This window comes from Dromiciops gliroides, chromosome 6, assembly GCF_019393635.1.
Source record: "Dromiciops gliroides isolate mDroGli1 chromosome 6, mDroGli1.pri, whole genome shotgun sequence".
Lineage (NCBI taxonomy): Eukaryota > Metazoa > Chordata > Mammalia > Microbiotheria > Microbiotheriidae > Dromiciops > Dromiciops gliroides.
Window position 1 is genome coordinate 88,854,695 of NC_057866.1, and position 288,358 is coordinate 89,143,052.

At 39.6% G+C, this 288,358-nt stretch overlaps 4 protein-coding genes across 6 annotated transcripts; 2 read left to right on the top strand and 2 right to left on the bottom strand.

The window, feature by feature from the left end:
- Positions 1-26,637: 26,637 nt before the first annotated feature.
- TBC1D14 (TBC1 domain family member 14) lies at positions 26,638-129,428 on the top strand. Of its 3 annotated transcripts, none has more exons than XM_043971452.1 (14): positions 26,638-27,117; positions 35,686-36,421; positions 60,704-60,824; positions 85,705-85,823; positions 87,448-87,530; positions 89,177-89,294; positions 90,455-90,561; positions 97,604-97,684; positions 99,260-99,354; positions 101,319-101,390; positions 102,353-102,481; positions 107,259-107,368; positions 118,485-118,743; positions 126,416-129,428. In XM_043971452.1, exons 1-14 carry the CDS (start codon positions 27,078-27,080, stop codon positions 126,479-126,481), a joined length of 2,136 nt encoding a protein of 711 aa, XP_043827387.1. In that variant the 5' UTR covers positions 26,638-27,077; the 3' UTR covers positions 126,482-129,428. The 3 variants fall into 3 exon arrangements, with proteins under 3 accessions (XP_043827387.1, XP_043827385.1, XP_043827388.1); XM_043971450.1 differs by lacking the exon at positions 126,416-129,428 and adding an exon at positions 123,740-124,092; XM_043971453.1 differs by lacking the exons at positions 26,638-27,117; positions 35,686-36,421 and adding an exon at positions 51,075-51,156.
- Positions 129,429-133,185: 3,757 nt separating this feature from the next.
- On the bottom strand, positions 133,186-136,259 carry CCDC96 (coiled-coil domain containing 96). Its single transcript, XM_043972589.1, has one exon. The coding sequence runs from the start codon at positions 136,216-136,218 to the stop codon at positions 134,662-134,664; it is 1,557 nt and encodes a 518-aa protein (XP_043828524.1). The 5' UTR covers positions 136,219-136,259; the 3' UTR covers positions 133,186-134,661.
- Positions 136,260-136,674: 415 nt separating this feature from the next.
- TADA2B (transcriptional adaptor 2B) lies at positions 136,675-155,353 on the top strand. Its single transcript, XM_043972528.1, has 2 exons — positions 136,675-137,221; positions 150,827-155,353. Exons 1-2 carry the CDS (start codon positions 136,697-136,699, stop codon positions 151,817-151,819), a joined length of 1,518 nt encoding a protein of 505 aa, XP_043828463.1. The 5' UTR covers positions 136,675-136,696; the 3' UTR covers positions 151,820-155,353.
- Positions 155,354-157,081: 1,728 nt separating this feature from the next.
- GRPEL1 (GrpE like 1, mitochondrial) lies at positions 157,082-168,367 on the bottom strand. Its single transcript, XM_043972655.1, has 4 exons — positions 168,211-168,367; positions 163,582-163,744; positions 162,576-162,657; positions 157,082-158,187 (listed from the first exon to the last, which is right to left on the bottom strand). The coding sequence occupies exons 1-4, from the start codon at positions 168,270-168,272 to the stop codon at positions 157,841-157,843; spliced, it is 654 nt and encodes a 217-aa protein (XP_043828590.1). The 5' UTR covers positions 168,273-168,367; the 3' UTR covers positions 157,082-157,840.
- Positions 168,368-288,358: the final 119,991 nt, after the last annotated feature.

Consider the following 288,358-nt stretch of genomic DNA (forward strand, 5'->3'; position numbering starts at 1 on the left):
CTTATATCAATAAGAAAAGGAGAAAGAGCAGATCAATGAATTGGACATGTAATTAAAAACTAGGGAAAAAATAAATTAAAAATCTCTAAATACCAAAATAACCTAAAAATCAAAGGAGAGATTAATAAACTTGAAAGTTTACAAAATGCGACACTGAACTAATAAAACTAGGAGCTGGTTTTACGGGGTGGGGGGGGAACCCACAATAAAATAGATGCATCTCTGGTTAATTTGATTTAAACAAAAGAAAATTCAATTGCTAGTATCAAAAATGAAAAAGGTGAATGCACTGCCAACATAGTTTAATTTAAAGCAGTTATTAGGAATTACTTTGCCCAAATATATACCAATAAAGATTAACAAAAGAGGTAAAAGAATATTTCTTTAAAAAAAAAAAGATCATGAACAGGCTATAAATGAGCATTAAAAAATCCCCAGGACCAGATGGATTCACAAGTGAATTCTACCAAATTTTTAAAGGACAGTTAATTCTAATACTATATAAAGTATTTGAAAAATTAGGTAAAGAAGACATGCTAACAAATTCCTTCTATGATTCAAATATGGTTTTGATATCTAAACCAGGAAGATCAAAAACAGAAAAGAAAAAACACTACAGATCAATCTCCCTAATGAATATTGATACAAAAGTTTCAAATAAAATACATCAAAGAGATTACAGGAAGATATTACAAAGATCATTCAGTATGACCAGGTGGGATTTGTACCAGAATCGCAGGGCTGGTTCTATAGTAGGAAAAGAAACATAATTGACCATATAAAAAACCATAACAAAAATCATATGATATATCAATAGATGCAGTAAAAAGCTTTTAACAAAATACAATACCCAATCCTATTTAAAAAGAGCAGAAAGCAAAGGAATAAATGGAGCTTTTCTTAAAATGATAAATAGTATCCATTTAAAATGGAAAGCAAGCATTATCTGTAATAGGAATAAGCTAGAACTCTTTCCAATAAGATTGGGGTGAAGCAAGAATGTTCATTATCACCATCATTATTCAATATTTTACTAGAAATGCTATCTATAGCAGTAAGATAAAAATATTGAAGCAATAAGAGCAGACAACAAAGAAATTAAACCATCACTCTTTGCAGATGATATGATAGTATACTTAGAGAACCCTAGAGAATCAACTAAAAAATCTATTTGAAACAATTAGCAACTTTAACACATTTGTAGGATGAAAAATAAACCCACATAAATCTTCAGCATTTCTATATATTATTAACAAAATGGGGCAGGAAGAAATAGAAAAATTCCATCTTAAATAACAGCAGACCACATAAAATAGATTTGGAATCTACCTTCTAAGAAAAACCCAGGATCTATAGAAACACAATTATAAAATACTTTCACACAAAGACATATCTACACAACTGGAAAAATATTAATTGATGATGGGTAGGAAGAGCCAACATAATAAAAATGGCAATTCCATCTAAATTTGTTCAGAGAGAACTGATGAACTATGAGTGCAAAATAAAACATAATTTTTTCATTTTATTTTTCTTGCTTTTTGCAACATGGCTAATATGGAAATATGTTTCCTGAGATTTCAAGCGTATAACTGATATCATATTGCTTGCCTTCTCAATGGGTAGGGGAGAGAGAGAATTTGGAACTGGAATTTAAAAAAAAATAAATAATAAATTTTAAAACAATTTTTTAAAAGAGAGAGGGACCTCAAAGGATTCCTTGGACATATTCGGGAAGGGGTGAGGAGGGGATGACATTTTAGGCCAAAGAAACGGCATTCTTTCAACAAAGTTATTGTGTCTAAATTGTACAAAGAAAGGATTGTGTTATATGAATTTACTTTTATGGGGGGCAGCTAGGTGGTGCAGTGAATAAAGCACTAGCCCATGATTCAGGAGGACCTGAGTTCAAATCCTGCCTCAGACACTTGACACTTACTATCTGTGTCACCCTGGGCAAGTCACTTAACCTTCATTGTCCCACAAAAACCAAAAACAAGACCTAGGAATGAAGGAAAATGAAGTATTTATTTAAGCACTTAATCTGTACAAAGCACTATGCTAAGCACTAGGGATCTAAGTAGATAAGTAACAGTCCTTGATCTCAAGGATCTCATATTCTCACAATCTGGCATTCCGACACACGTGGAAGGTTTCAGGTAAAAGTTAGATGGAAAAACCCCATGGCCCTTAGGGTGTAGCAGCAGAGCAGATGTTAATGCCTCTTCATTAATATCATTCCCACTGACAAAATTCTATCATTTTCTGATGTGGCAGCATTTGACTGTGCTAAGGACTATGGGGGCAAAAATGTTCGTTTCTGAGTCTTTGATAGTTGAGGCTGTAGCACCTTCAGGAATAGTTGCCAGACTACATCTCTTTGGGGGTTGCTTCCCAGGATGATGGCTGAGGATCCTGGACTGGAAGCATCACTAAGCTCTTGGGTTCAGAATACTGGCCTGTGTCTACAAAGGACTGAAGTGAGCTGGCCAAGGTGGTGGTTTGACTTGCTTTGGCACATGCTGCCTCCTAGCTCTGCCTCCTAGCTCTACCTCTAGGTGCCTTGAAAAGCTTCAATTTTCCTATTTTTCTGAAACTGTTTTCAAAGTGCATGGGCACCTCCTTGACAGTCTGGTCATGAAACAGGAAAGGGGTGACTGGGAGGTTTTTAAAATGTAGAATGAGGGATCAATTGAAACAACTTTGTAGTCTAAAAGGATGACTTCTGATAACAGCCTGGCTGCTGTTTATGTGGTGATCTTTTACTGGGCAAACAGGTTTAGCCTTGTATTAAGCAGAGAATTTTGATGTTACTTTGAAAGACTTTGCCCATGTTAATTATAAAGAGGATGAAAGCTATCATACTCCTTTTTTGTCTTTCTGGAATTTCTGAAGTTTTTTCACTTTATACCACAGCCAAATTTCATCTGTTTATTCTATTAGCTGTCTGTGCCAGACAACTGCAGTGGCATTCTGTACGTGAGTGAGAGACAGAAAGGCAGAGACACAGAGACAGACAGAGTATGACCTAATGGATAAAGAGCTGTCCTTGGAATCTGGAAGACTGAGGTTCAAGTTCTACCCGTGACATATACTAGCCTTGTAACCATGACAAGCCACTTATTGATACTCCAGGCAATTCCCTAAAAGTGTAAGTTATAGACTAATGGTGTGGAAAACACAAGGAACTGCTTCTGGGAGAACTGTGATGAAGTTTAAGGGAAGTACTCCAGAAAGGAAAAAAATAAGCACATATTAAGCACCTACGGTGTGCCTTCTGAATATTTTAAACTTTGTAAATCAGTCATTCCTCTATGCTAACCTTTTTAAAAAATAAATATTATTTTATCTGGTCTTTACAATATCCCTGGGAAGCCAGTAGATACTATTATTATTAGCCACACTTTACAATTGAGGAAACTAAGTGGCTTGCCTAGGGCAACACAGCTAGTGAGGGTCTGAGGTATTCTTGAATCTAGGCCAAGTGCTCTAACCATTGCTATGGTTGGTCTGTCTTTGTTTCTGTTTCTCTGTGCACCTCTCCTTCCATCTAGTTGTCTGCTTTGAAAAGATGATGGAACACAAGAGCATGCATGTCTATAAATGGTTCTGGTGAGCCAACTTCATGGTTGGGAAGAATCTCTTTTGATTAGATATGCAGGTAGAACAACAGGCCTCTCCAAGTCAAATTCAGCCATCTCTTCACCTCATTGTCTTCAGCTGCACTTTGGAGGCTTAAAGACATTTTGGGAGACATTATGTTGTTATGGAAAAGTCCATGGTCCCTCCTTGGCTTTTTATTTATTCTTTTTCATTCTAGGTTCAGGAAGTGGAGACTGAGCATGAGAGCAAGCCACTGGAATCTTGTAGTCAGAATTCAGACTGGGTGTTGCAGCCAGCCTAGCATCAGTACCGTTGAGAGCAAGCACCCCAGCCCAGCCAAAGGTCTTTTCTGGTATGATGCTGCCTTTGGATTTGAGCTTGGTGGGACCAAGGCTACGTACTATGAAATGAGCCTATGTCCCTGGAGACTAAGATGGTGTAAGAAAAATTCTACCCTCAAGGAACTGGGGCAAATACTTGTATGTTTACTCTTGGTATATCTTTGAAGTAAATATTCCTTTCCTAAAAAGCTAATTGATGTTAAATGGAACAGAGATTCTAGTCATTGGCCCCTAACAAATAGGGGGAACATGACCAGTGGGGACTCATACTGAAGGCAGAGAGAAGAGATGCCCTTGAACCCTGAGGGGAGATGTAGCCTAGTTGTCCCTGAGATAGTGAGATTAAAACATTTTGTTCAGTTCTAGTCATGTCCAATTCTTTATCACCCCATTTGGAGTTTTCTTGGTAAAGATACTCAAGTGGTTTGTCATTTCCTTCTCCTCATTTTACAGATGAAAGAACTGAGGCAAACAGGGTGAAGTGATTTGCCCAGGGTCCCATAGCTAGTAAATGTCTGAGATCAGATTTGAACTCAGGAAGATGAGTCTTCCTGACTACAGTCCAGCCCTGTATCCACTGCGACACCTAGCTGCCCCAAATAAAGGTGATATAAAACAAAACAAAATCAATTAAAAAATAAGCAATCTATCAATACCCAGACTTGTAACTAATTACCTGTGTGACCCTGAGCAAATCACTCCCCACCTTTCAGTATTTTGAACTGGATATCTTTGAAGTAACTTCTAGCTCCAGCATTCAGTGTCTTATCTTCTGTATTTTAATTCAATTCAACAAACACAATGGCCACTACTATGTGCAAAGTACTGTTGTACACATTTGGGAACAAAACCAAAAAATAGTCCTTGTTCTCAAGGTGAACCGGGGAATACAACACATGCACAGATAAACAAGTATTAGCCAATTTGAAGAGGGAGAGCACTCCCAACATGGTCATTGAGGAAAAAATTCTGGAACAGATGGATCTAAGCTGACCCTCAAAAGGAGATAAGGATGAGGCAAGAGTAGGATAGTCTGTGAAGGCATAGAAATGGAAGATGGCTGAGATATCACCTCACACCTATCAGAGTGGCAAATAGAACCAAAAAGGAAAATGTTGGATGTTAGAGAGGATGTGGGAAAACTGGGATACTAATCCACTATTGGTGGAGTTGTGAATGGATCCAACCATTCTGTAGAGCAATTTGGAACTATGTCCAAAGGGTTATAGAACTGTAGATACCCTTAGATCCAGCGATACCACTGCTAGGTTGATATCCCAAAGACATCCTCCAAAAGAGAAAAAGACCTATTTGTACAAAAATATTTATAGCAGCTCTTTTTGTGGTGGCTAAAAATTGGAAATCAAAGGAATGCCCATCAATTAGGGAATAGCTAAACAAGCTGCAGTATATGATGGTGATGGAATATTATTGTGCTCTTAGAAATGATAAGTAGGATGATTTCAGAAAGGCCAGGAAAGACTTGTATGAACTGATGTATAATGAAGTGAGCAGAACCAGGAGAACATTGTGCACAGAGACAGCAATATTGTTTGATGAAGAACTGTGAATGACTTGACTATTCTCAACAATTTAATGATCCAAGACAATCCCAAAGGACTAATGCTATCCACCTCCAAAGAAAGAACTGATATTGACTGAACACAGACTGAAGCATTCTATTTTTCACTTTCTTTAATTTTTTTCTTTTATTCGAGTTTTCTTATACAAAATCACTAATATGATAATGTTTTACATAACTGCACATGTATATCCTATATCTGCTTGCTTACCACCTTGGAGAGGGGAAAAGGGAGGGAGGGAAGGTAGGATAAAATTTGGAATTCAGAACTTAAAATAAAAATGCTTATTGTTTTAAAAAGAAAAAAAGAAATGGAAGATGGGGTTGAACAAATGAAAAGCATTTATTAAGAACTTACTATGTGTCAGGCACTAGGCTAGGTGTGGAGAATAAGAAATATGCCCATACCTTCAAAAAGCTTATATTTTAATAGGGAAAAAAATGCAAATATAGGAATGGTAGCTAATATGCAATAAGACTAAAAGGGTCTGGTATTGTAGAGATTTTTAAGTTCCAAACTGAGGAGTTTATATTTCTAAGGTTCCTTCTACCTAAAACACCCTATGTCCTAAGATCCCCTCCAATTCTTAATTCTGTGTTCTGGGTCCTAAAGTCCCTTTTATTGCCAACTTATTCTATGTTCTAGAACATACATAGACCATATGATGTTCTATATTCTATAGAATTCTATAGTTCTATGTTCCATAGTGTGTTGTCTCTTCTAACCCTGAAATGTTGTAGTCTGTGTTCCAAGGTCCTTTCTAGATGAGACATTCTATCTTCTAATGTCTTTTTCAGTTCTGACATTCTATTATAAAGTTGCTTTCAGCTCTGACATTCTGTATTATAAGGTCCCTTTTGACTCTGACGGTATACATTCTAAGACACCTTTCAGTCCTAAGAATTTATGTTCTAAGGTCCCTTCAAGCTTTGACATTCTGTTCTAGAATCTCTACTAGATCTAATATTGAATATTGCAAGGTTCCTTCCAGTTTGAACATGCTGTGGTTTTATGATTCTATCTTAAAGTGCAATTGTGTATAGTGCAGGCAATAAATAAGTGCTCAGAAGTTCCCCTGAAAGCAAATATGTTAAATGACCTCCTCCTCTTGTGACACAGGGGGCCCTAGGAAAAAAATAGGCTGCCCTGCCCCATCATTCTTTTTCTTTGTTAAAAAAAAAAAGTTAACCCAAAGGCATTGATTCTTTTTGATAGCTTTTATTTCAATGGTGCCCAAATTTCCCCTTATATCTCCTCTTTTCCCCATCCCAGAGAGCCATCTTATAAGAAAAAGAATATTTGATATTGATTCTTAAAGGCACAGGTTACAGTATCAGAGTCTGCCATGTTTCTTTTGGGATGGCCTCCCTAGCAATAGCCCCAGACTTGGTTGAAGAGTACAGATACTTCCTTTGGAAAAATATCATCTCTAGGAAGTGAATAAAAGCCTACTAAAGGTTTTCAGTGACTCTGCACAAATATAACTTAGTAGTGGGGGAAACTCTTGATGAAAGAGGTTTCCTTTCTGGCAGTCTCTGGTTTTCTGGATAGCCTAGGATCCAAGAAAGAAGGATAGATAAGAAGTATATGGAGAGGAGGGCAGACACTAGCAAAGGGTTAGGTGTTTTTTTTTTTTACAGCTAGACAAAATAGTATTTTTGTTTCTACAAATGGATTTACAACCCTGTGGGGAAGGTAAAGAAGGCCCTTACAAAAAAAGAAAGAGTGCCAGGCCTGGAGTAAGGAAGACTCACTTTCCTGAGTTCAAATCTAGCCTCAGACACTTTCTATCTGTGTGACCCTGGACAAGTCACTTAATCCTATTTACCTCAGTTTCCTCATCTGCAAAATGAGTTGGAGAAGGAAATGGCAAACCATTCCAGTATCTTTGCCACGAAAACTCCAAATAGGGTCATGAAGACTTGGACACAACTTTAGAGAAAATAAAAAGACTCAACAACAACCAAATGGAACTCAAGGCATAAGAAAAGAAGTCATAAGATACTACATGAGTTCAGAAAAGGGAAAGGTCAGTTTTTGCTCAGACATTTTAGGGAAGATCTCTCAAAAGTTGTGTCATATGTAAGAAGAAAAAAGAGAAAATCAGAACTGACTTAGGATCTTCTCAGCAAAATACAAGTCCCTGTCATCTGCTGAAGAGTAGAGTAGGGAGGGAACTTGAAAAGCATGGAAAACACCTGTACGTAAAATTGAGGCAAAGGGAAGAGAATAAAAGGAACTGCATAGCAGTGAGGACTCACCTGAGGTGAAATCACTCACATCTGTATTGGACCCAATCGACTTTGTTTCATGTCTTTCTGTAGCATGGCTCATCAGCCTGTAATGCGAATGGGACTGGAAAAAAGTCTTTATGGTATCTACCCAAAGGTAAAGATTAGCAGGGCAGAAATTTAATGAATGAGTTGGAGGGTTTATTTTATGGTATAGGCTCTGCTCAGGGAGGATAAACCTGAGTGCGATACCACTGTGAGAAGCCCTGCTCAGATCTATGTGATCTCCCTGGCTTGCTGGGAACCAGGAGGAAGGGGGAGAGGCTGGTACAGAAACACATAGGCAGAAGACTAGGACAAACTTTGCCTGCTTAATTAGTTCACTCAGGGCCTGTGTAGCAAACACTGATCATATTCTTTTTTTTTTTTAATTTTTTTTTAAGTGAGGCAATGGGGGTTAAGTGACTTGCCCAGGGTCACACAGGTAGTAAGTGTTAAGTGTCTGAGACTGGATGTGAACTCAGGTACTCCTGACTCCAGGGCCGGTGCTCTATCCACTACACCACCTAGCTGCCCCGATCATGTTCTTTTGAATGAGAAGTGGCATGTTCAGTCCTTTGCTGTCCAGCTATATGTCCATTCAGCAAATAACTTCTGGACTGACTTAAAATCAATTTCAGAAAAATCTGCTTGATTTGCTGACTGCCCAAAGGAAGTGAATTAGGAGTTTTTTTCTTGGCTCCAAGACTTCAATGAGTCATGGAAGGGGGAAAGGGACCCACATGTACAAAAATATTTATAGCTGCTCTTTACGTGGTAGCAAGGAATTGGAAGTTGAGGCCATCACTTGGGGAATGGTTGGACAAGTTGTGGTATATGAATACAATGGAATACTATTGTGCTGTAAGAAATGATGAGCAGGAGGAGTTCAGAGAAACCTGGAGGGTCTTACGTGAGCTGATGATGAGTGAGATGAGCAGAACCAGAAGAACATTGTATACAGTATCATCAACATTGAGTGTTGATCTACTGTGATGGACTATATTCTTCTCACCAATGCAATGGTATAGAAGAGCTCCAGGGAACTCATGATAGAAGAGGATCTCCAAATCCAAGAAAAAAAAAAAAGAACTGTGGAGTATAGATGCTGATTGAACCATATTATTTCTTTTGTTTTGGGTGCTATTGCTTTTTTTTCTATTTTGAGGTTTTGCATTACTGCTCTGATTTTTTCTCTTATAATAGGATTAATGCAGAAATAGGATTAATGTTATTATGTGTATATATATATGTGTGTATGTATATATATATATCTATATGTATATGTATATAGATATATAGATATAACCTATATCAGATTACCTGCTGTCTAGGGGAGGGGGGAGGGAGGGGAGGGAGAAAAATCTGAAATTGTAAAGCTTGTATAAACAAAAGTTGAGAACTATCTTTACATGTAATGGAAAAAATAAAATACCTTATATGTAATTTTTTAAAAAGGCTTCATTGAGAAGAGTGAGGAAAAAAATAGCCAAATCATGAAATCCTGATGATTATGAAATTTTTAAAACCATTTTGTTTGTCAGAAAGTTATATTGTCCACCAGGTAGGGTCTCAACAATTCCTTGGGCACTGCTACTTGAAAATTAAGGCTACCTTATAGGTGGTCACAAAGAAGAAAGGTTTTACTGATGGCCTCTCATATTGTAGGTTCTAATGTCCAGGCTCTAGCACACACAGAGAGAGAAAAAAGAAAAATTAAAATCTCCCTGAACACACTTGACTGTGCTTAATCTCATTTCCTCCACCATTTTTCTATTCACTACCTTCCTTGCTTGGCTTCAGGAGGGTCTCATCATTCTTTGGATACCTGACCATTTCCTGCTACAATGTAAAACTCAAAGTGCGGCATAAATGTCAGCTGTTATCATAGTATCATGCAGTCAGAACTGCCAGACCAAGAAGGAAAAAGGAAATCCTCCATTTTGGGGCCAACAGTAGGATTAACCAAAAGTGTTTATTAACGTTCTCATTGTGCCTCTTTTAAGCACAGGTAGAGACAAGTGGCATTGTATTCTCCTTGATGTTCTACAACAATAACAATAAAAATGATAATAATAGCTAGAATTTCTATAGAGGTTTAAGCTTAGCAAAGCCCTTTACAACTATTATCTCATTTTATCCTCACAACAACCCTGGAAGGTAGGTGCTACTATTATCCCCATTTTATAGATAAGGAAACTGAGGCAGGCAGAGGCTATAGGACTTCCCCAGGATGACAAGGGGAGTATGTTGAATATTGGTGTTTCACTAATCACTGTCTTGGGAGTCTGTTTGTGCTTCTTTAAAGGCCCTAGTTTCTCTTCCACTCAGCCTAGTTTTTCATGCATTCTAACCCTCCACCCCTTCCCTTCCTTTTCATCTTTCATTCCCCAATCAGTCCTGTGTGTTTCCCTCCAACTGCCTCTTCTTCAATCTCTCTCACAAGGTATAAAATTCTATTTCCCCTGTCCCAGTCTTGCTCCTTATTCTAATATCTCACCACATGATCCATCTGTCTTCCTTAGCCTGCCTCCCAATTTATAGCTACTTCATCTCTCTATTCAATATTCATGGCCTCTTAATTGTCAGGTAAGTAAAATGTCTTTTTTTTTTTTTTTGGTCTCACTAATTCTTGGATTCTCTCAGCAGGAAATATTGGTGAATTTGTAACAAATCAAAACATAATTTATTAATCACCCACTAAGTGTTAATCAGCATTTACTATATTGAGTCCGAAAGCACCTTCTTTGTTTCAGACACAGTGCTGAGCACAAAAGATACACAGACAGAGGAACTCCTGATCTGAAGGAGAGAAGATGGAAACAGCCATGCATAACAAAGACATATATGAGGTCAACTGGAGATGATCTCAGAGGGAAAGCACTAAGATTAACAGAGACTGAGAAAGGCTTCTTGCAGGAAGTTGAGGGAACTTTAGCTGAGACTTGTACAAGGCCAGGGAAACTGGGAGGTGGAGAAGAGGCAAGACAGAGTTTGAGGAATGCAGGACGGTCAATGAAAATGAATTGAGTTGTGAGATGGAATGTTAATTTCTCCAGTATCAATGGATAACAGAATATGTGGGGGCTAGGAGAGGAAAAGTAAGGAGTGAGGAAGAAGAAAAAGAAGGTATAAAAAGACTGGAAAGATAGGAAGGGGGCAGCTAGGTGGCACAGTGGATAAAGCACTGGCCCTGGATTCAGGAGGACCTGAGTTCAAAAACGGGCCAAGCACTTGACACTTACTAGCTGTGTGACCCTGGGCAAGTCACTTAACCCTCATTGCCTCACCAAAAAGAAAAAGAAAAAGAAAGATAGGAAGGGCCCAGGTTATAGAGGACTTTAAAACCCAAACTGGATATTATATTTGATCCTGGAGGTAAGAGGGAACCACTGGATTTGATTGGCTAGGGGATTAACATATTCAGACTTGCACTTTAGGAAAATCAGTATGATATGGAGGATAGACTGGACTGGAGAGACGTTGGAAGTAGGGAGACCAGGCTGCAAGAATCCAGGAGGGAGGTGATGGGGGCCTATAACAGGGTGGTATTGGGGTCAGAGGAGAGAAGGGGCATATTAGAGCAATGTTATGAAGAAACAATAGAATTTAGCAACTAACTGCATGTGAAGGGTGAGAGAGAGTCAGAAGTCAGCATGGCGCCTCTGTTATGCATCTGGGTGACTGGGAGGATTGGTGATACCCCGAACAAATAATGGGGAGGTTAGGAAGAGGGCAGGCTTTGGGGTGAAAGAGAGTGAATTCAGTTTTGGACATGTTGGATGTGACATCTACAGGACAGCCGGTCTGAAATGTCCAATAGGTAATGGGAGAGCAGAGTGAAGGGCAGGAGAGAGATTAGGGCTGGACAAACTTCCATTCCAGAAGCATCCATTGTTATTTGGATCAGTTCTTAACTAACATCTTGAAAACTGTATCTCAATAGAATTTGTTTCTTTTGCACTGAACACTATGTGTTTTACTTTATTCATTTGAAAACATTATTTTGGTCCATAGGCTTTACCAGACTGACAAATGGGACACACAAGAAAGGTTAACTTCTGACTTAGTTTTCTCTGTAAACATCAAGGGAAAGGAGGGGCAGAGGGATTCTAATTTATAGTAGGGTGGAAATAAAATTGGAATCAGGTGACCTGTGGCATTTTTGTCAAGTCATTTCTCCCTTTGTGCCTCAATTTCCTCATCTGTAAAATAAGGCATTTGAACAAGATGACCAGTAAGGTCCCTTCCAGTTCTAAATATTGTGAACCTGACTTCATTTGGTTTTCACAGAGGCCAAATCCTGCAGGTTACCTGTGAACACAGCTGAGTGTCCCCCTCCTCCTGTCAGCATCCTAATGGGGCTCAAGCAGATCCTCTTTATGACCAAGATCAAGCTGCCTTTAGCTCTTTGAACTCTGTAGACAAAGGAAACCCATGATAAGAAGACGTCTGCCCACAAACAGGAAAGTCTGCTCATCTGTCCCCTGTGAGTGAGCACCACACACACACACACACACACACACACACACACACACACACACACGCCACATGTCACATTCTATAGCCCGGGAAGGACTACGGGAACCTCCCTTCCTGCCCCCTTCCCTTGCAATGGTCCTTGAATCTTCACTTAAGATGGTGGGGCCCCTCTCTTTTCCTTCCTATGGTCCCACAGACCTGTGGGGAGGGAAGGGGAGGGGAAGTTGAGAGGAATGGCTGCTTTGGGTGTGTTTGGGAGGACAGAAAAAAAAATATCTGCACCTGCAGCAGCACCCACTCTCCACTCACATTCACAGGATTTTGCACGAACCTTGGAAGCCTTCTCAAAGCATTTAAAGGGCTATCACAGGAAGGAGGCTTAGTCTTGTCAGCTGGGCCCTAGAGAGTGGAGCTAGAAACAAGGGATAGAAGCTGGAGAAGCAGATTTGGGCCTGATGTCAGGAGAAAAGAGCCTAACCTTTGGGAGGGCCAGCTCCAAGCTCTCCTAATGGGATGTGGTCATGGGCAGCTTTCAGCCCAGGTCTTGGAGCAGAGGCTGGACAACCACTTGTTGGTCTGATGTACAGGGTGGAGGTACATGTGAGGGTATAGGGTAGAGACTAACTGCTCCCAGAGGACCTTTCTGGGAGGGCACTGTCCTCTCCCTTCCCCTCCCTTCTCCCTCCAGTAACTCCCTGCCTTTGGAGAAAGGTCTCTGATTTCTGTAAGGCCTAAGCCCAGGACGGGAGCAGAGGGCTCAGGAAGATGAAGCCACCCCTTGGAAGTATAGAGGAAGGGGATTTTGAGCAGATGGCGATGGAGGAGACTGGACCTGCTGAGGTGCCTGTGGCAGAACTGAGGAGAGTCAGGTGCTTAGTTGGCAATGTGGAGCACTGATGCCTGCCTTCTGCACTGGGCTGGGCCCATCATACTTGGCAGAGGTGAATGAGCTGTGCAAGTGGTTCAGATGAGAGAGAGAGAGAGAGAGAGAGAGAGAGAGAGAGAGAGAGAGAGAGAGAGAGAGAGAGGGGTGCCTGGGCAGGGCTGAGGGCTGTGGGGGAAGGGATAAGGTGGGTAACTGCTGTAATGGGGGGTGGGCACAGGGCATGGGGAGAATGGGGGTTGGTGCCTACAGCAGGAACAAGGTGCAGCTAGGTACCGAGATGGACACCAGGAATGTCCACGCCTTCTCTCTGCACTGGATTTGGCCCAGCCTACCTGTCTGAGGCTAAAGAATGGTCTGGGTGGTTCAGACTAGAGTGTAACTAGTGCCTGTCAATACAGGAGCCCTGGCACCAGGGGTGCTCGGTCTTTCTTCTCTTGCCTGAGCGTCCTTCAGCTCTGGACCATCCCCATGGGGGTCCAGCTAGAGATCCATCTCCTTCCTGGACACTGAGGCCCACACTGGTCTCTTCTTACCTATTTCCTATCTTGTCTGCACTCTGAAGAGACTGCCTTTCAAGTCAATCAACAAGTAGTTACTGTTCTCTTTCCAGGTGCTAGACAGTCTGATAAACACTGGGAGTACAAAGACAAAAGTAAAACAGTTACTGCACTCAAGGAGCTTACAATCTAATGGAAGAAACAATGTGTGCATATAAATGTGTGTATGTGTACATAGAGAGAGAGTATATATGTATATGTGTATATACAGATAGATACATACATGCATATAGTAGATATTATACAAGGTGACTTCAGCAGAGAAGGCATTTATCAACTTGGGTTGGGGGGGTATCAGACACAGGAAAGGTTTCTCTCAGAAGCTGGCTCTTTGAGCAGAATCTTAAAGAAAGCAAATTCCAAAAGGTGAAAGTGAAGAAGGAGAGTGTTCCAGGCAGGGGGGTGCAGCTAGGGCAAAGGCATAGAGACAGGAAATCGTGCAGCATGTGTGAAGAACAGCAAGAAAGCCTGGACCTCAGAGTACCAGGAGATGAGTAATTTGTGTGATAATAATTTTCCAAACTTCATTCCCTTTTGTTAATTTTTATTATTTGGGGGGAGGCCAGGGCCGTTTCTCCTAGTTAGGAGGTTATTAAGCTGGCTGAAATCTGTCCCATGGGATGTGAGATTTTACTTAAGGCCTCAAAACATTCCACAGATAAGAAGCCAAAAAGAGAGATGAGGCTTCCCAAGTCATTTGACTTGAGGAGGATTTAACTAACACAACTTTGTAGGCATGTAAATCTCCTCTCTCAATCAGTCAACTGCAAACCCTCTCTAAAGTGTAGTTTAATCAGTAGCCTGACAAGGCCTGGGACTTTTACTTCTATGCCTCCCATAGTTTCAATATTTGTCAAGAGACCAGTCCCTCCCCCTCAGCCATCTGGAGCCTCTGGAATTTAAAAATCTGAGAATAATGAGACCAGGGTGGTGGGGTAGTTATAAAATAGCTTTCAAAACAGTAGCAGCTCAGTAGAAAGGAGTCCTACATTTGGAGCCAAAGGCCCTGAGATCAAATCCTGACTTTGCCACTTACTGCCTATGTGACCTTGGACAAATCACTTCTCTCTGTGCTTTATTTCTCTCATCTGTAAAATTAGGTGGGTTTGAATAAATGCCCTGTAAGTTCACTCCCACCTTTAAATCTATGATACCTTTTTTTGTTGTTGTTTTTTGCAGGGCATTGAGGGTTAAGAGATTTGCCCAAGGTCACACAGCTAGTAAGTATCAAGTGTCTGAGGTCAGATTTGAACTCAGTTCTTTCTGAATCCAGGGCCAGTGCTTTATCCACTGTGCCACCTAGCTGCCCCCAGTAAATCTATGATACCTTTGCACTTTTCTGTGGGTAATGGGCATTTCCTGTTTTTCCCTTACTACTTATGGACTTAGACTGGTCATTGTCATACTGTATACTTAAGTCAAAACGATTCCAGAGAAAGGTTGAGATAGTGCCACCATTTCAATTACATCCATGCATTTCACTGGCTGCTTCTCTCTCTGTCTCTCTCCCTCTCTCCCTCTCTGTCTCTCTCTGTCTCTCTGTCTCTCTGTATCTCTCTTTCTCTCTCTCTCAGCAGCTTGGCTGATTGTTAGATTTTTTTTTTTCCAAGACAAATGACCTCTAAACTCCTTCCAGCCTGAAATTCATGATTTAATACGACTGGGAGAAAGAGCAGGCTTTTGGCTTGGATTGGCTTTTGGGTGCCTCACTCCTACATTAGGTTTTCCTTTTCTTTTTTAAAATAAATTTTATTGATATCTTTTGTTGTTACATTGCCTAAATTTCTCCCTTCATTACTTCCTCTCTCTTCTTCCAGGAAGCCATCCTATAAAACACTAATTCTTTAAAGAAAAAAGAGAAAGAAGAGAGAAACACAAGCAAAACTAATCTGGATACACACACAGACTTACACACACACACACACACACACACACACACACACACACATATATACATATGTATATGATATATATCTATATATGTATGATATGGGAGGCAAAAAAAGGGGTTAACAGAAAAACTTAAGACCCAAGCTCTAATTCAGATATGAGCTCTAAGAGGGATTCAGACCCCAGTTAATGAATAACTTACAAAGTCAGGATGCTAGGTTCTCTTACCCACAGTAATCAGTACCCATAACAGGAACAGAGGGAGGTAGGCCAAGAAGACCTGAAACTATAACAATGATAAAACTGACAGACTATAGAAACTCAAACTAGAAATAAATGATAAATGAAGATGTTTTGAAACTAGCCATGGGAACCAGAAAGAGACATGTGCAGAAAAGGCCAAATGTGTCCCCAGATTCACCTTATGACGTGTAAACCCCCAAAACCCACCTCCACTGAAAAAGGTACCTGCCTTGGGGGTTGGCTTAGGACCCCAGGAACTCCAAATTAGGATAAGCCCTCCCCTGAAACACCCCTAGGTGGAGATTATTATAATGAGACTGATAAATCAATTTATCCATACTATAAATATAACTGTCTTTTCTTTCGCTATTTGAGAGTTACCTTTCCACTATTCTGGTTTTCTCCCTGTGATCACTCACAGTACTGCAATAAAACTTGGGAAACTGAGTCACTGAGTCTTGTAATTCTTTTGGGATGACCCATGATCAATTTGACCCTTAATTCCAGCCCACATCATGTATGTATATGTGTGTATATGTGTGTGTGTGTGTGTGTGTGTGTGTGTGTGTAATGTTCCACACTTATAGATCTGTCACCTCTGCAAAGGAGTAGGAGTTGTTTTCTCATATCCCTTCCTTAGGGGAGGAGATTGTATGTGTTGTGTGTATGTGTGTATGTATGTACATATATGTGTATGTATACCCACATATGTATATACACAGGTATAGATCCACATATATACAGAAATACACATATATATTCTTTGTACTTTTCCAATATTATTTTAAAAATTATTTTGTGGGGGGGCAGCTAGGTGGCGCAGTGGATAGAGCACTGGCCCTGGAGTCAGGAAGACCTGAGTTCAAATTTGACCTCAAACACTTAACACTTACTAGCTGTGTGACCCTGGGCAAGTCACTTAACCCCAATTGCCTCACTAAAAAAAAAAAGAAAAATTATTTTGTGGATTTGTTTTCTTTTTACACTGTTGTAGTCCCTTTGCTTTCCCTGATTCTCCCAGTGTTTTCCCCTCTGTCTGTATTTACAGTACTTATCTGTGTAAATGTTGTAAACATCCTACCCCTCAACAGAATGTAAGCTCCCTGAGGACAGGAAATATTTTGAACCCAGCAATGTAGCCTACCTACAGTAGGTGCTTCATACATGTTGGTTGAATTGGATTAGGAAGCTAGCTCAGGGAAAGTCATTTTTCAGGAGCTTGTTGTTGGTAGAGAAGGAGCAAATTTCATAAAGCTTGCTTGATGCTTATTCACTGCTACTGAGATAACAGATACCTTGACCCAGTTTCTTTTTCATGCCTCAAAGAGGCCTGCTAGCTCTTTAGTCCCCCTGGGCATTCATAGAAAGGACCCTGGACATATGTAGTAAGAAACTAGTTTTCCCAGCAAACTATACAACTATTGTTATAACAGCCTGGAGACGTCTCCTCTGAGGTTCCAATTTAACCCCATCTTTTATTTTTCACCTTCTTGCTGGCCCCTTGGAATGCTCTTCAAAATCCTCCTCATAGTCCCAGGCTCATTTTAAATGCTTCTTCCTTCTTTAAGCTGATTCCCCAAGTTGGCACCAATCTCTGCTACAGGTGAATTCCAAAATCCATTACCTGTACTTGTACGCTACTTGAGATTCACCCAGATTCACAACTTCAGTATTCCTCTTAACTCCTCCCTCTCAGATGTTTCCTCCTGCTTCAGGACCTCATCAGCTTTCACCTGGACTATTGCAATCGCTTTTTTTTTTTTTTTTTTTGCGGGGCAAAGGGGGTTAAGTGACTTGCCTAGGGTCACACAGCTAGTTAGTGTCAAGTGTCCGAGGCCGGATTTGAACTCAGGTACTCTTGAATCCAGGGCCGGTGCTTTATCCACTGCGCCACCTAGCTGCCCCTATTGCAATCGCCTTCTAATGGGCTTCCTACCTTCAATCTCTTCTCATTCAATCCATCTTCTACAGACCTGTGAAAGTGATCTTCCTAAACATAGGTCTGACCATGTCACATACTTCCTCTTCAACATACTTTATCAGCCCTATTATCTGTAGGAACAAGCATAAACTCTGGTAACATGGTCTTCTCCTGTTTTTCCTGTCTTCTCACACAAGACTCCCTTCACCTAGGGGAGCTAGGTGGATAGAGGGCTGGGTCAGAAGTCAGGAAGACCTGAGTTTACTAGCTGTGTGACCTTAGTTTCCTTAACTGTAAAATGGGGATAATAATAGCACCATTGTGAGGGGCAAATGAGATAATATTTGTAAAGCACTTAGCAAAGTTCCTGGCACATAGTAGGCATGTAATAAATGCTTCTTTCCTTCCTTCTTCCCTTGCTTCTTTCTTTCCTTCCTTCCTTACCCTCTTCCTTCCATTCTACCTCCCCTTCCTTCCCTCTTTCCTTCCTTCATTCCTTCCTTCCCTCTCTCCCTCCCTCCTTTCTTCCTTCCTTCCCTCTCTCCCTCCCTCCTTTCTTCCTTCCTTCCCTCTCTCCCTCCCTCCTTCCTTCCCTCCCTCCCTCTCTCCTTCCTTCCTCCCTTCTTTCCTTCCCTCCTTCCTTCCTTCCTTCCACATCCACATGCACTTTGATCTCACCATACTGGCCTACTTTCCTTTCCTATCATATGGCATTTCACCTCCTGTCCATGCTGTTACCTATACCTGGAATGTTCTTCCTCTATACCTCCACCTCTCAGAATCCTTAGCTTCCTTCAAGTCTCAGGTCAAATGCCACTTTCAGTAGGAGGCATCTTCCAGTGCCCCCCACTCATTTGCCTTCATATGCCTTCTCCTCTAAAACTACTCTCTTTATATCTCGTATGTTTCAATTTCTGAACTTACTGTCTCCCCCAGCAGAATGTAAGGTTCCTGAGAGCATGGACTATTTCTGCTTTTTCTTTGTATCTCCAGTGCCTGGGCTACAAAGCCTTGTACAGAGTGAGCACTTAATAAGTGCCTGCTAATTGATTCATGTAGTTATCTTCCCTAATAGAGAAAATACTCTCACCTACTCTCACTGGGAACATTGGTGCCTTGGTATGTCCTGAGAGAATGACAGATTGCTTTCTACCCTAGTTTTGTTTTTGCTTTTTCATGCTAATGTGTTTGCTGTTATCTAGGTGCCTTTAAACCTTTCCTTACTTTACCCCTGATTTCCTGCAGCCTTCTGTAGAAATAGGTCCTCTATCCCTAGGTCCCCAGTAGTTGCCAGGCCTCAATTTTCTGTTTAGACCAGAAGACACCTTATACAAATGATTTTTAAAGCAGTGAATGTGTATTACTAAGGCACCTTTTTCTGAACTGTATCTGTGGCATGGTATGACCCCTAACTATGCTGGAAAGAAGTCTAGGCCCTGGAGGTCTTCCTGTGATAAAATAGGATTTTAAAATGCTAGAAGCCACAGGGAATTTAATTTGTAGATGAGGATTCATGGGAGGACACACAGAATGAGGCTTGATAGATTTCTCCTCTGAGGGAGGAAGCACCGATATCAAAGATATAATTGATCTAAGTATGAAAATAATAATTAGCTATTACCTGAAAGTCTTCCTCTAATGGTTCACCATGGGATGGAAATGACCCTGGCTTCTCAAAGGCCAGGCACTAACTTGGGCATACCTAACCAAGCAGAGAAGAGTTAGCAATAAACTATATTGTGCCTATCATCCATGGACCAAAATAACTTTGTTAGATAGAAGAGGTATCTCACCAGAGGGTGGCCATCAAGTGATGAAATGTAGATAATTATGGCCACAGGAACTCATGAGCTCAACTACTACAGATTCAGAATTTGCAGCCTATGACAGGGGAGGAAGGACTCATATCCTCGGAAATCATGGATTTCTAGAATATTGAAGCTGGGCAATTGGATTTTAAATTATGCAAAACAATATTTATCAACTGTTAATGATTAAGTGGTACTTGAGTCCAACTACGACTGGCGCCTGGAGGCTCTGGAGGGGATTGGACTTATGGAACCACAAAGGAGAAGCACCTTCCCATCGAGAGCTATAGAGTATAATTGATGGCAAAACCCCCAAACCTACCCTGCCCCCCAAAAATCCCCTAAAAAACAAAAACCACACTATATGCTCTCTCTCTTCTCCTTTGGCCCAGCATTTTTATAATAGTGAGCTCAGGATTAAATGCATACCATGATGTAATGAAAAGAATAATGGATCTGAAGTTAGAAGGACCTCAGTTTGAAACCAAGATCTTCCACAGGCTGTGTGACTTTGGACAAGTCATTTTTCTTTTTTTTTCCTTATTTAGAATTTTATTTTCCCAAATTACATGTAAATACAAATTTTGACATCAACTTTTTTTAAACTTTGTGTTCCAAATTCTCTTCCTCAAGCAATTCAATACAAGCTATACATGAGCAGTCATGCAAAACATTTCCACATTAGCCAGGTTGGACAAGTCATTTTCAACTCTACATGTGTTTCTTCATCTGTAAAGGGGAAATAACAATGCTTATATTACTTCCCTTTATTTATTTATTTATTTCAAAAATCTATTTGCATAGAAGAACTTGGGATCATTTCTTCTTTCTTTCCTCTCTTTCCCAGTTCTCTATCCCCATTGAAGATCATGGATTAAAAAGGTCAAGGTCTCCCACTGCATCTGGGGCCATCTCCAGTCATCCTGATGTATATCTTGCCACTGGACCCAAATGGCTCTGGATAAGAGTGAGGTTGGTGAACTTGCACAGCCCTCCCTTACTTAAATCCAATTCACTGCAAGTCATGACGTCACCTCCTGATGTCACAGACTTCTTCCAGAAAGGACAAACAACCACTACAAATCTATCTCCACCATAGGCTTAGTGGATTGGATCCTCACACTGATATAAATCTCTGGGACTTTCTTTAAGGAAGCTTGGGGCTTCCTCTTTCCAGTTCCTCCCCAGTGTTTGCTCATCTCAAAATTAGGAGGTTGGAGTAGATGATGTCTGAGGTACCTTCCAGTTCTAGACATAGAACTGCTTGTTCTGAGGATCAAATAAGTCTATGTAAAACACTTTGCAAACATTGAAAGCTCTCTACAAATGTCTTATTATCTTTTCTTGCTTTTTGGTTATTTTGCTTCAACCCCAAATTAGAAACTCTGTCAAGACTCCTAGGTAACTTTTCGAATGTGTTTACCCAGGAGTTGATATCTTCCTTAGCAAGACTTGGACCACACCCTTCTTTTCCCCACCCAAGTTTTTCCCCCGCAGGCTCCATTAATTGCCCTAATCACCAGCTGGTGTCCTAAGGTGAGGGTAGAACAACAACCCTGGCTCACAGCTTTTGATGCCAAAGCTTTTGAACATAATTTAATATTTTTTCTTGACTCAGATCATCTATATGGAAAAGTATTATGCCGGTTATAATCCAGGATGCTCTCTGATGCTCCTGAAGCACGCAGGTAATTATCTTGCTGCTAGATGGTTCCATCATGCTGAACTGTTCTCATTTTTCTTTAAATTTTCTTTTGTACCAGCCTAGCTTTTAGGAGTCACTTGATTCTTTAAAAAATTGTTAACTTAATCACTATAAATACAAGTATTCAAAGAAAATTAAAATCACACATGAAATTATAAACTCAGAACTATTTGTCATTTGTATTTTAAATGTTTATTAACTTTTCTTAAACTAGAAAGCATTTCTCCAAAAAAGTCATTTGTATAAATGATCAGATTTTGTGGCTTTTCTTCATAAATGTGGTCATGCATATTACTGATTCTAGAATTCTTCCTCATTTCATTTCTTTTCACATTTCTTCATGTGCTTCATGGTTGTCTTTTTTATGATACGATAATATTCCATTACGATATCTCATTATCTGTATGACTGAGCAAGTCTCCTTCCCCTCTGTGTCTCTCTGTTTCCTCATCTAAGTGGGGGAGTTGGACTACATCTCACAGAAGTTCCTTCCCACACAAACAGCGTGTGACTCTATGCATACAACACTTTGTTCAGTTATTGCCCACATTTTCGACACAGGAGTTTCCACCGGGGTTTTTTTTGTTTTGTTTTGTCCTTACAAATTGAGCTGTTATGACTTGTTAATATGATGCCAGATTATACCATTTCCCAGGACTGCCAGCAGAGGAAGAGTGTGCCCATTTCCCCAGAACCTCACCAACATCGAATTTTGAAATCTTAAACTGTAATCTGACTAGTTTAGCTAAGCCCCATGAAGATCACCGACAGGTTGGTCTCCTGGTAGTACATTCTCTACCTCCCAATTCAGAGAAAATGTAACCTGTACCTACCAGTGGAGGGAACACCCACTGTGAAGAAACCTCTATGGATCCAAGTGTAATAACTACCTCTATCTACTGCTTTAATGGGTATAAAGTGATGCTTCAGAGTTGTTTGAAGTTGTTTTTGTTTTATTTTTATTTTTTGAGGAGTGGGAGAAGGGTGGTTCGGACCTGTAATTTCACCCAAGGTGGAAACTCCCACCGTGAATGCTGAGGGACAATTTGTTGGTAATGTAGGAAAGTTGCCTGGGGCAGCAAGAGCAAGTCTTTTGCTCAGGGTCACAGAGTTAGCCACACTACTTGATCTCATAGCTTCTGGACTCTGGTTTTCCTTTTATTATTATTATTAGAGAGCTTGTAGTTTCAAGCGCTCATTAATAAATGATGTTTCTATGAGCTGAATGTCACTTTTCGTTGTCATCCGCATATCTGCTTTTAGTGGTGCTTACTTTTTGTCTGCTATGAATTTGGAAAACATAATAATTTATCAGTAAGTTCTTGTTTATCCTTTCTTTTTTTTTTTTTTTTTGGCAGGGCAATGAGGGTTAAGTGACTTGTCCAGGGTCACACAGCTAGTAAGTGTCATGTGTCTTGAGGCCATATTTGAACTCAGGTCCTCCTGAATTCAAGGCTGGTGCTTTATCCACTGTGCCACCTAGCTGCCCCATCCTTTCTTCTTGAAGAGGACCATGACTTGCCCTGAATTGGATTTGAGTGAGGGCGGGCTGTTCAAGGTCAACAACCTCATTCTCTCCTCCTGAGCCATCTGGGTCTGGTGGCAAGATCTACATCAAGACTACAGGAGATGGACCCGGATGTTTAAGGCAATTGGCAATAAGTGACAACCAGGGTCATATACCTAGTAAGTGTTTGAGGTGAGATTTGAACTCAGATCCTCCTGACTAAAGGTCCAGTATTTTATCCACTGCGACACCTAGCTGCCCCCCAAGTAAGTAGTAAGGAAGGGAATAAAGACTTCTGTTAGAAATAAAGACACATGGGTTTTATGACAGTAATTTTAGCCACTTTGAGACTTTTCCTGCTTTCGGATGCCCATAGATAAATGGGCATCTCCTGTGTACGTGTGGATACATATATACATACATACTTGTGATGTGGGATGTTTGTAAATCATTTGTGTTTTGTGTTGTGGTTCTTGCATTTGTAACACTAGTTCCTACATCTCCCTCAATTCATACCCCCTGCCCCAGCCGTGGGCCCCTACTTCGCCCCCACTCAGAAGGAAGCAATAACAGAAGACATGATCGTTGTCCTTTTTCCCGGGGTATATGAAAAAGGGGGAATGATGTAGGAGGTGAAAAAAGGGTTAATAGAAAAACCTAAGGCTCAAGCTCTAATTCAGATATTAGCTCCAAAAGGGAGTTAGATCCCAGTTAATGGATAACTTACAAGTCAAAAATGCTAGGTTCTCGTACCCACAGTGATCAGCATCCATAATGGACCAAAACGGGTCAGGTCAAAATAACAATAAAGGAAAAGACAAGGCTATAGAAATTCTAAAGAAAAATGATCATATTTTGAAACTAGCCATGGGAATCAGAAAGAGACATGCACAGAAAAGGCCAAATTTGTCCCCAGATTCACCTTATGACGTATAAACCCCCAAAACACACCTCCACTGAAAAAGGTACTTGCCTCGGTGGTTGGCTTAGGACCCCAGGAACTCCAAATTAGGATAGGCCCTCCCTTGTACCTCCCCAAGGTGGAGATTATTATGAGACTGATAATCAATTTATCCATACTATAAATATAACTGTCTCTCCTTATTCAAGAGATACCTTTCCACTATTTTGGCTCTCTCCCTGTGGTCACCCACAGTATTGCAATAAAACTTGGGAAACTGAGTCACTGAGTCTTGTAATTCTTTTGGGACGACTCACGATCAATCTGACCCCAAATTCCATCCCACATCACTTGGTCTCTGTTTATACGTGTACATATATGTGCATACATATGCTTTATTAATTTAACTGGAAAAATGAAAGTCCAAATATGTTCTAAAAATTAGAAATCTCCATCCCATGATTAATGGGTGAGTTGGGGAATACACTAAAGTTTTGGTTTTTGTTTTTTTTTTTTAACCGCACCTGTGATTTTACTTGTATGGGGAGCTCCTGGTGAAGAATTCCCTTTACCAATGCAGAACAGCACCAGTTCTGTAACTTGAGGGCTTGGAGAATTGTTTAAGCACTAAGAGGTCAGGTGACTTTCCAGGCTCCCAGAGTCAATGACAGAGGAAGCACTTCAACCTAGGGCTTCCCGACTCCCAAGCTATCTCTAGCCATTACCCTAAAGTTGAGACAGAACTTGCTTTGCAGATAGATAAAGCAATTATTGAGAATTGACCTGTGCCAGGCAGGAACTGTGCTATGCGTTGAGGATACAAATACAAGTAAGACGTCCCAGATGTCGATCAGGGAGTTTCTATTATAATGAACAGAAGAAAACATATAAAGGGAGTTGACAAGGGGTTCGGGTTTACTAATAATGCAGATGCTTTAGAATCGGGCTGAGAAGTGTGGTGGACACCTGGTTCTAAGTAAGAAACAGAAAAGTCGTTTAGTAAAAAGAAAACACATTTCTATGGTACTAGATGTTTTACAAAGAACTTTCCTACAAGAACCCTGTGAGGTACTGAATGTTTGTATAGGTTCTCCCCCCCCCCTTTTTTATAGATATAGAAGCTGAGACTCAGGGAGTGACTTTTTAAACTTCCTTTAGGCTGTAGGTTCAGGCATTTTTAACTTGGGGTCCATGAACTTGTTTTTAAATTTTAAAAAATTAGATAATTGTAATTACAATTAATTTGCTTTGTAATCCTATGTATTTTATTTTATGCGTTTAAAAACAGTATTCTGAGAAGGCGCATATGTTTTACCTGATTGACAAAAAGGTCCACGACAGAACATCCCCCCGCCTAAATGAGCTTTAAGGACTTTTTCATCTCTTAGTCCTATAAAAGGGGTAATTGATTATATGACATTCCCATTCTCTCCAGTAACCCCAGCCCTTTTAAGTTTGGGAAACAGTTTCCTACCAAAAACCACGTGAGTCGGGCAAGAATGCAAGAAAAGAGAAAACGTAGGGGTTAGAGACCAGCTGTCTTCTACTATTTAAAGGATGTCAGGTGGAAGGAATTGGGATTAGATTCAACCCGCTTGGCCCGGAGGGCAGAACTCCAGCAACTTTGTGAAAGGGCCTGAGAAGCAGAACATCTTCTTGTTAAGAATAAAACTCGAACTCTGTAGTACAATGCCTGGAACACGAGAAGCACTTCTTTCTTTCTATCTCAACCTATCTGTCCACCTGTATCTATGTCTCTACCTATTTCTATGTACCTATCCATCTCTCTGCTCTATCTATATCTATGTCCATATCTATCCAGAGCCATCAATTTACTATCTACCTACGTCCATTTCTACCTACCTGTCCCCCGCTTCCCCCCCCCCAAGCTGGCTTGTATATATTTCGTTTGTGTAGTTATTTGCATGTTTTCTCCAACATTAGAGCCTTCACTCTGAATATACTATAAACACTTGTTTTGTGGATAACCCCGCAAGCTTAGAGAGTGTAGGACTCTTTTGCCTTTCGGTGAGCAATATAGTGCTGGGCACATAGTAGGCGCTTAATAAATGCTTCCTGAATGAATGAGCTTCTTCTGGAGGAGGTGGGTTCCTCCTCGGTGGGCGTCTTTAGTAGACGGCTGCATTGCCAAGGGGCGGGGGGGGGGGGATAGATAAAAGGATCCTTGGTTAAGTAAAGTTGGAAGAGATCCTGTGATTCTATTATCACTATTTTACAGAAAAGGACACTGAGGCTCAGGGAGATGAATTAACGAATGATTGAGGTAGCCAGCACTCAAAACCACACAGGGGGTCTCTCTCACCCCCTTCTCCGTCTCCGTGGGTCAGCTAGCCACACCTGGGCTTCTGCCTCGGAGCCTGCTTCTCTAGCGTAGGTGAGCATGATCGATGCGCTCGGCGCTTCGACTCCCCTCGTCTGAGCTCGCGCTCCCCCTCGCACACCTTCCCCTCCTTCCCCCTCCGGCGCTCAAGATGGCAGCGGGTGGAACAGTTCAGGTAAGCAAAGGGGCGGGGAACGCTTCGTCGCCCGCCTCCGGTGGGCCCGGACGGCGCAGGGGTTCAGGAAAGGGGGAGGGCGGGTCAGCCGCTCTGGCGTCTTCTGCGAGGATCGTAGCTCTTCTTCTTTCCCGAGGCGCTTGTCGGCCTTCCGTGACCCGCTGGCGCAAGATTCGAGGGGTGGGGCGAGGGAGGGGAGAGGGTGGAGAGAAGGGAGGCAGAGGAAAAGCTGCTGCCCGCGGCGTGTTGGGGCGGGGCCAGAAGCAGTCCCGCCCCCAAGCTGGCCGACCAGTGGGAAAAGTTCCCACAGAGCAGGGCCGGGGGGGGGGGGGGTATTGATGGAAGAGCCGCGGAGGGAGGAGTGCTCGGTTTAGGTAGCCGCTGCAGCTGCGGCCGCGGAGGGGGAGGAGGGAGCAGAGGGAGCCGAGGGAGCCGGGGCTGTTCCTGGAACCCCCGCGGGCTGCCTGGCGGGCGCACCTGCCTAGGCGCTTCCGTCTCCTGCCTGGGGGCAGCCCGGGGGGCCGCTGCTCCTGCTCCTTCCCCTCTTCCTCCTCCCTCCCCTCCTCCTCAGGCGTTCCCTCGCTCTCCCTCTCTTTTTTCAAATTCTGTAAGAAGTTGCTCGAGGCTCGCCCCCCAGAACCCCGGAGGATGGCGGTGGAGCAGCCTCGGGGGCCGGTCGGAGGGTGAGGGTGACGGGCGGAGAGGAGGGCCGGCTGCCCGGAGCGGGCCCGGAGGGGGAGAAGAGAATGGACTCACCTCCCGGCTGCTGCCGCTGCCGCCTCCACCACCTGCTGCCGCCGCCGCCGCTTCCCGGCCCTGGTAGCCACAGCAACAGCCGCTAGAGGAGGGAGCCTGAAGGGGCTGATGGCCGAGCTGGAGGGCAGCGCGGGGCCCGGCTTCCCAGGTAAAGAGCCCCCGCGCCTGCTGGGGACGCCCTCCCTGGAGCCCCCCAAAGGCTGGGATTCTCCGCGGGATCGCCAGGGGCTCTGCATTGAGTGATTTATTGGAAAAAGCTTGTTTTCCTCCAGATAGAGAGGGGGGCAGCGGACTGCAGTGGCGAGGGTACTGGAATTGAAGTCAGACAGACGGGCAGGACACCTTGGAAGATGACATGTGGAGTAGACCAGGGGGTGTAGATGGAACTCCAGGAGGAACTCCAGATGAGCTGGATAGCTTGGAAAGTGACTTGTGAACAGACTTTCCCTCCCTCTTCCTTCCTTGATAGAGAAGGAATCCCAGATGAGCTGGATAGCTTGGAAGGTGATATGGTCAATAGACCCTTGGGGTTGACCAGGAAGGAAGGTCAGAAGGAATCCTGAATAAGCAGGATAGCTTGGGAAGTGATATGCCAAATAGATTACTGACCTTCTTCCTCTTAGAGAGTGAGAGCCCAAAGGAATCCTAGACAGGCAGGACAGCATGTGACTTGTTTCATAGACCAAGGTTCATAGAACCTAAAGGGACTCTTTGGAAACTGACATGTTTAATACAGTATATCCTTGATTTGACAGAAAAGAAGTCCAGAAGGAAACCCAGACAAGCAGAACAGGTTGGAAACTGACATGTTAAATTTATTAATATTCCCAACAAGGAAAGCAAAAGCAAATCTAATAGAGATTCATGCTTTTTTGGGTACGGTCCTCTCCTTCTGATCCACATTGTATATAGAGGTGCTCATTTTTATCTACTGGTTGTAAAACATAAAAATATTATTTTCAAAATCAAAATTGGAAGAAAGAGACCTGGATTTACATTCCATCCACTTAAAAATTGGGTGACCCTGAGCAAGTGACAACATCCTTGGGCCTGTTTCCTGTCTGTAAAATCACAATATTGGAAATAATGGTCTCTGAGGTCCTTTCTGGGTCTAAATCTTTGATACTATAAAGTGGGCAACTTGTCAGAGTCTTCTTTTATCCCTGAAACAAGTTCAAATTCCTTGGGTTCCAGTTTCCAAGTCCGCCCAAATGGAAAGGTTAATTAGTTACAATAAAAGATCATTCCTTTTGATTCTTCCCTCTTCCAGTTTTAAGTCCCTAATAAAGTTCATTTGCATTACATTTTCATGATGCTAACAAGATTTGTGAAACAAATGGTGTAAATGAATTTGGGGAATATTTAGCCTTCTGAGGAAAACTTTAAAAGCTATTCAAGTACTTCCTCATTATAACACTTGAGAGGTCCAGGAGCAATGTCACTCTTAAGGGAGGTTCTTAACCTGCAGTCCATGAACTTAAAAAAAAAAAATGTGATAACTGTATTTCGACATAATTGGTTTGTTTCGTAATCCTATGTATTTTAAAATATAATATTAGATATTATATTTAAAATATTACTGTGAGAAGGGTCCATATGCATTAGACTGCCAAAGAGGCCCAGGGCACATCTAAGATTAAGAACTCTTGCTCTAGCTAGAACTTCAGTTTGGTAAATCAGCAAATTGCTCATCTGATAGAAAATTAGTAATCTTCCATTTCCATTCTAGAATAGAAATCCAGAGATAAAAGAACAGAAACAAATCTATATAGTAGTTAATATACCTTAACCTAGAAAGTGTGGATTTGGATTAGAAAACAAGTTTGGGGAAGGTGGTGACATTTCTTTATCTAGACTTGATAAAGGGTAATTTTAGGTGTTGAATTTTTCTGTAATCTGAATCATCTGGGGAATTATCGTATTTCATTGATTTGCACTTTGGTGATAGGACTTAGTGAATTTTCTTCATGTTCTGTTTAAGGAAAATATTGTAAAACAAGTTTCCAGGGTTATTAAGGCTTGCAAGAATGTATGTGCATTTACAGAATAGTGTTTGAATCACAGAAGTTGACAATTGGGAAGGAACTCTGTGGTCTTTCTCCTCAGCCCATACCCAAAAGGAATTCCCACCCTAAAAACCAATCAAAATCTTGGAAGCTCAGACCTTCCAGGAAAGAGAACCTCCTTTTTGAACCTTTGGCCCCTGAAACCTTATAGAGTGATTTCTCCTCCCCCTGCCCCACCAAGTGATAGCAGAGTTTGGCTTAGGTTTCAGAGCTTTCATTTTGCCTATTTACCAAAATCTGGTCCATGGCATTTTATAGAGCTGGAGAGTGAGGTGTGACCTTCAGGTGGAATGATTTATTTTATAATCTTTTCCTTAAACAGAACATGAAGAAAATTCATTGCCACAGGGAACATACAAGTCAGGGGCAGACCACGGATTAGTCCCACAATTTTAAAATCAAAATCACAGTCTTAGAATTAACAGGGATCTCAGAAGCCATTTAATCTACTTCCTGCATGAACAAGAATTCCCCCCTTTTTTTTTTGGTGAGGCATTTGAGGTTAAGTGATTTGCTCAGAGTCACACAGCTAGTAAGTGTCAAGTGTCTGAGTCTGAATTTGAACTCAGGTCCTCCTGAATCCAGGGCTGGTGCTTTATCCATTGCTCCACCTAGTTGCCCCAGTCAGTCTAGCTTTTGCTTGAAGCTCTTCAATAAGGAAAACCACTTTTCTGAGGCATCCTGTTCTTCTTCGACATAGCTCCAATTGTTAGGAAGTTTTGCTGTCATATATGAAACCTAAATTTGCTTCTTTGTAATTTAAATCTAGTGCTCTTGGTTCATCTAGGGCAGAAGTTCTTAACCTTGTGTCATGGTCCACTTTTAGAATAATTAAAAAAATTATAATTGAAGGAAATGCTAAATTCGAGGTTAGTGAAAATACAACTGTGATTTTTCCCATCCAATTTCACCGACCCCCTGAAATATTCAGGAGAGCCAAGCAGAAGAAATGTAATTCCTTCTCCATGTAAAAGCCCTTCCAGTACTTGAAGACAGTTATCAGTCAGTCAGTAATCATTTATTATGTGCCTCCTCTGTGCTAAATGCTAAAGATTAAAAAATTGGCCGACTCTGCTCTCTAGGAACTCACTGGCTTATAGGGAGAAAACACATGAACAACTGTGTACAATCAAGCTACATACAAGACAATTTGGAAATAATCAATGAAGGGAAAGCGCTAGAATTAAGAAGGATCAGGAAAGGCTTCCTCTAGAGCAGGTGGGATTTTAGCTGGAACTTGAAGGAAGTCCAGAAGTCAGGATGCAAAGGTGAGAAGGCAGAACATCACAGTTATGGTGCAGCCTTGAGTGTTTGAGGAACAGCAAGGAGGTCAGGGTCACTCGTATTCCTTATATTAAGTTAAGCAGCATTTTGTTTGCAGTAGGTGCTCAGTGAATGTTTCTTGGATGAATGGACACTTTCAGAGAATTTTCTATGCTGCTGTTATTCATAACATTGGAAATGGGTTTTGTTCTGAGAAGCAGGGTTATATATAGGGTGAAAAGAATATTGAACCTCAAGTCTGAAGACAAAGTTGTGAGTCATGATTTGGGGGTTTTTGGTGGATTATTCATATCCAATTCTTCATGACCCCATTTGGGGTTTTCTTGGCAAAGATACTAGAGTGGTTTGTTATTTCCTTCTCCAAATGAGGAACTGAGGTAAATAGGGTTAACTGACTTGCCCAGGGTCACACAGCTAGTGAGTATCTGAGGTCAAATTTGAACTCAGGTTCTCCTGACTCTATCCAGTACATCACATAGCTGCAGAGTTCTGACTTTGTCACTTATTGGCCATATGACTGTGGACCAGAGTCTCCTCTTTGTAGATCAGGGATAAAGATGCTTATATTATTTAGCTGATTTCAAATCAAATCAATAATTATTAATTGTTGTATACAAAGTACAAGACAAAGTCAGGTGTGACATAAGCCCTGTTAATGAGAAACTTCCATTCTAACAGTGAAGAAAAATAACAGATAACTCTACAGTTATCTCAATCTCCTTCATGAGATAATATTTGTAAAGTGCTCAGCACATTGCCTGGCACATAGTAGGCACTTCAAAAGTTTTCATTTTCCTTCCTTCCATCTTTAAATCAAAGGCAAGATCAGGGGAAGTACCTTGAGAAAGGAAAGAGGGATCTCTCTCATTGAGGAATAAGGGAAGTAGAGAAAGGTAAGAGAAGGCTTGACAGAAGTGGCATCTGAGCTGGGCCTTAAAGGAAAGGAGAAACTCTAATATCCTGAGACAGGAAGAAGAACCTTGAAAACCTAGGCAAAGGAGTATTTAGATTGGTTGTGTTAGACAAAAGGGGGTCAGTGGGAGGAGTTCTGAGAAATATTAATACGTGTGTCTTATTCAAGGCACTTAGGGTTGGCAAAGACAGTGTAAGGAGACTAGGAAGAAAGGGCTTCATTAGCTAAGAGCCAGCTAATGAACCTCTGAATTGAGGAAATGGTGGAAATGGAGAAGGGAGAATTAGAGAAGGGTTTGAAGGTAAGAGAGGCCTGCAGTCAGTGACAGTCAAAGATAACGAACTCCAGCATTTCAAACCTGGGAGTCCCATCATTTGAACTCTTAGTACTTTGTACCTGCCTTAGGTACTTCTACACTCTACTTATATGTAAGCTACTTATTTCCCTAATCTCCCTATTCCTCCCCCCCCCCACCCCATTCTCATGTCGCTGTGACCTACCCTGTGCATATCTCCTACTACAGTGGTTCTTAATGTGTGGTACAGGAGACCCTTTCAGGGCTATTTTCTTAATAATTCTAAGACATCTTAATTTCTAATACAATAAATATTGATAGTCATAACCCATATAAACAAAAGCTCTTTCGAGGAGCCTCACTAATTTCTTTCTTTCTTTCTTTGTTTTTTTTTTGGTGTGAGGCAGTTGGGGTTAAGTGACTTGCCCAAGGTCACACAGCTAGTAAGTGTTAAGTATCTGAGGCCAAATTTGAACTCGAGTCCTCCTGAATCCAGGGCCGGTGCTCTATCCACTTCGCCATCTAGTTGCCCCTAACCTCACTAATTTCTAAGAGTTTGAAGATATCCCCCAAAATTTGAGAACTAGATTTTGATTCCCTCCTTGAAGGTGCTTCTTTATTTCAGTGTCCTTCAGATTTCCCTCAGCCTAGAGCTCAGTGCTTCATCTGTAGTAGATGCTCAGTAAATGTATTTTAATGTTATATTATTGCCATTTGTCTTTGTCACAATTTCTTGCCCCTCCCTTCCAGATTAAACTCTCCCTTATGACAGAAAAGAAACAATTGAACAAAAACATCTGACACATGGCGGGGCAGCTAGGTGGCACAGTGGATAAAGCACCGGCCCTGGATTCAGGAGGACTTGAGTTCAAATTTGGTTTCAGACACTTCATACTTACTAGCTGTGTAACCCTGGGCAAGTCACTTAATCCTCATTGCCCCGCCCCTCCCCCCCCAAATCTGACACAGAAGCTGTGTCTGACAGTGCATATGATTTTCTGTCTTTCTAGTTCCCCACCTCTGCTATTAAGGAGGAAATATGTTTCATTATCTGGAGCCCTCCCTGATTTTTCTGTTACTTGGAATTCAACTTCTACTTAAGTGGTTTTTTCATTTAGATTATAGACATGTATATTTTCCTCTTGATTCAGTTTGTTTTACTTTACTTTATTCCATACAGTTCTTCCCATGCCTTTACACATTCTTCATTCCTTATTGCATAATAATATTCTATGGCGTTCATATGCTATAGTTTTTTCAGTCATTCCCTAATCATTGGACACTCATTTTGTTTCGAGTTCTCTGTTACTGAATAGAGTGCTGCTCTGGTTATTTTGGTATTTGTTGGACTCCTTTCCATTTCTTATTTCCTTGCTGTAAATGTCTGATAAAAGGTATGGATAATTAGTCACTTTTCTTAAATAGCTCAATAAATGTTTCTCGAGTTGTGAGAGATTCTAAGAATGGTGATACAACTAATAGAAATAGGATAGTTGGAAAGTCAGATTGGCTTAGCAGGGGAGGATCAGTAGTTTGGTTTTAGACGTGTTTAGTTTCAGGTCAAAGCATGGTTTCATTATGTCTTTTGTTTCATCTTAGCAGCCATTTTAAAAGTACCTCTATTATGTGCAAAACTAGCTAGTTGAGAAGATGTGGGCGCTTATGCAAGGATATTTAAGAGGTAGTGCCTCTTCAAGGAATCTATCATTTAGTAAGGGAAAAAAATCAAATACCACACACCAAAATGCTGTGACACAAATATTCTTATACGTTAATACTTAAAAGATCTGTGATCTCATTACAGCTTCTTTCATATTGTAACTTCTCCATGGCTTAGTGGATGGGCTTCATGAGTTGCTGTGGTGACAAAAATTCATCACCCACCCATTCAACTTGGATCAACTGTTGGCCTTCCTCACCTGTGCTCAGCTGACCCTTGGAGGATGAACACAGGCCACTAGAAGTAAATTGGAAACCTTTGTACCTTGGTAGAACTTGTATTCCATTTACCCAGTCTTTGAGCCCTTACACCCATACCATAATGAAGGACTGGAGTAGGACTACAACCCTTCCTTAGAGACATAATATAAATCCGGCCTCAGACACTGGACACTTACTAGCTGTGTGACTCTGGGCAATACCTGGGAATCTTTCCACTTCAACGAATGGCGTCAGCTCGATGAAAGTTCTGGATGAGAGGTCAGGCAATCATATTCAGAATCTTCAATATTTGAATGTAAAGACCCCTAGATCCCTTTCATTGCCTGATTATAAACCTAAGTTGAAACTCAGTGATTTAGATGATAGGTATAGCCTTATACCTATCTTAGTGCCCTGAAAAAAAAGAGAGAGAAAGACATACACACACACACACACACACACACACACACACACACAATCAATAGCTCTCTATTTCCTACCATGGCAGTACTCAAGTCTCAGGCTCTCAAGGACCTCTTCTAGTGCATGCTTTGCTGGACTGGGAGTCAAGAAGATGTGGGTTCCAATTCTGCTTCTAACCCTTACTGCTAGGTGACCTTGGGCAAATCATTTTATCTCTCTTAGCTTTAGTTTCCTTATCTATAAAGTCATGACAATAATAGCACTTTTCTCACAGGATTGTTGTGAGAATCAAATGAAATAACATATTCAGTCAAGAAGTGCTCTCTCCCCTACCTGGTCTATAAGACTTTATTTCCCATGTAGAAGTGGGAAACATATACTAATCAGACTGGTTTTCTTACTGTCCCATGAATACAAGAACTGTTGGACTGGATGATCTCTAACGCTGTATTGGAGATTTATGATCTTAATGTCTTTATAACAATATTTTGTACTTATCAATTTTGAGTATTCTCTCGAGCTAAACAGTGCTTGTTACCATGACTCATTTCTATAAGCTTTAATTTCCTAAAGTCACTTTTTTTCACTTTCCCCATCCCATAATGTTTAGTGATTCCCTCATATAAGTCCTTTGAGTTTTCCTGCATATACCTTTATTTACAATTTTTGAAAAATTTCAGTTCCAAATTCTCTCTCCCCTCCCCCACCTATTGAGAAGGCAAGAAATGTGATACCTATTATACATATGAAGCATGTAAAACATCATCAGCTATGTTTTTTGAAAAAGCAAGAAAAAGAAAGGGGAAAATGCTTCAATCTGCACTTGAAGACCATTGGTTCTTTATCTTGAGTTGGATAGCATTTTGTATCATAAGTCTAATTTAGAGTTATGGTGGATCATTGTATTGGTCACAATTTTCTTTTTTTGGGGTGGGGTGGGGTTTGGTTGGCCAATGAGGGTTAAGTGACATGCCCAAGGTCACACAGTAGGTGTAACTTTTTAAGCCATTCCCCACTTGGTATCCTCTCACCTCTTTGCCACCGTTAAAATAGCCTGCTTATATCTTTATAATACCTCCTGAGTTAGAAATGGCTTTTCAGAAGTTATGACAATGAATGATTGAAAAAGCATATATTAATTGCTTACCACATGCACAGTTTTACTGTGGAAAAAGCTGGGTATACAAGTACTAAAACAAAAACAGTTAATGCTTTCAATCTGCTGACAAGCTAAAAGAAGGAGGCGGCATATAGAGGAGAGTGGTGGCATGGAGAGGGATGTTAGTTTGAAAAGACAGAGAGATATTGAAGGTAGGAGGTTGATGCACTCTTTCCAGTGACAGTATTGATTTCATGAAGGTTCCAGAACCGGAAAGTGGGATGGAGGGCGGAACACCTTAAAGGCTGCTGGCGAGAAGGTGGTCTGGGAGTCGATTGCAGCTGGAGCTGACCAGGAGAGACCCCCACCAGTCAGGACAGTGGGGGCTACTGGATGGGAATTCCAGAGCTAAACTGGTTGAAATCATCCGAGATGTGTCTCTGGTCCAGCTGGCAAAGCAATTGCCGAGGAAATAACCAGGGAGTAAAGATGTCTAATCTTGACTAGTCTCAAGTGTATTAGTTATGTGGTATTCACTTGGTGATGCATTTCAGTATGGCCACATGTTTGAGGGGGGAGGGGAGGAAACATGTTGGAGATTCACCAGGTATATTGATTCTTTACTTTCTGTGTGGAATGGCAGTAATTAGGAGGGGAAGAAATGGGGTTTTGCACGTGTTCTCATCTTATTTCATTAACCTTGTTCTTCTATCTAGTTACTTCTTGGACCAAGATGACTGATGGGAATCTTTCCACTTCAACGAATGGCGTCAGCTCGATGAAAGTTCTGGATGAGAGGTCAGGCAATCATATTCAGAATCTTCAATATTTGAATGTAAAGACCCCTAGATCCCTTTCATTGCCTGATTATAAACCTAAGTTGAAACTCAGTGATTTAGATGATAGGTATAGCCTTAAATCAGTGGATTCAGGTATTCCAACCCTGGAAATAGGGGACCCAGAACCTGTCCACTGCAGCGTGTTAAACGTTAAAAGAAAACCATCTGAGCCAGAAATTGTCCCTGATCGAACTTTTCAGAGTGCAGGCACGCTTCCATCGTATGTGCCTCCTCTCTTTACAAACACTGAACGGGAGCATCGTGTACGAAAGTCTTCAACTTTTCCAAGAACTGGGTACGACACAGTGAAGCTCTACAGTCCCACCTCTAAAGTTCTGACTCGAAGTGATGATATCTCTGTATGCAGTGTATCAAGTCTCAGCACTGAACTGTCCACAACCTTATCTGCTAGTAATGAAGATATCTTAGACTTGGTGGTCACCAGTAATTCAAGTGCAATCGTGACTCTCGAGAATGATGAAGCTCATTTTTCAGATATTACATTAAACTCATCAAAAGAAATCATTGATCAAAAACTGCATGCCTGTGGTGAAGACACAGAAGCGGATAGTAAATTGAAAAGACTGGGACCATTTACTAACTTCTTTACAAGGTATTGTAACTTTGTGATACTTCATGGGTTTTTTGTTTTTTGGGGTTTTTTTGCGGGGCAATGGGGGTTAAGTGACTTGACCAAGGTCACACAGCTAGTAAGTGTCAAGTGTCTGAGGCCGGATTTGAACTCAGGAACTCCTGAATCCAGGGCCGGTGCTTTATCCACTGCATCACCTAGCCGCCCCGACTTCATGGGTTTTTAAAAACAGATCTAGGGTGTGATGAGTTTAAGCTAGTTAAGTAGCAGTACTGAAAAGAAATGAGTTTGTCCTTTTATGTCAGAAGAGGTAAACATCATTTTTACATTGCCGAGTTTTGCTTTGCTTGTGCATAGTAATGCCTCAGTTATCCAGGATTGGTAAAGAAGCTAATGAATGACGTTTCTTCTTAGCTGAAGTTTATTACTTTAGGCAACAGAACAGTTTTTAAGGAAATCTTTTTAAAATGCATTATACACTTCCTCATTTCATTAAGCAGAATAAAATGAACATGGATTAAATAAACTTCTTTATAGCTCAAGGTATTAAGGGTAGATGGACCTCTGTTCCTAAACTAAGGGACCCCAACTGTTAGGGAAGCTGTGAATTTTTCTATCTTGTATGCTATGTCTGCATCATGTCTCATATTCTTATAGTCTTCCCCCAGTGGTCCTTCACTGTTGTTGCTTTCATCTTCTTTCTCATAAAACTTAGAACAAATTTGAAGGGTATCTCACATAACCAAACTAGTTTAATCAGAAACTTTAATTTACACCAGCCAGACCCATGGCTGACCTATTGCTGGGGAGTAACGTGGTTAAACTCTAGGTATTTTTCCTCAGTGCTCAGAGGGTTTGTGGTTTTTTTAAAAATTTGATAGAATTATTAAATTTTATAGCTCAAAAAGTTTTCAGAGTTTAATTCCACTTTCTTGTTTTACTGATGAAGGAAATGAGGCCCAAAGAAATTGAGTGGTTCTTGTACTTACCTTCAGATTTTGGGCTGTATTCCATGAGATTCAATTTTGTTAAAGCTTCTTAATAGGTTAAATGGGGTTTGCTCTATTTTCATATTCCTTTATTCTTATTCATAGATGTGAACTATTACTGTGGTATTTTGGAAAAAAGAATGTCTATTATCTTGATTTTACTATTAGTTATTAAAACATAATTCAGCAAAGGAGAAACAGATTTTGAAGCATTGGGTATATATTTATCTTAGTAAAATAATATTCACTGAATGTAAATTCTCGAATTAATATTCATACTGTTGTTATTTGTCATAGAATTAAAAACCCACACAATAGTTTCACTGCTGGTATTAGTCTGTATATTGTGAGGTTGAGATAATTACATTAGTTTTCCCTTTTAAAAGGAAATGCTTGCAGTATGATAATATTGCAGTAACAACAACAATAAAAAAGCACCAAACCAAAATACCTCCATCTTTTTTTTTAGGTTATTTCTTCTATTATCTATCTTGGAATCCTAGAGTGTTGAGATGCTCAACAAGAACATTTATTCCAAAGGTTTCCAGACTTAAAACTGGAATGGATCATCTAATCTTAGCCCCCCCCCCCCCCCCCGCCTTTTTTTTTTTTTTACCAGATGTGGAATGTGGAAATTGACTTGTCTAAGGTCGCATAAGTCATAACTATCCGAATTGGGACTTGAGCCACCCTCTCATTTTACAGAGGCTGGCAAAAATTAAGTGAATTGACTAAGGTGTTACAGTTGATGGGAGGGCTGGAATTGTCCTAGGATTCAAGAGTTCCAAATGTGAATATTTTTTCTATTATACTAGAAGGACTTCCCCTACTTAGGAGAGTTCTTTCCAAACTCTTAATTTTAAACTCAGATACCCTGCCCTTGCAGTAATGATCCACATTATTGTTGTACTTTTTGATTAGACTTTATGCTGATGGGAAATCTACTAGTAACTTAAAAAAACAAAACAAAAACAAAAAACAGACTTGGACTAGCCCAGGAGAAAAAAAGCTTAAATTTTTTTTAAAGTGTAGAATTAAAGGGCTAGGAATTGGACTTTTCTATAAAGTGAGGGCTTGAGTAGTTGTGACTGACAGGGAGTGAGTGTACAACATGCATTTTTTAGGATGAGTGATGGGATAAAGGTCAGAAATGAGCATTGTTAGAGCTGTGAGCTTACTGTGTCTGAACTATACTGGAACTCCTATGTTGCATTCACTACTTTAAGACTTAAAAGTGACGTTTCCCAAATTGTTCTTTGGAACCCGAGTACGATATGTATGGAGATTTGTGAGAATTTCAGTGCTGCTGATCACTTTTCCTTCCAAGATATTAAAGTTGGCATTGTTGTTGTTTGTCCTTTGTGCTCAGAGAAGACCGAAATGACATCACAATGTCAGGGTCTGTGTATGGTGTGTCTGATTCTGGCTGGTTGGACCAACCTGAACTTGGAAAACTCTATTGGAGTCCAGATGAACATTTGGAGTAGAGATGTCTCTAACTTTGGACATCTCGTGTTTCTTTTAAACCACTGCGATTCTGCTTTGCTCATAGAACACAGTGCCTTCTTTGATATGGGCACACCATGCTGGGAGGGCCTGTGCTAATAATCATAATCACTTACAAAGTTCTTCAGAGAGACCTCACTTCTTCTCACCACCATGTGAGCACCTGCCTTGTGTGAGTTCTCTAGAAAATAGCCTTTTGGACAGTTTTTGGCATTTGAACAAAGTGGCCAGCCCATTGGAGTTGCACTCTCTGCAGTAGGGTTTGAATGCTCGGCAGCTCAACTTGAGAAAGGACCTTAGTGTCTGAAATCTTATATTGCCAGGTGATCGTCAGACTCTTCCTAAGACGATTCAAATGGAAGCAGTTCACTTTTCTGGCATGGTGCTGGTAGACCATCCAGGTTTCACAGGCATGTGAACGATGAGGTTAGCACAGTGGCTCTGTAGACTTTGTTTGGTAGGCAGCCTAATACCTCTCCTCTCCATTCTTTTGGAGCCTCCCAAATGCTAGCTCTAGAAAGCATATACTGCCAATGTAAGAGAAGTTATCCACAGTGTTGGTTCCATGAATGGATGGTGTGGTGCCAGGTGGTGGAAACCCTGTTTTCTTGGTGTTAATTATGAGGCCAAATTAGCACAGACAGCAGAGAATTGATCCACACTCTGTTGCATGTCAGACTCAGAGGCTGCATTAAGTGCACAAAAAATTGTGTAGCAACTCTCCCTCCACTTTAGTCTTGGCTGTAGCCTTTTTAAGTTAAAAAAATCACTTTTGTTCAGTAGTTGACCTTGATGCTTTTTTTGTCCTCGTTGAAAGCATCTTACAACACTGGGGAAAACATCCTGTGCTTTTTAGCACAGGAGCAAGCACACAACCCTGCTTCACTCCAGTGGTGACTGAGAAAGCACAAGAGTGTTTGTCCATTATTCAGAACCCATGCAAGCACACTAACATGAAACTGGTGTACAATACTGATGAACCAGTTTTGCCGTGATCTTCCACAGGCCCTTATGACTGGCAGTATCGTAGGCCTTGGTTAGATTGATGAATGTTGTGTACAGACCTCTGTTCTGCTCCTGGCTTTTCTCCTGGATTTGTCAGGAAGCAAACACTATATTTCTGAAGCCACACTGCCTCTCAGGTAGATGAGCATCTTCCAGGTGAAAGATGAACCTATTAAGGAGGACTTTGGCAAGAACCTTGCCAAGGGACTAAAAGAAAGACCCTGCTGTGATTGTCACTAGACAACTTATTTCCTTTTCCTTGACATAGATGGACAGTTGAGGCGTCCTAGATCCCTCCCTTCCTGGAGAGTAACCTCCTTTTGCCATATAACCAGAAAGCTGTCCATCAGCTTTTGTATGAGCAATGGACCTCCTGCCTTATAGATCTCTGCTGCAATGAAATCAGCACACCAGGCACTTTCTCACACAAGAGGAACCTAATAGCATTCAAACCCTCTTCTTCAGTTGGAAATTCAGCTATGGGAGGGATAGATTTCAACCTGAGGTATATGGTCAATGGCTTCAGCATTGATTGATGATGGTCTGTTGAGAACACTATGGAAGTGTCAGCCTATCTCTCCAGTGTCATGTTCTTATCACTAATCAAGGCGACCCCATCAGCTCTGAGTAGTTGAGAAAGGTCTTTGATACCCTGAAGGCTATTTATGAGCCAATGTAAAACTGAATTTCATCTGCCTTCTTACTGAGCCAAGAATACTGAATCTCTCTAATCTTTGCTTCCACTTTACTCTTTTTGCGGGGTGTGTGTGGGGGGTGGGGTGGGGTGGGGCGGCAATGAGGGTTAAGTGACTTGCCCAGGGTCACATAGCTAGTAAGTGTCAAGTGTCTGAGGTCGCATTTGAACTAGGTCCTCCTGAATCCAGGGCAGGTGCTTTATCCACCGTGCCACCTAGCTGCCCCTGCACTTTAATTTTGATGGAGTTAAATCCTGCCTTAGAGATGGATGAACTATCCTGCTGTGTGATGCTGTAGAGTTCTCCTTTTTCATTTAGTTGCTTCTAAATTTCTCCATAATTTTCATCAAGCCAATATAAATGTTTGCAAATGTTCTGGCCTGGATGAGTAAATGTGATGATGTTATATACCTGATCTCTGAAAACTGCCCACTCCTTTTCTGCTCCACTGTTACCAACAGTATGCTGGCTTAGTTTTCCCTCCAAGTCAGTAACAAACTGTTCACACACAGGAGAATCGTACTAATCTCTTGATGTGTCTTTTGATAGTTGTTTTCCCTTTGGCCTGACACTTTTGTTGAATGATCATGTTTAGCTTGGAGAGGCTAAGTCTTACTGGCCCAGAACTCTGCACCACACATTGCCTTTGTCACTCCATAAATGTGTGTACATTCCATGAACCAGTGGTGAGTGGAATCATCTTCACAAAAGTTTTTGTATATGTCTTTGTGTTTTGGCTGCAACTGTACTCCAGCTATTGAATTCCTGTCCTCCTCAAATGCCACTTCTGGGAAGACCTCCTATATGATTGACCTTGGTAATGACCTCTCCCCTTAGATGTTGTCATGGAGCACTTTGCCTTTACCTGCCTTCTGCAGTTAGGTTTTATAGCTGTTTAAGTGTATTATTTTTCTTGACCACACTGTAAGTTCCATGGGGGCAGGGACAGTGTTTTATCTGAAATTTGTATCTCTCTTGGCACCTAATATAATCCTTTGCGTGTAGTAAACTGGGTATTCCAAATTGCTTGCCAGCATAATTGGGCCAATTCACAGCTCCACTAAAAGGGCATTGGCTTGCCCTTTTTTTAATCACAACCCCTCCAACACTGACTATTCCCATCTTTTGCTATCTTTGCCAACTTGCTGGATGTAAAGTAAAACCTCAAGAGTAGTTTTGATTTGTATTTTCTCATTTGAATCATTCTTTAACATAGTTGTTAATATTTGCAATTCTTATAAGAACTATTCTCATCCTTTGTTTTAATTTACATTTCTCTAAGTGATTTAGAAAGTTTTTTTCATATGACTAACTAGCTTTGATTTTTTCATCTGAAAACTGCCTATTCATATCCTTTGATCATTTATCAGTTGGGGAATGACTTGTATTCTTATAATTTTGACATGGTTCTCTATATATTTGAGAAATGAGGCCTTACTCAAACATACTTGCCATAAATATTATTTTCCAGCTTTCTCCTTTCCTTCTAATATTAGTTGCATTGGTTTTGTTTGTACAAAGACCTTTTACTATAATATAATCAAAATTATCCACTTTATATCTCTCAATTCTCTCTATCTCGTTTGATCATAAATGCTTCCTTGTCCATAGATATGACAAGTAAACTATTCCATACTCTCCCATTTTGCTATCACTTTTTATGTCTAAATTAGGTTTCCATTTTGACCTTAACTTGATATATGGTTGGTCTACCTAGTTTCTGCCAAAGATTTCCAGTTTTCCCAGCAGTTTGTATAATAGTGAGTTCTTGTCTCAAAAGCTTGGATCTTTGGGTTTATCAAACACTAGATTACAATGGTCTTTTATTCCTGTGTCTTGTGTACCCAATCTGTTTCACTGATCCACCCCTCTATTTCTTAGACAGTACCAGATAGATCTAATGATTATTGCTTTATAATACAGGTTGAAATCTGGTATGGCTAGGTCACCTTGCTTAACTTTTTTTTTTCATTAATTCACTGATAGTCTTGACCTTTTGTTCTTCCAGATGAATTCTGTTATTATTTTTCTAGCTTTATAATATTTCTTTTGGCAGTTTGGTATAGCAGAGTGTCAGTCTTAAAAGCTAACTTTCTCTACTTTCCTGTGCCGTCACTCTTACACACTGGGATATACACGTAATCTTTTTGTTTAAAGGTTTTTATTTTCTAAGCTAAAAGGTAAACCAAGTTTGATATCTTCGAATATTACATTTGCTTTTAGAGTAAAAAGGGAAAATAGTACAAGGAAAACACACACACACATATATATAAAATATGATAATCTAAATACCTTATGATGATTTTTGAGAATTGCAAGCTTTCATTTTTTTCTGCCTCATCTTGTGTAAATAGATAATAGAAATGACATTGTTACTGATTGTAATCATTTTACAAAGTTGTTTATATAACACAAAACGTTGGAAAAAGAGCCCAGAAACACCTTCACGAACATCTGACTGACTTTCTAAATGAAGAGATGGCTGCCAAAGACAGCAATGGATTAGAATACCTCATTCATAAAATCTTACAGAGAGGAACAGCAGATAGGGATAAGCAGTATGATCTCATAAAGTAAAATAACAAAAGCAAAGCGGTAGAGAATACAGCCAGTGTAAACAAAGCTTGGCAAGAAATCCAGCTAAGCAACACCAGTCTGGACATTTAAGTATGAAAACGAAGACAACAAAAAGAATTTTAAAAAATGTAAAAAATCATCATAGCACTGTTTATGCTATCGTGGACAGTGGAGTCACTACCCTAACATTTTCTGGGTTTGTTTAGGGGTAGGGAAAAGACTAAAAAAACCAAAGGGAAGGAAAATGTCCAATTTCACCAAAATTCATATTAAGTTGGTTTATGTGGGCAGTGACATAGTTGTGAGGGCATTGAAGGATAAAGATACAAGATATCTGAAAGAGAAGAGGAATATATCAAAGGCATGGGGGAAAATCAGGCTTTATTAATGCCCAAATAAGTCAGCCAAAAGAACATAACTACAAATCTTCCTATTCTTCAATTTTTACTAAATCTTAACAATTATCTAAACATGCATCGAGGACATCCCTAACTGAGGTTATAAAGGAACAAGTAGGCTTTCACAAGCAATAGCAACAATAAACCATGTTCTTAACAATTCACATTTGAATTAAAGCTATAGTGAATATAAGAACCGATTTGGCTAATTTTGTTGATTATGAAAAAGCATTTGATTGGAAAGAACAAAACACCTTAAAGGATCTCTTTTTAAGAGGGTATAGCTCCCATTGGAGCAGCTAGACGGTACACTGGGCTTGAAATCAGGAAGACTCAGCTTCATGAGTTCAAATCTGGCCGCTCTGTGACCCTGGGCATGTCACTTAACCCTGTTTGCTTCGGTTTCCTCATCTGTGAAAATGAGCTGGATAGGAAAGTTGGCAAACCACTTCAGTATCTTTTTTGCCCAGAAAACTCCAAACGGGGTCATAAAGAGACACAAAGAGTTGGATGTAACTGAAATGACTGACAATGGCAACATCTCCCATTCATACATCAGAATCATTCAAGATTGCCTTAAAATTTTATAACTACAGAAACAGCCATATTCTCTGACCTTCTGATGATAAATGCCAAGCAAAGAGTAGAATAGGAAGATGGAGGCTAGCTAGAGGTGTGCAGCCCCCTTACGGAGGTGACCTGCTAGAATCCATGTTGGAGAGATGCCCTGCTGATGGTGGGCTTCTTCTTTAGATTTCCTTAAGCACCAGAACATTGCAGACTCTCCTTCAAGAGTTCTGTAATAACTCAAAAGTTTGGCTCATCAACACAGGAAAAATCAGGTGGATAAGATTGTCTGTTGCCCAGACTGCACCACATATTTAGTTATGCAACCATTAGAGCTTTCCTATTGATTATGGTATTTGTCTGGGGCAGACAGTGAGCACATCTAGAAAATGAGCTGGGCTCAGAATGAAACGAGGGCCGAGGCAGCTGGATTGCCTTCAGGAAAGCTGAGATGTTACTTGAATGAGCCTAAGCTTCCTATGAAGGCAGAGGCCCATTTGTTCAATATCAACATTCTACCAGCCCTGCTATAAAAAGGAGAGAAAAACTAGAATAAGTCAGCAAAAACCAACTAAAACATCTAGTGTCTGGCAGCAGGTACAATATTCCATGCCTGTAGTCTGCTTCTTCAGCAGAAGAAAAGAGCTTCATTTTGTCTTCTCTGAGACTAGCTTAGGCCATTAACATTACACAGTGTTCGATTTAGTCCATTTCTTTTACTTCGTTTTGTTATTGTGAATATTGTTTTCCTAGATTGATTGTACTCCGCATTTATTCATGTACATTTCAGTGTGTTTCTCTGAATGCATCATAGTCATCATTTCTTACTGCACAATAATGTTCTTACATTTGTATACTGGGATTTGTTTAGTCATTCTCTACAGATGGGAACCTACATTGTTTTGGGGTTTTTTGTGGTGAAAAAATGTGCTGCTATGAATATTTTGATATGTATACATGGCCTTACTTCCTGTCTTTGATTTCCTTGGAGTTCATGCCTTTCAGGGCAAAAGGATATGCACATTTCAGTCACTTGTTGCATAATTCCAAACAATTAATTGATGCCAACAGTCTATTAGAGTGCTAGATTGCTCTTCAAGTTCATTAAACATTTTTATCCTATTTTTATCCTTTGTGCTCTGTGCCAAATTTCTGGGTATGAGGTATAGCCTAAGTTGTCTTGGTTTGCTTTTCTGTTGTTAGGCACGTTTTAGAGCAATTATTTGTGGATGCAATTCTTCTGAGAACTGTTTGTTTATATCTTTTTGTTGTATTAATTTTCTCTATATTTTAGATATGACTCTTAGAAATAGTCAGTGCTAGGATTTTTTTCCCCTTCTCATCCTAATTTTATTGATGTAAACATTTTTCAATTTTGTGTTGTTAAAATTGCCGGTTTTATCACCATTAACCTTTTCTGTATATTGTTTGGTTAAGAAATCTCCCCTGAGTCATACCTCCTTTCATTTTCCTCCATTTTTATATGATGTGATTTATTATACATTTAATCCATTTGGAACTTACTGTGGACTGATGACCTAAACTGTTTTTCTTTTTTCCTTTTCTGTTTTTTTTCAAGTACTTTATATTCTTGGGTTTTTGGAATACTGGGCAATTGACTTGTAATATTTTTTATTTTTGCTTATCTAGTTCTGCAGATCTACTTTTCCATATTTTAATTAATAGCAAATAGTTTTATTGTTTACTACTTTACAATGTGATTTGAGGTCTGAAAGTGCTACCCTTTTGTCCTTCCTAATTTTTGTTCAGTTTCACTTCTAGACCTTTTGTTTCTCCAGATTATTGGTATTAACTTTGAGAGAAAACCTTGTGTAAGTGGACAAAGAGCTGGACTTGGAGTCAGTAAGATCTGGATTCAAGTCCCACTTCTGACTCATATTGGCTGTGTTACCTTGGGCTAGTTACTTAACCTTATTGGTGCTTGCCCTGGGTAACTCTCAAAGACAGTAATCTACAGAGAAGGTCTTGTTCTTTGTTGGTAGAGGGAATTTCCTGACTCACATCATTGTATCAGTGAAGTCATGCACAGGGCCAAGGCCTAGGCCTTCTCCCTATGATTTGCCTAGTTCCATAAAGTAACTGATTGCTATAGCTCTACATATATAAATTAATTAAAGTAATATAATTTTTATTATGCCGACCTGGCCTAACTATGAATAATGAACATATTTTTCTTTCAAGAATATTTTGCATTTATGTAAGTCTTGAGTGTATCTTAGTAGATCATCTCTGTTATTTTGTGCATTTCAAAGTTATTTAGAAATTTCTTTCTCATTTCTAAAGGGATATTTAAGATGTGTCCCTAGTCAGCAGGGGATTCTTGCTATAATAGTACAGATATAGTTAATTCAACCATAGGTCCTAGGTTTTGTGAGAAAGTCCCAATTTCAAGAAAAAAACTTTTGAAGAATATGGTTGCCATAAATGTTGTCAATCTGGGAGGTGGTGTTTAAATGTGAGTAAATCACTGAATCTTTCTGTAGTTGGGAAATCTTGTGGTACTACTGGAATATATAATTTTATTAAAAACACTTTTTGTACAGCTATTCCTGTCCAATTCTTTTTTGTTTAAAATTTTAAAAATTATGAATATAATGAAAACTTCCAAAATGAGAACATTTCTATATACAATGTAGACCAGAAAGGGATTCTTTGTAAAATTACAAATCTGTTATACATCCATACTTGGCCACCTCTTGGCCCATTCAGTTGTATTATGGGTTCTGTTACCCTCTGCACCAAGATCATTAGTTTACATTTTATTACTTTTTAAAACATTTTTATCAATTTATCAACATGCTCTTGCCTCTATAAGTATAGGAGCTTTTTCATTTGGTGTCTTGCAGGTTTAATCAGTGAATCTTTACTCTGCCACTTACTATTTGTATGACCTTGGTGAGTCCCTTAACTTCACCGGGCTTCAGTTTCCTCAGCTATAAAAATGAGAGACTAGATGACCTCTGGGGCCCTGCTAGCTGTTAGTCTATCAGACTATTATCCACTTGAAGCTTGAAAGAATTTAGTTTTGGATATAGAAACTTTTAAAAAAATTAAAAAAAAACATTTGGGTGGGGCAATGAGGGTTAAGCAACTTGCCCAAGGTCGACACAGTGTCGAGTGTCTGAGGTCATATTTGAACTAGGCCCTCCTGAATCCAGGCCTGGTGCTTTATCCTCTGTGCCATCTAGCTGCCCCCTAGAAACTCTTTTAAAACTATTTTGATAAAGGAGGAGCAATGCCATTTTTATTTAATTCCTTTCCTCTCTCAAGTTATTCTGAAACATAGTAGTTGGCCTGGAAGTCAGACAAATATTTGTTATTTTTTAAAAATGTTCTCTAAGGGAGAACCCTCATTTAAGCTTTCAGTTAACAGCAAAATGCTGTGAGGTAACTAGCTTCTGGTCTTTGGTGTGCTGCCTGAGATCTTTAAACTTAAGTTGTCTGTAGACTAGGATTCATTATGTTCTCCGGTTTAAGGCAGAGAATGGACTAGATGATCTTTTGTGGTTCATTCTAATTCAGGGATTGATGATTCTCTTGTCTGTCTTGAATATTCTCTATTTTAAGCTCCTTAGATGTTTAGCAATGTCAGTATCTTTAGTAATATTTGTTAATCTCCACTCTTAGTACGCATGCTCATATTGTGAATAATGTAGATTGCAACAACAAGTGATCAAGTTCCTGTATATGTCAAGTAGGTTGAGTTTGTATCTCAGGGCTGAGCCTTAGCTATTTATTGATTGTGTGAATGAGTGGTCTTGACTTTGTTGTGACTCACTTTCTTCACCTGTAAAATGAAGGTATTAGAGAATACAAGTATGGTATAAAGACTGGATCTGGAGTCGGAGGTTTTGGTTTAAAATCCTGCCTCTGGAATTCTGTGTGACTTTGGAATCTCTTGGCCTCAGTTTCTTTCTTTTTTAAAAATTATTATTTAAAATTAATTTTATTTTCAACTTATGAAATAAAAAGCATTTCCATAACATAGTAGAATAATAAATGATTACACATGAAACTGCAAATCTATTATGTACAACTTGCTTTTACTTTTTTTTTTTGGTGGAGCAATGGGGGTTAAGTGACTTGCCCAGGGTCACACAGCTAGTAAGTGTCAAGTGTCTGAGGCTGGATTTGAATTCAGGTCCTCCTGAATTCAGGGCTGGTGCTTTATTCACTGCGCCACCTAGTTCCCCCTGCTATTCCTTTAAAAAATATAATAAAGTTATCATGCAACTTTTTTTCTTCACCTCCCCCCCCAGCCCTGCCTTAGAGACACCATTAGACACAAATGTATATATGTAATAGGCCTCAATTTCTTTATCTGTAAAATGATGGAATTGAATTAGATGATCTCTAAAAGATCTTTTAACTCCAAGCCCATCATCCTGACTAGATGATTTCTTAATTCCCTTTTAGCTTTAAGTCTGTTACCTTCAAAAGAAGTTGGACTATATCCTTGACTCTGTATATTCCACTTTTGATATTGCCTTTTATTTTGGCTAAGAGAAAGTCTCTAAACCCTCTCTTCATCACTACCTAATAAATCTGCTTAGTCATAAGCATGTTTGACATCACTCATATAACTTCGTTCCCCTTTACTCTGATTTTAAACATTTTTATTTTTAAACAGGGGAAAGGATGAGTTGAGCATGGATGCTTTCATTAGGCTTACCCATACTTAAGGAAGAATGACTTCTTCAGAAAAGGCAAAATTACTGCACTTGGGTCCCCTCAGGGTTCTGCCATCCATCAGGCATCTCTTCTGCTTACAGGAAGGCTGGTTTCAACCAGACTCTGTGTGTAAGATAGAAAAGGAGGGAGCGAGTAGAGCCTATGTATGTATTTGAAGGTTTACCTTTAGCATTTCCTTTCCTTTCAGGTTTCAGAAGTTTTCAGCAGGTTTCTTTTGGTAGGAGTGCTCATCAAGTCTCTTAGTTCCAGATCACAACTTTAGTCTCCCCATAGACTAAGCAGTCCAGGAAGGGAGCAGGTGACTGCTTTGGTTGTTCACAAGTTATAGGAAAGAGATAAAGTGGAAGAGTAACATTGATGAACTATGCTGGCTTTCATTGTGAAATGACAGATTGCAGGAGCTATACCAGGAGCTAACTGTGCAGCATGCAGTGATGATCTAGGTTCTATAACATAATTCTGCTGTACTGATTTTTTTTCCTCTCTGAGCATAATGGGTTGACCACTTGGAGCAAAATATCCTGGAACTGTGCTAAGGGAAAAGTTGCCCTGACTGAAAAGTTGATTGGTTTCAATGTGTCTGAATAGTTCCCGTTGACATGAAAGGAAATAAATGTAATCAAAGGTTGACTACATATATCTCTATTCATTTATATGTATTAGAAATGTTTGAATTGGGGCAGCTAGGTGGTGCAGTGGATAGAGCACCAGCCCTGGAGTTAGGACTACCTGAGTTCAAATTCGGCCTCAGACACTTAACACTTACTAGCTGTGTGACCCTGGGCAAGTCACTTAACCCCAGTTGCCTCACTAAAAAAAAAAAAAAGTTTGAATTTACATAAAATGAACTTTAATGAATTATTTAAAGATCTGGATATAGTAATCAGAACATCCAAAATTTAATGAGATTGTCAGAAGATTAACTATATTACTGAAGGTCCAGACTTTTTTCCTAACAAGATAAATTGGTTTATTAAAGTAATTTTATTGTCTTTTCTTTGAGTACTTATTATAGGTTTTATAGAAATTCCAAAAAAGTTAATATTAAATTGATATGAATTTATAGGCTCTATAAAAAAACAAGTAGATGAATATTTTACCCTTTATTTCTAGAATTGAGAGTAGAGCGCGCTATTTCTTTTTTTCTAGGCAGTGTAACTTGGCTTCTCATTTGTATAGGATTTTTCTGATCATTCACTTAACCACTTAAAAAGGTCATGTAACCATCAGTATTTTTTTGCTGCTTGTTGCCTTCTTGTCCAGTGGGACAATAGCAGATGGAAAATAGTTAGCAGTTACTTATTTTTAGTAAAATGAGTGTCGTAAAATTATATAACCATTTTCCTTCTCTCTCTTGCCTTTGGTTTCCTCACAAAAGCACAACTGAAATAACTTTAAATGTGAATGTTTGAGGGAGGTTGGGAGAACAGGGAGAGGGCTTATTTAGTCAGTGCCCTTCTCAGTTCTTGGCAGACCTGTTAGATTACATAATAATTATTGAAATTTCAATGACATACCAGTTGAGGAAAAATGGAAGTATATTTCAAGATCATTTAAATTATTATATTTTAAAGATCCTCTATGAACAATCAAATTTTGCCATTATTCTAAGTGGAAAACTTTTGTAACTTTCTGTGGGTTTAGAATAGATCAGTCAAGTTAGTGTTATACTGATATTAAGGTCATGAATTGTTTTCATAAATGTGCCTTAATGGACAAGGATTATTCTCCCATACAACAATGCAATGTATTCTTTTGGAAATAGAAAATTAAAATACATAACAACATAAATTTAATATAATATAAATGTAATTATACTGATATAAATTTAAAGCAGAAATTTTTTTTTTACTAATACATAAAAATCCACATTGAAATTTGTGAAAGTTGGACTGTGAGATTTATTCCTAGAACTCTTTGAGTTTGTATGGAAGAGTTCAGAATGCAGTTCTGTTTGTGACCAAAGTGAACCCGTGTTTATGAACCAGTTTCAGTGGGTGTGTACAGCTCTACCTGACTTGTGGCTCAGCCCCTCCCTTTGATTAATGTAAAGTAAGCTTCCGTCCTCTCTATTTACCGGGAGGAAGAGGCTAGTTTATTCAACTGTCAACACCTTAACTTTCAGGCAGGTTTATGAAGTGGCAGCTTTAAACTCAAGTAGCTGGTTTTTCTTTGGATGGTGACCCTGAAGGACTTGGCAAGAATGTCCAGTGCAGAGTGCAAGATTTCGGGCAGTTGGCTTTTTATATCTGCGTTGTTACAGTAGAAGCTATGGCCGCCTCACCTTTACTCCTGTTAATGGACAGGTTTGTTGTTGTTGCAAACTTAAACATCTTTTTTTTCCTGAACTTCTTTGATAATTGGTAATATGTTTAGACAGAGGTATATAAAATAAGTTTTCAAATGAGGCTTAAGGTCATGGGGAAGAAATACTTAAATGGGTTGAATGCAGCATTATTGTTATATGAACTTGGAAAAAAACTTTTTAAATAGGTGTAACTGTCGCCTTGCTTGTGTTTAATAAGGGTGTAAAGTTTTTCATTGTGAGCTGCTTACTTGTTAATTTTTGAAATGGATTCTTGCCCCCCACCCCCCAGACTTTATAGTTCTTCCGTAGTTGTTTGTGAGAAACTGTGGACTCCTACAGTTGTGATTGAATAGGGTCGTAAAACCTTTGTCTTCCTCACTGCTTCGTTTCCCTTGGAAAAGAGAAACTTCATTACGGAAACTATTTACTTAGGGAATACGGGCTCTGATTTTCTCTTTTCCTGCAGGAATTCTTTATTTCCTTCTTCTCTTCGAGTAAGTGTGTAGGAAGATAGTAAGGATTACAAATATCTTTGGGGACTAGATTCAAGAGTCCAGAAGGTCCTGGGAAGTACAAGAGACTTAACTACCCATATTTCCTACCCCACCTTCACTCCCCCCACACACTTTATTTTTTAATCTTGGGTGAAGGTTGGTAGCATTGATTTGGAAACAGTCTGTCAAATAGGCTTCTTAGAAAAGATTTAAAAAATATTGTATTGCGCCTTACCCCACCAAAACAAACTGAAAAAACAAACAGTTAAACAAGAAAAGAGAATTTTGATTTTCCCTTGGAGAACAGAAGAGTTCTCAGGTGAGATTTGGAGTTAGATTTATGGAATTTTAAGTTGTTTTTTTTTTCTTTGTCCCATGCCTCAGTTGCATAGACATTTTCACTGCCTGATCACAGAGGAGAAAAGGTTGAAGAAATCCCAAGTAATGATTAAAGTATTGTTATCAAGTGAGTTTAAATATAGTGTATGTTTTAGAGTAGGAATTTGGAGAATTTCTGTGTTAATGACCCTTGGAAACTATAACTTCCCAGCTCCAAGTCACCTGCATTTTGGTGACTTGTGAAACCTGTTTACCCAGATAGGGAGATTACTAATACTTTAGTTTAACCCTTCCTTCTGTGTTTGCTTTATTTTGCTATACTGCAGTAATAGTGAGAAAATCCTGGCATGAGTAAGTAGGGCTGTAGCTTTGCTGTTTAGAAGCCCCTAAAGTGTTCCAGCTTTTTGTCAATGATTGCAATGGTCTGGAGCATGCCCTTAATCCTGTTTCCTTGTTTGTAAAAGGAGAGAGTTGGAGACTCAATGACCTAATGTTCCTTCTACCTCTAGATTGATTGTCCTGGGAACCTATAACTGCTGTGAGGATCAGCGCTTTGTTTTGTATTGATACTGACCATCTGATAAAATAGTTCTGACTGACTCTTTATGTGCAGCTTGTGACTTTTAATGGATCAATCAGGAGACAAACGGCAATGAAGCAATCTTGTATTAGTCTATTAGGCTACTTGGTTTGGTGACCTTGTGAATACAGTCACTTCCATCAGTGGAACAGGACACAGTACACTCTGGCCTTCTTTTCTTGGGATTTGTATCCATGTCCTGCTATGAATCCTGCATGGAGGAGTTTCCAGTGTGCTAGAGGCCTGATGAGCCCTTGGTGTTCTGCCTACTTTGTGGCACACTCTTTTTAGTCTTATAAGTCCTTTGATAATATCTCTTATTCTGCTTCTGCTGTACAAATCATTGTTAATAATTGATAGTAGCTGAATTATACCTGTATGCTCTATTTTTTTCCCCTTTCTGTAAGGCTGTGTCCAGAAATGGTGAGATATATGGTAGTGCATTCTTTTCAGATCCACTCTTGCTTCCCGTGATGAGAGTATAGCCCATGTTTACTAAGCAGAATGACATTCTAGTATATGCAGCTTTCATTTTTGTCTAAATAACTAATGTTTTATCATGTCTCATGTTCAGCTTCCTGGTGTGTTAATTTGTGATTATATTTGATTTGAATGTAAGTCATGTGGTCCAGCATCCTATGTGACCTCTCTCATGTCATTCCCACAAGCACTTCATCCACTTTTTTTTTTTTGGTTGGAGCAGTGGGAGTTAAGTGACTTGCTCAGGGTCACACAGTGTCAAGTGTCTGAGGTCGGATTTGAACTCAGGTCCTCCTGAATCCAGGGCTGGTGCTTTATCCACTGCGCCACCTAGCTGCCCCACTTCATCCACTTCTAACAGAATTAAAGAGTATTTTTAAAGTGTCTTTTGTATGTCTGGGGCTGGCACAGGCCTGAGAATTCAGAGGAAAAATGTGAGTTTGCTTTCCAAGAGCTAACATTCTACTGGGAAGAGACAACATGTACAAAGGTTAAGTATATTAAAAAATTAATGCAAAACAAATGGGAGTGCATTATGACTTTGTTAATAAGGAAAGGCCTCTTGTAGGATATGGCACTTGAGCCAAGCCTGGAAGGGAACTAGGGATTCCAAGAGTCAGAGATGAGGAAGAAGAATATTCTAGGAATGGGGTGTGGCCTTGGGCAAGTGCTGGGAAGAGAGCTTTGGGTAGATCAATTGGGCTGTAATGTAGAGTTGCCTCTAAGGGGGTTAATATGAAATCAGCCTGGAAAGATTGCTTGGCATCAGGTGGTAAAGGGCATTTAATGCTAAATTGAAGGAAGGAAAGGGAAGAGGAAAGAAAGAAAGAAGTATTTATTGGGGCAGCTAGGTGGTGCAGTGGATAAAGTACCAGCCCTGGATTCAGGAGGACCTAAGTTCAAATGTGGCCTCAGACACTTAACACTTACTAGCTGTTTGACCCTGGACAAGTCACTTAACCCCCATTGCCCTAAAAAAAAAAAAAAAAAGCATATTAAACAGCTGTGTGTTCTAGTCTCTGTGATAAGTGTTTTATATCACATTTGAGCCTTACAATAACCCTGGAAGATAGTGGCTATTACATTTTACATCACAGAGAAGGGTACTAAGACAGTTTAATTAACTTGCCCAGGGACACACAGCAAATAAGTATCTGAAGCTGGATTTGCTTTTAGGTCTTCTGGGCTCTAGCCTCAGTGCTCTACCTAACCTCGCTGTCTCCACTGAAGAGAGACCATTTGTTACTTGCTAAGGTAGCCTGTTTTTCTTTTGGACATCCTAATTGTTCACAAGTTGTGCTGTTGCACATCAAGTTTCAATTAGCCCCTTTTCACCTTCTACTGATCGCACCTAGTTTTGCTCCCTGAGTCCAAGAAGAACAAATTGAAACCTTCTAGAGGCAGTTGGGTTGTGTAGTGGATAGAGCGCTGAGCCTGGAGTTAGAAAGCCCTGAGTTCAAATTTGGCCTCAGACACTTATTATTAGGTGTGCCATTCTGGGCAAATCACTTGGCCTCTCTTTGCCTCAGTTTTCCTCAACTATAAAAATGGGGATAATAATAGCATAGGTTGTTGTGAGGATCAAATGAGATAATGTTTGTGAAGTGTTTACCAGAATGCCTGGCACATAGTAGGTGCTTAATAAATGCTCATTCCGGTGTTCCTTTCCCCTCTGTCTTTGTTACAGCCCTTCTGGTCCTGAAGATAGCTATCGTATTTTACTACCCACCTTTCCAGGCTCCATATCCTCAGTTTCTTCAGCCATTACTTACATGACATGAGCCCAGTGCCCTTCACCATCCTTGTTGCCTTCCCAGAAACACTTAAGCTTATCAGTGTTCTTCATAAAATGTTTCCTTTCCACCGGAGGTCTTAAGTGACCCCACAAGGAGATGTTAGCTATTGTTATTTTCCTTGCATACTGGGTGACCACAGGCTTCAGCTTCAGGTGATAAATACTGTTACTACAATTTCAGGGCTTGAATTTGAAGGGCTGGAATGTGGAGGACTGATTCAACTTATTCTGCTTAACTCCACTGGGAGCAATGTCAAAACAAGTCTATGAGCATTCCGTGTCTCCTGTGCAAAGGCACTGTGTGAAGTGCTGGGGATACAAAGAAAGGCAAAAAATAGTCCCTGATTTCAGGGAACTTAGAGTGTAATAAAATAACTTTGTACAATCCAGTGATATACGGGATAAATTGTAGATGATCTCAGAGGGAAGGCACTGAGATTAGGGGGGACTGAGAAAAGCTTCTTGCAGCAGTTGGGGTTTCGCTGAGACTTGAGAAAGCTAGAGAAGCCAGGAGACAGACGTGAGGGAGGGAGTTCCAGGCACAGCAGAGAGCAAATGAAAAAGTGCCCCGATCAGGAAATGGAGTATCTTGTCTGAGGAACAGCTGGGGGGCCAGTTTCACTGGATCAGAGAGTACATGGAGGGAAGGAAGCAAGGTAGAAGATCAGGGAGGTGGGGAGGGGCCAGGTTTTGAAGAACTTCAAAGGGCAGGCCATGATGTATTTGATGATGGAAGAAAATAGGGAGTTACAGTTGTTTATTGATTTGGGTAGTGACATGGAAATGTGCTTTTAAGGAAAATCAGTTTGGTAGCTAAGTGGAGAATGGACTGAAATGGGTAGAAACTTGAGACAGGGAGATCAGCCACCAAGCTATGGTAACTTCTTGTGAGGTTTGAGGACTGCACAAGGTGAGGTTCCAGGGTGATGGGAGTATCAGAGGAGAAGAGACAGAAAGGAGAAATGTACCAAGGTAGAAATGATAGGACTTGGGAACTTGTTGGATGGAGGAAGGGGGGAATTCAGTGAGAGAGTGTTAGGAGTCAGGGATGACGCCTAGGTTACAAACCTGGATGTTGGGAAGATGGTGGTACTCTCAACAGCAATGGGGAAGTTAGGAAGGGGGCAAGTTTTGGGGAAAGATAATGAGTTCCATCCACAGGGAGTGCAGGGGGGGGATTGGAAAAACAAATATTCATGCTTGATATTAGAAAAAACAGCCTAACAATTAGAAGTATCCCAAAATGTAATGGACTGCCTCAGAAAGTAGTAGGTTCTGCTTCTCTTAAGGCCTTCGAGCAAAGGCTGGGTGATCGCTTGTTGTGTGCATCAGAAGGGTGACTTTTTTTTAGATATAGGTAGGACTAGACAACCTCTGAGGTCCCTTCCAACTCTGAAATTATGTGATTCTGTAGTTAGTGGCTAATAAAAAAAATCTTTCCTTATTTGAAAGGCAAATGTGAGCATAGATTATTTATATGATTTCCTACAACGTCAGAAAACTGTAAAGGACCACAGAGTAGTTTAAACTGTACCTGAAAAATACAACAACCCATTAGAATAGTCACATAACTTCCTCTTGATGACTTCTAGTGATGGAGAGAGCATTACCTCCCTGGGCAGCCCATTTCATTTTTGTAGTCTTCATGGTTTTTTAGATAGAGCCTTGTAGACTTTTCTGATGATTTGACCAATGAGTAAACTGGGAATATGACATAGTTTGGGAAGACTATTCTTTTATTTTGTATGGGGGGGGGTAGATTTTCTTCCTCAAGAGTCCTGGCTGTTGAAATACTATTGAAGTTTATTGAGTGACTATAATATGACTTCTAAACCACAAACTTTTTCTGGCTTTCCTAGGATGAAATCTTCAGTATGAGACATCAACTTTAACGTTTTAAATTGTAACTGGCATCATTAAAAAAAACTTTTAAAATAAATGACCTGACATGTTTTAAATGCCCATTAAGATGGAAATATATTTAAATGTTTTTCAGATCTATATTTTTTCTTTTTAGACATGATACACTTTATCTAAAGAAATGAAATTTTAGTTCTTTCTATTTGAAGGCATTGCTTATCTAACGAGTTATTTTAGGACTTTTCTTTATATTTGCTGTCTTTGATAGAATAATCAAGTAAATATCATTGGAAAAATTCACATTAAAACAATTCTGAAGTACTGTCTCACATCCATCAGATTGGCAAAAATTGACCAAAAAAAAGGAAAATGATAGTTGCAGGAAGGGCTGTGATAAAACAGGTTAACACACTGTTGGTGAATTGTGAACTGGGCTAATCATTCTGGAAAATAATTAGGAATTATGCCCCCAAACTATTAAACACTGTATATACTTTGACCCAGTGATACTGCTATTAGGTCTAGACCCCAAAAAGATCAAAGAAAAGGGAAAAAGACGCAGATGGACATTTTGTGGTGGCAAATAATTGAAACTGAATGGAATATCCATCAATTAGAATGTCTGAATAAGTTATGGTATATGAATGTAATGGAATACAATTGTTCCTTAAGAAATGATGAGAGGGATAGGTTCAGAGAAATCCAGTAATATTTTCTGACTTAATGGACAGATCATCAATTTTGTTTTACAATAACAGCACCATTGTAAAGACAAACAACTTTGAGAGACTTAGAAATTCTTATCAGCAAAATGATCAGTCTCAATTCCAGAGCACTGCCCACCTCCAGATAGAGGTTATGGATTCAGAGTGAAGACTGAAGTACAGACACACACACACACACATACATATGTTGTACATACGATCATTTTCCTTTCTTTGATCTCTTTGGTCTAGAAGTGGTATCTCTGGGTCACAGGGTAAACACAATTTAGTGACATTTTTGAGCATAGTTCCAAATTGCCTTTGTTTCTAGCTCCAACAAAAATGCATCAATGTGCCTTTCAGAAGCTCCTCTCACTTTTGTTATTTTCCTTTGTTGTCATCTTTATTTATCTGGTGGGTGTGACATAGGACATCAGAGTTGCTTTGATATGAATTTCTCTGATTATTAGTGATTTGGAGCATTTTACATATGGCTGTTGATGGCTTGGATGTCTTCTTCAGAGAATGGCTTGTTCACATCCTTTTCAATTTATCAGTTAGGGAATGGTCTGAGTCAATTTTAACTTGTCTTTCTCTCTCCAGCAGGTGTTAAGATTCAACAATTTCCTAAACATTTTAATGATTTGCAGTCTTTGTTACAACTGCCTTCTCTTTTCTTTTCTTTTTTTTTTCCTACCACAATACTTCAGGCTCTCATTATCTGTCTTCTGGACAGTTAGAATAGCTTTTTAACCCATCTCCCCACCTCCATGTCTTCCCTCCTTCTCTTCTCTTGCTGCCAGATTTAATCTTCTTAAAGTCTGGCTCTGATTCTGCCCCCCACCTCCACTCCACTGTTCAGCTTTTACTGGGAAAGAGCATTACTACTGCCACCATATAAACTCCTAACTGATTTCTTGACCCCACTGGAATCAGCTTGTAATGGAGAGAATAGCATGGAAGATGAAACTTTCTACTTGATTTTTTTTTAAGAATTGGAAGATAATTTAGAGGGCATCTATGTCAGTCTCCTCATTTCACAGATATGGAAACTGAAACCCAGACTGCCACAGGTAGTAAGGGACAAAACTGGCATTTGAATCCAAACCCTCTGATGTTAAAGCACTGTTCCCACTGTGCCACTCTGATGTCAAAGGTAGGACCGGCTGTGCCTGGTTGGGTGTACAAGATTGTTCATAGACCAACTGGAGCTGACAAATTGATGCCACTTTCTGTCAGATTTGCTATTCTTTTTTTGGGGGGTGGGGTGGGGCACTTGGGGTTAAGTGACTTGCCCAGGGTCACACAGCTAGTAAGTGTTAAGTGTCTGAGGCCGGATTTGAACTCAGGTCCTCCTGACTCCAGGGCCAGTGCTCTCTCCACTGCGCCACCTAGCTGCCCTCTAAAATTTGCTATTCTGATCCATAATTTTTATTATTTTATTATTTTTGGTAATTGAACAATTGTAGCCTTCTTCCTGGCTGCTAGGTGGCACTGTACATAGAGTGCTGGGCCTGGAGTCAGGGAGACCTGGCCTCAGACATTCACTATGTTTGTGACCCTGGACAAAGTATGTTTGCCTCAGTTTCCTCATCTGTAAAATGAGCTGAAGAAGGTAATGGCAAACCACGCCAGTATCTCAGCCAAAAAAAACCCCAAATGGGGTCAGAAAGAACTGGACAGGACTGAAAAATGACTGAACAACAAGCCTTATTCCTTGGGGCCCCTTGACTCATTGCTGAGTTGTACTTGTTTTCACTTTCAGACATTGGATTTCTAGCTTTAATCATTAGCTCACTCTGCTTTTGCTTGGTTCTTGATGTTACATTTTGCCCATTTGATTCCATTTTTGGTTTAATAGTTTTTCTTTGTCATAAGGAAGAGTTCACCCTGAATAGGGATGAGTGGGTGGGGAAATGGCTGTGATACAAGGATATGTCATCAATAAAATGTATTTAAAGAAATAAAAATGGTTAATAGTGAGCTAGAAATAAACCTTCAATCTCAAATATTTCATGACTGGGAGAAAGGGAAAATAATTATATAGCAAGTTTTTGTGTTATGTTTACAAATGAGTTTTGCATAATACTAGATGAATACTTAGAAAACGGCTTACTGGAATGTTCCTCCTATAAGATTGAAGGGAAAAAATTGAAAGAGCAAGGAAAAAAGAAGCGAGGCCTTAATTTTGAAAGTCTTTTCCAAAGCTTTTCCCCTGGTTTTCAGCCTACCCAGCCTCAAGTTTTAAATTGAACTCCTCTAGCATCTGTAACTCTTAGAAGTCAAACAAGTTGGGTTACTAGAAAAAAGAAACACAACTCAGATCATTTTATGTAAATTTAAATAGAAATTGCCTGCAGTAGCTATTCCAGTAAATTATTTCTGGAATATAATCAAGGAGGTTGGGAAGATAAAGTGAAAACATTTGTTTTATTTTGCTATAGAAATTGTCAAAATAGGGCAATGTATTATGGTAATTTTATATTGAGAGTGGAGATAATTTGCTGTGTTTGTTTAGGTATTCTGTTTATTATTTCTACTGAAGAATATTTCATTTAGAAATTCTCTTAGCAGTACCTCTCTCGTGCTTGAAAAATTGCCAAGAAATATGCATTTATCTTGCTAGAAGTGTTACTTATGATAAATTACAGAGACAGAATTAAATCAGTGTAACAGATTTTCCTAGAATAAATGGTAGAGTACTATAGTTAGTACTGTAAAATTAACATTGTGTTTATTTTTGTTTGAATATTGCTTTTCTATGCACACACCTATACTTTATATATTTTATTATAAACTTAATAACAATCAACCACAAAGATCAATTTTATAAAATACAAGTGAAAATATTATATGACAGAGTATTGTAGAGTCTCATGAATTAATAAAAAAGGAAAAAAATACTTTTTTGGGATCCTCTTCCTGGTTCATTTGCAGTTGTACTTTTAGCTTTGTTTTCTGGTTTGTTTGGGTTTTTTTGCATTTAAGTTTTTTTGGTGTTTTTTTTTTTTTTTCTGGTGGGCCAATGAGGGTTAAGTGACTTGCCCAGGGTCACACAGCTAGTGTCAAGTGTCTCAGGCCAGATTTGAACTCAGGTCCTCCTGAATCCAGGCCCGGTGCTTTATCAACTGCACCACCTAGCTGCCCCCTTTGCGTTTAAGTTTTAAAATCGATTTCAATGTAATTTAATTTACATAGTATACTATTTTTATGATAGAGGAAAGAGAACTGTCCCTTCAGTGTTCATAGTCAATGCCTAATAATTACCTTATCTTTATATTTTCTTTTTGCAGGAATTTGTTTGCTAGGAAGCAAAATTCAAGACTTGACACACACAGTGACTTGGGATGGAAGCTGTTTGGAAAAGTGCCACTTCGAGAGAATTCTCAGAAAGATTCCAAGAGAACACAAAAGGTATGGCCACTAGACTAAAGCACAAACCACCTGTGATGTATACAGTATATTTATAAAGCTTGAACAAGTAATGCAGTATTGCATAAAAAAATTGCGTGCTAACTTCTTTTTTTTGTTTTTTTGTTTTTTTGTTGGTTTTTTTTTTAGTGAGGCAATTGGGGTTAAGTGACTTGCCCAGGGTCACACAGCTAGTAAGTGTAAAGTGTCTGAGGCCGGATTTGAACTCAGGTCCTCCTGACTCCAGGGCCGGTGCTCCATCTACTGCGCCACCTAGCTGCCCTGCGTGCTAACTTCTTAAAAAAGTTAAATATATATATATATACACACATATATATATGTATATGTATGTATGTATATATATATGTTTAGAATATGGGTGGCCTTATTTTCATTTCTTTTCCATTTCTCATTATGGAGACTTTCCATCATGTACTTCTTCTAGATACAAGCTCCTCCATTTGTCAGGCAGTGTAAAGTGATATTAGTCTAGCAAGATAGTTAGACTGTAAGCTTACAGTCTAACTATCTTGCTAGACTAATATCACATTACTCCCCCTGAGGACCTCAGTTCAGTCAGGGTGCTCTATTTGTTATACATAGGACATGACATTCCATCTCCTGCCTTTATGTCAGGGATGCTTTTCCTTTTTCACCTTTGCCTCATGGAGATTTTGTCTCTATTGAAAGCTCATTTCTGGTTTCACTTAACTGTACTTTCACTTCTTTTGTTTTTGTTTTTGTTTTGTTTTTGTGGGGCAGTGAGGGTTAAGTGACTTGCCCAGGGTCACACAGCTAGTATGTGTCAAGTATCTGAGGCCAGATTTGAACTCAGGTCCTCCTGAATCTAGGGCTGGTGCTTTATCCACTGTGCCACCTAGCTTCCCCCCCACTCTCACTTACTTCTTGATTCCAAGTTTATGCCAAATTACTTTGAAGTGCTCTTGAAATATTATTGACTTACTTGAGATCATGTACTCTCTTCCCTCCTACTTATAATGTAAGCTCCTTGAGGGCAGGGACTTTTTTGTGTTTGTACCTTCAGAGCCTTGCACATAGTAGGTGTTTTAACACTAGAAGGACCAGAACTTATGAACACCTCAAAACAATCAAGTTGTGTCAATTGACACTGCATTTTTTTATCCATCAAGCCTAGAACATAGAGGAGGATTAAAATTTTAATTCAGAGTAAAATTATAATAACTTTGCATCAGTTGACAAGCTTGACTCTTCTGTTGTTAATGAGTATTTGTTAAATTGTGTTGACTTTTCATCAACTATGGGATGTTTAGGTTATTTCTAAATCTTTGATGTGCAAATAATGTTGGCATATCTTCTTCCTTATGCATGTTATACGTGCATGTATAACATATATGTATTGCTATCTCTCTGTCTCTGGCACATGGGAGAGGGCATTGTATTGGGAATCAGAAGAGTGGGATCTGAGTCCTCGATCTCCTATTCCTTGTGTGACCTTGGATAAATCACTTTATCTCCCTAGGCCTCAGTTTCTTCACTGGTTAAAAATGAAAGGACGGGGTTGCACTAGACAACTCCTAAGCTCCAAACCTGTGATCCTCTTATCCTTTTTTTCTTTATAATACTCACATTTATTGAAAATAATGGGACTCAGGTAAAAAGCATATTTTTTCTTCAGGCTTCGTAATGTTGCCTGAATAATTTTGTCTTTCCCATTTATCCTTATCTTCAAAACATGAAAATGAATTATGGCCTTTAACTTAAAGGTAGCACATGATTGATCAGCACAGCTAATTATGTGGTGATGCAGTCTTGCAGTGAAAGAATACCATCTGGCTTGAAGTGTTTGTAAGAAAAGAATGTAATTATACCTGCTTTAGTTATCCTATCCTGCTCGTGACCTAGTTTGTCTTGCTTTGTTTCCTCTCCTGTCTTCCATGTTCTGAGTTAGTAGGGACAGAGGAGGAGGGTTAGAGTCGTTTTGTGATTTTACATTCTAGGCATCAGTACAGGTGCAGTTTCATCTACTATGAAAGCATAACTGAAAAGTTTACAAAGTGTGTGTGCTTTTCTTCCTTCCACTGTTGATGTTCATCATTCACAAAACTTTTGAGTCTTTAAAATGTACTTCTGTGAAGCAGATGGAAACTTATAAGAATAACATTTTGAACTAATAACATCAAATTATTAACTTAAGATGCCCTAGAAAATTTGGTGATGTTAGTTGCTGTGAGTGCATCTTGTAGAGAGAGAGAGAGAGAGAGAGAGCACATGTCTGCTTGTTAGTGTGGGAAGTTTGAGCCACAGCTCATCCTCTTTCTGGACTAATTTCCTTTTCTATAAAATGGGGTACTTAGGTTGGATGGTTACTGAGGTTCTTTCTTTTGCTCCCATTGCTCAGAAAGAGAGAAGAGAAGAACCACTTTGTCGCAAATGACATTTGGAGGAACAGGGCCAATGAATATTAAAGCCCTTTGCCCGTCAGCAAACTCACTGAGAATTAATATAATCAGCAGTTTTGTGTAATAATATGGTTGGAGCCAATGAAATAATCTGTTTGATATTGTAACTTTAGTTATGGAAATTTCAAGGTTAACCAGGACATTGGAAGTTAAAGTAGAGTGTGATACAATGCAGAGACTGTAGAGTCAGAGGGCCAAAGCTCCACCCTGAGCCCTTATAGTCACTCTCTGTGGAACCTTGGGCAAGTCTCTACCCAACCTCTTTGGGTCTCAGTTTGCTCAGCTGAAAAAGTGGGGGTTAGATTCCATGGACCCTGTGGTGGTGGTAGAGATCAGAGATAACATTTGATAAAGGAGATGTTTATCATCTACACCAAGCAAATGCCATTCATGCTGCTTACTTTGAGTCATGAAAAATTCTCCTTTTCATTAATGTAGTAGTCAGTTACTCATTTGTAAGAGCAGAGTTACAGCTAAAAAACAAGCAAAACTTGTTTTGAGTCTTGTTTTGTCTCTAGTTGTATAAAACTGATATAGTGGATTCTTTCAGGGTAAGGGATTTTTCTGTTTATTAGAGTAATAGTTTCAAGAATATGAAGTCCACATACTGATTCTGTAGCATTAATTATGCTATTAATTATGCATTAATTATGCATGTGCAGACAGAAAGGAATCATATACTTAATCAGACCTTTTTCATGTATATGTTGATGTAATTTTCTTAGAAATGTGAGAATATTTTTAGCACATATTTACCTGTTTGGGGAAATATTTAATATAGCTGAAAAACAAGTAGAATGGATTTTTTTGTGTGTGGGACATTCTTTGAAGATTCCATTTTATTATCCTCATTATGGATCTATATAAGGTAATTAAGGTATAAATTGGGCAAGCAAGTCAGTCTCTTGATGTCTGAAGAATTTTTTAAGAAGATATGTAATGGGGGGCAGCTAGATGGAGCAGTGGATAAAGCACCAGCCCTGGATTCAGGAGTACCTGAGTTAAAATCCAGCCTCAGACACTTGACACTTATTAGCTGTGTGACCCTGGGCAAGTCACTTAACCCTCATCGCACCCCCCCCCCCAAAGATATATAATGTCTAACTGAATTAACAACTCCCGCTTATGTAGTACTTTAAGGTTTATACAATTCTTTCCTTCTAACAGTAGAGAATATTGAATATGTCAACATAATAAAGATCAATGCCTACCATTTTCCTACATAAAACAGAAGCTGAGAAAAGAGACGTTTTCCTCTGGCTTCATTAAGAATAGGAAGGTAACATATGATACAGTGTAAAGAGTACCCAGAATTAGAAGACCTGAGTTCATGTCCTGGATGTGGTGCTTCTTTAAAAAAGGTATGATCTTGGACAAAATCATTTAACCCCTTTGAGTCTGTAACTTGAACTATAAATTTGAATTAGCTCATCTCTAAGGTATGCTCTGTCCTTGAGTTTGTCACCTGGAGAGGCTTCTCTGCTAGGAAAGGCAAGTATTATGCTTCTCATTTATATGAGACACAGAATGGTCTAGGGCCACATAGCTAGGAAGTGGCAGAGCCAGAATTTGAAACCAGGCTTTCTACCTCTGAGTCCAGTGTTCTCTCCATTGTTCTGCCTTACCTCCCAGTGTTAGAATAGAATGAAAGAATTTTTGAGCTGGAAGGGATGCTAAAGATCATACCGCCCAACCCCTTCAGAGTCAGAACACTTATTCAAGGTCATAAAGTTAAGTTAAAATGAGCTAGGGCTGAATTTTATGGCCCTTGACTCCCAGTTTGATAGATCTGAGGGGGGTGGTCTTTTGTGCTGTCCTTAAGGATAGAGTTTGGGGTCTTTTGTACAAATATCCCCAATATCACCTGAGTATATGCTGTTAATGATCCCATGTGATCCAAAACTGGGTAGTGTGACACACCTGCCACTTGGCACTTGTCTCTCATCACAGTGCCCCAGCATGGTTATGGGTCAGGAACTCCTTTTGCCCTGGTGTCTAGCTTCTCTCTGAAGTGCCTTGTTGGCCAGACCCTATCATCCCTTGTGTCCACAGACCTGGTTTCAGAATTCTTTCAAAGCTTCCATCGACCTCTTTTTGTGTCTTTAGAACCACTATTTTTTTGAGTATTGGATTATTCTTTAATATTTCAGAAAATCTGAGAGGGGTTCCACATCACTTCTGTGATTTCATTAGCGTAGACACGGCACAGATCTGACTGTTCATCTGTTGGGAGAGGCTTAATTGTACCCTCAGGTACACAGTCCGTTGCTGGACAGGGACTCAAACCTTTTTCATTTGGGTACAGGATTTAGCAAAGTTTTTTGCTAACATAACCCTTGAGAGCCTAGAGCCACCTTTGTGCCTTGATGATAGCATTTGAGATAAATATGAAACTGTTTCTTATTCAGGTGTTCCAAATTACTGTTCTGAGCTAGTTGGGAGAGAAGGGGTTCTTTTAAATTGCAAGTATATAGTACTTTAGCTTAGGTACAGGCTAAGCTTTTGTGCTCCAACATTGGAATAGATTTGCCATTTATAATAATGTTTCTATGGGAAAAGTTCTAGCCAAGAATTTTAGGATATGACTTTTTTCTCAGTTTAGAGACTTGTGATATTTTCCGTGTAGTTTCTAATTGACTGTGGCCTTAGAAGGCAGGCCCCACTGTTGAAATGGACCCTGTGGTTTTATGATGGTGACTGTATTAATGTCTTTCTAAGAAACAAAAAGGAGGAAAACTTCCTTTTCCTTCTTTTTGCTTCCCTTTGGCAATTGACCGTATTTGTTTAAAAACAACACCTCAACTCTCCTCCCCGCCAAAAGCCTTTCACCTCTTTATTAAATGCCATGAAATCATTTTGTATCTGAGTGATTGAATCTAACTCCTAAATCATTCATGACTGATGATTGGTGGACATACTCTGACACTGTTCTCTCCCTCTCTAGTGCATTTTGGTCATAGTGTTAAGTATCAGATCCGAGGTTTTAAACTCAGTGAGAGCTGACAGATTCTTTCATCTCAATTTTGTATCTCTTTTATTGATTGAATTGCATCGAGTTTCACCCTTATCAGGGTTGTAATCGAGGAACCCTGCTGGCAGCCCATTGTTCATAGGATGAACACAGAATGATAGAATTTCACCATAGGAAGGGAACATTCAGCTTCTGCCTGAAGCAGGAACCCCTCCTCCAACTTGTGGGGATCTTTATTCTACTAGAACTTCACTCATTTGGAATTCCCTCCTAGGTTTGCTCTGAATGTCATAGCTGGGTGGCCACAGGCAAGTCTCTAAACCTTTAAGCCTCATTTTTTTTCCCTTTGGGTTGTTCTCAATGCATGAATATGTATTATAAAATTGACCATGTTTTGAGATGTGAGCCATTCTTATAGAGCTTGATGTGGTGAAGAGAACTCTGTATTTGGAAGTTAGAGCCCTGAGTTCATATCCCAGATCCAGCACATAAAAGATTTGTCACCCTAAACAAGTAATTTCACTTCAGAATCCAAGTTTCACCAAGTAGGAAATGAGAATACACTCATATATTTGCCTCATAGAGTTTATGTGAGAAAAGTGCTATAAAATTTATCTCTCAAAGCAGCCCATTCTAGTTTTGCACAAGTTCCAATTGTGAGAGCTTTTTCCTTAATTATTATTTTTGTAATTTTAGTTAGCATGTGCATAATGAACACTCCACTCCATGACTGAAAGACAAATTTGAGGATGAAATCTATTTTTCTATTTTCTTGATTCCTTTTGTGTGAATATATTATCTGGTATAAAGTCAGACCACTGATTGGGTATTGGACAATATTGTTTGAACACATTTTAAAAAATAGCTCATATTTGTATATTATTTTGCTGTTTACTGGGTTCTCAAAAACCTTAAATTCAAGTTAGGGTGATGATGATCTATATCTAGGCCCATCGTTTAAAATGAAATCTCTTTGAAAGGGAAAGTGAGGAAAGAGTAGGGGATGGCATCAAGGCGGGGGTTGAGGCATGGAGTGGGGGAGAACTAGCCAAGAGTTATAAGATTCCCTTCATCAAGACCTTAGCCAAGATTGCACAGGGTTTTAAAGAAAACTTTTACACACTAGCAAGAAAAAATACAGAATTGAAAGATTCAACAGTAATGCTTATGGGATTCTAGGTCGTGTTGGGCTTTCATAAACACTGTTGTATGGGGCAGCTATGTGGCTCAGTGGATAAAGCATTGACCCTGGATTCAGGAGAACCTGAGTTCAAATTTGGCCTCAGACACTTGACACTTACTAAACTAAAAGAAATTATAGTCTTGTTTATTTCTTGGTCATAACATACCTGGAATATGGATTCAGCTTTAGGTTCCACATTTTTTGGAAGAACATTGATAAGCTGAAGAATGTCCTAAAACACAACTAGAATGGTCATTAGAATTGTGATCATGCTATAGAAGAGTCATTTGAAGGCTATGGGAATGTCTAGCCTGGATCAGAAGGAACCTAGGTAGGAGTATAGACTTCGCTATCTTTGATTATTTAAAGGGCTGTTTTGACTCAGAGGGCAGAAATATGAGAAATGTGTAGAAGTTTTAGACACATAGTTTCAGGTTAGGTATAAGAAAAAACATAACTGTCTTTCTATCTCTGTGTCTCTGTCTTTGTATATGTCACTGTTTTTTTTTTAATTTATTTCTCGGTTATGTCCTGTCTCCTTATATCTTTGGTTCTTTCTCCATTTCTCTACTTGGGTATATATTTCTCTTTCTGCCTCTCCATTTCTTGGTGTGTCTCTGTCTCTCTCCCTTATCCATTCTTACCTAAGTGTAGCTTTCTCTTCCTTCACCTGTAAATTTCTTTTCCTCCCAGAGGCCTATGGCTAAACCGTAATTTTAAACATTGAAAATTGAGAGGCTCACTAAAGAAGAGATATGAAAATGTACCTCCCTCTTCTTTACAATTAGGTGACCATGAGTGTGGTGCATTGCCTATGACATCGGACTTGGATGTTGTATTCGTTACTCGAATTGTTTTCCCCTTTTTTATTGAGTGTAAGAGAGGAATAGGGAGGAGAAGAGGAAAAGTATATTTGGAAGATATATGTAGCATAACAATAAAATATAAATTTTAAAAATACAGCAGCTATTCAAAAGTGCTGTGGATTGCCTTGGAACAATGAATTGTGTTTGCTCTCTTACTAGAAGTCTTCAAAAGAAGGCTAGGTAATTTGATTTTGGGATGTACAGTGGATTCCTTTTCAGGTGTAAGTTGGACTAGATGATTTCTGGGTTCTCTTCCAGCTGTGAGAGTTTCTAACCTTAGAAATCAATTCAACAACCATTTATTAAACACTTTGCTAGATACTGGGGAATAAATTCTAGCTCCAGCTAGATCCTTTAGGATTCCTTGGGAATATCTTGCCACTTTTTAGAGTTACCTTGCTGCTGTATGCTAATGAGAATCATTGATAAGAAATGGCTCCTCTTAAGCTTCTTCAAGGATATTAGTCATATTATAACTTTGAACCTAATAAATGAGGTTTCACTCAAAATCTGCATCGCTAGTAGGCCTGTTAGCTTGAGATTTAATTCTGTGTGTCAGACTAAAAATTTGCAAACTATAAGATGCCATCCCATTGCCTACTGAAGATTGTGACCAACAAAGCTGTAAATAACAATTCTTAAAATTAATAGAAAATTGATTTGTAAAATATTGGATTGGATAGATTTGATGCGGTGATTATTTGATCATTATTCACTAACATAGGCTGGATTTTCATTGGTGCACAGAATAAATCCTTTGTGACCTTTGCATTATTTGAATTTGAAGTACTTAATCAAAACACCATGCTTGCTCATTCTACTATATGGGAGTAGAGCCTACATTTTAAAACCAAAAATTGGCATATGTTTCATATACTAATATATTGGCATGTGTTTTATTTGCCAAACAAAGCTTTGTTTAGAAGTATATTAACTTTTATTGAAATTGCGTCTATTCTGAATTCTCAATTGCATGGAAGTATGTGCCACAGGATAGGGCAAACTAAATCAGAACTTGACCTCTGTTCTCAAGGACCCAAAACAACATTGTTGTGGATAAGTGGGAGATGCCAACAAAAGTTTTAAGTAAGAGAACTCTAGAGAGCCTTTGTTATAGTAAGTAGTAGCTAAATTATAAGCCATTACTGAAGTACAGTTTCCTTATAGAAGTTAGATTAGCAAGCATTGTAATCTAAGCAGCAAGTCAAATTGGAGAAAAGAATATGTTTGTTTAAGCCTCATTTCAAGCCTTAAAATTTAAGCCTGTTGTTTTAAACAGCTTTAAGATTCAGAAATAGAATTCACATTTCTGTAGTCTTTTTTGTGTGTTTTGTTTTGTTTTGTGGGGCAATGAGGGTTAAATGACTTGTCCCAGGTTACACAGCTAGTAAATGTCAAGTGTCTGAGGCCGGATTTGAGCTCAGGTGCTCCTGAATCCAGGGCCTGTGCTTTATCCACTGTGCCACCTAGCTGCCCCCTGTAATACTCTTTAAAAGTTTTCATCACTCTGGTCACATGAGGTAAGTAGGCCAAGTATTTGTCATCACCTAAACTTATAGATAGAAAATTGAGTTTCTGAGAAATGAAATTACTTTCTTTGGTCATGCTGCTTTTAAGTATTGAAGCCTAGATTCACACTCTGGTCCAGCCTAAAAGAGATTAAAAAATTGAATTCGAAATTGGGGTGATGCCCATCAATTGGGGAATGGCTGAACAAATTGTGGGATGAGATTAGGATGGAACACTATTGTGCTGTAAGAAATGATGAGTATGATGCTATCAGAAGGACTTATGAAAAATGCAGTACATCTACAGAGAAAGAAATGATGGTATCTGAATACAAATTGAAGTATAATTTTTTTGTTTGTTCCTCTTTCTAAAGTTTTGTGTGTTTTCTTTCACAACCTGACTAATGTGGAAATGTTTTGCATGACTGCACATGTATAACTTATATTGAATTGCTTGAGGTCTTAAGGGGGGGTGGGGAGGGAGGAAGAGAATTTGGAACACAAAGTTTTTAAAATCTATGTTTATACATGTAATACATGTGAAATCTATCTTTATACATGTAACTTGGGGGCAATTCTAAATAAATAAATATTAAAACAAACTCTGGTTCAGGACCCTATGTGTACTCTCATAATGGAAGTCCTTATATTAGCAGTTTCATTAATGCTTAGATTACAGTGCTTGCTAAAATTTCCTGAAGATAATTTATTAGCAAAATAACTTGTTCACAACATTCGTGAAAAGGATAACATATTTTTTGATAGATTATCTTTTATGTTGTGTATTATTTTCCCTCTACCCATTCCAGTTTAACTAATCTGAATTATGTCTTAGTCATTAATATAAATTAGTTCACTTCTATTCAGTGTTCAGTTTTGTAATGAAACTTTTTAAGGAAAAAACGTATTGTCCTTAAAAACTCTTTGGCTTATACATGCAACTTGATTCATTAAGAAAGGGTCTAAGAGAGAGTCTAAGCCATGTCTGCAAATGTTCCCTCTTCCTGCTTAAAGAGAGAACTAAAGTAAGTATTCCAAAGTTTCTAAGGTTCTGTCTTATGGTTAGAGTCCTAGTAGATTGACATCTTGTAGGAGCCTTCTCCCAAGATTTTTAAAAAACTTTTGTTGCCTTAACAAGCAGAGGTGAGGGCACTTAGAGAGAGGCCTTGGCTCTTTGAGGATAAGACTGTATTGGCCAGAGAGTGACTGAATATACTGACCTCTATTGAAATTCTGGGAGTTTGAGTACACATAGGGCTGCTTCCCTTGTCAGGCCATGTCTTACCTTACATCCTCCAGTTAAGGTAGTTGAGTTAGGAGTAACCCTTTGTTTATCATTACACCCTTGCTGTTTTCGAGCCTATTCTTTTTAGGACCTTGGGGATCTCTTTGATCAATCCTAGGGATGTGTCAGGCATAGGCAATACAAAGACAGAAATGGAACACTACAGGCCTAAAAAGCTTGCAGGCTTTTTTTTGCAGGATCAATGGGTCAAGGAAGGCTGATCATGAAAGATACAGCATTTCTGTTGGGCTGTAGGGTAGGATTTTGGTAGATGGAGAGGTAATAAATGGGGACAGTTTTCCAAGGAGCGGGAATAGTGTGGTATATAAGGCAACGACAATTAAAATGGAAAGAACAACCACAAAATAGTTGGAAAAGAATGCTGCAAAATTACAAAGAACAAGTATATGGCCCCAAAGCTGAGTTATGAGAAGACATAGTCCCTCTTGCAGAGGTGGGAAGTCCAAGGGTGTGGAACATTTCATATATTGTTAGGTTTTTTTGTGTATTGATTGGGTTTGTGGCTTTTTTTTTTCTTTTTTCTTTTTAAAAAATTCTGTTATAGGATTTTTTCTGGGAGGGATGCAGGGGGAGATGTAGATGATGTAAAAACAAGACATAAATTAAAATTTATTTTTTTAAAAAGAATAAGTATATAGATGAAAAAGCATAGGGCATATATGTGAAACATTAAATAGTCTATTTTTGCAGAACTATAGGAATACTGAGAGAAGAGGGATGGATCAAGGCCAGAGTACAAAAGTCCTTGAATACCAGGCTAAGAAGTTCTGGTGACCTAAGTTTTTTGGGGATCTCTTGACCCATTTGAGGTTTTTTGGTTCCTTTCCTAGTTACCTCTTGTTGTTTAGTCTTACTACTGGGACTTCTGACCTGTGCTATTTATGTGCTATATTTTGACCCACTGCCTAATATATCTACCTTTTTCTTCAAAATGTCTGCCTCTCTGGACTCCACTTATAACTGGCCATGACCTTAGATTTGCTCATCAGAATCTGAACCATTACTCCACATTGCCTGTGGTCACAGAATAAATACTAGCCCCTGGGTCACTGGCAGTTGATGAACCTGTCCCCACTGTTCACTCCCCCACACCTGCTTCTTTTGCTCTTCCTTCACCATGTGCCCCATGCCACTTGGCACCTGTAGTTCAATGCTGATGGCTGTTGTTATTTTTCAGTGTCCCATCCCCCTGTTTGTGTGTTGTAGAGGAAATAGATGGTAGGCGAGATGTTAGGAGACCTTCCTTCCTAGTTCTTGCTTTTCTGCCCCCTGTACAGAAGTTATTTTCTCTCTCTAGGTCCCAGCTTCCTTATTTGTAAAGGAATTTGGATTAGAGCTCTTAGAACCAGCTCTGAAATTCCAAGTCTATAATATTTATTATCTTTTTCTGGATCTTTCCAAGGTGTATTTTCTGTTAGATTTGCATTTCATAGTCTTGTATGCAAGATTTCACATGCAGTCCACCATAATTTTGTCTCTAAAGAGAACAATTTCTGTTATTTTTTCAGTATTCTTCCTAATAATGACCAATGTTTTGTTGACCTTTTTTTGCCATCTTAGCAGTTTGGCCAGTGACTTTAAAAAATTATCCACAATGATTCCTAATCTCCCTTCCTGGATCATAATTGACAGTTCAGAAATCAGACATAATTTGGACAGTTTTTCATTTGAATACATCTCTTTGCACTTAAACACATTGAGACTTATTTACAATTTTTCCACTTCTTCCAGCTGATACAACCTTTTTGTTGGTTTCCATTTGGGCATTTGTCCATATGGAAGAGCTTACTCTTGTATACTGTACCATTGAGCCACAGTTTTCCCACTATCCCCTTTTTAATAGCAGACTCTGAATTAAAAAAAAGAATAGATTGTCAGTGATTTGTTTTTACATTGCTTAGATTTTCCCCCATGACCCTCCCTTCCAGAAAGCCATTACTTAAAGACCTTTAAAAAAAAAGAATGGGGCAGCTAGGTGGTGCAGTGGATAGAGCACCGGCCCTGGAATCAGGAGTACCTGAGTTCAAATCTGGCCTCAGACACTTAACACTTACTAGCTGTGTGACCCTGGGCAAGTCACTTAACCCCAATTGCCTCACTTAAAAAAAAAAGAATAGAAGAAAGAACAAATGAGCAAAATTGATCAATATATTGAAAAAAATCTGAGGTTCTATGCAGTGTTTCACACTATTGGGACACCTCCCTGCCTGCAATCTCTGTCAGAGAGGAAGGAGTTGTCTTCTTGTATCTCATCTTTGGAACCAGCTTTATTCTTTCTAATTTCATAGCATTCATCTTTGATTTTTTGTGTGTGTGATCTTTATATTTACAGTGATGTCATGGACATTGTTTTGCTGCCTCTGTCTAACTCTGCATTAGTGCCTGTAAGTCTGTGATTCTCTGTATTTGTCATGTTCATCAGTAATTGATTTCAGTAATGTTCCATTAAAATCATGTACTACAGTTTAGCCATTTCCCAGGTGATGGGCATTTACTTTCTCTCTGGTTCTTTACAGCCACTAGAAATGGTACTTGAAATATTTTCATGTCCTTTTGTCAGAGATATCCTTGGATCAAACTTTCGGCCACTTTATTCGCATAATTACAAATTACTTTATACAATGGTTATACAAATTCATAAGTCCACAGATAATACATTGGTATGCTTGTTTGGTATTTTTAATTTGGAGTAACTAAATGCAAAGAGTCAGTGTGTTGTGGGCAAATCACTGGGCTCTTGTTTCATTTCTGTCCTTTGTTGTATGACTTGGGGTAGGGTGTAGAGCTGAAATGGACTTGGAATATCAGTCATATTTTTGGACACTGGACCTGAAAAGAATCTCAGAGATCTTCTAGTTGAGGGCTTTTTAGACTTTTTCTACTTGTAACCCTTTTTCATCTGACAAATTTTTATGTGACCCCGGGTATAGGTGTATATAAAATAGGTATACATAACCTTTTACTATTGCCAGATTTTTTGCAACCCTAACATTCAGTTATGTGACCCCATATGGGTGGCAACCCACAGTTTAAGAGGCTTTGTTCTAGTTCACCGAAATCTTGAATAGTATCACCCCAACAAATGATCATTCTTTACTTAAAAAGAGATGTCCCCTCATCAGTCTAAAGATTTTATTTGTAGATGAGAAAATCGAGGCCTAGGGAGATCTGCAGTTTTCTTCAAGAGGATTAACAAAGATGTTAATGAACAGTCATTATGAATGAGGGTACCATAGGGCCGGATAATATTTTTGCTGTGAAAAAAAGGAAAGATTTCTCTGGTGTCATTTTGCTGTTGTCATGTGAACATTCTTGATATCTAGGAGTAAGGTGAGTTGAATTTTCCTAGATAGCTCCATCGGCTTTCCAGAAAATTGTCAAAGGTTTCTGGGAGCCATAGAGTGTTTTAGCACAAAATGGAAGCCGTTCTGAGATGTGGCTCTATTCAGTAATTGTACCTTGCCCCAGTGTAGAGACAATGAAGATTTGTGAATAGCAGGGTTTCAAAACAAACTGCAGAGTGTGCTACTTTGTCTTAAAGCAAGGCACAGAATTACTATGTTTTTAAGCGTTGTTCATCTGATTTATTATCGAGACTCAGCTCTGAAATTTTGAATCATTAAGGAAAATTCCACTAATCACGTGGACATTTGTGTAATGACATTCTAAAGGTGACAACTCATTCTCAGGATGTGTCCTCCTCCTTTGTTCCTGGCTTGTCATGTTAAGGCATAACAGAAGAAAATAGAGAGAACTGATTGGATGTGTTGCCTCTGCAGATGATTAATGTGACTGCTGCAGCCTGCCTGCTTTCTCCAGGCTGGAGAGCACATTCAGTTGCATGCAGACTGCTCTGATTCTGGGAGGAGAGCAGAGATCAGGGGAGGGAGGCCCAGCAGCCCTAGAGCTGGAGGGCCTGAGCTCGCCATTGCCTGAGTGAGTGCAGCTGACCTGGAGAGCGTGGTGTCCGGGTGAGCGCCTGACATGATGCGGGGGGCCATGGAGAGACAGCCCGGGAGTCGCTGAGGACCCGCAGCTTTCATGGTGAGCAGAGCCGCCCCAGCATGATGCCTCCCGCGTGGGTGTGCGGCAGGCTTCTGCCCAGGGCCACCTGCACGGGGCATCGTCATCCATGCCCGTTTGCTTACCTGGGAGGCCGGCTGCAGAGTCCTTTGTGCAGAGCCAGAGGACGTTTTCTCTTTGTACCCAGCTGGGCCAGTCACTTATCTGTCTGCTCCAGTGTGGAAGCACTCCCTCTGAACAGAAAGCAGAGGCTGTTGGACCAGAACTTTCTGGGTTTATGCATCCTAAATGGAGTCTGGTTTCTGGTGATCTAGACTTACGATTTCCATCTCCACTGGAGAATAGACATTTTTTAGAAACTGGGTACATCTTGCCATGCTCCTCCCTTATATCTCAGGTGACATTATTTAAAGCCCAAGTTAAAGCTGGCATGTACAGCGATTTATTTCATATTTAAAAATAATGGCAGAGGCCATTTCATTGGTACGGTGAGTTTCATCTATAGGAATATTTTCATGTTACCTTAAACTTAAAATGCTTCCATTCATAATTGGGTCACATGAATAATTAATTAAGAAGTATCATAAGGCTTGGATCTCATTTGCATCATACAGAGCTGGCTTTATAGTTGTATGTTGAATTGTCAAAGCCTTTGTCCTGTTCTTGTGTTTTTCCCTTTGGCTTTAGGCAAGATAAAGTATCTGGCTGACTTGTCATGGAAACCTAGGATTTATTTTAAAAATTAAAGCAGTGTAAGAATATCTGATGCAGTGAATGGCCTACAATGTCCAAAGTTTAGTATATGCCTGTATTCTTAAATAGTGTGCTCTTTGTTTTGCCAGAGGTTGCTCCTGGAGAGTAGGGATTGTTTCATTCTTTGTATTTGGATCCTCAGTGCCTAGCACAATGCCTGGCACATAGGAGGCACTTGATGAATGCTCGTTGGTGTGGTTGTATTTTGGATTAAAAAAGGAATTTGTGGAAATTGCTCCAAAACTATTTTCCCTCTTCTCTTCCTCTCCAATTTCTTCCAGCCTAGTGAATACTCTTTTGGAAATATTCATTGGTATATAAACACTGGCTGTTTATAGTCATATGAACATGCTAAAAAAAATTCTTGCAGCTTGAGCTACTTAACATAGAGCCACTCCCATGTTCTGGTGCTTGCTGCTTATTGTAAAATGAAGCCTTGGTAGTAATTCCAGTTGGCTTTTGAAGTAAAGTCATTCATTAAGGTTCTGTGGGATTTTTTGGCCAATAAAATGGAGAGAAAGAACACCATGGATTCTAAAACCACTTTTTCCAAATAAATGTGATTTTTTTGGGGAAAAAAAAGGATAGAATGTTGAATTAGAAAGTGGGTTCTGTTGAAGTAAAATATTTTGAAAAAATAATTCCTTAATATCAGATGACAAAAAGCTTCCCTCCTTCAGCAGTGTGGCTCCAGGGCCAGTGACTTTTTTCCAGTGAAATCTTTTAATAGGTACCATGTGTACTACCCCCATATTTTAGTAAAGTTTATTCCAAAGATATTTTTATGTCTTATTAAGGCATTTTAATATTCCAGCTTTTGTATTAGGGATGATTTAACCAAAAATAAGCATTAGTATAATTTTCTTTTAGATGCCATAGGTACCAATTCTTTTCTCTTTTCCTAAAACAGATTCTTACAAAACCAGTGATTTAAAAAGGAAGCCAAAATTAATGCGATTAAAATAATAAGATTTTTAGTGCTCTTTCAATGAATCACAGTTGGAACTCTAGTCTGTTGTTGTCAGCATAATTTTCTTTTATAGCATATTCTTCCTTCCCTTTTTCCTGTTTACCTCTAACTGCCTTTTGGACAAAATGCTTTTAAATCTTACAGTTATAAATGTAGGAATTAATTTAGGAGCACAAGATACAGCTAAATCATAAGATCCTTGCTCTTAATTGCTTACGTTCTGAAATGGCATGGCACACCCCAAGTAGTGTTGGTATCCTGACAGTATATATGTGTGTGTGTGTGTGTGTGTGTGTGTGTGTGTGTGTGTGTGTGTGTGTGTGTGTGTGTGTGTGTATGGAGAGAAAGAGAGAGAGATCGTAGGATTCAGAGATGGAAAGCCCCTCAGAAATAATCAAGTCTGACCACTTTTATTGTACAGAAAGGGAACCAGAGGCTGTTTTCATATATGTGATAGGTAGCAAATTCTGTCCTTTGAACCCTAAATCCAGTCTGTCTTCTTTCTCCCTTGAAATGTACACTCCCAAATCTGAGAAGGTTCGTCTTTGTTGAACAAAGGAGCCTTATGAAGCCTGGTAAAAGTAATTTCTGACTATTAGCATTATTTGTCCTTTTAAACTTTGAGAAGTATTATATATTTTTTTCCAGATCATCTCTCTTTACCGTGAATACTTCCACACACTCAGTCTTCTTGTTCTTCTTACCTGAAGCATCCTCCTTTCCATTCTACCTGTCCAAATCCTATACATTCTTCTAGGCCTACTACTACTTAAGGCAACTTTCTCTCTTTTTTCTGAACTCTTACAGAACTTGAAGAATGAACCATTTTATTTAACAGCTTTTGTTGTTGTCTTACTTTTAATGTGTTAGACTTGCCTTTTCAGGATAGAAATTGTTTTTCCATTTTTAATTTTTATTGTTATTCTTTAGATCCCCACAATACCTAGCACAGTGGTGAACACATAATAAACAATCAATTTCTTGTTTGTTGACTTATTAAACAACCTGGTCGGGTACCTTTAGTTAGCACCGAGGCAGAAAGTTGTGTTTGCTTTTTTTTAATAAAGATCACTTACAACTGGAAGTCAATTGCTAGTGCTTAACAATGGTTGATCGTTCATATAGATGGTTGGTAATTAGAAGCAACAATTCCATTTAGTTTTAAGCTTATCAAGTTGACTTGATGATGCTCTTAATTATTTATGAGAAGCAGATTTTGAGCAAGGTCAATAACATCAGCATAAAATAGCATATACACAACAATAGGAATTATTTTTTTATTTAATTAAAGTATTTTAGAATCTCAAGTACACTTTAAGGTCTCTGACTTTGTTCAAAAAATTCTTTTGTGATAGCTCCAGTGCTGTATAACATAACACATTTGATCTTGTACCTTTAAGAACCCTTCTGTGTAAAAAGGTTAGCCATAAGTTTTGTTAAATTACTAATGATTCTATATAGATTTTATCACTGAGTTTGAGAAATGAATTGTGAATAATTGTTTAAAAAACCCAAACAACCTTCACTTGACCCTTCTTAAACCAATCCAGCTACTGTCTCATTTATTTTCTTTCACTGCAACAGTAGAAAAAGTAGCCTTTACCCAGTATTTCCACTTTCTAACTGTTCATTTAGCCCTTAACCACTTGTAATGTGGCATCTTCCTTGCCTCCACCAATCTTCATCTTATTTCCTGCTGCTTAAGGAAATTGTAGTTCAGACAGATTGGAAAATGAGTAGGAATTCAAAAAGTGAGGGAGAAGGTAGGTTCTCTGGACTTATGGAACATAGCCTGCCTAGCCTCAGGACTTCCTCTTCTTAAACAAAACAATTCACCTTCTTTTGACTGTGTTACCTCCGAAGTTCTCATTCTATTTCCCCCCTTCTCTCCCCCACCAATTTCTCTGCTAAATATCCAGAAAGGACAGGGGGTACTTGTTATCTGCACTAGTAGTTTTGTTTCCATCTTTACCAGTATATTGAAAGTGTTCTCTTTGAGGTCACAGATGATGTCTGAGCTGTCAGACCCAAGGCCCTCCTCTCAGGCCTTTCTTTTTTTTTTTAAATTAGCTCTTTTCTTTTTATTTATGTTATTTTTTTCCTTTTTTTTTTACATATAAGGTATTTTATTTTTTCCATTACATGTAAAGATAGTTCTCAACTTTTGTTTATACAAGCTTTACAATTTCAGATTTTTCTCCCTCCCTCCCCCCTCCCCTAGACAGCAGGTAATCTGATATAGGTTATATCTATATAGATATAGATATATCTATACACACACATATATATACACATAATAACATTAATCCTATTTCTGCATTAGTCCTGTTATAAGAGAAAAAATCAGAGCAATGATGAAAAACCTCAAAATAGAAAAAAAACAACAACAGCACCAAAACCAAAAGAAATAGTATGGTTCAATCAGCATCTATACTTCACAGTTCTTTTCTTTTTTTTTTCTTGGATTTGGAGATCCTCTTCCATCACGAGTTCCCTGGAACTCTTCTGTACCATTGCACTGGTGAGAAGAATATAGTCCATCACAGTAGATCAACACTCAGTGTTGATGATACTGTGTACAATGTTCTTCTGGTTCTGCTCATCTCACTCATCATCAGCTCACATAAGACCCTCCAGGTTTCTCTGAACTCCTCCTGCTCATCATTTCTTACAGCACAATAGCATTCCATTATATTCATATACCACAACTTGTCCAGCCATTCCCCAATTGATGGGCCCCCCCTTCAACTTCCAATTCCTTGCTACCACATAAAGAGCAGCTGTAAATATTTTTGTACATGTGGGTCCCTTTCCCCTTTCCATGATTTCTTTGGGAAAAAGACCTAAAAGTGGTATTGCTGGGTCAAAGGGTATGCACAGCTTTATCGCCCTTTGAGCATAATTCCAAATTGCTCTCCAGAATGGTTGGATCAGTTCACAGCTCCACCAACAATGAATTAATGTTCCAATTTTCCCACAGCTTCTCCAACATTTATTATTTTCCTTTTTTGTCATTTTAGCCAATCTGACAGGTGTCAGGTGGTACCTCAGAGTTGTTTTAATTTGCACCTCTCTAATCATTAGAGATTTAGAGCATTTTTTCATATGGGAATAGATAGCTTTGGTTTCTTCATCAGAAAACTGCCTGTTCATATCCTTTGACCATTTCTCAACTGGGGACTCTCAGGCCTTTCTACAGCATTTGACATGACTTCCTCCACACTGCTTCCTCACCTGGCTTTGATGACACTGCCCTTTCTTCCTTCTCTGGAAGGGGGCTCAGAGATCATCTGGTTTAGCTGCCCCCAATCAGTCCTGTCTAGTCTCTTGCCTAGGTTCTTCCGTCTCCTCTCCCCTACATGTGGGTGATCCCCAAGAGTGGTGTTGTCAGCCTTCTTCTCTTCCTACCCTACTCTTGGCAGCCTTATCTATTGCTGAAACTTTAACTATTAGCTTTTTGTAGAGGGCTACTATTCTTCTGGGGCAGCTAGGTGGTGCTGTAGTACCTAGAGCACTGGGCCTAGAGTCAGAAAGACTCCTCTTCCTGAGTTCAAATCCAGCCTCAGACATTTACTAGCAGTGTGACCCTGGGCAAGTCACTTCACCCTGTTTGCCTCAGTTTCTTCATCTGTAATATGAGTTGAAGGTAGGAAATGGCAAACCCCTCCAGTATCTTTACAAAGAAAATCCCAAATGGGATCATGAAGAGTCAAACATGACTGAAAAACAACTGAATGACAACCACTTCTCTTATGTCCCAGAGCTATGTCAAAGTCATTTTCACTTGGATTTTACCAGTACCTTAAATATCCCAAGAGCAGCTCATTGTCTTTAATTTCTTTCTCTTTTTCTTCTGTTGACTTATTTATGTAAGCGATACCACCACCCACCTAGTCTTCAGGTATTATCTTTAACTTTTCTCACCTTTACTTCCCACATTCAGTCAGTTTACCTATTCCATTTCCTTTTGTGGTATTTTGCATACCTGTCCCACCAGTTCCTGATTCCTCCCTGCAGAGATTATTGTTATAGGCAGGCTCCAGACTGGTCTTCAGGCTTCCATTCTATCCCCAGTCCATCACTATCAGTGCTGCCAGAATGATCTTCCTTATTCATAGATTGGGTCATGTGACTCCAGTTCAGAATCCTTCACTTGCTTTCTGTTGAATATTTCATAAATTTGATTTTTTTAGTCTGATATTCAGGTTCCTCCACAACCTTGGATGTCTTACAATCCTATATTTTTAGTCTTATTTTATGCTACTCCATCCATTTATTTTATGCTGTAGTCAAACTAGACTGTCTTTGGTCCTTTATCTATGTTCTGTGTTTTGCCATGTCCCTACCTGTGTTTTTATGCTTGGAATCTCCCTCATCCTCCTTCCCCTTTCTTTGAGAGGGATTTCAAGGCAATATTGTACTATAAGGATTTCTTTCATTCATTAATTTGTTCAAAAGTCGATCAACAAGCATTTACCAAGCACCTGCTGTGGGTCAGGCACAGTGCTAGACACTGGGGGTGCAAGACATAAATGCAATTTGAAAGAGTGAATGAATGAAATAGTCTCTGTTTTGAAGGAGGTTCTTTGCTATTAGGAGTGGCAGCACATGTATGTGTAAATATATATAAACTAAGTACAGTCTTATGGGGCAGGGAAGCATTAGCAGATGAGGGATTAAGAGAGGCCTCATGTAGGGGTTGAATAGAATAAGCACATATTACAGACTATGTACTCCACAGAGAAGTGAACATGACACATCTGAACACTTGTAAACTCGGCCATTCATTCTTCTTGCTAGAGGTAGAATGGATTTATTCTGGAGAAATTTAATAAAGCCCCAAACTATATCACTAAAGCAGCAGTATACAAATTTGGGCAGAGAGAGGGAAGAGTTAAATTTGGTCATTTTTCTCCTAAAGGGAATCAAAGCCAGACCTTCAAACTGGGTCAGTGTCCCAGTGGCTGAAGGGAGTCTTGGGGGTTATTCTCTATAGTCAAGATCTCTCCCCTCCTCCCCCAGTCAAGCAATCAGGTCTGACAGAATTGAGGGTTGTCTCCCTAATCTCTATGGGGAGTAGAAAAAAGCATAACAGATGGATTAAAGGTATTTCAAATTGACCGACGATGTTGGTTGGGTGGGTAAAGAGCTAGAATGAGCTGGGCTGGAAGTATAAAAGGGACCACCCAGGAGCTTCTATAAGATGGGGCTAGCCTAATGGCAGATTTAGATCTGGTAGCTGGCCACCTTAGATTCCTTTTAGTACCTCAGGGCCTAAGTGGGTCAATAGCACTCGTTCTCCGAGGGCAAAGGCAGGTGCCACAAAGCCCTGGAACTCTTCATCATGTGTGCATGGCAGCAACTGAGCTCATCTGCACCTGGTAGAGGCTCTGGGCCTTGACATAAGATGCTCTGGCTGTGCATTGCCCATGATGGAGACCCTCAATGGCCACCATGGCTTGTTGCTTTGGGTAGGTAGAGGAATATGTATGATGTAGCCATCCTGAGATTTACTTGCAGTACCATACTTATACAGAATTTTAGCCTTAACTAGAACTTCCCCATTCTGTCTACCATTGATAACCATAGGATCTCAGTGCCACAGACCACTCCTAGAAATGATTCACATGGTAGACCATGTTTGACAGGTTTTATCACCTTCGTGCCATACTTAATACCTTCCCCCCCCCCCAATAGCTAGCTCCCAGCTGCTATGAACTGTCTCTTATCTCTCCATGTCATGGTTATGGTAGCCCTAATTGCTTGACTCCTTCCCCCACCACCTAGTGACCTATTTATTAAATGTGTACTAGCTACTGTGAAAGCTGATTGTATAGGACCTGTGATTCCATCGGGGTTGGGAGCTCCTGCTGAGGCACTTCTTGGATCAGTGCAAAGACAGAGTTGTGTGTGTGGAGCTGGGAGTTAAATGAATGAGCTCAAGGTCATGCAGCTGTATTTGACAGGACTTGAACCAGGTCTTTGTAACTCTGAGGCTAGCTCTCTATCCATTATACCACACTGCCTCTCACTGTGAGAGAATTGTTCTAAATCTGGCACAGTTCTTGCCCTTCAGGAGCTCAGTCTAAGAGAACGAGAGATAAAACATTCACACAGAGAAGTGTAGCAGTGGTCTTGTGTGAAGACCACTGGATTTAGAGTCCATAATAGGCTTTGCCACTCTGTGACTTTAGGGAAGTCGCTTCATCTGTCTTAGCTATTTCCTTTGCTGAAGTCCCCTCCAGCACCAAAGCCTATGATCTAAGACGAACACAGAGTTCTAAGAAATCAGGCGAGGGATGAATCATTGTTGGCTTGGAGGAGGAGGAGGAGGAGGAGGTGGTGGCAGGGAAAATGGTGGCATTTTGCCTCTGTCTTTAAGGATCTACAGGATGGCAACATGTGGAAATGGGGAAGAGGGAAAGTAGAGACAGTCCAGGTGTTGGAAATCTAATGAGCAGGATCCCAGAGGCAGGAAGGCTTGAGTGAAGGAGGTTTTAGCCATATTCATTTGGTCACTTTTGACAAAGGAGTGACTCCCTTAACTCCCTCCTCATACCTCAATGTAGTCTAATCTACTTTGTTTCTTTCCCCTCCTCCCCGGGGCAATAAGGGTTAAGTGATTTGCCCAGGGTCACACAGCTAGTAAGTGTCAAGTGTCTGAGGCTGGATTTGACCTCAGGTCCTCCTGAATCCAGGACCTGTGCTTTATCCACTGTGCCACCTAGCTGCCCCAGTCTAATTTACTTTGTGTGCTAATTTATTGTTACTATGAGCAGAAGGTGGTGTATCATACTGATTTTGAACAATTAACAGCTCTAATTATTGGTGTCTTTATTTTGATGGGACCTTTACTTCATTGCAAATTATATATTTAAGCCACGAGAATGTAGACTGAAAGAATACTCAGGCTCTGTTGTTTGCTGTGCCGTTGATACGCTGTGTGACTTTGGGCTAGGTTATCTGGCCTCGGTATCCTAAATGAGAAGGTTGGCCCAGGTGATATTAAAAGTTTGATTTGTTTTTGTAATTCTAAGATTTATAATTTAAATGCTTGAATTTAAACTGGATAGGAGAGTTAGGAAACTGTAGCTCTAAGAATTCTCTGTTGGTCAGAATTCAGCCTCTGGGGATTATATTTTAAGACTTAGCTATGTGGAAGATGTGTAGATAGGATTAATTTTCATATTCCTATTGAGTTCATTTCATGAAGTCAGCATGTGCTGAATGCATCAAATCTGTTGCACCATCCTTCTCCCTACTAATATTCTTCTTATCTAGTACTCTGGTGGTGGTGGGAGTAGGGGAAGGAGGGCTAGCGGTAAAGATACTTCCCTATTTACTTGACTGCTACCTTGGTACTTTTAAAAAAATAATAATAATAAACATTTTTATTTATAGTTTTGGGTTCCAATTTTTATCCTTCTTTCCCTCCCTCTCCTTCCCCCTCCATGAGGAGGCAATCAGATATGGGTTATACATGTATGATTATGTAAAACATAACCATATTTGTCATTTTGTACAAGAAAACTTCATTAAAAGAAAAAAAATGAAAGAAAGTGAAAATAGCATGCTTCAGTCTGTTCCATCAATATCAGTTCTTTCTTTGGAGGTGGATAGTATTACCCTGGTACTTTCAAAAATTGTTTACCTTTATCTGAGAGGCATCACGTAGTGGAAAGAGTGGCACATTTAGGATTAGAAGGCCTAGATTGGAATGCTAGCCCTGATAATTACTGCCCATGTGACCATGTTTCCCCATATGCAAAATAGGAGGTAAATGATATTTTTATGTATGACCTACTTCACACGATTGCTGTAAAGGTGAAATGAGAATGTGAATGGTAAGTCATCTTTCCTTTTCCATTTTGATTCACTTTTTGTGCTGAAAAAAAAAATCATTCACAATCAAATTGATCAGAAAAATGTTTTGGGCACTGAATTATGTATGTATTTATAAAATCTCAGAGCTGGAAAGGACCTCAGAGGTCATCTATTTAAATCCTACCTTGTGACATCTATGCCATTGTTGTAATGTGTTATTTAATCTTCAATTATTACTCGATTTTATTCATGTTTGACTTACCTCTCCAACAAGGTTATGAGGTACAAGTAGCATGTCTTACCTCCCTCTTTTTCCCACATCTCCTACTCTAAGACTTTGTACGTGTTTCTGTGAATTAAGGATGCCCAAAAGGTTTAGACTCTCCAGGCGGTTACTTAGTTCCACCTGTTCTCCTTGTTCCCATTCAAAATTCTGTTTGGCTTTACCTTATGAAGATGTTTGTTTTTATGTTTACCGTAGTTCAGTGAAAAATTCACTAATTTGTTAACACTGCACTCTTGTTATTCTATACATATGTTAAAGTGTTTTCTCAGCTTCATTGGATCTGGGATGTTACTGAGCCCCAGCCACATTTCATCCTTCTTAACTCTTAGCCAGCATCTCTGGGGTTAGGGGCTCTCAGGAGACTCTCTTGAATGTATCAAGACCCTCCTCTCAGCCTTCTTCAACAATGCAGCCCTGCCACACAGCCATTGTACCATGCCTGGTCCATGACTCCACGACTGATCCATTGTAGTTTACAAAGACCATACAGCCATTTGCAGATTGACAAATCAGAAAGACAACTTTTACTTGATGGGCTTTCTTGGAAAACTTTAACTCTAGTGTCCTTATGTGTAAAACATTTCAGTTCTTGCACTGCAATATCAAGAGTTTTCATTGTATTATGAATAGTTTAGCTTAAAAGATTTTAGTAACAAAATGATTTCATTAAAAGCTTAATTTTCTTCGTTGAGAATAATCATATTGTACATAGGTTTATGTACAATTCTTTAATTGCTATTTTCTTTATATAGGAATATGAAGAAGAAGCTGGACGACCTCACAAACCTCTTTCCCCTAAACAGAATGTGAGGAAAAATCTCGATTTTGAACCACTTTCCACCACTGCTCTTATCCTAGAAGATAGACCAGCGTAAGTTTTAATGAGATCTTAAATATAAGATTATAAATAAGCTAAATAGTGTGTTTCATCAAGGAAATCGTAATGGAAGCCATTGGCAACCTCCCTCAAACAAAAGTTTGAAGTTCACTCTTGCTTTAAAATGTGTTCTGTAACTGTGGATACTGTGTAACAAGAGTGATTTTGAAAGTTGCCATACAACATTTATTTTTACTACTATGCGGCATTTATAATAGTAAAAAGGTACACGAGACATGGTCCTAGCACCTGAACTTATGCAGCTCTGTGACATTGGGGAAAAGAGATGTCACACCATGGTAGAGTGAGAAGTGGCTTGCATGTGGATTCTGGAGGTCTATATTGGCTCTTCTGCTTATCATGACTAATTTATTGTAATCGTGAATAAATTGCTTTGTTTTTGAACTTCAGTTTTCTTACCTGCAGGATGGAAGGGTTAGACTAAATGATCCCTAATGACTATACTATTTTGAAAATGCTTTGATCCAATGCCCTGTCTTTATACAATCACTATATAAATGTGAGTAATTGTTGGTGGTCAACAAATTCTATTCAAGAAGTTATTAGACATTTCAACTTTACTAAATTTTTCAATATGTATTTTTACTGGTGGCTCATCTTAACATCTCCTTCCAGTTAAGGAATCCAGATTATCTTTAGATATAACCAAAATAGCAATGTATTACTATGTATGTTTTGTATTAAGAAATTTAATGGATTAATACTCTCATTAGTTTGGTGGATGATTTTTTTAAACCTTAAAAATTGTAAATGATAATAACATAAAAGTGAATTGCACTGCTGCACACAGTACATGTCACATTTGCTAGGGAGGATGAGTTGCTCTGTCCTACTCATGTAGCAGATGCCAATTCTTCTAAATAATTTAAATACTTGTAATAGAGAATGCCTTGAAGCAGGCTAAGTGGTAGAGTATATAAACTGGGACATACCTAACAAGCTGGTTTGTTTTTCTTTTTCTTTTTCTTTCCTTAAATGAAAGAATTCAGATGTTAGACATTTCTTGACAATTATTGTGGTATGTATTATATAGTAATAATAAATAAATTATTTAGATAAAGAGCTGAAAGGATTTACCTTCAGATGAATAAGTTGTTCGCCTTGCAATTTTTTAGCTCACATATGTGAACCATATAGTGTCAGACTTTACAGATTTAAAAATGATCAGGTAAGATATTGGGTAACTCAAAATACAAAACTTTTGCCACAAGACCAAATTAAGAATTCTTTTTTTTTTTTAAGGATCTTTTTTTTGGTTTTGTTTTGTTTTTGTTTTTGTGAGGCAATTGGGGTTAAGTGACTTGCCTAGGGTCACACAGCTAGTAAGTGTTAAGTGTCTGAGGCCGGATTTGAACTCAGGTCCTCCTGAATCCAGGGCCAGTGCTCTATCCACTGTGCCACCTAGCTGCCCCAAGAATTCTTTATAAAACATAAATTACCACCTTTGTTTTATAAATTCAGGTACACTGCAGCTTTTAAAGATATTTACCTATTAAGGATGAATACATCTCAGTTCCACACCTCTTCCCTCTCTTCCAGCCTTCACAACTTGAATTTGCTATTTATAATGGTGGGAAATCTTTTCTTTTATATCTAGAAACCTCCCTGCAAAACCAGCCGAAGAAGCTCAGAAACATAGACAGCAATATGAAGAAATGGTGGTTCAGGCCAAAAAAAGAGGTAGTTATTCGTCATTGCCAGTCTATTTAAAGTTGTAGGATTTCACAGCCATTTTAGATCTTTCCTTTTTAAGTTTTGGAGTCTAGAAAGTTGATCCTTGGTGATGTGTGTGTATTTTAATGGTTATATTCTGTAAAATTTTTGATAGAAAATTTCCTTCCCATGTCTCCTTCCTTTAATAAATGTGTTATGAACCTAACTTAAAAAGAATAACAAATCCAGTTAAATTGACATATAAAACTGATTAAAAATAACTTCTGCCTACAGATGTTTAAAACAATTTTTCATTTATTCCCTCTATGTCCCTTTCAGTGTCTTTTTGTCTATTTTCCTGTCTTTGTGTATATATTTTCCTTTTAGATGGTTAGTTATTCATTCATTCAGCAGATATTTACTAAGCTTTTACTGTATGCAGAGCATGCTGTGAGACCCTGAAAAAGATAGAAAGTTTAGAGTAGTTAATCTATATTCTTCTCTTTTTTTTTTTTTTTTGCGGGGCAATGAGGGTTAAGTGACTTGCCCAGGGTCACACAGCTAGTAAGTGTCAAATGTCTGAGGCTGGATTTGAACTCAGGTCCTCTTGAATCCAAAGCCAGTGCTCTATCCACTGCACCATCTAGCTGCCCCCACAATTTTTATTCTAATTGTGTATGTTAGAACCTCAGTTATTTTTGGCTTTGGGTCTCCCTCACCTCTCAGTCAATCATTTAGCAGATCCTAAAGATGCAACAGCTCTTGGTCTATATGTATTTCTTTCTCCACTACCACCACACTGGTACAATCCTTTGTTACTATATGTGTGAGTTACTGTAATAGCCTGCCAATAGTGTCAGCTTCATTTTCTCCTTCCATCTTCTCCTTTTACGTGTAGGTTTGGTCATGTCACTGCTGTATTAAAAATATTTGGTGGTTACTTATTACTTAGTGAATAGAGGTTCAAACTGTTTTGTTTAGTTTTTGAGGCCTTCCATAATTTGCTGCCACTCTTCACAGCTTTATTTCAAATTATCTCCTTGCATGTAGTCTATGCTTTGGCCCCAAATGGCTTCTTTTTGCCTCCCCAAATATACTCCAAGCCCTTTCACAAAATTCTGTTGCTTGGTTCACATTGTTCCCTCTATGTGGAATAGCTATGGATCCTCTTACCCAAACTTTAGCTATCCCTGCAGTGCCTGGTACAGAAGCCTTTAGGTATTTAATGTTTGTTGAATTAATTAACATTAACTGTATTTTTTTTGGTGGGACAATGAGGGTTAAGTGACTTGCTCAGGGTCACTCAGCTAGTAAATGTCAAGTGTCTGAGGCCGGATTTGAACTTAGGTCCTCCTGAATCCAAGGCTGGTGCTTTATCTACTGTGCCACCTAGCTGCCCCTGCATTATTTTCTAAATGCCTTTTCTCATTGTTTGTTAATAAGTATATCTTCTTGAACTGATACAGTTTAGGAGACAAAGTGGTATCATGGGAAGCTGTGGGATTGAAAATTGGGAGGTGTATTTAGTTCTGGTGCTGCCATTATTCAGGTGCATGATGCTGAATAGCACTTGGCCTCTCTGGACCTCAGTTTATTCCATGGTAAAATGAGGGATTTCAGCTGGATAACCTTCTAGGTCCCTCCCAGTACTAATTTTCTTTTTAAAAATTTAGAGCTTAAAGAAGCACAGAGGAGAAAGAAACAACAGGAAGAGAGGTGTCGATTGGAAGAAAGTATTGGAAATGCGGTCTTGGTCTGGAACAACGAAATTTTACCCAACTGGGAAACAATGTAAGTAAAGAACAATTGCTATTTAATTTAAAACTATTTCTTTGGAGATGAGATGTTTTCGTCGTCACATTTTAAATTGAAAGCCTTTTAATTGTTACTTATTGAATTTAAGCTATGTTCCTCCATTCATTTTTAATGGACTCAATTTCTGCTTTTAGGTCATGTGCTATATTTAACATTGTTAGCTCACCTGTTGCATTCATTCATGGTACAGTGGACAAACATTGGATTTGGAGTCAGAAAACCTGTATTCAGGCACCAGTCTTGCTACTGCTCGGGTTACCTGAACTGGTGACTCCCCTGAAGTTCAGTCATGTCTATTTCTGCCTCATCACTAAAACTCTGCCTGGCAGGGGGTGGTAAAGGGAAGAACAGTGTGCTAGTGGAATCAGGAATAAAACGCTGGCACTTGGATTCCTAGTTGTATTATCTTGCCTAAGTCACTTAACCTTCAGGATCCCAAGTTTCTTTATCTGTGAAGAGGGAATAATCACAGGATTCTAGATTCAGAAGATTCCTCAGAGGCCCCCTTGTCCAGTCCTTTTGTTTTCCAGAGGAAGAAACTGAGGCCTGTGCCTGTTCTTCTTACTTCTTTATGTTGTTTTGCATTTCAGATGAGATCATACATATGAAAATGCTTTGAGGTCCTGCAGAGTATTTGCAAATAGGACTTCTGGTTTGAGTACTAAATACTTAATGATTAACAGTGTTCCTTTTCTTAGAGTCCAGAGGCATATTAGGCCACATGGTGTCTTGCATGCAGATAGAAGTTTTATGTACAGCACCAAAGTTATTCTCAGTGGGCGATATTCATGCACAATACTAGAAACTACTGCAAAATTGTTCAGGTGGAGACTTCTGGGTGAAGTGATGTGCTTCGTGTTCATAGGCTAGTTAGAGCAAACAATACTTTGCTAACCACATTGCTGGGTGCATGAATGCAAAAGATTGATGAGTTGAACTGAAAGCCGCAGGCCAAGTCATTCTACTGTCAGTTAAACAATCAGAATCAGAATGGAGTTTTATTAATTCCACCCATATTTAGGTGTATTAATCATATTCCCATATCTTATGGCTTTAATAATGATGCGTATGTATATAAAGTACCATAAAGGCATTGACGTAGTGCTGGTTTGAATTTATGTTTCATTTTTACCCAGGTGGTGTTCTCGAAAAGTTCGAGAATTGTGGTGGCAAGGTATTCCTCCAAGTGTGAGAGGTAAAGTCTGGAGCTTGGCAATAGGGAATGAGTTAAATATTACCCATGGTGAGTATCTTCTGTTTTCCCTATATACACATAACTCATCTTGAAAATAGTATTGCTTCCCTTGCCTCATCTGGTATATTGTTAGGAAAATTAGCTAGTAAGTGATGAACCTGACAGTGCTAAGAGTCACCATGACAAGAGGCTGATCTCAAGGACTGGGGTTGTAATGCATTGCTGTCTTTGTTCTTTGACATTCCAACAACAATCACCTGTTTTCCACCTGTTGTCTGCTGTTGCTTTTCCATATATTGGCATAGCAATTGTCTACATGTAGAGTTAAGTTGCAGTAGATTGAATTACAATATGATCAGTTATCACAGTCTTATTAAAAGACTCAGAAGTCTTTTAAACATCTTATTATCATCATGAGTGGGATGGTGTCAAGTTTAGTCAACCAGGATTTATGTACTTAGTATGTGCCAGATATTGAACTAAGTAGTGGGGATACAAAGAAAGTCAACAGCAACCCCTCCCTCAAGGAGCTCACAGTCTGGTAGGGAGACAACATGCAAACGACTATATACAAACAAGATAAATGCATGATAACTTAGAGGTGAGCTCAACAGTAAGGGGAAACATAAGAGGCTTCTTGTAGGAGAGGCATCGTTTTAGCTGAGGCTTAAAGCAAGCCGGAAGGTAGAGATGAGCAGGGAGGTCATTCTAGGCACGGTGTACAACTAGTGAAAAGGGCAGGAGAGGAAGCGCCATGTGCAGAACAGCAAAGGGGCTGAGTCATTAGTAGCATGGAGTGGGAGGAGTAAGACGTAAAGAGACGGGAAGGGCTTGGTTATGAAGGGCTTGAAAAGCAAACAGGATCTTCTGTTTGATTCTAGAGTTAATTGGGAGCCACTGGAATGTATTGAGTGATAGGATCAGACTCGCTGCCCTTTAGAAAGATCATCTCTGTAGCCAAGTGGAGGACAGACACTTATTAAACACGTAGTATACACAAAGCCCTCTACGAAGCATGGGGAGTCCAGTAGAAGAGTATGACAGCTCCTCCTCATTCTAACGGGGACACAGCACAAATGGAAGGCTTCGGCTGCAGCTCAGATGTCGAGGTTCTCTTGCCCTTTAAAGTGCAAACAGAACACATGGGAATACTTCTTCTTCAGTGTCATTTAAAGAGGGAACAGACTTGAGGCAGGCAGACCCACCAGCAGCTGTTGCATTCCTCCAGGTGAGGGGAGGAGGGCTGCACCAGGGTTGTGCCAGTGTTAGAGAAGAGGATAGGGCATGTATGAGACTTTATGAAGGTGGAACCAACAGGGTTTGGCACAGATTGGGGGGGGGGTGGCACGAGAGTCTAGAGTCACACCAAGGTGGTGAGCCCAGCAGCAATTGGAAAGTCAGGAAGAAGAAGGGAAAGTTCTGTTTTAGACGTGTTGAGTTTAAGCTGTTTACATTGAGTTTGAGGTGTCCAAAAGTCAGTTGGAGATGCAAAACTAGGTCAGGAGAGAAGTCAGGGCTGTGTAAATAGAACTGAAAATCATAGAGATAATAATTTAATTCACAAGACTTGATGTAATCACCAAGTGAAACAGTAGAGAGAAAGAAGAGAAGAGGACCCAGGGCAGAGCCCTGGGGGGCAAGGCACCTTAGGGGGAGAGGGGTGAGTTACTTCTAGGGCTAATACTATGTTTGTGGTACTTTTTCCGAGATTTTTTTCATTCCATAAATATATGCCAGGGATGATAGGAGATAAGAAAATGATATAGGGGCAGCTAGGTGGCGCAGTGGATAGAGCACCGGCCCTGGAGTCAGGAGTACCTGAGTTCAAATCTGGCCTCAGACACTTAATACTTACTAGCTGTGTGACCCTGGGCAAGTCACTTAACCCCAATTGCCTCACTAAAAAAAAAAAAAGGCAAACAGAAAATGATATAAAGCCCTTGATAGCATATATGGCAGAATGTGATAATGCAATAAAAGAGGTACAGAGTTGTATTAGGAGTCAAGAAGATAGATCCCTTTTGATAGAGAGTGTGGGATCCAAAAAAAGGCATTGTGATTGGGTCTTGAATCAACGTAATTTCAGAAGTAGATGGAGATAAGTCAGGAGCTAAAGAGAATTGGGGCACATGGAACAGCGTGAACACAGGCACTGAGGTGTCAAACTATTGATTATGTTTGTGGGATTCCGAGTAGTCATTTTGTTGGAGTGTAGAGTGCTTGTCTGTCTAGAGGAGGAAGAGGGGAGAGAAGACTAAAGAGACGTACTGGAGCCAGGTGGGGAAGATCTTGAATGGCAGACTGCAAAACCACAGAGGCGGTAGTAATGTGGCTAGCACAGTGCCTTTAGAAAATGAAACTGGAAGCACAGTCTAGAATATGTTGGAATAGGAAAAAGCTAGAGCTGGTAGATAAATTAGAGGACTTTGGAAACAGTCCAAGAGAGAGCTAATGGGGACCTGAACTATGCTTGGGGCAGTGGGAATGGAAAGAAAGGATATGAGGGCAAGGCACTGGGTGGAGGGGTAAGGGGGGAAGACTCTCTCTCCTTCACTACCCTTTCCATGCACAGATGGTTCTGACATTTTGAACTTTTGTAACTGGGAAGATGTACCATTAACAGAAAGGGAGGATTGGAAGAGAAGCTGATTTTTAGTGAAGATGAGTTCAGTTATGTTGAATTTGAGTTGTGTAGTTAGGTTGAGTTTGAGTTTCCTTATTGAAAAATAGTGTATATATTGTTGTTCAGATTCTGTTTGTGTCAGTTCCTACACATCTTCTGATGTTTCTCTGCATTCCTCCAATTCATTATTTCTTCTAGATCATCATACTCCATTATACAACTGCTTTTGAGCTGTTCTGCCTTCTAGTTTTGAGGGAATATACGTTAGCAGCAGTTTCTTCTATGTGTCTGTGTCAGCTCTTACTCCTCCAGGCTTCATGCTATCTGTAGATGTGATAAGTATGCTATGTATGCTTTTATCCAAGTTACTGATAACAAATACTGAATAGCAGAGCACCAAAAACACATCTCTTAGGCATGCCCCAGTAATGACCACCTTCCAGCTGACATCAGCCCATTTGTGACTGCGGTACTTTCAGGTTCAGGTGTTCTACCAGTTTCAGATCTGTCTGACATACTATCAGACAGCCCATATATTTTCAGTTTATTCACATTTATAACATAATTGGATGCTTTGATGAAAACTGTATCCGAGTCCACAGCATTCCTCTGATCTGCCAGTATAGTTGACCTGTCAGAAAAGAAAATAAGGTTATACTGGCTTAACCTTGCTTGAGGAAGCCATATTGACAATTTTGTAAACACCGCTCTCTTTTTTATGTGCTCGGAAAACTTGCTTTTATTAATTGCTTCTAAAACCCTGCTAGGAATAGAGTGGACATCAGGTCCATCATTGACTTGTAGTTTTCAAATTCTACCATCTTTATTTTGAAAATTGGCCTTCTCCAGTTCTGCCTCCTGTTCTCCGCAGTCTTTTGAAGGTTGTAACAGTTTAGCAATCCCATCTGCTGGTTCCTTCAGGACTCTGGAAGATAGTTCTTCTGGACCTGGAGACTCGAGATTGTAAAGGGCATCTAGATGCTATCTGGACACGTCTTTCCTTCCCTTGACTTTCCATCTTGTGCTGACCATTTCTGTTCTCTCCCCAGGCCAGACCGTCCCCTCTCTCTCCTTTGGAAAAAGAGAAAGCGTCAAGTTGGGAAGTAGTTTAGTCTTCTCCCAGTCACCTGCTATTGGCCCCCAGTGGACTGAAACCCTTTGTTATCCTTGTTAGCAGTCATTATTAGGCTGAGTGCATTCTTATCTTTAATTCTTCTGACAGTTCTCGAAGATCAAACTGCTCTTATATACTCATGTCCATTTAACATCTGAATTGAATGTTGAATTCTCTGTACTTGTCCATTAGTGTTTTTTAAGGCTGCTATAATGGGCAACCGGGTGATACAGTGGATAGAGAGTAAGACTTGAGGTCAGAAGGACCCGAGTTCAAATTCTGCCTCAGACAATGACCAATTATATGACTTTGATCAAGTTATTCAACCTCTCTGTGTTCCTCAGTTTCTTCATCTGTAAAACGGGGATAATAATAACACCTATGTCATAGGATTGTTGTAAGAGTTAAAATATATAAAGTGCTGTGTAAATGATAGTTATTACAATTTTATATTATTATATTATATTACAATTCTTACTCTCTTCCTCATCAGAGTAGCTCCTGCTTCTGTCTAAATAGTATTCATCTTGAGAGTTTTCTATCACTTCTGGGCTAACTACCCTGTAAAAATGTTATGTCATTGGAGCCTACTTATTCTTTCTCTGAAGCTTTTGAAAATAGCTCTTCCAAAATCCAAGGTGCATGTAAAATTACATCTGACCCTTCTCAATTATGAACATTTAGTCACTTATCTCCCTAGGCTTCTTGTTGTTTCAGCTTTAGGAAACTGGTTCTTAACCTTTCTGAGCCTCGGTTTCCTTGATTGTAAAATCAAAGAAATTAAGGAAAGTAAAAAATTTCCTTAATTATAAAAAAGGTATCAGCATCTTGAAATAAACTTACTTCTGGGGGCAGCTAGGTGGCCTGGTGGATAAAGCATCGCCCCTGAATTCAGAAGGATCTGAGTTCAAATTTGACCTCAGACATTTGACAAGTACTAGCTATGTGACCCTGGGCAAGTCACTTAACCATCATTGTCCCCCCCCCCACAAAAAAAAAATCAGTAAAGTTTGTCCACCTTAAAATTTCCAAAAAAAGAAAAGAAAGAAAGAAACTTACTTCCTGGGGCTAGTGTAAAGGATCAAATGAGATGATGTATCATTCCCCCCCCTCCCAAATGTTTGCATATCTGAAAGCATTCTGAAATGTTAACTCTTATTATCATTATTTATCTTTGGTCAGAATTAGGTTAAGAATACAATTTCTTTTTCTTGCTTTATCTTTTGAAGAATGAAATGATCATTAAAGTAAGTGGACCAATTTATAAGCTACTCTGCTTTGGACACAGAAACTCTAACATTTGTTTGGATCATTGAAGTTCCCATGATTTCATTATTATGCTTCTGTGTTCAGTTTTTTATCTGTTTCCCAAATTCTTCATCTAATCCCTTCTCTACATCCCTTCTCTAAAGTTGCTCCTCTCCCATCACGGTTCCCCACTGTGGGTTGCTGGATTTTGTCATTGGAGTACCTCTTCTCAATGTAGGCTGCTATTCTACCTTCTCTCTTATATATCTGGTTCCTTTTTAGTAAAGCACTGACAGAGGTCTAATTCAGTCATGAACCCCATTTGTCTTGTTGTGTTAGTTTCCTCTGTTGATTCCTCCTCCTTTGTTCATTTGCATATAGATATCTGGAACAGCAGATATTTAAGAGTATGAGTTTCATTGCTGGGTTTCTTCTTGGATATTATCTGACATGTATAATTGATCCTCTTTTATTCTGTTTCTCTGCTGTATCTGCTACTACCTACAAGAATGAGCTGTGTATGTCAGAACTGAGTAAGCAGTTTTGTTTTCCCTTTCCCTGCTTTACTTTAAAGCTTTCATGATCAACATTGTCGGTTTTGTATATCTTTTCATGACAAATGATGAAGCACTCCTAAGAAAGTGGATATATGTTCATCTTAGCTAGAACTGGCAATTTATTTGCCCTTTACTCCCAGCCTTGGCATTGATTCATTCTTAGGTTTGCTGAAAAGTCATTCAGAATGAAGAATGAATCCCTAATGTGATCTGACTTCTGCTAGCACGATCAGGGGCCTTCTTGTTCACTTGCCTCACTAATTCCGTTTACAAGGATCTTTGTCGTTTACAGCCATTTTGCTTCTGTCTTTTGACTCCCAGCTTTCATATAGTCGTCAGAATGCTCTTGTTAATGTACAAGTCTGACTCTGACACAGTCAGTGTGTTTCTGTCAGCACTTAGAACCCTCCTGCAGGCTGCCTCCAACCTGCCTTATTTCATGTAATTCCTCTTTACACAACTTCTTCCATTCAAACTCAACTACTAGGTAGTCCCCAGTTTCCTGCTCTCTCCCACCTTGATTTGTTGGTGCTGGCGGACCCCTTTCCCCATCTTGAACTGTTGAAATCCTTCTCTTTCTTCAAGGCTTGTCAGCCGCTTCCTTCTTCATAAAGGCCTTTCTTTGTTTTCGTTTCCTAGCTGAAACTATTTTCTGCCTCCAGAAAATTTCCTAGAATGTTTTTGTCTGAATCTTTCCTTTTCTGTACATCAGCATTCTGCCTTGTGATTTATGCTTCTCTCTGTGCCGTGCACTCTGCCATGCTTATAGCCCCATACTTCTGTGCAGTTGGTATTTAGGATATGCTTTTTTTTTTTTACATGGGATTCTTTGAGAGCAGTAAGATGCAGGATCTTAACTCTGCCTTATTTTCCTCTTTCCTTAATTTTCTTTTTCTATTGGGAAGGAACTAGGAGAAAGGAAGAAGCTACAGTAGAAGACCAGCAAGTTCCCTTTATTCTCTTGTTAGGGTGAGGATTCATCATATGGGTATGACTTGGAAGCATGGAATATTCTGAGGCTAGTTTTTAATAGTGTTTTAATAAATAGACTTTAGCCTACTTTAAAAAGTAAACCTCATTCTACTTATTAAAACATGTTAACCACTACAAAATATTTCTAAGCATTTAGTCTTTTCCATCAAATATTAGCAGCTGACATATTAAGTGGTTTTTTAAATTAAATTTTATTTTCACTTCCAAATTCTCTCCTCACTCCTCCTCTTCCCCACTGTTTGAGAAGGCAAAACCCATTACAAAACTGCATAGTCATGCAAAACAAATTTCAGCATTAGCCACATTCCAAAAAAGAGTGGAAGGAAGAAAAACAGAAAAGAAAATGTGCTTCAGTTTGCTCTCTGTGTCCGTTAGGACATTAGGAGATGGATGGCATGTTTCACCATGAGTCCTTTGGAATTGTGGTTGGTAATTGTGTTGATCAGAAATACTAGGTTCTTCAAATTGATTATATTTAAAGTATTGCTGTTGCTTTATAAATTGTTCTTCTCACTTCATTAAATGCTTTTCAAAAAGAATTTACTTGCCTTTCAGAACTCTATGACATTTGCCTTGCTCGAGCCAAGGAAAAGTGGCGGTCCCTTAGTGCTGGAGCCTCTGAAGCAGAGAATGAAGGTCTGTCTTCATGTGAATTTAGCATATAACTAATGCTGCCACTAGCAGTGTGCATTAAAAAAAAATAGTGACTTATTTAATTCATTTAATTCTTAATTTATAAGTAAAACTAAAATTTTTGAAGATTATTAGGGGTTGGAGAAGAATACATATAGTACTATTTAGGAATAAGGATTTATAAATGGGAGAATATACCTTTTCATAGTAAATATAACATAACCATTCTGGTTCTGAGTGAAATTTCCATGTGTACCTATGCAGACTTTTGTGTACAATAGTTTTCCCTTTTAAAGTTAATTACATTTTTAATAACATCAACAATAGCATCTAGACCTTCAAGATATAGAATTGATTTCTAGAGAAATGTGTAGTACTTCCCCAAAGGAAAACTACACAGGTGCTAAACCGTTCTTAGAAATCTTCCAAGGCAATATGCCATTGCCTTTTCTTGTTATTTTATGGGTATGTCTGTGTGGTATTTGAGCCCAGAGAGCAACAAAGTAAACTAGCCGGTAGGTGTAGTATAGCATCATTTTGTATGAGGACTGCTTTCTAACTAGCAGTAGTTTTTTTTTGTGTGTGTGTTTTGTTTTGTTTTTGCGGGCAATGAGGGTTAAATGACTTGCCCACGGTCACACAGCTAGTAAGTGTCAACTATCTGAGGCTAGATTTGAGCTCAGGTCCTCTTGAATCCAAGGCCAGTGCTTTATCCACTATGCCACCTAGCTGCCCCTTAGTAGTAGTTTTAGGACTTGAAATCTGAATTATATTATTATAGCAGTCTTCATATAGAGTACTTAGGATAGTGAATACATTTTCCTAATTTAACACTTGAACATTTCTTAGTTATAAGATTTTACTAGTGGTAAAAATGATAGCAATGAAAGTAAAATAATTTCTAAACATTTGAGATCCTAGTCACAAGTAGATTTGGGGAAATAGTTCCAAATTAGAAAATGTTTATTTTCGACTATGCTAGTGTTCAATTTTGATTGTAAAAATAGTAGTATTCTTATATTTGTGTAACTTTGTACTCTATACTCTAGGAATAGTTGGTTTTTAAGTTTAAATCCACATGGGTCTTAGTTTAAAGATGTCATATTGTATTAAAAATGAAGTTATTTTGTGTGAATGGTTACAGTACTTTGTTTTATATGCAGGTAGTATAGTGTATTGGAAAGATTTATATTCTTATTCTGGCCCATTGCCTTTCACTTTGTCACTCAAATCTTTGTCCCTTTCTTTGTTTTGAAAGGTGAAAAGAGAATAACTTTGATCTTTTAAAAATTAGATATTACTACTTTTTAAGATAAATCCTACTTGATTTAAAATATAATGATAGTAGCGCAGTGGATAAAGCACTGACCCTGGATTCAGGAGGACCTGAGTTCAAATCCTGCCTCAGACACTTGACACTTACTATCTGTGTGACCCTGGGCAAGTCACTTAACCCTCATTGCCCCGCCAAAAACAAAACAAAACAAAACAATATATGATGATGACAGTGTACTCAGTAAGAGATTGTTATTAACATATATGTTTCTTATATGCATTGTTATTCTTTATTTTTGATAGATACAACTTTTTCTGCAGCTGACAGAGAAGCCAGTTTGGAACTAATCAAACTGGACATTTCTAGAACATTTCCTAATCTTTGTATTTTCCAGCAAGTAAGTAGCATATATTAGTTATTTTTATACTAGTGCTTTCTGCTTCAAATTTGAAGATGATGAACTATACATTTTTATAAATTAAATATTGGAATATACTACTTTGCAGTTTTAAAATATTCTGTTTTTAATTATATAGAAACCCTTTACTTATAAATTTTAAATACCCATTTATTGACATATTTAGCTGCTTGCCTTCACTACATTTTAAGTACATATCTCAGTGTGCACTGATTAACACCTACCATATATGTGCATCAGAGGTTTGCTGTGTCTGAGAGTAGAAGAAATAGACAGCTTCGCACATCTTTATGGGTCTGTGGAATTTGTTAATTTTCTCCCATCATTTTGAAACACACACATTCAGAGCGAGCTAATCAATCAAACAACATTTAAGTGCTTCCAATATGCCAGGCAATGCACCAAGCACCCAGGTTACAAGGAAGGTAAAAATAATCCCTGTCTTCAAGGGTTCACTTTCTAATAGGAGAGACAACATGTTCGTAACTAGGTGCCCACTTAGAAGGTAGCTGGAAGGTGCTTAAGTTCTATCCAGACGTCTGTGAGGTGGCGTTATGGCTCTGGGACAATGAAAGCACCAATTAGTGAGCTCATTGCCTTTTACAAATTGTACTTGTAGCTCTGAGCATAGCCCATGACCACTGTTCTGAATCTATCCTTGGCTTAATTTCTTATAGGACAGTTCCTTAATAAATGATTGTTGTTTGAGAGCTAACCTAATATATTTTTTCTTTCTTTTTTTCTAGTTTTCTTTTTTTCTATTTTTTAAAAATATACCTGTGATTTCATTGGTGATTTCTGTACCAGTACAAATTGGTACTGTCTCTGTAACTTAGACTCTTAGTTGCTTGAGGTACTGAGATGCCTAGTGATTTTCCCAAGACTACATAGCCAGCATATTTTCATACTGTACTGAAAGTAGTAGCTTTAAAAAAATGTATGCCGAAACTGAAATACAAATCAACCCTCTCCAGGAAAGCTGAGGAACCTTGTTTTTCTACCACTAGCAAACAAACAAAGAAGAGTAGTTAGTTGCTAGATGGAATACCAGGTTGAAATGAATTTTTTTTTTTAAGATGGGGAGAGCTGAGCATCTTTGAACATATCAGTAAAGAGCCTTTGGAAAAAGAGAAATAGAAAACTCTAGAAAGAGAGAAGTACTTGTAAGAAATAATATCCTAGAGGACGTAGGGATACAATCTAAAGTACAGGAAGAGTCATGATGCTCTCATTACTTGGCAATTTCATGGAATTTTTGTTTTCTACTTTTAATCGAATTCTATGCTTCCTACTGTTGATATTTGTAAGAGCTAATGGATTAAGATTTGATATCGCTCAAAGAAAACCTGCCAGACTGTACTGCTTTTACTTGTGTGGGGGTTCGGCACCCCTGCTCTAAATGGTGAATGTTTACCAGTGATACACCGTAGTTGAAGGGGAGGGGAACACTCTGGTGGCTCCATGTGTTTTGAAATAACAAGGGATTCAATCTCTTTAGGGTTCATTTGTAAGATTGTACTTCTTACATGTGAGAGTAGCTACATAAGTAAAGAAAGGATGGAGAAACTTGAGAGAGCTGCAGAAAGGAAAGGGCAGGCAGAAACTCATTGAAAAATGTAAGAAACAGATGCTGAGAATGGTGAAGAAACAGAATGAGAAACAGCAAAACACTTGTCTGTATTAGATGCGTGTTTTAGATATGGTTTATTTTTCTATTCTGAAAAAGTATGTAGTCATGCAGGAGAAAGCAAGCAAGGAGTAAGGCTAACACTCCGGCATTCAAACCTAACTTACTGCTTTTCTAAAGGGTGTAGGCCCCAAATGTTGTTAATGAGATAATTTCATAGGATTAACTATGGATTGCTGGTAACCCATGTGAAAAGTTACTCCCAGTACTAACCATACTTATGCATGTATTGTTTTTGGTGTGTTGATCATTATAGGGTGGTCCATATCATGACATGTTGCACAGTATTTTGGGCGCTTACACTTGTTACAGACCGGATGTTGGTTATGTAAGTGAAGTTCTTCTTCAGTGTTTTGGGGTGGTATAAGCTGAACAGAAATAGAACATTTTTTTTTGGTAGCATATGCCAATAGAAAGTCTCAAGTAAAATTACATGGCCTTATCATTTTTGATAAGGAAGGAGAAGGAGAAGTCTCCTGATAAATGATTTGTCCCAAATTGCTGTAAACAGTGGGTGTGGAACTTCTGCTCCAGACCCTTCTAACCATGGTACATTGTTATGGTTGCCATTTCTATTTTTGTGCCCATTGTACTCCATAGTTTTTTCACTTTCATAAAGGCTTTTTTTCTGAGACAGGATAAAATACATACAGTGAGAGAATTTTTTTTTTCAAGCATGCAGTGAAAAGGAGTCTTTGTTTATTATATAGCTCATCTTTGGGGTTAAAAAGCCAGGTAGGCTGACAGACATACGCAGAATAATAGGGACTAGGGACAGTCTTAAATAGATAGGGGTTAGAGAAAAAGAGCAAAGACAGATGAATGTTGAACTAGTGGGTCATGAATACAGTCTCTGGTCCATCTTTCTTTCTTTTCTTTCTTTCTTTTTTTTTTTTTAGTGAAGCAATTGAGGTTAAGTGACTTGCCCAGGGTCACACAGCTAGTAAGTGTTAAGTGTCTGAGGCTGGATTTGAACTCAGGTCCTCCTGACTCTAGGGCTGGTGCTCTATCCACTGCACCACCTAGCTGTCCCATCTCTGGTCCATCTTAATGTTACCAATTAAGCTCTGGAAACATTGAGATTCAGCAGTGAGGTTGGTAGTGGGAGAGGTAGGTGGGAACGGGGCTACTAATTTCCCTTGTAATGTGTTGGAATGGAGAGTGATAGACATATTTTTGAACCATAAGAACACCCAACTTTTAGTTCCTCACAAAATATAGTAAAAATGTGCGCTCTGTATGTATAGAGATCAGTTTTGCTTGACTAGTTTAATATTTTTCTCCCTTTAGGTTCAGGGCATGTCATTTATAGCAGCAGTATTGATTCTGAACTTAGATACTGCAGATGCCTTCATTGCATTTTCTAACCTTTTGAATAAACCTTGTCAAATGGCATTTTTTCGAGTGGACCACGGCCTTGTGAGTATTTTGTAATTGCTACAGACATTTTTGTGAAATGTTCCCCCTTTAACAGTGGCATGTAAAGAACTAATTTTTGTTGTCGATTGATTACTCCTTGCTCTCTTCTACTTTGATGCTCCAAGACTTTGAATAATTTATCTCATTCCTGTTTAAAAAAAAGTCATTTTTTCCAGTAGCATTATCAGAAGTGACATACAACATAAGGAGACCCTACGTATTGGTAAAATCAGACTGAATGACATTTCTGTAGGGTGTAGTTGATCACCAAGTCTTGTTAAGAGGGAATAGTAGCAAAAAAAAAAAAAAAAAAAGGAATGCTAGCACAGTGTTAATTCTTTTATGAGTAACTATGACCTGGAGTGAACTTGATGACAAAATTTTCAGCTTACCCAGAGGAATCGGCCTGTAATTGAATTGTGTCATCCTAGCAATTGCTGATTTCCAAACTTTACTTTAAGAAATGAAATTAACCCAGATTTGAGAAAGTAAAGTGAAGTTGTTGGTTTATATGATTTTTTTCAGAAGTACTTGGAAAATAACCAATATTTCCAGATATAAATGATCATTGATCTTTTTGGCAGTACATTGGATGGAGTGCTGGACTTAGAGACAGGAAAACTTAAGGTCAAAATCCAGCCTCATACATTTATTAGCTATGTCACTGACCCTGGGCAAGACATTTGATCCTTATCTATTGAAGTTTCTTCATCAGCAAAATAAAGATTAAAGCACCTTTGTTGTGTAAATAAAATGTTAACATTTCTAAATATTAATATTTTAAAGTGCTTTACAAGCTGTGAAGCAATATTTAAATGTTATTATGAAGTAAGTTTTAAAAGTATAAAGCAAAAGTATAAAGTATTTAATATTAGGTATTAGAAAATCCAGAGGATTTGCAATCAGAAGCTGGATTTCAATATTTGCTTTTTTCCTTATTATCTATGTTACCTTACACAATAACATTACTATTTTCTAGAGCTCACTTTCCTCATCTGTAAAATGAGAGTGTGGGAATAATTTACCTCTCTGTGATTCCTCCTAACTCTCAATCATGTACTATTAAGGAACTTTTTATTAAAGCTATTATTTAGTTTTAAGTTTTATTTCTCATTTACATAAACATTTCCAACCAAAAAAAAGTCATCTTATAGATTGTTCATCACTACTAAAATATACCTCGATCAGTTAGCTCATTTTATCAGTTTGTTGTCAATTTTATAGCATCTTTTAGAGTGTAAAATATTTTAATGTGTTTGGCCATTTGTTAGGGGTAATAATGTAGAATTGATTCCTGTTTGGGGGGGGTAGGTTAAACTAAATGACCTCTAAGTTTCCATGATACTCTGGTTCTTTGATGAGTTTTTCCTTTAGAGAAGAAAAAGATTCAGATTTCTTAAATTTAAGAATTAATTACAGTAAATTGGAAAAAAATCACATATTTGCAGGTACACACATAAGTAGTTGAAGCTCTTGTTTCTGTTTGAGTTTGTTGAAGAAAAATATCAATATTAATAATGTACTCTGTGATTTACATGCATTTATCAGAAACTTAATTTAACATTAATCTGTATTCAAGCCGTTTCTAGCTTGAATAGAGAAGTATCTCCCATACCTTCTGACATGACTCTCTGTCAAAAGAAGATGAGGTAAATTTGTAGAAATATTGAACAAGGAAAAAGACATGTTAAAATGTAATCTGTGTTCATCTGCAAGTATAGCTGAGGAACCACTCCCCTTCCTCCTGAACAGGCAAAGGGACTTTTTCCCTTCTGCCTCAGTCTTAATCATTTCTCTGTGGAGAATAAAGGCAGGTTCTAGCACCAGTTACAAGTGCTTCCAGGGAAGCAAAGGTGTGAACAAAATCTGAGTTACTCCTTCCTTAATCCATTTCTTTTTTTTTTTCTTTTTTTTTTTTATGTATAAGGTATTTTATTTTTTCCGTTACATGTAAAGATAGTTCTCAACTTTTGTTTATACATGCTTTACAATTTCAGATTTTTCTCCCTCCCTCCCCTCCCTCGCCCCTCCCCTAGACAGCAGGTAATCTGATATAGGTTATGTCTATATATCTCTATACATATACATATAGATATATATATACACACACATATATATACACATAATAACATTAATCCTATTTCTGCATTAATCCTGTTACAAGAGAAAAAATCAGAACAGTGATGCAAAACCTCAAAATAGAAAAAAAATACAGCACCCAAAACAAAAGAAATAATATGGTTCAATCAGCATCTATACTCCACAGTTCTTTTTTTCTTTTTTTTTCTTGGATTTGGAGATCCTCTTCTATCATGAGTTCCCTGGAACTCTTCTGTACCATTGCATTGGTGAGAAGAATATAGTCCATCACAGTAGGTCAACACTCAATGTTGATGATACTGTGTACAATGTTCTTCTGGTTCTGCTCATCTCACTCATCATCAGCTCACGTAAGACCCTCCAGGTTTCTCTGAACTCTTCCTGCTCATCATTTCTTACAGCACAATAGTATTCCATTGTATTCATGTACCACAACTTGTCCAGCCATTCCCCAATTGATGGGCACCCCCTCAACTTCCAATTCCTTGCTACCACATAAAGAGCAGCTATAAATATTCTTAATCCATTTCTTAAGAAAAGTCTTTTTATTATCAGCCTATCACTCACTTTTTCAAGGGGCTTTCCCTTAAGGATTTCGGAAAGAGTTTTAGAGAACTAATATTTCTTAATATTTTCAGTTTTACTATAAAGGTGTGTTTTTCAAAAATATGCTCCTAGGGGGCAGCTAGGTGGCGCAGTGGATAGAGCACTGGCCCTGGAGTCAGGAGTACCTGAGTTCAGGTCTGGCTTTAGACACTTAACACTTACTAGCTGTGTGACCCTGGGCAAGTCACTTAACCCTACTTGCCTCACTAAAAAAAAAAAAAAAAAGCTCCTAGAAGCTAAAATTAGGTGTGGACATAATTTTTTCTTGAAACATTAATTCAGATATTTGAGTGCTTAGTAAGAATAGGGCATTCTACTTGGTGCTTTCTGGAATGCACAGATGAGAAGATGGATTATTACCTAATATGGATTGACTTTGTTTTATAATAATACATGTTTTTTGATTAAAATATGTAAAGTTAGTGGTTTTTTACTGAATTAGTTTTCACAGCCGTTTTTATGGGAATACAAAATTATATAAGTTGCAACAAAAAAGTAACCATTTGTTTAAAGGGCTATTTAACCTTTATAAAAATACATTTAATTTTCTCCTAATGCCTCCTTTAAGGAGTTGGTGATGGGGGGATGCTTGATCTCGCATAACTATTTAAAAACCATGCAGCACCTTCTCTCCCCTCTTTATTGAGGTGGGGGGTGGTGCTGAGGGACTGCTGGTGTGGAATATTGCTAGGTTTTGCTGACTTGTCCTTCCTCCCCTACCCCCCCATCCCCATCCCGACACTTAAAATATCCTTTTTACAAGGGACAGCTTGCTGGTTATGGAAGAAGGGGTATATATTTGGAAATAAAATTATGTATAAAGCAAAAGATACAAAAAAAGAAGATAAATAAAAATGGTATGATAGAAAGAGTACAAGTCTTGTAATGAAAAGATGCATGTTTTCAGCTCTTCTGCTTGGTAGCTTTGCAATCTTGGACAGAACACATACCTCTGAAATTCTTTCCTTCTCTGTAATGTGTTATTTAAATTATTGGGGGACTAGGCTGGGTTTTCCAAAATATTACTAAATTATATATTAATGTCTATTGTACCAGTTTGGGTAGTAAGCATTTATTATTAATTATTATCACATATTTTTTAAAGTATTGACTGTGTGTCTCCCTGACTTCCTCACTAGTCACAGGCTTACAGGCCTAAACAATGACATACCCAGTGTATTGAGCCAAGAGGGTGAGTGGAGAATAAAAGAAAGTCCAGGGAAGAGGAGAGCAAGCCCCTCTTGGCCCAAGTGTCTTATCCTCCTTTTGGTCGAGTTAGATCACCACACATTGGTCGAAGCTAATAGGTTATATCATTCAGCTCCATTGATTGACTTGGGCGGGGAGGGTCTAGAGATCAAATTCTAACCCTATAGGTGCTAATCGAAAGAATTAATCTGCATTCCTTTGGTTAAAGGTGAACTCACCCCAGGCAGGTTTATGGTGTGAGGGGCAGAGAGCAGCAAAGACTAATGTCTGGGTTTCTCCTAGAAATCCGTTATTAATAATTATTTTCTCACAGTAAAATGAGGATAGTGTTTGCCCTACTTTGTTCCTCAGGTTGTTGACTATACATGGAAGCTTTTTTCTCTCCCAGGTACTAAAGCTCTATGTAAATGTAAGCAGGTACTTCCATCATTAATTCATATGAAATATGTGATGATGGCGGTGATATTAAAAGTAGTCCTCACAGTTGAATTACCTTTGGGAGTGCCGGAGTTTTCTGCTGATTCCAGCCAACATACAGTTTAGCAGCCACAGTGACTTGTCAAATACTGGCATGACTCTTTCCCAGAAAGGAGATACCTTTTTTCACATAAAATACTCTCTGGGTTTTGTTTTGTATTTTTTGCTTAACATGAAAAGTTTTATTGTTACTCCAAGCTGTTTCTAAAGGATCCATTTTATAATTCTAAAAAATAATAACTTGCAATAATTCCTAAAGCCTGTACCTTTCATGAACAATGTTGATTTTTCTGAGATGATTGAATTTGATTAATGAATATGCATTAAATAAGGATGACTTGTAGCAATAAATTGTTTAGTGGTACATTTCACCTTGTTTCCACAGATGTTGACGTACTTTGCAGCATTTGAGGTATTCTTTGAAGAAAATCTGCCAAAATTATTTGCTCATTTCAAGAAACATAACCTAACTCCAGACATCTATCTAATTGACTGGTAAGATTTAGAAATTTGTTCTGTGTTCATTTCTATACACACTCCCTACTTTTTCTGATTTATCTAAATTCTGTCTTCATGGACCAGCTCTTAATATATCTTTTCCCCATGAAACCTTTCCCAACTGTTTCAGTCCTAGGACTTTACAGAGGACAGCCAATAATCTTTATCATTGTTCATTTATACCTTGCTACTTGTTTCAAGCCATAACACCAATGTTTTTAAAAGCAGTTTCTTAAATGAAGGACTTCACTTCTGGAAGATGAGATGTTGCCTAGTAGATGAATCATAGTGTAACCTAGTGAGATCAGGTAGACTCAGCTGCACTCATAAGGATCACTTCTCTTCCAGTTTGCCTGGATGGATTTCTTGCTACTGTCTTAGTTCACTAGGTTTCATGCAGTATTTGTAAAATGAAAAAAAAAAAATCTTAATGTTTGTGTCAGAAACCACTAATGACCAGTTCCTGAACTTGGAAGTAGCCACTGTGGCACAATTAATATGTGGTCACAGACCATTGATTGGAAAATGCTTATCTATATTAGAGGTCTCCAAAGTAGGGGGCCTCAGCACTGCTGCACAGGGTGCATAATCAGCCAAGCAGAGATGGGGCATCTGGGTTGCATCTCACCCTCCCCATTTTAGCCAGCTTTTCTTTGTGTTCCATAGATCCTATGCCCTTCGCCACTGTTGTGGCTGTGCAGGCTCCAGACCTCTTTCCTTTTCCACAGAGCATCTTCCCCTTGGGGCATTTGTGATTCACCAACAACTTAAGCACTAGCAACTACGTGGGTAAAACCCCCTTCCCACCAGTGAACCCAGACCTTGCCCTCCGCAAAGCAGCAGGCAGTTTTGAGAGCAGGACAGAGTTAGCTCTACAGCGTGAGCAGGCACAGCTGGGCCACAGTCTACCTCTAGACTTTTCCCCTTTTCTTTCAAATCCGCTTCTCTGCTCAGTTTTCCATTTTCCGTTTGGACACTGCTATTCTTCCAGTGACCAGGAGCTGGCATCCTCACTCTTGCTTCACATACACAGTCACTTGCCACATCTTGTTTTTATCTCCCCAGCATTTCTCACAGCACATATTCCCTCCATTATTAGGACCACCACCCTCATTCAGGCCCATTTCTCACTATGAACCATTGCAGTAGCTTCTCTTTAGTCTTCTTGCCTCAAGTCTCTTCCCACTCCAATTCATCTTCCACATGGCAGCTGCCAAAGTGATTTTCCTAAAGCTAGATCAAAAAATCAGTAAGCATTTACTTATGAATTTGGCTGACTTTGTGCCAGTCACTGTGCTAAGCTCTAGAGATACAAGGAAAGACAAAGCTCCCTCCAGGAGCTCAAAATCTGTTGGGGGGAGACAATATGCAAACAATTATGTACAAAGAATCAATCTATCTATCTATCTATCATCTATCGTCCAACTATCTATATCTATCATCTATCTATATCTTTCTGTCTAGCTATCTCTATCTATCTATCTATCTGTCTGTCTGTCTGTCTGTCTGTCTGTCTGTCTGTCTGTCTATCTATCTATCTATCTATCTATCTATCTATCTATCTATCTATCTACAGGACAAGTTAGTCTCAGAGGGAAGGCCCAAAATTAAGAAGGACCTGGAAAGGTTTCTTGCAGAAGGCCGAATTTTTTTTCCCCCTTTCAGGGCAGTGAGGGTTAAGTGACTTGCCCAGGACCACACAGCTAGTAAGTGTCAAGTGTCTGAGGCCGGATTTGAACTCAGGTCCAGTGAATCCAGGGCCGGTGCTTTATCCACTGTGCCACCTAGCTGCCCCAGAAGGCCGGATTTTAACTGAGACTTGAAAGAAGCCAGGAAAGCCAAGAGGCAGAGGCAAGAAGGGAGAGAATTGCAGGCTTAGAGGATAGCATGTGAAAATGTCTGGAGTCAGGAGATGGAGTGTCATTTGTGAGGAAGAGCCAGGAAGATGGTGTCAGTGGATGGTAGAGTCTGTGGATGATAGGAAGGGGCTGGGTCTTGAGGGCTCTAAAAGCCAAACAGGATTTTATATGTGGTCCTAGAGGGAATGAATAGGGGGGAGACATGGTAGAATGAGGATTTTAGCTTCAGACTGTGAGCCTGGGAGACAAGAATGGTGCCCTGGCAAAGGGTTTGGGGAAGAGGGGGAGAGAATGAGCCCACTTCTTGAGATGCCCAGTAGATGCCCAGTGGGCAGTCAGAGTCAGGAAGGTTAGGGGTGGGTGAATGGATTTGAGAATCATTATATAGAAATGACCATCGACTCCATGGGAGCCCATGAGGACTATGAAGGTTTGTTGTTCTGTTGGGCCCCTTGCTGCCTTTCCACTCCTCTTGTTCATTATTCCCCTCTCTCGACTCCATGGTCCAGTCATACTGGCCTCCTTGCTGCTCTACAGGCCATGCTTTTCCGTCTTCATGCCTCCTCCCCCTCCTCCCCCTCCCCCCTCCTCCCCCTCCCCCCCCTCCCTCCTCCCTCTTCCTTCTTCTTCGCTGATATGGGCTGGAATTTGGGGTCAAATTGATTGTGAGTTGTCCCAAAAGAATTACAAGACTCAGTGACTCAGTTTCCCAAGTTTTATTGCAATACTGTGATGACCACAGGGAGAGAACCAGAATATTGGAAAGGTATCTCTCAAATAAGGAAAGGAAAGACAGTTATATTTATAGTATAGATAAATTGATTATCAGTCTCATAATAATTTCCACCTAGGGGTTTTACAGGGGAGGGCTTATCCTAATTTGGAGTTCCTGGGGTCCTAAGCCAACCCCTGAGGCAGGTACCTTTTTCAGTGGAGGTGTGTTTTGGGGGTTTACATGTCATAAGGTGAATCTGGGGACAAATTTGGCCTTTTCTGCGCATGTCACTTTCTGATTCCCATGGCTAGTTTCAAAATATAATCATTTTTCATTACAATTTCTATAGGTTGTCTTTTTCTTTTATTGTTATTTTGACCTGACCTGTTCTGGTCTGTTATGGATGTTGATCACTATGGGTACTAGAACCTAACATAAGTTATCCATTAACTGGGATCTGACTCCCCTTTAGAGCTAATATCTGTATTAGAGCTTGGGTCTTAGGTTTTTCTATTAACCCTTTTTTGCCTCCTACATTAGAGCAATGAGGGTTAAGTGACTTGCCTAGGGTCACACAGATAGTAAGTGTCAAGTGTCTGAGGCTGGATTTGAATTCAGACCCTCCTGAATCTAGGCCTGGTGCTTTATCCACTGCTACACCTAGCTGCCCCCACTCAGTTCACTTCTGTTTGCCTCAGTTTCCTCATCTCTAAAATGAGCTAGAGAAGGGAATGGCAAACCTCACCAGTATCTCTGGCCAAGAAGACTTGCTGGGCCCCAGAGTCAGAAGAGCCAGCCTGTCAGTGGAATGTCTCACGCTGAGCCTAGTGCTCAAAAGATGGTGGGATAGGACAACACACTGGAGCAGGAATGCCTGTCACCTTCTGGAATCTTGTTCAGCCACATTTCTGGGCAAGTTGCTTCACTCCCACTGGTCTCAGTTGCCTCATCCATAAAATGGGGATGATAACAGCACCTACCTCCCCAGGTTGTTGTGAGGATCAGATGAGATCATCTTTGTAAAGCAGAGCGCAGGGCCCTGCCTGGGATGCAGGGAGAGCCGTGTAAGTGTTTATGATGATGACTTTTGCTATTCCTTCGTCCTCAACCTATACAGCTTATTCTTTTGAACCTAAATTGAGGCTTTGATGTTCCTTCCCATACGTTTTATCGTATTTGCTTTGGCATATCATTGTAAACCGTCAGGATCTTTTTGGATCTGAATTCTGTTGTCTAGTGTGCCACTTTCTACCTCTGTGTCATCCACAAGTTTGGTGAACTGGCCCCTTGTGCTTTCATCCAGGCCATTGATCAAAATGCCCAGCAGCATTGGGGGACAAGGCAGAACTTCCTCCTGATTGCTTTGCCAAGCTTGAGGTAGGCAGCACTGCTCATAGCAGAGAGCAAAGTCTGGAGGCCGGAAGGACAGGCGTGTATGATACATACTTGACCTTGTGGTCCTGGGCAAGGCAGGTGCAGATGCTCAGTCCTCCCTCCATGTAGCTTCCTGGGACTATTAAATGGCATAAAAGGTGCTGACTTAACATTGGGAAAGCACATTTCCTCACTCTTGTCTGTTTTTTGTTTGGGGTTTTTGTTTTGGTTTTTTGGGTTTTTTTGGTGAGGCACTTGGGGTTAAGTGACTTGCCCAGGGTCACACAGCTGGTAAGTGTTAAGTGTCTGAGGCTGGATTTGAACTCAGGTCCTCCTGAATCCAGGGCCGGTGCTCTATCCACTGAGCCACCTAGCTGCCCCCCCCCCCCCGCCTTCTCAAATAAAAAAAAAGATTCACATTGCACTCTATCTACATTTTAGACGCAATTATTCCAGGAACAATTTTTATTAATTTAACGTTATTCTAAATTCCAACATTGTTCTGTTTGGGGAAAAATGCTTAAGCTCTTCTAGAGTCCTCATGATTTCAGACAATTTGAAGTAATATTTATAACAATCTTAAACAAGGAAAAGGTCACACAATATGATAAATATGGTTTGGGGTTAACCATTTGCTCCAATAGAATAATAGTCATTAATCTTATCTTAAAACCACTCCATTCCTTCTTTGACTCTGCCCTTAGGTTGGTTATAACTCTAATCTTGTCTGGGAGTGAGGTAAGCAACTTCTTAGCTAATCATGTAAATTATTTTAAATTTGGTTACCATTCTTAATCCATTTTCCCTGGGGATTTATTTAGCTTTGGTTTTTCGCCTTTTACATAATTTTGTAAAAGAAAAGTCCAGAAAGGGCTTTAGACTAGAAAAAAATTTCTTTCTTAATGTTTTCAGTTCAACTGAAAAGGAAGTTTTTAATATGATTCTGCACACCAGAGTTCCCTAGATACAACATCACAGGTCCAGTTCCTATTTTTCCTTTGCAAAGAATGACCTTCAAATTCCAGGAGATAGAACAAAAATGGCTAACAGGTAATCTAAACCCAAGGTAAGATAACTGGGAATGTAAAGGATCTGGTTGCTGTCAGTGAGTTCAGCTCACCAAAACCAGATGAACTTTTTCCTGTGAAATTGAACTTATAAGTGGAATAACTGATTATCTTTGAAAAAGAGTAGAAGACAAGTTAGGTACACATGACCTACAAACATGGTCCTGATTTTCAAAAGTGAAAAACAAATTGTTTCTCGTTTATCTGGAAACTTTGGATTTTTGTTATAATATTCTTGGGAGTTTTTATTTTGGGTTTTCTTTCAGGATATGACCAGTGGATTCCATTTTCCTTTGCTCTCTGATTCTAAGATTTGGACAGGTGTTGTTTTTTTTTTAAATGATTTCTTGAACGATTTCTTTTTTTGGTTATATTTTTCACATAGTCCATTCATTCTTTTTTTCCCTTAATAATATTTTTCCTAATTACACGTAAAGATAGTTTTCAACATTCATTTTTGGAAGATTTCAAGTTCCAAATTTTTCATCCCCCCTTCCCAAGATAGCAAGCAATCTGATATAGGTTATATATGTACAATCATGTTAAACATATTTTCACCTTAGTCATATTGTGAAAGAACCAGAACAAAAGGGAAAAACCTCAAGAAAGAAAAAAATAAAAAACAAAAAAAACCCTAACAACAAATAAAGTGAAAATAGTATGCCTCAATCTGCATTCAGACTCCATAGTTCTTTTTCTGGATGTGGAGAGCATTTTCCATCATGAGTCTTCTGGAATTGTCTTGGATTGTTGTGTTGCTGAGAAGAGCTAAGTCGATCACAGTTAATTATTGTAAAATGTTACTGTGTACAATGTTCTCCTGGTTCTTCTCACTTCACTCAGCATCAGTTTATGGAAGTCTTTCCAGGTTTTTCTGAAATCTGCCTGCTCATCATTTCTTATAGTGTGATAGTATTCCAGTTTATTGATTCTTAAATTATTTCTCCAAATCAATTATTTGTAATAGGAGATATCTTACGTTTTCTTCTATTTTCTTTTGGCCCAAATCACGTCAACTAACTGGAAGGCTTTGTAAGTCTAGTCTAGAGGGGGGCTTCTTAAACTTTTTCCACTTGGCACACCTTTTCACCTGAGAAATTTTTATGTGACCTGGGGTATATAGATATGTAAAATAGGTATACATAACTTTTTACTGTTGCCAAATTTGTTGCAACCCCCACATTCAGTTACACTCCCCCCATGTGGGGTTGGGACCCACAAATTAAGAAGCTTTGTATAGAACTCGGGTTCTGTCTCCTGGTCTGGGTTCCCTGCCTTTGTTATTCAGCTTCATGCCTCACACCAAGCAGGAGTCTGAATCTGAGAGCTTGCTCCTGTGCCTGAGCTACATAGCTGGTGCTTGCTTCTGCTCCTGCTCCTTGCACAGTACACAGCTCGAGGTGGGTCTTTCAAGCCTAGGTGCAGGGCTTATCCTCAGTCGAATCTAGATCCATGATCTAACTCATTGCCCGGAACAACACAGCTGTTGAGAGCCTCCTGTTACTACTCCTTCCACAGTTTCAGGCCCCACTTCTCTCCCAGCTCCACTCCTGACTCTGGGTTTTTCCACCTTGGCTCCATGCATATATCATTCCCCACTTGCCCAATTCTCTACTTTCCCAGTTTCCTTTTATCTGTTGTCTTCCCCCATTAGAATGGAAATTCCTTTTTAGGAACTCTGCTCAACACAGTGGCCAACAATTCCTAAGGACTCATGATGAAACATGCTGTCCTCTTGATACAGAAGTGATGGATTCAGAGTGTAGATCAACAGAAATTTCCTTCCTCCCTCCCTCCCTCTCTTCCTTCCTTCCCTCCTTCCTCCCTCCCTCTCTTCCTTCCTTCTTCCCTCTTTTTCTCCCTTCCTCCCTCCCTCCCTCTCTCAGGAATTTGTTTGCCATGACTATCTATATCTATCTATATAGCCAGATATATAAATATTTTTTAGTAGGGTAACTAAGTGATATAGTGGATAGGATGCCTGGCATGGAATCAGGAAGTCCTGAATTCTAATCTGGCCTCAGATACTTACTAGCTGTGTGACCTGAGTCAGGTCACCTAACCCTGTTTGCTTCAACAACAGTAACAATGCAGTTTTCATTCCTTCTCGAGGGGTGGAAAAGAGGGAGAAAGAGGGAGAGATTTTGGATCTAAAAAGAAAATTGAATTAAAAAAATAAGTGTAAACTGTGAAAAATAGAAATTTGTAGTTTCATGTACAATCATTCTATATTGCATAGTCTATAATATGTAGCATTTGTTAAATTCAGAATAACAGTATTATGAGTGCCTGGCACACTGTGAATGTTTAATAAATCTCTGCCTACTGGAATCATAAAAGCTGCCTTCTCAATAAAGAACATTTAGATATAGAGATAAAAGACAGTGACTATACCAGTAATATTCCTGAATGAAGAACCTGTTCTCTATGCAGATAAACAACTCTCTGAAGCTTGGTCTTACAGAGTTGCTTGACAGGTTATTAAAGGGGGGAAAAAAAAACTTGCTTCACTAGTTTCCTCATGATACCAAGAGAAATTGAGGAAAGCCTCCAGCAAGTTGGGTAGACCTTGTTGCAAATGCAGGGGAAGATGTGGACAAGAGTCATGGAGGATGGGAAGGTTCGGATGGGCTGTAAGAGGTGTCATTGGAGGGAGAGAGACCATTTAGCCCCTGGAGTTGTGCACTCTTAACACTGAACCAAAACCAGACCAAGATGCTGACACCGCCTTTCTGGCAAGGAATCTTGTGCTTCATCACTTGCCACTCCCTTACTTGATGTAGATGTGAGGGAACAGAACATTTCATAACTGTCATTGCCCTCCCACGCTGATTTCAATGTTCAGACAACAAAGAATACGGATTTTTGTGGGAGGTATGAGATGAGGTCATTTAACTTGTCAAAATATTTCCGGTAATAATCAAATGAAGAATTTACAAGGAGATATAAGTGGATCATAGCGAGAAAAATGCCTTGAATTAATGAAGGGGTTTGATAGCTCATTCCCTGCCAAGCTGAGATCTTTCACAAAATTTCAGTTTTACTGATATTTTTGACAAAATGATCCTACTGTTACGGCGAATGTTTACTTTTCTTTTCTTTTCGGTGAGGCAATTGGGGTTAAGTGACTTGCCCAGGGTCACACAGCTAGTTAGTGTTAAGTGTCTGAGGCCAGATTTGAACTCAGGTACTCCTGACTCCAGGGCCGGTGCTCTATCCACTGCGCCACCTAGCTGCCCTAAACTCTTTTTTTTTTTTTTTGAGCGGAATGTTTACTGTTCAAAGAAAACTTTTAAGGCTGAATATACTCTCTTGACTGGCTACCAGTCCTATAAACCCAGAAAAGAAAGTTCTTGTCACCAAAGTCCTTGGCATTGTCAAAGGATTCAGCATCAGAAACAAATAAGATTTTATCAGTGGAAATGACACTAAAGAAGTGATACCATCTACTTCGATATCATCTAACCTATGGGACCTTTCCATCTGACTCGGAGCTGAAGCCTTCTGTTCCGTGGAAAACTAACCCAATAGGGAACTGTCATGTTCAGTTGTTGATTTTGTGTTTCTGACAGTAGGTTTATTTATACTCCTTACTTAAAGACTGCAGTTTTGTCAGCATAGTCTTTCGTTGACAAGCACTGTGACCCTTAGATAACTTCAATCATCATGGTGAGTTACAACCAGCCTGGTAGTGAGAGTCTCTCCAATCTTGGCTAAAGTGGATCTCGAACAGCAGATTCAGGTAGATGTGTGATCATAGTCTGATTGACTTGGTTTAGGACCTGGCAGCATGGCTTAGACTTTGTTAGATTCCAGGGCCACCTTCTTGCTATCATGAGGCACCTGAGGAATGTTGGAAGAATCTTAGATTCTCAAAGGTTCCACCAACAGAGCACTAGCATTTATAGGGTTTTTTTAATGCTGTGAAAAGTCTTCAGGTACCATCCTGGTGATATCCTGTGGCCAATCCCTGAGGACCAGCCTAGTGACAGATGAATAATAGAATACATTTTGAGCTGTAAGAACCCCAGAGACTGTCTGGTCCAAGCCCCTATTTTCTACATGAGGAAACTAGATTCAGGAAGATTAAACAACTCAATATCAGTGGACTGATCCCTAAGTGATGTGGTTATTGGTCTTGAGAGCCCATGAAAGAAAAACTTTAATTGAATTTCAGTTGTTCAAAGCCCCCTTCTTGATTTGTCATCACAGTGATTGGTTGATGGGAGGCAGTAAGTTAGGGGGTGAGACAAAAGAAGCTAAGAATCACATAATTTTTGATACAATCTATGTAGATTAATGTATTAACTGTTGATATTCTAAATGTGACATTCTCATGAAGTTGACATACCTGGAGGAGCTGAATCACTAGCCTTGATGTCGTTGCTGTAACATACTAGATGACAAAAGCAAGTTGCTGCTAAAAGGAAGGCTGACTCAGAGGTTCTCTTTGGAGAGGGAAGTAGTGGAACTGGCAGAGTTGTTTTTTAGTGTGTGTCCAAAAGCAATAAGAAAAAAAATTTGGGGGCACTTTTGGCTATATTGCTTTTTGCCATATTCATTGTGAGCATTTACAAAAAGGCCACAGTGAAGATAATTCACTCCTCATATCTAGTCTGTTGCTAAGTCCTATCCTTTCTACCTTTATAACCTTTCCATTATGTTCCTCCTTCTCTCCTTGGATGTTGCCCCCTTCCTGGTGTGGGCCCTCATTACCTCATTCCTGAATTATTGCAGTTGGCCTCTGATTGGTGTCCCTACCTCGTCTCTCCCTGCTTCAGATCATCTTGACTCAGCTATCAAATCTTCCTAAAGTACAGGTGTGACCATGTCACTCAAACTCCCATGGCTTGCTATTACTCCCATAACCAAATATAAACTCCCCCTTTTAGCTTTTAATGCCATTCCTACCCTTCTAGTCTTATTGTGCCTTACTTCCTTCCACATACTTTACAATCTAGGGGCAATGGCCTCTTCATTGTTCCTTATGCAAGGCACTCTATCACCATAGTCCTGGACATCTCTCTGGCCCACGTTCCCCCCCCTTCACCTTTACTTCTGCTCCTGGCCTTCTTAAAGTCCCAGTTAAAGTGCTACCTTCTTCAAAAAGGCTGTGTTCCTTGTTTTCTTTTTTTTCTTTTCTTTTCTTTTTTTTTTGGGGCAGGGCAATGGGGGTTAAGTGACTTGCCCAGGGTCACACAGCTAGTAAGTGTCAAGTGTCTGAGGTCAGATTTGAACTCGGATACTCTTGAATCCAGGGCCGGTGCTTTATCCACTGTGCCACCTAGCTGTCCCCTGTGTTTGCATATTCTTGAAGCAAGCCATGCCTGTATTTTATCGTGTGTTTGCTGGTCAGCTTCCAGCAATCATGGGTCAGCTTATTGGGAAAATTAACTTTGCTTCTTTGCTGACCTCTGCTGGGAAAAACTGGACTGCCCTTTCTTGGAATGTTCCATAAGTGAAGTTGCAGTATTGTAGCTATATAAATATATAAATATAAATATAGTAACTTGTATCTCTTCAGTAATTCCAATACTCTTCGGCATGGAATAATGCCAATAAAATTTGAAAAGCAAAGTGCTTATGTAAGTGTACATTCATATGTAAAATTTGAAAATGTAAGCACTAGGTTGTTGTTTAGCCATTCATTCAGTCATGTCTGACTCTGTGTGACCCTATGGACTTCTTGTCCATGAGATTTTCTTGGCAGAGATACCAGAGTGGTTTGCCATTTCCTTTTTCATTGTGCCCCCATTTTACACATGAGGAACTGAGGCAAAAAGGGGTCAAGTGGCTTGCCCAGGGCCACACAGGTGGCAAGTATCTGGGGTTGGATTTGAACTCAGATCTTCCTGACTCCAAGCCTGTTGTTCTGTCTTTGCACCACCTGGCTTTCTCATTTTTTTTATTAGCATCACGGAATGAATTGTTTTAGGACAAAGAAAATTATTGCAGATCCTAGACCACTTATACCAAAGAAAGAACCCAGGGCTTCTATTTTAGGTAGACTTGTTTTTAAAAGGTTCAGACTCTGACTGTATTTAAGAGTGTCTTAAGTGCCTGATCCCAGACCTGAAAAACTTGCCCTTCTTTTCCAGGATTTTTACCTTGTACAGTAAATCTTTGCAACTTGATCTGGCATGTCGCATATGGGATGTATTCTGCCGTGATGGTGAAGAGTTCCTCTTCCGCACTGCTCTAGGGATACTCAGGCTGTTTGAAGATATTTTGACCAAAATGGATTTTATTCACATAGCTCAGTTCCTCACTAAGTTACCAGAAGATTTGCCTCCAGAAGAATTCTTTACATCTATTGCTGCAATTCAGATGCAAAGTAGAAACAAAAAGTGGGCTCAGGTAAATAACTCTCTACTCTTTTATAATTTTCCCCTTCAATATGTGACTTTACCAGGCAAAAAATATAATGGGTCCAATTTTTATTACATCTTAAAAGTTTAGACATCTCTCTCCTTATACCTTTGTGTGGCAGAGTTAAGTATTATTACCATCCTGCATATGAATAGACTGAAGGGAAGTGATTTTTGCTATAATCACACAGTATGTCAATAAATATTTATTAAGCTCCAACTATGTACCAGACACTGCTTAAGTGTCAGAACTGGGAGATAAATTGAGCTCTGCAGACTCTCAAATCTAGTCCTTTTTGCACTTTATGATGCTGTATGAGAGAACAATGCACTTCAGTTCTATGTGGGTTTGAAATCTGTTTCATTTAGAATCTTGAAAGAGAAAAGAGTAAAGCCCTTACCTGAGGAGCTGGGAGACCTTGGCCCTCCTCCTCCATGACTTTGCTCTGCAGTCTTTGACAAGACACTTCACCTCTCTGGGCTTCCATCCCCATGTTACTTCATTTGCTCTGTGTCACAGCCTTTTGAAATAGCTTCTGTATTTTACATTTTACACATGAAAGAATCAGGTACAACTGGCTTTCTCCAGGCCAGATGATGAGAAAGTGCTGGTGCAGGGCCTGGTGAGCATGTGGGGGGGCTCCAAGCTCATTTTCCATTCAACGATAATGTCTATATTATGATCCTATTATGATCTTTTGAATATTTACCTTTTCAAGGAAACATGCAAGGTGAAATGCACCCATTTAGTATTTCAAACCTGTGAATTGCTTCCCATTTCTAAAAGGAGAAAAATCTCTGCCCTACCTTTCTAGAAAAGTAGTTGTTAAGGATAAACAAAATCTAATAGTTATGAAAGTATTTTGCAAGGCACAAAACATTAGATGTGTCAGCAAATTACTAACAAATCCAGCCCTTTTTTACAGTGTAGGGAACTTCATAGACACACACATATATACATATGCACACACACATACATACATACACACATAAACATATATTTTTGTTTTTATTTGTTGAATGAATCTTGAATTCTTAGGTTTTTTGCCTCTGAAATGAAAAGGTTTGGCTCATCCATGTTAGTGTTTTAAGATGATTTTCCCAATTTCCTCTGCATAACTGTTTGGCCTGGCAGCTGAATTAAGAGAATAGGTTGTGGACTACTATGGACAATTAGGAATTTAATCATCATTTTCAATCAGTCAATATTTAAATGCCTACTATGTACCAGGCACTGTGCTAAGTGCTAGGGATACAAAAAGATGCAAAAAGATAGTCCCCACCTTCAAGGAGCTTACAATCTAATGTTAGTATTACAGTCTATTGTTGGTGTTACTTCTGTCTGAAAATTAATAACAATGCTAACTCTAACCCCTCCCTGTCTTTGAAATCCCTTACTTTGGTGTTATATTTGGGATAATGAAAAACTAGAGTTGGCCTGATCCAGCTATTTGGTGTTAGACTCTGAAATCTTTGTCATATTAGTCTGGGGCTCTTGGAAATACCACTACCAAGTTCATTTTTGAAATGATATAGGAATACATCTTATAGTTTTTCCCCTTTCATAAAGTTGTGATGTTTGCCACCATCACCAGTAATGGCTCCATACTTTCTCTACTCTGTGTGTTTCCTGGTAAATTAAAAACAAAATCTAGATATACACAAAGTTTACCTCTTTTATACATGACTCTTAGCTTTTAGACTGAATTCTATAAGGATCACCTATATCCTTAATATACCCTCTTTGGTAGGAGCTTATGTGTGTGTGTTGGGGTGGGAGATAGGGTCAGGAAGGCTACATGTTGTGTAAGAAGATGCATTGGACTTGGGGTTAGTGTGTTCTTCCAGTTCTGTCATTTACTATGTGACCTTAATCAAGGTCCTGTCCTTCTCTCTTAGTTTTCTCATCTATAAAATCGGCATATTTCCACTACCTATTTTCAGGGTTGTTTTGAAGAAAGTGTTTTGTAAATTGTAAAGCACTATACACATGTGAGCAATATCTATTAGTATTGCCTATGTTTTCATCATTTTTGAGTTCCTTTAGTTCAAAGTAGTTTGAATTCGGAAATCATATAAAGTGTTAGTGCTTATAATAGTGCTAGATTTCCTTTTAATAATATGGTCATAACAACTAAATACTGGCAAAATCAAGATTGCCTAACTTATCCAGCAATTTTTTTTTTAGTGCTCCAGAGTTCTGATAAAGAAAGCCAAGAAAAAGTCATAGTGAGTCATTTTTCCAGCCCAGGACAGCTTAGGAGACAGAGAGGTTGCCTGACATTGGGGTTGAGGCTGCCCAGGAGCTCGCAGTGGCAGTTGAAGTGGGAGCATTCCAGCACCCAAGAAGTTTAAGACAGAACAGCAGAGAAGAAAACACTGGAGAAGAAAGAGATCCCAGGGGATTTCTGAACCAGTGTCAGATGTAGGAATGGTTGTCACCCACCTGGCATCTCTGTCTCACATGAGCCAATTCTGGGTCACAGGTCCAGGGGTGGTTTACTGAATCTCAATCATGCACAAGTCAACAAACCTAACCTTGAGTCAAGAACTTGCAGAGCTAAGATTAGGAGGGCAAGGAACATACCTGTCTTTGAATCATACCATTTTGGAAGCACTGAAAACTTCCAGGGTCCCTTCTGAAGTCGTGAAAGCAGCAAAAGGACATGAAAGAACAGATGCTCAGGCTAGAAATCTCTTTCCCTACCACTGCCCTGCCATAGAAGAGAGCATTCTAACACTAACATAAAATACAAAGTCAAGGAGTACACTGAAAGATGAGTAATCTAAAAAAGAGAGAAAGAGAAAAGAACTCCAGGCACTATGGTGATAGGGAAGCTCAAGATATGAACACAGAAGATGGCAGTGACTTGAAAACATCTACAAGTAAAGCCACTAAGAAAAATGCAGATTGGACACAAGCCCAACAAAAATTCCTAGAACAAGAAGAGATTTTTTTTTTTAAAGGAAAAAGAAGATTAAAAAAAAACAGATAACACATGGGAAGAAAACATGGGAAAAGGAATGAGAGCAATGCAAGAAATATGTGAAATGAGAAATAACAGCTTGATTTTTAAAAAGTAGAAAAGCTTACTGAAGAAAATATCTTCTTGAAAATTAGAACTGGTCAGGTGGAAGCTAATGACTTCATAAGACATTGAGAAATTATAAAACAAAGTCAAAAGACTGAAAAAATAGAAGAAATTGTGTAATGTCTCAGAGGGAAAAGAAAAGACAAGGAAAATAGATTAAGGAGAGTTAGGAATCATTGGATTACCTGGAAACCATGAGCAAAAGAAGAACCTAGACCATCATATTTCAAGAAATATTAAAAGAAAAAAACCCAGATACTGTAGAACCCTAGGGTGAAGTAGAAATATAAGCAATCCCATTTTTACCTCCTAAAAGAAAATCCAAAATGAAAACTCCCAAGAATATTATAACCAAAATGCAGAGCTCCTAGATCAAGGAGAATAATATACTGCAAGCAGACAGAAAAAAAGAATTCAAGTTCTGTGGGGTCACAGGATCAGATGAGATTAGTATCTACCACTTCGAAGAAACAGAGCATGGAATATGATGTTCCAGAAGGCAAAAGAGGATATTTTATAAAATAGAGGATTTTCAAGAATCACTGATGAAAATAAATAAAATAAAATAAATCAGAGCTGAATAGAAATTTTGACATTCAAACACTAGACTTAAGAGACACACAAAAAGGTAAACATGAGTGAGAAATCTTAAGGGAATAAATAAGGTTAAGGTATTTGCAGTTTTCTGAATGCATATGATACATGTAACCCATCAGAACCTTATCATCACCAAGGGTCTTAGAGTCTAAATAACCAGATAGCCTGGGTGTGAGTCTATTATGTTAGGATGATCTCAAAAGAATAATGGAAGGGTGGGAAGAAGAATGCCTTGGGAAAGGGATGGAGGACAGAATGAATGTGGGAAATTATGTTGCATAAATACAATGTACAAGCAAGAGTTTATGCAGTGAAGGAAGGCAGTGAAGGAAATGAGCTATAGTTGAACCTCTTTCTCATCTGAACTGGTTCAAGGAAAGAAAAATACACATATTCACAGAATTGGGGACAGAAATTCATCTTACCCAACTAGGATTTAGGAGAAATGGGGGTTAACAAGAAAGGATTAAGGGAAGAAAAGAGAGGGTAGATTAAGGGAGGCAGTGGTCAGAAGTAAAACAAACTTAAAGAGGGGACCAGGTGAAAAAGAAGATACATATAATAGACTAAGATGGAGGCAGGTAACCAACTTGCAATCATAACTGTCAATGTGAATGGAATGAACTTACCTATAAAATGGAAGTATATAGCAGAATGGATTAGAGACCATTATCCAAGAATATGTTATTTACAAGAAATACTCTTGAAACAGAAAGAGTTAAAATAAGAAATTAGAGCAGAATCTTATTATTCTTCAGTGGAAGTAAACTCTCAGACAAATCAAAAGTAAAAATAAATCTAATTAAAAATGGTAAACAAAGGGGGCAGTTAGGTGGCACAGTGGATAAAGCACCGGTCCTGGATTCTGGAGGACCTGAGTTCAAATCCAGCCTTAGACACTTGACACCAGCTATGTAAGCCTGGGCAAGTCACTTAACCCTCATTGCCCTGCAAAAAAAAAAAAAAAAAGGTGATAAATAGGGAAACTACATTTTACTAAAAGGTGCCACAGACAATGAATTAATAGCAATGCTGAACATATATACACCAACTGACATAGTGCCTAAATTCTTAAAGGAAATTTTAATGAACTATAGAAAGAAGTAGTAAAACTATAATAGTGGAAGAACTCCATTTACCCCTCTCAGACCTAGATTGATCTAATCGTAAAATAAATAAAAAGTTGAGGGGATGAATGGGAATTTTGGAAAAGTTAGATATGCTAGATTTCTGAAGAATATAGAATTCGAATAGAAAAAGGTATACCTGGCAGTCTTTCCCTCTTCTCTCTGCCAGCTTCACCTGAGTCCTGAGGACACCATGAGCTGGGTTGTTCAAGAAGAGTATAACCAACCCTGTCCTCGGAAGCCGAAACCCAAGACCCAAGAAAAAGGCCCTCTATGGTTCTTGGTCAAGGCTTGGCTTGTGAAGGCCCTCATAGGGATGGAGGTTTCGAGCAATGGAGACCCTTTCAGGAGCTCAGATTAAGAGAGATCTATTCAATCAAGAGGAAAATGGTGAAAAGCCTGAAAAAGCAGAGGTCCTAGTTTTCGGGAGTAATCATTGTAGAATAAGAGCAAAAGAACTGGTTGAATGTATCATCCTCTCCTGATGCTGCAGGTGAAGCACAGAAAGCAGTTGCCCAGATGTCCATTCAGGAAAAGAAGTAATATGCAGCCCAGCTGGTTTTTGTTAATTTTATACAAATAAATTGTTTCTGGGTTTTTTGTTTTTGTTTGTTTTTGTTTTTTTAGTGGGGCAATTGGGGTTAAGTGACTTGCCCAGGGTCACACAGCTAGTAAGTGTTAAGTGTCTGAGGCCAGATTTGAACTCGGGTACTCCTGACTCCAGGGCCGGTGCTCTATCCACTGCCCCCTGTTTCTGTTTTAAGAAAAGAAAAGAAAAGGGTATGCCTGTTTCTTAGCTCTGCATGGAATTTTCATAGAAATTAACCATGTTTTAGGGGATTCAAAACCTCATGAACAAATGCAGAAATATAAAATGCACTTTTCTGACCAAATTGCAATAGAAGTTACATTCATAATGTCCTTTGAAACATACATTAAAAATTAATTATAAATGAAATAAAACCAGTGCAGCCAAAACTAGAAAAAAAAGCATCAGAGTGGGGGAACATTTGCAACAAGTTTCTCCAATAAAGATTTAATTTCTAAATGATATATGGAGTGGAGTTCAATGTACAAGAATCAGAACCATATATCAATTCATTCAAGGATATGAATTGACTATTTTCAGAGGAAGAAATCCAAGCTATCATTGTTCAGTCATGTCCCAATACTTTGTGACCCCTTTTTGGTGTTTTCTTGGCAGATATACTAGAGTGGTTTGCCATTTCCTTCTCTAGTTTGTTTTATAGATGAGAAAACTGAGGCAAACAAGGTAAGTGACTTGTCCAGGGTTATACAGCTAGCCAGTGTCTGAGGCCAGGAAAGATGAGTTTTCCAGATTCCAGGCCCAGCACCCTATTCACTGTACCACTTAGCTGCCCAATATTTAAAAAGTCTAAATCATTAATAACGAGAGAAATGCAAATTAAAACAACTCTGACATACTCCATCACAGCCATAAGATTGACTAAAATGACAAATTCTGGAAGAGCTGTGGGAAAACAGTTACTTCAGTGCACTGTTAGTAGAGCTAGAAACTAGTCCAACCATTCTAGAGAGTCAATTTGGAACCATGCCCACAAAAGTACTAAAATGTGTATGCAACAATTTTGACACAACAATAACCCTATACCCCAAAGACATCAAAAACAAAGGAAAAGACTCCTATGTAAAATACTTTTAGTAGCTCTTTTTGTGGTAGCAAAGAATTGGAAACTGATGGGGAATAGTATATAAACAAGTTATAATATATTACTATGTTGGAAATACTATTGTGTTCTAAATATCATTTCAGTAAAACATGGGAAGACTTGTGTGAACCAAGGCAAGGTGAACTGAGAACCAGTAGAACAGTTTATACAGAACCAGTAATATTGTAAAGATAATCAACTTTTAAGGACTTAGGAATTCTGGTCAGTACAATAATCAATCATAGTTCCAAAGGACTCATGCTATTTACTTCAAGATGGATAGCCAATAGATTATATAGATTAAGAATTCAGATTGAAGTATATTTTCTTTCCTTCTTTTTGGACATGGCTAATGTAGAAATTTGTTTTTTGTTACTCTACATATTTGCAATGGATTTTTTTTTCCTTGCCTTCTCAGTGGAAATGGGAGGAGAATTCAGAAATTCCAAATTTAGAATTTGAATATTAAACAAAATAAAATAAAATAAAAAACCTAGTACCATCTGACCTTGTTTACAGAACACATTTACTGGACATTTTCTTTGTCAGATGAATAATACAGTGCTTTCTCAAAGTAAATGGGGAAAAAAGTCCATGTCTGACATAATTTATAGTTATAATGTAATTATTTAGCTTTTTATAGTTCCTGAGTTGATGCTTCTTTCTTTGTGTTGCTTGTTTTTTTTTCTCTCATTAATATGAATTCTTGTTGGGTTAAAAATATTTGCTAAAAGTAAATCTAAGAATTCTAAAGATTTATTTGTGGATTTCATTGATGTAATATTATCCTAACTCAGGGACACCTACTATAGTCACCTCAGCTTTTAGCAGCCAATTGTTAGAGCTGTAGATATCATATGTTCTTATAGACTTTTTTTGTGTCAGGTGAGGTAATTTGCATGAAATAATTTGGCTCTCTATATCTACCAGCCATTAGTACTATTATTCCTCAGTATCTTTCAGTTTATAACTTTAGAAGTTATTGAGGTGGCAAATTTTTCTTATTTGAATTCTGCTTAATTATTGCGAGTCCTATAGCATGCCCTGTAAAACGCACTGTGAAACTCTCACATTTACTGTCTTTCATGGAACAGTTTGTTGGTGCACCCATACGCTGGTAGCCTTTGCTTAATGGTCTTCCATCTGATTTCTAGGTACTACTGGCATTGCAGAAAGACAACAGGGACATCGAAAGGGGAAGCCCTTCCCTCAGACACTGACACTTCAGATGTATTGGGGCAAGAGATATCCAGGTGGCAAATGTCTTGCTTTCAGTTGGATACAGGCATCTGAGAATCATCGTCTGTTATTTTTCAAGTTTTGTTTATAAAACTGGAGTTGGCCTTAAAAACACACTCCCACACATACCTTTTTAAGCGTAAACCAAGGCTTAGCCTTAAGAAGCTCAGTGGCATGATGACCTGGTGTTGATTGTACACAGCCCTCATATTCTGTGCACGATTTTGAATAAGGGCAATGACTAAGTTTTAACTTTCAGTTTCCATATAAGTTAATTAAATCTTAGCAAGTCAATATGAAATGCGGGAAAGTACTTTGCACTCTTGTAGCCAACATGTATAAGAAATGTGCTTTTGAAGATCTCTTCACCTGGGACACCAGGTCATGTTTGCATATTTTAGTTAAGGAAGGTATTACTCTCATTAGCTGTTTTTTTCCAAAGCTCTGGGTCATATTTTTAAAACACATTTACCAAAGATAACATTCTATGAAAATGGGATTGTGTATCGATACCACCAAAAGAGCTACACATAACCGGGGAAGAGACCTGTTGCTTGTTTTGGAATTTTACCAAGTTGCCTTTCTAAAGTTTCTTAGCATGTGTGTTGTTGGAAGTGACACATTTAATACCCAAAGAGTACCACGTTCTCCCAGAGGCTGCTCCCCTGCTCTATTGGCAATCATACCAAGAGGAAATACAAACTTGGTGGGTGGAAGAACATAAACAGCCTTTATTTCCTGAAATGAATAGACACAGTCATATGAGATATGACTCTACAATATCTGTATGTACGCAAATTATATGACAGACACACTCAGAAACAAACAAAAAAGAAACCCCATTACAGTGGCTCCTGCATGAGGGACAGGCCACTTCTTTCCCTGACTTCATCAGCTGAATGTCAGAATAAATCATAAGTGCCCATGATCACCTCTATGTATGGCATCATGTGCTTTAGAAATTGTCATCATCACAGAAGAATGAAGCAATATATACCTAATAGTTCTGAACTAGGATATAAGAATCCTTTGTGTCTGTTGTTCCCTTCAGACAGTTTTCCTAGGAATGTAATCAGCCCTTCGGTTATTCCACTTGTAGAAAGCGGTCAGGTTTGGGTTTTTTTTTTTTTTTTTTTTAGTGAGGCAATTGGGGTTAGGTGACTTGCCCAGGGTCACACAGCTAGTAAGTGTTAAGTGTCTGAGGCCAGATTTGAACTCAGGTACTCCTGAATCCAGGGCCGGTGCTCTATCCACTGCGCCACCTAGCCGCCCCTGTTTTTGTTTTTTGACCAAACTTATAAATGGGAGATGATCTCTTTGTGAATCCATGACTCTCCCCTACATCCACCCCCCTCCACCCCCAATGCCCAGCGATCCACAAACGTCTTAGTTTCTTAAAGTACTGTTTTGACCAGTTAGAAGCATATTGTGATGCCACTTGACATTCCCCTAAGTGCTTGAGGAGTATTTTATCACAGCATACAAGATAAAGGAAACTTTTTGCTCTTATTTACACTTCTCATTCCCAATTACATACTTCTTTAAATAGATTGTTGCTGTTGGTGGGTGATCTCTTTGAGTATATGAGAAGTCTTAGACCCATCCAAGCCTGTGCTATTCTTTCCATAGCTTTTCCCAAACTACTACTTCTTTCTTTTGATCAGCCTAGATGCAATAGACAACTAGAAGGTCAATGGATCTTCAGGTTAAGGTATCCACTTCTGAAGTCATCAGTATGCCTAACATCAAATACTTGCACTATGTGTGGTTTGTTACCTTTTTAGGAATGAACTTTTTTAGGTATGTGTTCAGCTATAAAACGCTGACTCTCTCCTCCAGTGAGATTTGTTATACGCTGTTGATGTTACTTTTTGCCTCAGCCTTTAAAAAGATGACTTGCCTATCTTTAATTTTAATTTTTTTGAAAAGGCATCCTTTTTCCATTGGATGCCCTACTAACCTTTCTAGATGCTAACCCCTGCAGATGTCCATTTCCTAAAATCCAGATGTTGAATGTAATAGACTGAAAGTGGCATGGTTGTGACCAAGGGCCTGCCGCAGCACTTGTGCACTGTTAATTACCCACAGATGTAATTATTTTTGTTCAGTGACTTAGGATTTCTGATCTCCGAAGATGTATATATTTTCTATCTTTTCTTGGTGTACATAAGTATTTGTTAAGTAATGAAGAAAAGTGATGCAATAATGAGCTTTGCACAGTTTGTGAAATTTTTCACCTGTCTAAATTTCAGCCATTTAACTTTTTTTCATTAGACTAATTTGGAAACATTATTCATTTGGATAGAATTATTGATGTATGTGAAATTGGTACAGGAGTCCTTGACATCCTGTAATTGGACTGCTTACCCAATCTCAAGTTCTGATGAATAGTTTTCATAACCAATTCAGGCATCACCTAAGATTTTGCCAACTTAATTTTTACTGTTCAAGTGTTGGGAGGTTTAGACTATAGGGTAGATAGATGGGCTTGCCCTCTTTTCAGTAGATGTCCCCATCCAAAAGAACTGGGCTTTCTCTTTAATAATAACTGGAAAACAAATATTGAAATGCTGCACCATTTCAGAAGTCTGCATTTTTTACTTTATGTGCAACTCAATTACAGAATCTAAGACTTCATGTTTGGGATTTTGTGCAACCTGCACTTTATAGTAGAGAACAAACTTGGCATCTTCTATCACTAGTCAGAATGTCTTACTTAGTTTTAAAAAATAAGTTCATTTTAAAGGTACTTTATAATTGCTTATATTTTTCAATGTCTTAAATAATTCAAATTGCTTATAGATAACTCTTGATACACTTGCTACATATCATGTTTTGATTGCTTGTACAGTTACTCATTTGTTTTGTCTAGGTGAGTGTATCAAACAAACTTTTTGAACTGTAAATATGTGGTTTTATTAAATAAAAGTCATGTAAAATTGTTGTCTGTCTGTCTAGTGTTCATATACTTTAGCTGAAAGATTACATTCTTATCTTCTAGATTAGAAATAACTTATATTTTGTCTGGATTTTAATAGGTTTTATTATAGAGGTAGTTAAGTGCTTTTCATTGGGACAGGCAGATATTTCCCACTATTTGGAGAAAACTAAACTAATTTTATGGGGCTATCTGTACTGTCATATTAGTTTGATATTCTTCTCCCCTTAAAATGAGATCTCTCTGAAAGGGAAATATAGATATATGCTGAAAAAGAACTTATGCAATCAGGTGTTATATTTTTTAAATGAGATTTTGCATTAAATCTATTATATATTGATTCCAATATGGAACTTTCATAAGAATTTAGCACCATTCCCAATTCCCAAAAGGAAAAAGCCCTACTAAATCCACCCATTTGACAGGGTACAGTAACTTGTCTTTTGAGCACTGTGCTACAAGAGAAAGAATATTCAATTTGGAAATAGAGGAACTGGGGTCAAAACCCATTTCTGCTCTTATTTGTGGAACCCCAGGGAAGCTGCAGAACTTCTCTGGGCTCCTTCTCCACACTCTCCAAATGAAGGGGCAGAACTAAATGCTTAAGGTCTTTTCCAACTGTCATATGATCATTTATCGATCACTTCTCCTGGGTCAGAATTACTTTCATTTCTCTAATATTACGGCCCCTATCAGTATGGAACTCAGAAGTGTTTTGGGGAGCTTGGACTTGGTTAACATAAACACTATTCAGAAACCTGATCCCTTGGAAGTTTTCTAAGTGAGAGAGACCCTTTTTTCTCATTTTGGATAATCTTTAGATAGGAAAAGGTAATATTTATACAAGTTCCCGTGAAAGTCTGTGGAAAACTGATGGACAAACAGTTCAAACAATATGACTAGATGCAAAACTCTCTTTAGAGATGTTTTTTGGCCCTTTAAATCCCCAGAAAATTAGAACTTGAAGAAGGCTTAGGCCACCTACTCAGGACCTCTCCTTTTAGATATTTTAAATTCTTTTTTTCTCTTTTATTTCTAAATATATCCCTTCACCCACCTCCACCCAGCTGGCCATCCCATGTAACGAATTAAAGAGGGAAAAAACAAGGATAACACATCACCCAGTTAGAGTATGTGCAGTATTCTGCACGTGGAGTGATGTCTTCCACCTCTTACTATAGTAATCCTAATGCTTAGTTTTCATTTTTTTGTTCTTCCCATTTGTAATGTTGCTCTCTTGTATTTTTACTAGTTTTGCTTACATCACTGCATCAGTTCTTATATGTTTTTCCATGCTTGCCTTCCTGGCTGTACTTCTGACTGTCCAGATTTCAGTACCATGCCTCATCTGCCGTCTCACCTTGAGACATTCATCATTCTCTCTACAGCCTTCTCACCATGGAACACTGGTCTGCTGAGCCAGTCCCCTTTCTCCCGGTGACTTCTTTCTGGAGCCTCCATTTTAGGAGAGGCTCGGGTCTCTTCATTCTTCCCCATGACTTTCCAGAGTTCCAACACTATGCCCCTGCAAAGGGTACCTTCAACCTCTCTCCTCCCACCCCCTTAGAAATAGACTTTCATCAACAACTATGTGTCAGGTATATTTACTGAATTGGAGTTTAAATGTTAAAATACTCAAACCCGGGGTAAGGGTTAAATGAACTCTAAAAAATCTAAACAGAGAAATCCCACAGTAGCAGCACTTGTGACTGCTGAACAAGTTTGATCAAATGCCTACAAACAGTTGAGAGGTTCTTTTTCTGCCTCAATGTATCTAATGTATTAGCGGTTTTTGTTTTATTTTCTATTGCTTTTTTTTTTTTCAGGGCAATTGGGGTTAAGTGACTTGCCCGGGGTCACACAGCTAGTGTCATGTCCGAGGCTGGATTTGAACTCAGGTACTCCTGAATCCAGGGCCGGTGCTTTATCTACTGCGCCACCTAGCTGCCCCGGTTTTTGTTTTATTTTCAATTTAAGTCAGTGTTTTCTATTTTCATACCTTTTTTCTGTCTAGATTCTGGGTTTCATGCCCTTGATCAGTGTTGTCAAAACCCTACTTTTAGGGTAATAAGGTGTAGGGTATTTTTCACTTCCAATTCTGTATCATAACAGTAAATTAACTAGAATTTTGTTACAGAATTTTATATAACAATCTTACATCCATTTATAAATCTTAAGTTTCCCTCTTGCATGAGCAACATTGATTCTTTATATCAGGGCTTCTTAAACTTTTTCTACTTGCAACCCCTTTTCACTCAAGAATTTTTTACTCTATTCTGAGTATGTAAAATAGGTATGCTTAACTTTTTTTTTTTTTTTTTGGTGAGGCAATTGGGGTTAAGTGACTTGCCCAGGGTCACACAGCTAGTAAGTGTTTAAGTGTCTGAGGCTGAATTTGAACTCAGGTCCTCCTGACTCCAGGGCCGGTGCTTTATCCACTGCGCCATCTAGCTGCCCCTATGCATAACTTTTTACTGTTGCCAAATTTTTCACCACTCCCACATTCATTTACATGACCCCATATGGGGTGGCCACCCACAGTTTAAGCAGCTTTGCTCTACATGATATCCTGGTCAAGATACCTAAACACTAAAAATCTAGGCTTTGGCACATAGCCAGGATCAATCAACAAGAACTTTTGTTAGCTTGTGTAACTATCAGCTCCTCTACCCTCCATCAGTCTCTCTAATGGGTGAGCCACTGTTAACAAGGGAGGTGGAGTAAAATGTGTGAAGGATTAAAACGTTTGTTATCATCACCTACGACAACCACCCCTAGAAATAATTTTACTTTTGATACTTTATACCTGTGTGTCTTTTTTGGCAAGTTACAAACTCCCCGGGCCTCATTTTCCTCATTCATTAAATGCAGGGATCAGAGTAGATGACCTCTGAGCTCTACAGCTGTGATCTTTGTGACTTTCACTGGCTGTCCCCCATGCCTAGCATGTTTTCCCACCTTGTCCATCTCCTGGGTTCCTTCAAATCTCACCTTTTGCAAGAAGCATTGCCCTTCTACCCCTTCCCCATGCCCCCAAGTGTTTTCCTTCCTCGATTACCTCTAATTTATCCTGTACATATATATATATATATATATATATATATATATATATATATTTTTTTTTTTCCCCTGTATACACTTGTATGTTTTCTCCCCCATTAGAATGTGAGCTTCTTGAGGGTAAGAGCTATTTTTGTTCTTCTTTGTATTCCCAGCACTTAGCATGACGTGCCTGGCATAATACTGGGTAGCTGACTGAGGTTAAAGAGTTTAATCCCCACTTTGTAGATATCAATGAGAGGGAATCAGATGAGGTGACTGTCCCATAATCACACTTTGGCCAAGTTAGGGTTGAATTTAATCCAAGTTTTCTTACTTGGTCCAATGCTCCTTCTACTACATTGTTCTTCCTGATAGTTTAGTACAACTGTCAATTAAAAATCAATTTCAAACGCACATCCTCATGCTTTTGCAGCATTTTCTCCATAGATGGACAGCCTTATTACTGTGTCCCAGCTGCTGCAGAGTCAGTCACTCCTGCTTTCAATTTTAAGTTTCACTTTCTAGTATTCAGCACAGTAGGCTAATCCACTTGCCTAGATACTTCTTGATACCTTGAGGCACAGAGAAAAACGTTTGCAAATGAATGGCTTTCACGGAAGGCTTTCACTTTTCTGGTCCTGGTGAAATGGGAAAGAAGAAAGCAGGACTGTGGGTGGGAAGCAATGGAAAGTAAGCTAACATTGAAATGAACAGTTGGGCTTTGCATTAATGAGGACAGTGCATCAATGGCATGATTGCAAAAATGTTTTTAAGGTATGGCTGGAAAGTTGTTAGACGGTTCAATTCATCTTTATTGACTCCAAATAGAACATAAGAAAGTAAAACCAAGAAGAGGGTGCTTCTGATATGAAAAGGAGTGTTCAAAAACTGCAAGACAAAAAAAAAATCTAACTTTTAAAGTAGGATTTTCCAAACCTCTGTTTTGATATGATCCATTTGATATGGTCATAAGTGGGGAACCCATCCCATAAGATCTCCAGTTCCCTCAGAGTGAGATCTAACAGCAAAAGTTAGTGCCCCAGTGTAATCAATCTATTAAAACTAAATTAAGATCTCATTGATTTTAATAATTAATTTGTTGTAAGCAAGGATTTGCTTACAACATGTATATGATAATATAAGGAATAGGTTGGTTTTTTGTTTTTTAAATAAGAAATATTTTGGTGCAACCTTTGGCTCCTGCTGTCAAGATTTGAGAACCTTTACTTCAAAAAAGGTTTTTTGCCCTTTATACATTTCTGGACAAGGTGAAGACATTTTTACTTAATGCGGAATATACTGAATTTATCCATTAAACTATGCCTCTTCTTGCCCATCTTTTCTACTGTAAATAACCCCCTTGATCAAATTGCTTGACAGACCAATAACTTTTTTTTAGAGGATCTCAGAGAATCAGAAAAGGAGCCCTAACTTAAGGCTGAGACTAAAGCCAGTACTGGTTAGAGAAGTAGTCCTGGCCAAGAAAAAAAAAGTACATGTGAGAAAAATAAACTAATTTTTCTGCTAATTATTTCTCTTTTTATGTCTGTAAATGACATTTTATCGAATAGCTAAGTGAATGGTATATCCAAAATAAATATGTGAATAATTTACGAGGCATTTTATTAGTTACTTAATGGGCTTAGTTGAGAAAGTGACTCAGAAATTTTACAAAAAATTTAATAATTCGCTTTATGTATGGGAATAAAGTTAAATATTTATTCTTCTGCCCCTCTCCACTCCCCTTGCCCTTTTTCACTGGAGAGAGAGGCTTCTTTCTGGTCCTCTTTGTGTACTTCCTCAAAGTGAAATGAAAATTCTGTTGTGGCTGACGATTTGAAATGGTGGTATAGTTCAGAATTAAAAGGGTTTTTGCCCTTTATTTCTACACGACAGCCAAGAGAGACATTTTAATCAACAACATTACTTGGCTTCTTTGACCCTGTTTTGAATTCCTAAAGGTAGTTCAGCCCATTTAAAATAAGTTGCCTCAGCTTAGCGTCCAGCACCCACCCTAACATTTTTCAATAAATATGAAATATACGGTATCCCCCCCCCCCTCTAACTACCACAGGTCTTTTAAAGAATGGCACCTATTGAAAAATAAGTCCACTAAAGGTTAAGTTCCTTATGAAAACGGAAAAGGTTTTGCCGAAGAGTCACATCAATTGTTTCTGCTATTCAGGATGGTAGGAATGCTTTGGATTCCTTTATTTTCTGTTTGAGTCCTTTGCAAGAGAGTGTCAGCCCGGCGTGCTGGCGTTTGAGTGTTTCCAGCCTCTGGCTGAGCAGCTCGGTTTCGTCCACCTTTTGCTCCAGGTCCCGAAGGAGCATCTCTTTGCCCAGAAGTCCACACTTCTGATGTAACTTGACATTATCGACTCGCAGGCTGTCTCTGGCTTTCTTTGTCTTGGTCAAGATGTCCCTCTTCTGGGCCACCTGAGCATCAATTTCCATAAGCTCCGCCTTGAGGCCCAAATTCTCCAATTCCACAAACTGCAGTTTCTCCTTCACGTGGGTGATGATTTGGACGTTGCTGGTGACTTTGTAGTGTAGCTTCAAGAGCTCCTCGTTGCGCTCCTCCACCTTCTCATTGAAGGTCTGATTCTCGATCTTGAGCTGCTCGAAGTCGATGAGGTGCAGCCCCTCGGTCATCTCCTCCTGCGCCTTCATCCTGGTCTCCAGATGGGACAGGCACTGCTTCAGCTGCACGTTCTCCAGGCGGACGGCGCTCATCTCCTTCTCCTTGCGGTCCTCCACCGCCTGGATGTGCTCCACCTCGCGCAGGGCGGCCTCCTTGCCGCCCGCCACGCGGCAGGTGCCCATGGCCTGCAGCAGGACCTGCTTCTTGAGGGTCTGGAAGGACTTCCACTCCTTTTCCACCTGGCTCAGCTTCTCCTGGCAGTGCTGGCGCAGCTGCTCCAGCTCGCGCTGGTACCACTCCACGTCCTCGCTGTGCTGCTTCTTCAGCTCCTCCAGCGAGCTCAGGTAGCGCTGGTAGGCCTGCTCCTTCTCGGGGGTGTCCTGCTCCGCGGGGGTCTTCTCCGTCACCTCCACGCCTGGTTCAGCGCTCTTCTTCTTGCGCAGGGCCTGGGAGATCTTGTGCTGCAGGTGCATGTTGTACTGGTGGATGCGGTTGCGCTCCGACAGTAGCCCGTGGTACTGCTCCAGGAGCTCGCTGCGCAGCTGCCGCTCCTGCAGCTTCAGCTCCCTCTCGTCGGGGCCCTCCTGGGCCTCCTCCTCCTCCTCCTCCAGCTGCTCGAAAAAGTCCTCTTCCTCTTCGTGGGACTCCAAGGACTCGTCGCTGTCCCTGTCCTCCCTCAGGGCCTGTCTCGACTCCTCTCCCGAGACCCAGTCCTCGCCGCGGCCTTCCACCGACCCCGGGACCCCGCCCATGCTGGTCTCGGCTTCCGAGAAGGTCGACGGCATCTCGTCCTCCTCGGCCTCCCCCTCGTCCTCCTCGGCCTCCCCTCTGTCCTCCTCGGCCTCCCCTTCGTCCTCCTCGGCCTCCCCCTCGTCCTCCTCGGCCTCCCCCGCCTCCTCTATGCCTCCTGGCTCCATCTCCACGGCCTCACCGACTTCTCCGCCGTCCGACCGCTCCGCCATCGAATCCATTTCCTCCGGACCCCCGGCCTCCAGGTTCCCTGCCTCGGAAACGTCGGGCACCTCCACGGGCATTTGCTCCGCAGTTTCCAAAGGGACCTGGGCCCCTTCGGGGTCTTCCTGGGGCAATTCCATCCTTCCTTCTCACACACCTAAGTGAGACCAAGAGAAAGCAGTGCGGGGAATCCGCTGCTTTGCTTGCGTTTGGTTTCCCGGGGCAACCAGAGGCGCCTGTGGCAACGAAGGCGATTGGCTTTTCGCCTCCTTCGCCCGCCAATGAGAGGCCACGAAGGCGCGGGAGACTTAGGGAGGGCCGATTGGGCGAGGGCGGGGACGGTGGGGCGGGGCGGGGCGTGACAAAAGAAGCGTCGCTGGCTCACCCTTCACCCCCCCTCCTCCCTCGCTCGGGGATTGGGAAGCGACCTGGAGAAGGACGCAGGCGCAGGGCAGGAAAAACTCGGGAAAGCCGAGTGGGGAGGAGGGGAAAGGGAATGCGCAGACGCAGACGCAGACGCCAGAACTGTCTTTCCTCAACGAGGGCCGGGGGCGGGAGGAGGTTGTTAAAGGGTTTCACGCTTGCGCCGGGCTCTGATTGGTGCTGAGCGCCTGCGCGATGCGGAGGAGGGAAGACGGCGGCCTGACGGGGTCGGATGGCGCCTGCGTACTGAAGCGAGACATTCGGCTGGCTGGCTCCGGCGGCTCCTGGGCCTTGGCGGTAGCAGCAGCGGTGGCGGCTCCGGCAGCCGCGGCGGGCGGCGGCGGCGGCGGCGGTGGCGGTTGTTCCTCGTACCCGCCCTCGTCCGCCGGGGGAAGTGGCGGCGTCTCGGTCGGCGGCGTCGGCGGGACGGTCGCGGGCGAGCGGGGGAAGATGGCGGAGCTGGGGAAGAAGTACTGTGTGTACTGCCTGGCCGAGGTGAGCCCGCTGCGCTTCCGCTGCACCGAGTGCCAGGACATCGAGCTGTGCCCCGAGTGCTTCTCCGCCGGAGCCGAGATCGGCCACCACCGACGCTGGCACGGCTATCAGCTGGTGGACGGCGGCCGCTTCACGCTGTGGGGGCCCGAGGCCGAGGGCGGCTGGACCAGCCGGGAGGAGCAGCTCCTGCTCGATGCCATCGAGCAGTTCGGCTTCGGCAACTGGGTGAGCGCCGCGGCCCCGCCCGCCTCCTCCCCGGAGCCCTGTCACCCCCTGCACCCGACACCTCGTCACCCCCTGCACCCCGACGTCTTGTTACCGCGTCCCCTCCCCAGCATCTTGTCATCCCTCTGCACCCCGCCCCCTCCCCAGCATCCTGTCACCCCCCTTCCCGGCACCTTGTCACCCCCCTCTGCCCCCCTGCCCCCTCCCCAACACCTTGTAATTTTCCCCTGTACCCGGCACCTTGTCACCCCGCCCCCTCCCCAGCACCCCTGTCACCCCCTGCACCCCGCCCCCTCCCCAACACCTTGTAATTTCCCCTGTACCCCGGCACCTTGTCACCCCGCCCCCTCCCCAGCACCCTGTCACCCCCTGCATCCTGCCCCCTCCCCAACACCTTGTAATTTGTCCTGTACCCCGGCAACTTGTCACCCCCCCATTCCTCACCCTCTCCAGCACTTTATTTCTCATTCCCCAGCACCTTTTTATCCCCTCTCTCCTGCACTTTCTCGCTCCCCTGCATCCTTCCCCCTCCCCAGCACTTTTTTTATCTCCCCTGCATACCTTCCCTCCCCAGCACCCTGTCATTCCTCCCGCCCCCTCCCCCAACCCATCTTGTCATCTCCCCCAACCCAACACTTTCTCACCCCTCCTCCCCAGCATCTTCACGTGCCACCTCTGTGTACTTCCTCCTCCTTAGGACCTTGTCATCCATCACTCCCCCTCCGCAGCCCCTTCTCATCCTCCTCACTCCTCAGTACTTTCACCCCCCCACCCCCACCCTTTCATCCTTATCCAGCACCTTCTCATCCTTTTCCCTCCCCACTACTTCCCAATCCCTCCCTCTCTCTAGGACCTTCTTATCCTTCCCCCTCCCCAAGACCTTGCCATCCTCTCATCTCTCGAGGACCTTTTCATTCCTTCTCTTCCCTAGGATCTTCCCACCTCTACTTCTCCCTCCTTTTCATCTTGGTGACCTCCCACGATCCTAGCATTTGAGTGGTAGGACCCCAGAGGCCATAGTCCACTTGCACCTGCACGTGAATGTATGACAGAATATTCTGGACCCTGGACACTTTGTGGGAAGAGCCCTGTGTTGAAAACTCCCTCCTGCGGCAGCTCATTTTACTCAACAGGTTTTGTGGGAGGTGTATCCATTATATTTAGTGAAAATATTCCTCTGTGACTTTCACCCTATTACTCCTAGTTTTATCCCCTCTTTCATGCTCATATCTTTCCTATACATGAAGATATGAATCATTGTGTCTTCTCATAGAATTTTTTCCTTGGAGTTTAAAAGGGACCTTGGAAATCATTTTTTCTAGCAAACCTATCTCCTCTTCCAGATAATGGCTTCCAGAGGAGAAAATGAGGTGCTTAAGGCCACACAGGGAGTAAGTGGTAGAGCCAGGCTCAAAACCAGTTCCTCTAACTCCAAAATACAGTGGTTTTTCACTTCTGCCATGTTCTTATTATCTTCCTGAGAGCAGGAGGGACCAAACACTGGCAGCGAGTTCAGGATTTTCAGTGCTTGCCTTTTCAACTTTTGACTGTATGACTTCGGGCAAGTAATTTACCTGCTTAAGAACTGACTATCTTCTACAAAATGATGGGTTTGGACTGTATAGATCTCTAAGGCTCTTTCTACTCCAAGAATCCTATGACATCTTTGATTTTATTACTGTTTTGATCATTTGATATCAAAGATTCTAGGTTGAAGGTCATCTAGTCCATCACAGTTTCCCCACTGAGTTTTAAAGGTGTAGAAACTGAGGCCATAAGAGTTAAGGGGGCTGCAAGGAGATAGTGAACACTTTAAATGTTTATTGATTGACTGAACTGTGGGGGAGCATAAACTATAAGACATGATTCCCATCCTTGAGAACTTAGACTCCAGTGGTTTGACAAGGCATAGATACATGAAAGAGTTGAGCAGGGGGCAGCTAGGTGGTGTAGTGGATAAAGCACCGCCCTGGATTCAGGAGGACCTGAGTTCAAATCCAGCATCACACTTGCACTTACTAACTGTATGACCCCGGGCAAGTCACTTAACCCTCATTGCCCCGCAGAAAGAAGGAAGGAAGGAAGGAAAGAAGGAGAGAGAGTTGAGCAACAATCAAAGCAGTGTATGCTTAAATTCCAAAATGAGCAGTGGAGGTAATGTCAACAGGGGTCAGAGAAGGCAATAATTAACATGGGTTGGAGGCATTGGAGGAAATTTAGTTTAACAAAAGGAAAAAGGGAACGAGCATTCCAGGCAGGAGAATAGCGTAACAAGATTCAAGAATAAGTATGGTGTGTTGTGACAAGAACTTAATTAACTAGGATGCAGGTTTCATGTAGCATGGTAATGGGAGATAGCCAGGAGAATACAGAAATACTTCATAGCAACCGACCCTGACAGATGGCCATTTAGTCTGCTTGGATTTCACTATTGATAAAATGGAAATTATCACTGCATCATTGGGCAGAAAGGTGGCAGGAAAGACAGATCGGGAGCAGAGAATAATAGCTTTTTTTAATGAAGTCTAGTTTCAAATATTTTTCAAATGTTTTTATATTCATTTACTTTCTGATTCAGTAAGTACCTGAGTATACCTACTCGTGTAAGGTGATAGAGATATCAGCTGTGTTCCCTAAGAGTTTTGCAATTATGGGCAAGGATAACTGGGGTATGTAAACAGATGTCTTCTGAGGGAGCTTAGGGAAAGAAGAACACACACTAAGTCAAAAGCTTAGGGAACCCCCACTTGTAACACTAAATGAAAACTACAGAAGTAGGAGTCAGGTAAGTGATAGAAGATTCTGAAAAGTGTGATAACCATGAAGGTGAACACAGCCAGAAATAGTATTTTTTAAAGAATTTTGAAAAGTTCTGAAAGAAGTTAGGAGCCAGATGCATGGAAAGAGGCCAGAGGAGGAAACAGAATAAGAAGTCACATGGTTAAGGTAGCATAGATAAATTAGTGGCAGAAGTGCTAAGTGGTACTTTAAGGGGGCTAAAGTCTGTCTAAAATATCTAATAATGTGGTCGCCAATAAATTATAAGCTTTAGCAAGAGTTAGACTTTTAAATATTATTAAAGAGCATTAGGATCTAATGATCAGAGAGAAAGGTAAAAATCTACTATTTCTAAGACCCCATCATCCGACCTGCCATGGTGAGGTCAGAACAAAAAAGGACCAATGCTTCCTTCTTCCCCCAGAAGCCTCTCCTCGAAAACCGAAACAGTCCATCCCCACACACACAGAACTCCAAGCTAATTGGCTGGTAGCTTTGATAGACAGTACCCATGAGCAGATGTCACTTCCTGATGCCAAGGAACTGACTACATGGCTTGCCCTCAGACACCTCCTCATGGCGGAGCTTTCCTACAGTAACTCTAGCAGATGGTGTCACTCCAATCGTTACAGTACCATGGGTAGAACATTGGACTTGGAGTCAGTAAAGTTCTGAACACCTCTGTGCTGATTTTTAGTTCAGCTTTTTTTCTACTGTAATAGAATATATACTTTATATCCAGATGAGATCTGTTGTTTCCTTGTAGATCAGATCTGCATTTCTTCCTTTTCAAGTATGCTCTATCCAAAGGATGATGAAAATACTATTATTAAATATTAGGTTAAAATTATTTTATTAAGTTATGATGGATTGAGGATTTAATGGTAGATGTTATAATTGACTCATGGATTTGCTATACAGTCTTGTCTACTTTGGAACAGGCCTTTACATTCTATAAAAATCCCAATACACTTGTGTATACAAATAGTTATTCATGCCATAAAAATCTTCAGTTTCCTGACACTGATGCTGCAGTCTAGCAGAATCACAGTTCCTTTTCTTAATGGTTATGCATATCTACACTGGATTAATGAGAAATTTTACATTTTGATAGCTATTTAATTCCCTTGTATAGACTATCATAGGGCACAGTGGGAACTTAGTTAGCTAGGCAAAATATCATTTGCCTTGAGAAGTCCCATCTTCATTCCCACAGAAGGAAATGGTGTTCAGCCAAGATAATTTAACAGAGGTATATTTACCACCGAATATTCATTCTTTCCTCTTTAATGAAGCAAACTAGCTTCATAGGAATTGGGAGGATTTCAGAAGAGAAAAAGGGCTTTAGAGGTCATCTAGTCTAAACTCACCCCTCCAGCCCCCCCCCTCTAACCCCCCCCCTACCCCAAGCAGCTGTCCTTCTCTACAACCTCCCTGACAGGGTCATCATCCAGTCTTTGTGTTATTGAACACTTACAGAGACAGAGAGCCAGTTACTTCATAGGCACCTTGATCTAGTCAACAGAAAATTTGAACTGAGAGAATCTTACTCATAAAATCTTACTCATAAAGTACTTTATGTTTTAGTATTCTGCATTTCAAAATACTACTGATATCTTTTACCTTTATCTTCAGAACATCACTTTCCATGGAGAGTAGTCTGTGATAGAAACGAGAAGAGAGAACAGTTTCAAATTATAGATTGCAATTGAGAAATGCTTCAACTCAATTGAGTGAATATTTATTAGCTTTGTGCTGCATGCTAGAGACATAAAGGTGAAAAAATGACAAATTTTAAGAGTCTTATAATTTCGTTGTATATTCCTTGACTTATGAAATTATTGACTCAAGAATGGTCTTTCAACTCTCAACATCAAAAAGATAATTTGTCAGAAGAGAGAATGTGTGAAAATAACCCTTTTACACTTAGCAGAAAATTATAATTAGGCATGCTTGAGAAAATCTTGGTTTAATAACAAGTGTCATTCTTTTCAGTTTGCACACAAGTAGGCCCTTAATTGGTAAGGCCTCCTCCAAAAGACCTACTTATGATTCTCAGCAGAATTTCCTCAGCAAGATGAAGGGTTGTGCCAGTTTGTTATTTCTGCTTCTGTAAGTATGAGTGATTCAAATCTGAAGCCTAGCTCCCTGTGCAAATTCTGTTAGTAGTTATAATGTTGGCCACTTTTTGGTCATGGGTGGGAACAAATAAGGGGTTCATTCAGATATAGGTTTGCCCCCGTGACATCACTTGCTGCTGAAATCATGTCTCAATTTCGTAGAAACAGTGTTATAAATGCTGCTAGGGTCAAAGCATCCCAATTATCTTCGACTGTCTGATTTGTATCTAAGGCACAGTCTGTTGAATGATATTATACTGGGTTTGTGCTAGGCTGCAAATGAACTTTGATTATATACTGTATTATTAACATTTTTATGAAACTTTGCTAGTCCAGGCAGCCTAACAAAGGGCATGCCTGTGGTGTTGCAGGTTTTACTTAGGCTCTGTCGGTTTGTCCATTTGGGCTTCTGCTTCCAGGAATCATTTTGCCCTTTGCCATTCATGTTTGGCTCCTCTCAAGTTGCATCTATTCAGAAGTTCCTTTTATATTTAGCCTGTAAATGAAAACCTTTTTGATACTGGTGGCATTCTCCAAAGTTCTTTTTGCTGGCTTCAGATTGGGTGACTTCACACAAAGGATAATAGTGCACATAGTCGTTCAATATTACTAAGCACCTTCTATGTTCCCGACTCTGTGCTGGGCTTTGGTGATAGAAAGACAACATGAAGGAGTCCTTGTACTCAAGGAGCGTGTTTTAAATCAAGGTTTCTGAAACTTTTCCCACTCACAGCCCCTTTCTGCCCAAGAAATTTTTATACAACCCCAGGTATATGGATGCATAAAATAGGTATACATGAACTTTGTTGCCAGATTTTTTGTGACACTGGCCCCCCCCCCCCTCCATTATCACTCGACCCCATAGTTTAAGAAGCTAGGTTTAGGTTTTTAATTGAGGCCAAACTCCATTCTAGCCTTGCATTTGATTGAGAACAATATACCCCTTCTCCCCACCCCCCCCCACCCCCCCCCCCCACCCCCCCCCGCCAAAAAAAAATCCCACCCACTTATTTTCATCACATGCTGCTTACTGTTTATTCTGGTAGCTAGAAGTGAATGGTAGCACAAGACTAGCAGGTATGGACAAGGTGCAGGCCATATTTTACAGAATCATTAAATGAAATTCAATAAGCACTTTTTTTGAGGGGGGGGGTTAAAAGCCTACTATGTGTAAGTATTTGGGAAGGTACAGAGATGAAACACTTTACCTTTCAAGTTTATGATCCAGTTGGAGAATAGGACATAGGTATGATACAAAGTAGATTGTGATAAAGCAAAGGAATGGGGGGCAGCTAGGTGGTGCAGTAGATAGAGCACTGGCCCTGGAGTCAGGAGTACCTGAGTTCAAATCCAGCCTCAGACACTTGACAGTTACTAGCTGTGTGACCCTGGGCAAGTCACTTAAGCCTCATTGCCCCGCAAAAAAATAAAAATAAAAATAGGAAGAAGAAGAAGAAGATGATGATGATGAAGCAAAGGAGTGGTCTAAATGAAATGTTCTAAGAGAAATATAAAGAGGAATAGCTCTTGAGGGTAGGGAGGTTATTGGAGGTGATGGTACCTCTGAACTGTGACATCTCAGAGGAAATATTATAAGGATTCATTCAGACTTTATTTGGTAGGTAGTGCAGAGCCATTAGGATTTTTTTGTTTTGTTCTGGTTTTTTTTGTTGTTGTTGTCGTTGTTGTTTTTGTTTTTTTGGTGGGGCAATGAGGGTTAAGTGACTTGCCCAGGATCACACAGCCAGTAAGTGTCAAGTGTCTGAGGCTAGATTTGAACTCAGGTCCTCCTGAATCCAGGGCCAGTGCTTTATCCGCTGTGCCACCTAGCTGCCCCCATTAGGTGTTTTTTTTTTTAATATCATAAAAGTATTTCATTATTTTCTAGTTACATGTAGAGATAGTTTTCAACATTTGTTTTCCTAAGATTTTTAGTTTCAAATTTTTCTCCCTCCCCAAGACAGCAAGCAATCTGATATAGGTTATATATGTACAGTCACATTATACATATTTCTGCATTAGTCATGCTGTGAAAGAAGAATCAGAGCAAAAGGGAAAAACAAAAAAAAGTAGAAATAGTATGGTTCAATCTGCATCTAGATTCCACAGTTCTTTTTTTCTGGATTTGGAGAACATTTTCCATCATGAGTCCTTTGGAACAATCTTGGACCATTGTGTTGCTGAGAAGAGTCAAGTCTGTCACACGATGTTGTTGATACTGTGTACAATGTTCTCCTGGTTCTGCTCATCTCACTCAACGTCAGTTCATGTAACTCCTTCCAGGTTTCTCTGAAATCTGCCTTCTCATCATTTCTTACAGCACAGTAGTATTCCATTACATTCAAATACCACAACTTGTTCAGCCATTCCCCAATTGATGGGCATCCCCTCAATTTCCAATTCCTTGCCACCAGAAAAAGAGCAGGTATAAATATTTTTGTACATGTGGTTCCTTTTCCCTTTTTTATGATCTCTTTGGGAAAAAGACCTAATAGTGGTATTGCTGGGTCAAGGGGTATGCACAGCTTTATAGCCCTTTTGGCATAGTTCCAAATTGCTCTCCAGAATGGTTGGATCAGTTCACAGCTCCACCAGCAATGCATTAGTGTTCCAATTTTTCCACAGCTTCTCCAACTCATTAGTTTTTTAAAAGGAGATAAAGAGAGTGCTCTATTAGGAAGATTTTGATCGTGTGTGCAGTGTATGGATTGGAGAAGGAATGGACAAGAGGCTCCCCAGCCTGTGTGATCTAGCATAGGTCATAGAATGTTAGACTTGGGGTGGGGGTGGGGGGGAACAAAAAACTTTTGAGGCCATCCAGTCTGACCCTTTTGTTTTACATATGAAGACATTAAAGCCAAGGAAGGGGAAGTCATTTGCCCAGTAAGATCCCAAAGGTAGTAAGTAGCAGATCTGTGATTTAAACTCAGGTTCTCTGTTTCTAAAATCAGTGCCTTGCTACTTGCAGCATGCCTTGCTACTTCCAAAGGAGATCTTAAAGTTCGACAACTTTAATTTGGCAACACTTTTATAGTTGATACCCTGGGAGGTGGGCGTGTGAATGTTTGAAATGAAGAGTAAGCAACTATGCAACAGCTAGAAGCCAAGGGCCTCCCCCTTTGGGGCCACAGGCTGCTCAAGAATATAGTTACTTCCTCTCATCAGTGCTCATCAGACTTTATTATGCACTCTAGTTTGGGATTTTTCTTTTCCTCCCTTTTCTGTAAAGACTGTTGCTAGTATTATAGCCTTCCCTTTCTGTTCAAAGTGCATTGCAATGCTTCCAAACATTATTGGACTAACTTTTTTTCACCTCCCACCTCAAGTGAAAACTTTTTAGATTTTTATTCTAATCTGTAATCTCCTGTTTTCCTTCCTTTTTAGTTTCTAGATATTTTGCCTCAGTGTGCCTTATTTCTTTTCTTCATTCAATTTGGTCTTTGCTCTTTTTTTTTCTGCTCAGTTCCCATTTCTCCTTTCAAATGCCACCTGAGCCCACATTCTCTTGAAGATTTCATCTTGAGTTTCTGCCCAATAACCAAATCCCTATATAGAAAGAAAAAAGAAAGAGGAATTTTCACTTCTTAAATTTAGCATTCCCTTTCTTAGTTTGACTTTATGTATTAGATTTCATAAGCAATTTGGATCATAAACCCTAGAGAATTGTCTCATTTGTCTTGGCTTTACACAATACGTATAACTGTAGAGGAAAGAAATGGAATAAAGACATCTAAATCGGAATATCATTATTATTGACTTAGGAGAGCAGAATTGTACAAAAGCCACAAGCCCAGAGATCTGAGTAGCTTTAATAAAAACTTCAGGTTATTTCAAGACCTAAGATAATTTCTCATAGAGTAGGAAAGAAATAAATTGAGCATGGTAGCTTATTTTGTAAAAACATTGTTTTGAATATGATTAATCTATAGTAAGTTACCTAGCATTCATGGTAGTTTGTAGGATACTTAGAAATGTAGAAGTCTTGGCTTTGCTTGGTAACACAGATATACACATATACACATACACATATGGTCAGGAAATACTCTGGCCTATGAAACTTGTTGAAGAAAAATATCACTACTAATACTGTACTCAGTGCTTTTAGATTCAAGTCTAACAGAAACTGGAGCAGCTAGGTTGTGAAGTGGATAGAGTAAGTGCCAACGCTGGAGTCAGGAATACATTAATTCAGATCTGGCATCACCCTGGGCAAGTCATTTAACCCTGTTTGCTTTGATTTCCTCATCAGTAAAAAGAACTGGAGGAGGAAAAAGCAAACTACTTCAATACCTTTGGTAAGAACCCTCCTCTCAGAAAAAAAAAGGGGGGGGGGGTTCATGAAGAATCAGACATGACTAAAAATGACTAAACAACTACCAGAAAGAATTTGATCTAATATCCAAGCTATTTCTAGCTGAGACAAAAACAAAGAGAATTAGGATTTCATGTAACATTTATAGGAATCTTAAACTAGAAAAATATCACTAAATAAAAATTCAGTTTGGGTTTACATTCCAGAATTGTTAATCCTATTCCATCCTGGACTACTCCCCTCATTCCTGGAGTTAAACAAAGGGGCCTCTTTCTTGTCATTGATCAGTTCTCACAACATTAAGGTTCCATGCTGCCTTTGGAGAAGGCTAGGTCCTAATATCAGTCACTTGGGGGTGGATGGGGAGGCAATAATGTCAACCAAACTGCAGTTTATCTGCCTTAAGGTATTAACTTTTTAGAGGAAAACAGAAAATATAATTTCTTCATATTTCTAGAGAAACTAAACCAGGAGATTTTTAATATGCTTTCACAATCAGTAAACTTTCTTTATAAAGCTATGCTTATCCTGGAAGGAGGATATGTGGGTCATAGAATGGATACATAGAATTCGAAAGCAAAACCACAGTTTTTTCAGTGACAAACATTGAAGTTGGACAATGTCAGGGATTACATTGGGACTGCAGGTTACTCTAGTTCCAAACTCTTCTTGGTCTCATTGAAAGATGTCTTTATTATTCAGAAACTAAGATTAAGTTAAGACTTGTGCAAAGCTAGTAGGGTTCTTACGTGTTTTATAGACGGTATATGTTTTGGGGGAGATAATAGCCACTTTTATATTTTACTTTGCTCTTGATTTAATGGAAAGATGTTCGGTTATAGTTATTATTTCTCAGTCCTCTAATCATGCATAATACTGCTGAACATACACTGGTAACCTAGGTGACAATTGTAGTGTAAAAGGTAGACAGATAATTTGTAAATAATGTCTATGACAGTCTTCTTGCTTGCCAAGACAGCAAACAAAGTTAAAGCAAGCTTTATATGATCAATAAACCAAAACACAGATCTTGTTTTTTAGTTCTAGCTAAACAGTTCCTCATGGAATTATTTGACTTAATCAAGACAGCAGGACAGGGTTCTAAGAGTCTTTAGTTTCTTTTCTACTGTGACTTATTTCTTCCAACTATATATCAGTTGGAAATCATTGACCCGTGAAGTCCCAGCAAAGTCAAAATAGAGAATGAGGAACAAAGGACTTCGACTATAGGTCTTCCAAGCAAACTCATAATGTCTGAATGATACTGTTGCTGAAGGGTGTCTGTTTACTACCCTTATCCTTGATATGGGGAATGTAGGTCTTGAGATCTTGTAGAGTGGGGTCAGTTAAAGGACAATCATCTTTGCTCAATTCATGTTTCCTTTAGCATAACGCTTCAGATTTCAGAAACATTCGTACTTCAGGAAGGTCGGGCCCTCTGATGACTAAAGAAAAACACTGTTGCCTTTTACATAAATTGTTGGCTTGTGCTGTAACCACTTTGTCCATCATCACTAGAAAAATGAATAGCTTCAACTACTAATAGTCGTTTTCATTATCCCTTAAAACACTTCAGTGCTTTGAAAGATAGATGATTTCATCAGTATGGGAATTCCATTGTTAATTTAATCTCGTCACCACTTTTTCATGTCTTCATTGATGACAGTGTCATATATGACTGACAATGCCTGATGTTGATGTCATAGAATCCAGAGTTGGAAGAAACCTTAGAGAGGTCTGCTTTTCAACCAACCTTTATTCCCCACACCAGTACAGGAATCTCATTTATAGATGGATAGACATATAGCCTTTCTTTCATTCTTGTGCTCTGAAAAAGCACACTTGAAGCATTTTATTCAAGCAAAATGCTGATGATAGTCAACCTAATAATTTGGTATAGAGCATACTGCTCTTAAGGACAACCTGTATACAGTTCAAAAAAATCTTTTTTGGGGGGGGGGGGAATGTTTGTAAATGGTTTAGTCAGATTTGGAGTTTTATTTTCATCGATGGGTAATTTTCTAGTGATGAGGCTTTCCAAACTTAGCTACTATGCCCCTTGGGTGACAGACAGCAGACACAGCCTGTCCCTGCATCAATTCTTAAAGCCTTTACAGTTTGGGTAGGACCATGATCTTCAGAAACTTAGGGTTGCCTCCATCACCTTTTAGTACTGAATCTTCAACCATCTTGAATGGAATCATTATAAAATATTACACACTTCTCTTTCTGCTTCCTGTCTGAGCCTTTTCTCACTGTCTCAATTCAACTTTATGTGTTAGTTGTCTATTGTAGGCAAGGTAGTAATGTTGTGGCACCCTCTCTTTTGAGCTTTGGTGCATTGACCATGCTTTGTCCAATGTAATTGTTAAGGTACATTTTTTTTTTTTGGTCTTTATTCCTAGAGCCAATACAGTTTGGCACCAGTGTTGCTGCAGGAGTTGCCAAGAGGGATGTGATGTCCAACATCCAACTGCCTAAGGGACTCCGACTCCTGATTTTTCCTCAGGGTTAACTCCCGAAGCCTTTTCCAAAAAATATATGGGTATAGCTGCAAGGCAGCAGAGGTTTAAAATCAGGGTTCCTTCCCCTAGGTGGGTTGCCTGCCAAGGCTAATGAGCCCCACCTGCCCGAAGCAACTGGTTTTAAGGCGCCAGTGACTCGCCTTTGCCCCTTCTCCTGTTAGTGGAAACAGTTCCGCCATGAGAAGGCCAGGAGTTGAGCTTCCGTTGTCAGAGGCTATTTGAGACGCACGCTATACTATTAGACTTGGAAGAGATTTCAGGCCATAGAAAATTAGAACTGGAAAGAACTTAGAACACTGAAGATTATAGATGGAAGGGATTGTAGAACACAGGATGAAGCCGCATAGATCTTTAGACCTTAGATGCCATCTAGTGGGATCTCAGTTTATAGATGAAAAAGTGGATGTGTAAGAGGTTACATGAATTGCTTGAGGTCACACAGATAGAATCTAAAAGTTCAAAAAGTCCACAGGACACGATGTCAATTAATAAGGACCGGAGAACATAGCACATGTCAGAGCTGAAATTAACCTTAAAGATCTTCCAATTTAATTCCCTCCTTTTATTGGTGAGGAAGCTGAGACCCAGAGGAGGGGAATAACTTGCCTGAACGGATCACATACCTTATATGTGACATAGTTGACCCAGGTCCTCTGATTCTCTTAATGTATCATCACACCGATGTCTTTGGGCACTGAGAGCCCAGGGAAATAGTGTGTGGGTTTTGCCCTGGTTAGATGGTAGTGGCTGTGGTGGCAGAGCAGGACAGGCAGACCCATCACTTAAAGGGATATGCTGATGTGAGGTCTGTCCCTCTTCAAATTTCAGTCATAATTCCTGTCTAGTTTTGTGATGAGATTTTTTGTGTTTTGTTTTTTTTGCTTCTTCTGGTTTGCTTTTATGCTTGGGGGAACTGAATTCCAGGCCCTTATTGGACATAGATTTGGCCTAGCTTATCTTTTCTATTGAAGGTTAAATTTGTGATTCTTCTGGATGAAAACCTTATGAACATAGGTGATGCCAGCATGACTTAAGGTGTTTGGAGAAGTGTAAATGATTCACCCCTAAAAGTCTGAATCTGTTTTTAGCCAAGTTTTATTAAAGAAATAGTTTTATCATGCATTTTTTCTTTTGTTTAAAGATCCTAAAAAAGGAAGACTAAATCATGTCTTAGTGTAAATTTATTCAAATGAAAGTATTGTTTTAATTAAGGTGTTCCAAAAGCACCATCTGTATTTGGGGTAGGAAATATGACAACAATATGAATTGGTATGTACTTTTTGAAAAAGAAATTAACTTTTTTTTAATACCTTTTGTTTTTAATATCACATTTGTTTTCATGAATATTCCTCTCCACTTCCTGCCTAGCAAATTATCCTTCGTAACAAAGATTTTAAAATAGAAGGGGAAATAAAATCAGTTTAGCAGAAATAGTCAACACATCGACTATGTCAATAAGACTTTATTAAGTGCCTACTATGTGCCAGGTACTATGTGAAAGTGACAGAAGTTACATGCAAGGTGCATGTATGGAGGCAGCTTGACTGGGAGTCAGGAACCCATGATTATAGTCTTGGATTTTTTCATTAACTGGTTAGGTGACAAGGGGCTCTTTCTCTGAGACTCATTTTTTACCTTTAGAAAATAAGGAGATTGGACTCGATGATTTCTAAGGCCCTTCCAGCTCCAATATTCTTTTCATTTTGTGACTTACAGCCTTGGTTTCTAGATTCTGAAATTATATATTTAAAACCGGGAAAATTAGTAATGATGATAGGGTGAATGTTTATAAAATGTTAACTAGGATTTAAGCAAAACCCAGGTCGAAAAAAGTTGACTGCAAATTTAATTTTTGGTCTTGTTTTTATAGGAAGACATGGCTGCTCATGTTGGGGCTTCTCGGACACCTCAAGAAGTAATGGAACACTATGTAAGCATGTACATCCATGGAAACCTTGGAAAAGCCTGTATCCCTGACACCATCCCTAATAGGGTGACAGATCATACATGCCCCAGTGGAGGACCCTTGTCTCCCAGTCTGACAACACCTCTGCCTCCTTTAGATATAACTGTTGCTGAACAGCAGCAATTAGGGTACATGCCTCTTCGGGATGACTATGAGATTGAATATGACCAAGATGCTGAGACTTTGATTAGTGGACTCTCAGTAAACTATGATGATGATGATGTGGAAATAGAGCTTAAGAGAGCCCATGTGGACATGTATGTAAGAAAACTGAAGGAGAGACAAAGACGAAAGAATATTGCCAGAGACTATAACTTAGTGCCTGCCTTTCTAGGGAAAGATAAAAAAGATAAGGAGAAGTCCATGAAACGTAAAATTACAAAAGATGAGAAGGAAATACGGGTAAAACTGAGACCTTTGTACCAGTTTATGTCCTGTAAAGAATTTGATGACTTCTTTGAAAATATTCACAAAGAAAAAATGCTCCGAACAAAAATTCGAGAACTACAACGATATCGTCGAAATGGAATCACCAAAATGGAAGAGTCGGCAGAATATGAAGCTGCCAGGCACAAACGGGAGAAAAGAAAAGAAAACAAGAACATAGCCAACTCTAAAAGAGGAAAGGAAGATGGGAAAGATGGGGAGTTTGCTGCAATTGAAAACCTCCCTGGCTTTGAGCTCTTGTCTGACAGGGAGAAGGTGCTTTGTAGTTCTTTAAATCTGAGCCCAGCTCGATATCTGACTGTAAAAACAATTATCATAAAAGACCACCTTCAGAAGCGACAGGGCATACCATCTAAGAGTCGCCTCCCTAGTTATCTGGACAAAGTTCTCAAGAAAAGGATTTTAAATTTCCTCACAGAAAGTGGTTGGATATCTAGAGATGCTTCCTGAAACAGGGACACTTCGAATGCTGAAATGATATCCAAAAGCTTGTCAGCCAAAATGACTAGGGTTTGAAGGGAAGGGGGAAAGGGAGTTGTTAGTTTTTTCCAATGTTGCTCTATTTAATATGATTGAGGATTTCCTTTTTAAAGTGCAAACTCTCTTCGTGATTCTCTGAAAGAAGCAATTGTAGCAATCTTCTAGTGGATCATGAGGGAAAATAGATTTTCACTTCTTAGGTAGTGTTAAAGGTAAATACTTGGAAATGATCATATTGCCCTTGAGTATTTTTTAGGCAGGATTCTGATTTTGGCATATTATGAGATTGGATGATTTCCCAGGTTCTCCTGACATATTTGCCTATGGGGAAAAAAGAGAGACTATGGATAAAAGTAATTTTTTTTTCTTTTGGCCCTGATACTTTAGTTCTTAAAGGCAGGGATTGTTTTCAGGATGTGCTCTCGTGTTGCTCCTTCCATTTTGGCTTCTCAGTGCTGCCGGCCATCTGAAGTCCTTGCTCCATGTTAGCACTGGCACAAAGCACTTTAAAAAAGGAGCAGTTTGGTATATGTTCACTGCCAGCATCCTGAACTGATGGGGTATTAGATAGGAAATAGACTGCCTGAGATGCGAGTGGCCCAGGGATGGTGAGATCATAGAGCAGACAGGAAAGCAAAGCACACTAGTGCCTTGGAGACTAAGAATTAGATAGAAGGAATATAGTCATTGACTGACTGTGGCAAACTGTGAAGTGTTTGTAGTTTATCCTACATCCCTAAGTTGTCTCTTAGGAGGTATCTTTTCCTCCTTTGAACTGAGGTATACAGATCACAACTGATTTGGAGAAGCAGGAATTACTCTAGTAAACAGTGATGCCTTCAGCCTCCTCCATTGCTATGGCCCCCATCAGTACATTTGGGGATACCCCTGAATGGTTAACCTGAAACATAAAGTTGCAAAAGGAGTTCAGATTAGACCCCATAGCTTCCTTTTTTCTGCTACACCTCTAAATTACCCTCCATGAGAGTATTTGCTTACTATTTTGTTCCAAATACTTACTGTCTCCTTGCAGCTAACTTGGGAGTGACTACCCTGATCACATTTCCAGTTCTTTTGCTTCTTTTATTCCTCACGTACACAATATTTCACTGAAAATATGATGGGATCAGCCTGGCCAGAAGTATTACACTGTAATGTCAATTTATCAAGATTCTAAGGGCTACAAATTCTACAACTTTTACTTATTAAAAAAATCATAAAATTCTGATCCAACATGTTCATAAAGCAGATTCACAAAAGATTTAACAGAGAGGAAGTTAAATTGGGATTGCTTTTTCAAAACTGTTGAAATGGTTTAATGTAATAGACTCATTAGAAGCTTCATGGTAGTGGCCACACCGTTTAGTCTCTCATTCCTTATTCTTCAGTCAAAATAAAAAATAAATGTCTTCTCTCTCCAACTACCCACTTGAGAAGTTTGGCTTTCTTGTGGACTTACTTTAGAAACTTGACTGTGGGCTATCAAGTCTTTAGTTTTCTTTTCTTTAGTATGCAGGACCCATGTTTTAAATCATGGGAGTAAGTTTTGACTACTTCATACTTGAATGAATCTGATCCCTTCTTCACTGCCCAGTCCCCCCCTCCCCTTTCCATATATACTGAATTTTGTAGAAGGAATAGAAGTGAGATTGTTTATGTACTGGTATATTATTGGCTTGGGGTTTCAAGAGTAGATTTGTTTGAAAGAAAAAAAATCCTCAGCATTTCTAAGGTAAGGTGAATTATCTAATTAAGGTGCTTTATCTTCTCCTTTTCATGTATATTTCTTCTCTCTCCTCTCCTCCCCTGCAAAAAGTGAATTTTCAACATTAAAACATTTTCAAAATGTTATTTATGATCTTAGTTGTGAAGTACATTGTATATTGTTGGCAGATAAGCTTTAAATATTATTTAAGCTAATGATTTCTCCTTTGGCAATATAGATGCTTTCTCTAAGCAATAGTTATGTATTGGTGTGTAAAAGGAACAGCTCTGAGGACCACATCCATCATTTGTCCTGCCGGCCAGATGTGAAGAAGTACTGAAGCTGGTTGCTGTCCACTATTGAGCACTGAAAAGGGGGAGATGGTGCTAAGTTTTTACTATTGTCTTAGCCAATCTGGTGCCTTTAATTCATCCATCCTGAGTTCTAACTGCATCAGACACTGGCTTACTCATGTGGCTTTAAAATGAGTCCAATTTTTATATTTAGGATGACTACCAGACTTCTAGAAGTTTGAAAAGCAATGGGTATTCCGTGGGTAACCCAGGCAAGCAGCTGTCAAATGAAAAACTTTATGCTTCAGGTTTTTTCATCTGTATATATTTTTGAAAGCATGAAGAATTTATATAGGTTTGACTATTGTTTTAAAACACCATAATGAATGTATAATTAACAGTATGTGAAAGTATTAACACTTAGCTCAAAGGGAAGCTCTTTAGATTGGTTGTTTCTTACCCCTTAACCCTCCCCAGCTGGTAGTGTCATATTTATCCTTAACCTTGGCTGTTACTTCAGATCCACTTAAACACATATGTTAAATCAACTCATGGTCAAAATTACTTACCAGAATGCCACTAAAGCTTGTTCTTCAAAACTGAAAGTTATTTATAAACACTTTAGTTACATGAACCAATAGTTTTACAGCTAAAGAATGGTCTTGAAATTTCCCCACATAATTTGCCAGTATTTGGAAAGTACTATTAAATTTTTCTTTCCCCCTTTGGACAGTATCTTCCCTAAGCTTTAAGCTTTTGAGTTTCGTTTTGTTTTTTTAAATCACATTCTTTTATTAAAAACTTTTTTTCTGGAAACTGAAGCCAAGATTACTACATCACCTTAAAGGTGCTTCTTCCACACTCAGCTATTAGACATAGGCCCGTGTGAGAACTTGAATGTAGGTGACATTGTAGTCTAACCCTTGATAAAAAAATGAAGACAGGTTTTGTTTTTTTTTAAATGTGAAAGAGCATTTTTCAAGTTTATCCCTTCCTCCTTTCTCTCCCCCAACCCCAGGCTTTCAGATCTTCCATTTTTCAGTTGCATATCCTTGGTTAGGCCTGAAGAAGGTACACACTCAAGTAATTCATGCACTGCTCCAATCAAGAGGTAACAGTTCCAAACAGCATTTCTTACACTTGTTTAAATCTGAAATGTTAGTGCCAAACTGAAACTTTTTCAGTCCTTCAGTAAAATGTTTTCCGTTACTAGAAAACCTCTGGGTTGGGCTAGGTATCTCTGTAGGTACAGTACAGAACTTCAGCCAGTGAAAGAACTGCTTCTCACTGAGCCAGTCGGCAGTATTCCAAGATGGCCAATGAAGGCTTCACACAACATATTTGCGATAAGGCTGTGTCATGTTTTGATTGTTATTTTTCTGAAGTGTGCGATGTTTTGGCAGTGTCCATACTGTACAACTCATCCATGATGAAATTATGCAAAATCCAAATAATTGTTGTTGTGAATAGAAAACAGTTGAAAAGGTCATTGTTTAATTTTTCAGTGTAAATATGTATATAATTAAAATGATTTGTTTTTATATTTGTAGTATGTGTATGATTAAAATGTCTGTCATCTTTGATAAAAGAATGTTAGGCATGTAAATATGGAACCAGAATTACCAGTGTTGGGGGGAGAAAAGTTAAGAGGTAAGTTGTTAGTAATAGGTATGAATAGAAATGCTAGTTGTTGGAAAGCTGTTGAAAAGCCACGCTGTTTAAACTTAACCTTGTGTCCTTGAATGTCAGTTCACTTTTCTGGGTTTTGGTTTTCTAATCTTTACAATGATTGTGTTGGACTACTACTGATATCTAAGGTCTTGTCCAGCTCTAAATCTCATGACCCTGTATTACAGGCATAGTGCCCCAGACTTCATAGATCTCCACTCTACCTTCCCAGCCTTCATTTAAAGACCTTGTCAGACCCCTTTTGGACAGATCCTTTTACTTACAGCTCCTGCAGTTGCTTCAAATCCCTCCTTAAATTCTCCATAAGAGTTCCTTATTTATGTAGACAATCAGTGTCACCCAGGTACAGTTCACTGTTGGTAATGCCATTGGGCTTAAACCACACGATAACCCACAAATAAAACCTCCCTTCGTTTTCTCTAGGCAGAACTTTATAACACCATTTTAAGTACCCATTAGCCAGAATGCTTGCTTAAATTCATTGATAAGCCTTTATTCTGATTTTTTGTTGAGTCGTTTTAGTCAACTCTTCATGACCCCATTTGGGGGTTTTCTTAGCAAAGATACTAAAGTAGTGTGCTATTTCCTTCTCTGGCTTGTTTTACAGATGAGGAAGTGAGACAAACAAGGTTAAATGACTTGCCCAGGGTCACACAGCTGTGTGTCTGAGGCCTGTTATGAACTTGGAAAGATGAGTCTTCCTGACTCCAGGCCTGGCACTTGTCCAAGCAGGTAGGAGTCGTTATTTCTGAATGCTAAAGCATATTCACTCCATACCCCTTTTACAGGGCTATAAACCCCATATTTCTCATTTTGCCCATCTATCCTTGATCCAAGAGGTCAAACCACTTTTTAGAAGCTGCTCTCACTCTTCACACTGTCTTCTCTGAAACCCTCTAGCTCAAGGTGTTTTAATGAAATTTCCTTAAAACATTTTAGATATCTTCTGCTAGTATATACAAAACAATGCAAGGTAGAATTGTGTCTACTGTTAACTCTGAAGGCAGGGATTGTCATTTTCATCTCCATCTCCTAAGGATCACAAATGGTAGATGCATGTTGTTTGCTGAATGTAATTGAGAAGAAAGTTCATGTGATTGGTACAGCAGTTAAAATGTGTATGTAAAAAAAAAGCTAAGAATTAAGTATACCACAATTTTAGGGCTTTTAGTTTTGAAATGTCAAAGAAGACTAATATGAGGGTCATTACTATTGTAACAAGAACATAACCCAATAGGTAGAAAATAAAATGCCAGAAAATAGGAAGATTAGCACAAATTAGGGCTTTAATCCTTTAAATAATAAATTCAAACAATGTTTTAAAAACCATACCCAGCACTTGTTTCCTAAACTCTAAGAAAGTAGAGCTTACTAAGGAATGTAAAATTAAATAAATTTGTTGAGATTATTTCAGACACTGATTTCAACATACTTCTACCTTTTAAATACAACACTCCAAAAGGCTGCAAACATTTTTCCAGATCAGGAGGGCCAAATCAAATTATTTAACTGGCAAAATGACCGATAGCTGTAAAAATGAAAAAGACTACTAAAAATGGTTTATTACCTTAAGGTCTGAAATAAAATCCAAATCTTGGGGGAAATTATTAGTGGTAGTTGGATCACATATAGTACTTAAGATACTATTTAAATAGTTTTTGAAGTTCACATAATGGTTCAGAATAAACAGCACTGCATACATACCAATGTATCCCAAGGAAAAGGAGCCGCCAAAACGTTTGGCAGCAAGACACAAATATAAACAAGGAAACTAAGTATACTTCTCCCTAAAAGATTATTACAAAATTTGTTGCAGAGAGAAAATCTAGTTTCATCTAGTCATTTTATAAATTTCAAAGAGCTTTTTCATAACCTTTTCATAGTATCAAAGAAAAAAAAAACTCCAGGATGAGAAACAGTTAAAAAAACCAAACCCCAAAATCAAACCCATAGATCTGTTTGGACAGTCACACTGTAGAATTCCTGGAGACATTTTATTCATTGAACATACCTTTTAAGTAGCCAGGGTTTTTAACAAATAAAACATTATTCAAGATACTATACAAGTACAAGAGTGCCTCAGAGGCTCTGTTCTTTAAATATCCAACACTAAAATCAATTTGCAGACCTTCCAAATTAATTCAGTTCATTAAATAATGCAATTTCAAGAGTGGGTGAATTTTCTGTTGAGCCACTGGTTACTTTAAGCCTTCCATGAAGAGTGAGAAAATGTGAAGTGTTTGAAGGAGAAAGTATCCATTTAATAGCTGTATGGCATTTAAGTGTAGGTTAAGAGTTAGACGGCTACGGTTCTTTAACAACACCCACCAAAGCAGGTCTCAAGGTTCGGCCATGTAGCTTATACCCAACTTTGGTTACTAGTGCAATGGTGCCAGGCTCCTTCCCCTCTACTGGAGTATGGAACAAGGCTTCATGTTCATAGGGATCAAATTTGGCACCAACAGGATTTAGTTTGAGCAAACCATGCTTTTTGAACACTTTTTGAATCTGGACTTCAGTCATAACAAGACCCTCATACAGGTTCTTCAAATGAGGGTTTTCTTCCTTTATTTCATCTTTTGGGACACTTTCTGTAGCCTTTTCCAAAATGTCAGCAACTTCTAATAAATCTTTACAGAAACCTTGAATACCTAAAGAAAAAAAATGCAATTATATTTTAACGTCAACTCAAAATTTTCTAATTTTACACATCAATTACAAATTTTATCTGTACATGGACATAAGGATAAATCTTGTCATCTAAACAGTATAAAGGCACCTTGGTATGGCAGGAAGAGTAAAGGACTCTGGAACTTAGTAGTTGTATGACTTAGCAAGTCATATACAAGGTCTGTGGTTTTTTTTCTCAGTAAAATGGGCAAAACACTAGCATTCTTCTATCTTCCTTCTCCTACCTGGGATGATGTGCTACAGAAATATAAGATGCCACAACTTTTCTAGGCCCTATTTCCCCATGTGTGTGTGGGGGGGAATTAGGGGCAAAAAACTAGATGATTATCAATGCCTCCTGGCATTGATATGAGAAATTCTATATTTGAGGTAAGGTTTATAGAAGGGAAAAAAACAGCATGAAAAAAAATTTAAATATGGCCCCAAATCAGGGAGATTTAGAAAAAACAAAGGAACTCTGAGGTTCTTCCATCTTATACTCAGATTGGAAAGATGACCAAAGAAGTAACAAAAATTAAGGGTGCTGTGGGCAAACAGGCCTGTTTATACACCATTAGTGAGGTATGATCTGGTTTAGCCATTCTGAGTAATTTGGAATCATGCCCCCAAATCAAACTAAAAGGAGATGAAAGAGAAAAAGCTCTTTTTAAAATCTATAGATAACTTGTTCAAAGCCATATAGTGATTTATGGCCTAGTCATAAATAGAGGTCAAGTCTTCAGACTTCTAGGCTAGAACTGTTTTCATAACACTAATAAGATTCTCAAGTAAAGAGTTCCCACTTCTTATAACCTCTTGAATCTCTATAGCATTTGAAAAAGAGTGGCAAAGAACTGGAAACTAAGGAAGGGTCCATTTATTAGAGAGTGATTAAACAAACAATGGCATATGAATGTAACAGGCTGTTATTATGCTATAACATGACAAAATAGCTGATTTTAGAGAAATCTAGGAAGGCTTGTATGAAATAATGTCAAGTGAAATGAGAACCAGGAGATCTATTTACATAGTAACATTATAGAGAAACAACTTTGAAAGACCTGAGAACTAAGAATGCTATTCCATGACAGAAGTGATGGATTCAATATGAATAAGTTAGGCATTTTGAACATAGCTAATATAGGAATCTGTTTTGACTATGCATATTTGTTACAAGGGCTTTGTTATTCTCAGTGGGAGGATGGAACACAGAAAAAAAAAGACAAAGTCATTGAGGCATTTTTTTTAATGTAGAAAAAAACAGAAGGAAAGCCAGAAAGTCTCACAAAGTACAATAGTTTTGAAAGTTACAGGTCAAACTATTATATGATCTTTTCCTAGCCCTTAGCTTGCATGACACTGAAGAGCAGCCTCCTCTTTAGGTTTTCTTAACTTTGCCCTCTCCTTGTTCTCCTACCTGGCTGCCTAGTCTTCAGTCTTATACCTGGGGTTTGTTATAAAACTCTGGCCTAGCCTCTTGCCTCTCACTACTCTTTATCTTGATGATCTCAGCACCCCATGAGTTAACTGATCTTTATTCAGGTAACTCCCAAATCTATGTATCCAGCCTTCATCCTCCTGGACTTGATGACCACCATTAGCAGATGCCTACTAGAGAATTCAAATTCGACACATCCAAAATAGAGCTTTCTCCTAAAACCCACCTTTTCCAAACTACCTTATTTCTGTGGAGGGCACTCACTACTACTGTTCTTGTCATCTGTGTTAACAACCCTGGAATTTTCTTTAGTTCTTCCCTTTCCTTCATAGCTAGCTTATTTTGAGGCTATCTAAATGAATACCTCTTGAATCTATTTCATTCTCTGCACTCACTTAGCCATCACTATATCAACCATAGCCCCACTCCCTAATTCAAAGCCTGCCTGTCTTCAGTCTCCCTGCTTGTGGAGTGCTCTAACAGCCTCAAATCACTTTTCATTTATGCTGTACTGCCCTCCTGGGGTAGAACATAGGTTCCTCCAGGGTAGGGACTCTTTACTGATGTCTTGGCATCTCTAACACACCTAGTACAGGTTCCTTACCAAGTCTGTGCTTAATAAATGCTTGTGGTAGTGGAATTTCTTTTTTCTTTTTTTTTTTTGTGGGGCAATGAGGGTTAAGTGACTTGCCTAGGGTCACACAGCTAGTAAGTGTCAAGTGTCTGAGGCTGGATTTGAACTCAGGCCCTCCTGATTCCAGGGCCAGTGTTTTATCCACTACGCCACCTAGCTGCCCCAAATGGAGGTAATAGCATCTATCTTTTTTGTGTATGTGTGGTATTGGAATTTTAATTCAAGTACCCTCAACTCAAGAATACAAATGTTTCTTGGTAGGCATAGTCTTGCTTAAAAGAAACCATTACGGGCAGCTAGGTGGCGCAGTGGATAAAGCACCAGCCCTGGATTCAGGAGTATCTGAGTTCAAATCCGGCCTCCGACACTTGACACTATTGCCCTGCAAAAAAACAAAAACCAAAAAACCAAAAAACCATTATATAGAGATTCCCACTCAAGGAAATAGTCAACTCACTGATTAAAGGAAATTGTGAGGTTTATTTAAAATAACATAATACTCTAATTCAATTATCAGTAATTTTTCTTTAAAGTAAAAGTAGTCAGATAAAAAATGTAAAATAAATATTCTGCTAGGAAATGAAGCTTGTACAATTATATCAGACTGAGCTCCTTCTCTACTGCATAAACTGTAATTTGTGCTATCAGAAAAAATTCCCACACCAAGAAAGGCCTCCACTGATAATAAAGATGATTCTTTGTGTATATATGAGTTCCTGGAGGATAGGGACTCTACCATATTCATCACACTTCTACCATTCGTTAAGGTTTAAATATTGTTATTCTCTTCATAGAAACCTCATGAGGACCTAGAAGCATTTTTCCATTTAACTGATAAAGATCCCAGGGTTAAAGCTTGTTCTAGGTCCCAGAGTGAGGCCAAAAGGAAGAGGCTGCTGGGTTCCCCACCACGGCCTCTTGGTTCCAAGATTTTGTACTCTCTAACAAGGTGAGTAGCAAGGTGCTACTCAAAAACCACCTGAATTAAAACAAAAAAACAAAAAAACCTACTCCCTTTGGAATAAGCAGAAAGTGGAGAGCAGAAAATAACCCACTAGTATTTCAAGGACATGATTTTGTCAGTGGATAGACAGCCTTTGTGAGTTTCTGTGTACAAAAAAATGCTGCTCAGGCAGCTAGGCCAATGCAGACCTTCCCTCTCTGAACCACTGCAGGTTGTCCTGAGATGACACTATCCCCACACTTGAAATCTTTCAGGTGTGGCAGCAACACACTAGAGCTTGTGTTCCACTGGCAAAACCTTCCAGAACCCAAGGTCCATGCTAAGTAAGAAGATGCATCAAAGGAAGAATATAGGCAATGACACTGCCCCCCTGCCCCCCAGCACTTAATGTTTGACTATTTAATAACTAAAGCCCCACAGAAAACACATTTAAAATCTTGGGTATATTAAGGTAAAAAATCAGTTCCACAAGACACCGTAACTCCTAATAAATGTCATGTGATCATCCAGAATACTATGATAATATGAGTAGCACTACAGGTACACATGATTTCCTATTATTTTTGAAGAGAGAAACCCATAACTTGAAAAGCAAAATTAATGATTCATTTGCTTTATAGGATCTTCTAGGCTATAAGCACTAATTAATTTCATAGAATATTTTTCTTAAAGCTTAAATAACACTAGAGAATACTCTCAGGCTGCCAAAAAATAAGGATTATGTGCAATTTCTTGTTTCTAATTAAAAGCACAAAACTTTAAAATATATTACATCCCTCCTGGTACCTAGTGGTTGCACTTAGCAACTCTGCAGTATATTTGTTCAATGACTACGACAGGAGGTACACTAGTCCAATTATTTTCCATCACAGCAACACTAACCAGAAATGAAATTCTCTTGGGTGTTTACTATACTTGTCCAGAGGGCTTAAGTGATTTGGCCAGTAAGCAGAATTAGGACTGAATCCAGGTTCTCAGCCTCTAAATCCAATAACTGTTTACCACTCATACATAATTACCATGTGATAATTATGTTTCTAGTGTCAGATTGTTTTATGCTTCATTTTACTCTAACCCCAAACTCTGTGTATACAATTCTTATCAGACACTCCCCAACTCAATCTGAACACCCCCCCCCAGCACTATCTTGCACCTGCCCTTCCCCATTTTCTTCAATGCTGTACCTGCTTCACTTGCGTGTCTCCAACTACAAGTTTTCCAATTATATTTTCTCACATTTAAAAAATGGTAGAATTTCTATAGAAAATAAGTTCTAAGACAAATGTGCTTTTGTGAATAAATGAAAATTTTGAGGATTTAGATGATCACCCACCATATAGTTTTGCCTCTTCTACCAATTTCTGGCTCCGTCGCCGCAAGTTCTCTGTATCTGCTAAGGCTCGTTTGTACTTTTCCTAAGACAAGGGAAAAAAAAGTAGATTACTATCTTTATCATTGCTGCTTTAGCAATAGTTAAGAATTAATAAACTTTCAGACTAAAGATGGAACAAGGTGCCAAGCTATGAAGCATTTTAATACTGCTACTGCCAATCCTGCTTTATTAAAAATACACACATCCAGGGGAAAAGGATAAAGAATAAATAAGGATGAAAACCAAAACCCTATTAAATAAATAAAGCACTCACACTCTAACTGACAAATATAGGCTTTTTATTCCAGGGACATTACAACATTCCAAATTTTCTACTCAAAGTACTAGCAGAACTACTCATGATGCAAATGTGTATCAAATTTAGTTTGTAGATCCTTTTTTGTGTATGATAACAAGGATCTGGGAAAGCTCACCTGAATCTATTCTATTCCTCTTTAATAACATGACCTTACTCAACATACTTTGATCCACAGAACTTTGGCTCTGAGCCATCTAGTTCAATTCCTTCACCTTATAAATGAAAAAAACTGAAAGGCCCAAACTTGTTCAATGTCATAGAATAGCAAACACATGTCTAGAACCTAGAATGCCAGGAAAATGCTCTACTTAAAAAAAATATATATGTGTGTGTGTGTGTGTGTGTGTTATTTTGAACCTAACATTAAATGTGAAAATTTCCATTATAATAAGAAAAAAGAAACTATGAGGCTAAATCTCATTTACATATTCTTTGCAAGTACATATTCAATTAAACAAATTAGTTCTCTAGCAGTTCTTCCTCAACCAATTTTTGATCTCTGCTGTGTATTTTCTTAAAATACTTTATTAACCCCCAGAGTAAACTTATCAGTAAGATTATACTCATTTCACAAAGCAAGAGGCAGAACCAGGATGAGAATCCAACAACATGTTACCTCACTCAGTAAGTGCCCTTCAAATATCTTACCAAAGTTTCTTTCAGTTGTTCTTCTAATTTGATCTTCTCGTCAGTTAGTGTCTTCTCTGCAGAGGTACTATCTGTCTTCTGTTCATTTGGACTGGATTCATCTTCTAAGTTCTGGCCATTATTTTTCTGTTTTGCTGCTGTACAGAGCAGCCTAGAAGAGGTCCTGAAGAATATTCAACACGTTAATGATTAGCTCACTTTAAAAAAGCGACACTGACCTGTTACAATTTTATTTGTATTATTTGTCAGAAACATTGAGAGGAAAAAAATATCTACTCAAGTCAAATACAGCTCAACTCTTGGCTATATAGAAGATTTTATGCTTAAACTTGTAAATTTAGTCTAAAGAGTACATGTAACAACATTGTCATTTCTGATTCTGTGACCCCCCCCCCCCTTGGGGTTTTCTTGGTAAAGATAATGGAGTGGTTTGCCTTTTCCCTCTTCAGTTCATTTTACAGATGAAGCAAACAGGGTTAGATGACTTGCCTAAGGTCACACAGCTACCAAGTGTTGGAGGCCAGATTTGAAACCAAGAAGATGAGTCTTACTGACTCCAAGTCTGGTGCTCTATCCACTGAGACACCCAACTGCTCTAAAATGTAAAATACTCACCATAAAATTGGCTAGTATAAACCAGTCAGCACAAACTATTAATATGCTAATTTTATTAATGGCCAAACTAATTCATGATCTTTCTAAATGTTACCACAAAGCATAGACAACAGAATATAAGTGGTAGAAGAGGTTATTTGAGATCATCTAGTTCAACTCCTTTACTCTAAAGAAACTATTTACTAGCTGCAGAGACAGGATCAGAATCTAAGCCTACTGCCTCCAGGTCTAATTGTATTCAGTAACAAGAGAGGCCATCTTAGTGTAGGTAGGAGGAAGCCTGGAAATCAGAAGTCCCTCCTCTAACACATAATGGCTGTTTGACCCTAGATAAGTCATTTGCCCAGTTAAGTCAGTGCCAGGCAATCTCTTAAGACATTAAGTTGGAAAGAAGGCTTGGTTGACAAAATTGCCTCAGCCAGGTTTTTTCTAAAGGAATAAAATCAAAGGTCCAGTCCCCTTCCCAACATGATTTCAGCAGGGGTGTTTATAAAAGATAAGAGGTATACTCACTATACCTTTCCTCCTCCTCAAGCTCAACTCAAATAGCACTTTCAGCAAGCCTCTCTAGATCCCAGTTTGACATGACAGTTTTACCCTTCAGGCCTAAAATAGCACTCTCCTGTCTATCCCTCCTTTCCTAGGATATTGTAGCCACCCAGTGTAGGCACTTCCCCACCACGCCCCCATGCATGGACTATTCCAACCCTGCCTCAAGTCTCTCCCTAATCCAATTCATTCTCTACTCAGCCATCAAAATGATCTTCTTAAAGTGCAAGTCTGACCATGTCACCCCTTATTTAATCAGCTCCAGGGGCTCCTTATCACCTCTAGGATAAAATATGGGATCCTGTTTGGCTTACAAAGCCTGCAGAGCCTGGCCCCTGACTACCTTTCCAGTCTTGTTACAAGTTTATAACATCTGCCAAGCCTATTTTATAATCCAGTGACACTGGCTTCCCTGAACACAAGGCACTTCATTTCCTGTTTTCATTGGCTTATCCCCATACCTGGAACTCTTTTGCTTCTCATGTGTCTCCAAGTTCCTTTGGCATCTTTCAGTTCTTAGCTTAAGTCCCTCCTTTTGCAAGAAGCCTTTCCTAGTTCTCTTTAATATTAGTACCTTCCTTCCTTTTATCTCCAAGTTTTCCTTGTATACATTTTATTTGTACATGGCTGTTGCAAACTGTCTCCCCTATTAGATTGTCCTTGAGATCAGAGACTGTCTTTTTGCTTTTCTTTGTGTAAGTAAGTGATTTAGTGCTTAGCACAAGGCCTGCCTGGCACATAGCTGACACCTAATAAATGATAGGAGGCTAGTTGACTGTACTATTCAACAGCAATTATATACTGTCCTATTATTGTCTTGAACTACTAGTTAAATTTTCATTTAATCATAGAAAGTCAAAGAGGAAAGGAACCTTAGATCCTCTAGTCTAGGAAATAACAGATGTTAAAAACGTGAAATCAAGAGACCTTGTCAACTTTGATATTAGGGGTGTGTTTGAGAGATTAGCAATTAGGAGTTGGGGATAACACCTAGGATGAGAGCATGGGTGATTGAGAGGATGGTGGTGTCCTCAATAGTAACAGGAAATCTGAAGAAGGGAGGATTTGAGGGAAAGATGAATTTAGTTTTGGACACCTGGAGTCTAAGGTGTCCATGAGGCATTTGAAGATGTGAAACCAGAGGTCAGACAACCTACTTTTAATCAGAGTGATATCCACAACTTCAGAGCACCCCATTCCATTTTGGAGCAACTGAAATTTGAAAAAACTTCTATATGTGAGTTAAAAGAAGTCTGCCTTCCTCTAATTTCTACTTATTGGTTTTAGTTTTCCCTTCTGGGGAAAATTTATTCTCTTTCGTTTTAAAAAAACGTTTATGGGTAATCACTGGCAGGAACAAGATTAGAAACCATGGTAAAGACTAAGTTCAGAGCTTTTGGGGTTTACTAGGAGAAGGGGAATATTACAGTGAAAGTTTGTCCACAAACATTTTCCCAGTGATTTTTTTTTCCTAACGACCTTCGAGTTCAATCCATGAGTCACTTGATGAAAAAGACCTTTCCACTCAAGCATTAATGCTTTTCTTAGTGGATTTTTTAACATCAAATCAGTCATTACATATTCAACACTATTCATGAAGGTAGAAGGTGGCTTTTGTAAAGTTTTAGGTTAGGTAATGGACTGAACCTCATGAGGAGAAATACCTAGAGTAACTTACATTTCTTTGTATCCCCTACAATAACACTCCACATGAAAGGTGTTCAATAAGTAACCACTGATTTGAGTAAGTGCTTCCTGGGTTGGATATACAGTCGGCTTTCAGTAATCGCCAATTTTAACTAGATATCTTCGAACCAACCTAACTCTGGGAGGTCAACAACTTTTAGCCAGTTAAGACAGAGGGTGAGGGTGCTTGTCCTTATGACCCTGAGACTGGGGTTTCCTAATTGTTACTACTGCACTTTTTACTGTTACTAGATGTAAACCCCTAAGTTAGGATGATATCCTTGTGTCCTTGATTACCCAGTGTGAAGGTGAGCATGGTTCATTTTCACAATGGTCTTAAAAAGCCTCCCCTCCCCCTAGTGACCAATTAAAATAACAGAAACTCAGCACTAAAATAAAATACTAGTCACTGTTTCTGATGTACCCGAGAATTTCTGGGTATGAAACCTGTCTCAGTTACGCTGAAAATACTTTGTATTTCAATCATTCCTTCCAGGGTTGGATAAAATAGGTTTGAAGTACTTGGGAGAAGAGACTGTATTTTTTAAAAAACGTTCACAGAATGAAACTGAGTTAACCTAAAACTTTCTGACAAAGTTAACTCCTTTCAACAGAGAGGTAAAGGTGAGGACCTATTTATTTGATCCTGGGTCCTCATTACCCACGAAACTACTACACTCTACCGGACAGGAGACACAAAGGCAAGGGTCATGTCTTATTTATCTTCGTGTTTTCTCTAGAATTGAGCAGTGATTTCACAACATCCTGCCTTTCCTGCCCCACATCAGAACGTAAGGTCCTGGAAGACCGAGACGCCTTCATTTTTCTGTCCCCACCATCTAACAGTGCCTTAAATTGGTTGGCTTAACCACGTGAGCACCTCTGGAGCCAGTGAGTTACAATCCATTCGACATTTGTCATTAAATGCCTATTAAATTCGAGATCAAAGTCTGACTCCCAGAAGCTTAGTGCCAAATGGGGGGAAACATAACACGCACCAACCACGCTCCCGTCAAACGCCTCGGCATTGACAGCGTGCTTTCCTCCCACGAGCACCGCTGTTCCCATTTTGCAGAGGAGGAAAGCGAAGCTCCAAGAGGTCGTCACTTGCCCGGGGTCAAACTGCTAGTGTCAATTACGGGGCTTCCAGAGCCCCTTCCCGAGCCAGGGCTCTTTCCACTGCACCCTCGCTGCTGCTGCACAAGTCCGGACGGAATGCTACGGAGCAACATGAGCACACGGCCCGCCACTCAAGGAACCTGCGCTTTCCCCCTTTCTCCCCACAAGTTTACGATCAGGAGGAGGATGAAACCCACGCCGTGGGGTAGGGTGCAGGGACTCGAACGTGTAAGTGGGGGAAGGGACCAGCGGATTGTGAAACTAGGTTGGAAAAGCAAAGGGACGGCGGAGGGAGTGGAGCTGACCGGGGGAGGGGCTGGGAAGTAGAAAAAGAGAAGGGGGCCCGGGTAGACCCAAAGCCGGGGCGGTACTGGTGCTGGCAGGAACCACGAGGGGCAGAGAGAGCGACGGGAGGGACGAAGCCTGGGCCAACCCAGAGCCACTCCTACCTCCGGAGAGGAACGCCGAGCACTCCGACCCCGGAGTTCCCAAAGCTCCTCACGCCCCCGGTAAGCCCGCGGCGGCCCCGGGCCCCGTGCCCCTTCCCTCTCGGTCAGAGACCCGGGACTGCCTGTCTTCAGCGGCGGCGCACGAAAGGAAGGGGACCAGGAGGCGAGGACCCCGTCCTCCCCTTCAGTGGAGAAGCTTCCAGCCTCTTACCGGAGCGAGAGGGCGAACGCCGGGAGAGTCCGTCGCACCAAACCCGAGCACTGTGCCGCCATGGCTACCCACTCAACCCCGACTTGCCCCCGACACTGCGCACGCGCAACGGACAGCACGTTCTCATCGACGGAGCCTCGTCCTAGCCTGGTGCGCCGGCGCGAGACAACTCGGGCTCGCTACCCCAATCCTAACCAATTGGCGAGTGTCATCCCTTTAATGGACAGAAGCGATTTCACCAATTATCGTGCCCTATGGGCGGAGCCTCCTGGTTGTGGGAGGGGTGTGATGACGGAAAGAGCGAATTTTCCCCGTCATTCTCCACCTCCCCACAGTTAGGCTGAGAAAGACTGGAAAGGTGACGGGAAGCGGGGAGGAGAATTTCCGGGTCGGGGCGGAAGCGAAACTAGACCCAATAGAGGGAAAGAGTTTGGAAGGAGGAAGAGAAGGGCTGCACATGGGGGCTGGCAGGGGGAATAACGGAATGTCACAGCCGAAAGGGACGTTGGGGGACATTCAGTCCTACCCTCTTCATTGTATTTGGGAACAAACTTGAGAAAAATGCTTGACATAGAAGTCGAAAACGCCCACGACTCATTTCTGTGGGACCCTGCGGTCCCAACAGCTTGATGTGGGGATACGAAGGGCAGGCGTAGCTACCCCCTTTTACATACGGAGTAACCGAGGTTAAGGGACTTTCCCGTGGGCGCCGAGCGAGCGAAGACCCCCCCCCCCAAGCCAACCCACTTTTAAACGGCCAGATACACGTAGACACCAGTCATTCAAAGCCGACTTGGGTTCAGAGGAGGGATCTACACCGTGGGTTCCAGGACAGGCAGAGAGGGGAAGTGCCCAGGCCGGGGGAGTCGGGATGGAAGCTTCCTGAAAGAGCTGGATGCATCTTTACAGGCAAAGACGGGGAGGGAGTGCGTTCTAGGCTAAGGTCCGTGACTATGGGGACGCACGGAGGCCAGAGGAGGGCACTATAGGCTTGGGAAATCACCGATCCTCATAAAGCACTACCTTCAAAACGGCTGAATTAAATAGAAAGGTTTTGTTCGTACAGTAAAGGACTCAAATCTGAGTCCACAGAAGTCTGGAAGCCATCTCATCCCCTGTCGTCCGGTTCTTTGGCCAGACACCTAAATAGAGATTTGCAATTCTGCTCTGGATGGAGCCCCAGAAAGACAGGAAGCCGAAATCCGCTCCACGCTGGGCCCACCTGGCTCCCCCTTCACGTCCTACACCTGTGCTCCATCACTCTTGTCCTTTCCAGAAAGATAGCGAAGCTTCGTTGCTGTCAGTGTCCTGTAATTGGCAAATATCCTGGGTCTCTCCCGAGCACCCTGCGTGATGATACCAGACACTTACCTGACCATTTTCTACCACTTTGCAGCCTCCACAGTGATAAATGCGTTCAGATCTGCACATAGTAAGCGTTCTATAAAGGGTAGCTATTTTGAACATTATTATTATACCTGGGTCCTACGACTCCAGATTCTTCAGATGATTTTTGGATTATTCAAGTAGATCTCTTGTGCTGTTCTCAGTTTGCTTACGTGTCCACCAGCATTTGGGTGATTTGTCTCCCATTCACATAAGCACCTACTATTGATTTTTTTTTGGGGGGGGGGCGGGAATCTGGAGAGGCATTCATTATTCTTCTAAGGCAGCTGGGTTGGATTATGGAAATCGCCACTGACTACACCTTGGAGATCTCCAAAAAGGGGAGGGGAGAGATTAGAGCCATGGACTTGCAGTAGCTGCTCTCAGAGTAAATACTTGTGACCCAGAGAGAGAAGGGGAGCCCCTTGCTACCTAAATGCCTACTTTGTAGAAGGCTCTATACTAGATGCTGCTACAGCTTCGTGGAGCCAAACATCTTGGCAGACAGACTGGACAAGGTTGAGGGTAACCAAATGACCTCAAACCTATGAATGAGTTAGGGGGATGTCTACCTCAAGCATATGCTATTTGGGCAAATTAGAAGAATTTGTTGTGGCAGCTGAAGGAGGCAAAGTGGAGAGCTCAGAGGTTGGTCATATATCAAAAATGCCAAGCTCATCCACTGCATCCTGGGCCATTAACAGTTGTCTTGACTTTTGTCTTGCCGCTGGACTTTGCTGACTCTGGGAAAGTAATGCTAACAACTTTGAGCAACTCTGACTTAGTAAATCCAAAGCACCAGCAAGTCAAGGAATCTGCCTAGAATGTCATTGGTCCTCTTTGAAAATGAAGGACAAACGCCAGCACATGAGATTCTGGGAAGAAAAAAAAAGGAAAACATTCCCAACTGAAAGGAGTTTATGTTTTATTTTGGAAGTGAGGGGAAAACAACATATACACAGGTAAAAGGTGGGAAATGGTGGAGGTAAAGGAAAGATTAAGAAAAAGTGCTGGGGGACTACTGAAAAAATACTTTGAGCTGTAAAGTTTCTATGAAAGAAGTAGCAACATGACACTTGCTAGCTGTGTGACCCTGGGCAAGTCACTTAACCTCCATTGCCCAGCAAAAAGTTAAAGAAAAAAAAAGAAGAAGAAGAAATAGCACCAGAGGTAAGAATAGAAAGAAGATAAGACTTCTGAAAGGATGAAAAGGGATAGAATCTAGGCATGGAGGGCAGCCTGTGTGAAGGTACAGACACAGATGATAGATAGATGTTTCATACTAGCTAATCTTGGTATGCCAGTGTTTAAAAAGGGCTAATGTGAAGTAAGGCTCCAGCAGAAAGTTGGAACCAAGCTAGGGAGTTTGTGTTTTTTTCCTGGAGGCAAAAGAGAGCTACTTGTGTTGAAGTAGGCCAGTAAATTAGCCAGTATTCAAAAAGAGTGCCCTTTAGTACCCTTTACCAATGTGAAAACAGTTGAATTTCGGTGTGGCCTGAATACTTTGCCAGCCTCCAAACATTACCTGAATATTCACAATGAGTGAGCAATTAGGGAATTTAAAAAGTCTCAAACAATTTTGGAGGTCCTGCAAAAGTGAGAAGTTCTAGAGCCCCACCCAGACCAGCTTGTATTTTTAGCACTGTTTCCATCTGTTTCAGTATTTTAAAAGATTCATGTTTTCATCGGTTGGATGACTCCTACCTATGCAGATCTTAATATTTCTGTGCTTTAGTTAGCAGTCTTCATGGGTTTCTGTGGCCAAAAATATCTGTCCCCCAATGATCTGATAAGTCTCTATATACTTTGCTTTTTTAGACCAACACACAATCTGTCACCAAGCTCATATTCCTGGTGACTAAGCACTGTGCTATGCACAATAGGAAATACTTAAGCCTCATGTAGACCTGCCAGAACTTGTGTTTCATAGAAATAACTTTTTAAGAACCTAAAGTACCTCCTTGCCCACCTTGAGGCATCAAAGGAGAACTTTAATGAAAGGGAGAGTATCTAATTGAACTCATCTCAATTTACAGGTGGGAAAATCGATGGCGGAAAGGAAAAATGACTTGCCAAAGGCTAGGAAGCTTATTCATAACAGAGCTTGGACAAGAACCCAGATTTTTTAAAAGGCCAGGCCAACGTATTTTCCACCACTATGCAATGCCTGACCATACTATGTAATATTTAACCTGGTCATAATAAAACACCACTGCTTCATGTTCACTCAGTGAAATAGAAATAGATCCTATGGGGTGGTGGCGGTGGGGGGTGTTTTGTTACACTTTGTTACACTCTAATTTTTTGCACTCTTTTTCATCTTCATTTTTCTCTCCTCTTTCCAAAGTGAGCTCAACCTACAAATTTGACAGATAGACGCACAAAGGGAGCAAATAAGTGGCAGAGCTGGACTTGATGAACATGCCTTCTAATGGAATTATTAAGTGGTGGAGAGACACGTTAAATATAGTGCAGGATCAAGAGCAGTTACCTCTCTAACATTTTGTCTTTTCCAATATAAAGATCCTTCAGAAGCAAAATAAAAATGGGGCAATTCAATCTTCTCTCTGTTATCAGTTGTCCTTAGCTTCCCTTATAAGCCTAATTCTGAACTTGACTACTACTGACATTATTTTTCCAGAATCATTCCACTCTTCTGTCCATCCTCTGTAACCTGCACTTGCTCACATTTCAACTCATTTCTTTAAAAAGTCTAAAATGGTTGGTGCGGTTCCTTGGCATTCACATTGGTATCTTCAGACAGCTCTTATTTGTTTTCCTCATTGAAGTTATTTCCTTTTGTGTCTCTAGAACTTCACTGATGATTAGGGAAAATGGAAAGGAACCTATATGTTCTAAAATATTGATAGCAGCTCTCTTTGTGGTGGCAAAGAATTGAAAACTATAGGGATGCCCATTGACTGGGGAATGGCTGAACAAGTTATGGTATATGATTGTGATGGATACTATACTATGAGAAATGATGACCTCAATGATCTTAGAAAAACATGATTAGACTTGCATGAAATAAGAGTGAAATGAGCAGAACCAAGAGAATGTTAAATACAATAACAGCAATATTGTTTTAAGAACAACTTTGGGGTCAAAATGGGTACATGATATACACATGAAAGACGGAATCATTTATCTGACAGAGGGATAAAAATTAGAACTCAAAACTATAAATAAAATGTTTATTACTTTAAAAAAGAACAACTTTGAGTGAATGTCATTTTGACTATTATAAATACCCAAATCAACTACAAAGGACATATAAAGAAAGACACTATCTGCATCCAGAGAAAGTACTGATAAATAAAATGTATAGAATGATTTTACATATATACATATTTGTATCTAATGGTAGCCATATTTGAGGGGCAGGGAGCAAAGGGAAGAAAAAAAAGGAAAAAAGAAATTTACATGATAACTGTAGAGGGAGAAATAGGTGGGAGGGGTCCTTAGGTATTCCTCTTTTAAAGAATTATACCCTCCCACACACAATTTAATTAGAATAAAATAGTTTTTTATTTGGGCACTTAGAGAAAGTGACCAAGAAGTCTTTGACTTCCCTGGAGGGGAGATGTCTTAGAGACATCTTGCTTGTCCAACAGAAGAAAGGGCAAAGCTTTTATAGAGGACAGATGGTAGGGGGACAGATGGGGTAACCACCTGACTATGTAAAGTTCCCTTCAGGAATGAGGTGGGGGAAAGATTCCTGAGAGTCAGGAAGAATTTTCTTTTGGAATGATAGTCCTAACCTCTGTACTTATCTCTGTCTCCTAGTTCAGGTAGTAGTCTCACTTAACTGACTTTCTTGCTATAGAATTTAACCTTCCTCTAGGTAGGTGTGTCCATCCTGAGAGCTAGTTTGGAAATGATTTTTTTATTCTCTAAGTAGATATTAATGTAATAAACAAATTTTTATTTTTATTTATTTTTTTTTGGTGGGGCAATGAGGGTTAAGTGACTTGTTCAGGGTCACACAGCTAGTAAGTGTCAAGTGTCTGAGGTTGGATTTGAACTCAGGTCCTCCTGAATCCAGGGCTGGTGCTTTATCCATCACACCACCTAGTTGCCCCAGTAAATAAATTTTTAAAAGAGTTGTAGACAGATTTATAAGTTAACAATTTTGACACCAGGGCCAGCCAACTCAGCCCACACACTCAAATCAATTTTATAAATAATTTGTATAAATTGAATTATGTAAAAGGTGAATGAATTGTTATAGTGTTTTTTTATTCTACTGAAGCAGTGCTTGTGTTAAAATTTTGTGTTCTCTAAGTTACCATGTAGGAAAGTCCTTCTAGCCTTGTCATTGTTACAGCTCTGGTTGAAAAGTATGATGTGAGGGGGCAGCTAGGTGGCGCAGTGGATAATGCACTGGCCCTGGATTCAGGAGTACCTGAGTTCAAATCCTGCCTCAGACACTTACTAGCTGTGTGACCCTGGGCAAATCACTTAACCCCCATTGCCCTGCTAAAATAAAAAAAAAAAGTACAATGTGTAGTCTTTGTGAGAAGGTTGTTACCAATAGTAGGGATTGCTGAAGGTTCTGTGCAGAAGGTAGAAGGTAGCCAGTGTGTGGAACCTTGAAGGATAAGAATTCAATGGGCAAAGAGGAGAGAAAGGACATTCTAGGAACTGGCAACAAAGCCTGGAAGCCAGAGATCACAAGAGCATGTTCAGGAGACAGAGAGTTGTCCAATTTGGCTTGATCATGGAGAACATATGAAGAAAAATATGAGGAGAGGCAGGGAAAAGTAGGGAGGCCTCAGGTTGTAAGAGGCCTTTAATGCCATGGGAAGGAGTTAGAATATTATTTGGGAACTAATTAGAACCCACTGTACATATTTGAGCAGTGGATTGTCACAACAACATAGATCCTATTGGGGGAAGGGGTGAGGGAGGGGGATATGATAGGAAGTATAGTTTTCCAGTTAGAAGAAAGGACTGAAGTACCATAGGAGGTGGAAGACTTTGGAGCCCCAGGGTGTGAATGTGCAGGCTAACCAATTTCAAGTGAAAAGACTGTTACATTGAACTTATATACAGTTATACATTGGATATTCATCATGGGCAGCTGGAGCCTTGTCTAGCTCCCTGACCCACTTAAGAAGTCACCTGCCTGGATAGAATTTGCTGTCTCATTGGGACCTGGTGAATTTATACACTTTCCACTTCCTTTTGTCTCCTCCCCAATCCTACCTGGTGCATGAGCTTCATTTACCATGGGACCTTTCCTGTTCTCTTTAAATCTTGCTTTTATACTGTCTCTAGTTTTATAATGGGTTTTGTCTTCCTATAAAAGCTGATTTATTGTATCCTGAATGAGTGTTTGCTATAAATGAGTGAACTGCACCATGAGGAAGAAAAAAGAAAAACTCCTAGACAAATAGCCCCAGTCTTCTCTCTCTTCTCTTCTCTTCTCTTCTCTTCTCTTCTCTTCTCTTCTCTTCTCTTCTCTTCTCTTCTCTTCTCTTCTCTTCTCTTCTCTTCTCTTCTCTTCTCTTCTCTTCTCTTCTCTTCTCTTCTCTCTATCTCTTCCTCTCTTCCTTTTTTCCTTCCATCCACAAAGAAGGGCTTCTCTACAGAAGGAAGATTAAGTAGTCTGACAGCTATATTATGGATGAATTGGTGTGGAGAGTGGAAACAAGAAAACATATTAGGGGGGCTATTGCAGTGGTCCAAATTAATAAACATTTATTAAGCATCTACACTGTGCTAAACACTGATGGGTAGTCCAGGTGGGTAGTAACAAGGCTCAGTACCTGACATATGTTTAGAGGTTTCTTATTCTAATAAGCTAAAACAATGATGCAGTGTCTCTCAGTAGCACTGAAAATATCCTCTTTCATCATCAGTTGTTTGCTATTGTGCTGCCATCTAGTGGGAATATTATATGTTCCAATATGTTCGGCTTGGCCTCTTGAACCACTTATACTTGGCATAGAATATTAGGTTCATTGGAAATTCACAGATCATGAGATTTGGAAGAGTCCTTACTATGTAAAACACAGAATATCTCAGACCTGAAAAGGCAACTAGGTGATACAGTGGATAGAGCAGTGGGCCTGGAGTCAGGAAGCCCCGAGTTCAAATCTGGCTTCAGACAATTACTAGATGTGTAAACCTAGGCAAGTTATTTAACCTTTGTTTGCCTCAGTTTCCTCATCTTTAAATGGGGATAATAACAGCACCTACATCACAGGGTGGTTGTGAGGACCAGGTAGGATAATAATTGTAAAGTGCTCAGCACATAAGAAGCATTATGTAAATACTATTGTGTTGTTGTTGTTTTTATTGGTGACAAAAGGAAACCTAAAAGGTAGAATGTTTGTGTTGAAAGGAACTTTAGGGACCATCTAGCATAACACCCTCAAACTCACATTTCCCTCACTTACCTTTTATAGTCAAAGAAACCAAGTTCCAAAGAGAAGTGGCTTTCCCAAGTTTAACAATAGCTAGAATTCTTATAGCATTTTAAGGTTTGCAGAGCTCTTTAAAAACATTATCACATCATTGTCACAACAATCCCAGGAACTGGGTACTATTATATCTCCATTTTTATAGATGAGGAAACTGAGGCACAGAGCTTAAGTGACTTGCCCAGGGTCATGCAACCAATAAGTGTCTGAGGCCACATTTGAACTCATGTCTCTGACTCCAAAGCCAATGTTCCATCCGTTGTGCCCCCTAGGTACCCACTACATATACACAGCTACTTCATCCACAGCCTATATGAAAAAACAACTACCACCCCCACAACTACCTGAAGAACTGACCTAGTTCAGGCAGAGGTTTCACTGAATTGTCCTAGGCTGATGAGAATTTCCCTTTTTTCAAATACCTCTCAGAGGTTGAGTTCCCCAGTCTCTTGCTACCCCATGCTGGTTTTTTTTTTTAAACAAATCTGACATTTCTTAACAATATTGAACTGATATCTAGTACTGCCCTGAAGCTCAGCTGGAATTTCAGCAGCTCATTTGTCTACATTCTTCAAGAGTCCTCGTTTAAACACAGCAATGTGAGCATTCTGTTCCATCCCCCGTAACAAATGCAGGATCAAGTGCATAAATAGCTGTGTGGCATTTTGTGCCTCCAAACGGGGTTCTTTGTTATTTGTGAAATGTCTTTCAGGTGAAGGTCCTGAAGGTTATTTAGCTAACGTGGTTATCGCAAATCAGTGTATAAAGGTTCAGTGTCTTCATTCCAAACTCAATGAACAGAGATTGCTATGAATGAAACAGAATTATTCTATTACCTTTTCCTCCACAATGAATAGAACATTCCTCATTACAAAAATCGTACCAGACGAAGGCTACAGATGTCCTTGTGGAGAAAAAAAAAAACGTTGCATAAATTGCTAAAGAAGGCATCGTGGTATAGTAGATAGAGCCAGTCTTAGAGTCAGGAAGACCTGGATTGATTGTATTTTTATTTATTTTGTTAAATATTTCCCATTTACAGTTTAATTTGATCCAGCTACACTCAGGAGTGTTGTGTTAATTGCTAAACTGTTGCTGATCTGTGTGGTAGAGGGGGTTTTCTCACCAGGGAGCTTTCTACACTGATTAAATCACAGGCTTAGATTAAAAAAAAAAATAAGACAAAGCTTTCGAGTAAGGTATTTTAATCACATGATATTCAATAAGGGAAATGCATGAGGATACAATGGAACAATAGGATTTCTCTAATAGTTTAAATGAAAAGTTTAACCTGTTGGGCATAAGGACATTAAGACTGGAAATCTGGTCCATCAAGCTGGTAGAATGCACTTTTCCCTTTGTGGGAGTCTGCTTTATGTTTTGATTATACTACCAATGGTACCTCAGAGAGGACTAGGACAGGTATAGGCTACAAGTACTTCTGATTCCACAGCCTTACTCCAGAGGACAGTGAAGAAAGAATGGAATAGCTCCATATTTGAATCCCTAAGAGAACTGTTCAATGGGAATATTGACATTGAAATAGAATTTGAGGCTGATTAAATTGTTCATAATAAATCTACTATAGTTTAAACTTCACTGTCCCCCCACCCGCTAAATTAATGCCAAATCTGGCATTCAAGGATTTTTTATGCTCTGGCCCCAACCTGCTTTCCAGACTTCTTCTCTCTCATTGTTCCACTACCTATCTCCTATGCTCCAGTCAGACTAAACTAACCAGTGTCTCCTGAATGTGCCCCATGCTTCCATCCGTCTAATAGGAAAAAACCTTCCCCCACTTCCCCAAGGGTCATAAGACTCTGTACCATCATCACCTGTTGAAATCCTAGGCATTCTTCAAAGCTCAGTTCAAATGCTATGCTATTCCTTGTCCACCTCAGCTCTAAACCAGATATGATTCCCCCCCCCCCGCCTTTTTTTTGAACTCTTGGAGCATTTTGTTCTTCTCTTTCACCTACCCTCTACTTTGTATTGTGATCTTTTTGTTATGGGGTCAGGCCACCCCAGAAGTTTTCTGGGGTATTGTGAGGGAAACCAATCCTCTTCTCAATAATTCTCAGGAACTCAGCAGTGATGTGACAAATGCTCTTCTATCAGCAGTGATGTGACAAATGCTCTTCTATTTCCTTCTCCTGAGAAGGAGGCACCCTAGTGTGCCTCTGTGTCATACAAAGGCAGGATTCAACTAAAGTCCTCTCCGGAGAGAGTGCTTATTCTAGTGTCTCAGGATGCCTCAAAGGCAGATATTCTTTTTGTGAGGGACATGGACCCTGTGAGAAGATTATTGTTAATAATGAACTTTTTGGGGACACAGGAACACCCCCTGCCCCTTCCCCCCAACTTGAGGGCTTAACTAGGAGCCTTGCCTGATCTCTTTCAAGGCCAGCCTAGAGTCAGTAAAGTTGGAAGTCAGACTCTGAATAGAGACAATTAAAACCACACCTACCTAAAAGCTTTGCCCTCAGAGGGTCTGTCTTTCACAGACCCTAAGCAGGAGGACACTGCTCATTTTATTTATTTATTTATTTATTTACTTACTTACTTACTTACTTACTTATTTACTTATTTTTTAGTGAGGCAGTTGGGGTTAAGTGACTTGCCCAAGGTCACACAGCTAGCAAGTGTTAAGTGTCTGAGGCCGGATTTGAACTCAGGTACTCCTGACTCCAGGGCCAGTGCTCTATCTACTGCACCACCTAGCCACCCTGCACTGCTCATTTTACCATGGCTCATCCTCAGGTACCATCGACCAGTGGATTTGAATGATGCTAGCCAATTAGCTTTGAACAGTATGTAAGGGCCCTCTCTCCTCTGGTCTGCAAGGGGCTTTTGCTCTCTCTGCCTGGGACTCAGGAGGAGGCAGTCAGGTGTGTGTCCTCTCTCTTCTCTCTCTGTCTAGGTAATGTAGGATCTCTGAACTTTGGGGAGCCATGTGCTCACTCTTTATGGTGCTGGGGATTTTCTACTTGTCTTAAACGTGGTCAACTCTTTACTAACATTTAATATTATTTGATAATAAATGCTTAATACCCCCAAACTGGTGCAATAGCCTTTAATTTATAAGTAGCATTATCTTGGAAATCCCAGCTAAGTTTTCCAATAATTTAGAACAGAGACAGGTGTTCCCCCAGCATTTCAAATGATACAACCCCAAGAGACTCATTGATAGATCTCTGGGGGGAATTTATGAACTTGTTGGGAATAAGTGACAGACATCTTTATTATCACTGTGTCTGAAATTTAGCATTTCCCTCTATCATTCTCATAAAAAACCACATTATTCTGAGAAGGGATATATTGTTTCACCAGACTGTCAAAGGAATCCTTGACATAACAAAGGTCAAGAATGTCTGCTCTAAGTCAAGTCATGGTTCCCATCTGTATAATGAATATATTAAACACAACCACAGAATATGTGTGCATGCTTTGGAATCTAGGTTAGGGATTGCATGAGGCTGAGCCTGAGGCTGAGCCTGAGCCTGAGCCTGCTGTGTGTGTTCATAAAGGCTGAGTTCTCACTGGTCAGTCCTCTGTTATATTTGTTTTTGTTTTTTAATAAGTGAAACTGAAGGTCTCTATTAGGAATAGCTTGCTCTGTGTGTGTGTTATACACACATACATACACATATAGCAGCTAGGTGACTCAGTGGATAAAACATTGAGCTTGGAATCAGGAAGGCTCATCTTCCTGAGTTCAAATCCGGCCTCAGACACTTCTTAGCTGTGTGACTCTGGGTAGGTCACTTCACCCTGTTTGCTTCAGTTCTTCATCTGTAAAATGGAGAAGGAAATGGCAAACTGTCCCAGTACCTCTGCTAAGAAAACGCCAAATGGTGTCACAGAGAGTTGGACATGATGGAAAAATGACAACAAATATACACATATACATGCACATACATGTATATGTATATGTGTATATACACACATATACATGCATATACAAACATATATTTATTTACTTTCATGGCTGTTCTGCCTATATATGCTTCTTTCTGAACTTCTGTGCATTTAAAAAAGATTTCAATGATACTTTTGTTTCTTTTTCTTTGGAAACACTATTGCTTTTTCCTCTTCTATTTTAAATCACCCTCCCTTCCATAAAAAAGAAACATAATCCTTGTAACAAATAAGCACAGAAAAGTACAACAAATCCACAATTCATAATATCTGTATCTCATTCTGCACCCTCACCCCTCTACCAGGAAGGAGGTCACAGATTTAAACCTGGAAAGGACTTTAGAGGTCATTAAGTCCAATTCCCTCACTTTCAGATGAGGAAACTGAGACTGAGAGACTAGGTGTGACTAGGTCACACAGCTAAGTGTCTGAGGCAAGATTTGAACTTGGGTCTTCCTGGCTCCAAATTCAGAACTGTGCTAAGTAAAATAAAACAGCTAGGGATTATGTTGGCTGACATTTTTATCATGCGTTAAAAGCTTAGAAACAAAAGTAAGCCCGAGACAAGTGAGTATATAACCCAAATACATTTATCTTGGACTGGAGACAGAAAGAGGTAATTGTGTTATCATCTCCTTCCTCTTGTTCAACAATTCAGATTTTGTGTAGGACAGAGTTCACACTTCGATGTTCTTAGACCTGCTATAGGCTAGACCTTATCATCTACTTCCATGGCCCAGCATGAATACTTCTTTCCCATAGTTTTTCCTTTTGTTCCCTCTTCCATGGCTTCTTGCTTTTTTCCACCCACGAGCCCCCTTACTCAAGGTCAGGATGCTAAGGTTGAGTTTAGGAGTCTGGTGAATGAATTCTCTCCCAGGAAACTTCTTGTGGATGCCCCTTACAGCCAACTTGGAGCTGTATCTAAATGCTAAGATCTTATAATCCTGTGAACTATAATCCATGATATTACCAGGTTGGTTTGTTGGAGAGGTATAAAAGTGTTATTTGGGCTCTGAGGGGGAAAGGTCACTAAAGATTTGGGTAGGAAGGAAAGTGTCATCAGGCAAAGAAGTGGAGGGAGACCTCTCTCATATATATGTATATAGGAGGAGCAAAGGTGGGGGATGATGGTGGAGAAATGCAGTAGATGTAGTAGAGGGAAGAAGGACAAAAGGTCATTTTGGCATTGTGAATGGAGGACATCATGTTGGAATAGCAAAGTCATACAAGGGAACCATAGTTAAAACTCCATCCCACTGAGTGTCTAGTGCAGAACTGGGTTCATAGTAGGTGCTCAGTAAATATTTTTTTGATTGATTGTGGAAGGCTGGTGGAAAGAAAGAGGGGATGAGGACAGAGAGAAAGAAAGAGAGGGAGAGGGAGAGTAAGAGAGGGAGAGCAAGAGAGGGAGAGCGCTGCACCAAGGAAGTACAAAAGGAAACATCTAGACAAATAGCCCTAGTTCTGTCCCCTCCTCCCCACCCCAACATAGTTATGAGAGTCCACTACTCAGATATGTACAGTGGGTTCTAATTAGTTCCCAAGTAATATTCTAACTCCTTCCCATGGCATTAAAGGCCTCTTACAACCTGAGGCCTCCCTACTTTTCCCTGCCTCTCCTCATATTTTTCTCCATATGTTCTCCATGATCAAGCCAAATTGAACAACTCTCTGTCTCCTGAACATGCTCTTGTGATCTCTGGCTTCCAGGCTTTGTTGCCAGTTCCTAGAATGTCCTTTCTCTCCTCTTTGCCCATTGAATTCTTATCCTTCAAAGTTCCACACAAAGCCACCTTCTGCACAGAGCCTTTAGCAATCCCTACTATTGGTAACAACCTTCTCACAAAGACTACACATTGTACTTTGTTTGATATATATATGTGTGTGTGTGTGTGTATACATCACATATATAATATATGTGTATACCTACATATACATACACACACACACAGAGGGACAGCATTCTGTCCCAGTAGTTCTCCACTTCTTTGTCAAGCGGAGGGAGGTATGAATGTTATTTGTTCTCTAGGAACAATATCTGTGTGTGTGTGTGTGTGTGTGTATATGAGGGAGAGAGAGAAAAGAGATACATAGATGATAGAGACACACAGAAGACAGAGAGAGACAGAGGGAGAGGAAAAGAGGTAGAAATATGGAGGGAGAAGGCCAAGATTGGTTTCACAGCTTTTAGAAGGATCAGTTTTGGGTCTGTCATCTTTAGCTGTTCTGGGTGCTTGACTCTCCTGGAGGCAATGATCCTCTTTCTAGGAGGCTATGATCTATGTTGGTAAAAGGAAGACCCACACTTGAGAGATCATGAATCCATGAAAGAAGTTAATAATAACTCACATTTCCATAGCACTTTAAGGTTTATAAAACAGTTTCCACATAACAGCATGTGGGTTAGATTGTATAAACATTTGAATTCCCATTTTACCAATGAGCAAACTGAGGCTTGGAGAGGTTAAAGAACTGTTGGCAGTTATCTAGGTATTAATTGATAGAGCCAAGATTCCAACCTTGGTTTTCTAAGTCCAAGACCAATCACTGTTTCTACTCTTTGACACAGCATGCTGACACTGCTTTTAGGAGTGTAGTATTTAGAGCTGGAAGGGACCTTAGAAATTGTTTAGTTTGGTATCTTTGTTTTACAGGTGAGACATTGTGGTTGCGGTAGGGAAATGGACCTGCCCAAGATCACAGTACTATAAATAGCAGAGTTGGGATTCAAATTTAGGTGCAAGAGTTTTGTTTTTTTTTTTTCTCACTTCTTGTATACAGAAAGATTTATAGAACTAGGTCTAGGCTCATTAACATCATTTAAAGTTTTTTTCTAATTGCTTTTCTGCATACAGCTTCACAGTTGAGCTCAGCTGAGCAGTATTTTTTTTTGTCTTGTATTAAATTAAATGTGGTATTCCCATGCCCTCATCCCCCAATAGATCTATGTAGCTAGACTCAGTTTACTTTCCATCGCACTAGTAATACAGATGTGGATGTGTCTAACTTCAAATCAACTGTGGAATAGGTAGATAGATCTCGAATTCTGGATCTGACCCAACTCTTCTGCAAGAGAGATTGCAATCTCTGAAGTTGTGGGAGCAAGAGGAAGAGCCCTTCCAGGTACTTTCTCTTTCACCCTATTTCAAAGAGGGGCATGGGGCTAGAATGATCTGTCTACATAAAATATCAGTAGTCTGTAAGTCTGATGCTCTCTCTATTATGGGTTGAGAATTAAAGCTGCCTTCCTTGGTTATTTTAAAGGGGAGAACAACAAGTAGCTTATTCTTGGTTTGCATCTCACTCCCACCAAATGCTGGTTACACAAATGATAATCATGGATTTCCAGCAAGGAGAGAAACATCTTACCAGAGAAATCTGTTCTTAGTTTTGGGGAGTGTGGACTTTGGAAATCAAGGGACACATTAAGGAGGCTGGAAGCTGGCTCCTCCCCCCTCCCAATGCCTTCTCTAGGGAGAATCTCTTGTCTGCCATTTAAAAGTCCATGCCTTGCTTCTTTCCCTAGTCTCTCTTGAACTCCCTTTCTCTTCTCTCAAAGTCTGTTTCTAAATAAATCTCTTCCTCACTTTGCAAGTGTGCTTCACAGGTTCGGAGATCTCTCAGTCAGCCAATCAGGAGTCAGATCATTCTTTTGAATATGTAGGAGGTTAGTTATAGTACTGTTATTCTGGGAGCCAATATTCCCACCTGGAGTGGGACTGGGGCTTTATACATTTTCTGGTTTGGATTATTTTTCTTTTAAATGTAGATAACAGTAAAAAAAAATAATAAAGGGCATTAGGGAAAAACATTTTTACTTAAAAAAAATCTAAACCAAACCACAAATGGACTCTTTACTAATTTGATTTGGAGGAAAAAGAAAAAAAAATCTGGAGAGTTCAAATGCATTCCAATAAATCACAATTACCAACTTGGGCAGCTCCATTGACCAAGACTAGGTACCCAATTAGGTGTCCATTTATGCTGACTTTGCTTATCTGTATGACCCTGCTTTTCTGCTCCCTCATTCCTTCCTCTCTCATTTCAGCACAAAAATGTTCTTTGCTTTAAAGGGGCCATTTCTGGGAATATCTCAGTTGTCACTTTTAGAAATACATTCTCTGAGGTCATGATTTATCATATCTAACTTTGAAATTTTTCTGGAATAAAAATACATCTGCAAATTAATGGGGTTTTTAGTTGCAGATATTTTTCTCTAAAAAAAGAAAATTTACTATAAAGAAAAAGTCCCTAAAAATTAGTGGTGTTCAGTAAGAGGAATGGGTTGCCTTCCAAGGTAGTAAATTTGCTAACACTGGAGGTCATTGTAATGTAGCAAACAGTACATTGGGAGACAAGACACCTGGGTTCAAGTTTGACTCTGCTACATACTACCTGTGACGTTGGACCCATCACTTCACCTCCATGGTCTCTGCTTCTTCATTGGTGAGATGAAGAGATTGGATTCTATGACTTCATAATGACTCAACATGGCCTATGTTGTTAGTCAACATGACTACTTATTGAGGTTGTTGTTAATTAAAAGTCCTAGACCTTTGATGTCCCTCAAAAGGGTTCTCTGATTTCAATTCCCTAAATCAGTGCAGGTTGCAATCCTTGACTTCTTATCTTGGGCAGTTCCTGTCCACACTCACCTATATATTGGTCAAACCTGAGTGTTTCCTCTCATTTTTTTTACATTTTGTGGGTACCACTACAGCACTCCAGCTCTATATGTGTTACCTTTTTACTTTTACCACATGAACAACCCACTTTCTTTTCCAAGTATGTGTTTCATCAGTGTTATTCTTTACATTATTTCTTGCACATGAGCCACAACTGGCAACATTTTGGAGCTTACTTATGCCTGCCATGTTTCTCTTCATCGTTCTTTGGATCATGTGCAACACCTATTCTTTAATAATTACAATGTTCCAAGATTTATTGCCACATAGCACCTAGGAGAACATTTGTGGAGTGTGTGTGTATGTGTGTGCTGGGAACAGCTTGGATTGTTAAAAGAACTGCATGCTTTTCCAAATGTAATCTAGCCCATTAACTTCCCTCCATTCAATTCTGGACTCAGCTCACTGACCATCTGTAGTGCCTATCCCAGATATATGTACAAAGAGTCAAGAAGAGCAGCTGGATCCGAACTAGTAAACGCTGAGAAAAATTCATGTTGGAGGTCACACAGTCTTGAATGCATTGGGGATCATTTTACAAGATGTCTTAGGGAAAGGTAGCTAACAAAATAATGCAAGAAAATGTAGGTGATCATAGGATCCCAACAACTAGTATATAGGCAGCTAGGTGGCATAGTAGATAGAGCACTGGGCCTGAAGTTGGGAGTACCTGAGTTCAAATATCGCCTCAGACACTTATTACCTGTGTGACCACAGACAAGTCACTTAACACCAATTGCCTTAAACATCCAGGGCTATCTCCAGTTGTCCTGATATATATCATGCCACTGAAGCCAGATGGCTTTGGAGGAGACAGTGAGTTTGGTGACCTTGCACAGTCCTCCCTCACTTAAATCCAATTTAGGGCAAGTCATGATCACCTAATGTCATGGTCCTCTTTGGAAATGAAGGACAAACAACAATGAGAGGCAGGACTAGAAAGAACCCAAGTGTTCTTGACTCTGTGATTGTCTCCTGACCATTAAGTCATACTGCCTAAATATTCATTAACTTCATTCAACCTTCAATCAATCAAGTATTAATCTCCTCCTGTGCCCTAGATGCTGGCATGAAAGCACAAAGAATGAAACAATTCCTGCTCTCAATGAACTTGGACTTGGGAGGCAGAGGAAAGGGGGCAGTGTATTCGAGGTATGGGGATGGCTGGTGCATAATAACTGAGACTAGAGATGGAGTGACCCAAGTGAGGGACAGAAAGGCCTATCTGGATTGGTCAGAGACTGCAGAAAGGAGAGTAATGTTTACTAAGGGTGTAAAGATGGGTTAGGAATAGGCTGTATCAGGTTTTAAAAGCTAAGCAGAGGAGTTCTTATTTCATCCTAGTTGAAATAGGAAGCAAATGGAATTGGTTGAATAGGATTCACCCATAATTAGGGGGAATGGTGTAGTTAATGATCCAGCAAAAGAGACTGAGAAGGTGTGCTAAGACAGGTAGCAGGTGAATTAGGAGAGAGCAGTGTCCTGAAAAACCAGAGAGGAGGGAGTATTTGGAAGGAGAAAGGGGATCGATGGTGTCAAATGAAGCATATATATCAAGAAAAATTAAGACCAAGGAAAGACCATTAAATCTAGCAAGTAAGAGAACATTGGTAACTTGGGAGAAAGTCTTTTCAGTTGGGCTATGAGGTCAAAAGTCAAATTACAAAGGGTTAAGTAGTGAATAAAAAGAGTTCTTTTTGGAATGAGGGACAAACAAAAACAATAACAAGAGCAAGAAGAATGGAAATGTAGAGAGCAAACGTAAACAACCTTTTCAAGGAGTTTGAGGAAAAGGGAGGCATAGGATGATAGTATCTTAAGGGGATGGTAGGTCCTAGTGAGATTATTATTATTATTATTATTATTATTATTTGCAGGGCAATGCCCAGGATCACACAGCTAGTAAGTGTCAAGTATCTGAGACCAGATTTGAATTCAGGTCCCCCTGAATCCAGGGCCAGTGCTTTATCCACTGTGCCACCTATCTGCCATTATTTTTATTATTATTATTATTAATATTATTTCCTAGTGCCTTTTTTGTTTTGTTTTGTTTTTTGGTGAGGCAATTGGGGTTAAGTGACTTTCCCAAGGTCACACAGCTAGTAAGTATCAAGTGTGTGAGGTTGGGTTTGAACTCAGATCCTCCTGATTCCAGGGCTGGTGCTCTATTCACTGTGCCACCTAGCTGTGCCCCCTAGTGCCTTTTAAAAAAATTATTTTTAGGATGGGGATATGGGCATCTTTAAAGGTAGCAGAGAAGGAACCAGTTCATAAAGAGAGGTTGAAGATTTGAGAGGTGGGGGAAATGATTGAAGATCCAATCTACTGGAGAAGATAGGAGATGGGATCAAATGCAGAGGTTGCAATTTTGGCATTAGCAAGGAGAGGGGACTTTTTTTTTTTTGTCAGACAGTGGTAGAAAGAAGGAGAAAGTGGGAGATAACGTCAAAGGGTTTTGAGATGAAGAGATTGGGAAAATAGGGAGTTCACATTGAGTGAATATCAAAATTCTGAGCTTAGAGAGAATGGGAAGGAGATCTGAGCAGGCTTGAGGAGCGAAAGGAAAGTTTGGGTAGTGAGGAAGCAAATCAGTTAGAGAGGAATAAAAAGGCTGCTTTGCAGCAGTGAGAGCCCAGTTGAAGTTGAATAGCATGAATTTATAATGTACTCAGTCAATACAGTTGTGGGACTACCATTCTATGTCTCTCCTTCCTTTTACCATCCAGTTCTTAGTGGATTCCACTTTCTCTCCCACTTACTTCTGGCTCCCTTCCAATCTGTCTTTCTATCTCATCACTCTCCAAAAAGAGAAACTACATTCTTCAATCTTTTAATTGTTAAATCTCAGGGCCCATTTCCAGTTATTTCTGAATTTCCCGCTACATTTGACGCTGTTGGTAGTCTTTTTGTGCATATGGTCTCTTCCCTGGGTTTTCATGGCACTGCTCTCTCCTGGTTCTCGTTACCTCCCTCCTCAATCTCCTTCACTGTATCATCATTCAGATTTCATCACTTAAATGCCTGTGTTCCCGAAGGCTCTGTCAATTTCAATATAATTTCCCCTCAAACCACCCATCTCCTGGATACCATATTTCTATTGAGGATACTGCTACCTTTCCAGGTGCTCAGGTTAAGAGTCATTCTTATATTCTCCCCTTCCTTTTTCGTCATCCCTAATTAGTTGCTAAGTGTTTTTAATGCTACTTCTCTAATATTTCTCACATCTTTCCCCTCACTCCCTCAGTTGACACTCTTAGCTGGTCTATTTTTAAAAAATTATTTTATTGATGCCTTTGACCTTTATATCTTAGTCATATCTGGAAAATGATCTTCCCTGTCCCCTTTCTTCTCTATAGAAACTTCTTTCAAAACAACAACAAAAAAATAAGCAAAATCACCTCATACAGTGACCACATCTCACTATAGATAATATATTGCACATATATAATATGTTACATATATGTACACAGTATGTGTAAACACATGCATATATGTTTATGCATACACACATGTACATGTGTATACCATCATTAGTTTTCCATTACCCAGACTTCTTACATGAACAGTTCAAAATTTTTTTTTGTTTTCCTTTCCAAATTCCCCCTGTTCCTCCAGTTTCTCCTTATCCAATGAGAAGGCAAGTAATGAGATACCCATCATATATGTGAAGTCATGCAAAACATATTTACATAATAGCCATGTTGGAAAAAATAAAGTTAAACACATATGCTTCAATCGACAGTCACAATTCATCAGTTCCTTCTGGAGGTGGATAGCATTTAACATGAGTCATGAAGAGTTTTAATAGCTTTTTAATTTGTCAGAAACTTTGTCTCCCCCTTCTATAACAAGTTTTCCACAAAGTTGCCAAAATAATCATCCTAAAGCTTAGATCTGACCATATCACTCCTCTCCCCAAGAGCCTTTGTAGTTCACTATTTCCTCTGTTATAAAATACAAACACCTTTGTGTGACATTTAAAGCACTTCACAGACTAGTTCTATTTGACCTCTCTAGGCTATTTTTAAGGCAGACTATTTTTTAGGGTTTCTGGAATTTTGATGGGCATATAGCTCTTTACATGGGCTTTGGAAGGGGTTTGGGGACAACCACAGCAGGTCTGAAGTAGGATGGGGTTGTCTCACCATCTCATGCCTTACATAATTGGTTCTTCACCATCTTGTTGCCAGTCATGCAGCTTATATAGTGACGTTGTCTCACCTATAGCTTGGGCAACACACAGTAGTTAAAGACCTGACGGTGTTGTGGTTGATGAACTTCCTGATGGCCTTTTCCTTGGGCACAAAGTCAGTGTAGCTAGTGCACCAGGTGGGTTGCATGTCACTATATCTCTTGATCATGTGAGTGAGGACCCATAAAAGACCCAGGCTAATTTTAATCAATAAGGACTTATTTTTTAACAATAGCTTTTTGTTGATATATTCTGGTTTTATTTTCTCCTTATCCCTCCTCCTCCCCCTTCCAGAAAGTTGTCCCTCATAGCCAAGAATAAACAAAAATAGTTTAGCAAAACCAATCAAAACATTGAACAAAATCTGATGTCATATACAATATTTCACAACCATGAACCCTGTAAAAATTATTTTAACTTAACTGGTGGGCCTAATCTGTGAACTCCTGACTGGCTATCTGACTGCTTTTAATTTAGTATTGGCTGTCTATAAATTCCCACAACTGCTTCTCCCAGACTGATGAGCAAAAGCCTTTTTTTCAATTAAAGCACAAGGGTTTATTTATATGAATAAACTTAGGGATAAAGACAACAAAAGTAAAATATAACCTGTAAACTTCGATACACCAGACTCACTCTCTCTTTTAACTTTCTCTCCTGCCACCTGAAATCTCCTCCCTCTGTGTGGGTGTGGCTGGCTGGCCGCTGCCACCACTGCCCCCCTCTCCTTGCTTGCTGCTTGTGCTTTCTCATCTTCTTCTCACCGTCAGCCACGCCTTTCACCGTCAGCCTCACCTGCAACTTTCTTAGCAAACCCCTGCATCTCCTTTCTCTGCAGGGTCTCCCTCTTGTAACTTCTCTCTCTGTAGCAACCCCCCAGCATCTCTGCCTCCCAAGCTATATATGCCCTCTTTGTCCTCCTGAAACTTGGGCTGACTATGCCTGCGCATGCCAAGCTAATTTGTTGGTGCCACCAGTGCCAGGCCCAAGGCCGGCCGTGGCACTAAGCCTTTGTGCGGCACATGCCCAGAGCCGGGACTGGGCTGAGGAAGCTGGCGTATACATGAGGCTTATGTGTATATCCCCACTGAGTGGGGCTTGGGCTCCCAAGGCCTCTGTGCTGGGTGGTTTCGGGAGAGCAGTTGCCCTGGGGGAGGGGCAGCCTGTTTGGGGACAATTTTAGCCACCTACAACCCCAAACTCTGCCAAAAAGATACCTTCTACTGTATCTTCCTTGGAGACAGACTTCTTCTTTACAGTTTTAAAACATTCACTTTCATTTATTTTGAGGTTGTTCTTTTGATTTACGTTGTTATATTGATGGATGTGTTGTTTTCCTGGCTTTGCCCACTTCACTTTGCCTAGGTTTTTGTAAGTCTTTCCATGTTCCTCTGTATACTTCATGTTTATTCTTAAAGTATATTGATATTCCATTATATTGATATTCCATAATTTATTTATCCATTACCCAATTGATGGGCATCCATTTTGTTTGTAGTTCTATGCTAACATGCCACTGTACACTCCTTCCTCACATAAGTGACTCTGGCATTGTGTGGCTGAATCTCTGTGTTGCCATTGTGTGTGTGTGTGTGTGTGTGTGTGTGATTGTTTTTGCTTGCTGCCCTGCATAGTAATATAATAATAAGATTCATGCTTTCACAAGCTTCCTGAGTACCAATTGCTTGTCCTTGCTATAACCTGAGCTATGAAGCCAAATAGAGCATACTGCCTTTTCAAAGATACAACTCTATTCCTTGAACCAACCAACCAAACCTGATCTTTGCAATGTTAATATTTTTCTGGTAATGTTCTATGACCATTATAGAGCTTTTAAAAATAGACATGAATATATTTCCCTGATCTTTTTTATTTAAAAAAAAACTGGATCTCTTTGTTAAGACTGGAACTAAAAAATTGGTAAGTCACTTGTCTTTTCTTCATCTTAGTTTCCTCATTTGTAAAATAAGGTGATATGGTAAACTTATGATAATATAGCTATGTATCTAATATAGCTAAATATCTAAGATGAAATTTGATGCTTTTTTTTCTTAACATTTTTCTTTTTCAGCTTATCCAGAATTTTTGCTTGGCATCAAGAGCCTTCCTAAAGGTTTGCCCTGAATCTTTCAGCTTATTTGGTAGTAAAGTGCCCCGGGGCTTTTTATCTCTCAGGCTTCCACAATAATTTCTCTCTGCCTCAGCCATCAGTGGAGTATTCATTCCAGTTAGATTTCTCACATTAAATAAAGAGAGGGAACTTTTGAACCAAGCAGAACACGTCTGATTTCTCATCCATGAGACAGCCTTGTATAGAAAGCAAAACAGCTGTGATGTTTTCTAAGTTTTCTCTTCTTTAAATGAAATATCCTCAGTTTCTCCAAGCAATTCTCACATGGAAATATTTCTTTATTATCATAATTATAGTAATTGCTGTTATGATTTCCAGCATCCTGATCACCCTGCCCATTTTCTCCTAGACACCAGCTGCTTCTGAATGTCCTTCCTAAAATGTTGTACAGGACTGAACACAGTACTCTAGATCAGGGATTCATAACTGTCTTTTGTGTCATGGATGCCTTTGTCAGTCTGGTAAAGCCCATGAACCCTTTCTCGGGATACAGTTTTTAAATGCATAAAATTTTTAAACAATCCAGTGCTTAGCACAATGCCTGGCACATAATAGGTGCTTAATAAATATTTGTTGACTGACAAAAATGCATAGAACTACAAGAATATGTTTTTCCCCTATAGAACTTCAAGGACCCCCTGAAATCTATTCATGTATCTCTTGGAGGTCTGTGAACCCCCAAATCAGAACCCCCACTAGGGATGTTGTCTGACCATCATAGACAATAGCCTAATTATTGCCTCCATCATTCTGGATACTTTCTATGAGAGCAGCCTAAGATGGCATATTGAGTTTTACAGTGCATTTAAGATCTTCAAAGTCTTTTTTTATATCAATTGTTATCTAGTCACATATCCCCAGTCTTATACTTGTGAGTTTGGTTTTTATTTTTAACCCAAATGTAGGACTCTGTACTCTTCCCCTTTACATTTTACCATTTTAGATTCAGCCTATCCTTTTATTCTACTAAGGACTTTTTGGATGTCAGTGTCATCCAGTGTGTTAGCCATTCCTCCCTTCCTCATGTATTCTATACATTGGATAAACACATCATCTATGCCTCTATCCTGGTCAGAACAGCATAAGACCAATGGACATTCCTGGGGCTTTGCACCAGAGACCTCTCTGCTGGCCAACCTCAGTCTTACAACCACTAGTTTTTGAATTTGTTTATTCAAATAATACTGGATCTGTCCAGCATACGTCTTTTCGTCTTGTTAAAAAAACAATCTTGAGAGACTTTGTCAAATGTTTTGCTGAAATCCAGATGTATCTGTATGTAGCAGATGAGTCTATATACTTTCCCTTATTCTATAATTCTAGTCATTTTGTCAAAAAAGTAAACGAATGTTATTTGGCATAACCTGTTATTGATAAACTCATGTTGGCTAATTTTTCTAAATACTCAGAGTATTCAGTAATACATTGTAGAATTTTCTTAGGAATCAAAGTCAAATATAGCTGGCTGTAGTTTGAAGACCTCTATTCTTGTTCTTTGAAAACCAGGAAATCACTTGGTTGCCTCTAGGCCTACAATGCCTCACATTCTTTAGGATTAAAAAAAAGTCCTTGACAGTGGCTGAGCAATCACAAGCATCACTTCTAGTTTGTCAAGATCTTTACAGATCCTAGCTCTGTTGTCCAAAGCATTAGAGGCGTCTTGCTCAGTTTTATATTTTCCACAGATTTGATCTGCATACCATCTCTCCTTTCCTCTAAGTCATTGATAAAAATGTTGAGTATTTTCCCTGGAGCAGTCCATTAGAGAGCTCTGTACTGGCTTACATCCATCTAGTAGCAACTGCTATTTGAATCTCATCATTCAAGTGGTTTTGAATCTGCCTGTCTCTACAGCCATCTGACCCATATGTCTTTATCTGGTTCACAAGAATAGTGTGGGAGACTTTGCCCAAAGACTTGCTGAAATCTAGCTATACTACATAGACGTCATTACTGATATTGAACAGTCTCGGTTTTCCACTTCATTTTGTTAGTGTAGGTCTGGTCCATAAAACCTCCTATACTCCTATATTTCTGTATCCATTTTTAAAGGGAAGAATCTTTTTATTTTTTTGGTGAGGCAATTGGGGTTAAGTGACTTGCCCAGGGTCACACAGCCAGTAAGTGTTAAGTGTCTGAGGCCGGATTTGAACTCAGGTCTTCCTGAATTCAGGGCTGGTGCTTTATCCACTGTGCCATCTAGCTGCCCCTTGTATCCATTTTTAAATGAAAAAAAAAATCAGCAGTGAAAAAGCTAGCAGAGTAGAATGTAAAACCAACATCTTATAAAGATTCTGGGACTGACCTTTAAAACCAATTATCAGGATATATGCATCAAACTAAACAAAGAAAACGATGGCAAGAGCAGAACTGGGCAGGTTCCTAAAAGCAAAGACAAAGCTCTTTCTTTCCTCTCTGCCCTTTATTAATAAAGTCTCCAGCAAGACTATTTCTCCTTAATATAGTTCATAAGGTTGCAGGAAACTGTCTACCTGGAAAAAAAAAAACTTTCTTGCCTGAAACTTAGTCTATATTGTCTAAGTTAATATAATAAAAGTTATTCTTTATAAAGAAAATATCAAGATTGAGAACTATGTTATGTCCTTGAGATTCATTTGTCCTTGTTCATTCTCTGAAGGCTCTCACTTGGTAATATCTCTTTGGGGGCAGTGCAATTTACCCATGAGGATAACAGAACCATAGAGATTATAACTGGAAGGTTATTTAAGGGATCAACCAGTCTAACTCCCTTATTTTCATACTGGGAAACCAGGTGACTTGCCCAAGGTCACATACTCAGTAAATACTAGAGCTGGAATTTAAGTGTAGAAACTCTTTCACTGTTTCTGAAGTTCTTTTGTAGTGAGTTGAAAGTGATTCTATTCTCATTTTGCAGATGAAAGGATGAAGGCAAAAAGAGATGAAATATCTTGATCAGGCTTAGCCAGTCAGGAAGTGTCAGAGCTAAATGCAGATTTCTCCTGGTTCCTTCTACTTTTCCATGTTGCTTTTTAGTGACCTCCCTGGATTGCAGCAAAAGGAAGAATATTAACTAAAGGAAACATCGAGAATGTGGTAGGATTTTTAAATAGCAAGGACATGAGTCTGAAACTAACAATTCAAATGACCAGAGAGTCTATATCTTCATGGTTGATTAGATAAACTGTATAGATTGATCACCAAACAGTAGATTCAATTGCATTAAATGGCTGATCCAATTTAGGTTTTGCAATAGCCCAAACAGCCAGGCAGCTGAACAGTTTATGCAATTTGTCTTTTGAGATTGTGGAAAAATTGGAAGCCTCACAGTCATCCTGAATGCCTTAGCAGCTAAATCACAAAGTGCACAAGCTTGGGAGTTAGCAGACCTGGATTCTTCCCCTATCTTTGCTACTAATCAGTGGCATGACTTTGGCCAAGTCCCTTCACTTCTGGGCTTCAGTTTCTTCTTTCAAGAAAAGGGGGTTGAACAAGATGATCTCAAAAGTTCGTGCTTCCTCTGATATTCAACTCAGTTCAACTAAACAGGCATTTTACTAGAGATCAAATGAGATAATAGTTGTTAAACATTTAGCATAGAGCCTGGCACATAGTAGGCACTTAATGCTTGTTCCCTTCTTCCATAGATTCAGTCCCTGTGCTGGGAATACAAAGACAAGATCAAAACAGTCCTTGCCTCCAAGGAGCCAAAATATGAATATAGACAAGTAAATTCAAAATTATATACACACATATACATAAACATACATATATTTGTAGGGGAATACTAATGACTGGGGAAATCAAGAAAGGTCTTTTGTAGGAGCTAACACTTGAGTTGAGCTTTAAAGGGAGTCCTAGGTTCTCGGAGACAGTGGGGAGGAGGGAGAGTAGTCCAGTCATAGGGGATGCAGGGATTGGAGATGGAAGAGGGAATGTCACTTTAGGGCTGAAATGTGTACTGTTTGAAGAGAGAAACATAATTTGGAGCCAGATCTTGAAGGGCTTTAAATGCCAAATAGAGGTGGATTGACATGACCAGAGCTGTGCATTAGAAATATCGATTTGGCAGCCGTGTGGAGGATGAATTGCAAAGGGTAGGACCTGGATACAGTGGGACAGGCTAGATACATGAGTTTAACTAGAAGGCTGTTGCAATAGCCCCAGAAACAGGTGATATGGGCCTGAATTAGAGGGTGGCCATGTGAGCAGAGAGAATAAGATGGATACTGAGAGATGGTTTGGAGGAAGAATTGATAAGACTTGATAAAAAAAAACCCAAACTGATTGGACAGGGACTGATGAGTGAAAGAGTTCTGTGTTCTAAAGTACTTTCTAGCCCTGGGGATCTATGACTATGAAACTGAAGTCCTTCATTTTACACGATTACTTTTTTGGATTAGGTGATTAGTTATTTGATTATTTAGTTCCTGACCGTCATAGTACTTCAATACTTTAGGAATCTGTCCTTTCATTGGTGTGGATGCTTCCTTCAGGGACATACATTACTGCCTCCAACCTCTCTGCTTCTTAGTAAGCAATCTTCAGGCACTGCTGTGGCCAAAACAATGTGGGAGCAGAATGCCAATCTGCAGGCCTATACTTGAAGTTTTCAGCTTGACCAAAAGCTCAGCACTCCCCTGCTTTATCTTCTAAGTTCCTAAGGTCACCTCCATATTGCCGTGAGGTGTAAGAGTAGAATGGTAGTAGACAGGTTGATGCCTATTGATCTTGATGATAGTTGGGAAAAAATAGACTCCAAACTTCCTATGTCATAATCTTCCACTTGGTGAGTAAGCCCATATTCATGCATTGTAGTTCTATGGTCCTTCTCACCACAAATATGTTTATAGTCAGCATTTACATTGTGCTTTAAGACTGACAAAACACTTTATATAACTTGTCTCATTTGAATCTCACAGTAACCCCCAAGGGGGTGGGGGTGGCCTGGAGAAACTTGCTCAAAGTAACACAGCTAGTAAATGTTAGCGGGAAGACTATAACAGGTTTTTCGACTCTTGAGACCAGTGTTTTGTTCAGCTCCCCTTAAAATACCCTTTTAAATTTTTGCCGTTTTTTAAGGGGGAAGGGAACGAGCGTTTATTAAGGACCTCTATGGACCAGACATTGTGCCAAGAGCTTTGCAATTATTATCTCATCTGATTCTTACAACAATCCTGGGAGAGGTGGGTGCTATTATTATCCACACTTCACAGCTGAGAAAACGGAGGGCAGACAGGAAGTTAAAATAACTTGTCCAGGATCGTCTCAGCTAGTAGTATCTGAGGCAGGATTTGAATTCAGGTGTTCCCAACTCTGGGCCTAGCACTCCACCCATTGCTTCACCCATTACTCCATGCTTCACCCATTACTCCATCCATCACCCAGCTACCTCTTCCTACTACTAAGATTTTTTTTTTTGGGGGGGGGTAGGTGGGCAATGAGAGTTAAGTGACTTGCCCAGAGTCACACAGCTAGTAAGTGTTAAGTGTCTGAGACCAGATTTGAAGTCAGGTCCTCCTGAATCTAAGGCTGGTGCTTTATCCACTTAGCCACCTAGCTGCCCCCGCTGCCCCTCTTCCTTTTGCTTTTATACTAGAGTCAGTCTTCATACTAGAGTTCCACCTCTGAACACTTCCTTCTACCTAGAAAAAACTCTTAGGCAAGGCCATTGATTGTGGTGACTGTCTCTGCAGGACACACAACCTTCTGGAGTGGCAGCTTCCCACCCCCTTTTCTACCAAGATGACAAAGGCTGTTCTCCAGCTCTCTGGTACCTACCTTGTGCTCTATACTTTGCTGGTGTCAGACTGCTTTTGATTATTCCTGCTTCTAGTGTTGTGGTCCCTGAACACTGTAGTCCTCAGTTTGATTATTTCACTCTCCAAATCACTTCATATAACTTCTACTTTTTCTCTACATTTCTTATCCTCATAATTTCTTCTGGGCATAATTATATTAATTACGACCCTATGTTACAAATTGCTCATATATTACTCCATTTGGTGGCTATCCATTTTATTTTAGTTAAAAGAAAAATTCACATTTGAATTAATAGTGATCCCCAGAGACAGGCTCTCATGTGGGTACAGCGCTGGGGTTTGAGTCAGGCTCACTGAGTTAGAATCTTTCTTTTTAATGTATGAACTCTGTGACCTTGAGCAAGTCACTTAAATTCTATGTTGCTGGCACCTCTCTGAAACCTTACCTACTTACTGAACCTTAGCACTTTATGGTCTTGGTCACTTTTTACATTCAAAGTTCCTTAGGGTGAGGACATCACATCACAGATTCCCTGTGGACTATAGCTCTCATTTTCCAGAAGAGGATCTGAAGCAGAACTCTTTGGTGCCCTTAAGAATGGGAACTGGGAGCGTGACTTAGTCAACTCTCAAAGCCTGTTATAAATCTCACATTACCCTCTGGCTGACTTTACATCCTGTGAGGCAGGTTATGCAAGTGTTATCATCCACACTTTACTGATGGAGAAACTGAGATTCAAGAAGGGAAATGACTGACCAAAGATCAACAGAGGGGACAGGCATCAGGTTCAGTTTCTATCTCAAAGTTGCCACTGGACCCAGTTGGCTTTGGAGGAGAGAGTGAGGCTGGTGACTTTTTACAGCCCTTCTCACTTAAATCCATTTCATTGCAAGTCATGACATCTGTCTGGTCCTCTTCGAAAAAGAAGGATGAACGACAGCAGCAATATTTTCTCAATGTATTTTCATGTAGCCAAAATGCTCTGGGTTTTACTGGTGCCTAAGACTTCTGCTTATTGTATTCCCAAGACACAACCCCAGAGAATGCTGACAGCCAAGTGCCATTCACTTTAGTCTCCAGAGAGATGTCTGCTTGCATACATTCACAAGCCCCCTTTGTTCAAAGCACAGGAGCTTTTCATGGTCTTGAAATGGCTTTCTGCTTAAATGACTCCAAATTATCTTGAGAGGATAGAAGACGCTTTAGACCAATAGCACTCTCATCTGTAACTGTGTTTATTGCTCTCAGTTCTCTCAATACTTATAGGAACAATCTCTCTCTCTCTCTCTCTCTCTTTTTCATCTCTCTCTTTCTCTCCTCTCTTTCTCTATTTGCTTCTCTCTCTTGTTCTCGCTCTTTGCTTCTCTTTCTATCTCCTCCCCTTCCTTCCTCCCCCTCTTTCCTCTGCCTTTCCCCTTCTTTTACTTCTATCCCCTTTCTTTCTTCCTTTTTCTCCTTTTCCCCTTTCTCACTTCCCCTCTTTTTCTCCCTCTCTTTCCCTTCCACCCTTCTTTTAGTCCCTCCCCTCTCTCTCAATTACTCTTTCCCTTTCAACTCATGTCCTCTGACTCCAAATCCCGTGTTCTTTCCAGTATGCCTCTCAATCCCTTGCAAATAGGAGTTTTTTCTAATATATATGATTATTTATTTCCCCCCAAATAACCCTATGGGAACCAATGTATTATATCCCCAGCATTATGTTCTACTGCCTTACTGATAAATGGGAGGAAGCGCTTTGGAAAGGCCACTGGATGTGGATTTGGAGGATCCATATCTGTGCTAGCGCTGCCACTCAATATCTTTGTGATCTTGGGCAAATTACTGACCTTCTTTGGCCTGGGGTTTCCTCATCTGAAACAAGAAGGTTGGACCAGAGAACCTTTAAGGCCCCTTCTAGCTCTGCATCTAGATATGTATGTGCATATGTGCATATATATAGATATGTATATATACATCAAGAATTTTGTTTCTGTGACTCTTTGTGACCCCATTTGGGGTTTTCTTGGCAAAGATCCTGGATTGGTTTGCCATTTCCTTCTCTGGCTCATTTTACAGATGAGGAAACTGAGGCAAACAGGGTGAAGTGACCTGTTTAGGGTCACACAGCTAGTCAGTGTCTGAGGCCAGATTTGAACTCAGGAAGATGAGTCTTCCTGACTCCAAGCCCAGCATTCTTTCCATTGTGCCACCTAGCTGTCCCATATCAATCATTAAGAAAGGAAAATGATGGTGTGTGGTGGGACACACTTATGACCCCGGCTGCTGGGGGAGGCTGAGGCTGGTAGAGTTCTTTAGCTTGAGAGTTCTTCATGGGCTAAAGCTGATCCCATGTCTTCACTAAGCCTTGCACTACCATTATGGTACCCCTTTCCTCCTACCCTATCTCTAGAGGAAGAGGAGTGGGGCCATCAGGCTTCCTAAGGAAGCATACACTTGCTACATCAGAGCAGCTCAAAGTTCTGTGATAAGCAGTGGTGGTATTGGGCCCATTACTTCCAGCCTGAGTGGGATAGGAAGACCTAGTTTTAAAAAAATGCAAATTATGGGTAACTACCCAAAAGTTATGATATTTCTAATCTGGGTCAAGAATTATAAATATCAATGATATTTATATAAAATAGCCCTGTTGATACCTGGAATTGCTGTGTCCTTTTAAAAAAATAGGTCTCTGGGGTAGCTAGGTGGTGAAGTGGATAAAGCACTAGCCCTGGATTCAGGAGGACCTGAGTTCAAATCCAGCCTCAGACACTTGATACTTACTTGCTGTGTGACCCTGGGCAAGTCACTTAACCCTCATTGCCCTGCAACAACAACAAAAAAGGTCTCTTTTAGTTGGCAGTGCCTATATAATGAATTTGCTTTGGTTAATATGGTGAATATGGTGGTATTTATTCCCTATTTTTAATTAAAAAAAAAAACACAAGCCTACCTTATTTAATGCGGTAAAAGTATTCATTGAAAATTGAATGTAACCATTTCTAGGTACATATTCTATTCTTTTAATTAACTCCTATGCATAATGCCCTAAGCTAGGTGCTGAGGGATATACAAAGATGAATGATACAGGCCCTCTTAGTTTGTATACTTTACATCATAATTGTATTGTGGACCATTGACATTGGGGATATAGGTGTTGGCTGCTTTTCTATTTCAGGATCTGGTTACCAATCACTTTTTATTCTATTGGATGGTGCTAGATTCTCAGCGTTGGGGTATGGATTTTTGTTTCCACCAAAGTCATTGGTAAATTCATTTGCAATGTCATTATTTGGGAGGGGTAGCTAGTTGGTACAGTGGATAGAGCACTGGCTCTGAAATTGGGAGGACCTGAGTTCAAATCTCATATCAGACACTTACTAGCTGTGGGACTCTGAGGCAAGTCACTTAAACTCAATTGCCTAAAACATCTGGGGCCATCTCCAGTCATCCTGATGTATATCTTGCCACTGGATCCAGATGGCTCTGGAGAAGAGAGTGAGAGAATGCAAGTCATGATATCACCCCGATATCATGGTCCTCATCAAGAATGAAGGACAGGGGGGAGCTGGGTGGTGCAGTGGATAAAGCACTGGCTCTGGAGTCAGGAGTACCTGAGTTCAAATCTGGCCTCAGCCGCTTAACACTTACTAGCTGTGTGACCCTGGGCAAGTCACTTAACCCCAATTGCCTCACTAAAAAAAAAAAAAGAATGAAGGACAGGGGGGCAGCTAGGTGGCACAGTGGATAAAGCACCAGCCCTGGATTCAGGAGGACCTGAGTTCAAATCTGACCTCAGACACTTGATACTAGCTGTGTGACCCTGAACAAGTCACTTAATCCTCATTGTCCTGAAAAAAAAAAAGAATGAAGGACAAACAACAAAACATTATTTGAGAAATCATTGAATGAAAGAAGAGTCATAGCAAACCACTATTTTTCTTTCTCTTTGCAAGGTCTAACCACCAGGTGGTGTTGATGAGAAAGGCAGGTTGAGTTGTCAATCCTGCTTGGACCTAGGAAACTTTGCTCCCTTATCATCCTTTCTAGTGGGCACAATCTCCCTAGCCTCTCCTTCTTCTTCTTAGTTTCAGTTTTCCACCCCCCCTTCCCCCCCCCCCACCACTTTGCAACCTTCAAATCCTCCTTGTTCTGCCTTCCAAATGGAGGAGAAAAATGGTCATTACCTTATTGCCTTCCTCTTAGTTTCTCACTCTTGCAGTTTTATAAGCTCAGGTTTTTTTGTTTGTTTGTTTGTTTTTTGGCTCTTAAAATTTTATTTTATAAAAAAAATTTTTTCCAATTACATGTGGAGATTTTTTTTTAGTTCCAAATTTCTCCCCCACCCCAAAGCCAGAAATCAATCTGATATAGATTATACATCACAATCACATTAAACATATTTCCACATTAGTCATGTTATGAGAGAAGAGTCGGAACAAAAGAAAAAAAAACAAGAAAGCATAAAAACAACAACAAAAAAAGCAACAACAAAGGTGAAAATAGTATGCTTCAATCTGCACTCAAACTCCATAGTTCTTTTTCTGAATGTGGAGGGCATTTTTCTATCATGAATCTTTTGGCATTTTCTTGGATCATTTTGTATTGCTGAGTAAGTCTATCACAGTTGATCATCCTACAATGTTGTTGATACTGTGTACAATGTTCTCTAGGTTCTGCTCACTTCACTCAGCATCAATTCATGTAAGTCTTTCCAGGTTTTTCTGAAATTCAACTGCTCATTGTTTCTTATAGCATAATAGTATTCCATTACATTTAGTTACTTACAACTTGTTTAGCCATTCCCCAATTGATACCGCCCCTCTAATCTTGTCTGCAAGCCTTTCCTCCTTGCTCCTAGTCCTTTAGCCTTCTCCTGCATCCTTGTAGCCCCCATCTCTCCTCTGCCTCTCCTCCAGTCCTCCTGTCTCTCTATCTCCAACCTTTCTAATCTCGTCAGCCGCCACTTGACCTCTTCTCCATCCCCCACCTGAATCTAACCCTCAGGTCTCTATATATCTTTCTTTTCTCCACTCAAATCTTGGGGCTTTTTGCACCCATACACTAAGCTAATCCGCCAGCCAGGGCTGAGGCTGGGGCTGGAGAGGGGGGGGGATGCTTGAGCATCCTGTGCCTCAGCATAGGCTATCCGGGATCTTTCGGATAGCTCCACTCAGGTTGGAGGGAGCTGGGGGCTTTTTTTCCCCCAGCTGTCTGACCTGGTGTCTTGTACAGCCCACGGGGCTTTTTGGCTCAGTTGAAACATAGGGGGAGGGGCACCAGCACCTCCCACACAGAAGAGACCCTGAGAGCCTAAGGTTTTCTAATCTCAGCCTAAAGGTAGGGTCCCCAAATCAAAATAAATTTCCACAGGGTTAAAACAGGGCCTGCGAGCCCCTATTCTTTGCACCCACCAGCTGCATGCTAGGTTGCCCATTCTTGGGAAAATAACAATAAATGAGCCTTTGACACATCACCGCTGCTGAGTTCCAGAGAATTATTGAGCAGGAGTTGTTTTCCTCACAGTTCCAAACTGCTCTCCAGAATGCCTGGATCAGTTCACAACTTCACCAACAGTACAAGCTCAGTTTTTACTAGGAGTAACTTGGTCTTGGATTCTTTGTAAGGCATACAAAATCTATCACTAGTCTTGCTACTTTGCTTTAATGGCTCAAACTCCAATTCAATTCCTGCTGCACAAATAGTCTCTTGTTTTGTTTTGTTTTGTTTTTGTGGTGTAATGAGGTTTAAGTGACTTACCCAGGGTCACACAGATACTAAGTGGCAAGTGTCTGAGGCCAGATTTGAATTCAGGTCCTCCTGAATCTAGGGCTGGTGCTTTATCCACCGCGCCACCTAACTGCCCCCCCCCCCTTAAAAATTAAAAAAAATTTTTTTTGAGTTTATTTTTTTGTTTTTTGTGGGGCAATGAGGGTTAAGTGACTTGCCCAGGGTCACACAGCTAGTAAATATCAAGTGTCTGAGGTCGGATTTGAACTCAGGTCCTCCTGAATCCAGCACTGGTGCTTCATCCACTGTACCACCTAGCTGCCCCCTAGTCTCATGTTTTTGATTCCAAGATCTACTCCTTTGCCAGCAGATAATTCTCTATTGTCTATTTGCCCACTTCATGTTATTTGTCATTCACACAGTTCCACATGCCTGGAATGTCATTTTCACATATGGCATTCAGATTCACCCTATAAGGCCCAGCTCCATTTCTAGCCCTTTGATAAAGTCTTTTTAGATTTCTTGGTCAGTATGACCTTTGCCCTTGGACATCTCATAGTACATTTTTTTTTTTAGTGAGGCAATTGGGGTTAAGTGACTTGCCCAGGGTCACACAGCTAGTAAGTGTTAAGTGTCTGAGGCCAGATTTGAACTCAAGTACTCCTGACTCCAGGGCTGGTGCTCTATCCACTGCTCCACCTAGCTGCCCCGTCATCTCATAGTACTTTATCTAGCACCTTTCTAGTGCATTTATTACACAATTATTGCATATCATAGGTATCTGTGTATGCATTTTGTTACCCAATTATGTAAACTCTACAAGGTCAGGGACAGTGTTTTATTAAAACATTGCATTTCTCCTAGTGCCTGGGGCAGTGGTCTAAATGTTTTCCATGTAAATCTGTAGTGGATAAAATGTTGGGTTTGAAGACCCTGGGCAAATCACTGCACCAAACTGAACCTCAGTTTCTTCTTTTGTAAAGAGAAGATAGTAATTCCCTTAGAACTAGACTCACAGGTTTGTGGTAAGAATCAAAGGAGAATCTATGGAAAGCACTTTGGAGACTTAACCTGCATATCGCTGTCAGTTCTCCTCTGTTCTGCTAACTCAATTTCCCTTCTTGATCCCCCCCCCCATTTTATAGACTTTGCACCGTCTCATCATTTTGTAACCCATCTCATTTTTTCATCTCATTGCTTTGTAACCTATAGTTCCCAAGGGACTTGACTTACAAACTCTCCTGAATTTGGCCCTATATCAGCAGTTGGTAATCAGACGTGCAGAATAACTTGTAGGTAAGAGGGCATACAAGGTGACCCTCTCCTTGTCAATGTCTCATTGTTGTAGTTAACCTTTCTAAAGGAAGTTTTCCTTGGGGATAAAACATGTGATACCAATTTGATATCAAATAAGAAAATATTCTGAAGACCTAAAGAGCAATGAGCTTTACTTATATGAATATGAGATCCAGATATGAGATTATTAGATCAGAGATTTAGTATTATAAAGGACCCTATGGGTTGTTAAGTCCAACTACCCATAGTAGCCTTTGTATTTGTTTGATGATCCATTTCATCAATGGGAGACTCATATTGGAAAGTCCTGTGTCAGCACTGAGCAAACCGTTCAACTATCATTGTATTTCCCTATATGACTTCATGTTTGACACCATGCAGTGCTGCTCTCACATGAACCATACTCTCTATTAGTGTGTATGTTTGAGCTATAATGTCTCTGGAGTTGTAATGTTTCCTTATCCTCTCCTTCCTTCCCCCTCTTCCCCATTGCTTGCAGTAAAGCTTTTCATTGAACTGCCTTCCGTTGGTTTATATGTTATTCTCAGCACCTGAACTCAGTAAGGGGTAGTTTCCCCCTATGTCTCTGGCTGGCTGGTGGGTCTTTCCTTAGACATAAATTGGGTACCTGGCAAAGAATTCAGTTATTGAGAGCCCCACCTACACTAGGTGGGAGCAGAGTATGACACTGTAAACCCAGCTGTAGAAAGCAAGGGTCAATAGAGGAAGCTAATGTCCCCCAGGACGGACTCCCTTATGCCAGAGGACTGTTTCAAAACAAGTTAATTCAAAGTCGAGACATTTAATGAAATAACATAGTAAGGAAAGTAGCAATAAAACATTTCCCCCATAATCCTAGGATTTCGTTTCCCACTAATATGTGCAACATCAGTGGGAAGAATGGATACATGCAGCAACATGCATGAAGGGACACACATGGAGAGAAAATATGGCCAAGGCACACTTGTGCCTCTGACACTTCAGGGCTGCCAGGGATGTCTCATGACAGATCTGGTGATCTGGTGGTCACCATTCCAGTGATGTCATGGCACTACATTTGAGCTAAAGGGGCAAACTGATCCTGTTGTCAATCAGAAGCAGCATAAGAAATCAAAATCCTGCACTAGAACGGACCCTGGCCACACTGGAAGCAGGAGAGATCTTTTAGGGAATCTCATTTGTGCCTAGCCAAAGCAAACTCTTTATGGAAACAACCATGGCACATTAAGAAGAGAATTAGACTTGAGAATCCAAAGTTTGAAGACCTGAGTTTGTACCACTGCCTAGTTGATCTTGGACAAGTCAACTCTCAGTCTCCCTTTCCTCATCTGTAAAATGAGGGGGCTGGCCTTGATAAGGTCCCCACTACCTCAAAGATGTTCTGATCCTATTCCCAAGGCATGCTGTTGGCTGCTAAGATAGTATGTACCTGGAGGGATCATGGCAGAGTGGACAGGCACTTGTTTAGGAGTCAAAGGATCTGGGTTCAAACTTCTCTGTCACTACTTATGTGACCTCAAGGAAGTCACTTAAGCTCTCCAGGCCTCAGTTTCTTCATCTGTAAAATCGACTAAATGGCTTGTAAAGTCTTCCAGCTCTGTCCTTTTCAAACTTTTGTCCAGTTTTCTGGATGATTACAAAGATGATGTTTGAATACCATTTCCAACATTTTGGATGGAAATCTTGTGGCCCAGATGTTGTCACAATGGGGAGATTGTTTCCCAAACCATGAAGCTTTGTAATAGTTATGTGATGGTGGTGCTTCTAAACACACACACACACACACACACACACACACACACACACACACACACCATCTCTTTCTTTTCTGTTTTCTTCTATCCTGGTTTATTCTATTGATTCTCTGGCATGCTGGGATAATGACAGTTTTGCAAAGATGAGCCCTTTCAAACCAGCTACATTTTCTCTTTCTCAGTCATGGCACATTTTATGTGTTTGTTCTCCCTCTTTGATTTATCAGAGTTAATGCTGATTTACATGACATGTTGAAAGCATCCACCAGGTGCCTTGACTGTACAACTGAGGGAAGAGGAACATGCCGGGGGTCATAAATGTTGGTTTATGTGACTGGGGAGGAGGCCAGCCCATGCAGCTGAGGCTGGAGCCTGGTAGTTGTTTTCCCCGAGTTTGTAGAGAGTACAGCCAAGATAGATTATTTAAATAATTTTGAAAAAAAAAATTTTATTACTGGAAATGTCTTGCGCATGGTATTTATGTTTTAAAAATCAATACAACAAATTGCATTCAATATGCTCCCTGGTTTGAAAAGATTGAATTTTTTTTTTTGGTCTCCATATTTTTATTCATGCTGGCAAAGAAGACATTCTGTGGCAGATGAAAATCTACCATAAGAATAATCTTAGAGTATTTTGGAATCTGTCTTCCTAAGCTAAAGAGGAACAGAAGGTACAGAAATGATTGGCTTTTATTATTTAGTGAAACATTTTTACCCTTTGGCATGTAATTGGTTGTGAAAGCAGAAAAAACTAATACAAACCATGTGGAAGATGTCCCCCTGTAGAGTTCTCTCTGTTCAGGAGGGACAAGAGACCAATCATCATTCTCTAGTGAAGTGCCTTTTTCTTTGGGGGGGGGGTCAGGGTATTGTCTTTGTAGGTTACTGGTTGAGCTGCTCTTGGGAAGTACTGAGTGAAGGCATTATTGCTCCCATTATACCTTTGGATACATCTGTCTCTTTCTACCTTCTTTCCCCTGATCAGCACCTCCTCCTTTCTGTATTTGACCAGAGACTCACCAACTCAGGCTTAACCTCTTTCTAAAAGCATTCTGACCTCATAAAACATAACTTTCCCACTACCAATCTCAAATTATCATTGTTTCTTCAATTTTACTCATATTATGGTGTGGTAAAGAGAGCACTAGAACTGGATAAAGATTGAACGCCTGGATTTGAACCCCAGCTAGGCTAATTACTATCTCTTCAGCTATGGGCAAATCTCTTTGGTCCTGTGAGTGAGATTTTCCCCACCCCTTAAATATAAGAGATTTAATTGTGATAGCAATCAGTATTATAGACTACAAATAGCGATTTACTCTAAATTAAGTGTTCTTTGATTACTTATAGCATAGAGCATAGATATTATGTAATTATTCTTTATATACTCTTAGTAGTTTAAGCTCATGTACTAATGTGTTTTCAGGTATCAATGAATTGTGAACTTGCTTTTGTTTTGAATAACTAAATCCCTTTTACTGTATCCATTGTGGTGCCTTGTGGTTAACCACAACTTCTAAAGATAGTATTCCTCAAGCCAAAGTGGACCAATCGGCTCATTTGAGATCATGACTGACCAGGACACATTGTCATGTATATGAACATTGGTCCCTATGCTGATGTCCTAGATGTTCAACCAGTCAGCTGAAAGGGCATGACCTTTCTGTTCAACAACGGGGACCTCCCTGTCCATTAACAGTTTTTGTTATTGTTTTGTTTTTCATTAACAGTTAAAGGAACATCTGTAAGAATTTCAGAATCTCAATTGAATGTATGAACTGTACCATTTGACCTTATGATGTAGATAAAATGGGAGATGTTAAAGTCTTAAATTTTTTTTTTTAAAAAGGTACATAAGCATTTAAGCCACATAGGGGTATAAAAATTCGAGACTTGTAGAGCTTGGGGTCTTTCAGGTCCTATTCCTGACTGACTAGCTTTATTGTGAGACCAGTACCCTCTTTTAATAAACATCTTTAAATGGCTTAGAGAATTCGCTTTCTTTTTCTTCATCAGATTTAGAAATTTTCGTGACAATCCTTAATTTTGTGACTTTGCACAGCCCTCACTCACTTAAAACCAATTCACTTGTAAGTCATGACATCATCTTCCTGACGTCATGGTCTTCTTCAAGAGGGACAAATAAACAATCCTTATATGTACAAGTAAGGAGTTGCCTAGTTGATCTTAAAGGTCCCTTTCATGTCTAAATACTGTCATCTTATTATTCCTTTTCCCAAGCAAGTTTAACTATGATGAAAAGAAGATATTTTAATTTACTAGCTGTGTGACCCTGGGCAAGTCACTTAACCCCAATTGCCTCACCAAAAAAAAAAAAAAAAAGAAAAGTAGATATTTAAAAAAATGAAATTCAGAGACTTTTTAAAACTTAATTGGCTTTCTGAGATCATACAATGTCAGAGTCTGAAGAGGCCTTTATAGATTATCTAAACCCAATCCTTGTTTATTGATGTTGTTTATTTTAATCTCACAGTCATTTCTAGAAATATTCCACCTTCCTTCCCCCCCTCCCCAATCTCTCTTGTAACAAGAAAACTTATTAAAGACATTCAATATAGCGACCATGTCAGTGACAAGGCACACACCAGTCTGCTCCAGTAATCCCTTACCACTATGCTGAGAAAGAGAGGTAGATTTTGTTATCTCTTCTCAGGGACCATTCTTACTTTTTTTAATTGCTCAGCTTGACTTCATTTGATTTTGTCCTTGATGTTGTTATTGCCACCTGTGTATTTGTTCTTTTGCCCCCTCCTCATTTTACAGATTACAGAGCTAAGGCCCAGAGAATGAGTTAGTGGCAGAACTTGGATTAGATCACAGGTTTCCTGACCCGCTTTTCAATTCTCTTTCCACTCTAGGCAGCAGACTCCTTTGTGAAGATGCACAGACACATCACTTCCCTTAATAAAAGTCGGTCATTTTCCAGTTATTTTTCTTTAAGGTCATTAATTGGTAAATTAATTTCCTGAATTCTCAATCTCTAAAATGAAATTTTGGTTGGGCAGCAAAAAGAAACACAAGCTGTCTTGAATATCCTGAAATGGGAGAAGTACAGATATCAATGTTTGTTTGTAAACAAGGTTTAAAACAAAAATTTTTAAAGTACATTTGCCTTCTAAGTAGAATGATTATTGCAGCTAAAGTAACTTGCTGTTATGGTGATCAATTTCAATTGATAAAAATTAATTGTGCTCATTAGTTATCATCTACAGTAAACAGTTTTAGAAGAATTGAAAAATTGGTTCTCCTACTCCCTGTTGGTAAAAAGGGTTGGATGGCAGCTGTGAATCCACCATACTTAAGTTCCTCCATCTTTCCATCTTTTTGAAGGACTAGCTCTCGCTTTAGACAGGAATTTGTGCCAAAATTACAGGGAGAACTCCAAAACCCTGGAAATTAAAAAAGTCTTCTCAGAGAATGAAAAATGGCTAGGAGGGGACTTGGAATCAGAAGAGCAAGGTTTGAATCCCTGCTCAGCCTCTTGGCAGTTTTGTGACCTCGAGCAAGTTACTTTCTTTTTCTGGTCTGGGTTCTCCTCCGTAAAAAAAAAAGGGGTGGATGGCAGTGAACTAGCTTGAAAATCATACGATTAAATTCTTTCCTCCGTAGATATAAATGGGGCATTTGCACAAAGTGGCCATGCCATGAGAGGGTAGTTTAAAATTAAAATTTTTTTTTTCACCATCCTATGCCCCTGTGTTGTGAGGGGGTCATGCTTATTTTCCTTGATGTCAATCTCAGAGGTTGGTCCCAACATCCTAATTTCCTTTTATAGTCCATTATGGTTCTGTCATCATTGAGTTTATCTAAACCCCCTTCTAAATGTTGCATTCTCAGCCAAGAGTATCATCTCTTGGGGGTAATAAGTACCATATGTTTACTATCAATAGTAGATGAGGCAGTATAGTGGGGAAAAAATACAAGGGAGTTGAATCCTTTTTCTATTACCTACCTGTGTGACTATAGCAGATTACATCCTTTCTTGGGCCTTAGTTCTCCAGTCTGTTGAATCCATCTCTCACATTGCATCCAGCTCTAAATACTACATAAGTGATGTTCTTACTTGTTCTAAACTTACCATGCTCTAATTTCAAGGTGGGGCTCCTTATAGACTTTTCCAAATTAGAAGGGCATGTTGTTCTCCTCATGAGGTTATGAGATTCTTTCAAGGGGGCATAAAGTGATGGACAAAATTATTGGATGTTTCCTAGTATACCCCCTGCAGAAACAAATCTTTTTTTCTCCCCCCCACTGAAAGCAAAGTTCAAATGAAAGTCAAAACAAGCAAGGCAAATGCGGTGAATTGACACGAACTGCAGTGAATTCAGTACAGTGATGGTTTAATATGCTGTGCACAAATGAGGTAAGATTTGAATCATGTGTGAAATCTCAGAAAGTATATCTCTTGCTACTGTCACCATCAGTTGGGGAAGGCTCATGACACAAATGAGATGTGTTGTCATGCAGTTTATTTCATCAGAATGAGAAATGCATAAACCCAAAGTCTAACAATTTTTTTTTTTTTGGTGGAAACTTGATACAGTGGAAAGCAAAGTGATATTAGAGTCAGAGGACCTAGATTCAAATACTTTCTCTAACATCTATGTGACCTTAGGTAAGTTGTTTAATCTCCCTGTACCTCAGTTTCCTCATTTGTAAAAATAAAAGAGTTGATCTAGATGGCCTCTGGCTGCTTTTGGGTCTAGATTTATGATTCTGTGATCTGTTATACTTTTGACATCTCTAATTTTTTTTAAAGAAGGATAAATACATAAGAGATTTGAAGAGAAGCCACAGGAGCAGCTGAACCTAGTATAAGTGAAGAGAACAGAGACACTTTCATGCAAAGTAAAGCCTTAAATCCAGAAAATTGGATCTACTTTATCACCGGAGTTCACAAGGACAGTTGTTAATGAGAGAAAAGACAGCTGTGTCTGCTTCATACCAATACTTAGCAGATGATAGCATGAAACCAAGTTAAATGACATCTAAAATGTACATGCAAAATATGTTGGCAAGGCAAGATTTTTTTCTAGAGAAAGTTAGGGGTCTTCAGTAAACCAAAAAATCATGTCTGTGATATCAAAAGGTTTGGGTTTTTTTTTTTTTTTTGCATCATAGAAGACAGTGTGGTACAGTGGAAAGTGCTGGATTTGAATTCAGAGAGTTTAGGTTCAAATCATGACTCTGCCACATTAAAATTGTGGGATTGTGGCCAAGTTACTTAAACTCTCTGGGTGTCAGTTTCCTCTTCTTATCTGGCTAAAATTGTAGGATTGGCTAGATGGTCTCTAAGGTCCCTTTCAGTTAACAACCTATGATTTCCTGAATGTTATTTACAGAATTACTACAGAATTGCTAATATTGAAAGCCTCATTCCACTAGACAAATGTTGTTGCTACTCGAAGCTATTGTTTAGGGTCAAAATGACACTGGGCAAAATCATATGCAAAGTAGCTTCCAAAGGTTCCCCTTGCAGATGGGAAAGCAAATTGTCCATATGTCTCAAGACTTTTGCAACCAATTAGTTGCAAAACTAAAGCCTTCCTATTTTGCATTGCAAGTGGATGAAGCAACAGATGTATTTAGGTATTCTCACTTGATGACACATGAATAATGTGTTTTTTGTTTTTTGTTTGTTTTTTGCAGGGCAAAGAGGATTAAGTGACTTGCCCAGGGTCACACAGCTAGTAAGTGTCAAGTGTCTGAGGTTGGATTTGAACTCAGATACTCCTGAATCCAGGGCCGGTGCTTTACCACTGCGCCATTTAGCTGCCCCCAAATAATGTGTTTTTTGAAACAGATCTTAGGGAAGATGGGTTACTTTGCAAACCTATTGAAGGCAATGCCACATTAAAAGAAAATTTCAATATAATTGATAGATTTTAAAAATGAAAATAATGTAATGTGGGAGAATTGTATTGGACTCAGCACTGCTTCAGTTCAGCTGATGCCAGGATGAACCCTAGGTACAAGGAGTAGTTACAGATAATAGCATTTTTTTTTAGTACTTTGGGCACATTTACCTGCTTCACAGGCAATCAGTTGATTTGAGAAAGATTAATAAGTAGCTACGTACAGTTTTAAAAATTGTTATAAGGGTACTCAATAAATAAAATAATATTAATAAATTTAAAAAATAGTCTACTGAATGAAGGGCTCTTTGCTGAATTTTAGGAATGACATGAACTAGAACACAGGGAAAATCTATATTTTTGTGAACCATTACAGTCTTATAATGCCAAAGGTACTTGAAAGGTGTTTAAACTAAATGAGGAAACTTCTATTTTCTTAAGGATAACAAAGATAAAGCAAGTTCATCTTATAGGAACAACTTCCTCCAGAAACTTGTATTTGGTGAATTTTTCTAAAGAACTGAATTCTACAAACAAACCAATGCATGATCCTCAGATTCTTACCCTGAATCAGGAAATGTTAAAGTAATTACATTTATAAATAAATTAACATTATGAATAATAAATTTATGCAATAATATTTTGATACATTTCCCAATTTAAAAATATTCCTGCCCTGCAAATGCAATAGAAGGGAGTCAAGACTTAACTTGACTAGTTTTAAAAAAGCAATGATCAGTTTTATTTTAAGTAGCTAGGTATTTTAGAAATATTATTGTATAAGGAACCCACTTTCTCTATTGATTTTGATCTTATGCCACCTGAACAAGAATGGTTAATATACTTGTCTTATGGTACATTAAATGCACTTTTGAACCTGAAATTTGATTATGTTTTGCCTATGGATAAATAAAGAGGTCTCTAGTTTATGAAACAAAATGACACACATTTTATTGCTGTTCTTAAGATCTTATTTTAGTGAAAGAGTTTTCTCTTGCATTTTTCAATAGGTTGGTGGTTTTCTCTTGCATTTTGACTATATAAAAAAAACCTGAAATATTGATCTTGATTAGTGGTTGGAAAAGAATGACAAATATAGCTTATTGAACAACTGAGTAGCAACTGTTCACATACCACCCAAGATGTAAGGGAAATCTCCACATATAGCACAGGGTCAAGAGCCTGATATAACCCATGCAACACAATCTCTTTCCTCTATTCCTGGGCTCACCTAGGAATAATATAGCTAGGAAGAATTCAAGTTCTGATTATAAATCACCTTCTCTTGTCATTATTTATTCCTCCTACATATAAGCTTGGATCAGATTAAAAAAGTGGTAACCAAGGATGAATGCTCAATTAATTTTATAAAGGGGTGAGGGATGAAGGCACAAATTAGAATAGAAAGAGGGTTTTAAACTGAACTTCCACTGTGGGGAGGAACTGATAAACTACACCTATGCAATCCTTGTTCTCATGGTCTTTCTGAATACAAGCTGAGCCATTCCACCTCTCTCTCAAGATAATTGAGAACAGGTTGGTTCCTCAATGTCTTTTGATTTTCCTCTACTTTCCTCTTCCCAGAATTCTATGTGAACTAATCCCAGTCACCTACACACATAAACCTTCTCTCCAAAATAGAGATATTCACCAGATTTTGTAATCTTCGAGGGAATTCCTAATTTTATGTAACAATGCCCTCTCCACCTTTTTTTAAATAAACATTTTCCCTCCACACTTAAAAAAATTAAAATTTATATTCATTTTGAACTTAAATACAAAAAGACACACACACAAAAAGAACATTTCCATGTATCTAGCACAACATTAAAAGAGGATTTAATATAAAACAATGAATTTTCATTTCACACTGCTTACTTTTTTGGGAAAAACTGTATAATAACACAACACATAATTTTCAAAGCTACCCTGCTTTTCTGTTTCCTTCTAAGTTTTCTTTTGTTCTCTGCTCTGCACTTTTAATTTTTTCTCTCTCACTCCCCACTCCACCTTAGACAAGGATGTCATTAGACATAAATGTGTGTATACATACTGTTAACCTGGAAATTAAGGAAACAATATAGGAGAAATAAGGTCTTTAATCGGGGCAGAGGAACTATAGCTCTTGGTATCACAAAGCTAGAAAGCTAGGAATACCCAAAGATGGGAACAGAGGACAGGGTTTTTATGGGGTAACAGAACAAAAAGGGAACCAAAAGATTGCTCCAGAGTGACATATAGCTAATGAATGTAAATGAACCTTTGACAAAAGAAATAATAGAACTGCTCCTAAGTTAAGTATAGGCTTTACTGACTGAATAGAAAGTACTTAATGTAGGTGGACCCTTTTTACATAATAACATAAAGTCCAGGAAGTAAGGTGGGGAACATTGGGAGGGGATAAGTTACTTGGGGGAAGGTCCATAAGTCCATCAAGGGTCTGGAAATAACAGACAGTCAGCCCCAGACAATTCATTTGTCTGGGAAAGAGGGGACTGGGTGGGGAATCAGTTCTCAGTAAATTTTGGAGTTCTCAATACATATATATATATATAAACTATGCTATACATACTTTTATTTATCTGTTCTTTCTTTGGATGTGTATAGCATCTTTCTTTATAGGTCTTATTCAATGGTCTTCATAAATGTTTTATAGTTGATTTGAATATTTATAATATTCAAAATGACTTAGTTGTTTTTAGAACAATATTAGTCTTACTGTATACAATGTTCTCTTTGTTCTGCTCATTTCACTCTTCATTATTTCATGTGTCTTTCCATATTTTCTAAAACCAACCAACTCATCATTTCTTATAGCACATCACAATCATATACCCCAACTTGTTTAGCCATTGAATATAATTTTTGTTTTATTATGATCTGAAAAGGATGTATTTAATATTCCTGCTTTTCTGCATTTAACTATTAAGTTTTTATGCTGTAGCATATGGTCAATTTTTGTAGAGGTACCATGTAGCACTGAGAAAAAGGTGTATTTCTTTCCATTCCCATTTAATTCTCTCCAGATAGTTATCATTTTTAGATTACCTAAGATTCTATTCATCTCTTTAACTCTTTAAAATTTATTTTTGGTCAGGTTTATCTCTTTCCAAGAGAGGAAGGTTTAAGTCCCCCCACTATTATAGTATTACTATCTATTTCTACTTATAATTCTGAGAACTCCAAAATTTACTGAGAACTGATTCCCCACCCAGTCCCCTCTTTCCCAGGCAAATGAATTGCCTGGGGCTGACCATCTTTGTCATTTCCAGACCCTTGATGGACTTATGGACCTTCCCCCAAGCAACTTGTCCCCTCCCAATGTTCCTCACTTTACTCCCCGGACTTTGTTATTATGTAAAAAGGGTCCACCTACATTAAGTAGTTTCTATTCAGAGTCAGTAACACCTATACTTAATTTAGGAGCAGTTCTATTATTTCTTTTGTCAAAGGTTCATTTACATTCATTAGCTGTATGTCACTCTGGAGCAATCTTTTGGTTCCCTTTTTGTTCTGTTACCCTATAAAAACCCTGTCCTCTGTTCTCATTGGGTATTCCTAGTGTTAAGGCTAAAATTCTAGCTAAACTGTCTAAAATATCTAATGAGTGGTCGCCAATAAATTATAAGCTTTAGCAAGAGTTAGACTTTTAAGCATTTATTAAGGAGAATAAGAATTTGGTAAAGAGAGAGAAAAAGGCCTAGATTCCTATCTATTAAAGGGAGAGCACATTTCTAGCTCCCTTCTCCGCCAGAGTCCCGAGGAAAGAGAGTGAGACCGAGCGCCAGTCTCTTCCTTCCTCCTCCCACTAGTCCGCATCACTTCCTGAAGCCTGGTCTTGCCCTCAAAGACCTTTGCTTCATGGGCAGAACTCTTCTACAGTAAGTATCCAGCAGGTGGCGTCATTCCAATCGTTACAGTCCCCCCTGTTGTTCCTCAAGAAACAAAATGTTTCCTTGACGGAACAGTAAAACAATATAATAACTATTGCTAACTAATAATATGTGAACAACAATATAGAAAAGGAAGAGAGGAAAGTTTTGTCCAGAGGGGCGATTTTTTTTTTTTTGTCCTCAGGAACCGACGCTTTGACATTAGTCTTGCAAAGGGAGGGCCTCTGCAGAGAATACACGTTACAGATGGTGTATATTATAACAGAAGAGAAAAGAGAAAAAAAACAACAACAAAACAAAACTGTTCATTTAAAGTCTAGAAAGTCTTTTCTCAGATGTCCTCTAGGTGTAGTCGTAGAATGGAAGTCTTTTCAGGGGTTGATGTGTGGATGCTGGTAATCAGCCAGGAAATTTCCTACACAATTGAGCTTAACACAACTTTAAAATAGCTTTGTCAATAATAAAATCAAACAATGAAAGTTCTCAAAAACATGTCTAAGGGAATACAGAATCTTAGTTGTTACACATGAAACATATAATAAAACAAAATTGAAACATTCTTTTAAAATTATAATATACTATAGTCCCCCCCTTATGGAGGGTAATTGAGAAGACAATTGCTGCCAATATTAATTATTAAAAATAATTTTTATCTGTTTCATCACTTTTTTGCATCATCTGCCTAATTATCCTCATGCCATTATGAGAAATTTTAAAATCTAATATAATTAGTAACAGATGTCAAGGCCAAATTCAACACTGTTATTTATCATGACACCTGAGATAATTATGGGGGTTACCATAAAAGAACAGAGAAATGATGGGATATGAGCATTCCACACTTGAGCAATATGTACTGCCCATACAGTATGCCAGGCTTAAAATAGGTGGATGGAATATACGTCCATGCCACCGAACATATTGGAGGAAACTGAGTCAGACTTAATCAGATGCATGGGATTGAGATGGTCCATGGCATCAGGCATATAGGAGGGAGCATAGAAGCCAGGTGTAGAAGTGAGATGGGTGGGATGAATACTTCCAGCCATCTGTACAATATTGTGGGGAAAAATAAAATAAAATATTAAACCAAGAGAATCCAACCTCAACATTTGTCAAAAGCCGTTCTCTCAGCCATACCTTGACTTCATGCATGTCTCCCCTCATGTGACAGTTCAGTGTCTGCTCTTGCATGTATTCCTCTTGTGATTGGATGGCATCTTGGCCAACTGGCATCTGATAACTCAGAATAAAGGCAATAATGTCTTAAATGATAAGTTCCCATAATCCCAAGTCTCATATGGATTTAAAAATTGAGGATAATAAATGATTGCAAAAAATGTGAATACATCTTGACTCAAAATATAATATATAATTATGCAACAATTTCAAATAATACCCTTTTTTTTTTACTTAGTATACAATTACTTTTGTGGAAAACTCAGAACATATTTAAATACAAGTTAAAGCACACAGAATCTCAAAAGAAAACTTTTTTTTTTTGAAAAAAGAAAACTTTTACAAATGTTCCCCTCTTTTTTTTTTTTTTTGGGAATGTAAGTGGGAGAAGGAACTTCCTGGTTTTCCACCTGCTTGGGGCTGGCAAGGATGGTTGTGTCAGGGAAAGACGGAAGCGTGCCTGGGTAAGTCGGGAGCGGGCCACAGACGTTGTCTGTCTCTTTCGTCCCCAGCTTTACCACCATCAGGTTCTGGCTCAGGCAGTTGGTGTAAGTTTTGCATTTCCTCACACTAGAAGGCACATCAGAAAAGGTACCCGAAGGGCACTGCTTGCACCGCACGTCTTCAGTCTCCGTCCCTTTCTTCCGTACGCCCCAACCCACGGGACAAACCGTGTGGGGGACACAGGTACCATTAGACTGAAATGTGCCAGGTTGGCAAGCACATTCCCGAAAAAAAAAAAAAAGAGGGGAACATTTGTAAAAGTTTTCTTTTTTCAAAAAAAAAAAGTTTTACAAATGTTCCCTCTATTAAAGGGAGAGCACATTTCTAGCTCCCTTCTCCGCCAGAGTCCCGAGGAAAGAGAGTGAGACCGAGCACCAGTCTCTTCCTTCCTCCTCCCACTAGTCCGCGTCACTTCCTGAAGCCTGGTCTTGCCCTCAAAGACCTTTGCTTCATGGGCAGAACTCTTCTACAGTAAGTATCCAGCAGGTGGCGTCATTCCAATCATTACACTAGCTTTTGAGCTTTGCGATACTATGAGCTATAGTTCCTTTGCCCCAATTAAAAACCTTATTTCTCCTAAATTGATTGTTTCCTTAATTTCCAGGTTAACAATTCATTTAACCTTTTCTTTCAAAATTTAGACGCTATGGCATTTGGTATGTATAGATTTCATGTTGATATTGCTTCATTGTCTATGGTCCCTTTTACATAATATAGTTTCCCTGTTTATCTCTTTTAGTTAAATCTATTTTAGCTTTAACTTTGTCTCAGATCATGATTGCTATCCCTGCTTTTTTTTAACCTCAGTTGAAGCATAATAAATTCTACTCTAGCCTTTTATTTTAAGTCTGCATGTATCTTTCATTTTAAAATGTATTTCTTGTAAATGAGATATTGTAGGATTCTGGTTTTTGTTTCCATTTTATGGGTGAATCATCCCATTTACATTCAACACTATAATTACTAGTTATGTATTTCTCTCCATCCTCTTTTACCTTACTATTATCCTTTTCACCCTCTTTTTTTTTTTTTTTTTTTGCAGGGCAATGAGGGTTAAGTGACTTGGCCAGGGTCACACAGCTAGTAAGTGTCAAGTGTCTGAGGCCGGATTTGAACTCAGGTCCTCCTGAATTCAGGGTCAGTGCTTTACCACTGTGCCATCTAGCTGCCCCCCTCACCCCTCTATTTTTACCCTATCCTTCCTTATGAATTTATGAATTTCTCTCTCTCTCTCTCTCTCTCTCTCTCTCTCTCTCTCTCTCTCTCTCTCTCTCTCTCGCTGGGCAAAGTCACACAGCCAGACTGTCAAATGTCTGAGGCCTGACTTGAACTCAGGTGCTTCTGAATCCAGGTGGTGCTTTATCTACTGCACCACCTAGCTGCCCCCCCCCTTTATGAATCTCTAACCACTACCTCCCTAATTTGCATCCTTTTAAAGAATCTCTCCCTTATTTCCCTCCATAGTTAACATAAAAGAACTAAGCTCCCTTAGCTCTTAGTTTATTCCAAAAACATGATTTCAAAACCTTCATCATATCCTCTCTTGACTTTCATAAGCTATGTCCTATAAATACATTAGATAGCTAGGTGGCATAGTGGCTAGATTGTCAGAGTTGGAGTCAGGAAGACCTTGATGTAGGAGGCAAAAAAGGGTTAGCAAAAAAACCCAAGACCCAAGCTCTAATTCAGTTATTAGCTCCAAAAGGGAGTTAGATCCCAGTTAATGGATAACTTATGTTAGGTTCTTGTACCCATAGTGATCAACATCCATAACGGACCAGAACAGGTCAGGTCAAAATAACAATAAAGGAAAAAGACAACCTATGGAAATTCTAATGAAAAATGATTATATTTTGAAACTAGCCATGGGAATCAGAAAGAGACATGCACAGAAAAGGCCAAATTTGTCCCCAGATTCACCTTATGACATGTAAACCCCCAAAACACACCTCCACTGAAAAAGGTACCTGCCTCAGGGGTTGGCTTAGGACCCCCAGGAACTCCAAATTAGGATAAACCCTCCCCTGTACCTCCCCAAGGTGGAGATTATTATGAGACTGATAATCAATTTATCTATACTATAAATATAACTGTCTTTCCTTTCCTTATTCGAGAGATACCTTTCCAATATTCTGGTTCTCTCCCTGTGGTCACTCACAGTATTTCAATAAAACTTGGGAAACTGAGTGACTGAGTCTTGTAATTCTTTTGGGACAATTCATGATCAATTTGACCCCAAATTCCAGCCCATATTAATCTGAGTTCAAATACAACCTCAGACAGTTATTAGCTACATGGTCCTGGATAAATGATTCAACGTCTGTTTGCCTCAGTTTTCTCAGAAGTATAATGGTGACAATAACAGCCCCTATCTCCCCAGGTCATTATGATGATCAAATGAGATAACATTCAGCACTTAGCACAGTGCTAAGTTATTTAATTTAATTTATTTTTGGTTAATAATGCTGAATAAATGTTCATTGATTGACATATATCAAGGTTTTACAAACTTTAAAATAATATTTGAATGCTATTTTTAATAGAAGTTCATACAGGGGACAAGGAAAATGGAGATAATATGCAATGTCTTTTGAAACTTGGACCTGGTCCCAATTTGACATCTCTGAATTGTACTCCAATGATGTGGCAATAAGCTCAACTCTTTCAGAATAAAGATACTAGTGAAACTTTGGTAGCCTCTTTTATACACTACCATCAATGACTAACTGAAGAACCATAATAAAAGGTAGGTAACTGCAGACCACAGGCCCACATTTCTCTGGCTCTTGAATATGCACATTCCTCATGGAGAATTCCTTTGTTTCCGTGAGGGCTGAGATAGGGTGGAGTAGGGGGAAGGATGTGTGTATGGCTAGAACAGATTTTTTTTTTTTACCAGGGGTGTATCTGTTTTATCTTCATACTTGACACAATGAAAAGCAGTTAGGGTGGAAAGAGTAAAGAAAGAAAAAGTCAGAGGGGGTCACAGGCACAACCATTGGAAATACTTTCACATTTATTATCTCACTTGAGCTACCCAGCAGCCCTAGAGCAGTAGGTGTGGTATAGAAGTTGTGTATAATCCAGCCTTCCATTTGTTTGCTGCCCAGTTCTTCATCACTCAGTGACCTGGCTCTGTGAGATTCAAAGGGATTTTTTTCTTTTTCTTTCTCACATTCTTGTCTAAATTCTCTGTCTAACAGTGTTAGTGTAGGGATGATAGGGGATTTAGATGTATCCAGGCACATTCACATTTGCAAGATTTAGCATTCACTATTTAGAGGTACTGTCAGCAAGTGAGAAATACCATACATGAGTAACATTTTGAGAAGGAGCTTTCTGGAATGAAGCATTATTTTCTTGATGTTATCCAAAGTTCAAAGTGGGAAGAAACATTAAGCAACTGACTTTAATTTCAGCTTTCATTTATTTGCTAGAGGGTTGATGTGGGTGAGAAGGAAGAAAATTACTTGTACTTCGAGGGACAATAAATACTATTTTCTCTAGAGGAGACAGCTGGGAAGCATCAGTGCACTATCTTGTTTCTCCTCTTAAGTTTCAAATGGACTTAGGATACATTTTGAATGTAAGGCAAACATTGCTTTTAATTGTAATTTCCTTCTTATTCAGTGTTCTGTTTCCTTAATGTGGTGAGGAACCACATTAAAAAAGGACATTTATATTGTGCTCTCTTTATTAATTTTTTTTCCTCCTGGTATGGACCTGTGATTTCATTGGCACAAGGAATTTTTCTGAGGAAACTCTCTTTAACAGTGTAGACAGGCACCTGAACTCTCTTTAACAGTGTAGACAGGCACCTGCTGTGCAATCGATGGTTTCAGAAAGGTGCCTGAGTACTCTAAGAGGTTCAATGATTTTCTGGGTCATCAGGCCAATAATGCATCAGAGGCAAGGCTTTTGAACCCTTTTCTTCTGATTTTTGACACCAGGTATCTTTTCTACCATGTAACACTTCCTATCTTTGTTTAGGTGTTGTTGTTTAAAGCATGTCAAGAGAATTAGAGGAAGGACTCCAATGTATTAGGTGGACTCCTTAGAGTGTATTTATGGGAACAGAGGGACAAGAATCCCACAGGACTGGTCACCATCTGGTCATTGGCAGGAGTCTGGACATTGATAAAATCAGATTCGTTGAACCACGTTCAATCAAGTTGTTCCATTTTGGTCTGCTGTCCATTAGCAGAAGAGAGTAGAAGCCATACTCCTGGTAAAATAGATCAGGATGATTTCTATATCTGTTGAGTCACAGAATAATGAAATCTCAGAATCAGAAGGGATTTCAGAGGCCATCAAGTCCAACCTGTTCCTGAGCAAGAATTCACTTGACAACATAGCCAGACATGTGTTTACTCAGTCTTTATTTGAAGATGTCCAGTGATGGGGAACTCAGTAACTCCTGGAGCATCCCATTCCATCTTTGACCTTTTGACACACTCCAGGTCCATATTTCCAACTGGACATGTCTACCTTTTTTTTTTTTTTTAAGGTTTTTTGTTTGTTTTTTGCAGGGCAATCAGGGTTAAGTGACTTGCCCAAAGTCACACAGCTAGTAAGAGTCAAGTGTCTGAGACTGGAATTGAACTCAGGTCTTCCTGAATCCAGGGCCAGTGTTTTATCCACTTTGCCACCTAACTGCCCCAGATGTGTCTACTTTTGTCTCTAACTCAACATGACTAAGATTAAACTCACCCTCTTTCCTCTCAAACCAATTCTCCATTTTGTCTTTCCTGGTTCTGGTAATAGCATCATCCTTCTCCCAGGTACCCTGTCTCAAAATGTGGGAGTTGCTTCTAACTCCTCCTCTTTCACCCACCTTCAACAATATCCACTCATTGCATCCTGTTGATTTTTTCACCATCCATTCCTTTCCATTATTACTGGCATCTCTAGTTCAAACTTGTATTATTCCAGTCCTGGACTGGCACTGGCTTCCTAACAGGTCTTTTCATCTCTAGGTTTTTTCCTTTCCAATTGATCTTATACACTGCTACCATATTGATCTTCCTAAAACATTGTATTAGGACTCATTTCTAGGACTCTATGTTGCCTTCTTAATAAATGATAAGCTTCTTAGTTTGATATTTAACCTACTGTACAATCTGGCCTCAATTTACCTTTGTAGGCTTAATTCATGCACTGCCTTATAAGAGCCCTATGCTCCAGCCAATTAATCTACCAACCTAATGGATCTTATCTGCAGAGCATGGTCTGCCACTCACCAGCTGTGGATTTTGTGAATATCACTTACCCCATGCAGCCTAAGTTTCTCTATCAGGAAAAATTAGGGTAATGGCTTTTTTTCTACCTAATTCACAGGGTTGATGGGAGGATCAAATGAGATAAAATTCTATATGTGAAAACATTTCATAAACCTTAATGCACCATATAAACCTCAGCTATTATTTATTATTGCCTTCTTGTCTTTGTTCATTCTGTTCCTTCTGCCTAGAATACTTGGGACCTCCTCTCCATAAAGAGATATGCTGTTCTCTCATCAGCAATCTGTCTTTCCTATGACTAGTATTATATATTATATAATGCCTTGTATTACAATTACTTGCATGTGAGCCTTTTCTCTTCTACTAGATCATAAATGCTTTCTTACAATATCTTACAGATATTTGTAATCTCTACAAGCAACTAAGCACACTTCCTTGCATATTGTAGGCACTTACCAAATATTTGCTAAATGAATGGATAAATGAGCTAGGGTGATAGTGGTGGTCAGATTAACCTGAAGGATGGAACTGTCTGGAGCAAATAGCCTTTAGTAGCTATAGAGTAGATTAGAGTAAATCTCTGAAGCAGGCTGCATTCATCTTCCAAGGTCATTGGGGTTTTCTTTCTTTTATGAGCTAACATTGGGCAATAATAACCTCCCAGCTTACCAGAGTATTTTAGATGTGTGTGTCACTCTTATAGATCTTTACAATTCCTTTACATATATTCTCAATATGACCATACCAGTACCCCAATAAGGTGGGAGGGTAGGCATTACCATTCCCTTTTTTTTAGATGAAGAAATTGGGGTTCAAAGATGAGTGACTTCCATGAACCCAGGTCACTTGACCCAAGGAAAATTTACCATCATTCAGAACTTTAAAAAAAAAATGGAATGGACAAATCTGAATGCTGGGGACCAAGGGAGAGAGAATTTCCTGTCATGGAGGGTCTCCAAGAACCACTTACTAGGGATGTTTGAAAGGATAATGCTAGTCAGCTAAGAGTTGGACCAAAAGTCCTTTTAGGTCCCTTTACAACTTGGAGATTCTTGGAAAGAAAAACTCCCTAACAATTAAAGCTGTCCAAAAAATGTAATAGACTTCCCCACAGTGGCAGTAATACCTAGAGGTTTTCAAGTGTAGATTGATTGGATGCCCATATGTTGTAGGTACTGTTGATAGCTTTTGTGATTTCAGTTGGAGTAGGAATAGAAGACCTGTAAGGTAATTTCCAACTCTTACCTCTAGGATTAATCTGTGAACAAGAGCATGATATCATGGAAGACAGTGGTGTCAAACTTAAGTGGAAACAGGGCCACAAAACTGTCCATAAGGATCCCTGCTGCTTCATGTTAACCACATATTAATATTATTTATATATTATTGTATTTTATATTTATTTTGTTAAATGTTTCCCAAATATATTTAATCTATTCTGGGCAGCAGAGTTCTGAGGCTCACATTTGATGTATCTTATATAAAGAATGATGCATTTGGGATCCTTGGTTCAAACTCCATATCTGCTACTTAGCTGTTATTAACATGTGTGTGACCTTGGACAAGTAATTATCCCTCCTCTGTGCCTCAGTTGTTACTTTAATAAAATGAGAGAGTTGGACTATCTGACTTCTAAGTTCCCTTTTAGCTCTTTAAGATTCCTTTGAGCTTTGGTATACATGGATCTCTGCCTTACTCAAGGATTCCTAGCTAGTGCTGAGCTGGCCTCAAAACCCAGATCTCAAGACTCTTAGGTATCCTTTCCACCATGTTCATGGCCTTCTGGAAGAAAGATCTACATTTGGTACAGACAGAAAAATTATATTAAATTCCCCCAATGCAAGGAGAAAAGACCTGAAAAATGGAAATGCTTTTATGGGGGAAGTGGTAGGTTAACCTTTCTTTCCCCCCTTAAAAGGTCATGAAATGCATAGAAATGGATATGCTCTGTTGGTCTTTGCCCTTTCCAACATGATTTTTTTTTGTGGCAATTTTGTGTAGACCATAGTGATTGTGAGGTTGCCATGGTAAGTGTGAAATTTTTATTGAATGACATAGTAAATTACTATCATGTAAAAACACAGAAATTGTTTGTGGACTGATAAGTACTGATGCCCTGGGGCTTAGCTGATTCCCCAGGAAAATGATGGAAATCATCAAAGAGCTGAAAGTGGCTAGAAGACAACTGTTTAGGAAGACAGGGGGAGAAAAAAAAAGAAATAGGGCAACAGATTTTAGGGGGAAAAAAGAGATAGAGGGAAAAGATGAAGGCATCAGAGATTAAAAAAAAACAAAACAAACTACTTAAAGAGGGCTAGAATAGGCATTCAGTGTTTGAAAGAAATGGCTCCCGCTTCACGTTGCTGAAATTATCTAACCAGAGTCCATTTCTAAACCCATCTCCTTATTCTAATCATCTGCAGTCAACAACAGTTGGCCACCAGCTGGCTAAAACTGCTGTAGGAAGTCTTCCAGGATCCTAGTAAAGATTTATAGGAAAATATGGAAGAAAAGCAAACAGGATAAGTATGTATTGAGGGGGTGTGGTGTGCCCCAGTGAAAAGAATACAATACTCTCACTGCTGAGATAATGAATTCATTTAAGTATGGAGATGGAACTGAGAAGCAGTGTGGTATTTTCATAGCATTTAGAGCTGAAAAGGACCTGCAAACCTAGAAAGTGAGTAATGGAGATCCTGGAACACATAAATATTAGAGCTAGAGACTTTAAAACATGATGCATAGGATATTAGAGCTGGAAGAGACCACAGAAATGATCCTTGTTGTCCATTCTTGCTTTCCCTACAGAAAAGGAAAAGTGACTTGCCCAAAGTAACATGAATAGTAATTAGCACAGCCAGAGTGGAAACCACTTTCTTTGGATGCCAAATCCAGAATACCACACAGTTTCCTAGTAGTACCAAGGATTCTGAATTTGGCATCAAAAGACTTGGGTTCAAGTCTCTCAACTCTGCCAACTCTCAGCTCTGTGATCTTTGATCACTTTCCCCACTCTGAGTTCCAGTTTCCTTCTTTGAAAAATGGAGGTCTTCATTAATGCATCCTCTTCACCAAGTTCTTTTGATGCAACTGTCTTAGAAGCCTGAAATAACTATAGTAATGAAAGCTGCTACTGTTGTTGCCCCTGAGACCATGAGACCATGTAAATAAAACACTATGCAAATATTAGTCATTTTTATTCCCAGCAGTTGACTAGGTACTATAGATGTTATTTATAAAGTACTTTTAAAACATTAAATTGCTATATAAACATCAGCTATTATTATTAGCTTAATGAAATTATACTTTAGTAGGGATAATGAGAAGGTTAATATGCTGCATATAGAAATAAATCTTATATGCAGTATACACATGAACTCATATGCAAAACAATGGATGCTATGCTATTTATGTAGAGAATAGGTGAGTTAGTAGTCTGCTGAGGTGAATTATTGTCCTAATTTTACTTTATGATGCTATGTAACCTCAGACAAGACCCTTCCCTTCTCTGGCCCTCAGTTTCCTTATCCATATAAACAAGGGTGATCTTTAACTAGGTGATCTTTGAAAATCCTTCTAATTCTTAAATCCAAGAATTTCCTGTGAGTCAGAGTGGGGCAAGGGGAAGAATATGAAGGTTGCATAGTGAGAGTCCACTGTCAAATGATTTATTAATGACTTAAATGGTAGAGATGAGTGAATAGGAAAGGGAAATCTGTACTTTCATATACAAGGCTATGTAGGGAGAATATTATTTCCCCCAAATCAAAGTCCTCTACTTGCCAGTTTCATATTTAGTATCAAAGAATCCCAGAGGGATGTCAAAGGACATTTAATTCAACTCATACCTGAACTGGAATCTTTTGTATAACCTCCCCCAAAGTAATTATTCAGTCTTTTATCAAAAACCTCCAATGCTAGGGAGCTCAATATCTTATCAGGCAGCCCATTCCATTTTTGGATAGCTCTTATTGTCTAAAGGCAGGATGGCATAGAAGATAGAGACTAGGACTTGGAACCAGTAAGACCTGGGCTCTCACTCATACTGGCTCCATCATGTTGGACAAGTCACTTGACCTCTCAGCACTCCAGAAAAAACTCTCTAAGACCATAAATCACAGAAAAGGTACAGATCTGTACTGGTACAGGAAATTCCTCACTAGGAATTCCCACAAAACCAATGAAATTATTGGTCTAATCACTGTCTTTAGCTATTAACAAGCTCTTCCTTTTAGTGAGCTGAAATCTGCCTCCTTGTGACTCACCCATGATTTTTCCCATCTATTTCCAAAGTACTCTTTCTATAATACCTACTCTGGACTACAGATAATTAGCTTAGAGAACATGGTGCAAATCATACTTTTGACCTTATTACTGGAAGAGGGAATTGTATCAACTCCTAACCATCACATTCCTTCACTTAGCTTTAATGCTCTGGAGCACCACTGTATTCTGAAGATCAAAGTGGGTATATTTAATAAAGCAAAGGCAGATGACTTGGAGTCAGAAAGATCTGGGTTCAAATCCTGCCACAGACCCTTACGAGCTATGTGACTTTGGGCAAGTCATCTAACATTTCCTTTTTTTTTTTTTTTTTTTTGCAGGGCAATGGGGATTAAGTGACTTGCCCAGGGTCACACAGTTAGTAAGTGTCAAGTGTCTGAGGCCGGATTTGAACTCAGGTACTCCTGAATCCAGGGCTGGTGCTTTATCCACTGTGCCACCTAGCTGCCCCCATCTAACATTTCTTAGCCTTAGTTTCCTCTTTTGTAAATGGAGATGATAATAGTACCTGCAACCTTACAGTGTTATTATTAGTATCAAATGAGATGAAATTTATAAAGTGCTTTGAAAACCTTAAAACATTGTATAAATATTAGCTATTATGAATAGGTATACTATACTAGGTGGACTTCAGTACTGAGAAGTCATTAAAAAAAAAGGAAAAAGGAAAAGCCATTGTGAACTGTTATGAATCAGGTTTTCCATAAAATCAATATCACATTCATGAGTTTTGATCTTTATTCTTGGCCCTACCCCAAAAGAAATGATGGTGCAACCTTGAAAGACTTTATTTCTGAAACATGACAATGTGGATATTAAAATGATCATTTAACCTTTGAGTGTCTCTTAGTTTCAGAACACTGGCTATGCCCAATTTTGAATTCCTAATGCTGTTTTGTTCAAGCTGATTAGACTTAACTCATCCTAAAGCTTATCACATAGGGGATTTGAAGTTTCTGGGTGACAGAATCTGCTGACAAAGCGCCTTCTTACAATCTAACTATATAAGATGTCACTTTTATCCCATTGGAAGAATCTTGGAATTTAAAGCTGGAAATGACCATCTAGTCTGAGCCTATAATTTTAAAGATGGAAAAATTGAAGCCCATAGAATTAAAATAATCTGTTCAAGGTCAAACTAATTGTTCATCGGGGCAGCTGGTGGTACAGTGAACAGAGCACTGGACAGAAAGTCAGAAAGAGTTCAGTTCAAATCCGGCCTCAGACATTTCCTAGCTATGTGACCTTGGACAAGTCACTTAAGCACTGTTTAACTCAGTTTCTCATTTGTAAAATGGAGACAATAATAGTACCTATCTACCAGTTTGTTGTGAAGATAAAATGCCATAATGTTTAGAAATGGGGATGGAACACAGGTCTTTTGATTCCAAATTCATGGCATTCTACTATACTGTGTACTATGGGAGTGAAAATCTGCAAGTTGTGAATATGAAGTCAAGTATATTCCAGGTTGGGAAGAAATACCTGTGTTTTGGGGAAGAGAAATGGTGGAACAGGCTGTGTGGCCCTTGCAGAAGGGGAGAAACCCTGATTGGGAAACTGTGGTCCTAAAATCCAAGCAGAGAATCGTCCAAGACTACAAAACATACCAAGGATTTGACCCATCTCCTGAATTCCTTCTTCATGAATAATTTTCAGTGATTAATTGGGAAGGGCGAGGGAGCTTTGTTAGAATATATCTGTGATTTCATAATGAAAGGCAATGGGTAAATAGCATTCTTTAAAGCAGCTCATGCCAATTTTATGGCTCCTTCCTGACATTCACCAGCAAAACTAGATTAGCAGGTATATTACTAAGGAATCTTTATTCTTCTGGTAACACAAGGCAGAAGGACATGATTAGGCTCATAGACTCAGAACGTTAGTGCTAGAGGAGACCATTAGAGCTCATCTAATCCAATACCCTTATTTGAACACATGTGTGCTTTCAAATTATTTCAAATGCTGGAGAAGACTTTTGAGAGTCCCTTGGACAGCAAGAATATCAAATCAATCAATATTTAAATTAATTCAGATTATTTATTGGAAGGACAAATACTGAAGCTTAAATACTTTGGCCACATAATGAGAAGACAAAAATCATTGGAAAATATCCTGATGTTGGGAAAGTTTGAAGGCAAAAGGAGAAGGGAGTGGTAGAGGATGAGATGGATAGATAGTGTCATGGAAGCAATGAATATGGGCTTGGACAGACTTTGAGAGATTGTGCAGGATAGATGGGCTTGACGTGCTATGGTCCATGGGGTCACTAAGAATCAGACATGACTGAACAACCGAACAACCCCCCCCCCCTTTTATTGGGAAGACTTAGACACAAATCAAATTCTGATATTCCAAGGGGAACTTCAGGATGAGGGCAAAAGTCAAAAGAGAATTATGAGAGATACTCCTGAGATTGAACTGAGGTAGAGTGAATGCAGAGCTTTGGTGTGAGCTATTGGTTCCCAATGTAATGCTTTAAAATGTACAAAGAGGATTCACAGACATTAACTCACCTGAGCTTCACATCAACTCTGTGAAAGAGGAAAATATTAGAAATAATATTATCTCTATTTTGTAGAAGGGGTTACTGATGCTCACCAAAGTGAAAGAATCACAGGGTTTTGGAGCAGGAAGGAAATGTAGAGGTCATCTGATGCAAGTCCTTCATTTTACAGAGCTGGAGACTGAAGCTCAATAAGGGCAGCTGGTTTACTCCAGCTCGGGAGAATAGTGACTGAGTCAGAACACAAACCCAGACCTCCTAAATCTAAGTGCACTTTCCATTGCACTGCTTTGGTTGCATTGGCCAGAAGTTTTTCTAAACCATATGAGAGCTTCAGAAAAGGCATATTTTTTTTTTCCTAGGGGGAAAAGGGAAAACTGAAAGAGTATTCAGTGCTAATGCCAAATCAAATTGGTCATCTTTTCCAGAACCCCTGCCAATACACTACTCTTCCTCACAGTCCAATCTTCAGTGCTATGAATAGCCTTTAATATGCTGAGGAAATTACTCAGGAGGTGTGCAGATGTATCACAGGATGTCAGAAAAAAGCTGATGGTGCCTTGGACTGGGTTATGAAGACAGGAATCTGATTAAATGTAGACGAAAGCTTTAGGCTGGAAAACATCACTCATGTTTTGGGGCTTTAGGGAGGGTGTGTGCTGCCTCTTCACTTAGAACGTGCAATGGTGGTGGTGGTGGGGGGTGTTGTCATTCTGCTTCCCCTCTCCAACTTTGTGTGCTGGGGAAAAATAGGGGAAGGGAGCAATAAATCGTGTGTGTGTGTGTGTGTGTGTGTGTGTGTGTGTGTGTGTGTGTGCATGCGCGCGTGTGCGTGAGCTCGCACACATATGCATGCATGAACCTACTAGCCATATTCATTTTTGTTCTTTCAGTGCATGAAGTATTTTCTTTATAATCTATTTCTAATTTCGAACTGGCAGAAATGGTCAATCTTCATCTTAAAAAAAATAATCAAACATTTTTTTCCATTAATAAAATTTATTTTTTCTTCCTTCCACTTTCCCTCCTCTCACATCAGAAAAACAAAACAAAACAAAACAAAATGACAAAACCCTTATAACAAATATGCATTCTGGACTGGGAATCTGGGTAATATTCCCAGCTTTGACATGAATTATTTTTAAATGAAACTTTTCTCTGTTTTCCCAGGTGCTATTGCCTTCCTCTCTGAGATTGCATTCCTTTTCTTTTGTATGTATCTTATGTGATTAGTTATTTACAGGTGTTTTCCCCCCATTAGAATATAAGTTCTTTGAGGTCAGGAACTTTTTTAGCCTTTCTTTGTATCCCCAGCAATTAGCACCTAGTAATCGCATAAAAAATGCTTATTGACTTTTTTCCCCTGAACTTCACTCTCTACCTTTGTAAAATAAAGAGGTAAAACTAGAAACTGGATATGTCTGTCTGTCTCCTCTCTCTGTCTCTCATCCCCAACCTTCCCACCCTCTCTCCCTCCCTCCTTTCCCCTCCTCTCTGTCTCTTTCCTCTCTCTGTCTGCCTGTCTCTGTCTCTGCCTCTCCCTCTCTCTCTCTCCTCTCTTCCTCTCTTTCCCTCTCCCTCTTTCTCTGAATCTGTCTCTCTCGCTCTGTCTCTCTCCTCTCCCTCTCTCTCGGTCTCTCTGTCTCTGTCTCTCTTTCTGTGATGAGATACATCTTTTAAAAACCATATTCCAGACTTTGGTCTCGTCATATCAAGTCTCCCTCTCTGTACCTTAAAGTCCTCATCTGTAGATGAAGGAGCTAGACTAGATGGCTTTTATTGTCCCTCCTAGGTCTAGGGCTAGGATTCCATGATCCTATAATCTCCAAAGGCTCTTGTAGCTGTAACTTGCTATTGTTTTAAAGCAACAGTTTTTTGGGGAAAGTACTGAAATGGAAGCTAGGAGAGCTCAGCTCTGACCCTTGCTTTGCTGTACGATCTTAGGCTGGCTTGGCCTCCATTTGCCTCATGTAAAAAGAAAGGTCTGGACTAGATTATTGATTCTCTCTCTCTCTCTCTCTCTCTCTCTCTCTCTCTCTCTCTTCTTTTTGCAAGGCAATGAGGGTTAAGTGACTTGCCCAGGGTCACACAGCTAGCAAGTGTCAAGCCGAATTTGAACTCAGGTCCTCCTGATTCCAGGGCCAGTGCTTTATCCACTGCACCACCTCTCTACCCCCTAGATTATTGATTCTCAAAGTGTGGTCCAGGCACCTATGGGGAGGGGGGGGCAGTCTCTGTGACCCTTTCAGGGGTCAGCCAAGTCAAAATTGTTTTCATAATAATACTGTTTTAGTGTTGAATATGGTAAAAAAATTTTTTTTTTTGGTGAGGCAATTGGGGTTAAGTGACTTGCCCAGGGTCACACAGCTAGTAAATGTTAAGTGTCTGAGGCCGGATTTGAACTCAGGTACTCCTGACTCCAGGGCTGGTGCTCTATCCACTGCACCACCTAGTTGCCCCTAATATGGTAAATATTGATAGCTATAACGCCCATAAACAAAAGATCTTTTGCGGGTCTTCAGTCATTTTTAAGAGCATAAAAGGGGTCCTAAGGCCAAAAAGTTTGAGAACCACTAGATTTGACTGATAGCAAAGATTCCTTCTAGCTCTAAAATGTTATGATTCTACTCTATTGTTCCTGTCATGACCATTTTCCCCCCACCCCCATACTGAACAAAAGCTCAGTTCAGCTTTATCCTCACTCTGGTAATTCATATCTGTTTTCTGCATTGACAGAAAGAACAGTTATCATTATGACTAGGGGTTGGATATTTGGAATTTTTTTTTTTAACTTGGAATCAAGACAGACCCACATATAAACTCCCAAAGCCAACTTGTCCTGGGGAAGTCTGTATGTCTCGGTGTTATTTGTCTTCTGGTTTTGGCCCCAAAGTGAGTTCAGTGATTGTAGCAGATGTGGGCATCTTCCGGATCCCCTTCTTTCATTCCTCTCTTCTCAACCACCAGTGTGTCTCTTATTAATTTAGGTACGGTCTCAATTTATTCTTGTTTCATATGCCAATGGGGAGTAGAGTATAATTTTCTACATTTTAGTAATTGGTTACAGTATAATCATGATAATAATAATGATGATAATTATTCATTTCTAGAGTGCTTTATAGTTAACAAAACAATTGTCTCAAAACAACCCTGTTGGCTCTGTCATAAAAGTATCATCCTCCCCATTTAACAAATGAGGAAATTGTGAAGCACAGGGAGGGAAATGATGTGGAAATAGTTACATAGCTCCTTGGTGCTAGAGGTAGAATTCAAATGCTAGTTTCCTGACTCCAAGTATAGAAAGCAAATAATATTTGGAAACCCATCAACCAAACAGTCAATGAACATTTATTAAGTGCTTACTATGTGGCAGGCACTGTGTTAGGTCTCGGTGATAAAGAGACAAACAGTGACAAAGACCCTGTCCTCAAAGGACTTCCATTCTATTGGGGAAAACATGTCCATACATACAAAGGTAACACAAATTATCCTGGGCCCCCACTGACCGAAGAGCAGGTAGGTAAGATTTGATTCTTCCCTCCAGGGTTCTGATACCCTTTAAGGGGATTTCAAGGATGTCTAGGCTCTCTGCAAATGGCTCATCCCCTCTCAACTCCCTAAGATGTTTCCTAAACTGTAAGAGTGGTCCCCTATACCCTGGTTCCATTAGCCACTAACAGTAGGATTAGCTTTTACACAGAAATATTTACTTCAAAGGTATAACGACAATTATATAAATTTACTAATGCAACATGAGGCATCCTCTTTCCCCCTGCACAACCTCAGTCTCTGAGAAGAACAGGATTAGATTCATAGATTATTTCAGTTCCTACAGAGCACAGTCCCAGTTCCAAGTTCAAAACCCCACTCAGGCTCAAGTCCCTGGCACCTTAGCTTCTCAGGGCTTCCATGCTGGGCTGGTTGGCTGCACCATCCTATCTGCAGTCCTAGGTCCAAGTCACCATGCCTTGAGCTTCTGGCCCTGTGAGGATCCCCTCTAGCACCTGAAACTGAGAAAGACAAAGGGCAAAGAACAGAAACAAATCCCTCCAGGCCTATTTCTGAGAGCCAGGGTAAAAGAAAGGGAGCAGAGCAAGGGAAGTCCTTCCTCTCTCATCAGTTCATGGAAGCCTCACTGTGGGTAAGCTTGGATCTTCACCCTTTGCATACAGCAGATGAGACTGGCCAAAAAGCACATTAGAAGAAAGCAGTGGAGAAAGAGTCACTGGCTCAGTCTTATCTGTTTTAAAGATGCAAATAACCAATCCAAGGAGGCTACCCTACCCATGTGGCAGGGTTGCATGGTAGTGATGTGGACAGGAATTAAGGGGCAAATTAATAGTGAGAGAGTCATCCCAAAAGAATTACAAGACTCAGTGACTCAGTTTCCCAAGTTTTATTGCAATACTGTTAGTGACCACAGGGAGAGAACCAGAATCGTGGAAAGGTATCTCTCCAATTAGGAAAGGAAAGATAGTTATATTTATAGTATGGATAAATTGATTATCAGTCTCATTATAATAATCTCCACCTTAGGGAGGTACAGGGGAGAGCCTGTCCTACTCATTATAATAATCTCCACCTTAGGGAGGTACAGGGGAGGGCTTATCCTAAATTTGGAGTTCCTGGGGTCCTAAGCCAACCCCTGAGGCCAGTACCTTTTTTAGTGGAGGTGTGTTTTGGGGGTTTACAGGTCATAAGGTGAATCTGGGGACAAATCTGGCCTTTTCTGCGCATGTCTCTTTCTGTTTCCCATGGCTCATTTCACATTTTTCATTAGAATTTCTATACCCTGTCTTGTGTCTTATTGTTATATGACCTGACCCTTTATGGTCCCATTATGGGTACTGATCACTGTGGGTAAGATAACCTAGCATCCTGACTTGTAAATTATCCATTAACTGGGGTCTGAATCCCTTTTAGAGCTAATATCTGAATTAGAGCTTGGGTCTTAGGTTTTTCTGTTAACCCCTTTTTTGCCTCCTACATCAGTAGGAGAACATGTCAACACACCAAGACATCCAGGACTGTAAATATAGAAAATATTTACCAAATAAATAGAGGGTAATGTTTGGGAAAAGGCATTAGCAGCTGTGGGGATCAGGAAAGGTCTCATATAAGAGCTGACATTGGATTTGAATTTCTAAAGTCATTTTAAAGTATTTAAAATTAATCTGATTTTAAAATAAATGACTTGGGGGGCAGCTAGGTGGCGCAGTGGATGGAGCACCAGCTCTGGATTCAGGAGTACCTGAATTCAAATCCGGCCTCAGACACTTAACACTTACTAGCTGTGTGACCCTGGGCAAGTCACTTAACCCCAACTGCCTCACTAAAAAAAAAAACACAAACAAACAAATAAAATAAATGACTTGGGCAGGGGAAATCACTGCCATCTTCTTATTAGAGTTCTGGGAGGTAGTTATTAGAAGTGTTATGTGAGAAAATAATTATTAATAATAGATTTTGGGGCAGCTAGGTGGCACAGTGGCTAAAGCACTCAGGAGAACCCAAGTTCAAATCTGGCCTCAGAAACTTGACACTTACTTAGCTGTGTGACCCTGGGCAAGTCACTTAACCCTCATTTCCCTACAAAAAAAACATAGATTTTTTGAGGGGACCCAGAGATCAGTTTCTCAGTCCTTTTCACCCATCCCCCAAAGTCCAGTTCTCCTTGATCTGGGACAAACCAAACACAAGGGAAAAAAAGAAATGGAGATAAATTATTTTGTCTAGATCAGTGAAGGACCGATTAAACCACACCTAGATAATGGACCTTGCCTTGAGCAAATTCAGTGAGGGTCTTTTGCATTCTTTCTCCTGATGTCATCTGTAGAGTTCATTTTAATATTGACTACCTTCAAGTCATATCAACCAATGGAATTGAATGATGCTAACCAATTAGCTTTGATCAATGTATAATGACCCGCCCCTATCAAAAGAGGATAAAAGCCCTTGGAAGCCATTATTAGAGTCTTTTGGGGTTTTAGAGGTCTTCTGAACTCTCTTGGGTCTTGAGACCATGTGTCATCTCTCTCGGAGACAGCATGGGTCTTTTGTTTGTTTTTCTTCTTCTACTTGAGCTAACTGGCATGCTGAAGCTCTCTCCCTGCTTTTTCTACCACATGGCACAAGATCATGAAAAGTTATGCAGACTCATGGTCAATCCTTTATTTGTATTATATTGATAAATAATTATATGTTTACCCCAAACTGATATCAATAGCAAATTAATTGAAAAAAACAGTTATTATCCCTGTTTTACAGATGTGGAAACTGAGGTTCCAAGTGACTTGCTAAAAGTCACACAGTTAGTAGTTGTCAGAGATAGGACTGGAACTGTTCTCTATTGATTCCAGGGATAGGGCATGATCCACTTCCTTGGGCTGCCCCTGACATTTGTGTGGTCAGGTGCTTCCAGTTCAATTTGATTCCATGAACATTTATTAAGTACTTACTTACTATGTGACAGTCTAGCCTATCTGCTTTTCCCCTTCTCACTGTCTCTCTTACAAGTCCAGCAGAGCTTTGCCTTGCCACAGAATTTTGCACTTCCTTCTTCCCATAGTTGGCCACTTGGCAAAGATGGCAGGAGATATCTGCCAACTAACAGGAATCCTTTGGGACACAAAAGGGATAGGGGTAGAAACTTCACGAGGCTCACCAGTTGGGGTTTGAGATATTTGAACAGACACGGAAATGAATGTGGGATCATCGACTCTGGTGTTTGGTGGGTCTGCATCTTATGCCCAGCAATGACAGCTCTTGTAGTCCTATGTCTTTTATCAGCTGTGAGAAATGGGTAGTTGTCTCCTCTCAATGTGGATATAACAGTCAGTCATACTTCCCCTGACCTGTTTGTGGGATAAAGGTCTCAGATCCCCTCCTCCCCCTCACATGGTTCAAGGAGCCCTCAATAAGGTCTGCTCCAGAGTTGTGTCCATATAAGGAAGTATAAGGTCCACTCCTGAGTTATGCCCATACAAGGAAGAGGGGTGGGAATACTGCGTTCTGATTAGCTAGTTTTTGCACATAGATTGTAACCCCACCAGTGACGAAAAAGGGGAGGGTCCATTCGCATTAGGGACTAGGGTATAAAACAGGGCCTGCAAGCCCCCTTTCTGGGCACCCACTAGCTGCACACTAGGGTGCCTTCTCATGAGAAGAAAATAAAGCCTTTGTCACTTCGCTGCTGAGTTCCTGAGAATTATTGAGAAGAGGATGGATTTTTCCCTCACATCAGCTATGGTGATGATTTCCCCTTTAATCCTCATGTCCTTCCACACTGCTTTTTTTCCCTCTCCTTTTTATTTCCAGTCAGCAATTTTATAACATTTTCAACAAGATACAGTGAAAAATATAGACACTGGGCTAATAATCAAGAGACCTGGGTTTGAGTTACAGGTGCAACATTTAACTCCATCTTGGGCAAAGTCACTTCTGAGCCTGAACTATAAAATGATTATAATAATATTTATTTATACTGACTATATTGCACAGGACTTTGGGGCAGGAAGTGGTTTGTAAATCTTTAAGAGCTATAGAGGCTCGAGGTGGTATTAACTTCCTGTTCTGTTTTCCTCCTTTTTAATTTATTCAACTGCCTTTACATTCCCTAAAACTTCCATTCAATGTGTATTTTGCCTGTTCTCTTTTGTTGTGGGAATGTTCCAGCTTGGGGTTCCATGAGTGCCGAGGGACCATCTCCCTTACCCACAATAAGGTCTGCTAGACTGGAGGGTAAAAAGTGAGTTGCCAAATTGAAAGGAAAAAAAATTTATTAGTGCACTAAGGAAATTTGCTAGAGCTGGTAGCAGCTTCTACTTCTTAGGGTACAGATTAGATTTCTATAGCTTTTTTGGCTCCCCTAGAGTATACAGCCAATCATTGGCATTCCACAGCAGAAAGGAAATGGGGGGAAAATGAGAAAGCCTGGAGCCCCCCCCCCAGTTGATAAAGATCAGGTGGGATCTTCCTGTGGGGAAAACCATTTCTCAGTAGTTGTAATCTCTAAGATAGTGGAGGCCTCCTTCCCCTAGAATCAGTCTGACTCATTCTGTTGTGAGGGGAGGAGAATAAAGCATAGCTTGAGGTTCTCTTATTGACATAATCTCTTAGGTCTTTTCCCTTGGTCTCAGAGGTTACTTTATTTGGGGAAATGTTCTTTCTTCTCCATACTTTCTATTTTCCTACTTTTCTTGGGTAGGTAAGTAAGGAGAGAGAGAGAGAGACAGAGACAGAGACAGACAGAGACAGAGACAGACAGAGAGAGGGGGGGGCAGACAGAGACAGAGAGATAGAAACAGAGGCAGAGAAACAGAGAGACAGAGACAGACAGAAAAAGGCAGCGAGAGAGCATATTTATAAAGTGTCATTTAAAGTCATTACTATGTGACAGACACAGTGCTAAGAAGTGGGGATACAAATAACATATATAGTCCCTGCCCTCAAGCAGCTGATATTCAAAGGAGAGAAAGAGGAGATGAAAAGGTGGAGGCATTCTGTAGCTGGGGTGCAGGTGTACTGAAGATGGTCAGGAGGTCTAGTTGTAGGAAAGAGAAGAGAAAAATTTACCTGTCAGACTCCAGGGTGGCTGTTATTGGGGCAGACTCCAAGGTTCCTTTGGGGAGGAGTTGGGGATGACGGCCAGTCTGAAGGTGACATGTAGAGATGGCCAGGAAGTGAATACTCTCAGAATGTGCTAAAATGGAAAAAAAAGCTCTGGATTAGGCATCAGGAACCCTGGGTTCTAGGTCTTTCTCTGCCCCTATCTGGGTGGCCACAGACAAGTCAATTCTACTTTCTGGGCTCATTTTCCTCATTGTAAGATTAGAGGAATGTAGGATTGGATTGGACAATCTCTTCCAGTTTTAACTTTCTATGAGTTACTTGACTTGTGGATTCCCCCACCCCTATGGATTTCATAGGGAATTATTTCTGATGGCCCATCTCCTTCCCATGCCTCATCATGGATGTGAGCAATGAACAGTTTAAAATAGGGTTATTAAAGAAAACTCTGAATAGCCTTAATTAGAGTATTAGTTACCCTTATTACTATAAAACATTAAGGGGATGATCCTACCCAAACTGGAGCATTGCCCCAAGGAAAAGAGAAGAATAATGAAACTCCTTTATAGTTCTGTCCCTTGCCATTCAAATGTAGAAATATTTTGAACTAGCTGGGCCTAATTTAGGGGGCCTAATCTGACTGGGGTACTTAATCTGGGACTTTTGACTAACTGGCTATCTGACTGCTATTAACTTAGTATGGGCCTTTTAAAATTTCTCCACACTGCTCACAAATTGATAAGCAAAAGATTAAGAAGCCTCTTAACTAAATAATCAAAGCAAAGTTTATTTATGAGATACAATTTAAAATTATGAATACAGGGAAATAAAATGTACAACCTGACTGCTTTCCAGTGGGTCTCTTTCCACCTGCTGCGCCTGGAACTTTTTTAGCCTCCTCCTCACTGAAAACACTCCCTGCTCCATATTGGCCTCCATCCCTTCTTGCTCTTAGCTTTTTCTCCTTCCTCAGTCCTCTTTTTTTTTTTTTTTAAAGTGAGGCAATTGGGGTTAAGTGACTTGCCCAGGGTCACACAGCTAGTAAGTGTCAAGTGTCAGAGGTCAGATTTGAACTCAGGTACTCCTGACTCCAGGCCCAGTGCTCTATCCACCCAGTCCTCTTAATCTCCTGCGTCCTTCTCTGTTCCATTCATTTTGCCTGCACCCTTAATCTTGTCCTTCGGCCTCCTTTGCTGTCTAACTCCCAGGTCTCTCTCTCTCTCTATATCTTCCTTTTCGCCACTCAAATCTCGGGGCTTTTTTCTCCTCCACGCACACTAAGCTAATCCACCAGCCAGGGCTGTGGCTGGGGGGAGGGGATGCTCAGGTGTCTCCTGAGTACCACACCTAGGGCTCCAGGGGCCCAAGCCCCCTGCTGTGCACCCAGGGACGTCTGCACAGGCTATGCCAGAGGCCGGCCTAGACAAGCCCAGGATCTCTGGGATAGATCCACTCAGGGGTGGTCCCCAAATCAAAATAAATTTCCACAGGGTCAAGATTAGAAAATACCTGCCTTTGTGACTGAAGCCAATAAGTGTCCATATATTATGGGAGGTAGTCCTCTGAAGAACCTTTCCAGATGGTAATTAGCAAAAGCAGGTAATCTTGGGCAACATTGGGAAAGGTACTGAGGGTAGAGCAAGAGAAGTGATTATTCTGCTGCCCTCTGTTCTGGCCAGAGGACAGTATTCTTTTACTGTTCAGCTTTGGGCACCATATTTCATGAAGGACATTAACAAACATGTACAGAGGAGCGTGACTAGAATGACTGACTTAATGAGAAGGTACTTAAGTGCTAGGCACTGAGGATGTGAATATAGCTCCATAGTCTCTGCCCTCAGGGAAAACAACCCACATGTGGCAGTCAGGGAGGAGTGTCTGGGACATTACAACAATGGTAAGGGGAATCATAGGGTAATTGATTGGCGTCTTCCCAGGAATACTCGTATTAGTTTGATTATTGTTTTCAGAGTAAGGAGCGGAAGGTGGGATGGGAAGCCAGGATAGAGTGTAGGAGCATGGTAGAAAGGTGGGAGGAGTGTGTCATGGTGGGCCTGGAAGTGCCTAGATGTAATGAACACTCCTCAGGCGTGCCCGACCCCAGGGGGGGACCTGGAGTTGTTAGATGGGAGACTGAGAGTAGAGAGGTGAGAAGATATGTGGAGTACACAGATAGTAAGGAGACTGGAGATGACACTGCATGAGGACCAGTGGAAGGAACTGGAGATATTTGGGTTAGAGAAGAAAAGATTCTGGGGGGAGGGGTGGGTGGAATGGGACAGTTTCTTTCTTTTTTTTTTTTGCAGGGCAGTGGGTGTTAAGTGACTTGCCCAAGGTCACACAGCTAGTTAGTATCAAGTGTCTGAGGCCAGATTTGAACTCAGGTCCTCCTGACTCCAGGGCTGGTGCTTTATCCACTGCACCACCTAGCTGCCCAGAATGGAACAGTTTCAAATCTTGAATGATTATAATCTTGAAGGAATTAGATTTGTCCTACTTAGCTCTCCAGGGCTCATGACCAATGAGTGACAGCAGTGCCAGAGAGGCTGATTTAAATTTATTGTTAAAAAAAAACAAAAAACTTCCTAAATATTAGAATGGTCCCAAAATAAGAATGATCTTAAGAGGTAGTGGATTCCAATCCGGCCTCAGACACTTGACACTTACTAGCTGTGTGACCCTGGGCAAATCACTTAACCCCCCATTGTCCACCAAAAAAAAAAAAAAAAAAAAAAAAAAAGAGGTAGTGGATTCCCCATCTCTAGGGATTTTTAAGTCAATATTGAAAGACCACTCATTGGGAATATTGTTGATGGGATTTCTGACCTGATTGGAATTGGAAAAGGTGACTTCTGAAGTCTTTTCCAATTGTAAGATTGTATAGGTGGGGCAACAAGAATCCACATACCAGGTAAACAATATCAACAAATATAAATGATTTACCTATGGGGGCGGCTAGGTGGTGCAGTGGATAAAGCACTGGCCCTGGATTCAGGAGGACCTGAGTTCAAATTCATCCTCAGACACTTGACACTTACAAGCTGTGTGTGACCTTAGGCAAGTCACTTAACCCTCATTGCCCTGAAAAAAAAAAAGATTACATTACCTCTTTATGTCAGCAGGAGGCAGTTTCTTAAAGCTCAATTAATGTAGGATAAATGATATTTTGGAAAATTATGTCTAAAGGAATTGTATGTGTATTTTATACATTATATTGTATTATACTCCTCTGCGAATGTGTCCTCTCTTCCTTCTAGAGTGTAAGCTCAAGGCAGGATTCGTATCTCGTATCTTTTATAACTCTCCGGTTCCTGGAACAGTACTATGCACATCATAATTGCTTAGTAAGTATTTTCTGGGTGAATTTTGCAATAAACATAAATAGGAGAATTCATAATCTTCGTGAAGTCTAAAAAAGGAGGAAAGAGAAGGCATTCATCATTGTGTCTCCTACACTGCTGAGGAAGAGGTTTTTCTGATCCTTAGTGATCAGTCTTAGTTATTTAGACAGGAATACCATTGGAATGGAGAGGGGCAGTTTATTAGATAACACAAAGCTGTACTTCAAGGATGAATGAATGAAAAAGCATTTAGTAAGCACTTACTGTGTAAGTAAGCATGACAAATCCATTAGTTCATTTGTTTCAGCATTGCTTCTAATCTTGGTGTATGGATACCCTCTATGTCTTCCATCTACCCCCAAATGGATCCTGTTTCATGGTTGTCTTTTCTTCCATTTACATGATTGTTATTGTATATGTCGTTTTCCTAGCTCTTATTTTATTTTGCATCAGTTAATGTAAATGGTTTCATACTGATCTGTAGTCATCACCTTCCTTTCTTCTTAGAGAACAATAATAGTTGACCTTTTCTGGGTTAAATTTGTCTGGAGTTTTGATTTGCCGGCCACTGAAAAGAGGACAAACCAGCATCCCTCACTAAATGGTGTTCAGTCATATTATGACATGATGCTTACCCATGTCTTAACCATGCTTTGATGTTTGTCCCAAGAAATGTCACCACTTCCATAGAGCCTTCCTTGTCTACCCTGGTCACATGGATCTCTTTTTCCTTGCAACTTCTATAGCAGTTATTATTGCTTATAGAATTATTTAGAACTTTCCCTACTCTGCCTTATCTTGAGATTCTATGTATCTATTCTGTCTCCTCAACGGGGAAGATAAACTCTTTAAGAGAAGGGCTTAGGTCTCATGTTTTTCAGTGCCAAGCCATCATAGTACCCTACTTCTAGGAAGCATTTAATAAAACTTATTGTGGTTTCTATTTTTGCTGGTAGTATGATGACTTTCCCTCTGTAGGAGGGTTGTGGAATGAGAAGGCCATGAAGTTAATATAATGTTAGCAAATGGAGAGGGACTTAGAGATCATTTAGCCCATGAGTTCTTAACCTATATCTATGAAGGTATTTTTAAAAATTTTGGTAATGACATGATAATAGAATGAATTTCCTTGTAAACTTATGAATTTTATTTTATGCATTTAATACTATTATTCTGAGAAGAGCTTCACCAATTCGAAACTACTAAACTACTAACCACAAACTACTAAAGGGGTTCATGATACAAAAAGAGGTTACCTGGCTTGGTTTAAGCTCTTGTTTGATGATGAAATTGAGGACCAAATTAACAAATACTATATGCATGCTGTATGAAAGGATTAGGGGGAGACAAAGTTGGCAAAATAGAAAATGCCTTTCACCAGGGATCTCACATCTAACGGAAGGGTTATGATATGTACACAAATAAGTTATGGTAGAAGACAGAGGAGAAATACACAAGAAATCCTCAAGGAAAATTTGAGGGGGCAGAGAGAGAGGGAGAGAGAGATAAAGAGGAAAAGAAAAAGAGAGAGAGAGGAGAGAGAGAGGAGAGAGAGAGAGAGAGAGAGAGAGAGAGAGAGAGAGAGAGAGAGAGAGAGAGAGAGAGAGAGAGGGTGGGGGTGGGGATCACTTTCAAAAGGGAGGAATGAGACAAAGCTTCATGAAGGAGTTGCTGCATGAACTGGACCTTTAAGGAAAAGAAACATTTCAACAGGCAGAGATCTGGAGGGATCTCTTGGAATGGGGGTTGACCTACATGAGTGCATGCCAACAAAAGAAAGATGGACAAGATTTGTAACTACCTAGTAGTTCAGTTTGGCTAGAATAAAGAGCGTATGAAATGGAATGATACGGAAAGGTGCTTGGGGCCAAGCTAAAGAGTTTATATCTTTTCCTTTAGGTAATAGGGGAGCCATAGAAAGTTTTTAAAGCAGGTGAGTAGCATGGTCAGACCAGCATTCCCCCCCCCCCCCCCCGCCCCCATTTGCAGCTAAAGGAAGGATGGATTAGAAAACATTTAGGAGTCCATTATAATAGTACGGGCAAAAGGAAAATAATTTTCCCAAGGTTGGTTAGGAAGCAGGCACCTCTGGGATTAGAACCCCTGTCTGCCATTTTAGTTTTCATTTCACTACACCAGTCTATCCTGAAGGCAGGAGAGTAGATCAGATGGTTTCTTGACATCCCTTCTAGCTGAAAGATATACATAGATTGATATTCCTGTGGGCTACATAGCAGACTGTCTAGCTTGCAATATAGTTTCAGTGGCATAGACATGAGCTCCCCAGCAATACAGACAAGTGGGTGGAGGGCTGATTTTCAGCCACTGAAAGGCTCTCAAGCTAATGAAAAGAAATTATTCAATTTTAATGCCTGCGACTCTGATTCTGAGATCTGGCACGTGCTGTTCTCTAACACCAAAGCAGAAAGGGGAAGGAAGGGGGCAGAAATTACTTAAAGTCATTTGCCTTAGAGTAGGAAAGACCCTCAAGAGATCATCTGTTCTAGTCCTCTACCTTCAGGCAGGTAAGGTATTCTTCCCATTTTACAGATGAGAACCTGGAGCTTTGAGATGTTAGGAAACTTAGAAGCATGGAATTTTAGAGCTGGAAGATGCATAAATAAATAAATGAATGGGTAGATAGATGTTAGGTGAATGGATAGATCACTGGAAAGGTAGATAGATTGATAGAATATAGTAAATACATGCTCTGTGTACCAGATACCATGCTACACAATGGTGATACAAAGACAAGCAAGACAGTCCTTGCCCTCAAATGCCTTATGTTTTCATGGGGAAGATAACACACAAAGAGATTACTAGAAAACAGTGGTGTAGGGCAAAGATACCTAAAGGGTTAAGGCAAGATGAGGAGATGGGGGGAAGCCAAATGGAAGCCTGGGTTCTAGCAAGGTAAAGAAGAGACCTTAGATCAAATAAGGTCAAATAAGTCTCACAAAGATCCTTTCAGAAATGAGCATGATGAGTGAAAAATGTCATAGACTCTCAGAGTTGCAAGGGCTCTTAGAAAGCACCTAGTTAAAATGGTACCCGAGGCAGGAATTCCTCTGTAGCATCTCTGTCAAATGTTCCTCCAGGCTCTGTTTGGAGACCTCCCATAAAGGAGAACCCACCATCTCCCCAGACAGCCTATTCCACTTTTTGACAGTGCCAATTGTTAGGAAAAGATATTAGCCCAAGAAAATGTTAAAATAGTTTTAGCTTCAAAAATGTTCACTTTACATCCACTGGGGCTTTTATTGGAAATAGTTTTGGAAAAATGTATTTCTATTAAATAGCATATTTAATTCATTGAGCCAAATACCACTCTGTTACCAAGTATTTTTCTTCAGCTCAGCTTAATTGTCATTTTAGTAATGCAGCCGGCTTGATTTCTGAGGATTCAGTCATTAACTGTGAATTCTGGGATGCCTTCCAGGCAAATATATTATTTGGATTCCACTCATAATTGGCAATAACAGGATCTGGCATTGGCCTTTATGCATCCTGTTTTCTCACCTCCTTGCCTCTCTTCAGTGGCTTTCCTGTCTGGTTATAGTGTTTTTCTTTGCCATGAGTTTAGGATTTCACAGTGAACTTTATCATCCAGTGTGGGAGGGCTGTGGGATTGGCAGTCAGTTCATGCTGGGGTCGGGGGTTAGAGCTGGAAGGGACCTTAGAGAACTCCCTCCTTTAAGGAAGAGGAAGCCCAGGCCCAGAGGTGTTAAGTGTCCTGGCTGTCCAAATGAAAACCAGGTTTGCTTATAGCTGTTCCTCTTGCAAGTCAGCTCTGAAGGGCTTGGGTTTTTTTTTAAAAGTCTCACTCAAAGGATTTAATTCCTTGGTCACCAAAAAAGAAAAAAAAAAAGCATTCTGGGAGGAAACTGGACAAAACAGGTGGTATTTCACAACATTTATGATATGGTATTGGGTGGGTGTGGGAGTGAGTTTGTATGAAAGAAAAATGTTCTCTGGCTTGTGGAAAATTGCTTTTTGGGTCTTTAAACTTTTTTTTAAATAGGGTGTCTCATCTTTTGGGATCCATCTATGTGCGACTAGCATGCCAAAGAGAATATATTCCCTCCTTCCTCATCTCTAACCATCTAGTTATCACCTGTATTCCAGACTGGAGAAGGTGGGCTACTTTTGCAGGCCAAAAGTATTCATGAGTTAATCAAGAGGTTTCCTGAGTAGCTAGCTATTCAAAATGGCATTGCCCTATCAAAGTCATAGAGACCATCCAAGGTTTTGTTGGGCTGATTTTTGGTTTGTTTTGTTTTTCTGTGGAAGTGGAGATGCCCCAAATAGAAATATTTGGACTCAGACACTCATAGAATGTCAGAGCTGATGGGAAACTTGAGAACACAAAATGTTAAATCTAGAAGTACCTGGAAAAAAGAAAGAATGTTTTTGCCTTGAGGGACCCTGGAACATAGAATGTTAGAGCAGGGATTCATATTAGAGCATGCAATGTTAAAGCTAGAAGGGATGTGAGAGAATAGAAAAAAGCATGTTAGAACTAGAAGGGAACTAAGGGATCATCTGGTTGTACCCCCTCATTTTCCAGATGAGGAAACTGATAACCAGGGACAGGGTGGGAGAACCTGGCAGAACGAAAACTAGAACTTGTTCCCTGACTCCATATCTGTGAGTTCGGTTTCTTTCCCCATCTTATTTGGCAAAATCAATTAGTGAAGAATCAAATAATTGTTTTTTCTCTTTCTTTCTCCCTTTTTATCCTTCCCTCATGGGGTCAGCATTTCAAAGCAGTTTGTTTTCTGGGGCCAAATGAAGCACTCTCCCTTTGCCTGTGCATTCACAGGCAAAGTTCAGGAGAAGGTTGAGCCTAGTTCTCCCAAGTAATATGGGATGGGACCTTGTCAAGTCTCTTTCTTTCTCTGAGCCTCAGATTTCTCATTTGTAGAATGAAGGGATTGGATGAAAGGCCATTTAAATGCTAAAATCCTATTATCATAAGTCATAATTTTCCTGTGCCTGTTTCCTCATCTATAAAAAGGGGTTAATAATGCTATCCACCTCATGAAGTAGGTATGTGCAATGGTAATTTTGCAGACCTTAAAGTGCTCCAGAAGTATTATTAATAAAGGCAAGAGAGTTGTATAATGGATAGAGAGCTGTCTTAGGATGGGGAGACTTTAGTTTGAATCCTGCTCTGGTACATATTAGGTCCATGACCTTGGGTAAGACACTTACCCTCTTAGTGCCTCAGGCAATTCTTTAAGACTATAATAGTCATGTGGTGAAGGGGTACTCAGCCTGGCATCAAGAAGACTTGAGTTCAAATCCAGTCTTAGGCACTTGCTTGATGTGTGACCCTGGGCAAGTCACTTAACCACAATCTGCCTTAGTTTCCTTGTGGGGATAATAACCACACCCACCTCCCAGGGCTGTTGTGAGTATCAAATCAGATAATATTTGTAAAGTGTTTTGCAAACCTTAAAGTGCTACGTAAATGCTAGCTATTATTGCTTATCTGAATGGATATACCGAGAGAATTTCCATTCTGATAAAATCACAAGTACACATTACAAAGGAAGTCATAAAGGAATAGCATTCCTCAGGGAGGATGTATGAGAGGAAGTATTTCTTAGGCCAAGGGTGCTCATATGGGCCAGGACTACTGGAGCCTTTGACTAGCCTTAAGGGGCGTAGCTGAGATTATCACTATTTTATGATTTGTGCACAGCTATGAAAATGGAACTTTTAAAATCACCCTCTAGCACTGAACCCAGGTGGGGTAGGTGGGGGGTGGAAACTTTGCCTAACAGCCTGTTCAGCAGGAAATCTCCCTTTGAAAGGAAAGCTGCCCTGGGAGAGACTAGTGAGCTCTGCAGAGATGGGTGAGTTTGTGAAGTGGTACCAACCTGCCCTTGTAAAAGCCCTCTGTGAAGACAGCTACTCTGAGAATTCCGATGAGCAGCTCAAAGGGGAGAAAGGACCATAGCTGTTACAGTTGGAGGAAACCTCAGCAGTCATCTAGTTAGTCTTTCATTATGCAGAGAAGATACAGAAACCTGTATAGATAAAGCAATCTGCCTATGATCACATGGTTGAGATCACATAGAAGACCTGGAATTTGAACCTAGGAACCCTAGGCAACCTTAGAACCTGGGGGTGGGGTGGGTCATTAAACTGTACATGAGGATCCCTATGGTTTGCATATTGGCTGAGAAAACCACATATTAATATTATCTGTGTTCTATTGTATTTTTATTTATTTTGTTAAATATTTCCCAATTATATTTTTATTTGGTTCCTGTGACACTCAAGTATTGCAGGGTCCAGTACTGCTAGCAGGCCCCATGTCTTTTTTTCCTTAGATTTTTTTTCTTATACAACTTTTTAAAATATTTATTTAAAAAATCTTGAGTTTCAAATTTGCTCCCTCTATTCCTCTCCTGCCCATGCATTGAGAAGGCAAGTTATTTGATATTAACTATACATATGAAGTCATGTAAAGCATATTTCCAGATTAGACATTTTGCAAAAAAAAAAAGGAAGAAAAATAAAGAAAGTAAAACCCAATATGCTTCAATCTTCACTCTTCATCAGTTTTCTCTCTGGAGGTAGATAGTATTTTTCAACATGAGTCATTTGGAATTATTGTGGATCATTATATTGATCAGAGGAACTAAATCTTTCACAGTGTGTATGATGTTCTCCTGGTTCTGCTCATTTCACTCTGCATCAATTCATATAAATCTTTCCAGATTTTTCTGAGATTATCCCCTTTATCATTTGTAGCACAATAGTGTTCTATCACAATTATATACTATTAAGGGTTAAGCCATTCCTCCCTTGATGAACCCTCCCTCAATTTCCAATTCTTTGCAACCACAAAAAGAGTTGCTATAAATATTTTTGTATGTAGATGTCCATTTCCTTTTCCTTTTATCTCTTTGGGATACAGACCTTGTAGTGGTATTGCTAAATCAAAGATTATTTATATACCCTTTATAACGGTATATGAGGTTTTATAGTTACAAATTATTCTCTAGAATGGTTAGACCAAGACCAAGTTATAACTACATAAACAAGGCATTAGCTTCCCTATTTTTCCACATCCCCTCCATCATTTGTCATCTTCCTTTTCTGTCATGTTAGCCAATATGATAAGTGTGAGGTGGTACTTCAGAGTTGTTTTGCTTTTCATTTCTCTAATGAATAGTGATTTAGAGCATTTTTTCATATTACTATAGATAACTTTGATTTCTTCTTCTGAAAGCTGCTTGTTCATATCCTTTGACCATTTATCATTTGGAGAATAGCTCTTCTTTTTATAACTTTTGATTAGTTCTCTATGTATTTGAGAAATGAGGCTTTTATAAAAGAAACTTGCTGTAAAATTCCCCCCTTGTTTTTTTTAAACTTTCCTTTTAATTTTGGCTGCATTTGTTTTGTTTATGTAAAACCTTTTAAATTTCATGTAATCAAAATTTTCGGCAGCTAGGTGTTGCAGTGGTTAGAGGGCTGGTGCTAGAGATTTATCTCCCTGAGTTCATATCTGGCCTCAGACACTTACTAGCTGTTTGACCCTGGGCAGGTCACTAAACCCTGTTTGCCTCAGTTTCCTCATCTATAAAATGATCTACAGAAGGAAATGGCAAACCATTTCAAGCATATTTGCCAAGAAAACACCAAATGGGGTCACAAAGGGCATCGGTAAATTTCTCTCAACTTTGTATGGTGTGGCTGCTTCACCACTTAGGTGTAGGCTCAGTGATAGACCATTGCCTGAAGAAAACACCAAATGGGGTCACAAAGAGTCAGACACGACTGAAACCACTGAACTTTGAAGAGGGAGCAGCTAGGTGGCGCAGTGGATAAAGCACTGGCCCTGGATTCAGGAGGACCTGAGTTCAAATCCCACCTCAGACACTTAACACTAGCTGTGTGACCCTGGGCAAGTCACTTAACTCCTGTTGCTCCCCCCCCCCCCAAAAGGACTTTGAAGATGAAGTAAGAGAGGTAGAGGAAAAAATGAGTGATGCAGTAAAGTCATGAGAAAAAAGTCAACAGCTTGAAAAGCCAAATGGAAAATCTCTCTGAAGAAAATAAGTACCTAAGAATTAGGATTGAACAAATGGAAGCTAGTTACTTTATGAGAAACCAAGACACAATAAAACAAGCCCAAATGAATAAAAAAATAGAGGGCAATGTGAAATATCTTCTTGGAAAAATAGCAGACCTGGAAAATAGGTCCAGGACAGATAATTTGAAAATTATTGGACTACCTGAAAACCATGATCAAAAAAAGAGCTTAGACATCATCTTCCAAGAGATTGTCAGGAAAAATTGCCCTGATATTCTAGAAGCAGAAGGTAAAATAGAAATTGAAAGAATCCACCAATCACCTCCTGAGATTCCCAAAATGAAAACTTCCAGGAATATTATAGCCAAATTCCAGAGATTCCAGGTCAAGGAGAAAATATTACAAGCAGCCAGAAAGAAACAATTCAAGTACTGTGGAGCTGCAGTCAGGATAGTACAAATTCTAGCAGCTTCTACATTAAAGGTTTGGAGGGCATGGGATCTGATATTACAGAGGGCAAAGGAATTAGGATTACAACCAAGAATCACCTACCCAGAAAAACTTAGTATAGTCTTTCAGAGGAAAAAATGGGACTTCAAAGAAAAAGAGGACTTTCAGGTATTTGTGATGAAAAGACTTGAACTGGATAGAAAATTTGACTTTCAAATACAAGACCCTAGAGAAGAATAAAAAGGTAAATAGGAAAAAGAAATCATTAGGGATATTAAAAGTGTGATGAAATAATGGGATTTAGCAGATACTCAAAGACCCAGGGGGAGATTAATTGAGACTGATTGAATCAAGTGAGAGTGATTGACTGCTGATTAAGCCAACTTCAAGTTAATTGGATTATAATCACACCTGGCTAGCCCTTAAGAAGGTATTGTTCTCAGAAACTAGACTGTGAACTCAACTTGAGAACACCTTCAAAGCCAATGGATTTGGATGACGCCAACCAATCATTACACATTGAAGCAATGTGTAAGGACCGCCTCTGTTCCAGAACTATAAAAAAAAACTTATACAGTTAGCTTAAAAAGGAGTTCCTGATTAAAGCAGGCTCGTGGAGGAGGACTTCAGGAAGAATCCAACCAGGCTGGAACTCTAGGCTAGGTAGGACTTCTTTTTCATAACCTTCTGAACTCTTTGTAAATATCTGTATGCTTTAATAAATGTTTAACGCCCAAAGACTGGTACCGAAGCCTTTTAATTTTTGGCGACCACAATTAAGATTTTAAACATCACAAAAGGTTAAACTATTTACATTCTTATATGGGAAGATGATACATCTAACTCATAAGAACTTTCCATCACCATCACATACCAATTGATGGGCATTCCTTTGATTCCCAATTCTAAGCCACCACAAAAAGAGCTGCTATAAATATTTTTGTACAAGTAGGTCTTTTTCTCTTTTTGGGGATATCTTTGGGTTATAAACCTGGCAGTAGTATTTCCGGGTCAATGGATAAGCACAGTACTATAGAGCTTTGGGCATAATTCCAAACTGCTATCCAGAATAGTTGTATCTTTTCACAACTCCACCAACAGTGGATTAGTGTCCCAGTTTTCCCACATCCCCTCTAACATCCAATATTTTCTGTTTTTGTTATATTAATGCAAAATTTAAAAAATACATATCAAATAGAATTGACTTATAAGGGAAACACATACAATATATAAATGTGCATATCTATATCTATATATCTATGTAATCAAACCTAAAACAAAGAGGAAGGAAAAAATTTTAATTCCTCTAGGATCCCACAGACTAGAGTATCAAAAAAAGAGAGTCCTAATTAAAGAATCTTTCCAGGTGTCCCTACAAATTGGGTGTGGTTTAATCCTAGGCAAGACCCCACATATAATGATAATGCTCTGGGCTTACTATCCCAGAGCTAGGTTGTTAGGGGCACCCTAGGGGCAAGTGACTATTACCTTAACTTCAATTAACCACTTAACAACAGCGAGCTTTTATATGGGGATATTTACTTTGAACATATAGCAATAACAAAAGTTTAAATATTTCTTTCTAATACTGCAAGGGCACACTCTTCTCCATCCCAGGGGAGAGTGGACTCAAACTTAATTCAATTCCTATATAACATTGGTCCTACTTAAGTTTGTGTCCAAGTATGCATGACTCCTGGATGAGTGCTTGTCTCTCAGATTCCACCAGTGAAAGAATCAAACCCAAATTGAGCAGCCAAAGGAAACAAAACCCATAGTATTTCTCAAGGGAGCATCTCTGCACATCAGGAGAGGAACCCTTTAAGTGGTGACTTGGACATGCCATGGATACAATACAAGACTGGCAGGAGGCTGCGATTAAGAAACCCAGACATTTAGGAAAGCAATCAAGAGTCTTAGGGTACCTCATATTTTTCCTGAAGCTGCAATAACCCAGGGTCATTGTAGTATTGAAATATTTGCAAAAGCTAGGCAACTAATTTGGTGGCACTTGGAGTGCACATGGCAGCTACAGGAAGTTCCTTGATACCCTTCAACAGGAAAAAGAAGAGGCCTTTGACATTATGTTAAAGTTAGAGGGTCTGTTTCAGACAGCAGTAACTAAAGGGTGGTACCTTTGGAACACATAGGCCACATAAGACATCTCATATAAGCCTATTCATCCTGTACAATTCTTGCCTATGCAACATGCCAAGGGCCTTCTGCCCATTTTAACATCACATGGTTCATCAGTGGAGTAGATTGACTATCAGTGATTCCTTGCTCTTGATAAATGATCAGCCCATCTTTTTCAAAATTTATTTTTTGTCTGAATTTAATGAATACAAGAAGAAAACATTTCCATATAAAAAGAATAGAAAAAGATTACATATGACCATACACCTTTATTATATACAGCTTGGTTTAAAAACATCTATCTATCTATCTATCTATCTATCTATCTATCTATCTATCTATCTATCTATCTATCTGTCTGTCTGTCTGTCTGTCTGTCTGTCTGTCTGTCTGTCTCAATTTCTCTCTCCCCCTCTCTGTCTCTCTCTCTACTAAAGTCAACATGTTACTTTCAAAGCTGTCCTGCTTGTCTGGATTTCTGTCTGGATTTCCTTCTGTTCTTTCCCAGGCATCTTTAAAAATACTTCAGAGATCCTTTTTTGTTTCTTTTTTTCTTCTCAATACTATCACTAATTCTTCCTTCTAATTTCTCTCCCATTAATTAAAAAAAATGAAAAAGAAACATAATCCTTACAACAAAGCAAAACAAATTCCTACATTGGTCATGTCCAAAAAATGCATGCCTCATTCTGCACCTTGAATCTATCATCCTTCTGCAAGAAGGTGAGTAGCATGCTTCACCATTGGTCCTCTTGAATGTGGTTGATCCCTGCATTGATTAGATCCTTAGGTCTTTCAAAGTTGTTTTTCTTTACAATGTTGTTACTGTTTAAATTGTTTTCCTGGTACTGATCATTTCACTATGTTCCAATTCATACATATCTTCACTGGTTTCTCTGAAGCCAAACTTTCCTTCATTTCTTAGAACCCAATAACACTCCATTCTATTCACATATTACAATTTATTTAATAATTCCACAACTGGTGGGCTTCTTCTTTTTCCAAAAACTACTGCCATAAATATTTTTGTGCATATGAAGATGTACCTTTTTCTTTGATCTCTTTAGGATGTAGGTCTAAGCTGTGTATTCCACAGTTTAGTGACTTTTTGAGCATGGTTCCAAACTACTTTCCAGCATGGCTAGACCAAATCACAGAAGTGCATATATGCACCTGTTTTCCCACATCACCTCCAGCATTTGTGTTTTTACATTTTTGTCATCTTTGCCAGTGTTATCTCAGGTGAAACCTCAGAGTTGCTTCAATTTGAATTTCTTTAATTATTTGTGATTTGGAGCATTTTTTCAAAATGTGACTGTAGGTTGCTTGGATTTTTTTTTTACTTTGAGAAATGTTTGTTCATACCTTTTAATGATTTATTTATTGGGAAATGACTCTTATTCCTATAAATTTTAATGAATTCTTTACATATCTTGGATGAGACCCTTATCAGATAAACTTAAAGTGAAGATTTTTTTCCCTCAAGTGTTTCCCTTCTATCTTTAATGGCATCTGGCTCATTTGCACAAAATGTTTTCAATTTTATGTAATCAGAATTACCTGTTTTATCTTCTGTCTTCCTCTTTATCCTCTGTCTTGAACTCTTCCCCTATCTGTAGTTGTGAAAATGATACATTTTCCCCTTACTCCTCTAATTTGTTTATGATGTGATCTTTTAAATCTGGTCAAATGTCCATTTGAAACTTATTATGATATATGGTAAGAGGTGTTGGTCTAAACCTAATTTCTGCCAGACTACTTTCTAGTTTTCCCAGCAGTTTTTGTGAAATAGTGAATCCTTACCCCAGTAGTTGAGTTTATCAAAGATTATGCTACTATGTTCATTTACTTCTCTATGCTGTGTATTTCGTTTGTTCCCTTGATCAACTTTTCTATTTTTAAGTAAGTACCAAATAGTTTTGACAATTACTGCTTTGTAAGGATAGTTTCAGATCTGGTACTTCTAAAAAGCCTTCCTTTTCACCTTTTTCTTCATTATTTCCCCTGAGAAAATTTGACCTTTTCTTCCTCCAGATGCATTTTGTTATTATTTTTTTCTGGCTCTCTAAAGTCATACTTTAATAGTGTTATTGGCACGTGTGAAGATTGGCCTATTTCTTGGCTCTAGCCGACAGAAGTGACTCCAGATTTGACCATGGATTAGTTGCTTGTATATTGGAAAGTTCCAATGTACCCAAGAACTGGCTTGGTCAGCTATATTCAGGGTTAGGAATACAAGGTTAGGAAAATGTCAGTTTAGGACACTTCATTTAATCCAAGTATGAAAGGTTAGCAAATTTAACTAATCACAATGTTCTTGTGCTTTATAAGAGGAGAGTCATAGTTCAGACTGCTCTAAGGTCTCTCTTCTGCTCAATCACTGTGAATCTGCCTAGCAACAACAAATCACATGGGCAGAGACTTAGGAGAACTGGGCTCTTGATTAGGATACATGTCCCACTTGTATCTATAGGACTGTGGGGTGAGGCAGCTACATGTTTTCGTGCCTGTTAGTAATAAACAGCTGGACTCACAGTCCTTTCAGTGTTTATGTTCCTTTTTGGGACTTCTTACCCATGATCACTTCCCAGCATGACATTGAATAACTACATTAACTTATGTGGAATTGTCATTTTTATTTTTGAACAACCCAACCATGAATAAATATCTTTCCTCTTACTTAGGACTGAATTTCTCAAAAAAGAGCGTTTTGTATTTGTATTCATATAGTTCATATCTGTCTTTGTAGCTGGATACCCAAATATCTTATACATTCTCTAGCTGTTTTGAATGAAATTTATCTTTTTGTCTCTTCCTTCTGGGTTTTCTTGGCAATATCCAAAAATGCTGATGCTTTGTGTGTGTTAATTTTAGATCCTACAACTTTGCTGAAGTTATTGTTTCAATGAATTTTTTACTTGACCCGTTAGGGTTCTTGATGCTATCTCCTACTCCCCTGCTGCCCTGGTCATATATTTCTCATATGACAGCCTTTATACTGCTTATCTTATGGAATTCTTCATTTGTAATTTGATGAAGTTTGTTCATGTCTACTGTGTGCCTCTCATTGCCCTTTGTACCATCTTTCACTTCATTTCTTCAGAGTCTATAGTACTATATTACTCACTACCATATTGCTATATGAAAGTTATATTAATATATTACAGACAGCTTTGTATTGTTATATTACAGGAAGAGATGGGTCTTTGTTTTAGGTAGAAGATTATTGGTCATTGAAAGAAATATGCAATTTCCTGAGGAGTCCAGTCCATTCACCTTTTTCCATTTAGTCTAGGCTCAGCTCATTGTCCATTTTCAGTGACTATCTAAGATATATACATTGCTGAATGACCTCTATAGGGTTTTCTATCATACTTCATTTTGTCACTTGGACAATAATCATTCTTCATCCACTTGGTCTGTTCTAGGTGGATAGTTAGACCAAACTTCACACCACTCTCATCTTATGAAATAATTTCTCTGTTCAGAAACCATCACTGACTCCCAACTACATGACTAGTTCTGCTACTTATCACCTATGTGACCTTAGACAAGTCCATTCCCTTCTTGGAGTCTCAGTGTCCTCATCTGTCAAATGGGGATAATAACACTTGCATTGTCTACCTCAAAGGATTTTTTGAGGATAATGCTTTGTAGACCCTGATGCATTGTAGAAATAGTGGGTTAGTAAGTCCACATGAGTGTGTCCCTGACATTAATATAAATAAAATAAAGACCAGGAGAGCAAGAAATGGGATGAGTTAGAATCTCCTGCTCTTGCCACTAGATGACACTCTCTGAACTAGGAATGTAAGATAGTCAGATTGTTTTCTATACAGTAGATCTATTATGATTCCAGAAGAATTATTTACTGGTAATTCTTCATGATTCATTGACCATGACGACTGTATTTGCCTAGAGAACACAGAAAGCATGAGAGGAAGGCTCAGCAAAGAATCCAGATTCTGGGCAGACTATCATGCTGCATGTAATTATAAAAAGGAGGAGGAAATCCAAATGTGTGTGGGATAGTCTATGGTGGGCATGGGCATCACAAGAGGCTGAATGGAGAAGGTTTGGGGAGAGGGGAAGGCAACTAGACCCAGGTGGCTCATGCCTTCCTTCAGATCCCTAGGATTCTGATCACCTGTCTCCCTCATTCTTACCTCTGCAGGAGGGGGAGGCATCTTGTTGCCTTGGGGTCAGAGTGTAGCATCTCTCACACAGACCCTGACTCACACATATGGCCTGCCTGGCCAATTTTTAGATCCCCGCTGGTTAAGAAGAAATAGCTGTGGGGTCAGCCGCTGCCTCCAGCAGAAGCTGCCAGAACTCCACAGGGTCATTGGAAATCTCTTCTGGCAAATAGAGCTGCTCCTCAGATGGAGATTTTTGGCAAACTCCACTGTAATTAAAAATGGGAGGATGAAAAAAAAAAAGGCTCATAAAGTTGGAAGCCTGCTTTCCAGCCGAGTGTGTTGATTTAAAATATGGGAGACTGCAGGGCTGCATCTTGGAGGAAGCAGAGTGTGAGATATTTAAAAAATGAAACAAAACACAATAAAAAATGCTTTCCTCTGGTATCAGTCTTCATCGTGAACAGCTTCTCCTTGAAAACGGGCCATCTCCATATCCAGGGGCTGCAGCTGTTGCCTAAATACTTGGTGATTTGGAGAGATTGTTGAATGGACCCTGTGTTTCTGTCTGGACAGCTGGTATCTGCTGGCTGGCTGGTTGACTGGGAGCCATCACTCAGCAGCGGCTGCCACTGCTGCTGCTGCTTTGAAGTTTATGGTGTTAGAGTCATAGGATTTAGAATTTCAAGGCTCACCTTTCATTTTAGCAAGGTGACACTTTATTTCAAAGAAGTCAAGGGACTTGTCCAAGGTCACATAGGGATAGGATTCAAATCCAGGTCCTCTGACTCCAAATCAAGTATTTGTTCTGCCATATCATACAAAAAAGAAGCCTGGTCAGGGTTGTTGTTGTTGTTGTTCGTTTGTTTGTTTGTTCTTCATTCTCAAAGAGGACCACGGCATCAGGGTGATGCTATAACTTGCACTGAATTGGATTTAAGTGAGACAGGGCTGTGCAAGGTCATCAACCTCACTCTCTCCTCCAGAGCCATCTGGGCCCAGTGGCAAGCTGTACATTAGGATGACTGGAGATCACCCCAGATGTTTAAGACAAGTGGGGCTAAATGACTTGCCCAGGGTCACATAGCTAGTGTCTAAGGTGGGATTTGAACTCGGGTCCTCTTGACTCCAGGGCTAGTGCTATATTCACTGTGCCACCTCGCTGCCCCACCTGATCAGGGTAATGTTCCCAACAATAACTTATTTAGACAAAGTAGTTTCAAAGACATCATGAAGGGTGTGGGTGAGGCAGAGTGGAACAATGCAAAGAGTTTTGGATTTGGAATCAGAGGACTTGGATTTGAATACTGGCTCTCCTGCCTGCTTGACCTTGGGCAAGTCACAATCCTTCTGGGACTCAGTTTCTTCATCCGTATGATGAAGGGGTTGGAGTAGGAGAGGTATTTTTAACCTTTTTTTGTGTCTTCTGCCCCTTTGGCAGTGTGGTGAACCCATGGACCCCTTCTCAAAAGACTTTCAAATGTGCAAAATCAAATACATATGGCTTATGGAGGAAAACAACTAGATTGAAATGCAGTCATAACCGGTTAAGAAATTCTGCACTAGGTAATCTCCAACGTTCTTTCTAGTTCTAAGTCCTATGGTCTCAATCATATTCCGGGCCAGACAAGGATTTGTGCTGGCCATGTATTGGGACTGAGAGACCACCAAAGGACAGCAGGTGAGACGGGATGAGCACAAAAGTGTGGCATGGTCCTATAACAGGGTTTCTTAAACTTTTTTCCACTCATGACCCCTTTTCACCTGAGAAATTTGTATGTGACCCCAGGCATATAGGTATACATAACCTTTTACTGTTGCCAAACTTTTTATGATCCCCAAATTCAGTTATGTGACCCCATATGGGGTCACGACCCAAAGTTTAAGAAGCTTGGTCCTGTAAGAATAGTGTAAGGAAGCTCTGAATGAACTGAGGCTGGCACAATATCTATGGACAACAAGAAGTTTAAAAAAAGATCTAAATTGGGGCAAAGAGGAGGATCCAAAAAGTTTAGGCCTGCTGCTCAGGGAAGATAGGATGGTGTTAATAGATTATGGAAGGAAGGAAAAGCTGTACAACTCATATTGCTTATCTTCTCTGCCTTGCAGGGGGATCTTTGGAATGGGGAAAGGCATTAGGAAGTGGACCCCCAAAATAAGCAGGGCAGTAGTAAGATAGGACCTGGCAACCCTTGAAGAGCCCAGATGATCCACATAACATGGCACTGAAAGATCTAGTGGATGTCAGTGGTCAGCTACTATCTAAGCAATTTGAAATATCTTAGAGAAAGGGAGTAAGAGAGAGAGAGAGAGAGAGGTCCTGCAAAATGGGAGCTGGGGTTATTTATTGCCTTGATTGTCAAAAAAAAAAAAAAAAGAGAGAGAAGAAAATAGAATCTGCACATTATAGGTCAGTGAACTTGACTGGTTTCTGGCCAACTTCTAAGGTGTGTTATTAAATGGGGTGGTTAGTGACCATCTAGAAAAGGAAGGAGTGATCACAAAGAGGCAATACGGCTTCAATACAACAGGATTACTGTGCTGACAGATCAGGGGAATGCTCCAGATACAATTGGCCATGATTTTAGTATATCATCTACCAAAGTCTCTCATGCTGTTCTTGTGGACAAGATGGAGAGATGTCAGCCACATAACAGTGCAGTTAGTAGGATTTGAAACTGGCTGAATGCTGGGACCCAAAGAATAATTATTGATTATTTGTTGGCATATCTGGAAGGAGCACTTTAATGGAGTGCTCTAGAGAACTTTGTGCTACTTAACATTTTTAGCAATGACTTGGACAAAAGGATAGATTATTTCCTTATCAAATTTGCACATGGCACCAAGCTAAAGGTTGGACTAACACATTTTATGATAGTTAGGAGACAAAATGAGATCTCAATAGGCTAGATTTGGGGACTGAGCCTGAAGCTTAATAGAGACAATTCAAAAACTTAATACTTGGGTTCCAAAAAACTAATTCTGTAAATACAAAATAGGAAAGCATGGCTAGAAAGAAGAGAATCTGAGAGAGAGAGAGAGATATAGACAGAGAGAGACAGACAAAGAGAGAGAAAAATTATAGTCCTTGCTACATTAATATTTCTAATAAACTCCAGGGAAGCAGATTTTGGCCTTTTTATTAGGAAGACTTTCCAAATGATTACAACTCTCAAGCACTGGAATTGGATGAGTCACGAAGTAGTGAGTTTCTCAACAATGGAAGTCTTCAAGCAGAATTTGGATGGCTGCTTCTTGTTGTCAACACTTCTTTTGTCCTTGTACTCAGAAAGGAGAGGGAATCTGGTATAGTTTAAGAGGATGGGAAGCCCCATCATAGCTCTCTTATTTACAAGTTGGGTGCCTTCGGTCAAATTTCTTCTTAGTGGGTTTTAGTTTCTTCAGCAGTAAAATGGAATTAGCATCACTTACATTTCCCACTCATCTTACCAGGTTGAGGTAGGGTGAAAGGACTGTAAATCTTGGATTGCTATGGGAGATGAGCTCTTTTTAGCATCCATGTGTCCTCGAGGGCCCTGGGCCCATTTCTGAGGGGCCTTTGGTGCCTGCTGGTGCAGAACCTCCCAAGGTCAAAGGGCCACATGTAGCCCATGAATATTTTCAAACTGTATTTCAATGAGAGCCAGCAGGATTAAGGCCTGTGTCTGGATTTCATTACTTGGCTGAGAACTGAATTGTAGCAAGTGGTTCTAGGGCATTGTTTAGCAGTCCTTGCCATCTCCTGTCAATTGATTTGTATAAACTTATGTGTTCTTTATCAGCATAAATAATTTGCGCTGTGCTTGTTTTATGCATGTCTTTTAAGACCTTGGAAATCTGCAAAATTCTGTGTATCACAAGTATTGCCAATCACCAAGAAATGGGATAACTAAAGATTACATCATTTCTGAGCTGGAGAAGATGCTAGAGATGGGAGTCTTCACCTTTTGGGTTGTGGCACCCTTTAGCAGTCTGATGAAGCTGGTGGACCCCTTCACAGAAGAATGCTTTTAGAAACATAGAATAAAATACATATAATTGCAAAAGATACTAGTTATATTAAAATGCAGTTGTTGGAACATTTTAAAAAGAAAACCTAAGTTCACAGAGCCCAGGTTAAGAACCCTTGATTTAGAGCATAGAATTTAAGAGCTATACCTTTAGAACATGCAATTTTAGGGATGGAAAGAGACCTTAGAACTGAAAACATCAGAACTGATTGAGGCCTTAGGGGAAAGTGGACAACCATTTATTAAATGCCTGCCTTGTGCCAGACATTGTGCTAAGCACTTAACAAATATTATTTTGCTTGATCCTCACAACAATATGTGAGGACAGTGCTATCATTATCTCTCTCTCTCTCTATTTTTATACTTTAAGAAACTAGGCAGATAGAGGTTAAGTGATTTTTTTCCCCCCAGGATCACTCAGCTAGTAAGTGTCTGAGGTGGAATTTGAACTTGGGTTTTCTTGACTCTAGGTGCAGTGCTCTATGCTGTGTACCACCTAGCTCTCTAAGAACATGAAAATGTTTGAGCTAGAGGAATTTACAATAATTACTCACAATCTTGTAACAGTTTATGTCACTGGCTTTCAGAAGGTGAGCTGAGGCACATAGAACATTTCATTGAGGTGTGCTGCACAGTCCCTGGCCTCTGTCCCCAGCTGCAGTGTGCTGCCTGCTTTTCCTGGTTTGGCATTGGGAAGGTCCCAGAACATCATTCCGTCTACACTGGGAGAAGCAAAGAAAGAAGAGGGGGAGGGTAGGAGAAAGGAAAATGGAGGCCTGCGACTCCCAAGGTCTGGAGAATGCCACTGGAGGCCTGACTGCCCTGGAAACTTCTTTGTGGACAATTTAAATTTTCAGTGTGTTGTGATCCCCTCCTTCATAGCAACCCTCTGTAGTGCAAATACAATTTCTGTTTTATGTAGGAGGCAAAGAGAGGGGAAAATGTTGTCCAGGATCATCCAGCAAGGAAGTGTCAGAACCCAGGCCTCTCTCTTATCTCCAAGTCTAGGCCTCTTCTCCTTCCCTTCCCTCAACTATATCACATTGCCTTTTGGGGCACTGAGGCCAGAGTTTGCTTTGATAGACTAAGTCCAGGGAAATTTTCCAGTTTATTCAGTGCGGTGTACTTTTCAGTATACAGTAAAAATCTGAACGGATAGATTTGAGAAATATGAGATGCAATGGAAAAAAACACTAAACTGGGAGTTATTAGACCTTGGTATCCGTCCATCTATCCATCTATCCATCTATCTATGAATAGATTATATGTATACATTATATAACATATATTAATAGAATATATGTATATTATATAACATAGGGATAGGATATATAATAAAGATATGAAATATAGATGAATAGAATATATGTATATACAATATGCCATATAGGAATAGAATATACTAAATATACAATAAATTAATATTCCATATATAAATATGTAGACTACATATAGCTAGAATGTACATATTGTATAACATGAGGGAGTTGGAGCAGATGATTGCTAAGATTCCTTCCATGTCTAATACTAGATCACGAGCCTAGTTGGAAAGAATGGAGTCATAGTATCAAAGAGCTGGAAGGGACTTTCAGATCCTAGGACATTAGAGAAGTAAGGGAATTTTGAGCTCACCTAGTCCAACCTCTTATTTTATAGGTGAAAAAGTTATGATTCGGATGGAGAAAGTGATTTGCTTAGTGACTTGGCTAGTTTGTTGCAGGATCAGGACTAGAACGTGGGTCTCCTACCTCCAAGTTTAATTGTTCAGTCCCATCCAATTCTTTGTGATCCCCTTTGGGGTCTTCTTGGCAGAGATCCTGGAGTGGTTTGCCAATTTCTTCTCCAGATCATTTTACAGATGAGGAAACTGAGGCAAACAGGGTGAAGTGACTCACCCAAGGCCACACAACTAGTAAGTGTCTGAGGCCAGGTTTGAACTCAGGAAGCTGAGTGTTTGTGATTCCAGGCCCAGTGCTCTATCCACACTGTATTACCAGATGCCCAGGTTCAGAGGAAGGAGTTAATTTCATAAGATTTCAAACACTGAGTTCTAGGACTTCTGGGTAGTCAGCCCAACTTCCTTTTACTGCCTGGTGCTGAGTATGGTATTTCACCTTTGGGAAAGGACTTCCTGTCATTTGGATTATGCTTCATTTCACTGGCTTACTTTTTTTTTGTCTCCCCCTCTGACCACCCTGATTTCTTTCCCTCTTGAGACAACTTGGAAGTTGCCCTGATTTATTATGCATGTGGTCCTTTGTGGAAGTTTATAAGAAACAGGCTGGAGAAAAAGAAACTCAAGTACAGTGAATGAACTCAACTCAGATGAGATCACTGCCTTTGGAATCATCTATGAGTCATCCTTATTTCAGAAACCACAGCCACAGAGGTGAAAAACTCTGGGCTTTTTCTTCCAAGTGAAATGTGCTGGACCTGGCCCAGTGGATGGAATTCATCACTCGTGTTCAAACTAGTTCTCCCTCTTCAAATGTTAGAATGTGCCCATCTGGGCAAGCAAGGAGAAGGCTACCTGAAGCTCATCATTTAAACTCTAGCATTTTTCAATAATAGATACGGATACAGGAAGATAAATACGAGGCAGTGTTCCATTATGGATAAAGAGCTGGTCCGGGGGTCAGAAAGACCTGGATTCAAGTGCTACCTCTGTCACATTCTGACAGCATGATTCTGGGCAAATGATTGCACTTCTCCATGTTACAGGTAACTCCCTAAGACTATTAGGTTGCAAGAAGATTTGTTACCTGAAATAATCTGTCTTCCATAGTAGAAAGCAAATTATGTAGCCCTTTAAGATTTGCAAAGAGCTTTTCAAACATTAGCTCATTTTATCCTTATAACAAGCCTATTGGTAGGGGCTATTAGTATCCCCATTTTGCAGATAAAGAAACAGAGTCACAAAGCAGGTTCGATGTTTTACCCAGGGTCACACAGCTGGTAAACATCTGAGACTGAATTTGAATTCAGTACTTCTTGACTCTGCATCAAATACACTATCCACTATACCACCTAGTTGCCTCAAAGAAGCTTATAATTAACTGTGGGTAGCATGTGTGTATGTGAATCTCTCTTTCTTTATGTGTCTGTCTGTCTGTCTGTCTGTCTATCTATCATCTATCTGTCTGTCTGTCTGTCTATGTATCTATTTGGCAGCTAGGTAGTATAGTGGATAAAGGGCTTCAAATCTGGCCTCAGACATTTACTAGCTGTGTGACCCCGGGAAGTTATTTAATACTGTTTGCCTCAGTTTCCTTATCTGTAACATGATCTAGTATCTTTGCCAAGAAAACCCCAAATGGGGTCATGAAGAATTGGATAAAACTGAAAAATGACTGAACAACAACAATTTATCTATCTAGCCATCTATCTACATACATACATATATACATACATACACACATACATACAGACATATAGATCTGCTTCTCATTACCTATATCTATTATTTTAAAAAACCTAAAATATAAAATATGAACTTTGAGTAGCCTTCTTGCTCATCTGGATAGATACTTTCTAGCAGGAAAACAAACAAACAAATAAATAGATAAATAAACAAATGAATAGACAAATATACACATACATATATGTATGTGTGTGTGTGTGTGTATGTATGGGAAGAGAGAGAGAGTAAATAGAAGAGAGGAAAGAGAAGAGAGAGGGAGGGGATCATATCTCTATGGATAGAAAGCTGAACTTGGAATAAGACCTGGGTTCATATCCTACCTTAGACACTCGCTGTGGGACCCTGAGTAAGTTACTTAATCCTGTTTGCCTTAATTTCCTTTTCTGGAAAATGAGCTGGAGAAGGAAATGGCAAACCACTCCAGCAAATCTTGGCAAAACTTTGCCGAGAAAACCCCAAAATGGGGTCAGGAAGAGTTGGACATGGCTGAAATGACCAAACAACAAGAAGAATATTTTCCTGATTTCTGTTTTGCTACTGATTTGAATGAATGGGTTTCTTGGCTAAGTGCTATGTATGTTCATTGTAGAACTGGTATTTGGTGGGAAGTGAGGCAAGCTTTGAATATAAACCTTGAAGTCTTCCCCTCCCCTACTCCCCCAATAATGAAACAGTGATCAGAAGGTAAATGGATCCCGTTCACATCACCCTAGATTAATAATATTGAAGGCAGCAGATAGATGTAATTCTAGCCTGGTACCCCCTCTTTCTTAGGAGAACTGAATGATCTTTGGCCTCTACTTCCTGATTTCTCTCCTGGAAGCAATTAAAGTCTCCCTTGGAGAAGGGTGGGGGAGAAGAATCTAGAGATGTCTACTCTGCCTCCCTTGGACACCCCCATGCAAAGTGTGGGGGACAGCCCTTGCTTCCCATGGGCCCTCACCACAGTTACAATACTCCAGAGTTGCATTTCATGAGTATGAGAGGACTCACTTGGCTGGGGCAGATTGTGGCACTTCCAATATTTCCTTTAGTAGAAGGATTTTGTACATGGCTTTAGTCAAAAGCACCCGCTTCATCAGGTGGGCCAGCATTATGGTGGTACACCTCCTCTCTGTACTTAGCTCTGCTGATCATGGGGTGAAAGATGCCCAGCCTGTGGTGGCTGAGCCCACACTCAAACCTTCCCAGCATGATAGGAGATTCGAGAACTTGTGCTCTCCCAATACAGCCTTGGAAAACCTGAGGTCCCTGTCACAGCTTGGTGAGGGCTTGGAGGAGAGAGGAGGACCTTCAGTAACAGTGATAGTTAACTTTTACAAAACCCGCAAAGGTGTGGAGATTGCTTTCCACACACAGTCTTCTAGGAGCCTCACAAAAGGTCTGTGGGATCAGTGCTGTTAGTGCCATATGGGGGGAAAGAGCCCAGTGTCTAGAGCCAGAGGACTCTGGCATCTAGTTCCAATTTCACCACTGATGATTACTACTTGTGTGAACTCTTTGTTGATGTCCTTCATTCTCTAAGAGGTCCACGACATCAGGGTGATGTCATGACTTGCAGTGAATTGAGTTTAAGTGAGGCAGGGCTGTGAAAATTCACCAGCCCTCTAGAGCCATTTGGCTCCAGTGGCAAGATATAGATCAGGACAACTGGAGATGGCCCTGGATGTTTAAGGCATTTGGGGTTAAGTGACTTGCCTAGAGTCACATAGCTAGTAAGTGTCTGAAGTGAGATTTGAACTCAGGTTCTCCCCACTTCAGGGCTAGGTAGTATAGTGGATAAAGGGCTTCAAATCTGGCCTCTTCCAGGTGAATTGTGCTGTCACCTAGTCTGAACTCTTTATCTTTAAAATGAAGAAATTTTGACCTGATGACCTCTGAGGTTTTCCCTTGTAACCCCTCTTTCCTGACAAAGAAAAGCAATTCAATGGGAATAATCAGCTCAGTGTGTGCATGTGACAGTGTATGCAGTCTTCTGGTTCTGTTTATTTCTTTCTGCATCAGTTCATTCAAATCTCCTTTCTTTCTCTGATTTTCTTCTATTTATAAGATCATCGAAGTCTAAATTTAGCTTTGGAAGGAAATGTAGAGATCATTTAGACAAAGTATCTCATTTAGAGACCCAGAAATTTAGCTGTGGAAGGAAATGTAGAGATCATTTAGACAAAGTATCTCATTTAGAGACCCAGAAATTGAGGCCTACAGAGGCTAAATAATTTGCCCCAGGTCACACAGGTATAAGTAGCAGAATCAAAATCTAAAACTAGATTTTCAATTTTTTTCTTTTTTAAAAAATCAGTTTTTTATTGGTTTATTTTGCTTTTTTTTTTTTTAGTGAGGCAATTGGGATTAAGTGACTTGCCCAGGGTCACACAGCTAGTAAGGGTTAAGTGTCTGAGGCTGGATTTGAACTCAGGTATTCCTGAATCCAGGGCCAGTGCTCTATTCACTGTGCCACCTAGCTGCCGCATTTTGCTTTTTTTTTTTTTAACAAGACTTTCCTACTGTTATCCCCTCTCCCTTCTAAAGAATCATGTCTTATATAAAATAGAATTTTTATAAGACAAAAATGAGAAAGAAAAAGGAGGAACATGAGTATAATTGATCAGTGGATCTAAAAAGTCTGAGAATATGTACACTGTACGACTCTCATAGACCTCTTCCCTCTGTAAAGGGATGGGGTGGGGGGAGACGTCTTCTCATATTTCTTCTTTGGAGCAGTGATTGTTTTTTCTAATTCTGTAACATTCCGTTTTGGATTTTTTTGGTGGTTCTTTCCATTTACACTATTGTAGTCACTGGGTATATTAAAACCAGGTACTCTTACTCCAAATCCTGATCTCTTTCCACAGTGCCTGGCATCATTTTGATTCATCATTTCTCACTACATAATAAGATTCCATTGTTGTAATTGTTCAGTTGTTCAGTCCGTCTGACTCTTTGTGACCCCATTTGGGGTTTTCTTGGCATAGATACCGGAGCAGTTTGTCATTTCCTTCTCTAGCTCATTTTATAGATGAAGAAACGGAGGCAAACAGGGTTAAGTGGCTTGTCCAGAGTTACACAGCTAGTAAGTGTCTGAGGCCACATTTGAATGCAGGGAGATCAGTCTTCCTGACTCCAGACCTGGGGCTCTATCCACTGTACCATCTAGCTATATTCATCTTAAAAAAAAATCTTTCAATTAATGATTTAATTTGATATTTATTTCCCTCCCTCCCACTTTCCCCTACCCATTGAGAAGAGAAAAAGAAAAGAAAAATAAAATCTTTGTAACAAATATGTATAGTCAAACAAAACGAAGTTCTCACATTGGCCATATCCAAAAACATGTCTCTTCTTCATTTTGAGACCTTCACTTCTCTGCCAGAAGGTGGGAAGAAGCAGGGCTTCTTAAATTTTTTCCACTTGCAACCCCTTTTTTGCCCAAGAATTTTTTTTGGGGGGGGGCAGGGTAATGAGGGTTAATGACTTGCTCAGGGTCACACAGCTATTAAGTGTCAAATGTCTGAGGCTGGATTTGAACTCAGGTCCTCCTGAATCCAGGGCTGGTACTTTATCCACTGTGCCACCTAGCTGCCCCCTTGCCCAATAAATTTTTATAGGACTTCAGGTATATATGGGTACATAAAATAGGTATACAAATCAAACATTTACTGCCAAATTTTTGTGATCCCCCACATTCAGTTACATGACCCCATATGGGGTGACAACCCACAGTTTAAGAAGCTTTGCTTTAGAATCATGGCTGGCCATTGTATTGATCAGAATTCTTTAGTGTTTTAAAGTTGGCTATTTTTACAATGTTGTTACTGTACAAATTATTCTCCTTGTTTTGCTCACATTACAGTTTATGTGTTCCCAGCTTTCTCTGAAACCCCTGCTTTCATCATTTCTTACTGATCAATCATATTCTCTTACTTTCATATACCACAGTTTGTTCAATCCTCAATCGACTCATGGGTACCCACTATATTTCTAGTTTTTTGCTTCTACAAAGAGTGCGGCTGTCAATATCTTGGTGTACATTGGGCCTCTCTGTTCTTTCCCTCGTCAGTCCACTGGCCAGTAGTTTAATATGTGAAGTACTGAAAGAGCCAGAGGAAGACTTCTGGTGCATTGGGTAGACCTTCCAGAAGGTATTCAAGGAAAGTCAGATTGTGCTGGATTGGAAGATGTGCTTGTGATTTGCACCTGTGGAGGGAGTGCTCGCATCACTGAAATCATGGATCCTTTGAAGAACAAAGAATTATCATGATTGCTTTTGGTCTGTTAGCCAGAATTACAGGCATACACTATGATTTACCTAATACTCTGGACAAAGTTTGACATTTCACTTTGATTGACCCAGCTGAGTTCTAAGATTTCCTAATATTAATTCATCCCACATAGATAATTAGCATTGTCTCTCAAATAATTTTTATTCATGTAGTGTAAGAAGGTAAAATGTCACTTATTAGCTCCAACAGCTTTCGGATGAGGTGGCTTTCAAGCTAATAATATGGTCACTGGGTTTTGAGTATTTCAGTAACATTTTGTTTAATTGACTGATTTAGAGTTTTCCTCGTATGGCCGCAACACAGATCAGCTTTTAAAGGATTTTTACTTGCTGTGCTTTCTTCTATCTCATATGCCTAGGAGTTTCCCTCCCTGAGGGAATCTGTGAGTAAGGTAATGCAGAGACTTTCAAGGGCAGGAGAAGTTGGGGCAAGAATTATGGGTGAATGATAGCTTTTTATTTGGTATGTAGGGATGTGTGTGTAAGTGTGTGTGTGTGTGTGTGTGTGTGTGTTTAACATTGATGTCAATTTGCTGGTCTGACCTCTGGGGCTGCCCCTTCTACCTGTGCCTCTGCCCTCTAAATTTCATGGAGATTAATAAAGAGAGAGTTGTCAGGATTGGAACCAGTACTTTAACTGACTGAAACTATTCCTGGGGCAAATTCATCAAAGGATATTCCCCCTGTGGGTACAGTCATGATGGGAAGGGAGAGACTGTCGCTCAGGTCATCCTGTAGGAGTTCTTGCTCTCAGTGACTTAAGATAACAATGAGATAAAGGATAGAGATGACGGTAAGTACAAGGCTGGTGGGAGGAAGCATATTTCCTGAGGAATATGTATACTCACAATGTCTCTCTCTCTCTCTCTCTCTCTCTCTCTCTCTCTCTCTCTCTCTCTCTCTCTCTCTCCTTCCATCCATCATCTATCTATCTATCTATCATATGTCTATCTAATATATTTAGTGTGTATGTATATATATTTAGTGTGTATACACACACACACACACACACACACACACACACACACACACACACACACCATGGGACAAAGCCTTATTCACTTAATGCTAATTATGGTTCTAGACAGAGGTAGTTTACCCAATAGCTTCCATGGACAGTCAGGAAGGTAGCAACTACCTGAAAATTTTATCAACTGTTGGGAGATTCAGAGAGTTGGGAGAAAGGGAATAGCTACCACCAATGTAGTCATGAGATATAAATTGAATCCAAACCTTTGGTCCAGCTCAGCCCATTGTCTCTCTCCCAGACCAAACTTTCATAGCCTAAAACCTTGCCTCTTGCCTTGAGTTATTTCTAATTCATTGTCCCGTTGACTTGGTTTCCAATATTGGCTTATTTACCATTGGTCCCGACCTCTATTGGCATAGGATCTCTCCCATTATTGTTCCCTTTCTTTAGAGAGGAAGAAAGTTCAGCCTGCACCAGAAGCCCTACCTATCTTTATGCAAGTGGAGAATAGATAAGCTCTTGCTGTAGAAGTGAGTAGGGAGAGCATGCTAGACTGTTCAGAGGCCACTCAGTGCAAAAGCATGGAAATGGGAGATAGGTTGTCATGTGAGAGAAATATCAAGGAGGCCAGTGTAACTAACTAGATCATAGAGTGTGTCAAGAAGAGTAAGATGTAAGAAGATAGAAAAGGTGGGAAGGGAAGTTATGAAGAGCTTAAAATGCCAAACAAACAAATTTAATCTTAGAGGTAATAGGGAGCCACTGAAGTTCATTGAAAGGCAGAGGGGTAAGGATGATGCCATGGTCAGAATGTGCTTTAGGAAGATCACTTTGGCAGCTGAATGGAAGATGGATTAGGGCGGGGGAAAGAGTTGAGTAAAGGAGACCAAAGTTAGAAGGCTATTGCAATAGACTAGGCAAGAAGAGAAAGCCCTGAACTTTGGGTGGTGGCTCTGGGAATGGGGAGAAGGGAGCAAATAAGAAAAAGGTTGTGGATATATAAATGATAATATTTGATATGTGGGATGAGTATGAATGAGGAGTCTAGGATGATGCTGAGATTACAAGACTGGGTTACCAGGAGGATGGTGGTGCCTTTGATACCAAGTTTGATAAGGAAGTTTGGGAAAGGGCAGGGTAGAGGGGAGGGAAGATAACATGTCCTTTAAAAGGACATTTTGAATTTGAGATGCCTATGGGACCCCCAGTTAGAAATATGTGAAAAGTCCAAGGCTGGATATATTGATCTGGAATTAAGCTCATCCATGCTACTGAGATCACTAAGTGGAATGGTATAGAGGGAAAACTGAAGTGGACCTAGGACACATGTGTACAGATTCCAGGATGTGGAGAGGAAGCAGTAAATTTCAGATTTAAGTTGAGCAAGCCACTTACTTCTCCAATCTAGGCCTCAGTTTCTTCATCTGTCAAATGAGAAAGTTGGACCTCATGGTTTCTGTGGTTTCTTCTAACTATAAATCCTGTGATTCTAAGAACCATAGATTCACCTACAACATATTGGCTTATGCTGGTATTTTGCCCAGGGCTCTCCCTGAACAAGAACAATGATTATTATTATGTCAGACCTCTTCTTGGGTAAGCGCTTCTAGTCATGACAGGCTTTGGCATCTTGTCCAAGTTCTATAGAAGTATATGTCTCTATGGTCTCATAACCAGATTCTGAATCATTAATTTCTCACCTATCTCCTTATAATAATAGTTCCTGTATGACATTTCCTTTACTATTACAATCAATTAATTATTCTTCCCCCACATCTCCCAAAGACCTGTCACACTATATAGATTCAAGGGATCTTCCTCCTTAGAATGCTTATACCACTTTCTTTGTATGGGGTTTCCATAAATAGACAAACATTTCTTAAGGGCTTCCTACATGGAAGACTGTGTGTTAGACCGAAGGGTTGCAAAGAGACAAAGGAAAATAGTCCCTATGCTCAAGGGATTAATTTTTAGTTTAGGTGGGAATGTAATATAACACAATATTATTGTTCATAGGAAAGAGCCAGTTATAAGAAGAGATTGAAGATTAGGGAGAAAAGGAGATAATAGTGGGATTATTGTTTCTAATTTATTTTTATTTTTTAGTGAGGCAGTTGGGATTAAGTGACTTGCCCAGGGTCACACAGCTAGTAAGTGTTAAGTGTCTGAGGCTGGATTTGAACTCAGGTCCTCCTGAATCCAGGGCCGTTGCTCTATCCACTGCGCCACCTAGCTGCCCCTTTTTAAAATTTATTTTTATTTTTTAGTGGGATTATTGTTTCTAAATTCCTGACAGATTTATCTTTAGGATTTGGGAATAAGAAATTGGGATTCCCAGGAATTCCTGAAATGTCATCCTCTGTTTTCCTCATAGCATTTTATTTACATGTTTTTAAATAATAATGAGTGATCATAATGATAAACAGTGAATCATTTTTCTGTGATAGTCTTGCTAAATGTTTCAAAAGTTTCCTGTTTAAAAAAAGATATGATAATAAAAACTTCATGGTTTTTTGTTGTTATTTGGAATCAAAATATTGTGACAGTGATTTAAAGCATCTTTTAATGAACTGATTTATTTTATTTATCTTTCTTAAACTACTTCCAACATTTTTTTTTTTGCAGGGTATTAGGGGTTAAGTGACTTGCCCAGGGTCACACAGCCAGTAAGTGTCAAGTGTCTGAGGCTGGATTTGAACTCAGGTATTCCTGAATCCAGGGCCGGTGCTCTATCCACTGCATCATCTAGCTGCCCCTCCAACATTCTTTATAATCTTTACTCATTATTATAAATTTCTAAAAATTTTTTTCATAAGCAAGAAACATTAAGTTTAGTAGTATTGGGGCAGCTAGGTGGCGCAGTGGATAGAGCACCGGCCCTGGAGTCAGGAGTGCCTGAGTTCAAATCCGGCCTCAGACACTTAACACTTACTAGCTGTGTGACCCTGGGCAAGTCACTTACCCCCAATTGCCTCACTAAAAAAAAAAAAAAAGTCTAGTAGTATTTACAAATGACTATAGCCTATAGCAAATGTTTAAATACTGAAAAACAGCAGGGAATTATTATTGGGTAGTATCCAAGTAGGATAACATTCATATTTCCTAACAATCTACATAGAATCAAGTGTTGAAATGACCAATTAAGGGAACTGCTTCAAAAAACTTGTTATTTTTGGAAACACCGCTAAAGCATACTATTTGTGTAAATGTATTAATATTGACTTGATTTTCAAGAATGACATCATTCGTAATAATCAAGGCCAGGAACACACACTTTATAGCATGGCAATAGTTATAATCAAGATAGGCTAATTAGATCATGACATCTCTCTTAACTTGCTTCTTTCTGTCTTGGTTCCCAAGAAATGTGGACCTTTACCTTTGACTCCACATATTAGGGTCTCCTGCTCTTGCTATCAATTTGGCATCAGTAGATCTATTCAAAATAGTAAGGTCTCCGTGCTGATTTTTAAAATTAATTTTTTTTTCAGTTTTACATTCCTTCCCTCCTTCCCACCATTTCTCTCACCCACTGAGAAGGCAAAAAATATGATACCGATTTCTGTGTTGATTGTTAACCTTTAATTCTTACAGGAAGATTAGAATACCTTTTCCTGACTTTGTGACTGATTTTTTTCTTAGGCTTAGGGATTTGTTTCCTAAGGAAGTCTGGGAAGGAATTATTCTCTGGCAATACTGAGAAGGGACAATCTACTAGGGAAATCAGAAGGGTTCTGAATGGATAGATGGGTGGCCTTGATAAGGAGGTAGGCTTCACAAAGGACATGATGCCTGAGTTGAGCTCAAAGTAGGATAAGGGTTCTGAGACTTGGAAAACCGTATTTGTTGTAGTCTAATGTTTATCATAGCAATTTCATGAAATTTTAGAATGGAAAAGTACCGCAGAGATTATTAAGGCTAAAACTTTCAATACTTTTGCAGCCCAAAGAGGTTATATGACTTCCTCAAGGTCACGCAGGTTACAGAATAGGAATTCTCTTTACCACACCACAACTGTTTGTGTGAGCCTGACTCATTTCTCCTAAAAAAACCACGATCTCCCTCATCTTAGGGATGACGCCTTCTTTTTTATATCCTTAATGGTGTTTCCCAGCACCAGGACTTACATGTAATGGGCAATTAGTAAATGATGATGAATTGAATTTTAAAGGTCTAATCATCTAGTTGTTGACAAACATCTATAAAACAAAAGCAGAGGAATACTGATGATCTAGATTTCCAGCATTAATCCTCCTTGGTGTCCATGCAGTGGAAGGAAAACTAGATTGGGAATCAGGAGACCTGCATTCTCTTTTGTGTGCTGCAGGAAAAGGAACATTAGAGCCCAAAGATCTGAGTTCAAGTGTTGGCTCTGCAGCTAATTAGTTGTGACGCTGTGATCCAATTGCCTATCCTCTTTGAGTTTCGATTTCCTCATCAGTAAAATGGAGGGGTTGAATTACACCAGGAGTTCTTAACCTTTTGCATTGTGGAACCCTTTGGGATGCCAATGAAAACCTATGGACCCTTCAAAATAATGGAAAACCTATGGACCTATTCAAAATAATGTTTGGTTTTTTTTAATACACAAAATAAAATACAGAGAATTACAAAAGAAACTCATGGTATCGAGTCATCAAAATATTTCAAACAATGGCTAGCATTTATATTGTACCTGCCATGTGATAGGCATTGTGCTAAGTGCTTTACAAATACCTCCTTTGATCCTTAAAACAACTTTGGGAGGTATATGCTACTATTATTATTCCCATTTTGCAGTTTAGGAAACTGAGGCAAATAGATATTAAGTGACTTTACCAAGGTTACATAGCTAGTATGGCTAAATTAAAACTCAGGTATTTCTGACCTCAGGACACTCTACTCACTGTTCCACAAAACAGACCAGGTTTACCCTTTGGTTAAGGTCTTTTCCAGCATCTATATTCTATAGAATTATTTCTGTGTGGTCCTTCAGAAGAGGGTCTTTGTTTCCCCAGTGCCCAGTAAACTGACTTGCTCATTGTTTGCTGAATGGGCATGCTGGCTTTTCATTGGAGAGCCACTGCAGCCAATCCATCAGTGAGCATTTGATGGGTAAGTCCTATCTGACAGGTACTGTGTTCAGTGAGAAAATACAAGTGAACCTCAAGAAGCAAGTTATCGGCACAAAACTCTTGTAAATGAACACAAAAGTTCACTTAACTAATTCAAAAGCCTAATGGGTTAGCCTGATGGATTTATTGATCAGTGCTGAAGTTTGAATTATAAAGTGCCAGAAATGACAACAAAATAGTTACCAGATTAAGGGAGTTATCAATTATGTAGTTAGTTAAGCTTGCTTGACTAGAGACATTTATCAAAGGACACACAGGATTGAGTAGGTGGAAATCAGTAGCATTGTGGTCTGTTCTCACTGTAAGTGGCTGCCCTGTTGGCACAGTCAATACCAAACTATCTTCCTGTGCTTTGGGGGTGTGGAGTAGGATGTGCTGATCAAAGGTATATGGCAGGACACAGCAGCTGGAAAAGCAGATTGCTGAGTTTTCTCAAAGTATTCTGGGCCAGAGAGGATTTTATATCTTTCAAGAGTTGAGTAGAAAAGTATCAAGATAGTTACTTTCCCCCATAGAATTATATCATAGTATCCTCCCAGGATGGCCTTATAAGGAAATACTAAGGAGAATCAGGAATTCATGGAAATTAATTCCTGAGAAACAGAAACAAGAGGGAGATAAAAGCATAGAATAAGGGGTACCCATCTTCCATTACTGGTGATTATAAAAGCTTGGCCATACCTCCCCACTATTGACTCAGGTATGTGACCTTGGACAAATTATCCCATCTTTCTGGGCCTGATTTTTCTCAAGACACATGTACTTTGGCACCATGGGATAACTTCTATCTACCTCAGTTTCCTCATCAGTAGAAAGGGGATAAAATAACTTACCTTCCAGAGTAATTATAAGAATTAAGTAAGATAATATTTGTTAAGTTCTTTACACCTATTTATACAAAATATTTATAGCTGCTCTTTTTGTAGTGGCTAAGAATTGGAGATCAAAGGAATGCCCTCAATTGGGCAATGGTTAAACAAGTTGTGGTATATGATTGTGATGGAATATTATCATGATATAAGAAATGACAAATAGGACTATTTCAGAAAGTCCTGGAAAGACTTATATGAATGATATATAGTGACGTGAGCAGAACCAAGAAAATGTGCAATGACACCCATATTGTTTGATGAAGAACTGTGAATGATTTAACTATTCTCAGCAATACAATGATCCAAGACAATCCCAAAGGACTACTGATGAAGCATACTATGTACCTCCAAAGAAAGAACTGATAATGATTGAACACAGACTGAAGCATGATACTTCTCATTTTCTTTCATCATCCCCCTTTTGTTCAAGTTTTCTTATACAAAATGACTAATGTGGTAATGTTTTACATAATTGCACATGTATAACCTATATCTGATTGCTTACTGCCTTGAGGAGGGGGAGGAGAGGGAGGGAAAGAAGGATAAAATTTAGAACTCAAAATTTTGAATAAAAATGTTTATTATTATTATTTTTAAAAATACACAATGTTATTTAGTAAAAAGCTCTGTATAAACCTTAAAGCACTATATAAATGCTAGCTGCTATTATTATTATCTGTAAAGCGATGTCAATAATAATATTCCTCTTTCCTAAGCTCTCAGGGTGGTTGGTAGGCTCAAATGAGATATTGCATATAAAATGCTTTGTAAACCTAAAAACACATTATGAATATTAACTCTTGTTAGGTATGTAAAGCATTGTATAACTGTATAGTATTCTATAAATACTAGTAATTAAAAAAACATACCCTAAATATGTATCTATATATTTATATATAACTACATCTAGCTATCTAAAACATATATGTATATATATATATATTCACACACACACACACACATATACATACATACATTTACTGGTGAGTGCTGTAGGTTATGCCTCCATCAGCATTTCATAATCTGAACAATAGTCATTCTTCCTCTGGTTAGTTTTTCCTGTTTGGACAGTTGGACCAGAATCTTTTTTTTTTTTTTTTTGCGGGGCAACGAGGATTAAGTGACTTGCCCAGGGTCACAGAGCTAGTGTCAAGTGTCTGAGACCAGATTTGAACTCAGGTCCTCCTGAATCCAGGGCTTTATCCATTGTACCACCTATCTTCCCTTGAACCAGACTCTTTTGAGTGATTGTGGGTGTCATTTGGGACTGAGAGTGTGTTGGGTCCAGGACTGAGCAGGGAAAAGTGCAAAGTTCCTTTAATAGCAGGTCCATCTTTTTGAATGCCAATACTTTTTGTAGGACACTGTATGATTGTGGGTCATAGAACATTTTCGTTTCTGAAAGATTGAAGTTGAGGGTGATCCAAAGAGCAGTGGAGTCGCACATGGTTGGTGTGAGCAGACAGCTATCCATGACCAATAAGTAATCATGAAGGATAAATGGGGAGAAAGATGTCATCTTAGAAATATATGACTGAAAAAGAAGATGGGCCAGCCATATAACAAGAATGAAAAATGATAATGGAGACCCAGCATGTTCCATTGGTATCCTCTTGCTGTCAAGAGAATGTGAAGGTGAACCCTTGTGGCAAACATATGGAAGGACATGATTGAAAGTGGCATAAGATAGACAGGTTGCAATTTGTATTGTTGGAAGGAATCTCCACATAAAGAAAATCACAAATCCTAAATGATACTTATAATCACTGAAAGAATTTGAGCTAACTATCCATACAAGAAAAACTAAGTGGATGAAGAGTGCCTATTGTTCAAACTATGATATACTGTTGGATGAATAACCAGTTCATCCATTAGTGCACATATCTTGATTATGTTTATTATTATTTGAAATACAGTTTGTATTTATATAATATTTTATAACAATAATGGCTAGCATTCATATAATACTATAAGGTTTGCAAAGTACTTTACAAATATTTTCTCATTTATCCTTACAATTCTGAGAAGTAGGTGCTATTATCATCCCCATTTTACAGATGGGAAAACTTAGGCAAATAGTGGATTTTTTTTTTTCTTTTTAAGCGATTTGACCAAAGTCAACTAGCCACTCAGTGAATGAGGCTGGATTTGAACTCAGGTTTTCCTGACTCTAGGTCCAGTGCTCTATCCACTGAGCCACCTAGCTTCCTCCTGGAATGTAGTAAATGCTATATAAATACTAGCTATTATTGTTGTTATTGTTATTATTAATGAATCAAAGCTGAGGCATCCACATGTCTTATTTCATTTATTCAACAAGTATTAATTGAACTCCTACTATGAATTGACAGGAGTGTTTATCATAGTCTGGGCTTTTTAGAGTAACCTTTTTAGTGGTGAAGATCTTTGTTTCTTTCAGGACTTCCTGCTAAGAAATAAAATGGGAATATGCAGTATTATGCATTTAATAGGTATAAAGTATTTTTAAAAATAGATAACAGATTCATCCTGCACATTACTGCCAGGCTAAATCACTAATTTCCCAATCCCCCTCTCTTCCCCCAAACCTCCAATGTCCCTTTTTCACCTTGCTCGATAAAGATAAAACACTTTAGCCCACCATTCAAGGCTCTCTCTTTTTTGTGGGGCAATGAGGGTTAAGTGACTTGCCCAGGGTCACATGGCTAGTAAATGTTAAGTGTCTGAGGCTAGATTTGAACTCAGGTCCTCCTGAATCTAGGGCTGGGGCTTTATCCACTGTGCCACCTAGCTGCCCCTCAAGGCTCTCTTTAATCTGATCCCTCACTACCTAACTAGTTGTATAACCTTGGAATTGATTTCTCTGGGCCTTAGTTTATTTATTTCAACCCTTCATTGCAGCCAGACCATTCTCATTCTCATTCCCTGTGCATTCCACGTTTATTCCTCACTCATTGATTTTGTTCATTTTAGATTCTCTCTCAACTTTAGTCTGACAGCTGGCTCCCCCCACCCCTTTTCCTGTCCCCTTCTCTGTTTTTCTTGCTCATTTGAAATCTGCCCATTCTTCTTGGTTCAATTTAAGTTCCATTCTTCTGTGATGTCTCCAGCTACCACAGTCCGCAGCTCTTTAGCATCTTCTGATTATACTAATTGTGTGTATTAACAACTGGACAATTCATCATTTACTTTGAAATCATAGGATCTCAGATTTGGGAAGAAACACAGGGATCTAGACCAACTAATACATGAACAAAACAGGAATCTGCAACAAATATGCCCCACAAGTGATCATCTAAGTCTCTTTTTGAAGATGTTTAGTGATGGGGAACTCATTACTTACTGAGGTTCCCCATTCCTCTTTGGAACAGTTCTAATTATTAGGAAGTTTCCCCTTATATCAAGGAATCTGTCCTTTGTGACTTACCAACTTTAGTCTGGCTTTCTTGGGACCAAGCAGAATAAGCACTGACCCACATCCTAATGATAGTCCTTCAAGTATTTGTGACAGTTCTATTAAGCGTATCCTTGATCCTTCACATGGTTCGCAACAGTCCTTCTAACCCTCCTGGTTGCCATCTTCTCGATGCCCTAGAGCTTCTCAATCTTTCCTAAAGTGTGAAGCTCAGAAAGGAACATAATTCTCCAGATGTGATCTGAGTAGAGCAGAAGATAGATGAATATCCCTCTTTCCCCCTAGTTCTGGACACTGCTTAGATAACTGGTGTGTCTGTGGTTCCATAGAAGTGAATATTCTTTCCCATAGCACAGACCACAGTATACCCACACCTTCATATCCCATATGAGTTTTGTCCATGTTCACCAACCTTTCTACCAAAGGGGGTCCACTCAGTAAGCTGGGAGCCTTCTTGATCTCTAGAATACATGACTGTCCTGCCTCTCTTTTGAATCAAACATCCTCTTGAAGATAGCCATTACAATTCACTGTTACAGGAACACAAAGAGAGACATGAACCAGTTCCTGCCTTCTAGGAGCTTGATGGGGAACAGGGGACAAGCATTTATGAGATGTCAACTATGGGTCCAGCATTGGGCTAAGTGCTTTACAAATACTTTCTCATTTAATCCTCACAACAACCCTAGTGGGTAGGGGCTATTGTTGTCTTGATTTTTCAGTTGGGGAAACTGAGGGAAACAGGTTAAGTGACTTGTCCAGGGTCACACAGCTAGTGAGTGTCTGAGGCTGGATTTGAATTCAGGATTTCCTGACTCCAGGTTTATCATATCCAGTGTGCACACTAGATCCTCACAGTAGCCCTGTGAGTCAGCTAGTGTAAGTATTCTTGTCCCCATATGAGAACTAAAGAAACTGAGGCTCAGGGATAAGGGACTTGGTGAAGTGGAAGGCATATAGAATTTGAAACCTAAAGCCCTTGGTTAGAACCTTGATCTTGTTACTCATTATCAGAGTATTTTTTTTTCTTGGTGAGGCAATTGGGGTTCAGTGACTTGCCCAGGGTCACACAGCTAGTAAGTGTTAAGTGTCTGAGGCCAGATTTGAAGTCAGGTCCTCCTGAATCCAGGGCCAGTGCTCTATCAACTGCACCACCTAGCTGCCCCTTTGTTACTCATTATCAAGGCGATATTGGCCAAATCTCTCCAGGACTTACTTTCTTCCATTGTAAAATGATAGGTTGGGACTAGGCAGTGATAAAAGTCCCACCTAAACCTATGAGGCACCCAAGGCTGCACAGCTAATAAGTATCAGGGTTTGACCTCGAACCCTGATCTCTGCAACCCCAAGTTCAAGGCTCTTTCCATGACTGCTGCATCTATAATCTCAACTCAATGAGCCAGTTCTTTTCTGTTCAAGGTTCTTATCACCGGGCTGCCTAAGATGGAAGACAATGCTGATTGATTGATAGGCTTTCGTGACTGGCAGTGGGAAAGCTGAATAAACTTAGTCATTAATTTGAAATGCAAATCCTGATTAAACAGAAAATTAATATGATTTTCATATTTTGTTATTTTAATCGCCACAGATGTCTTGCCAGTGCCTCAGAGCATTGTTAGTTGTTGCTGCCTAAATACACTGAGCTCCATATATATTTATATACACGCACTATATATGAATATATGTATATTCCCCTTGGCTTGCAGCTCAATGGTGAAAAGAGTTATTTGCTCTTTGTGTATTTCATGCACAAATAAACAAATTAAACTACGGATATAATTGAAACTGATTTTCCCCAGTGAGTGGTACAAGTGGTTGGGAAAATTGAAATTTTATGAGTTAAGTCTTTTACAAGGTAAGTTTTACAATATTTGTTTGCAGTTCACATCACTCAGATAGGTTCTGGTGCAGACATATTGCTTCAGAAAGCATTTGCTATCTTTCTTGCAGAGACCCAGACTAGATGAAATGTGTTTCATTCACCAGCATGAAGCCCGAGAGATAGTCTCCTTCAAACAGGAGTAATTTTTAATGACAGGCAGAGAGGAGGAGGGGAAAGTGTACCATACTGGGTTGGAACTCGGGACTGGCTTTTGCCTTTTTTTGTATCCCCAGGATTTAACAAAGTGCCCAGTACATGATAGGTGCTTAATAAGTGTTTATTGATTGACAGGGTCATGAGGAAGGTGCTTCATAAAACTAAAATTGCTGTAGAAATGTGACTTACTTATAAAATGCCTCTTTTGCTCTGTATTGTTCTCACCACCAGTTCCTTTCAGTGGTGCACAAATGTGAATCTTTACTAAATTTGCAATTCAGTGATATGAGTGTTGTGATTGCAGTGGTATCAAACTCAGATAGAAAGGGATTCTTGTGAGCTACATGTCGACTTAGAAAAGCACAAATCAATATTACCTATGTTGTGTTGTATTGTTCTTTATTTTGTTAAACATTTGCCAATTACATTTTTGTCTAGTTTGCAAGCACTCAGGAGTTATGTACATACCCTTGGGGAGTCTGATGCCTCAGGTGTATTGTATGTTTATTTTATTTATTTATTTTTTGCAGAGCAATAAAGTCATTTCTTTTTTAATTAATTATCTTAATTTATGGAATAAAACAAGCATTTCCATAATATAGTACAATAAAAAAGAAGTCTACATGTGAAACTGAAAATCCACCATGTACAACTTGCTATTCCTTTTATTTATTTATTTATTTATTTATTTTTTGCAGGGCAATGGGGGTTAAGTGACTTGCCCAGGGTCACACAGCTAGTAAGTGTCTGAGGTCAAATTTGAACTCAGGTACTCCTGAATCCAGGGCCGGTGCTTTATCTATTGCGCCACCTAGCCGCCCCCTTTTTTTTTATTTATTTAATTATTTAATTGCTATTCCTTTTAAATACACAACAAATCAATTTCCTTCCTCCTTGCCCTCCTTCCCCCTCTCCCGTGGTTACCAAAGTTGTTTGGCTTTACCTTTAACCATTTTCATTAACCTGATATTTTCTAGTTAATGTCTACAATCTGTAAAGTAACATTTTCTCATCAAATATGATAATATATGCAAAGTGCTTTGCAAACTTTTAAGTTACATAAATGTTAGCTACTCTTTTCTTTAGTTCCCAAGTTGATTTAGAATAAATTATTAAAAAAAAAACACCTTAAAGCCTGCTGACTTTTTTCATTAGCAACCAGTTTTGTTTTGTTTTTTTAGGAGAAAAAAAGGGGCTCTGTGTGTACATGTTCGTGTGTGTATAATACATCCACAACTTGGTTGGTAGGAAATAGGAAGTTACAGAAGGTTTTTAATTAGAAGAGAGATGTAATCAGGAACAATGAATTTAGGAAAATCCCTAAGGTATCAGTGAATATAATATTTAGCAATAAGAAGAGACTAGAGGTTCAGAGACTAGTTAGGAACTCAATTTAAATCAACAAGCATTCATTAAGCACCAACTATCTGTGTGTCAGTCACTGTGCTGACTGGTGAGGATACAAAGACAAAAACCCAAACCCAAAACAAACCCTAGAATCTCTGCCTTCCAAGAGCTTCCTTTCTACTGGATTTGTCCCCTTATAACTGCCATGGTGAGAGATGATGAAGGACTCAGCTAGGGTAGGTGCTGTGAGAGCAAAAATTATAATGAATGAAAAACCCCAAGAGACAGAGTTTCTGGGTAATTAATATTCAATGTATTAATTAGGCTAGCTGGCAATCAATACAGTGATGTTCAGTGGTTTCTCTTGGTAACCAAAGGCAAGCCAATGGAGAGCCCGAAAGCCTTAAATGCTTTTTGAAAAGGGATGCCCCTTACAAGTGGAAATCAACCCTCATTGGTCGATATTTAATGATGAGGTGGGCTAGCAAATTTCAGCTTCTCCTGCTGAGAATGTGGCTTGATCATGAGATTCAGCTGCTTCTAGCAATCTGGTTAAGGGAATCCACCTCCATCCAGACCACTCTGCTTGGCTTTCTCCTTCATGAGCTGGGTCACTCTAAAGTTTAATGGAGGGGTACAAGGACAGGACTCCTTCCCTTAGGGTAAAAACTCACTCAGACTTCAGAGGTAAGGTCTCCTGGTTTGGCTGGTTTGCCCAAGACTGAAGAGCGTGTTCACTAAGGACTAGGGGCAATCTCATCAATTGGTTATGTCCTTCATAGATTGACTTTTTAGAGGAGCAGGGCCTTAATGAGGAAATAAAGGAGAAAAGCCTGGATCCCAATTTAATACTTGGTTTTTAATATAATAGTAAAATAATAATTTATCTCAAAATGAAGGAACAGGATGGCAGTGGAGGTAGTGCTAACAACTGGGGCACAGTACCAGGGATGGTTAAGAGCTGAAGAAAATGCTGAGACTTCAAATCTGTGTGCCTGGGAGAATGGGGGTATATCATCAAGAAAAATCACAGTCAGGAAGAATAATGAATGACCCTCTCCCCATTTAGCTGGCCTGGCCCTCAGGTTACCAGCAGGCAGTCTGTAACTGAGCCTGCATCCAACACTTTTCCATCTGGGAAGGAGCTGTCAGAACTTGTGTCCCACTGGCACAACCTTAGAGAAACTTGCTTCCTTTCCATGCTAAGATGAGACATCAGAGAAAGATTTCAGTGGAGGATATTCAAGGGATTCCAAGGGTTAAAGCTACACCAATACATTCTCAGATACTTATTAGCTGTGTGACCTTGGGCAAGTCACTTAACATGTGCATCAGTTTCTTCATCTATAAAATGGGGATAATAGTAGTATCTACCTTGTAGGGTTGTAGCAAAAAGTTTCAAAAGAGGTAACATTTGTAAAATACACAGCACAGTTCCTGGCACATAATTATGCCTACTAAATGCTTGTTTCTAGCAGGATCAAGTCTCCATTTGTGGTGGTGGTGGTATTCTTCCTATGGAGTTCCCTATACCAAAGTCTTGCTCTTTGTTGGGAGCTATACAAGAGCATGAAATTCTGATTTAGACCCCTGACTGGATTTTTTGAGTCATGGATCACAATTGCCTCCAGTTTCAGCATCACTTGTACTTGCCAGGGAATGTAAGATGGCCTTGCTCTTCCTGTGTCTGCTGGTCTGGAATGGAATTGATGTCCAGCTGTTCATCTTTTGATCAGGTTCACTTCACAGAAACTGACACCTCTGCTCTCTCCAGTGCTGATTTATCACCAAATCCTCAGGTTTGCTCTTGGTATGAATTCAGCTCCATTTATCTGCCACCTTGGGCATGATCTGTCATAGTCTCATCTCTCTCCTGTCTCCCTGGTAGGAATGTGTAGCACCTGATTAGACATTTCTTATTCCCAGCATCCTCTTTTCCCAGTTTTATAAGGTAGGAGACTTGAGAGAAGGGGGAATGACAAAGGGAAGAGCGATCTTCAGAGAGTACTCATGTATTCCTCCCCCTCTTCTCTTTTTAATAAGACCATTCTTTAGAGCTGCAAGAGTCCTTAAAACATCAACAATAGAATGTCAGGAGGCTCTGGAGGGGATCTCAGACCCCTGAAAGTTAGGGGTGGGAAAGACCTTTGAATTCATCTAATTCAACTCCAAGGAGGAATCTGAATGAAGTAGAAGCAATACTCTGGATTTGGACTCAAATCAACCAACACTAGACGTGAAACAATTTTCTGTTCTTGGCTCCTCAGTAGATGCTTCACTTTGGGAAAGTCTCTTCATCTTTCTGTACCTCAGTTTCCTTTCCTCAGAAAGAAAAGAAGGAAGAACATAAGCATTTATTAAGCACCTACTATATTCCAGGTGATGTGTTAAGTGCTTTACAAATATTACCTCACTTGATAGATATAATAATACTAATCTATCTGCCATGCAGGGTTGTTTGGAGGATAAAAAAAGATCATATGTGTACAATGCATTGCAGACTTTAAAACATTATATAAATCTGTTGTTTCATGGTTTTTCAGTTGTGTCCAACTCTTTGTGGCCCCTTTTGGGGGTTTCTTGGCAAAAATACTGGAGTGGTTGGCCATTTCCTTTTCCAGCTTATTTTATAGATGAGGAAACTGAGGTAAGAAAGGTTAAGTGACTTGCTAAGGGTCACAGGATAGCAAATGTCTGAGGCTGGATTTGAACTCACGAAGAAGAGTCTTCCTGACTCCAGGTCCAGGCCTCCGTTCATTGTGCCACCAACCTGACTGACAAAAATCTAAGTGATTATTATCACTATTGGTATCTAACATAGATCGATTATGAGAATCAGATAAAGTCGTGGATGTAGTGTTAAGGCTAAAATTCTAACTAGTCTGTCTAAAATATCTAATGAGTGGTTGCCAATAAATTATAAGCTTTAGCAAGAGTTAGACTTTTAAGCATTTATTAAGGAGAATAAGAATTTGGTAAAGAGAGAAAGGCCTACATTCATCTATCTATTAAAGGGAGAGCGCATTTCTAGCTCTGCTCTCCGCCAGCATCCACAGGAAAAAAGCCAGAGTCAGAGTGCCAGGCTCCCCCTTCTTCCTCCCACAAGCAAACGTCACTTCCTGACGCCAAAGAAAAGACGCATGGTCTTGCCCTCAAAGACCTTCACCTCATGGGCGGAGCTCTTCTACAGTAAGTCTCCAGCAGGTGGCGTCAATCCAATCGTTACAGTAGCAAATTTGGAAAAGCTTTCATATGGGCCTGACCATAGATTGCATGGCCATATGCTTGATAAATAACAATATCTTTTGAATACCCAGATCCTGTTCTTCCCTGAATCTCCTCATTGATTATATGTTTCTACCATTTCACACCCACCATGCACTCTTCAGTTGTTCTCTGTGTGACATTCAATTCTCTGGAGACAGCTGTATTATTTATCTCTTTTGAGATATAGCAATGCCTGTATAATGTTGGCATTAGTTAATGGTCAATAAACATTTATTGAGTGTCCACTACATGCCAGGCACCTAATTAAGTGCCAGGGATACAGATGTGAAAAAGAAAGGTAGTCACTGCTCCCCAAAATCTTACAGTCTAAAGTGTGGGGGGGAAGACAACACTTGAAATTGAAAAGCAGGGGAAAGTACCCAGGTGTGGGGCAGGCAGGGGGGCCATAGAGCAGTCAAAGAAATCCAAAATGAGCATAACCAGAAAATCCAAAGCAGTCTGATATGAGCACAGCTGGGTGGGAAATGAGAAGGGCCTTTGTTTCTTGGGGATTCTTGGGAGCAGAAAAAAGGACTTGACAATTTCCTAAAGGCAATTGATCCCATTCTTCTCCTTCTGTTCAGCTCTGGCCTTATCTGTCCCCCATGGGTCTACTCATGGCCAACTCTATTGATTATAAGTACATGTTATCATTTATACAATAGACATTCTTCATCTATTTGGTTTTCTTCTGAATGCCTGCAGATCTTTTCCAGGAGGCTAAGGGGTGTGCCCAGCATCATACAGACAATATATATCTGAGGGGGAACTTGAACCCAGCTCAGAGAGATAACTCTCTTAGTCTGCAAGTTGTAAATTACTGGGAGTTCCTTACACAAATTAAATCATATTGAATTAATTAAAAATAATAATAATAACTAGCATTTATATAGTGCTTTAAGGTTTTTATAGGAATATTTCATTTTATCCTCACAAAAATCCTAGGAGGTAGGTGCTTTTATTATCCTCTATAGATGAGGAAATGGAGGCACAGATAGGTTAAGTGACTCTTACAGGGTCACACAGCTAGTAATGAGGTAGAGGTGAATTCAGAAGGCATTTGTAGAAGGTGGGAAAGCCACTGAAATGAACCGAGATGGATGATTGAGTGTTGTTTGTCTAAGGAACAGAAAGAAAGCCTGTTTGGTTGGAGGGGGCTCAATGTACCACATTCATGGACCTACTTGTTGGGTAAAGGGATGGGGTGGGAGTGTCCTCCTATATCTCTTCTTTCAGCTGTATTTGTTCTTCATAGTTTTGTTCATTCTTTTTGTATATCTACATCCCCCCCCTTTAGTAATTGTGTGTATTGTTTTCTTGGTTCTGCTTATTTCACTTTGCTCAGAGTAAGGCCTCAGGGAAAGCTAGTCTCATGGAGCTGACAGGGCCTTCGGAAATGCTGCTCCTATAAAGAATCTGTTGTATTAATTTAAGATGGAAATTATAAGAGCCTAAAATCAACTGGTAGCTTTGAGAGTGGAGAAAAGGGGACAGTTGCAAGAGACATGATCTATGTAGGAAAAGAAAAATTTGGCAACTGATTGGTTACGTGAGCTAAGGGAAAATGAAAAGTTGAAGATGATAAACCTGGGAGCCTAGAAAGATGTCGGTGCCTTTGAAAAGAAATAGAAAAGCTTTGGGAGGGAGGGGGAGAAGATATTAATTTTGTTTTTTAGACATATTGAATTTTAAATGTCTCTGGGACATCTGACTTGAAATGTCCAAAAGGTAGAAGTCATGATACAGGACTGAATGTTAGAGGGAAGGCTGAGGCTTGAGATATTGATACCTATATTTATGTTAATATCTAGAAATCTGTATCTATATGCTATTCCCTCCAGCCATGGTCCCATCAGCAGGATGAATTGTTGCTGTTGTTGATAATATAGAGGTGTCTTTGTGTTTAATTCCTTCATCAGCAGGCTGATTTGATGCAATGGATATATATATATGCATATAGGATAAATAGATATATTTACATAGAGTATATATATATATATATGTAATATGTATCATATATATGAAAGACATATCTCACATAATCTCTATATGTAGAAATAGCCATAAATTTCTATCTACATAGGACATATACAAAGATATGTAGATATAAAGGATATCTGTATTATTAGCTAAGTGGCACAATTGGTAGAGTTTGGGCCTGGGCTGAGGAATAACTGAGTTCAAATCCAGTCTTAGATACTTACTAGCTGTGTGATCCTAGGGAAGTCAAAGAGCTTAGCCCAGTGCCTGGCAACTGGTAAGCACTATAAATAAATGTTAGCTGTTATTATTGTTGTTATTATTATCTACATCTGCAACTCTGCCTGGTGTCAACTCCAGGGAACAAGATGTCCCAGGGTTGGGTCCCCCTTGGTGTCTCTTCCTTCCTCCTCTCCCTGCCCTGTTTTCTGTCCTTATATATTGACTCCCCCTATTAGACTGTAAGCTCTTTGAGGGCAGACTTTATTTGTAGCCCTGTGGATTAGCACAGTGCCTAGCATAGAGTGGGTGCTTAACAAATGTTTGTTGAACCAAAGATACCTCAAGCCTCCATCTGTATCTATCCTTGTTGTTGTTTGTTCTGAAGAGGACCAGTGACATCATGGGGTGATGTTTTAATTTGCTCATGAATTAGAATTAAGTGAAGCAGAGTTGCACAAAGTCCTCAGCCTCACTTTCTTTTCCAGAGTCATCAGAGTCCAGTGGCAAGACAAAAAGTCAAGATGACTGGTGATGGCCAGGATGCAGTGTATGACCTTGTCATTTCTGATGTCTAACCAAGATGTAAAGAATTCACAGCAGCTGCTTCAGCCACCTTCATGGCCATTGGAACCAATTGTTCTCATCTGTCCATTCTGTTGGGGGAAGTCTTCACAAGCTTGGGGTAGACATCCCCATAACTCGCTGATTGGTTTGAGGCCTGTTGACTACTCTCAACTTGGTTTAGCCAATCTGCCAAGATGGTTTTACCAGGTGGACGCTGTGCATGGCTATAGTGTCATGGAACCAAATGTGAGAGATGGCTGAAGGTAAGCACCAAAGGTGAATAAGCAGGCCTGAAAAGGGCCCAGCGAGCCCTCACACCAGAGGTGCTAGTCCTTCCTGAACATCCCATATATCTCCTTTCAACATAGATATATTGGTGTGTCTGTACCCATAAATCTATCTATCAACAAGTCATCTTCATAGAGATGATAGGTAAACCCATGGGAGCTGATGAGATTACTAAGAAGGAAAGAGCATAGAGGGAAAGGAGAAAAGGGCCTAGGACAGAACTTTGGGGAACCTCAACAGATACCTGCATGTCTATAGTCCCTTTATACTCTGGAATGCCATGATTCTATGTGATAATAACTCACATTGGATAGGACTGTAAAATTTACAAAGTGCTTTCTTTTCTTTCAGTGAAAAAGTGCTTTTCTCAGAGTTGGGGCACTGTTAGGTTCTGGGAAAGATACAAGTTATAGATAAGACAATCCCTGCCTTCTTCTAGTCTTATAGGGGGATAAGATATGCAGAATAATACTATAATAGCCAATACTATTTTCTGAGTGCATCAGTTTCCCATAACACAAACGGCTTTATGAAATGTGAGCAGAAGATCATTATTTTCTTGAGAGATCAGAGAAGACTTTCTGAAGGAGGTGACAAGTGAATTGGGTTTTAAAAAGGTGGGTAAGAATTAAACATTCTCTCTCCAAGTCCCATAGCATAATAGAATCTTAGATCTAGGAATGGAAGGGACTGTAGAGGTTATCCACTCCAAGCCTCTCATTTTTACAGATGATTCCTTCAAATGTCCTTTGTATCAAATCAGTCTGTTGATTAAGGAATTAAGCATGAAGGTACTGTTATATTGTCACCAAAATAATAATTTCATCCTGCTGATGGGACCATGGCTTGAGGGGATAGCATAATGAATGATAAGGCATTTATTAAGGGCTTACTATGGGCCAGCCTATCCTTGAACTTTCCTCTCTGTGTCCCCCCCTCCAAATACAGCAGTCCTGCCTAAGACTGCTTTGTG

Excerpts from the sequence above, each read along its gene's own strand:
- TBC1D14 (XM_043971450.1), top strand. The coding sequence starts at position 27,078 with ATGGCCGAGCTGGAGGGCAGCGCGGGGCCCGGCTTCCCAG. Across the intron at positions 85,824-87,447 it reads ATCCTAGAAGATAGACCAGC|AAACCTCCCTGCAAAACCAG; the intron begins GTAAGTTTTAAT and ends TTTTATATCTAG. Across the intron at positions 89,295-90,454 it reads TTACCCAACTGGGAAACAAT|GTGGTGTTCTCGAAAAGTTC; the intron begins GTAAGTAAAGAA and ends ATTTTTACCCAG.
- CCDC96 (XM_043972589.1), bottom strand. The coding sequence starts at position 136,218 with ATGGAATTGCCCCAGGAAGACCCCGAAGGGGCCCAGGTCCCTTTGGAA.
- TADA2B (XM_043972528.1), top strand. The coding sequence starts at position 136,697 with ATGCGGAGGAGGGAAGACGGCGGCCTGACGGGGTCGGATGGCGCCTGC. Across the intron at positions 137,222-150,826 it reads AGTTCGGCTTCGGCAACTGG|GAAGACATGGCTGCTCATGT; the intron begins GTGAGCGCCGCG and ends TTGTTTTTATAG.
- GRPEL1 (XM_043972655.1), bottom strand. The coding sequence starts at position 168,272 with ATGGCGGCACAGTGCTCGGGTTTGGTGCGACGGACTCTCCCGGCGTTC. Across the intron at positions 162,658-163,581 it reads AACAACTGAAAGAAACTTTG|GAAAAGTACAAACGAGCCTT; the intron begins GTAAGATATTTG and ends CCCTTGTCTTAG. Across the intron at positions 158,188-162,575 it reads AGAAGAGGCAAAACTATATG|GTATTCAAGGTTTCTGTAAA; the intron begins GTGGGTGATCAT and ends TTTTTTCTTTAG.